Source organism: Drosophila tropicalis, unplaced genomic scaffold (genome assembly GCF_018151085.1).
Source record: "Drosophila tropicalis isolate 14030-0801.00 unplaced genomic scaffold, ASM1815108v1 contig_845, whole genome shotgun sequence".
NCBI lineage: Eukaryota > Metazoa > Arthropoda > Insecta > Diptera > Drosophilidae > Drosophila > Drosophila tropicalis.
In genome coordinates, this window is record NW_027173338.1 from 4,998,320 (window position 1) to 5,240,103 (window position 241,784).

At 35.2% G+C, this 241,784-nt stretch overlaps 19 protein-coding genes and 11 long non-coding RNA genes across 45 annotated transcripts; 10 read left to right on the top strand and 20 right to left on the bottom strand.

The window, feature by feature from the left end:
* Positions 1–2,916: 2,916 nt before the first annotated feature.
* Positions 2,917–5,706, bottom strand: sob (sister of odd and bowl). The gene is made up of 2 exons (XM_068294340.1): positions 3,643–5,706; positions 2,917–3,536 (listed from the first exon to the last, which is right to left on the bottom strand). Exons 1-2 carry the CDS (start codon positions 4,893–4,895, stop codon positions 3,086–3,088), a joined length of 1,704 nt encoding a protein of 567 aa, XP_068150441.1. The 5' UTR covers positions 4,896–5,706; the 3' UTR covers positions 2,917–3,085.
* Positions 5,707–31,700: 25,994 nt separating this feature from the next.
* Positions 31,701–33,895, bottom strand: odd (odd skipped). The gene is made up of 2 exons (XM_068294341.1): positions 33,592–33,895; positions 31,701–33,488 (listed from the first exon to the last, which is right to left on the bottom strand). Exons 1-2 carry the CDS (start codon positions 33,662–33,664, stop codon positions 32,314–32,316), a joined length of 1,248 nt encoding a protein of 415 aa, XP_068150442.1. The 5' UTR covers positions 33,665–33,895; the 3' UTR covers positions 31,701–32,313.
* A 17,625-nt stretch (positions 33,896–51,520) lies between these two features.
* On the top strand, positions 51,521–53,522 carry Ugt36A1 (UDP-glycosyltransferase family 36 member A1). Its single transcript, XM_068295569.1, has 3 exons — positions 51,521–52,721; positions 52,786–53,002; positions 53,066–53,522. The coding sequence occupies exons 1-3, from the start codon at positions 51,632–51,634 to the stop codon at positions 53,346–53,348; spliced, it is 1,590 nt and encodes a 529-aa protein (XP_068151670.1). The 5' UTR covers positions 51,521–51,631; the 3' UTR covers positions 53,349–53,522.
* Positions 53,427–54,069, bottom strand: LOC137581341 (PI-actitoxin-Aeq3a). The gene is made up of 2 exons (XM_068295570.1): positions 53,776–54,069; positions 53,427–53,717 (listed from the first exon to the last, which is right to left on the bottom strand). The coding sequence occupies exons 1-2, from the start codon at positions 53,891–53,893 to the stop codon at positions 53,542–53,544; spliced, it is 294 nt and encodes a 97-aa protein (XP_068151671.1). The 5' UTR covers positions 53,894–54,069; the 3' UTR covers positions 53,427–53,541.
* Positions 54,070–55,080: 1,011 nt separating this feature from the next.
* Positions 55,081–97,030, bottom strand: for (cGMP-dependent protein kinase for). Of its 3 annotated transcripts, XM_068295565.1 has the most exons (10): positions 96,954–97,030; positions 94,761–95,374; positions 78,546–80,124; positions 72,322–72,488; positions 59,518–59,737; positions 57,206–57,442; positions 56,996–57,145; positions 56,319–56,938; positions 56,065–56,254; positions 55,081–56,001 (listed from the first exon to the last, which is right to left on the bottom strand). In XM_068295565.1, the coding sequence occupies exons 3-10, from the start codon at positions 80,060–80,062 to the stop codon at positions 55,836–55,838; spliced, it is 3,267 nt and encodes a 1,088-aa protein (XP_068151666.1). In that variant the 5' UTR covers positions 80,063–80,124; positions 94,761–95,374; positions 96,954–97,030; the 3' UTR covers positions 55,081–55,835. The 3 variants fall into 3 exon arrangements, with proteins under 3 accessions (XP_068151666.1, XP_068151668.1, XP_068151667.1); XM_068295567.1 differs by lacking the exons at positions 72,322–72,488; positions 78,546–80,124; positions 94,761–95,374; positions 96,954–97,030 and adding exons at positions 60,431–61,875; positions 68,716–68,870; XM_068295566.1 differs by lacking the exons at positions 72,322–72,488; positions 78,546–80,124; positions 94,761–95,374; positions 96,954–97,030 and adding exons at positions 60,431–61,875; positions 68,583–68,868.
* Positions 97,031–103,914: 6,884 nt separating this feature from the next.
* Positions 103,915–149,354, top strand: Drgx (Dorsal root ganglia homeobox). Its single transcript, XM_068294820.1, has 8 exons — positions 103,915–104,542; positions 115,958–116,081; positions 124,086–124,177; positions 124,240–124,341; positions 131,225–131,326; positions 132,944–133,521; positions 148,132–148,316; positions 148,474–149,354. The coding sequence occupies exons 2-8, from the start codon at positions 115,985–115,987 to the stop codon at positions 149,193–149,195; spliced, it is 1,878 nt and encodes a 625-aa protein (XP_068150921.1). The 5' UTR covers positions 103,915–104,542; positions 115,958–115,984; the 3' UTR covers positions 149,196–149,354.
* On the bottom strand, positions 131,566–132,675 carry LOC137581139 (uncharacterized). The gene is made up of 2 exons (XR_011033083.1): positions 132,522–132,675; positions 131,566–132,467 (listed from the first exon to the last, which is right to left on the bottom strand). It is a non-coding gene; the product is annotated as an uncharacterized lncRNA (long non-coding RNA).
* On the top strand, positions 133,830–134,251 carry LOC137581464 (uncharacterized). The gene is made up of 2 exons (XR_011033165.1): positions 133,830–133,921; positions 133,980–134,251. It is a non-coding gene; the product is annotated as an uncharacterized lncRNA (long non-coding RNA).
* Positions 136,223–136,633, top strand: LOC137581506 (uncharacterized). The gene is made up of 2 exons (XR_011033176.1): positions 136,223–136,314; positions 136,375–136,633. It is a non-coding gene; the product is annotated as an uncharacterized lncRNA (long non-coding RNA).
* On the top strand, positions 136,919–137,961 carry LOC137581426 (uncharacterized). Its single transcript, XR_011033146.1, has 4 exons — positions 136,919–136,994; positions 137,051–137,562; positions 137,623–137,820; positions 137,881–137,961. It is a non-coding gene; the product is annotated as an uncharacterized lncRNA (long non-coding RNA).
* LOC137581460 (uncharacterized) lies at positions 138,480–138,909 on the bottom strand. Its single transcript, XR_011033162.1, has 2 exons — positions 138,818–138,909; positions 138,480–138,761 (listed from the first exon to the last, which is right to left on the bottom strand). It is a non-coding gene; the product is annotated as an uncharacterized lncRNA (long non-coding RNA).
* LOC137580454 (uncharacterized) lies at positions 139,368–139,848 on the bottom strand. Its single transcript, XR_011033011.1, has 3 exons — positions 139,760–139,848; positions 139,525–139,633; positions 139,368–139,468 (listed from the first exon to the last, which is right to left on the bottom strand). It is a non-coding gene; the product is annotated as an uncharacterized lncRNA (long non-coding RNA).
* LOC137581550 (uncharacterized) lies at positions 139,927–140,498 on the bottom strand. Its single transcript, XR_011033180.1, has 3 exons — positions 140,400–140,498; positions 140,145–140,342; positions 139,927–140,087 (listed from the first exon to the last, which is right to left on the bottom strand). It is a non-coding gene; the product is annotated as an uncharacterized lncRNA (long non-coding RNA).
* A 2,391-nt stretch (positions 149,355–151,745) lies between the features above and the next one.
* On the bottom strand, positions 151,746–152,123 carry LOC137581046 (kunitz-like toxin PcKuz2). Its single transcript, XM_068295203.1, has 2 exons — positions 152,015–152,123; positions 151,746–151,940 (listed from the first exon to the last, which is right to left on the bottom strand). The coding sequence occupies exons 1-2, from the start codon at positions 152,082–152,084 to the stop codon at positions 151,771–151,773; spliced, it is 240 nt and encodes a 79-aa protein (XP_068151304.1). The 5' UTR covers positions 152,085–152,123; the 3' UTR covers positions 151,746–151,770.
* Positions 152,124–152,579: 456 nt separating this feature from the next.
* LOC137581409 (male accessory gland serine protease inhibitor) lies at positions 152,580–152,976 on the bottom strand. The gene is made up of 2 exons (XM_068295635.1): positions 152,883–152,976; positions 152,580–152,820 (listed from the first exon to the last, which is right to left on the bottom strand). The coding sequence occupies exons 1-2, from the start codon at positions 152,965–152,967 to the stop codon at positions 152,633–152,635; spliced, it is 273 nt and encodes a 90-aa protein (XP_068151736.1). The 5' UTR covers positions 152,968–152,976; the 3' UTR covers positions 152,580–152,632.
* Positions 152,977–155,855: 2,879 nt separating this feature from the next.
* On the bottom strand, positions 155,856–156,257 carry LOC137581152 (male accessory gland serine protease inhibitor-like). The gene is made up of 2 exons (XM_068295332.1): positions 156,156–156,257; positions 155,856–156,091 (listed from the first exon to the last, which is right to left on the bottom strand). The coding sequence occupies exons 1-2, from the start codon at positions 156,220–156,222 to the stop codon at positions 155,919–155,921; spliced, it is 240 nt and encodes a 79-aa protein (XP_068151433.1). The 5' UTR covers positions 156,223–156,257; the 3' UTR covers positions 155,856–155,918.
* A 1,950-nt stretch (positions 156,258–158,207) lies between these two features.
* Positions 158,208–158,670, bottom strand: LOC137580546 (male accessory gland serine protease inhibitor-like). Its single transcript, XM_068294634.1, has 2 exons — positions 158,552–158,670; positions 158,208–158,483 (listed from the first exon to the last, which is right to left on the bottom strand). Exons 1-2 carry the CDS (start codon positions 158,616–158,618, stop codon positions 158,302–158,304), a joined length of 249 nt encoding a protein of 82 aa, XP_068150735.1. The 5' UTR covers positions 158,619–158,670; the 3' UTR covers positions 158,208–158,301.
* A 327-nt stretch (positions 158,671–158,997) lies between these two features.
* LOC137580725 (carboxypeptidase inhibitor SmCI) lies at positions 158,998–159,396 on the bottom strand. The gene has a single exon (XM_068294839.1). It carries the CDS (start codon positions 159,394–159,396, stop codon positions 158,998–159,000), a length of 399 nt encoding a protein of 132 aa, XP_068150940.1.
* Positions 159,397–160,527: 1,131 nt separating this feature from the next.
* Positions 160,528–161,425, bottom strand: LOC137581027 (papilin). Its single transcript, XM_068295182.1, has 2 exons — positions 161,196–161,425; positions 160,528–161,131 (listed from the first exon to the last, which is right to left on the bottom strand). The coding sequence occupies exons 1-2, from the start codon at positions 161,353–161,355 to the stop codon at positions 160,953–160,955; spliced, it is 339 nt and encodes a 112-aa protein (XP_068151283.1). The 5' UTR covers positions 161,356–161,425; the 3' UTR covers positions 160,528–160,952.
* Positions 161,426–167,342: 5,917 nt separating this feature from the next.
* Positions 167,343–167,820, top strand: LOC137580916 (chymotrypsin inhibitor SCI-III). The gene is made up of 2 exons (XM_068295065.1): positions 167,343–167,542; positions 167,610–167,820. Exons 1-2 carry the CDS (start codon positions 167,467–167,469, stop codon positions 167,780–167,782), a joined length of 249 nt encoding a protein of 82 aa, XP_068151166.1. The 5' UTR covers positions 167,343–167,466; the 3' UTR covers positions 167,783–167,820.
* On the bottom strand, positions 167,580–169,563 carry LOC137580915 (uncharacterized). Its single transcript, XM_068295064.1, has 2 exons — positions 168,595–169,563; positions 167,580–168,079 (listed from the first exon to the last, which is right to left on the bottom strand). Exons 1-2 carry the CDS (start codon positions 168,695–168,697, stop codon positions 167,859–167,861), a joined length of 324 nt encoding a protein of 107 aa, XP_068151165.1. The 5' UTR covers positions 168,698–169,563; the 3' UTR covers positions 167,580–167,858.
* A 702-nt stretch (positions 169,564–170,265) lies between these two features.
* On the bottom strand, positions 170,266–171,287 carry LOC137581180 (mambaquaretin-6). Its single transcript, XM_068295363.1, has 2 exons — positions 171,121–171,287; positions 170,266–171,062 (listed from the first exon to the last, which is right to left on the bottom strand). The coding sequence occupies exons 1-2, from the start codon at positions 171,215–171,217 to the stop codon at positions 170,851–170,853; spliced, it is 309 nt and encodes a 102-aa protein (XP_068151464.1). The 5' UTR covers positions 171,218–171,287; the 3' UTR covers positions 170,266–170,850.
* Positions 171,288–171,985: 698 nt separating this feature from the next.
* cutlet (chromosome transmission fidelity protein 18 homolog) lies at positions 171,986–176,570 on the bottom strand. The gene is made up of 11 exons (XM_068295362.1): positions 175,724–176,570; positions 175,085–175,667; positions 174,684–175,029; positions 174,510–174,612; positions 174,299–174,444; positions 174,006–174,240; positions 173,441–173,616; positions 173,080–173,213; positions 172,792–173,018; positions 172,307–172,370; positions 171,986–172,246 (listed from the first exon to the last, which is right to left on the bottom strand). The coding sequence occupies exons 1-11, from the start codon at positions 176,531–176,533 to the stop codon at positions 172,146–172,148; spliced, it is 2,925 nt and encodes a 974-aa protein (XP_068151463.1). The 5' UTR covers positions 176,534–176,570; the 3' UTR covers positions 171,986–172,145.
* Positions 176,571–177,008: 438 nt separating this feature from the next.
* On the top strand, positions 177,009–180,157 carry LOC137580346 (glycerophosphocholine phosphodiesterase GPCPD1). Its single transcript, XM_068294344.1, has 4 exons — positions 177,009–177,336; positions 177,397–179,344; positions 179,420–179,566; positions 179,701–180,157. Exons 2-4 carry the CDS (start codon positions 177,407–177,409, stop codon positions 179,818–179,820), a joined length of 2,205 nt encoding a protein of 734 aa, XP_068150445.1. The 5' UTR covers positions 177,009–177,336; positions 177,397–177,406; the 3' UTR covers positions 179,821–180,157.
* Positions 180,158–181,500: 1,343 nt separating this feature from the next.
* On the top strand, positions 181,501–196,269 carry Shaw (Shaker cognate w). 14 transcript variants are annotated; one of them, XM_068295302.1, is made up of 10 exons: positions 181,501–181,930; positions 187,049–187,084; positions 187,142–187,424; positions 187,583–187,818; positions 187,907–188,024; positions 188,090–188,284; positions 188,348–188,566; positions 189,365–189,974; positions 190,044–190,178; positions 195,302–196,269. In XM_068295302.1, exons 4-10 carry the CDS (start codon positions 187,586–187,588, stop codon positions 195,676–195,678), a joined length of 1,887 nt encoding a protein of 628 aa, XP_068151403.1. In that variant the 5' UTR covers positions 181,501–181,930; positions 187,049–187,084; positions 187,142–187,424; positions 187,583–187,585; the 3' UTR covers positions 195,679–196,269. The 14 variants fall into 14 exon arrangements, 8 of the variants coding, with proteins under 8 accessions (XP_068151403.1, XP_068151404.1, XP_068151398.1 ...); XM_068295303.1 differs by having other exon boundaries at positions 187,049–187,424; positions 187,608–187,818; XR_011033077.1 differs by lacking the exons at positions 181,501–181,930; positions 187,049–187,084; positions 187,142–187,424 and adding exons at positions 192,108–192,411; positions 192,912–193,170 and having other exon boundaries at positions 187,446–187,818; positions 195,320–195,441.
* A 4,915-nt stretch (positions 196,270–201,184) lies between these two features.
* Positions 201,185–240,306, top strand: LOC137580726 (uncharacterized). The gene is made up of 12 exons (XM_068294840.1): positions 201,185–201,621; positions 231,422–232,000; positions 232,122–232,711; positions 234,296–234,483; positions 234,632–234,773; positions 236,233–236,406; positions 236,560–236,861; positions 236,961–237,119; positions 237,300–237,461; positions 237,543–237,714; positions 237,796–238,531; positions 239,527–240,306. Exons 2-12 carry the CDS (start codon positions 231,693–231,695, stop codon positions 239,930–239,932), a joined length of 3,339 nt encoding a protein of 1,112 aa, XP_068150941.1. The 5' UTR covers positions 201,185–201,621; positions 231,422–231,692; the 3' UTR covers positions 239,933–240,306.
* LOC137581442 (uncharacterized) lies at positions 206,945–207,552 on the bottom strand. The gene is made up of 3 exons (XR_011033157.1): positions 207,457–207,552; positions 207,171–207,383; positions 206,945–207,112 (listed from the first exon to the last, which is right to left on the bottom strand). It is a non-coding gene; the product is annotated as an uncharacterized lncRNA (long non-coding RNA).
* On the bottom strand, positions 209,006–209,947 carry LOC137581418 (uncharacterized). Its single transcript, XR_011033141.1, has 3 exons — positions 209,455–209,947; positions 209,179–209,391; positions 209,006–209,120 (listed from the first exon to the last, which is right to left on the bottom strand). It is a non-coding gene; the product is annotated as an uncharacterized lncRNA (long non-coding RNA).
* On the bottom strand, positions 211,400–212,617 carry LOC137581281 (uncharacterized). Its single transcript, XR_011033111.1, has 2 exons — positions 212,535–212,617; positions 211,400–211,749 (listed from the first exon to the last, which is right to left on the bottom strand). It is a non-coding gene; the product is annotated as an uncharacterized lncRNA (long non-coding RNA).
* Positions 220,513–221,039, top strand: LOC137581463 (uncharacterized). The gene is made up of 2 exons (XR_011033164.1): positions 220,513–220,611; positions 220,675–221,039. It is a non-coding gene; the product is annotated as an uncharacterized lncRNA (long non-coding RNA).
* Positions 240,307–241,784: the final 1,478 nt, after the last annotated feature.

The following is a 241,784-nucleotide window of genomic DNA, read 5'->3' on the forward strand; positions in this document are numbered from 1 at the left end:
TTCAATTTCTGTTTAATCTGTTTGATAATACAATTTTTCTTTAAGTGTTGAAAGTTGTTGATGGGCTTATTAGAGTTAGTCAGTTCTGTGTTGCTTTTTTTTCCTGTGGTGTTGCTGTCTGACATCGTCAATGGGGCGGTGCGGAAACCTCAAAGCGAATTTAGTGCGCTGCTCCACTCCCCCAACCACGGTCCACCGCCTGACTGCTTGCGCTGTGCCTGTGCTGCGTTTCCCTTTATGACGACAATGCGTTTGCTGTCATAATTATTAGTCAAACACAAACAATGAATTTCATAATTTTCCCATCAATATAAGTTCATGAAGATGGGGAGGGGGAAGAGAGTTGTAGTTGGAGTTTGGAGTCAGAGTTGGAGTTTTGGTTGGTTGAAAGTGTTCAAACATCCGCTTCACCCGCACGCGCCGGTTCGAACGAGGCGAACGAGGATGAGAATGAGGTTCAGGATGAGGATGAAAGGATGAGAATGAGGATGATCTGTGAGTCTGGAAATGAAGCCGTCGCGCATAAAGTGTGAAATTGCAGGCAATTCGCGGAGCGAGCAGAAAGGAAAACAGAGAAAAGGAACCCATGGGACCCTAATGGCTATAGATGTGTCTTGTGCTTGTTTCCCCTGTCTTTTCCTTTAGACTCTGTGTTTTTTTTTTTTTTTGTTTCGACTGGAATAGAACAATATCCGTGCAAATATTTGCAGAGAGGCAGCAAACAAGCGTCACAGTTCGAGACCTCTTTGGACCATAATTGTTGTTTGATCGTTGTAATTGGTTTGAGTTTGAGTTTGAGTTTGGGTTTTCGGTATGAGTTTGGGCATGGAACAGGAAATGCAGCGACAAGACAAGTTTCAACCGTTTAACGATTGACAAAGATCTTTGGACTTGGCTTTGCTTTCGGCTTTTGCTTTTGAACTCTTCGGTTTTTATATATTTATATGAATGTATGTGTGTGTAAATATACACTCTACAAAAGTCTGTGAGAAATGTATAACCGATTTGAAAAGATGTTTGTAAGGAAGAGCGTTTAACCAAACCAATTTATATTGATTGAGAATGAACTGAAATCAAAGAACTATCACTGATTATCGATTCCCAAAATCTCGATTATCAAATACTTTAAAATTTACTTTAAATATATGTGAAGTGTATTTAGAATTCGAGTAATTTAAGTTAGCCTTGGACTCTTTTATTATGTGCTTGCTTGGCATAAGCTCAATAATAAAATTTTACCGGCCAGCTGAAATCTGTCCTGGCTTATGAAGTCTTCGTGGACATAAAACACAAATTTCTGGAAATTCTTCTTCCTCTTAATATGGGCTTTCGAGTAGTAGTGAGAGTGTGTATGTGGCCTTTTCTGGAAACAGGAACATTGTGGGTGGGCCCAAAGCGCCTGCTCGACAAGCTTGTTCTACATTGTTTGGCTTAGAAGATAAGAGCCTAAACGACGAAACCTGGGAACAAAAAATACCAAACATAGGAAAAAAAAAAACCAGAGTACTCACTTGGGTTACCCAAGCCTTTTGTCTTGCCTGGTTGTTGCTTTTGCTTTTGTTGTTGTTGGGCGGAAAAAACGGTGTCTACCTTTAATGGTACATTAATTGCCCTTGTTGGCACTTGAGTGATAAACATCGGTACAAATATTTGATTTTAGTTCGCTACAAGTGTGTGTAAATAGTGTAAACTACAAGACAACCCACACAACTGGTAAATGGTGTGAGTTCAATGAGTAAGTGAACCTATTCGTTGTATATTTATTACATGTGAGGGTATTCAAAAATTAATGTGAACACGGAAATTACGAATGTTTCAAGCATTGTAACTTAGTTAAGTTTCGATTCTGTTTTGAAATTTAAGTGATGATCGTTTAGTAAAACTTCCATTATATATCAAAAGCCCCATATCTGTATTCTATATTCGTATATTTTTTTGTTTAATATATTACCAGGACTGCTGAAAGTCAATCAAACACAAGTTAATTGTGTTATAAATTTTACACAATGGACATGTAATCAGGTGGTAAAAAAACAACAAACGGATAAAACAAAAGTATCTAATAAAGTCGAAGAAATGTCCATCTGTTTTGACAATCAAAATGTTAGTTACTAGAAATTTTACCATCCTCCGTTTCCTCGTTACATTTTAGTTAATATAGACCTACTTTATATCACGTGAAACTTGGGTTCAAACCTTTTCATGCCACGCGTATTTTATGGACAGTTCCGAAGAGCTTAGGACATGAGACTAGAAGTTGACTTGGTAGTTAAATGAAATGTAAAAGACGATTGTGGAAATTGGGGACAAAAACTTTCCCTTAAACAAAACTTTACGAAATGTTACGTTAAAGTGTCCTCTGTCGGTTACTTAACATCGCATTCTTTTAACAAAAAATGTTTTTTTTTTCTAAAGTTTCGAATATTTAACCAAATGCTGTTGGAAAACTGTCAAATTTAAGTAAATTTAATAAGTCTTATTTACTAGATTTCATAATTTTTATGATCTCGTTCCCGGTATATGAGTTTTCTAAAAGGGCAGACATTTGGGCAACTAAATAAAGCTGATTCGTGGCAAAGAGAGGAGAAGGGACAAATATTTCGAACATTTTTGTCAATTAAAGTTTAAGGGCGAACGCTGTCCTTTAAGAAAAATCTGTAGGACTTTGTTTCTTTCCTTTAAGCGAAGTTCCTTAAAAATTTTAGAATTTTCACACTCAAAAAACAACAAAAGGCAATTTGTTTTTCATGTATATATTATATATATTTTCTAAGCTATATCATGAATTCGAATTAAGAATAAGAGTCGACAATTTGTAACTTAATGTAAATACACATATTCAATAGTCATTAATATAAAGTCAAACTTTGCTTTTACAATTAAATTAAACACAATGATTCTAATTCTAGATGATTTTAAAATATAAGCTGTGAGCAACTTAAGGGCAAAGTAAATAAGATCAAAACACAGATCAGAGAGACATTTTATTTCATTTAATTAGTGGAGGGAATCTGCCAATGAGATTTTAGAAAGAGAGAGCGATAGAGATACTACATATATAACTATACCTAAAAATATGATCAGTTCAATCGCTAACGGCCACCAAATCCCGTGACGAGACAGCTTGTGTTGTTGTAGATGAAGCTAGATTGTTTGTTGTTGTTGAGTTAGCTCCAGGGATAAGCAGCAAATCAGAGGAGTTGGAACTAGAATTAGTTGCAAATAAATCACCAGCGATGCCACCAATGCCACCACCAACTGTGGCCGACAAATTATGGGTCAGACTGTGACGTCGGAGATCGCAATTGCGTCGAAAGACCTTGCCGCAGGATGCGCAATTATATGGTTTGATGTCCGTGTGGGTGAGTAGGTGGGTCTTGAGATTCGAGCGCTGATTGAACGAACGATTGCAGACGGGACACTTGTGCGGTGATTCCTCCATATGGAGAATTTTATGAACTGCCAATGTGCGCGACTGGCAGAAGCCTTTGCCACATTCAGCGCACTTGAATGGCTTCTCCTTGGAGTGAATGTATCTGAAATCGAAGAAAGAAGCAAAGAAAAAAGGAAACAACAATAATGAAAATGGACCTCTACCTTAAGGAAGATCAAAAATTTATTAAAGAATTCTCCTTTACCTACCTATGATCCCTAAGATGATCTTGCCGCCTGAAAGCCTTGCCGCATATATCACACGAATAGGGACGCTCATCCGTATGGGTTCTTTCATGGATCAGTAGATTGTAAGACTTGGTAAATTGACGATTGCAAAATTTGCAAATGAATTGTTTCTTCGAACGTTGGGCTGCAGCGGCGGCGGCTGCTGCCGCTGATGTTGCGGCATTGGAGTCATCTGTTCCGGCTGCAGCAGCCATAACTGACATCTTATCCTGATACATGGTGGCCTGCAACGACGATGAGGATGATGAAGACGCATTGGCCTCTGTGCCTTCGTTTTGTCCAAATGCCGATGGATTAAACATGAATTGGCCATAACTGCCATCCAAGTCACCAGCCTCAAATGACAGGGCATCATCAGCATCGAGTAGAGGAAGATCGGCACATTCTGCAGCCAATTCGGCGGCACAATCTAATGCTGCCTGTTGATTGGCAGCAACAGCAGCAGCTGCAGCACTCACTGTACCGATTGAGGGTAATTTTGTTCGATTTGTTGTTGTTGTTGTTGTGGTTGTGCTGCTGCTGCCGGATGGGGTCGTTGGGGTTAACTGGGAGGCGTTGGGAGGCGTGGCAGTGGATGTTGCCGACGATGAGCTGGATGAGCAACTGGACTTAAGTTCTATGCTAGCGATATCAATTAATGTTGGTAAATTGCAATTGTCATGGTCACTCGGGCTGGTGTTGCTGCTGCTGCTGTTGTTGTTGTTGCTGGTGTTATTGAAACGGAATACATCTGATTTGCCAGTTAAACGCTGTAGAGTCAAATAGGATTCCAATGCTTGAAGATTAAGGGCAGCTGCTGCCGCTGAATTGGCTGGCAAAAGGGCAGCTTGTTGCAGACTGCTAACCATTGTGCCTTGCAATGATAGAACGACAGCAGCAGCAGCTGTTGCTGTTGCTGCGGCAGCCATGGCAGCATTATTCGATTTGTTGTTGTTGTTGTTTGAAACTGGTGAGCTGGATGGTGTTGTGTTGGACGTTTTACTGCAGGATTCTGGCTTAGAAGTTGAACCTGTTGTCGTTATTGCTGTGGGTGAAATTTGTGTTGCTGTTGCAGAAATCGATGTTGCTGTTGCTGCTAAGACTGCTGTTCCTGCCGCTGTTGCTGTTGTTGTTGTGGATTCTTTGCTGCTTCCAACGAGATTGTGGTGGTGGTGGTGGTTGTTGCTGCTCTTCTCATTTGCCTTAGCGGCACTCAAATGCTTAACAGCCTCCATAAAAAGCCCGAAATGTATCCACCAGGCGCACACACAATCACAGCAGGATATCAAAGTTGTTCAAAGTTCTTGTTTGCCCTCTGGGTTCCTTTGGCAACAGGGGCAGCAAAAGATGCAACTTGTGTGAGAGTGTATGTTGTTGTTTCTTGTTCCTGTTATTTCTTAGTCTTTTTTTTTTGTGCTGTTGTTGTTTTATTGTTTGGCGCACCTACGCAAGGTTTTTTTCTTTGCGCTTGCACATGAATATTAAAAACCACACGCCATCATAAATCACGTCTTAGTCACGCTTTCAAAAGTCATAAAAATCGAATTTGACGTACGAAAAACCAAAAAAAATAAACACACACACACACAGACAGTAAAGCAACCCAACAACAACAAATTGGCAGCTTGTTGGATTTGGTGGTCAAAAGGAGCCACGCTTTTGCGTTTTTTACTTTAGTTTCTTCAGCCTGGGCACACGCAAAGCGATCAATTTCATCAACCAAAGCTTAGTAACTTTATATAGCGTGCCCTCTGATGATCCTCTCTAATGTTTAAGCATTGATTTTACACTGATTTTAAACAAATATCGTTGGTTTTTGCCACAAATTGTTCACTATTCCTTGCTGTAGTCCTTAACTGAACTATTTTGAACCATTTTTGAATGACAATTCTGTTTCTATTTCCGTTTCCGTTCAACACTTCCGTAAACTATACGCCTTTCTTTTTGTTCATTGTTGTTTGCCCACTTCGTCTTCTTCTTGCTCTTCTTCTTGCAAAACTCTTTGTCTCTTTTGCGCTGATCAGCCGTCGCGCTGCACAATATTGGTAAAAGATCACGGAATAACTAAAAGTCCATTGCTCTGCTGACGGTGCGCGGACCGTCTTTTACGCTCACTTGTTGCTTAAACAAACATCACAACTCTCTCACTCTCTCTCTGTCCCACTCTCAAAAATCTTAACAAGAGAGCAAAAGAAAGAGAAAGAGAGAGAGCGAGAGAGCGATCATGTTGAGAGAAATAGCCAGGAGAGCCGAATAGCCAGGTGTCAAAAGGTGCAAACATGTTTTCAACATGATCACCGATCTCTTGAGTAAAAATTTCAAATTGAGAGTGTGAGACAGACACAGAGAAAGAGAGAGAGAGAGCGAGCGAGCAAAAGAGAGTGAGGCAAGATCTCCCACATATACAAAACTCACACAATCGGAAACCGGTTATTGGCGTTTGATTTTTACTGGATTTTGAGTGGGTGTTGGAGACTAAAAGAAAATTACTTTGGGGAGTTGCTTCTCTCCGGTTTCCACCTTCTGCTCCTCCTGCCAACCTTACCTCGCGCAATTTGCAATTTCTCATATGATTATTTAGCTTTATTTGTCTAGAATTGTTTTGTTTATAATCTTTACCTGTAAATTCCAAATCTTTCGACATTATTTCTTGAGGCTTCATAATTTTAACCTTGACATAGGTCAATGAAAATAAAAAAGAAAACTTAGAATAGCAATCAGAATATAATTAGCTATGGTAAGAATGGTAATCCTAGGAATATCTTATTCAATTTTATGGACTTACTTTTTCATTCTAATTAAATACTTAAGATACCTTCATATCCAAATGTTATTCTAGTCCAATGAATTGTTCCATTTGCTTCAATGAATTGTCTCAGAGTTCACCCAGTTTCGTTCAGTGTATGAACCTGTTTTCCCCTTCGCATGCAAATAGTAATTTGCCATTAGTCAAAGCGTTGATTTCTTTCAGGCCTTGGGCACAACCCCCTTAAACCAATTCTTCTAGCACGCCCCATGCTATGGATGCTTCATTGCAGCTGCAACTGCAACAATTGCAAATCCAGCTTCTTCTTCATCGCCAAATTCAAGATTCAAGTCCAAGTCCCCAAGTTGCCAAGTTCTCTGTTTGCAACTGTCAATTATATTCTTTTACATAAAACATTTCGAGAGATGTCAAGGGTAGGAGAAGGAGGGCGATGTGTGGGGAGGAGAGAGAGGAAAGTACTTTTAATGCGCTAAACGGCGCAGGTAAAATGACCAATAATCATGGGAGCTGCCTCAGCTATGGCTTCCAGTTGGTCAGCATTCGGGGCCCCAACTTCAGGACTGAGTGCAATTTATTTTTGCATTAAATTGCAATTTGGTCCAACTGAGACTGACTGAGACTGTTCGACCGACGAGACAAGCGAGCGTACATATATGTAGGAACGAATGTTGCACAGTTTTCTTTAACCATTTATACAGATATTATCATGATTAATAATACACAAACATGTCATATGCTCGTTTTGCTCTGTGTTTGATTGGAACGCATTAGGAGGACTCGACTCCAGTAGATGGAGATGGAGGAGAGAGATGATAATGATTGAGATTTGGCCGAATCTCACGGTAGCAATTATGTCGCTTAGTATTCGCCACTCCACCACAGACTCTACTTCTCTTCTCAGTGGCCCCCACTAAACTGTGTCCTTCTTCAACGGCTCAAAGCGGCGCCATCAAACGATCGCATTCCTTAAGCGTATTGACACAAGCTTCCTTTAAATGACGAAGACGGAGTAGTGAAGGGAAAGATGCTTGCCAGGTTTGGCTTAATGTCGTTTATATTTCGATAGTCGCGGGTTTTGTTAATATTTTTTGTTTTTTCTTAAATGTGCATTTCCTGTGACTCTGCCGCCGTCGCCGTGTCAGGGACACGATCCGCAGAGTCAGTGGAGTCACCCCAAAGAGAGCGTTGTCTTAGTTGGTCCGCTCATCTGTCTGTTCCGTCTGTCCGTCTGATCTGTCTCAAGGCAAATGGTACATGATTTCAAATTTCAAGTACCAGTTTACATAAAGAAGGCTAGCTACAAAATAAACCAGGCCCCCCTTTCTTACCTTTCCTACCTCTCCCTTAGATCCCTCGTCAAGGTCCAGAATCTCAATGTCTTATGCACTGAGAGAAAGTATTGTTTGAAAAACTCTGTTTGTGCATTGAATAGGTCCAGATATTGTTTCTTTCAAAACAAAATATAGCAAAGAATGCTAAAAACCTTTTGCCTTCTAGGCAAAAGTGGTTTCTCATTACTCTGTTGTAATAGTTGCTGAGTCTTTCGATATTCTGAACTCAAAATTTTCTACGAATTTTTCTGAAAGTTAACCTTATTTCATGCGTAGAATGAAAAAACACGTTCATCACTTCTCTCTGGGTTCGTAAAACAGTTTAAAAATTCATTATAAATTCAAAGCTTCTTAACTTCTTTAGAGTTTTTTTTCTTGCAGTGTATTGTAGGTCTTTCTCTCTCTGGCAACCATCTGTCAACCGATTCACAATCGCAGGCGCGGCGAGGATCGGCAATAAGAATGCGCTAAACTTGATTCCTTATTTTGCGAGTGAGCGCCAAGCGAGTGCGCATGCGTGGGCTGGAATTACATGATCACGATCAGCGATAAAACTTGATGTTGTACATAGTCCGGGCCAGTCAGCTAACCAACCATAGAGTGAGTGAAATAGCTTGTTAAAAGGAGACAGACAGACAGAGAGAGAGAGAGAGAGAGACAGAGCCCAGGTTCCATATGCATCACACACAACCAGCAACAAAATGTCGCAAAAAAAAAAAAATTGGTAGAAACTAAAAAAACGAACAACGGGACACCGGCAAACGATCAACACAAAGTCGTGTCAAATTATTGATTGCTGTCTTTTAATTTGATTTTGATTGTGATCTGTATTAATACCCCGACTTCAATGTACCCTTGCCTCAGTCACAGCCTTAAATCCATTACCAACTCCCTCTTTTTTTTCTTCATCTGCTGCTTTTGCTTTGATTTGTAGCGACACCACACAATTCGGGGATCCAGTTAAGAGATCGTGACAAAGAAAAGTAAAAGTCATAACAAACGCACCGAGACAACAGATAGAGAGATAAGAGATCAGAGCTATGGAAGATCAGCTGACTTTATTTCTTTTTTGTCTTTCTTAGATTTTATTGGTACAAGTAGTAATTACTGATGGGGGTTTCTTTCCAGGGAATAACAACAATCAGCCGTTGTTCCACTGTGTTCATTAGCCGCAGGCGTTGCCGCTGATTGGACCAGAAATGAGAAGAGAAGTAGAAAAAAATAAACACTAATCCCTAACGCCGACCGTCAAGATTAGTGTTTCTCTCATCTATGCATCTATCGTTTTTTTGGTCTTAGGTTTTCCTAGTAGTCTCCACATTGTTGGCACGCACAACCCGCAACAATTAGACGCAGATCTCTTATCTCTTTGAAGAATTGACATATCTACGTTTTGGGTTTTTGTCGTTGGGTGTAATACGATCTATTGAGCCAGAAGTTAGGGGACTCTCGCTTGATCTGCTCTTTTGAAGGTTACATTTTTTAGTGACAAACAATGGCAATGGAAATCATAATTACACTGGATTAGAAAATATTAATATTTCTGTGTTTTTTTTTTTTTTTTTTGCCTACTCTTATTCGCTTTGATCTTTTACCGTATCGGGGTACTTGAGTGCCTTGCCAGCGGCCTTTGCCATTGTTTATATAGATATTGACATTGGTTCTTCAAGTGAGTCAAAGCCAAACAACAAATAAGTTAGCGCATGGCCAAAAAAAAAGGTCTCTAATGATGATATAGAAGAGGAAGAATATTTATAAACATATTTAATGACGTAGCCAAAATAATTTACACGTAAGTTCTTACTTTTAACTTTAAAATAGAAATGCAATGAAAAGTATTTTGATTTTGAATAAATTTTTACAGGTGTTGCACTTTTTGACATTGATCACCCATTATTCAATCAATATTCTTATATTCGACTAAATTTCTTTCTACTATATATATTTCGATATGGTAAATTCCATACGATTTCTTTTGACCCAATGTGAGTGTGGAATAAATTGAAATACATTTCTTTCTCACGTAGTCGCCTGTCATTAGCTCAATCAGGGAAAACGTTAAAATCGCATTGCGCATCAATTTGGCCATTTAGAGCAACAACAACAGCAACAAACGCCAAGAAACAAAAAACAAAAACATTTGGCAAGCCAATAATGGATCGAGAGGGACTGGGAGGAAGAAGGGAAAAAGAAGTGACCGCGACATGCCTCATGCCTCTTGCCCCATGCTAGCCATGCAAAACGAAAAGGTTTTGACTTTGTCTTCAGTCATTCATTTATTCATTCATTCAGTCCGTCACTCACTCACTCCCTCAATAATTCGGCAGTCGCTTGTCTTCTACTTCAGAGTCTCAACTTCCTTCTACTTCTACTTCTGACCGAAAGCGACCCGAACAATGAACAGCGAACCTGACCGACAGCCGCGAGAAAATTGCAACAATTTGCCATTTGTTGCTTTTGTTGTTATTGTTGTTGTTGTTATTGCATTACAATTAATTGACAAACGAAATAACGTTGGAAATGGAAATTATATTGAACTGATTCCCACGACACAAACCCAACAACAGCAAAAAGAAACGCCTTGGCCAGATGGTTTCAATTTGATTGTGTAGGTGAGAGACAGAGATACTCAAACTTGGATTCGGACACGGGTTCGGACTTGGCTTTTGAACATATTGAAGGCATGCAAATCATTCATGGAATGTGTGTAGTATGTCTGTCCCTGAGAGAGAGTGTGTGTGTGTGTGTCTGGGGAGTAGTTCACATCTCACATTGGGAATCGGAAATCAGGAGTGGGAATGGGAACAGAAATGAAGAATTCGAATTGCAATTGACAGTGCAAGTTTCAGTGTGATGCATAATCACATTGGACGGGATGAATTCCAATTGCAGTTCCCAAAATTTAACCCAAAATTGAGAATTAAAGTTCGTTTTTGCTGGTTGTGGCCTGGCGCCTGGCTAAATAAATAGCGAAATGGCCATTGTTTACAAGGATTTAAAATTTATTTATTATGAAAATTACATTTGTGTATAATCATGATAAATACGTTTGTGACTTCTTAACGTTGCTATAATGGGTAACCAAATTTCGTACTGGTATAGATAAGTTCGACTATCGATCTCTGTTTCGGTTGATTCTCATTTATTGTCTTAGCAAAGGATCAAGTTTGACTTTAATTAAGTCAGGATTATAAAAAACATTTAACTTCAAGTCTTGGAAAACCAATTTGTTCTGTGAGCTGAACTTGATATCTGTTTATCACACCGGATATGACATAAATAAAGAAATAAAAAAAAAGTCCAACTGAAATTCTATCTTCAAATGCTTGACCAGCATAAGAATAAGATCCCATAATGGGGCGGAGGGATCCATTTCCATCTGCATATGACTCGTAATCGTCGTCACCCCCCTGTGGTGTCTTATGATTATTCTATTGGCAACTCATTTCCTGCTGCTGCTGCCGCCTGCATTCACTTTCAATTTCTCAATGCTCACTGACTTTACAGACTATAATACCTTTTTTCCTCTCCCATGTACGATAATACACAAATTAATATAAAATGCTGTCTGGCTTGCTGTTGGTTGGTCGATTGGTTGGTTAGTCGGCTGGTCGGTTGTAGGAGGCCTTTAATCATTTTTAGGGCCAAAGTAGAGCAGACGAAACTGAAAACCGCCAGAGAAAAAGCTGTAAAGCGTGGCAAATATACGCTTAATTGGCTTGCAGTCACTGAAGAGCTGCCTTGCAATAAAATGCAAATTAAACCCCGAAGAAACCACCAGAGAAAGAACAGGATAGAGAAACTCACACACACACGCACACACACACACGCACACAGAATGAGTGAGTGAGAGAGAACGAACGTTCAAGGCCTGGCTTAAAGGCAGGCAGCATATTTATTTACTTAGAACCTCCTGCTGTGCTTCCGAATTAAGTTTAAGCCCAGAGGCTAAAAATGCAAAATGAGTTTTACTAATTTCCTTAAACTTGATGGACAGGCAGACCAGCAAGCGGTACGAACCGACGGTGGACCAAGAGATTATAGTATCCCAGTTTGCTTTGCTTAACTGAATCTTAATTCCTACATAAATCGATTTTAAATGAGATTTTTTTTTTTTTTTGGTAGGAACTATCAAAAAAATTTCGAATTGGTAGATTTCTTTTTTCTTCTTCATGCCTTTTTTCCAGTAGCCTAACGTAAAATCCTCCTCCTTATGCTGACCGCCGAAAAAAAAGAATGTGCAAAAAAAAACCCATCTCACTGCAAGAAGAAACGCCTGAAGGACGTCCGTGTATGTATTTTTGTGTTGAAAGTGGGGCGTGATCCGTTTAGCAGCGCCTTTTTTCCTTCCAGTATGCAAAGTGAGTTATGACTTGAACTTGGGCTTCAGTCTTGGGTCTCTATCTCTCTCGCTCTCGTCTCGCGTTCTCTTCTGGGCTTTTCTTGGCTTGGGCTCGTTTGCATATTTTAGGCCACCGTTTAATTAAAGGTTTGGAAACTGACCGAAAACCGAATTTGAAACCAGGCACGAGCAGAAGAGGCCTCTTCATAAGAAGAGAGCCTCAAGACTCGCCCATTCAACACACTTGAACATATCACATACGATAATAATACACGAGTTTATGCTATATGCACGGGTCTGAAGTGCGTCCATTCGGTAGAGTAGAGATTCTTTTTTTTTTTTTTTTTTTTTTTTTTTCTCTCCTGTGATGTCTGACCACCGCCTCAAGAACCTGACAAGTTTTTTATTTCCCTCAATGAAAATACACTAGACAAAAAACATGACATTAGCTTAAAGCATTAATGAGCTTTCGTTTGACTAATTCTCTTTTACACAGTGTAAGTAAACAAACCGAATATAATAGTTATATTAATAGATTCTACAGCAAATATTATAGACTTTGCTATCAGTTACCTATTTTACAAGCGGTTTACGTGCCTGTTAATTTAATAATATTATTATATATATTTTTGAAAAAATTTTCAATATATTTTCTAATATAAATAAGTTAACAGATATTTCTAAAAAGTTTCCCATTTCGAAAAGAAAGCACTTGAATCCTTTTGATCCTGCCTACAGTATGATCTCTGAAACTAAATGAAGATGATGTCCTTGATGTTTTTAGACACTAAATTTGCATTTCTCAGAGCTTCGCTATTATTCGCTTCTATTTGGGCTAATATTTCTTCAAGTGTAGTCCGCTGTGGGGTACACTGAAATGCAGTCGTCTGTTATTTTAAGCCTCATGATATTTCAAATCAATATATACATAACATATAACTCTATTGTGAAGTTTTCTCGGAAATGAAAACTCTTTCTGGGTCTTTTGTATCTGCGGGTTCTGGGTGGCTCCTCTCTGAAATGAAAACAATAAAGTCAAATCAGAAAAATATAAAAGAAGAGAAGACAACAAGTTGGCTAAGACGAAGACGAAAGAAAGCGCAGCGGTAACTAAAATATCATATCGATCGAGCTATTAGAGCTGCTTCCCGGTGTGCATTTTATTGTCTACGACTCATAATTTATAGGCCAAGCGACACCTACCAAAAAAAATAGAAGAGAGGAGACAACAACGACGACATCGAACCTGTTTATCACACACATTAGATCGGACTTAAGACTCGAAACATTCAGCTGCTGCAGCTGAAAACCCATGTAACTTCCAATCGCCATGGCCATCACTCGACTACAGCACAACATACAGACACCCCACTCCATCCACCCCACACCATACCAGAGTCTAGAGCACTACCTTTACACACATTTTACTTTGTAAGTCAACGTGTGTGCGCCTTTTGTTCGCTGCTCTATAAATTCAAGTGGATATCAATAATAAATTTCACTAATTTCTGTCATTCCACTCAACCGAAACTCTTTCTTTACCCCTCAGTGCCCCTTGGCCATTCGGTCTCCCTGGTCTCCCTTATGGCATTCTGCGTTGCTTCGTTGTTGTCGTTCACGCTATTGTATGCCGCCGCCTGTACGTCTGTGTGTTAATGTCTTGCTTTTAACCACTTCATTGTTCGGGCGTCAAAGGTTAAGAGTCTCTGTCTCCGACTCCGACTCCGTCTCCAACTCCATCTCCAACTCTGAGCTCTGACTTCAACTCCGACTTGGACTTCGACTTGGTCTTGGCTCTTGGTTTGCAGCGCCGCCAGCTACATCATCGCCCTCGCCCTCATCCTCATTCTCAACATCATCCTCACCCTCGCCAATCGAAGAGCAAAAGATACTTTGCCTTTTTTTTTTTTTTTTTTGTCTTTTTCTTGTGTTGTAGTTATTTTTTCTTGATTTTTATTATATGGTTTTTGTTACCCCGTTTTTGTATTTTCGTCTCTCTGTGTTTCTGTTGTTGTTATTTATCTTTGTATTATTTTCCATTTTTATACACATCATTTGATTCCATTTCATTTCTCTGTATTTTTTATTTTTGGCTTCTTTAGTTGTTATTGTTAAAACGCCCTGCGAAACTCATTGAGTTTTCGATAGAGAGGATGATGGATTAAGATGAAATGTTATGTAAAATAAAAGATCAAGTGGATTGATCGACGTAAGGACAACAATATGGGAAATAAAAGTATCCATTACTTATACTATATGGGAACCAAACAGTTGAGGACTTTAAAACTGAAAGAAAGGCATTGCAGAAATACATTCTCAAAACGAAGCAATCGACGTATTTCAGGGAAACTTAAAATTGTAGTACTCCTTGCTTAAGCTTTAAATTAGGGTGAATAACAGATACTAAGAATTGTAGAGGTATATAAAATATACCAAATATAAATATTTTGGGTTTGATACTATAGCCTAATAGCAATATTTCATGCTATAAAGTTACTTTCTTAACTATTGTTTGATAGATTCTACGTTAGTGTCCTTAGACAAGTAATGACGGCTACCGGAGAGGAACTTCCTGATTGTAGTGTACTTGGAAAATCCTATAGGGATACGATATGTCTTAGAAGTCGGAGTCACAGTCTTTTTATTGACTTACCTTAATAGTCCAGTAACGATCTGATATTTTTAATATCCATTTCACTTCTACATTCTTTATTTCATCATAATATTTTTTTGGGTTAAACAGTTTTTGGAAAATATTTAGGTAAAAGTTCTGAACAATAGTTTCGATCTTCTTTTCTTGTTGTGCATTTTGTCTTATGCAAAATGTAGCAGAAGTTATTGATGGATTTACGTAATAATAGTTAATAAGAGAATAGTTTTATAGTCCTCCTGGACTCAATTTCACCAATCCATTGACTACAATATTCAAATAGTGCAAATTTATTTCCGATACGGTATAAGTTAAAATTTGGATACAATACGATATAATAAATTGGACTTCTTTGAGATTAAGTTTATTTTTATTTTTTTCCGGTTTTTTTTTTTTTTGTGTTGTTGGCATGACGGGACCATGACTTTGCACGCTTATGAACTGCGACCTTTTTGTATTTGGTGTTTTGTGTTATTTGCTGACTGGACTGGAAAGCGTCCGCCTTCTGTCTCTCCTTTAGTTGCCTCAATAAAACGCGCAAAATTAAGTATTCAAATTCACAAGCTGCTGCGAAAAAAAGAGCCTGGCAAATTTGCCAAACACGATGACCGATAATGCCCGGCAATAAAACGAATGGCAACTGAAATCGCACAAACTGGTAGTTGGTTGAGGGTTTAGTTTTGGGGCTTAAACCTTTTAAACTTCAATCAAAAATTTTCGCAAAAATTGGTAGAACAGAGAGGAGAGGGAGACAAAGCCATAAGCCACATAATAATATTGTAATTTCGGGCCATTCTCGAGAGGACTCGTTGCTTTCCGTTGGCTGGATGGATGGATGGATGGATGGATGCCAGCACGTAAACGTTTCACATGAGGCTACTACCAAAATTGCCAAACATTTTATGGCCATGCGAGAAGAATTCTTTCCATTCGTCTCTCTTTTTCTCTCGGCACTGGGATGAAAGTCAAATTGGCTTGGTGGCCCATTAGTCTTGGCGAAAATCATTTTAAACGTTTTAGTGGCGCGGAATCTCTTCGGTTTATATATGTATGTACATACATATATATTATTTGTAACCCCAAAAAGATTGTTCCCACAATTTGTTATGTTATTGTTGTTGGCATCTCGATTCCATAGAATTTGTTCAACGCATCGAAAACCCGCTCTTTTTGTGTTTGGAAAACAATTCGATTAGAATTGACTTCTGTCGAATCGATCGATAGAAATACTTTCACGTAATGCCCTGACTTTAACAATAAGCCACATTAATTGTTTGCCATTGTGCTCCTTCAATTCCTTTTTTCTACCAAACCCCCCACCCCAAGCTATTTCTTTTCATCTCTACAAGTGTGTCTGCTCTTCTTTTCTTTTTGTATTTTCGCCTTTTTCCCTCATTCCTCCTCCCTCCGCAACATTTTCACGCACATTGTGAAGTGGTTAGATAATCCATTGTTTACGGGGTTTTATTTTCGTTTCAAAAAGAACAAAAAAACACACACACACACACTAAAAAAAAAACGTTTGGTCATCCAAAGATGACCAAAAAATTTCAAGTCCCAAAAAAGAAGATCAAATTCGTTGCACGTTTTTGTTGTAATTGCAGTTACTTGGCAGACAGTAAGGCGCATCCCAGCTCAAAAATAAAAGATATATCGATGGAAGATCATAAATAAGTTGAAATTACTGAGGAAATTAATTGCCAAATGTGTTTTTGACCTAATGGCAGAGCTACTGTAAGTAGTTCAATAAGAGGGAGAGTAGAAAGAGAAGGGCAGAAATTCAAGAAAGGTTTTTTAGCTGATATTTGCAATGTTTCCTTGTCACTCTACAAATTGGTAGTTTTTTTGTAGCGTTGATTATTAGTAATTAAATTATTATCTTATTCAGTCTATTTAGTTTTAATTTGTCTATGTATTGTCGTTTTGAAAAAGATCAAACAATTTCATAAAAGGAACAATTGGCCCAAATAAATCAATACCGAAACATAATACTGAAAAGTATATTTTAAAAACTAAAAGTTATCTGAATATCAAATCCTTTGAACAGTTGCTTCAATTTGTGTTAATGGTACGCTTAGACAAATTTGGCGTACAGAATCATCCTTAGAATTACAAACATCTATTTTAGACATTCGATTATAGCTACTTGACTTACTTGATCCTTATTGGTTTTTCCTGCTTTCGTTTAACACCAATTTGTTTTGGGTTCAAGCCTTCATTTTCTTCTTTTTGTTTGCCCTTATTTGATGGAGCCGATCACCTGATTTATGCCTGACCCACCGCATGAGTTCATATATCATTCCGATGTATATCCAGCGTATAGTTGTATGTGTAGGAATATATCTCATCCATCAGTTGTGAAATATTACTACTCTTCAGTCCCTTTCTAGCCCCTCACCATCTCTGTTCGTCAGGCATACGATAAATAAATTCCAATCGCCCGGCTTCGATTGATATTATCGTCGTGGGCCACACAACAATGGCGAAAAAAAGAACCGAGAACAGAAAAAAAAGTGACGACGATAGAAAATTTATAGCCCAAACCACATAGCCGACATTGAACATGGACCCATTGGAAATGATATCCAAAATATATACAAGTATAAACTCATCTACGTGAGTTTTAGTTTTGCTTTTGTTAGCCTTCTTTTTTTATATTTTTTACTAGTTTGCTTGGGTTTTGGTTGTTGGTTTGTTGGTTGCTTTGATGGCCAATTAAAATGGGTTATTAAGTGCGACATTTCTGACTGATACTGATACTGTCTGATTGCCGTGTGTGGCGTTGGATCTGAAATCTCTTATTCTGGCCATAAACATCACAAGTATATGTGATGTATATGAAGGAGCTATAAAGTAGTTAAGTGCCCCCCGAAAACCCAGAGAGAAACAGGGTGAGAGAGTGAGAGAAAGGGGGAAAGGAGGTAGAAATAATATTATGGTAGCCAAAACGTTCCAAATGGAAGTTGCGTGTCTCTGAAAATCAAGAAGCAGCTGGAAATGCAATGGAATGAAGTGGATTTTGAGTCGGGATCATCAGTTAAATGAAATGATTGAAGCTGAATTGAAGTCTTTAGTCGAGGCGAATGGACACGCAACCTAACAATTGGCCAACAAAACTGCCAGCAGACACTGATAAGCTGTCAATAGTTGGAGGAGGACCAAAGAGTGTAAGGACTGAAAGACTGAAGTCTTACTGCCAGCGTTCATTAATCACAACAGACAAAATTTCTTTGGAAAATACAACAACAACAAAAATTGCTCATACGCCGCGCATTCGTCTCATATGCATGCATATATCCAAAATGCAATATCACTAATTTATGAAGATCATCAGCAGCAGCAGCATCGGCATCGGCATCGGTATCGGCATCGCCATCGACATCAGCGACATCATCATGATCATGAGTAACATTATCATCCTCAATCCTCATCGTCGTCGACTTCGGCTTGGTCGTCGTCATCCAGCTGTGTGGCTGTCGAAAAGCTCATCATCAGCTTGGAACTCTGGCAAACTCCTCCAATTCCAACTCCAGCTTTAGATCCAACTCCAAAACTCTAGCAACAACTCCTCCAGCAACTGTTGTTGCTGGCTGCTGCTGCTGCCCGCCAAATGGAATGTGCAACGTCATTATTTTTATGATTGTTCAGGTATTCATTTTACAACAACAACAGCTTTACACACACAACAACAACAACACACACACCATATTGCTCTCGGCGTACACACAATATTTTCTTTAGTCAATCGAAAAGTTGTCGATGTGACTTTTATATGCCACTCAAGTGTTTTTGCCCCAATGTTGCCGATGTTGTCCATGCTGGCCAAGTTGTTGCTGTTGTCTATCAGCGGTGCGGGTGTTAAAGACCATTGAAGACAATTGTTATTTTTTTAATATCATTGTTGGGGCAAGAAGAAAAAAAAAATGTTTAAAAAAACGTTTCCTCCAACTACTCTCAGTCAAACTTGGACTTTACTTTCGGACTGATCTTTCGATATTATGTTGTTGTTGTTATTTCTTCTGTTATTGTAAGCCATGTCTAGTGATATGATTTTGCATTCTGTTATTGTGTGCGTTTTCAGAGAAGGCCGCCGCCGACACCGACACCGACACCAGCCAACAAACCGCCAACATGGCCAACAACATTGCCTCCAACGTTGTCAGGGTTTTTATTATTTAAGCTTAAGTTGCGTTTATTTTGAATGGTAAGTTAAGTAAACAAAATGATCTGGTAGTAAATTCAAATACACCGACGGTCATTTGGTTAGTTCTCTCTAAAGTGGCTTAAGTTTTTCCAGCTTTGTCCGATCTACGGCTTCAAACCTGGGGGACTTTGTCCCTTCAAGTATGCAATAGCTGAAAAAGTATTCATAACTCTTAAATTTTGGTTACTTTTCGGATGCTTTGTGACCTAATGTGTCTTTCTATAAACAATTTCTGCTTCGGCGATTATTATTTATCCTGTTAAATTTAACAGCTTTGTCAAAATTTTAATTAGTCTATTATTTTTACTGATTTTAAAAAAATTCATTCAATTCACAATGAAAATTCGATAATTTGTTTAATGATTTATTTACTTTAAATTATTTATAAACAAAGTTTCACTATACCTTCATTTAGGAATTCAAATTAAATTGTACTTAAAAACTAAAGTAAACAAAATGTTAAAACAATAATAGAATTAAATACCTATTATAATTTCACGACATTTGAACTTTAGGCACGAAATGTGTAAAAAAAAAAATTCGTCTAGTCTGTGAGTTAATTAAATGCCTTAACTAAAGGTACAAAATCGTTATCTATTTACTTAAGGTGCAATTTTGCATGGGTTATTAAATTTCCATTTTTTTTAAGGTCATAAGATTTTAGTTATTTCATAAAAAATTATTTATATACCATTTATTTTGGTAGAAAAGAAATAGAAATTAATTATATTTGTTTAATACCAACTAAAAAAATAAAGAATTTGAATACTAATTATAAACAAGACAATTTATGCAGTTGGATTTTGAAACTGAAATTTTGAACAATTCAGGATTGCCCCCAAAAGCAGGCAATGTAAATTGTACGACACATGAATTTTATTTGAATTGGCTGCACTTTTAATATTAGAAGTTAGATATTTCCGATTTATGTTTCATTAAAATTGTAGAGGAATTTTGCAGAAATTTGTTTTAAATCTTCTTGTTTGATATCCGCATTTTAGTCAAGTTCGAACGGGTCAAACCAACGGGTCTGAACGTTAATGTTGTTAATGATATACAATGCGGGCTTTTAATCAATGAAATCTATGAGTGAAAAAAAACGTGTTAACTAATCGTCACTTCATTGCCATTGTCATCTTAGGCACTCAGAGGCAACACCTAACTGTTTATAATAGCCATGAAGTAGACTCTTTGTCTACCAGCTAGTCAGTCAGCCAGCTAATGAAAGAAACTAGTGAATTTAACGATTTCCCCCTCAACTCAATCCAACGACCATTCGTAAAACAAAAAGAGCTTATCGGACAAAAGGCAAGATCTCAAATTTGGAAAAAAATGCAAATCAAATGAAATTGATTGAGACCACCCAAAAAGATTAAACAAAAAACTCAGAAACACAAGTCTCAACAAGCACAACAAAATAACAAGTCAATTTGCATTTGCATCATCCATTGAACATAAGAGATCGATCGCATCTCATCGAAACGACCGATCGTATACCAGTTTTTCAATAAATTTCGAGTTTGGTATAGAGCCAGTCAAACCAATTCTAAATTAATTGTTTCTTGATTTAGTTGAGCATTAAAATAAAAGCAAGAGAGAAAGAGAGACGCCTCCGACTTTGCTGAAATTCAGTAATCAAAATAAATGTAAAAATCAAATATATGTATATATAAAACCGAGAGTGAGAAAGAGATTGAGAAGAGTAAAAATTTAGACATTCGCTGATAAACTGAAGTCATTGCTGGGCCAACAACATCAACATCACCAACAACAACCACAATAACAACCAACTGGCAATGAAACTGCCCACACAGAGAGCCAAATGGATAACAGACACCACACACAAAGTGTGGTCAATGATGCTGATGATGTGGATGTGGAAGTGGATGGTGATGAAGATGGAGACGAGGATGATGATGATGATGATGATGATGATCATGATGGTGATGGTGCTGATGATGCTGGTACCCAGCTACAGCATTGCCTCCAATTATCAAGTGTGAAAACCAGCGAATAACAAATTAAGCGAGTGATACCATCCAACTGAAACGTGGAAATGTATTATATGTGTGTGTGTGAGAGGGAAAGAAATAAGGAGACAAGACAGACAAGATTGTCCCAAAACACAAATCCATACTCGAACCCATACCCAAATGCGAACCCAATCAAAACCATTCGAGGACAGACACTCGCTCTGTGGCACTACTCCGATATCAGTTTTATGGGTGGCCCACATGTCGTGGGCCATAAAGTAGAAAATTATCACCTTTTAAATTGAAGAATCCAAACAAATTGAAACGGATATCGTGTTTAAGTGCTATCGACATCACTTCTATTAGCCAAAAGGAAACAGAAACAGAAACGAAACGAAAGCCAAGGGAAAGAGATATGTCTGATGACACCCAACCAGTCTGCAGCCAGTTACATGGACTACTCCTCAGCCACTCCACTGCACCTTATCCCAGGCGACAAGCCAATTAAAAACATAAAAAAAACAAACAAGACTCTGAATGGTTAGGAGTAGTAAGACGATGTTGTCATACCCTTTCCTCCTTACCTGATCAAACACAATTTTCACTTATGAACTTTCTTAATGTGTTGCAAATTCAATTACTCGGTCCTAGAACTAATGATGGCTTAATAATTTAAAGGACTTTTTTGAGTAATCCTTTGAATCCTATAAGTCTTGGAGAACTAGTTCATTACTAAACTATACAGATTTTAAGGCTAAAACTTTTACCTAATTGTAAAATTACTCAAATAAAATTAGTGCTTAGATTTATTAGTTAGAGAGACTTTTGAAAAATACTGCAACCAGAATGTATAAGCAACATGAATATATATATATAGTGAGGTCAAACATCGTGATCATATCATTATACCTTTCATCTCTGTCTCTGTCTCTCTTTCTCTGTCTCTGTCTCATTCTGCTGTTTTGCCAAGTTTATGCAGAAATGCGTGGGCAATCGAAGTTCTACTACATCTTCTTCTTTGGGTTTTTCCAGCGTTCCCATTAGCAGCTAGCCGCAGTGAAATGGCAAAAGGTGTAGGACGCTTTTGAGTGCAGCATCAAATTCGCAGCTGGATCTGGTTGAAAGTATCTAGAGAGTACGGGATGAAGATGGGGCTGGGTACCACCTAAACCACAATATTTGATTTGTTCGACAGTTGGCAATGGCTTTGGGATTGGGATTGGGGAATGGGAATGGAGTATTGGGATCGGCGGCAGCAGTTGGCAGTTGGCAATTATGCCAACATTACGTGGACAGTTGACAGAAGTTGGAAGTGATTTGGGTATGGATTTCGCCATGAACTCTGGGGTCCTAGACTTAATTGAACTACCTACCAACCCATTGGGCCTACCTACCTATCTACCACCTGCCTTTCCTTGGCAGTGATCAGTGATCAGTGGTTTAGTGATCAACATCAAGCCTGAGTAAGGCTCCTCACCTCCTCCCCGTTCGCTAAACCCCAGCCCACCTCACTGGTCGTTCTGGTCGCGCTGGTCGACGTCGTCGTCGTCGTCCATCGACCATAAATGCTCGTCCGTGGGAAATGGCGTGTGCCCTCGAGCGTGTGCCGACCAATTTGACTCCTCGCGAACTGGAAAAATACGAAGGTAATAATTCACAAAAAAATATTTGTAGAAACTAAACTTGCATGGGAACAATCGTGTTCGTTCGCAGCGACGGGACGCGACGTTGATTTCTCGCAAAGAAAAGAAAAAAAACCAAACTCCGCGCAAACAGCGTTCGGGGGAGCAGGCAAAAAGCCGCAGCCAAAAGATGCGGACATGAACACGGATGTCGATGTATATGTGTGTGAGATTGTGGTGTGTGTGTGTGTGTTATAAAGCCAGGGCTGCATAGTATCTTTAAAAGATGGAGTCAGCTTTTGGGGCGTGGGCTGTGAAGTTTAAAAATGGGTGAGAAAATTGATTTGGAATTTCCATTTTCCTTTCAATCCCTCACTTTTTGAGTGATATTTATCTGATGAAATGTCTCTAGTTTGATCTGTTGGCAATATATTTCACTGCAGTTTCCAAAAAATATTCCCCATGGTGCATTTGCTTACTTGATTTTTGTTTTTCGGGTTTTCTTTCCAACCTTTGGCCACACTTGACTCTTGACTACCAAAGCTCATTGCCACGCCACGCTTTGTGGCCAACACGCCCCCGTTTATGTCCCACAAAACAGGGCCTCCCTCTAGATCCTCCCGACCCCAGCCCCTCTCTTCATCTGTTCCCCTGCTCTGTTGCACCTTTTGCTGCCTTCTGCCTTTTGCTGATCAGGCCGTAGAAGTCAAGAGAGTCAGCCACTGACTAAGTGCGAATCTGTGGCGCAATCAGTTGACCAAGTTGACTGGCATAGTTTCTGTATTTTGTTGTTGTTTTTTTTTTTTCTCGAATTTATTTCACCAGTCCCCCGGCCAAGTCGAGGCGATCATTCGAGCGACCGGTCAAGCCACGTTCGCATAAGCAAAAGCTGATGATGATGATGGCGGCGGGGCTGCTCCTGCATCGGCTGCCGCTGCTGCTGCCGTTAAAGAAGGCGAGTAGGTGGATCGTACGTTTGCTTACTAACTGCCGTGGTCAAAATGTTTATCAACTTTAATATTAAATTGTATGCCCAGGCCAAGGCAATGCCAAGATGACAGGAGCGCTAATGCCAAGTCCAAGCCCAAATTTAATACCAAAACGTTTAGTATTATTTCTTAAAGTTAACTCAATTTGATTTAACTTTAGAAAATTAGAATGCAAGCAATGTAAAGTCTTAGTATAAAACAAATTTCCACAAATAGTCTTATTGAGAGCCAAGGAGTAGATATATGCGGTAACATATGTATCAGGAGAGCGTATGTATATTTAAGTGTAGGTTAAACATATCTGCATTAACTACTTTTAGATTCAAATTTAAATCTTTTCGTTTGGTCACTTTGACTAACCGAATCCTCTACTGGTTACTTGCTGGATTCTGCTGACCCTTCAACTGATTCGTTCGTTCGCCGTAAAGCACGCCGCCGCCGCCGCCGACCAAGTCGAAGTCCTACCAACTGCCTAACCGCAACGCCCTCGTCCCGTATGCCATGGCCAGCCTACTGTACGCTCTCTTCCTCTGCCCCATCGAACCGCCTCCACATCGGGATCCACTCCACTCCACTTCACTGGACTTGTCTCCCCACGTTTCGACTCGCGTCTCCGCGTGCAGCTTTCGTGCTGCATATGGCCCGCGGCCAAATTTGTCGCACGTTGAGTATTTTTAAACCATGAGAAAATCCTTTGGCGCTAATAGCCCGAATTCCTTGGGCTTAACATAAAAATCGCCTCTTGGGTAAGATTTCTGGCATAATCATGTGAAAATGCAGAAATCCGTCTAAGTTCTAAAAAGATATTTTCCCTCATGTGTCCATCATCGAGTTACTTGTTCTTTCTCTGCGTGTGTGTGTGTGTGTGTAATTGAATTGAATTTTAATTGTTTGCCAAAAATTTGCAATGCCAATCAAATAGAAAACAAAAATCAACTTGAACCTCTGAGTATTTGTTGTTAACAAATTAACGTAGAAAGCGCAACGAAGCGAACAAACAAGACCTCTCCACACAGCGGGGACATCATCATCATTCGTACCGTCATCGGCACCCACAAAAAAATAAAAATGAAAAAAAAAAACAGAAGAAGAAGATATGTCGATTGGCATGACGACGCAATGCCCGGGTCCCGATGATGAGTTCACAGACGACTTTGATGCCAAGGGACACCCTGGAGTGACCAGAAAGCGCAATGACCACCACATCCCAGCCAGAATCCCAGTCAGAATAATTCGTCTGAGCCTGGACCTGGTCATGGGTTTGGCCAATGTGCATGTCAGAGGCATGTAAACGTGAATAAACATAATTTGTGGGCACGTTCGGCCAAACGCCAACGCCAATAAGCCCCAACAGTACACCACTGATGGGAGTAGGAGTAGCCAATGGTTTGCAGTGGATGAGGGGCTTGACGGGGCTACAAACATATGTAAATGTCGGGGCGTTAAATCGGTGCATCCATAGAGTGAGAAATAGAGAGGGGCGGATGGCGAGAAGGGAGAGTAAGACTCAAACCGTTTATGCCTATGAAATATAGTTGCACTGGGGTTTATATGATCATTGTTCAGGAACTTGCCAGATCTTTACATTTTTCTAACAGGGTCGTAGGCAATGCCGACTTTATGAACTTAAAAGGGGTTTCACTTTGATTCTCCAGTAAAGATATGTCTAAGAACTTTCTAAGAACTCAAAATCTATTAGATGAGTAATGAGGTTTGTTGCTGTATAAGTCGCGAGTAAGGATATCTTTAGTTCGGTTTATTTCAATTTAAAAAACAACAAAAAAAATAATGGTTAATCTATCAGTTGGTAGGTGATGAGTTAATGAAGTTTGCATTATTTTGTTCTAGTAAATTGAATTAAATCATTATTAAGCTTACTAATACAGTTTTTTTACTCATAATATAGGACAATTAGCAAATTAAAAAAGTTTAATTAAAACTGCATAAATTTCTGTGTGAAAAATATGAATTAACAAAAATATCTTAGAATATTTAAATTATAATTTAATAATACTAAATTCTCAATTTGTAGGAAAACTTTTCTTTCTATTCTTTCTCTTTAAGAAATAACAATTTCTCAATTCCCAACTTAGGTTTTGTTGAAGCTTAAACTAGTTGGAAATTTTAACTGCATACGTCAACAAAGAGGTCCATTCATACCCCCTAAAACCCTTTTTAATGGACTTAATATTTTTTATGTGCACCTCTGTCAATTGTAGGTGTTCTCCTACCTTTATTTACCCCTCTCTCTCTCTCGCTGTGTCTCACTCTGTATCGCTCTCTTAATATTTCTTTAAAGATTCACATTCTATATGATTAATGATGGCCCTGGCTACGGAATTTCAACATAACTACTTTGTGCTCAGATACAAATCGTTATTACACATTAAATGTTCCCAGTGAGTGGTTAATCAACACAGTCAGCCAACCAAGCAAAAGGGTGGGGAGCATTTGGTGGAGGGGGAGAAGTGCGCGAAGTACGCTGGAAGGAAAGGGAAGGGTCTCAGTGTTCAATTCTGTGTCTCCGGCTGGGTTCTCTGTCCCTTTCTCTCTCTTGATCTCTGGGGGTATTGGGTATATGTGAGGCGGTTGTAGGCTTTTGAACTGGTGAACTGCCAGCGTGTAAATCAATTGAAAATAATTTGTTACTTTTAATAATAAGTGAAAGAAGCTGCGAGATGGAGATGGAGCGTGGGTTTTGAAGCTTGGGAACCTGCCTGCTCAGCTTGTAATTGATCATGTGTTTTGTCTGCGTGCGTAGGAGAGCGAGGAGGAGATCCGTAGTCAGAGACACAAACAAATAAACAAAACATCAACAATAACAACAACGAAAACCTTCAGCGTTGACTGTTAAGCCATAATCGATGAAATCAATCGATCATCAGTCCGAAGAGCGCAGGAGATTTGCCTTTTGTTTTCACTTTTAAATGAATTTCTGTTGAAAACTCAAGCCAAATTGGATGGGGGGAAAAAGTTAAGGATATGGCCATAAGTTTAAAGCTTGTTAGGTGGTCTAAGCTTTAAGTAACTGAAGTTCTCCCTCTCCTTTTCTCCTATCTCGTCTTGCCTCGCCTCGCCTTTCTCCCTCCTAAAAATTGTTTAAGAAAGGGTCAAAATGGTCAACAAAAGAGTTGTCAATTTGGGACCATGGTAGATTTCCCAGTGTTATCTTTTACCACAACAAATGCCGTTTCTTCTCTTCTATTTTTCTTCTTCTTTGACTGCGTTTCAATTAAGACCTCCCAAAAGAAAAAGAAATAGAAACTGAAACAGAAACTGTCTAGTCGCTGCCAATAAAATTGATCGCTCTTTTAACCACCTTAAAAACGAATGAAAGAATGAAAGAAAAAAAAGAGGACAACTAAACCGTACCAAGTGATTTGAGCCTGGTGATAAATTCTCTCAACTAATTGACAGTCCCTTCTAGGGTTTCTACTCGCTTTGTCTAGGGAGAGGGTGAGGAAGATTGTTGGCCAAACGATAAGCATGTCAACGATTAAATTGTTCTTAAACAACTTAAGACTGGCTTCTCGCCTCGACTCATCTCATCTCCTTCTTGCTCTTCTCGTCTCTGTTTGTTTTGGTTTCCCTACAATCTATGGTAAGTAAGTTATAATCGAAGAAACACCTTTTTAGCCCAAAACAAAAGTGTCAAAATAGTCGAGCCATAAAAATGGTTAAGAACACCCAACACGTTGACAATGATCAGTCTATCAGGTGGAGCACGGCAAGGGGGGAAGAAAGAGGTATGAGAGGAACCTGCATGTTTAAGTCAAGTGCTTGGGTTACCTCAAGTTGGAGGCACAGGTGAAGTGGGTTCGCCTCTCTGTCTATTTGTCTGTCTGTCTCTAAGTAACTACGCGTGTAAATGAAGTGCAATTAGAGCAGCAATCAGTGTGACACATTATGAACTACTGTTTGTAGTCTGGCCTCGCCTCCCTTCACCACAAAATATCCTCTTCTCACCTGAAACGTCATCATGAAATGAAGAACGCAAGAAAGAAAATGATTTATAAACTTGAAAAATTGTCACTTGAATAGTAGAACAAGTTTTGTTCGTCGCCCTAAACACTTGTAATGATTCGTTGCCTTTTTCCCCACCATCTGCTAAGTTCTGACACCTTTTGTGATTCATAGAGGCTTACAGTATCATACAATTAATATGTACATACATATAGTTTGATATCTCTGAATCTGTAATAATAATTTCACATGCAATTGTCATAATATATTGTCGAGCAATGAAAGACTATTGAGTATGTATGTATATATTATTATTAAAATAACTATTAAGTGTAAAGTAAACTTCTTTCATTTTTATATGTAACAAGTTCTATTTTATAAGAAAACATAGAAGAAATGCATCTTATTTTAATGGTGGCCTTTTATGTCAATTCCAAGACTATATATTGGTTAAATCTATAGTTATAAATTGTGAAAAGATTGCCAATAATCCTGAAGTTCAATTGGTTCGTATTATTAATACTCTTCATACAAAATTTCATAGTATTTTGCCTATTTAACTACTTGTTTTTACATTCTCACAAGTAAATTGTCATTTCAGTAAATGCAATTATGATTTTACTAGTTAAGTGGCCTTTTATGTCAATTCAGTGTATATAATTTTGCAATATTCTGCTACACGAATAGAGTATTTTCTCTGTGAATTTCCATTGACTACCTATAGATGATCGAATAAGTGATCGTATATATATTTCCCAATGAAATGCGTGAAGTGCCCCATCAACATTGTTATTACTATTGCAAAAGGCGTCGGCATATCAAAAATCAAATAAAGAATGTAAGACTACAACAACAATTCAAATGGCTGACAATCTCCAAACAATGTACAATTATGAGAGACAAGTTTTATTTTTATAGATACATTTTTTGGGCTTGGCCGGAGCCACTTGACAACTGGCAACAATCTGGCAGATACATAGATAGACAAGTTAGACAAGTGGCTGGGGTTGTCATCGTCATCATCATCATCATGATCATCATTGCCAGCATCGCTAGCATCATCGACCCCATCCACATTAGCAACGGGCAAGTTGTCTCTCTAGACGATTCAATGGCCTTAAATCGATTTGCAACGTTTTAATTGGACAAGAGACAAGTGAAGCAACTTCATTTGGGCCAAAAGAAAGATTGGTTTTTTTTGCGTCTACATCTACTTGGCCAATCTTTCGTTTCTTTTTTTTGTGTTTTCTTGGGTGGTCACGGAAAGGGACGAACGTGCTTGTAGCAGCTCATTAAAATTGTAGGCGCAGCAGGAGCTGCTGCAAGAGACCATGAGCCAAGGGGGTGCTCCTGTAGGCTCACTTTTGGCAGACGTCCTGCATATCCTGCATGGCCACTAGAATTTACAATCCAGATAGATAGATGCAGTTGTAGGTGGAGTGAGGGGAGTATCCTGAGATAAGATGCCACCCTAGTTGCGGAACCGATGTGTTTAATTGTGGCCCAAACACACACACATACACCCACACACACGCATAAAAAGGACACACATCAATCTGACAGGATAAGACACACACACACAATCGCTTGCCATTGTCATGTCCTGCTGTGACTTTCACAAAATATTTTGGTTGGTGCGGATTCCTCTTTGCCCATGTGCCCTGTGGCGAAGTGTTGCAAAACACTGCCAAGGCGAGACCCTAAATGTGGGACAACAGGCACAACAAGTTCTACGGTTGACCAAGAGGAGATAAGGTTAAGACTTCTAGCTGAGCATTTGGCCAACCCACTGGCCAAAACTGCTGAGAGCTGCAGGGGATAGACAAACCTGAAGCCAACACCAAAAAAACTGAAAAATTAAAACAAAAACCTAAAGGTAAAGGCACTCGGCAGGCGGGATGGGCTCGCTCTGGATACTTGTCAAGGATATTTTTGTTCTTTTTTTCTGAATGTAGACATCAATTTATTTGAATGCAAAATCAATTGTCTATGGCCCATTATTGGCCGAAAGAATAAAGTGAGATACCAAAATCGAATGGAGAAAATTGAAAATCGACCAGCAAATGAGGCCCAAAACAGTCGCAGCTGTTGTCCTGTTGACCCGAGCTGTATCCTTGGCTCTTTGGCATGCGGGCAAGCACACGTCGTGTCTCAATTAAAACCAAAAAAACAAAAACAAATTCCTGAAACAAAGATTTTACAGTTCTTAGTACCGAAAAACGCAAAACTAGAAATTGAATTGAATTGAATTGAATCGAAAATGCCAGCAAAAAAAAAAATAGACAAAAACCTCAGACCTTTTCTTAGCCATTTGGCACGTTCCCTTTTTATTTATTTTGGTTATTTGTTGTCTGTATTTCGAGTTTCCTTTTGTCCAATATATTCGGACCACACCCCAACAACAAAAGATTGAAACTAACCTGAATTGAATTAAATTCTCATTGAGTTCAAATAAATTAACATTTTGCGACATTTTCATGTTTGTGTGTGTGTGTTTTTTGCCTTTTTTGGCCCAAATCTGTGGCATCTTAGGCATATTAATAGAGCTGCTTATAATACAAAGATATATACTAATGTATGTATTACCTATGTATATACTATCAATAACAAAAACTGATTTATGCGATTGCTTAATAAATTTTGACAGCTGTCAGTGCCCCAGATGGCCAATCAATTGGAAGTTATAGTTATTGCTTTTTATATTGTGGGTGTTAAGTGTGGCACAATCAACACACACACACACAGAGAGACAGACACACAAAATGACAACCAAACAGCATGTTTTACTATAATTAAATTATATTCATATTAATTTGATATGCAAGAAAATGTCATGAAATTATTTGCCACTGAAATCTACACTATAGAAATATCTGTATATATAATTATTTTTAAAGGGTGTCTAGTTTACAGATTGTTATTAGTTAAAGGTTTGTAGACAAACATTTGATGTTTGTCAGTTATCTGTGTCTATATAAAATATTACTTTTGAAATTATTTGCCACTGAAATCTACACTATGGAAATATCTGTATATATAATTATTTTTAAAGGGTGTCTAGTTTATAGATTGTTATTAGTTAAAGGTTTATAGACAAACATTTGATGTTTGTCAGTTATCTGTGTCTATATAAAATATTACTTTTGAACTGCACCTAAATTTCTGAAATAAATAAGAATAATTTTATATATCAGTCTATTTGGGTATATGACTATATGTTACTTTGTGCATTAAAGAAAAAAAGACTTATTTATTATTACTTATTTATACATACATATATTCAGCTGCACCCAGTTTTTCTTTAGAGACATAAAAAACGTATGAAACATACCTGTAAAATAGTCCACTTTACTTAAAATACCTTGACATGACTTTTGGTTAATGTTTTTTGATCTATTTTAAAATTGTTATGAGGGTGTCTATAGCTGTTTATCTTTCTCTCGATTTAAGGGGAATCACTTGCTCTGAAAATATTTACTTTCTAGTCTGGAATTTGAGATATTTTAGTTAACTATATTTTCTTATCTTGCATTGCGTCTAAATGTTTTTGAGTATTAAAATAAATCCTAATATTTAACCAAGCAAAGTGAATCATATTAAGTGATTTGAATTTTCCATGAATAAGGCAAACTGAAGCCTTTTTGATAAACTTTAAATTGCTTTTCGACATTGTCATTATTTATGGTGAACCAGCTATAAAACTGCCAAAGTGAAGACTCATTATTCATATGAATAAAGCAATTGAAGATATAAATAGACACAATGTATATGAATATAATTCACCTAGGAGTGGCATTTTGATTATTGATTTGGTGTATTATTCAAAAGGTATCAACAACTTTTTTGCAGAGTTTTCATAAGATTTTAGAGCTCTAGTTCAGTAGACCAATAAGATTTGATATATAATGAGTGGCTTAATACTTTCTTTTGCTCAGAAATCCGACCAGGATACCATAAGTTAAAGGATATAAAATTGAAGAATTTTCCTGTCAGCACAAATGAGTTGACTATCTTTCGTTGGAGTTTCAAGTCAACCAGATCAACTAAGATATCTGAAATAGGAAAAAAGTAAACAATAAAAATTTCATTTAAATAATATTATTTATTTTTACTTAACTAAGACAATGAGATCGTTGTATCTTTGTGTAATATATGCATTTCTTTAAATATAATATATATATGGAGTAATGACCTAAATCAAAATCAACACTTAAATTGCTTGCGTTTGTATTTTTTTTTTTTTTTTCCATATGAACACAAATAATCTACAAGATTTTTGGTTCATTATTTATTAGAAAAACAAAAAATTTAAAACTGTCTTTGATCTAATAACCAAGAGCGAGGGTTGTTTAATATGTTTCTGTTGAGGTTTGTGGTATTTCGTTTTTTAACTATTATTACAGAAAACAATATGAACTATTTAAGGCTATAAGGTACAACATAAGCTATATAATATATATAATTAAACTATATATGGTTACAGTTACATTTGATACATGTTTAATTTGTTGTTGAATGGTTTCAATTTGTTGCAATACTTTGTTGCTTTGGCATTTTGCGACAAAGGGCGACGACATTGGACGACGACCTTTTGTTTAGCACTAGCTTCTAATGACTTCATCACTGGGGGCGCAGAGCGAGAGCTGGACAGCTCTGGAGCTGGAGCTGCAGCTGGACCTGAACAAGCTTGAGAGCGTCAAATCCTGGCCAGGCATTACCCATGCCTGGCGGCGTTGTCCAGACAAGTTCTAGAACTTTTGTTCCGAACGAAAACATAAACCAAGAAGTTGTTATGTTTACATCTGGATTGCTTTATCTGCTCATGATCTCATCTATGGTGAAACCCTGACGTTTGGGTTTTTCGGTTGCAGGTGTAGATGAGGCAGAGACGGATGTGGCAGCGGAAGAGGAGGAAAGATCTAGAACTGGCTGATGATGAGGATGAGGATGCGGCATTTGCAACTGTTCCCCTTGATTCGATGTCAAGGGTTGAGTTCCCGATGCCGCTGAGGTATGATGATTCGCCTGATTCTCCTTGGAGCTGGCCTGCTCGCTATGGCTCTGCAGATGACTCTTGAGATTGGCTCGCTGATTGAAACTACGCTGACAAATGGGACACTTGTGTGGTCCCTCCTCCAAATGGGTGACCTTATGGACGGCCAAAGTGCGCGACTGGCAGAAGCCTTTGCCACAATCGCTGCACTTGAAGGGCTTATCCTTGGAGTGAATGTAACGGTGGTCCCGCAAATGATCTTGTCTTCTGAAGGCCTTGCCGCAAATGTCACAGGAATAGGGACGCTCATCCGTGTGGGTTCTCTCGTGGATGAGTAGATTGTAGGATTTGGTAAACTGGCGATTGCAATATTTGCAAATGAATTGCTTCTTTGGGCGAGAACTACCGCTTCCCGCTGCACCACTGGCTCCAGCACCGGCTCCACCACCAGCTCCGCCGCGTGGCAGGGAGGCAAAGTGGCGACCGGCAGCCATGGCGGCCACATGCAGACTATGCAGTCCAGTGGGACCGGCATAAGGACGTCCCGAATGATGATGATGATGCGGGTGATGCGCATGATGATGAGGCATATGATGGGGCATATGATGACCGGGATGTTGTTGCTGCTGCTGTTGTTGCTGTTGCTGATGATAGAGGGCTGCATTGCGTATCCATTGATTCATTATATGCTGTTGCATGGCCACATGATCCGCTTGATTGGCTTGACTGGCTGCATAGACTGGATAATGCTGAGGATTGGCTGCATGTTGTGGATGCATTTGAAGCCAGAGGCGATGTTGCTGCTGTTGTTGTTGCTGTTGCTGCTGTTGCTGCTGGTAGTGCATGTGTCGCATGGGATAACCATTTGATTCTACCTCAACAGGCAAACGCCTTTGAGGCGGCTCCTCTGTGGGAGTATGTGGCGGCGTTAACATTGGCGATAAGCTGCCCTCGCGCTCTTCTTTAATCACAATGAAGTCGTCTTCGGCAAAATCTAGAAATCGAATGGAACAAATCAAAATATCAGTTAGTGATAAAGAACTTTCAAAGTGAATTGGACGAGTGAAATGATTGATTCACCGTCGGTGGAAATTTACCTTGTTCTCTGCTCAAATTAAGTTCGTCATCCACTGTTATGTTGCTGATGGGTGAGGCCGATGTGGAAGACATTATTCCTTAGTTGTGTTTGCTTAAAAATTTTCTCGTCAAAATGCACTTTTCACTTCAGTTTCTTCTTTTTTTTGGTATATATTTCTACGTCACTTTTTCTTTCACGTTGTCGTTTGAAATTTTTGTTTTGTTTTTTTACAGAGCTACTCAAACGACGTTCTTTCTACTTCAACGTCTCGACATGAACTGAATTGGCTTGAGGTTGAACTCTCTCCGACTCAAACTAGTGAAAATCGGTAGACGAGTCGATACTCAACTTGCTATCTCACTCTCACTCCCACTCTCTTTCACTATCTCTCTTACACTGTATGTGTGTGTGTGTGTGTGTGCGTTGAGTGAAGTGACTTCTGGCTGCTGGCTGCTGCTGTTGCTGTAGCTGTGAGTAGCGCTCGTTAATAACTGAATGCAACTGACGACTTGCCGACCGGTTTTGAAGAGAAGCAGCAGCCACACAGAGACCCAGAGCCAGAGCCTCCTCCCTAGCCAACGGCAGCGATAGCAGCAGCAGCAGCAGCTGTCGTTGTTGTTGCTGTTGTTGTTGTTGCTGCTGCTGCTCGACGGGGTTGAATTTATTTGGAAATGGTAGATACTGGGTCCACGCCTACCTGCCTAGTGAAGCTCTCCGATTGGCTGCTGCCGTATCTTTTTGTTGCGCGTGTCCATATGTAGTCCATGTAGTAGGATCATCATGATGATGGTACGTGGTCCGGGTTGAAAATTGGGTTCACAATCGAGTTCGGGTTTTGGGTTTGGGTTTGCGTTTGGGGTCTCTGTTGTCTCTGCTTTTCTTCTTCTGGGCAGTAAGCAAGCGGAAACTGTTGGCCTGATGGTCGGACGCCCTTGTTGCTGCTGCCGCTGCTGCTGTTGCTGCTGCTGCTGCTGTCGCTTCTCCTGCAACTGCTGCTGCTGCTGCGGCTGCCGTAGCAAACCCGCATCTGCATTTTACATCCAATCCCACCCAGACTCTTCCATTCGTTTGCTGTTGCTGCGCCCCAGGATATTGTAATCTATTGTCCCTTTTTGTGTGCAAAACTGTTTTATATTTTTTTTTTTTCTTTTTTGCTGTCGTCGTATTTTTATTCTCGTTTTTACTTTAATCTGGAATTCAATTAGCCTCATCCCAAATGATGAGTGAATGATGGCAGTCAAATGGAGATGGAGTTAACCATAATAGCATGACGCCATTTTGGTAGGCGAAAAAAGAGATTTCTCGTTTCATCTAGCACATTAAATGTTGACTAGTTATTAAATTCGTTTAAACTGTTTTTTTGTTGGGCTTCACAAATTGTCTTTAATGAGTTTTTTTTTTTTTTTTAATATGTAACTTAAAACATATTTCATGCTATTTATCGGTTATTTAAAGATGATTTTTTTTTGTGTTTAATTGATTTCGAGCAGGTGCAAGTTCTCGAGTCATTAAAAATGTCGAAAAGGTGTAAGTAAATTATAAGGAATTTAACCTAAGGGTAAGATCAAAGATAGTAAAGAAGAGACAAAGTGCGAGAGAGAAAGAGAGAGAGAGGGTTGTTTGGTATCATCAATATTTTTAGTTTAAAATCTTCAAAAAGAGTTTACAAAGAAGTCATAAATGAACTTTTAAAAATCTGTTTTAAACTGATTCATATGTTAAGTTTAAGTTAAAATGATCGTACTACTTATCATTTTAAATACTTAATAAAGATGGTAAGAGACTTGTACTTATAATCGTACACTATATGAAGGGGCTCTTAAGGAATTGTAATCCTGAAATAGCTAAAAATATTAATCATCAAAGAAATCAGTTTAAAAAAAAATCAGTTTGTCGAAAAAGATCTTAAAACCTAATTTGAAAGTAAATTGAGAAACCAATTTATTAATTTCATATTATGATTATTATTATTATAAGACCTTCGGCTTAGACGAAAAACTACATCCATACACTAGACTGGGATTTGTACCCGGAATTTCATATTATTATTGATTTCAATTCCAACAAATTTCTAAAGAATCGTCACCTCAAAAAGGTATTTTGGTAATTTTCTGAGTTAGTCTAGCATTTACCCAATCGACAAATTTACAATGAGCAAATTTTTACAATTCTTTCGCAACTGATTGCTTCATTCCAAGCACTAACTATCCCAATGTTTTAGTTTTGTCTGCATTTTTTGTTTCTTTATGGTTTTGTTTTGTAAGTCAACCGCTAAAGTCCCAAATGACTTGTTGATTGATTTGAACTAACAATTAGTATACAAAGTTTCCCATTCACAGTGGGGTTTACCCACGATTGAGAATGGAAAAAGGACTTTATGTATGTATGATCAGATGATATTAATCTGCAGAGGATTTGGACTGGGATTATTGGGATTGACTTGCCACTGGGAGAAGAAGCCGCAACGCCGCCGCTTAGCCAATTAAAAAATATTTACATAACCAAATAGGATTTGGTTATTAGCTATTTGGACAAATTTTCCCAAAATGTGTGTCCAGTGCGGGTTTCTACACAGAGTCACACAAAATCACCGCAAGTCAGCGCTATGTCCGCTGAATAGCTTTAGCATTTGTCGCATGTCGCACCGACGACATCAATATCGAGAGTCTATTGACACGGCGTAAATATGGGCGGCGAAACTTAGTTGGTTTCCCGACTATTTCAAAGCGAGTCGCGCGCAGTAATTAACATCATGTCATAAGTGTACTAAAAACAAATAAATAAATAGATAAAACACACAAACAACAACCGAAACAGAGACAGAGACAGAGACATGTGAGGCGACAACACATGAGAGCATATGAGAAGTCACCAGATGAAAGAAGCGAACCGAATAATTCCCAACGTACTTTGGCATTGACTTCCTGTCCATGCGTAAAGGATTAACTTTTTCCAAAACCAAACACACATGTCCACTTGGTCCAGTGTTGAGAAAGAGAAGAGAGGCAGACAAGAAACAAAAAACAATTTATGCTTAGGGAAAACGGAAGGAACGACTGGAAATTGAGTCCATGTCCACGTCCTTGTCCAAGGACCTGCTTCAATAAAGAAGTCATTAGGCCATAAAACCATAAAAAGGCACAAACTCAGCCATTCCCATGCTCGACATTAGTAGCCTGGCATTGTTCCCTACATCTCCTGAAGGACCTTGGCCTTCTCGAAAAGAAAACCAAAAAAAAAAAAAAGAAAACTACAAAAAATTATGACAAAAATGTAGAGCGTAAAAAATATAACAACGAGAGCAAAAATCAAGAGGGAAAGAAAAAACATAAAATCTAATGTCAACTTGTATTTCGTTTCTCTCTCATTCTCTAGCTCTCTATTTATTATTTTTTTGCGCTGAACCATAAACGACACTCAAAGCACTTCGAAGAAGACCTTTGGGCTACGGGCTCTCTGACCCGGTTTTTAGTCATTTTTTGGCCATTATATTCAAATATGCTTGTCGATTTCTTTGAAAAAAATTAAATTTTTTAGGCCAAGTGACTTTTGTCTTGTCAATTTGCTTGAAAAGAAAAAATGAAGAAACCATTTACCATATGCCCAGAGTCAGAGGTTTTTTCCGCACTAAAAATCTACAAAAAAAAAAAAAAAATAAAAACAAACGCACAAACAAAGATACATTTTCTTGTTTTTAGGGGGCAATTGTCAGGGGTATAATTCAAATTGAATTGAAGGCAGCTACAAAAACACTGGAAAACAAAAACAAAAATCGGTGGGCGTGATTTTATTTGTTAATGGCATATCAGTGGCCTTCGGAAGATATCTCCCGATATCTAATAAAGTTAGAATGAGAAAGACAAATACTTTAAAAGAAACATAACAAACGAGGCTTAAGGACTAATATTTTAGGAAAATGCTATAACTTTTAATGGTTATACTAACTTAGTATATATATATAACTTCCTTAAATTTTGAGTTTTCCCCAACTTAAACATTAAATAAAATAAAAATGTTGCTAAAAGTTTTTCAGCTAAACTTAATTGATTTAAGATTGAACTTAATGATTTTATATAATCCTTTAATAGATGATACATATATGTACATATGTAGATGGAAAACCTTGGAACGAAATTGAAGGACTTAGAATCACCTCTTAGAATCACCAAGAATTTTTAATGCCTTCAAAAAGTATTGAGAAAAATGAGTTGCATTGTAGGTAATTAAACGATGAAATGTAATTAATTTAAATCAGGAACCTGCCAAGGCAACGTAGGGAATTCAAATGGAAAAGAATTTGACAAAAATGGATAGAGTCATCCTTAAACAAAGGCTTAAACAGCTCTTAACATGAGAATAACAAAATTTAATTAGAACCTTTACAATTATTTAAAACAAACTCTCGTTAGTCAGAAGTACAGCCAACAAGTGAATCATTAAAAAACTAAAATTAAAATTAATGAATTTATTAAAATTTCTCTATAAATAAAGAAGTTTTTGAAGAAATATTCCAAAGCATTCCAAAAATAAACTTTTAGTAGTTGTAAAATGTCTAAAGTACTTATTTACTTAGTAAGTTCTTTAAAGTATTAGTTGAATGTTGTATAAAAATGAATGCGTTAAAAAAATTGTTAAATTCAAACTCAAAATATTGACCGTCTGTAGAAGATACTCAAATTGGTGTAGCAAGAGCAGCCAATCATATTCAATATCGATTTCTCCATTTTGCCTCTATGTATAGTCAGGTTTCTCATGGTAGGGGGGAACAAATAACTAAGCTATCCCCTTCTTTTCATCCATTTGGCACACCAAAAGATGCTTCTTTCAAGGCCATTAACTTCGCGTCTGGCAATTTGCAATTTCATGGCTAAAGGAGAAGGGGCAACAACAGAAAACAGAAAAAAAGTAGAAGCAAAATGCATCCGTAGCCAATAACAATTTGCAATCTATGGAAAATGCTTCCAATGAAAAGTCATCAAAAGTTGAAGAAAAAGTCGCGCAAAAATTGCTTCACATGGATGGATGATGGTGATGGATCGCGGGCTCGGTCGTGAGTCCTTGGCAATTTGCGTTTATAATTAGGTAAATATGCCAAAATAAACCATTTTCCGTTGGCCATATAAACAACAACAACAACAAGAACAAAAAAAAAAAAAGGCAACGCGAAAGTCAAGGCTAAACAAGGCGGACGGGTGCAGAAGGTGGGCGATTGTTGCGATTTGTATTGCTTGCGAAAAGTATCTAAACATATCATAAAACGTGTCACGCCCGCGCGACTCTCGAAAAGGACATCAAGGACGCATGGGAATGGTCCATAGAATGTGAGCAGAAACCAAAGCAAAGCAAAACAAACCATCCGTTCAGTTCACTTGGGATAGATGGGCAGAAAAAGGGGTGTACCCTTTAGCAGAGTAATTAAAAAGGGGTGTTGAGGTAGTAGCCCAGGTAGGCAGGTCCAGCCAACTCCGAGAACTACTAAACCTGAAACCCTAAACCTAACCCTAACTCTAACCCAAAACCTAAATGTTATGCTGAACTTGCGGTGGGCGCGACGCACTTTTACTCCCTTCGTATTCTCTCTTTGACACATTCGCACACAAAGATACAAACAGACACACACACACACGACTGGGCAGACGTTACCTGGAAGGATTAAGACATATCTAGGATATCTTCCAGTTGACCTTCGCTAGAAGATGTGCATGAAAATAGATTTTTTGCTTCGTGTGTGTGAGTGTAGCGAATCTGTAGACACAGATTTATAGCAAAGGGTTTTTGAGTTTCGTTTATTTGCTAAAATAATTAGATTAATCCTTTGACAAACTTGACTTTTCTGGTCATATTAGTCCTGCAAATGAGTCTCGCCCACTGGCCAAACAGCAGAGTTGTGATGGCAATTGAAAGGCGGTGAAAGGGTTCCCAAAAAGGGTTTACTCAAATAATTAGATAAAGCCTTTCATCATCATTTCACATCCGTTACGGTTTTTAAAAATACCAAAATACAATTCCTCACAGGACTTGTACGAAGACTTGAATAATGAAATTAAGTAAACTATTGACTTCATTGAAAATGCTTTTTTTGAATGTGTGATAGTGAAATATAAAAGACAATTACTTATTTTAATTACTCATATGACAACTTTTATTTAGTAAACATTAATATTTCTTAATAATGACAAGTAATTCAAAGTAATAATTTTCTTTGACATTTTATTAACCTAAAATTCTGAAAAAAGTCTTTTACTTACTATTGCCCAGTCTTGTATTAAAGTAAGTAGTTTTATTTGAGATTATATTTCGTTTATGTATCAATTGACTTTGTCAAAAAGCGAATTAACGTAGAAAACAAATCGTAAAAAAATATAATATAAAATACAAATAAGTTCTTATTAGTTTTAAATAAAAAGACTTAAAACAAATGCTGAAAAGGCAAGCAACAAATACTTCATCAACATTTTAAGTAGTAAAACATTTATCAAGTTAATTTTAAGAGATGATTTGTATCTAGAAGATGATGAATTGGAATTTTTTAACATAATCATCTACGAAATTCTAATATGCTTTGAATCCTTGTAAAGCCTTTATTATGAATAATAAAACTTTAGCTTGCCAGCCTTAAATTAATTATTTAGTTAAGTTCCAAACACTTGAAAACTAGGGTGATAGATCCCAAGGACCTCTTTTCCCAAGAGAAGCCTTACACTTATTAGTTATTTGTGTCAAATGTACATGGTCTCGAGATCAACCTAAGAATCAACATGAATAAGAAAAGACATAGAAAACAATAAATTAATATTGACTAAGTTTTCTTTGAACCCAGTTAAACTATCATATATTTATTAACTATTTTAAATACCTTATTTATTTATAATATTCTGCTATGGAGAATCTACTCATATGTTCATCCATTTAAAGGATAATACTTATGGAACGGATGAAAAATATTTTGAAATTTGAAGTATGAAAGTATCAGAATGTATTAAATTTGTTCTTTCATGTTTTGATTCTACGAAAACCGCATTTTCACATTTATGTTTCGGTTTTTATTTTGTCTACCCAAAACAAACTGTCAAAACCAGAGAAATCCTTAGAGTTGCTAGATAAGAGCCATGCGGTTTCAAGTAGCAAATTTAGCTTACTGGTTTAATATGGGATACTCCCTAGAAATCCACGGGGATGCCACTTGAGTGTTTTGAAAACTATTTACTACCGTTTTTTCTTCTTTTTTTTTTTTTTCGTCATAAAGAGTTTTTCGTCGAAAAGTTCTTAGTCCAGCGAGTCGTAAAAATGCAAATGCAAATGGAAATCGGGTATTGGGAATTGTGAATGGAAATGCGAGCATCCACACAAGGACCACACAAAGTTATGAATTGTAAAGTGATTTTCATTTCGAATGGCTGGCAAAAGATATGCCTAAAAGTCTATAATTTCGGATGCCCAAGGAATATTCCTGTCGACAATTAGTCTCACAGTAAAAATGTAAACAAAAATAAACTCAACCCCGAGAAGAGACTGGAGAGGGGCAGAAGGAGGAGAGTTTTCATCATAAACTCATAGGAGCAAAGGATTTTGGGATCGGATTACTAACTCAGACTCAAGAGTGGCTTGCTCTGGTTTGGCTTGGGTTCGATTTTTTAAAAGGAAGGGGCGCGACCCTGGTTGATGCGTTATGTAATTTATGTGGATAGCGCCGTACACTCATTTACTCTTGCAGGCACTGTAAACACTGGCCTCTAATAATAATCAGCAACAAATAAGCAACATAGCATGTAATCGGAGCAAAAGTATAAAACACTTGACACTTGGCAAAGTGGCGCTCAAGGATCAAGGATTCTCCTCTCGATTTTGGCTACAACTCGCACAACTCGGCTTTTGTTTTCTTGTGGGTCGCACATGTTTAGCTATCATAAATCATCAAATGTTATGGGTGCGACATGTCATGTCGTTTTCAAAACGCATTTTCACACTTTTCATCGGCTAGTAATTTGAATACTTTACAAGTCTTCGTTGGAAAAAGAAAAAAACAGAAAATCAGAGAGCGATATTGGGAAACAACAACTGAGCATTATTAATTATCTACACTTGTCTTGGATTTCATCTGGTTTTGCTGGTCTGTTTTTTTTTTTTTTTCTTGGATGTAAGTGATTGTAAGTGATATGAGCAACACCTCGATCAATGGGTGGGCCTTCATAGATTTCACCCTTCGCCCTGGCAATCCATTTAATCGATTAATACTCACCTTAATTAGACAAAGTTCTCAACCCAACTTGACCCCAGGGGGTGATATTCAGTTAATTGAAAAGACAACGGCAACAAAACGTTTTTTTGTTTGTTGTTCATCATCACAATCATCATCATCTTTGTGATGATCGTGGATCGGTAATCGGTAACCCATTTGATATCGTCAGGATAGATAGATATATCCAGCAGGCGGCCTACCTACATTGAAGTCAATTCAATTAGCCTCCAAGTGATCAATAATTAATCAAAGCATCGTTTGCCTAGGCATTCATTGAGCTCGCCCGCTCGATCGATGGCTCGATCGTTCGATCGTTTTTGATTGGCCGCCTTCGCCTCATTTGGACTATGCCGACACTTGGCTAGGAGTTTCGGTGTGTGCCTACCATATCCGCCATATTGCTAAATCACAAACGCAAATAAAGCATAAAAATAAAAGAGAAGTTTACAAAAAAGGAGGAAAAAAAAAATATACAAAATAAAAATGGATGGAAGGAAAAAAAAAGAACACACATAGACGGCAAAATATGAAAGTCAGCGTATAAAGCGACGTTTATGACAAGCGTGTGGCGGCTAAAATCAAAGCCAACTCGCTCCGTCCTCCGCCGCGTCCACCGCGTTCTCTCTTCTTCAGTGCTCCGTTTGCCCATCGTAAAGGTGTCTTTAGCCATATTGTTGTTGCTGTTTTCTTTTTTTTTTTTTTATTTTATTATTAGATTTTTGCGACATTTTTGGTGTGCGACTGAGTGAGAGTGTGTGTGTATCTGTGTGTGTTTGGTCTTCTGTTATCAGTGTGTGGGGTTGGTTTTTATTTTTATGATCGCTCACAGTAAACACACTGTGTGTTGGAAACGAAATATGCGGCATTCACCGTGTGATGACTGACGCTTAAGCGATAATACCACACGATGCGATAAGAGAGCTCGGGAAAAAACGCAATACCATACATATATGCGCCTCCCTTCCTCCCAAGGCATAGGCAAATGCAAATGTATGTATAAGGTAGCTACATGCCACAAGAACTACCACAAAGACCCCTCCCCACCCATATCAAGTGGGAGGAGTCTGTGGGTAGACACCTGGATGGCGATATTGATACAATGAGCCACTGTTCTCTATGAAGTTACATCACTTGAATTATTATTGGAATAACTTATAAATTAAGATTGTTAATTGTTAATTTGAATTCTTTTTTAAACATTTTAAAGTAAATCTTTTTGTTTCCTTATATAGAAACATCTCAATTTATATCTCAATCTGAAGTGATAATTATAGTAAATTGAGAAATAAAACATTTGTTTACATTATGAAGTTTTTGAAATTTAACATGCTTACTAATGATGGATTGAGCAGAGATTAAATGAAATACTTATAACACAAAAATGTTAAGAATTTATAAATCTTAAGAATCTTATCAATAATATCAATATTAGTCACATTAACGATTTTATAATCTTATGAATTGAATGAATTTTTCGAATGTAAATAATATTCAAAGTAAAATCTGAAAGTTTAAAAACTATATCTTAAGTCAGCAGTTAACTAATTCTTAAAATTATGCACTTAAATTTACACTTTAAGTTGTAAGATCTAAATTTGTTTAGTTCAATTTAAGTGAGTAAGCATGCTGAATTAACTTGTTTAATTGCTTAATCTTTGTGAACAAATTCACTAAACTTGTTTCTTTTTCACTGATTCAAGTAGCTCTCCCACTTGTTCAGTTGATCATTCATTCACTTTCTTGTTGACTCACCTGTTCTGTTCAGTTTCCTAAAAAAACACCGCGAATGGAAAAGGATAAAGGGATCGTCTACTTGATCACTGGATTTCTTTATAAATTCGATCGATTGACAAAAAGGTTGGATTAGAATATAAGTTTCAAACCTTAGTAAAGTTAATGCAGATAATAACTTTAAAAGCGTAGAACATAATTGGGTTCGCCATTTAATCATTTTCAGCATCTTCATTTTAACTTAATATTGACAATTTTTTAAAAATGTATTTAGTTAATATCAAAAACCAAATGAAAATTATTAGAAAAACTTAGCTATAGTTTAATTCTTTAAATTAATATAACAAAGTCCTAGTTAAAGTCCATAGAAGAAGATCAGTTTATCTTAAAATTTATGAAGAATCTGGATAGAGATACAATATACATAGATATAACTCACATCTATATATTATCTTAGAGACGTCTACAGTGTAGTCTCTAGACAAATTGTACGAATGAATTGAATATCGTCAAAATAAAAAGTTGTTATTCTAACTAAACTATTATTATTCAGTTTCAGATAGTACACAGGCAAATGAAATGATGCGCTTCATATAGAAAAACCTTTTTAAAGCAAATTCTTTGCATATTGGTAAGTGCAAAGTATTCAGAGTACCCCTAATCAAAAACTATATTATTTTGGTCTTAGGATAGGAATGGTAACAACCAAAGAGTTGAAATTTGTTTAAGCAGTTTGTTTAGGATCTTTAATTAATGTTGAAAGCCAAGATATGTTAGATATCAAGAGATTTCCGTTTCCTACCAATTGATTTTTCAGAACTTCCTTTATACGAGTTCTTTGGAGTATTTAGTAGGTGCTAAGAACTTGATTTGTGCGTTGAATTTCAAAGGAATTGACAACGGGTCAACGTCAGAGAGCAAACAATTTCTGTCCATTTGTTTGTTCATTACTTGATTTTGTAGTACTCGGCCTTCTACAGGGGCAGGGGCAGAAGCGGGCGTGTGCTCAATGCAAACAAATGGAGAGGACGGAGGCTGCGCACGCGCACTAAACCCAAAAACCGGCTAACACAGAGAACAACCAAAAGTCGGAACGGAAGGGCAAAATGAAATGGGAAGTCGAAGGGAATGGGAATGAGAATAAAAATGGGAACTTTTGGGACATGTTTTACACGTGAATTATGATGACAAAAAGACGCCGGCCGCTGTTGGCCCGAAAAGGCGATTCCGAAGGCTAATAAAACAGGCCTAAGCGAACTGAACTGAAATGAACTGAAGTGAAGTGAAGGTGAAATTCGATGAGCATAAAAATTGGTAGATGCTTGTCCTTCCACGCGACGCGTTTTATGAGCTATGAGAATGCGCGTTCGTTTGTGATTCGTGGAAAATATTCAATTGATACGAAATTGCTGCAATATAAATGCAGTGCTGACGATCTGTGTGGAGAATCTGATAGGTAGGTACAAAAATACAAGTAAAATGCGGCAATAAAACCATCTAGGCACAAATATCTTCAGGGACGCGTGGCTATAGCAAGGATAGATAGAGATAGAGATAGACACTGTATGGCGAAGGTTGAGTTCGGAGTTCGGTCCATTGCTCATGCTCAACGCTTACAATGATGTTGCAATTATTGAACCTTCTGTATTTTCAAATTTCCATCATTAATAACACAGGCGGAGACCAAGGTGAACGACGGCTATCGACGGCTATCGACGACGACCAACGACCAATGGAACGAAACGGAACAGAGCGATGTGGATGCTCCGCTGTGACCATTAGCGAGTTTCGGCGGAATACGCGTGAATTCGTTTTGTTCGTCGACGACTCACTGAGCGCATCAATTGAAGGCAATAACAGGGATCTCGAGGGATGGGAGAGAGAATATTTTGTTGGAATGCAGGTATGAAATATACGCGTATAGGTATATCTCAGCAAGGAGCCGGTGCTAGCATAAAGATCACCCATAATTATTCATCTTGGGTGGGGGGGCCCCGCAAAATGTAAACGGTCAACTGAACTCAACTAAACTGAAGGAATTCTTTCGCCTTGGATTTCGTACCGGACCACTTACTGTGTTTGTCAACGCAGATGCTAATCACAACATTAGTTTCCCTGCGATGCTGCACTTCAGCAAGACGACGAGGAGATACAACTATATACAGGGCACAGATTTTCAAAGAGACTTAACAGATTTGCCACGCCTAAATGTCTTGGCTAGTTGTGGGCTAACCTCTGGATGTGGGCCCCCCCTCCCGTGTTACTCTCAAGGCCAATACATGGCCACCTATTCGATGTGCGTTATTTTTGAGTATTTTGCCCAAAATAGATAATTATTTGTAACTATATGACAGCTGGAGAGATGCATTAAACTGGGCGAAAGGTGACGAGCGTTAAATTTTGGGTTAACCAGGCAAATGCCGTACAATTAGTTGCACTTTAAATTGAGTGATTAAAACATTAAAAAAAACAGTTGTAAACTGTTAAACATATTTCAAGCATGCTAAAAAATTGAACTATGGATTGCAGGACAAAGTCGACCAAACTCAAAAGTAAAATTGAAGCAGTTTCTTTCTATGACAAGTTTTTAAAAATACCAAACAAATGCATTTCACTAAATTGCTCTTGACTTGTTAAAAGAGCGATATTTTTAAACTGGAAATTAAATAAAAACGTAAATGGAATGTCACAGGTGCCAACACTGCAAATTTGTGATTTATCCTGCTGCCTGCAAAGGCTCTAATAAGAGGAATTTCTTTACTGCTTGGCCAAAAAATCTTTAGATTTTAAAGATTTTCACAAATTATTGATGTGGATTTCTAAATGGATTTAAAAGTGGGTTCAAGCCGATAGAAATAGAAAAGAAACCCATTTCGTAATTTTCAGAAAGTAAAGCTAAGTGGCCAAAGAATGGATCCTGTAATGAAAGAGGAACCAGCATACAAATTATCATACATTCGGATTTAAATTCAAAGAAAAGTAAAAGAGAACTTAAAAACAAAAACTCAAAGAAATTGAATTTTAACTTCTTGAAAAAAATATGTTCTTGAAGATCGTCTTTTTCTTAACATTCTTGTGGGTTTTTCGATATTTTTAAAACAATTGAATATTTAATCTACTATTGGTTAAACTATTTGCAATGTCAACAACTTTACTCTTGTTTTAAGCGAAGATCTTTATGGTCTAATCTATTAATAGTTAAAATTGTTTTTCTTTCTAACTTTTCAAATTAAGCACTACTAAACATGAGATAAAGATAGGATGAGATAATTTCTCTCTCACAATTAATTTGGTTTTCTTATTTTTTTTCATATTTTTCTTAAACATTCGAAATGTTTGGCAATAGGCTTTCTACTTATTCGATAGAAAATCCTTACACAATCCTTACAACCTATCAATCAAATAGAATTCCTTCAACTTACAATTAGACATACAAAAACGTTCGTTTGTAGTAATGCCTACTAGTTATTGATTTTGAATTAAACTCAATACTTAAGTATTCCTAAGATTTTTTGGTAACTACTATTTGGACTTTAGTTTCCTGAGTGACTTATGATATTTTCCAGGGATGAAAAGAATATATGATGTTTGAAAATAAAGATAATACCAAGTAGCAAAGCAAAAACTAAGTCCCATTAAAGTGAAAAGGTTATAATATTGAGGAAAGACAGAATTATTTGTGCTACCAACCGTTTCTCACGTAGTCACCAATATCTACCCTTGAATCAAACATTTATTCATATTCCATAATTATCTCCAACTGAACTATCTGTCTATCTATCAGTTTGAGTGGCAACAAATCCCTCAACAATGTTTTTTTCATTCTCAGACACAAAATAAAAAAAAAGAATAATAGAAATAAAAGTTATCTCTAGACAAGTTGCCAAGTAGTAGTTAAGCTCTAACGCCCACTTTTTAAATTCACACTTGATTCTTGCATATCAAAGGCGATTGATTGATAAGCTGCTTGCTATCAATCTAAACGATCGATCGGTGAAAGCAACTTACATGTATCAGACAATTTTGCAACTGAAGTGGCAACAGTTGAGTAGCTCGTGTCTAGTAAGTAGGCAGGAAACTGCAGCTCCAACTGGACAGTTGCAACCAGTATTGACCAGCACTTGACAATATTCATGCTATCTATTCAACTTCTCCTTCTCCCTCTGCTTGTGCTCCGCCACCTCTGAAAAAACACCACTCGGCAACTGGTCAGAGATTGAGACTGCTCGGAGGGTTCGAGCTACCCGTCATTGTTCCATTGGCACGAGTCTTATTTGCCTTTTGTGTTGGACACATTAAATTGGTCCCCTCCAGTCTCTCTTGCCCCCCAATTGGGTTTACAGCTGTCTATTTAGGTCTGCCCGCTGGGCACACATGTCTCCTTTGCTCTTTGCTATCGTTTGATTGCCTACTAATCCAAATCATTGATGGTCTCCAACGTTTTCTCATCTAGACAGACAAATGAGCAAACAAATGTCCTTAAAATGCAGCCAAATTGGATCATAACTCGGACGAAATGCGAAAATCTGTGCAAACAGCGCATTAATTAAGTCATCCTGCAGTGAAAGGACACACCAACGCCCATGCACCCATAAAACTCATGGCGAAAAGGACCTCAAGGCCTTAGGACTTTGTCACTGCCGGGGTCATCGTAATCGTCAAATCGGTCAGCCATCCGCCATTAATGTCTGTTTGCCTCAATTGCGTCATGAGTTGGGTCCACTGACACGTTAAAGGAATAAAGGATATTTTCTGCTCGAAATGGTCACGAAACTGTTGTATTATATATTCTAATTTATATTTCGAGAATTTCTCAGGGAACGTCCCTGTAAAACAGATGCAAGTTATAAGAGACATATAGAACTAGAAAAAGATTAAAGGTGTAGGACGATGTCCGATTAGATTATCATTGATGACGGCTATTTATCTCTCTTTAAAGGTGAAGTGTTGGGAGATGAAGTTTTTACAATGATGTTTAAATCATTTGTAATGAAGTTAAAAGGTCGTCCAAATGGTCATCTTTGTAAAAGCCTAAAAATTTTATTGATCAAGCGGCTAATTAAACCAAATTTGGTCTCATTGCAATTCTTGATTATTAGTTGATGACTTTAAAAGGTACCTCAGGCTCGAATGCATAGCCAAATCAAGGGTTTAGTTAAAGTACAAGGCATCCAAGAAGTTAAAAATTTGTTGAGTACTTCTAAAGCCAGACATGTCCTCTCTTCCACATATTGCCCGAAACTAATTAAACATTTGTATTGATTGAACATTTTGGAATTTATATATGTCAAAATGTTATGCTATATATATTATATATAATATCAAACATTTGGAAACTTCAGAAGTTCACTTATGCCATGCCCATAACAAAAATAAATGACTTTTTGCAATAATCTCATAGGAAACATATTTCATAAGGCAAACTCATCGAATGTCCCCAATATAATTGTTAGATTGTTATAATTTCAATTTGTTAAATCTACACACAATCAGTAATCAGAGTGAGTGTTTTTTTGTTTTTTATTCTTTCATTTTATATTGGGGGGCGTCAGAGAAGCCATCAACTACCAATGAACCAAAAATAATTATTCCCATGGGCACCTACTTATCGCAACTACGGTCGGGGGCAAACACTTAGCCTCTGCCTCTCTTTCTTCTTCCAATTTTAATTGCTGTGTTTGTGGAATCGATTCTTCTTGTGTGTGTGTGTGTGTGTGTGTGTTTTTTGTGTGAGAGTGAGTGTATTTTTATCGAAAAAAACACTTAACTTTAACGCTGGTCGTTATCGAGGCAAACAGCCAATCGTCATCTACATACAATTGTGGGAAGTGGGTCGATAGCACGCCCACACCCATTCTCATTCCTATTCCAACACTTCTAACAAGGCTTCATCATCATCATCATCATCGTCGGCGTCGTCATCATCGTTCGATGTGCAATGTGTACAATTTGTTGCTCTTTGGGCTGTGGTCTCTTGTCTGTTCTCTGGCCACTTCAATAATCTTTCCGGACCCGGGCAAAACCGCAATACGAACACAAAGTGCACACTTGACAGACAGAAATTGAGGGTGGAGATGGCGGTAATGGGGAGAGAAGAGGGGCAGCTGCTGCAGCTGCAATTGCAACTGCAACTCCCTGTAGATGTTGCATGTCGCTTGTCTGGCAATTACAAATTATTAACGCATTGCAATACCACAACGACTCAGAGACTCCATCGCTTGAGGTACAATTAACGCTTACTTACTTACTACTGTCTATTATCTCTTATGTTAGTGGTGTTTTGAGGGGGTTTTCTTCAATTCAATTGTCGTCGTCCTTGTTCTCGTTCTCAATCGCCTTATCAATATCTTGAGGCTTTTTCAATTGCTTCTTGTGTTGTTTTAATTAGATGAAAATTAACTAGGAATCACTTAAAACAATAATTTTATCAAATATCAAAAGACATCTTTACAAAATTTTAAGCCAAATAATGAATCTTTCTACCTTTAACAAGTAAATTTTGAGTTTAATGAACGGACGAAATAAAAATGTGCAGAATTTATTTAAAATGAATACTGAAAATTGGTTAAACTTCTTTATAGCTCAGCCAAGTCTTATACAATATTTACATAACAAATTTATTTGACTTATGTGGACATTTTTGGGAATAAAAATAGGTGTCAAAATAAATCGCAGATATAAAGTTTTATCCATATTAAAATTAACTAAAAAAACATTGAAAGTTTAATATCTTTTTGCTGTCATTTTGACAGCTTCGGCTTTTTAGAATAAATGTCTGGAAGAATAACCAATCCCAAGGAAAATCTTTCCTCTAGTCAGAGCAAGACAAGATTAAAGAGAGAAGAACAAGTAGACCAGATTTAGTAATTATTTGAGAGCAGATTCAAATTTATATCAAAACTTACTTGCATTTGTAATTAGCTTCATAGAATTGAAGTTTCGTTTTGAAGTTTTCAATCTGCTATTCTGCTATCCCATTTGCCCTACTTGCATTGAAAGCTGAAGATTATTTCTTAGTTACCGGATTGCATATCTTTAACAATTAAAAGGAACAATTTATAATATTTTGTACCTTTGCAACTTTTTTATAATGTTTGATCCATTTTGGATAGGGGAAAGGACAAATAAGAAGTAAAACTGGAATTTATACCAATTGTTTGAATATACATACATACGTATGTATGTACATACATAGATGTAAATAAAAATGGTTAAGTTAATTTAAGAATAGCCTAGAACGACCATTTTCGCATACCTTAAACAAGTTTTGTATATATTTTTTAAACAGTTTAGTTTCATAAAGGAAAAGAAACATAAAATTTCGATTTAATTTTGAAATTTATTTTTTTATATTTGCTGCTTTCAAATTTTATTCCAAAAGTATGTGTAGTTAAATGAAATAAAAACGCGCAGCCTAAAAGTATGCACACTTTATTTTTATATATTTAACAGGCCTCTGTTCAATTTTTTTTAACAGAGTTCTGTTAACTGTTAAAGGTGGGCTTAACATTTTACCTGAAATCTAGCTTTTTTTTACAAATATGCCTAAATTAATAATGAATTTAATGGTTTTGTGATTATAATTTAAAAAAATTGCTTGATATTTTGTCATCTACTTGGTTTGCAAAATCTAATTAGGGAAATAATTATACAAAATGAGATTAGAAAAACCCGTTTCTATATGTTACCACTTCTGATTTTCATTTCATACTCTTTCAAAATATATTTTAATTTCCAAAACTTTAATTCTTAACAATTAAGCAACTGCAAATATTTAGAATACTGGACTACATGTCGTATGCGTTAGTTGCATTACGCATACGACAAGTATTGCGGAAAATTTGTATTGTTGCCCATGGTGATTCAATGAACTAGAACTAAGGTCTGGAACTGGTTCCAGTTCGTGATTACATGCAATTGCTTTGTACTTGCAATTTGCCATCTAATCACTCTGTATAACTCATTCGATTATTAAATCAACAATTCGAGGGTGTGAATAAAAGCAAACCCCTTGCCGATAACCCCCTCCGAAGACCTTTCAATTTACATAAGATAATCAAAATGTTAGTATTGCGTCGAAAGTGGAGGAATGAAGATGAACGCGTGGAAATGGCTAACTATATTGATTACTTTGTGGTTAAATGTCGGTCACGGATTGACGGGAAACATACTGGCCGTGTATCCACACTTTGGTTTCAGCCATTTCAAAGTGGTAATGCCGATATTAAATGAACTGGTGGCACGTGGCCATCGCGTGACGGTTATCTCATATGTAAGGAATCCTCAAGCCAAATATGAAGAGTTGGTCATTGCCGACAAGGATGAGGATCAGGCGAGCACGACCATCAATGTGGTGCCTCTAAGTGAGCATACACCAACCCGTTCGTTATGGGTTCTCTTTCAAGAGTACATGAGTTTGCATCACGAAGGGCAAGAGACATGCGAGAGACTCTTTGCCAGTGGCCATGTTGAGAAGATCATAGAACGTCATCAGAGATTGAACTATGATCTACTCCTTACCGAATACTTCAATGCGGATTGCCAATTGGCCATAGCCAAGATCTTAAACTTACCCATAATAGGATTGAGTACTTGTGCCCTTATGCCCTACTATTTCGATCGCATTGATCTGCCCAATACACCCTCATATATAACATCGGAATACATAGGATTTGCTGCACCTCTAACCTGGTCCGAACGTTTGCTCAATTTTGTTCAAGCCAAGGGATTACGATTGCTCTATCAATATCATTCGAATAGAGCGGATAATGCCTTGATTAAGCGTTACCTTCAGATCAATGTGGATGTCGATGAAGTGGCACGTTCCCAAACAGCTTTCATACTGGGCAATCAACACTATTCCCTGATGGGAAGTCGTCCGCTGAGTCAGCAATTTGTCGAAGTGGGTGGGGTACACATAACACCAGAAGCAGAGAAGGAACTCCCTGCCAATGTTGAGCAATTCCTTCAGGAATCGGATGAGAAAGTTCTATTTATCAGTTGGGGTTCCATGGTCAGAGCTTCCAGCATGGATGATGACAAATTGTTGGACATTCTAAAAGCTCTCGACGAACAACCTTTGCGTGTCATTTGGAAATGGGAAGCTGAAGACTTACCCCATAAAATTAATCCCAAGAAGATTCTCCTTGTCAAATGGGCACCACAATTGGCTCTATTATGTGGGTATTGATTAGATGTGTCCTACAACTTTCGTTCTCATGGTAGGTCCATTTTCTACCTTAGGTCATCCCAAAGTGGTTTTATTCTGGTCTCATGGCGGTCTCCTGGGCACCACCGAGGGTGTTCACTGTGGCAAACCCATGCTGGTCACTCCCATCTATGGTGATCAATTTCTTAATGCCTTTGCCGTACAAAACCGTGGAATGGGCTTGAAATTAGACTATCAACATATAAGCAAAACAAGTCTAAACGAATCTTTTCAAGAATTGACTAAAGCAAGGTGGGAACATAAAATGGATAACTTAAACTCTCCGGAATATTAATTCATTAATTTTCTTCTTAGTTACCAACTACGTGCCCAGAAGATCTCACAGATCTTTCGTAGACGGCATCATACACCTCTTGAGTCGGCAATTTGGTCAATTGGACATACAATCGAAAATGGCTTAACGGGTGCCAAACTATTGCAATCTCCTGGCATAGATCTTCATTGGTTTATCTATTATTCTTTAGATAGTATATGCTTGATTTTCTGTAGCCTAATGCCACTTTTACTAGGTTGGTTCTATCTAACTGGTTGGAGTTTTAAAAGACTAATGGCAAATTTATTTCATTGGAATATCTAATAAATTAACTAACGATAGTTAGATTCTAAGAGCCTTAATTTCTAAAGAAATCAACGAAAATATCGTAAATTGAATCACTGTATCTTATGACATACTCTTTATACATATACATATATATATATACATGACATTAAGTTAAGCTTCAATAAAAATATATAGGTATATACAAAGCGACATAAAGTCTTAACCCCCATTAGTAGCGCAAATGGTGCATACAATCACGACGGCACTCTTCATAGGTCAAGAAGTTGTTCATGGTCGAGGCGCAGCCTGTGTAATAAAAACTCTCACAATTTCCCGAATCCACATTGTAGGCATAACGCAGCTGTCTGCCACGACAGAGACCAGGAGCCTTTGGCTGGCGGCAAGCTGTAAATGAAAAACAAGTTAGTCTCTAAGCTCATTTCAATTCACTTTTAGTTATTACCCATCAATTCCTGTTGCAGTACCTCATGAGTTTGATTCTCCAGATTCGGCAATCCTTGGGTTAATGTCGTCCACAAAAGCACTAGAAGCCACACTTGAGGCCCTTTTAGCCACCACATAGTTTCGTAGCCTCAGATCAATGCGATTCAATTCAGTTTAAGCATAAATATTATTTTTGTTTGGCTCAGCAAAAAATATTATTAACAAAACAACAGAGAGAGAGAGAGTGAGAACTTTATGCGGCAATTTCACTTTTCAAACTGTTCTGATGAGAATATTCAGACAGATTTTTCTTGGCTTGTTTACAAAAGTTTCTTCTCGTACGAACTCACGTAGTTTTTAGTTTTTTGTTTTCATTTTCCATTTCAATTGTCAAGTTCTTTCCGTTTTTCGTCTTTGAGTGAAAACGTGTTCTCAAAGTCAAACTCAAATGCAGGAAATAACAGAAAGTTTAATTAAAAAGGTAGCTTTCAAAATATATTCACATTTTATTGTATATAAGCGGAACTAGATGGACAAGAGAAACTTGGCAGAGAAACAGATCTTTAAATACTCTTAGCCCATAAAAGGAAGGCAAACTTTTTGAAGTTCGATTCGAATGGCCCTAGCTAAAATTGATCATTATTAGTTATTAGAATCAGTTGAACTAGAAAACTTCATTTTCTAACTTATCAAAATCGCTTTCAGAACTGAAGGGTCAACTTATATGTATGTTTAACTAACAATAAAGATACAATCGTGCTCACAAGAATTTTGTCAATTTTCCTCTTGAAATGATTGTCTTTTCTTTTCATAGAAAAATTCGATCCAAAATTAAGGATCTTTCTTAAGGAAAGAAAGACTGTAGTTACAGATATGGTCAATATAATTTGAAGAATGTCGCATTAAAAACGACAGCCGTTTAATTTAAGTTTAGAAGGTTGTCAAGGACTTTTCCCAATTGCATTGTCCTTTTTTATTTGATGTAGACTGAAGACTAAGGACAGCGTCGCAAAGGCAGGAAAAACTGTTGTCATAACACCTTTGACCTACATTAACTAAGTGAATAGTTAGCTAGTTAGTAGCTAAACACACACCTTGACATTTATATCAATTTAAACTCAATATACATATATCGATTTACTCTATATATCTCTTAATACTTTACACACATATAAGTTCTTGTTCATCGAGCATCTTGAGTTGATCTACTTTACAAAGCCTTAAATAGTATCCTATTCGATCTCTTTAACTTTATAACTTTTAAAAATATCTTAAATCCAAAGTCGTTCCAAAGAGAGAGAATATATAAAAACTTACATAATAATTTCGTTGCATAAAATTTGTTTATTAAAATTCTAAATGATTTGATTATTTTTTTTTTTCGACATAGTTTTGTTTCTTCTTTTGTTGTAAAATTTAGTATGTAGAAATCCGTACTAGAACTAGGATGACAGATTTAAAATATTAAAAACGTTTTTAGTATGCAATTTGAACAGAATGTTGTTATGACGGTATCGAGGGGGGGGTAGGGTTTTTGTCATTAATAGAGATGAATAATAATGCTTAGTGGACTATAAGGCAACCCGATTTGTGTGTAACAATGATATATATATATATGTATAAAAATATGTTAAATATAGTTATAGAAAATAATTTTTTTACAATGCACTTGGCCGCTACTTAAAATTTACCATATATATATATATATATATGTATATATATATATATATCAATTATGTATTTCCAATGAACTAGACAATTTACTCACATATTTCATCTTCTTGCTGGGCTTAATTAGTTGTAAACTCGTTAATAAATTCATTGTGTTTCACGTTCCTACAAAGATGGATGTATATGTATATGTATGTATGTATGATTGATGTGTGTGTCTGTGTGTGATTTTGCTTATTCATTATAAATTTTGAGGGCCTTGGGCCAATGGAGACTTTTCCTTTCAAGCTGCTGACTGTTGCTTTGGCGTACATATGGCGCACAATTTAAGATCAAAGTTTATAGAGAGAGGACAGAGAGCATCATCGTCTAGGAAACAAATTTGTGTGTGTGTGTGGTTGTGTGTAACTAGAAATCTTTATCCCATCCAGTGACATCATCTGGCGGTGGTCCTTCTGGATCGGGTGGATAATCATCAAAGTTTGTTGTATCAACCACACTCTTCACTGTTGGCTTTATGGGCGGTTCTAGAGTACAATTCTGCAGGCCCCACCAATAGAAGCCATCGAACCATCTGTGGGCAAAAAAATTGGCGTTTAGTAGGCTATTAGTCTCCTCCTCCTAGGGTTTAACTTACTTATGCTTTTGTATTTCACTTATGCCGCCACGTTGATAGCCCAGACGTTCAGCTGGATTATCACGACACAATTTCTTAATCAAATTGCTGGCATTGCGTGTGATATTACGCGGAAATTCGATGGCATCAATGCCCTTAAGTATAATGTTATAGGTACGCATGGGATCAGAGCCAGTAAATGGTGGGGTTCCTGTAAAAGAAAATGCACTTAAGTCTCAAATGTAAGCTCATTTGATGTTCGTTTTCCTGCTCACCTGTCAACAACTCAAACATCAAGACACCCAATGACCAATAATCCGCACTAATGTCATGACCACGATTCAATATCACTTCCGGGGCCACGTATTCGGGGGTGCCACAGAATGTCCAGGTCTTGCGACCCGTTTGTAATTTCTTGGCAAAACCAAAGTCCACCAACTTAACATAGCCCCGCTCGTCAAGGAGTAAATTCTCTGGCTTCAAATCCCTATAGATGATATTGCGCGAGTGCAGATAGTCAAAGGCCTCCACCACACAAGCTGTGTAGAATCGAGTGGTGCCATCATCGAAGTTGCCCTTGTCACGCAATATCGTCCAGAGTTCACCGCCCAGACAACTCTCCATGAGCATATAGAGATATTTCTTATCCTTAAAGGTCTTGAATAGTTTCACTATAAACTGACAATTTGCCTCGCCCATTATCTCCTTTTCGGACATTATGTGCTGCTGTTGTCGTGTCTCGACAATTTGCGACTTCTTCATCTGTTTCAGGGCAAAGGAACGTGAGCTATCGCCATTCGTTTGGACCAATTCAACGCGTCCGAAACCACCGACACCCAATGTGGCAATGACCCGTAAATCGGTGAGATTTAAATCACGGAATTCCTCATTGATTCTGCAAAAAAGAAAGAGAAATTAGTCTTGAACTTCATTCTAAAGATTATTCACTTACTTTCTACGCTCGAGGGCTCCTTCATCGTCGTAGCGATGTTTGATTTCGTCTAAACTGGAAATCAGCTGATTAAATGTCTCACGATCAATGACCAAACAGCTGACACCTTCAGGCGATTCGCATATAATATTCGCCGTCCGTAGATCATCCCTAAAGAATACAGATTTGTTTAGTTGCAAAATCTCTTTCTCATCCTCCATCGTCACTTACCCTTGCAAAGCTTTTTCACCAAAGAAATCTCCTTTGCCCAACATACGTATGAATTTCTCCTCCTGTGTATCCTGCTGCTTAATGGTCACACGCACTTTGCCCTTGGATATGATGAAGAAGGTGTCACCGCGTGCTCCTTGCCGTACAATGTAATCACCGCGTTCATAGTGTGTCTCTTCCAGGACATCCGAGATTTTGATCAGTGTATCATCGGGCAAGTCTTTGAATATTGGTACACTGTAAATAATGTTTGAAATACACATTGGTGAAAATACATATCTGAGTAATAACAAGTGTAAAAGTAATATTTTTAGCACTCTGGCAATTTTAATACTAAAAAACATTTTTTTTGTTCGTTCCATGTTGCTGTGTTTTCTTTTAGTTTGTCAAAATTTTACATGGTGTATGATCCTAGGTAACTTTATTAATTCCTAGATTGACTGATAGATAACAGAATTATCTAATAATTATTCATATACTATTCCTTCTTTCATCCCATTATACAATTATTCCATGGACTTCTTTTATTGTTGTTCTTTGATGTGATAGAACAGCTGGATCTATGCAGAAACAAGTGAACGACAATTCGATGAACTTAAGACTTTACATTATATGCGAGTATTTTGAACTATTTTCAATTGAAGTATGAAAATTAAGTTAATTTTAAAGACGCCAAATAAATAAAAGTGAAAAAAAAACAGGATTTTATCTTATTGATTTACAAAAGTCGAAAAAATCTAACAGTGGCCGAAAAGTGTTAAGCTGTCTGATAAATCATTTTCTGCTTCCTTTTTTTTAGGGAAGTGTTAAGTTTCCTTCACCTCACTCCCGTTGGATCCATCACCGTATAAGGACCAAGGGACTTTACTGAAAGACTCTCTGATCTAAGTACTTATTTATGGACTTAATTCCTAAGGAGTTATTATATAATTTTATGAACAGATTTCAAGGGAAATTAGACGTCACACCTCACCATCAGCTAGAAAGATTTATTGGGATCTCATGCCCTCCCCTCGTAATAGAAAATTTAGGGAAATTTTTTGAATTTCCTGTCATTTGAAGTTGACGTAATTTATGAATATTCTCTAATTATTTATTTTGAGCTAACTAAATAGATATTAAAACAAATTTCGGAACTCTCCGTCTCACTTTATCTCTTATGCCAATAATAATTGAGAAAATTCTGCAAAGCTTTAACTTAAAATGGAGTATCAAAAAACTTCCTATTTAAGCTTATTTTTAAATATTTTTTCAAGGCTTTTGAAAATCTACCTATATTCATTTTGATAAAGCAAAAGTACCTAAATTTGTTAGTAAATGAAATTGAAAGAAAAAACACTTTTGTTATTTCTCTTTATTAATTCTCTGCCTTATCAGTGGATCATAACAATAATTGTACATTCATTTAATTTAACCCCAGGGAAACTATGAAATCTTTTCACATCCATTAACCCAAATGGTAGAAAGTTAATTCTTTCAGTGTATTCACTTTTGCTTACATTATCATCATCAACAAATCTGAATCAGTTAATTACAAGAAAAAATTTTTGCTTCCAGTGAAGTGAAACATCGTCATCACTTTTAACTACGAAAAATTTGTGCACTTTCGATTTCGATTTGTGTTGAAGTCATTGAATTAAGTGCATTTTGGGTTAGTTTTTCCGCCAATTCATGCTTCAACTCTATAATTATAGTCATAGTCGGAATCATATTATAGCTCCCATATCCATATAGAGAGATATTGGCAGCTGGAATCTGCAAGAGTAAATGGGTAGCCTAAAGGCATGCCGAACCTCCATTACAGTTTTATATGCACTTTTTGTCTATGCCTTGGCCAATTAAAAGTGATTTTAATTTGTTGGTCATATATATAAAGTGGTGGAGGAAGACGAGAAGATTGAGGGAAAAATAGCCAAACTGGTTGCTAACTCTCTTTAAAGAAAGAAGAAATTTCTATGCGTTCGTTGACTTGAAGTTGGGAGTCGGAGTCGCAGTCGCAGTCGGAGCCGGCAATTGGCAGTCGACTGTCCATTTTTAAGACGTTGCCCACACATCATATGGACGCCTATGACCATGACGAAGACGAAGACGGCGACGAGATGCCATTGCCCATACCCATTGGAGAAAGTTACTACTACCACACAATCCTTAAGCTAAGCGTTTTTTTTTTATGTTTTTCGTTGTTGTTTCGTCTGATTTTCATTTTGTTGGCATTTTGTTGCTTTTGGCAATATTGATATAATTAAGTGCAAATGAACATTAATTGCAGGCACCTGGCGGCAGGTAGCCAGAAATTTTTGCGTTTAACTCACCTCTTGAGGAAGTCCGTGTACTCGGCCTGCCTGATCAGGCCCGTTCGCATCATTATTGTTTGGAAACATTGTCGCTCAATGGCCCAAAGATTGCACTCAGTTATGGCCGTGATTGTTGCTGTCCTCTGGCAATTATATAAAATGGCCAATTCACCCAAAACTTTGGCTCCCGAAAGGGTTGAGAGATATTTGCCTTCGCGTGACACCTCAACGCGGCCATCTAAAAGTAAATGAAGAGGCAGAAGTAATTTAGTTATTGTTCATAAAGTTAATTGAGATGAAGATCAGCAGAGGCAAAGAATCTTTTCTAGATAATTGCATTTCTTAAAGTTGTTTATCAAAGAGGGAAATATAAACTAAAAATTTAATGTAAAGTAAACTTATTCTTTAATCAATATTCAGTTAAAAAGAACTTCAGTTCAGATCTTTATTAAGATTTTTGGCAAGGATAAGCCCAGCTAATGAGATCGAGCCATGCAAAAATGCGGAAATTCGCCCCCAAAAGTATGCAACAAAGAACTAAAGGCTTTTGAAAACTTTCGAGGACTTCTGCAGAGTCTTGTGGCTAAAACATTTTCTTTTTTGGTTTTAACCACAAAACATTTGAAAAGTTGTTTATAGTTTGTAAATAAGTGAATTACAAATGCCTTTTGCATACTTTAGGGGGAAAGTTTTCCGCATTTATTATACCTAGATCCCGCATTAGATTGGTATGTGGTCGAAAATTGACTTAACAAGTAAATAAGACAATTTTTACTAGCTTTTTGCAGTACTAAACACTGAAAGTTCTTCCTAGTATGATATTAAATATTGATCACAGTCTATAACATAAATTAGGGGAAAAAATATGATTTCCTTAGATGAGTCATTGAGTAAGCATTACGTATAAAAACCGAATTACTATTCTTCTTACCACTTTGCTTTTGATTTTGTGTAGATTCTGTAGTTTGATCATTTTGTCGACTCTTTGAGGTCGCTTGATCTTTGAGATTTCCAGTGCGTCTTCGTCGCGCATAAGTGTGAACAGGTACAATGAGTCTGGGACGAGGAATTGAGAAGTTCTCGCCATTGAGATCCTTTGTGCTGCCATTGCTGCTGGCAGTGGGTGAAATTCTTTCCTTAATCTCGGCCACTCCTTTCTCCGCTGGTTCCTCTTTCTTGAGCTGGAGCTGCTGCAGAGCCTGTTCCAGGCTGTGACGTCTGTCAGCATTTCTGGTGCCAAGTGATGTGGTGTAAGCGGAGGGCATGCGTCTGATGGTGGCATAACGTTGAACCACACTGGTATTTGAACGACTCAGCGATGATGTAGGTGGCTTGGGTGGTGGTTCTCTGGGTGGAGGTCTGAGTTGAGGTTGCTGGCAAATGACTTCAGCTTGAGGCATTGAGGCGGCCGAGAAGCTCGAGTATTTGGAGGAACTGGGTTTCGTTGTAGTTGTCGCTCGCATCGTTTGGGAGCGACGCACTAACGAGGGCGGTTTCATTGAGACTTGTTGACGTGGTCGTGGAACTCTTAGTCTCTCAGTGGGATCCAAGACATAATGATTAGCGTTTGCTGCAGGCGATCTAGGTGGCTCCTTTTCCTTTGAGCCATCATCATCATCGGCTTCTTCCTCGGCCACCCATCGATTGTCCAATTGTTGTTGGGGAAAATGTTGCAATGCCGACGGCCGATAGCCATTCAATTCTTTGATGGTTCTGACTATGCCATGATCTTTCGTTTGCTCCAATTGTCGGATATTCTCCAAGGTCATTTGATATTTGCTCAATGCGGAGATGCCATCCAAGAGAAAGCCGCTGCCCGCATTGCTAGGCTGGCGACTCAATTTATGTGACGACGAGGCCGACGACGAGGCAGTCGATGAGGTGGAGGAGGAGGTGGAGGAATTGACTGCCGCTTGCCGTAACCAGTTAGCCTCATATAGGGCTCCCATGGCATTATGGCCATCTAATGATAGACTGGCATCGACCGCTTTGCCTGGATAATGTTTGATTTTCATTGTAATGGAGAAGGCGGCGGAGCAGGAGGAGCAGAAGGTGGCCGGGGATTTTCCCCTAATGTTGTGTATTTCGCCACGAAAATTTCACTGTCCAACGACGATGAGACGTGCTTTGTTTTCTTGATTTGGATATACAATTTGTTTCTTTCGTTTTTTATTTAAAGTCTTTTTTGTTGTTGTTGTTGTTGCAGTGGTTTTTTTGCATAACCCGCCATGAAGAAATTAGCTTTTGGTATTGTTGACAAGTTGGCGTTTATTTATTTATATACAAATATATTTATTTATTGTGCATGTGTCTTTTTTTTTTATTTTTTGGTTTTCAAAATTGACGAAACTTTCCATATTCGAATTCCCCCATGCTCTATTTATATATAAATTTGTCATAACAATTAATAACAATTTGGCTTTAGTGCAAAAAAAATGAATGAATGAATCGTTTTATCAACAAACAAACAAAAAAATTACTCAAGTTTATGGGATGGGGAAGGGGGCAAAGGGATGGTTGAGGGCTTATTGCGATAGCTAAGCATAATAACATTAACATCAGCAGCAACAACAACGACAACAACAATAACAATCAACCAAAAAGTGACGTAGTTAAACGACCTAGACCAAGCAAAACGAAAGCAAAAGATGAAGACAGAGACAGAAAGTAGAGCGTGACTAATTCTTTACAAGTACTGCAAAAACAAAAAAAAAAAAAACAATGTATGCTAATTGCTCAGGTAAACTATGAAGAATGCACTGATCACTAGATCAGATAATCGAAAGGTGATAATAAAATATGACTAACTCTAGAGCAAGATTCGTGTCTCGAATCATTACACACACAAAATGTGTGTCATCTCGCAATGGCAATCTCAATGAAAGTAATGATGTTTTCTCTCTCTCTCCATATGGGCTAAAAGCATTATAAAAAAATAAGTTTTTAAAGTAAAAGAATGTTTTTCAAGAGTTTTGAAACTTTTGAAAACACTTTGAACAACTTTTTAAACGTTTTAAGCTTCCAAAAATCCTTAACTCTATTCTAGAAGGTTTCCCTGTTTAAGCTAAATCATCAGTTGAAATAAAATTGTAGAAATTTTAAGAAACAACTGAGCTGATTAATAAATTTTGAAATAATTCCGGTTTTAAATTAATATTCTCTAATTCTTTTGTTGGCCTTTTTGATTTGTTTAATTTAAAGTTCATGATTCCGTTAATAAAAGCATCAGTTGCTTATTTATAGAGCAACAATTTAAATTAAAGAAAGTTTGAATGACTAAACTGTAACCAGTTGAACAAGTTCCCTTCCTGTGCATTGGTGACAGGTAATTGAATGTGGCCATATAAAAAATAGATTTACTCTAACCACATTAATACAATGCTTTAAATATATTTCCAATCAACTTAATCCCATAAGCAAGATTAATTGAAGATAGATTGAAATGGTATTTAGAAATTTTAGCAGGCTTCAATTTCAATGTGGTTTATACTCTCTCATTACTTGAATTTTTTATTAACTCTAAAGTTTTTCAAAATATTTGGCATAGTTTTTTTAACTTTGTTTTTCATATTTAAACTCTAAATTTTAAAGTAGAGAAGACAAAGACTTAGAAATTTCCTAACAATTTCTTGGGAAATTCAAGAAATTTCTAAATAAAATTCTTGGGAAATTCAGAATCTTAATAAAACTGATACTGAAACTTTGAACAAGTTAATGAATGAATTTTTATTTAAAGTTTTTGATTATTTAATGTTTGAGTAAATTTCGCTTCTAATTTCATTTAAGCACTTTATTAAACAAAATTACAACTTTAATTAACTTTTTCTGGTATGAAAATTTTGACGTTTCGCTAAGATGATCAATCAAAAGGCTAGCCTTTTTTTGTTACTCGTGTTTTTGTTTCGATGTTATTGAACTATAAATTATTTTTGTTTTGTTTGTGATGAGAATTGCTGACATAACTATAAATAGTCAAATGTTAGATAGACAGAACAGAGGCCGTTGTGTTATCAACCTTTTAGGCTGCAGATAAGAAAATAAAAACAAAAATAAACCAAAAAAAAAAAAAAAACTAACATTTTACAAAAATTAATAAAAAATGAATGGAAATTTTGCATGCCTCTTTTTCGACTTGTTGTTGTTTTCGTTTCATTTTGATTCACAGGTTGAAAGACTTTTTTGCGAAAGATCAAATGCGGAAATCCGTCATGGCAAGTTGAAGCCAAGAAATATATTTTGCAATAATTTAACGCGGCCCCAGCCGGACCCCAAAACGCGCAAGGTCAGCCAGTTAAAACTCAACGCTGATTTGAATACAATTCAGAGAGACACAGAGAGGAAGAGAGAGAGAGAGAGACAGAGAGATTGAGGAGAAGAAGGAAGGTGAAAAGGTAAGTGAGTGTAAAACAAGAATTTGCCAAGTTGTTATACATACATATATGTATATATACCTCATTATATATGTAAACTTAACGGTCTCTGACAACGCCTTGACGCCGCTTCGTGGCCAAAAAAGTCGCCAATTAAAATCAAAGTTAGTCACAGACTTTGCCTACATAAAGCCAAGGGCAAGAGCTACATCATTTGTTCAAACTGTTTGTAATTATACAGATACAGATACAGATACAACAACAACAACAACCAAAAATTGCTTTTGTTTTGTACTCGCCCCCATCCTCCTCTTTGTTTCCGTCTCTCCTTTGCACTTCTTCTACCTTCATTTTCAAGTCCAAAAATTCCATTAAATTAGTCATACAAATCTGACCGCATTTTGAACATGGGTTTTTTTTTTTTTTTGCTTATAAATTATAATAATAAATATTTATAGCCCTCATATGAGTTTGTCTATTTGTTTGTCTAATGCTAATGAAAGTCAACAGAATAAAGAAAGTTGTCAGAAAAAATTTGGAAAAGAGAACTCCTAAAGAATGCACAGAAAGAAATTAATATGAAAATAAATGAAAGGAAGTATTTTGAGGTAATCCAAACCAATTTATAATGGAATATTTTGTAAATTCTTTAAAATAAGGAAGAAATTATTCACTTTAAAGAAAATTTTAAACAAAAGTTTTGAGAAATCATTTGTAATATTTGGAAAACTATTTATGCGTTCTTAACGAATTTTCGAGTATTTTATAAAATAAGTCTTACATAGCCAGAAGTCCATTCCATTATTATATATATATATATTATATAGAAATTTAATATCATAAGATACATAAGTTTGAGAAAGAATAGACTTTTGGCTATATTAGACTTGACAAAATTGAAAGAAGTTGTTTGGGTAAAGTTATTATTGTAAATAGACAGAAAAAAACTGAAGAATTAAAGTTATTCTATTAACTTTTTAAGATCAAAAAGACTGTGCAAATATGACTATTATTTTTTTTTAGAATTAAGAAAATAATAAAGACAGACTCAACTTTTTATATAAATGGGAATATTTGTGCTAGAAAAATAGTTTAGATATAGGCGATAAGTCTGGAAACGAAGGATCTAAATACAACTACTTAGTACCTTTCCTTAGTGACGAAAAATATCAATAATCAAGTATATAGAAAGTTTGAATTTCAGTGTATTTAATCCAAACAAACAATCTTTCAGGTCAAATATTTGTTTTTGATAAAATTCTTCTTCCTATGCCCTTTTTTTGCTTTATGTTCATAGGGAATTTTTTCGTTCGATAAAAAAAAGATTATCTTCTCAATAATTTGAGTTATTTTCGTTGAAAACTGTAAAGACATTCTTTCACTTTAATTAAAATATAATAACAAATTGAAAACCATAAAGTTTGAAGAGATATCAACACTTAAGTATCTTTGCCTAAAATTAAGTTGTATTGCGACATTTTTCAACTTTGATTCAACTAAATTGTTGTTCTTTGGCAACGTTTATCGAACCTTTGATGTGCCGGCTCAAGGTCAAATCAAAGTTTGATAAGATTTACTTTAAGTAATAGACAGCCTAATAGATGAAGTAATTGCTGGAGTAATAGAGGGAGCAACAAAAGGAAAATATACACAAACATGTACTAAGCTTTAAAGACTGCAATACTAGAAAAATAATGACAAATATTTCTTTTCCTAAAAGTTAAATGTTAAGCATAGTTTTAGCCAGTGGAATTTGAGACGAAAGTTCTACATTGAACTGGTATTATATGTATAGTCAAGCTATCTAGGGGTCTTCATATCTTCACATATATAATATTTATGGGGACCAATTCAAAATCAAAAATATTTCAATACCTTTCTATAGATCTTTTGTATTTGCTAAAACAAAGTAGTTTTTTTTTTTCATTGTCTCTCTCTGTGAATTTCTTGATTTCTATATTATTGCCCCATATTCTTATCTTTTAAGCTTGGGCCTTTTCTATATACGTTTGCACATTTTGCAATTAGATTATTAATAAAATATATATAAATTTTAATCTAAAAATCTTCTAATTGCTGTGTGTTTTTTCACAGTGTATGAACTTTTTTTGGTTTGGCATATCTGATATTTAGATAGTAGTCAAGCCAGTCGGAGGTTTGGTTTTAGCTCATTAAACAAATGACATTTGCATAAAAACTGCACAAAAAAACACAGTTTCGAGAAGATATTTGGCAACAACAGTAATCAATGGGATCGTATCTTCAACTAATACATATATGTGTATATATACTTTTTGTATATATAATTATATATTGTGTTTAATGCAAATATTCAACTGGACACTTGACCTTGTTGTTATTCACCGATGTGATCTTGACTTTTAAATTGCAAAATACAAATCTTTATATAACAATTAGCCAGTTATATCAAACAAACTTGACTTTAACAATAAATTCCCCCATCAACTGATAAGATTTTGTATGTATTCTATACGAATGAATGGGTAAAACCGCATTCAGATAGACAATCTACCTCTCTCTCTCTCTCTCTCTCTCTCTCGCTATCTCTTTCAACATGATTGATATGAATTAAATGCTTCAATTAGAAATCTGATCATTATAAGATCATATCATCATTTTTTGTTATGGTCTTCAAGGGAATTTTCCTCATTTCAAAGAAATTATCTCTCTTTTGAGTTTCCATAAATGTGGCCCAAAGAAAAAAGATTACTCAATCATTCAACTGAGAAACAAAAACAAAGCCCCCACCATAAACATTTAGCATGTCAGAGTGAAGAAAAAAATGACTAAAAACCAAACTCAAATGAAAGACAAGAAACTTGTATTTAAAAAGTGAGAGTGCCTCCGGCTACGCTCGAACAACAACAACAACAACAACAGCTCGATGCTAGACTAAGTAAGCATTTAAAACAAATGACTTGTGAGTTGAATTGGTAGAAGAAATCAAATAATAATGAATTCAAAGAGATTAAACACAGTTGTTGTTTTTTGGTTTTTGTTTTTATCGGGGTGAGGCTTGTGTCTTTGCAGCATTTCCAGATTTCACAAGATTTCTTTTTTTTTTTTTTTGTTATTTGGTTTAATATTCTTTGACTTCTTTTTTGAGCTGATTCTTTCCACAGTTGATGATGTCTTCCGCATTTTAAGTGAGAATTTCTTTCTTTTTTTTTGCCATCTGATATATGTGTGTTTGTACCTGAAGTAATTCTAGCAATCACTTTAACATTCTTTCACGAGTTTTGGTTATGGGGCTTTGGCTTTATGTTATGCGAAAAGAGAAAGAAGAAGAAGAAATTTGTTGTTGTTGTTTTAAAATGGGGGTATATGGGCTTTCTTAAACAGTTTCTTAGAAACAGTCATACACAGAATTGAACTTGGGTGAAGAAAAAAATTTACAAAATTTCAGCTCGAAATTATTTGCAAACAATTTAAAAAGTAATTTAGCAAAAAATTTTTGAGAATTTCAAACATTTCAGTTAAATTTTTAGAAATATTTTGATTAAATGGGGTAATAGATTAATAGATAAAGTCAGTTCCACTTCCACAGAGGATTATTTAATGTTTGAAATCGTTTCAAATTTGAAGTCTATGAAAGTCTATTAAAATTCGTTCATGTCAAATTTAAAAAAAAGACTTCTTTAAAATAATTTTTTTCTTTATGAAAAAAATTGATTTGAACAGGAATTGTTTTTCAGAAAGGAAAGATTTAGAGAAAAAATTAATAACTATTTCTAGTTGATATTGATTTCTCGATCCTTCAGGATTATATTTAATGAGATTTCTGATGATTTTAATTTTAGGGATATAAAAATGTTATAAAATAGCAATTTTCTTGTTAAATTCTTCAAATTCAACGAAAATTTTATAATTTTTTGCTTTAAATTGAAAAAATGATCGATAAAGATCGAAATTTGTTGGTATAAATTGTTTAAACTTTATTATCTATTACATAAACTTGCATTAAGGATTAAATTTAAAGGAAATATCTAATACTTTTCATGGGAAACAACTAAAAAAACCTTAAAACAAGTGAAATAATCGGAAATTCGCATGGAGAGGGTATTGAAACAACTTTGCCATTGCAATTGCTACTAGCTTGGCCCTCTGTGTGTATATTTTTTTTTTTGGGTTTTTTTTCAGACCAATGACCGACAAAAAAAAAAATACAACAAAATCAACGGAACGAAGCAAACGGCAGCGGCCCAGACACTCGGACAGTCGGACAGACAGATGGACCAAACAGACAGAAACAAAAAATAAAACCGGAATTCTTCAAGTGATCTTTTCGTTCAATCGAAACATTTTGCTCTTTTTGCTACCTTTGTTTGTTGTCTCTGTTGTTTGTACATACACAAAGTATTTGTGTCTCTGTCTATTCGACTGTCTGTTCGTTTGTCTGTCGATATGTTTGTTACGCCTACGGCTTTTGTGGTCTATAGAAAGGAATCGAGACTTGCATTAACTAAAGTTGGTTGGGTTTTTTTCTCTCATCTTCTTAAAACACTTTCACTTTTTCTTCAACCCATTCTCTGTGCTTCTCTTTCTTGAAGAATTCTTGCATGGTTTTTGTTTTAGTCGTTGTATAAACAAATTGCTGTTTGGTGTTGAAGTCTCGATGTTGTTGTTGTTGTTGTTGCTGATGTAATTGTGTTAAAAATATTTTAATTGTTTCGGCTTGGGTATTTCTTTTACTTTATTTTTTGTTGGTTTTTGTGGTTGTTGTAATATTCAACGCGCGACGAAGCGTGCTCACACACACACACACACCCATACACTGACACAAACACACACACTAGCACAGAGTATGCAAAAAAAGACAACAAACTACTGCAACTGCACAAAGAGACGCATTTAACGGGTATGCAACGCGGCGGGGGTGGAGAGCGGAGAATATATTGGGTGGTGGATTTTTTTTTTTTTTTTTTGTATTCGCAATTCCGTGTAGCTAAGCGCGCAGGCGCCTCGCACGTTGTCTCTGTTACGCGGTCTGGCAAACGAATGAGAGATAATGCTGCCCGCTGCTTATGCTGGTTTGTGATTAGAGTTGGGCATGGGCTGGGTTTTATCGTGTCACGACACGTGACACGACGGGCGCCTGCGTGCGTGTGTTGAAAAAACCCGTAGTCGAACAAGAATTAGAAAACTAAAACGCCACTGAATCACCGCCCACTGTGGATGTATCAAGTTTCTGGAAAAACTCGAGTAATAAAGGGCTACGGGTACTAGCCCGAAGAGTATTAAGTAATCCAGCTACGAGCGAAAGGGTGTTTTCAACCTCGGGGCAAATTTGAACGACGTACTCGACTTTCGAGGTCCAACCTTGACAAACTTGTAAATTATAATATATAATTGTTATACATATTAAAAATTGAACGCACAAACGTGGAAATTTAATAAAATATAAAAAAAAGTAAAAACAAAAATCAAGTAAAAAATTTCCTGTTGGGTCCTGTTTCGAAAAATTTGGATTTTCAATTTCGGACCGTGTTAAGCTGGACCGGAAAATTGCCGTCCATGCCCATCTCTAGTTGTGATTTCAAGTGTACCACGAAGAGAGCGAGAGAGCGACAATGAGAGAGCGAGCCAACGACCAGATAGTGATAGTGGGAGAGATTCCAAGTACGGGCAGCTGTTTCATATTTGTAAATTTCTTGTGGGTGAGAGAGCAAAAACTCTGCGAGACACCAAGAGACAGAGAAGGATAGACTGAGAGATCAAGAGAGCAGAATTGGCAACAAAAAAAATTCATTATTGAGGTAAACAAAAACAAGTGAAGCTGATGGATGTAGGTGTAGATTAAGTAGGTAATAGGCGACCTGAACATACACTACCATATGAACAAAACTAAAGTTTTAAGAACATTTAACTTATTAAACAAATTAATATTACTAAGAAATAAATAGAATTAATACAAGGCCTAACTTTAAACACACCGTATTTACCTATACTCTTTGCTATCGAAGAAGTGCTCCATTTGTCAAATTCCTTGAAGTCAGTTCCTTCCAGCTCTGCAAAATGGGGTATCTTGGCCCCTTAAAGTAGGCAATGACCTACAAAATATTCATTATTTGCAGCAAATGTTGGCTTTGAGAAGTGAATCCTTGGATTGCCTTCCGTTACTTTCCCTACTTTTATAGACCAAGGTAGTTTTTACAAGAATATAAAAATAATTTATAATAATAATAAGCCTATGTCGACTTTGATAAACAAATATTTGTCTTACAAGTCTCAAAGTATTCTACAACTTTTATATTTCTAGTAAAATCCGTTCTAGTAAATCCGTAATGTGTAATAGACTATGAAAAATATATCTTTCCAGTTATATCTCGAAAGTGGAATACATACATATATTAATTTTAAAACAAATATCTTTTATATTTTATTCTCTCAAGGAGAAATGGATATTGTCTTTTCTAAAAAATTAAGTGTATCGTTTCGTATGATGAAATATATTTGGGTTTTAGGTTATCAAAGTAGTATATGCATTTGATTATATTCTAGCTTTTATACATGTATATAGTGATTAAGATTAAAGGTATAATACTTCGATACCATATTACTATATGTACATATATTTTATTGTAGTATTGTTCCCAATTCATTTCTCTCTTACTTCATGGGCAAATAAAACTGTTTTGCACATAATACATACATATGTACATATGTATGTATGTGTGTAGAAACATATGTTAACCATAAAAATGTATATGAATTGTAAAAGTTTATATTCATTTTGGCAATTAACATTAATTACAATACTTTCTTAGTTTTTTCTGTTTTCAATTCGTTCCAATTCGAATGCTCTGATAAATCCAAAATAAACGCAAGCACACGCGAACTTAGGTACACAGATATCAACTAAATATAAACTTATGCGCAAGACTTTTTGTCTAATCAACAATTTACTCCACGTTTAGGATTTGATTTCTTGTCACATAGCGATTTAGCGTCATTGTTCAAGTTTAGACTTCAAGGCAGACAATCGAGTATATAAAAATTCGTTATCTGTTTGCTCTATTTTTATAGAATATAGTATTTTTACTCCTATAATCATCAATAAACTTTTTCCCATTCACTGTAGATAGGGTATAAACCAAAACTATATAAATGACCCAAAACCCACAAAACATGTGTGGAAATGATTTCACACAGAGGGAGAGAAAGAGAGAATAAGAGAAAGGGGTAAAGAGAGAGAGGAAGGAGGAGAGAAGTGCATGGAATTCGAGACCTAGAGACAGCAGCCGTCCGTGACATCTGTTCCTCCAGTCGAGTAGCGGGTTATGAGTGCTGTTCAACACACACTCACACACATAGCCGGTGTATGGATGGATTAAGGAAGCAACATGTTGCATGATTGAGGAAGCAGCAGTTCAGTTAGCCTTCCTTCATCTGCTGCTATGCGACCCATTCTCTTGGTGTATAATTTGGTTGTGAGATTTTATGATGTTTTTTTCATTTTTTTTTTTTTTTGTTGTTATATGTACACACATCAAATCTAATGCAATTTACTCTTCTCTGACGCAATTAAAATGCTAACATTAATACGTAAATTAAGTCGCTGACTAAATTAACACGAAAAGAGCAAGGCAAAGCAAAGCGAAAAGCCGCAATAAACTTGTAGAAACCCGTTGAACCCCAGGCAAAATAAACCGAAACCCAATCCCAGTCTCAGTCATAATACTAAACGCCTTTTGCCGTGCAAATATTTAAAGCAACAATTATTACTAAGACCAAACAAACGTTCGGAGCGAACAAACCAACTGAGCAAACCAACACAAAAGCACACCTAGAAAAAATTCAAACAAATACAAAACCCAAAACGTGCCAACTTGATAGAAAACCTCGTAAACTATTTGCCTGCTGACATTTTGCTATATGGCAAAAGGCATTTTGCTGCATTTGAACTTATCTCCACCGCCCTCCCTTATTCTCCAACCGCTGTGGGTGTGGCACACATGTGCACTCAGTGTCTCGGTGTCTTATCTGCAACAACTAGTTGCACGATCTTATGAGTGGGCGATGGAAATTCAAGACATTCAATAATGCATTGCATTTGTGGATAAAAATGTTGCATACTTTGTGGATGTCTCATCAAGAAGGAGTTACAAATGCTTAGCATACTTAAAAGGGCAACAGTTGCCCAAATTAACTTCAAACAGTTGGCAGAACACTCTACCACAACAAAGCTGATGAAGATGCGTTTAAATTTAAAAAATGAAGAAATTTCATTATGGATTTTTCAACATAATTCTTAACAAAGAAATTGTCTTTGTCTGAATTCTCTTTCTTAAAATATCATGAGAAATTAACTGATATTCATAAGTAGGTAACGATCCTATTTAAACCTTATTTGTTTTTACTTTACTCATTTGTCGATGACATTTTCTAATTTTAATTTGTAATAAGTAATTGAAAATATTTAACAACTTACCTTCCATCACATAGACAATGCTGCCGACATCGCCTTCTTTAATAATCAGATTCTTGGCTGGATATTTAACGGGATACATGCAATCGACAATTTCACGAATCTGCGTCAAGTCCAAATTCTTCATGAAATCGTTATCCAAAATGGCAGCTTTGATAAGCTCACGGGAGCTGCAAGTAGTGTAAACGGGCAAATCGATAAATTAAATGTTAAATTTTTATTTTGTAGACTTTAACTGTCAATTGATTGGAAGTACCAAAATGAGGCATGAGCCCCTGACTCTCCGACTCTTTTAAGAATTATGAGTTGCCTCTGACCAAAAGGCCAATTAATTTTCAAGCTGACATATATAAATCGTTTTATCTGGTTTACCAGTTTTGGCTTACACGAAAATTCAACAAGTTGCCGCCGATACCGATGCCGATGTTGCCGCTGCCGTTGCAAAGAGACAAAAAATTGTTAGGCCACAATTGATGTTGGCATGCGACCAATCGACCGATATGAAATTAATACAAATTTGAAAATTGTATGCTTTGGCATGACACAGTATACTACCTCCCCCTCTTCCCACCCACCACAGAAAACCAAAGGTGCTGGCAGGGTTTTTTATGGTGAGGGGAGGCGATGGTGGAGAAGTTATGTTGCCAATGCCTGTAAATGTCAAATGGCTTTATCTGTCAGCGTATTTGACAACTTGGTCCAGGCTCGATGCAGAGGTAAACGCAGACGTAGAGCTTAGCTTAGTCTGATTAATTAAAGCCACACTGAGAGAAAATCTTGAATACACGTGGTAGACGCAAGGATTATAAATAGATAATATAATAAATAGTTCTTCTATGGTTTCTGTAAGTTTTTTGCCTTTACCTTTATGCAGATAAACCAAGTTACTTATCTATTAATTATAACTAAGCAACTAACTACGTATTGCCTAAACTTCTAATGTTAAACTCACGGATTTATATTGAGTTAAAGTGAATAAAATAAATGGATAAGCGAAAATTTAAAAAATAAAGTAAACTATATTCTGCTTTTAATGCATAAATGTGCAAACAGAAAAAATTCATCTAAATAAATTTATTGTAAGGCCTAGAAGCTATAACTAACCTAAGAATCTGGCGTAATTTGCAATTGCGTTTGAATTCAGATTATAATTTAAAAAAATCCTGATATAATCAACAAATATGCAATTTAAAGATATCTAAACTGAAGTTCATTACTTTTTGGTATACTAGTCGATCGTGAACATATATCATTAATAAGCCCATCGATTAGCAAACTAAATCTATATACTTATATCTTCTCACCATTTTTACATCAAAATATTACAGTATATGCATATGAAATCCTTGATAAAGGAATGCGAATTCGTCAGACAAAGTCATGAGGTGTGTGAAGAAATGTTAAACCGAATGTAGACAATAATGAAGAAGACCCTTTTGGTTAGTAATTCTATTATTTGTATGGTCTTGTACATTGTGTTTCTTAACATCAAATGCAAAATGTATATTGTTATTATCTAGAAACTGTTATTCCAAGTAGCTATGTATATGCATACAAAATGATTCATACGTTTAGCATTAAATTGGTTTTTTATTTGGCAAAAGGTGTGTCAGTAGGAAATTGCGTATACGCAGGGTGTGCCAGATAGAACAAAAATATTCAGGAGAAGACGATTGCAGTTAAGTATTTGTATTCCTCTTATCAAAAAACTCTCTTTTGTTGGACCAGATTTTGAGGCGATATTATAAGAAATAGTAAGTTGCTTCAAAAGATTATCTTTGACTAAAGTCTTCTAAAACTTGTATACAGTTAAATCTAAATGAAAGTATTATTCATTTCTAATAATTTTCTTTCAGTGCACTGACAGCATCCAAATGAGGCATTAAGGCGTATCTGGGCTGTCGTCGATAATATTTTTGTTTTCTTTTTTTTTTCGAATTTTGGATAGATTTTCGCGCCCGTTCACCCAATTTGTAAAAGACATTGCGCATGCTCAGAGGCACTTAAATGAAGTGAGAAAAGTTGGCTACCAGATTGCTCCGAACCGCCGTCACTTGAGACAGCCAAAATATGTCGGCGCAAAGATGATGAGTTCAAATTGGAGTGGGTAGAGAGTCAGCCGCCACCACCACCACTACCACCTGTGGTGCCTGTTTGGCAGGTGGTTGCATTTTAAAATTTTTTTGGTTATGGTAGGTTATTTTTGGGTTACACCACACACACACACACACGCATATCACACAACAGACAACACTTACAATTAAAATTTAATAAAAACAAGTAAACGATATTCAAGTCACGACTCTCGATGGCGCACTAGGAAGCGTTCAGTATTAGATTTCCCCCTGAAACGAGTTCTCGAGGTGCCCCGGGGCGTTGAATTTTTGCACCGATTTCGCGTTGCTTTTGCTTTTTTTTTTTTTTTTTTTGTTGTATGCGTAAATGCGTTTTGGTGGCAGCGCAACAGGCAAAACAATTAATAGCCTCAATTAAGACCTACGGGGCGAGAGACTTCGACTCTGGCTATGACTCTGACTGGGACTCATACTCTCCCTGGTTGTCGCAGTCGGAAGCTATAACCATTTATATGTCTATATTTGTGCGTAAATTTGTTTTAATTCGTCAGAGTATGTGTGCCAAGGCATCGACAGGCAGAAACTGCACCTCAATTCACAGCTCCCTAGAGAGAGAGAGAGAGAGTCCACAGTACGTTTACCCAGATGCGGGTGCGTTGGTTTCCACGGAACACACAAAAATTGAAAGTGCAAATAGTTTTTAGACGTCAGAGAGTTGACAATAAAACAAAGTGGCTTGAGGCATTTTTGGTCTTTTGGTATTCCAATGGATGCTGACTGGGTGTGGGCCTCGTTTCAGATCAAGATACGCCTGATGTATATGCGCGATATACATATTTTCCAACTTCAACAGACATATGAATACATTTATGAGTATATTCACTGTCACTTGGATGGAGGACAATCACTGCTCAACTGTCAGCCTATAAATTGAGTGTTGATTGCTTGATAATTTGATTGGAAAAATTTGAAATATGAAAATAAATGATAATTGCATCTGATGCATTAAATCAATATCTAGTTTAACTCCAATTAATTAAATTAAAGTCATTTTTATAAAGAAAACTCAGTTCAGTTAAGTTAAGAAATTTTGTTCCCTTCTCTCTCTATCGATCTATCTATATAATTATCTATTTATTGGGTTAAAGGCTTAGGTTAAACATTGTGAATGAATAAATTATTAACTATTATTTCGATTGATCCCATTAAATGTTTAACTCACTTTTTGTTTATCTCAATTCATCAGAATCTTTGTTTGTCAAAGACGAGAAATACATAAACATGCCGCAAGACCACGACAATATCCTTACATTATAACAACAAGACAATAGCAGAAACCAAAGGGGACTAAAACGATTTCAGATCTTTGACTCGTCAAACAGCTAGTTAAGAATAAGTTCACTCAAGTTCAAACTATATATATAACTATAAAGTAGTTAATAATCAATTAAGACTGCAAATTAAACAAAACAAAAAGATCAAATCTTTGAAATAAAATGCTAAAGCACCTTTAGGAAATCTACGAAAGGGATTTAAACTGTAATCAAAGGACCTTACATTTGTATTTTAGGATATTTTTGCTTTTCTAATTCAAATTTTTGACCCTCCTTACACTGTCAAGTGCGTCAAATGAACTTATCATACATTTTACGTAATCATTAACACTGTTTATAGTTGTATTATTTGACAAATTTCGTTAAAAAAGTGTTTCAGTGTTGATTCATGGCTTAAATAGATGTCTAAAGTGCTTAAATATAGGTAGGCTTGTTGAACACAACACCAAGAACAACATTTTGAAGCATGTATTTGAATACTTTTAGCATTTTGTTTGTGTGTCAGGTAAAAACATAAAATCCCATTGCTATGTATAAAAAATGATTTATTCGTTTCGAAATTGTTTTTTTGTCTTAGGAAAAGAAAAGTTATGGCCCCCTAAACATTTTTCATTAATCTTTAATACGTTTACAATAATATAAATCATTTTGGGCTAAATTTAGAGCTATCATTAGCTGAGAAGCGAAAAAAACAAGGTATACAACATTTTGTTTGTTTACTAATCACCAGCATCAGGCTAGGTAAACTCCTTCTTAGTAGAGGGATAGTAGGAGACTAAAATACACTGTTAACCCACAGTAAACACTTTGAATTGACAAAATATTGGGTAAAGTCAGAGTCCACTGACTTTATGAATGATTTAATGAATCGTTTACATTTTTCTATAGGGTCACATCATAAGGTAAGGAAGTTTTCTTTTATAAAATATATTCTATTATAGATATGAAAACCTCTTTAAAGGTCTGTACTAAGTAAGAGCTATTAGGTTTTAGTCTTTGTTATTAACCTCGTATTGTGAAACTTACTGGTAACTTTGTTAAAAATCGTAAGTTTTTAGCAATGAAATGGATGTATGAATCAACTTTTATTTACAATTTCATTGCCTGTTTGAATTCAATTAGTTTGAATTCTTATCTATATGTCTAAGGTCTGTCAACGCCTCCAACAACTAGGAAATTTATATCTAAATCTATTGCAAACTGGTTTTTCTTTTCTTTTATCGCTTTTTTGTTATCGATTAAGTGCATAAGTTTATTTATTTGCATTAGTCAATGCGGTCTTTTTTTTTTTATTTGGCACATTTTATAGCAAGTACCTACTACTCCTGCATACGACCCCCTGTGCATATGGCAATTTCGCACAATTTCTGTGGGGCATTATTTATTAGATGGCCACGTTGAAAGCTCTACACCAAAAGCAGGCTTCACTTTGTGGAGTGGTGGAATAGTGCGACAGTTGGCCACATAAGACATGGACAACTTCGTAGTCAACTCCCAAGTCCAGTATGTGGAACACATACATACGTAGAGGTGGAAGGCCTACGGCGCTTTTGATTTATGCCATGCAAGTGTCAAAAAATGTCCTGTTGCACACACGCAGTGCCCCAAGCTGCTTTAGATTTGCCATAGAGATACAAGTAGAGTCCAAGCGATCCCATTAAAAAGTCTAAATTGTTGCCTGGCGTACCCACTATATTATATTATTTTTGCATATATTTTTTAGTTGCAGTTTAATTGAGAATCGTTTTCTGATCTCCTCCTCTCCACGTGTCGCTAATTTTTTTTTTACTGTTTTGCCGGGGAGGAAACCATGGCAAAATAAATATTTGTATTTTTATGTTTCCCTTGCCAATCTGTTGGGGCCAACTTCCAGTAAGTGTGAAAAGTGTAAAGTCGACAGATTGTTCGGCACCCACGCATTTTCACAGAACGAAATTTCTCGTATATCTCTTTTCTTCTTTTTGTGGTTTTTTGTGTGTTATAAAAAATTATTATTATTTTTTTTTTTTTTAAATATATCTACATATACGAAATGACGCAATGAAGCGTGCTGGTTGCCCCAGTGGGTGCCAGTTGGCATCGTTTTCATGGGATGACACGGATCAAGGCCATTCGCTGATTCAACGGGCAAACTGTCAACGGGCATTTTAATAAACGCATTTCGGGGACAGGCGACAAAATGTCATAGACAGAGACCAGAATGATAAAGAGAGAGAGAGAGAGAGGGCATTGCTTTCTATATTGATTATAGATTGCTCTGCCCTGACGCTAATGCTAATGATAATCGGCAGACCACTATATAAAAAAATATATATATATGTATTGTATAGGTAAGTCTGTATAGACATATATTTTTATACGATTCAAAATAGCAGAAGGCGAGCAGTAGCGAATGAGAAATTTAGTTTAGTATAATCCAATTTGTGTTCTCATTTCCAATATCTCATCTAAAACAACGGAAACGGACTAAATAATTTCATATTTACGATGGAATAGAAATTCTCTGGTAGAAGAAATTGATCAAAATGGAACTTAAAGGCAGTAATCGAATCGGTTAAAGTTAGTTCGCTTTCCAAATATGCTTTGTTTTGCGTTTTTTTAGGGGGGTTCGATTTCATTTCGTTTCGTTTTAGAAAATTTTCAACGTTGACTATGGTAACAGTTGTGATTTAGTCATTTCGTCAATTAGACTAATTGAAATTGAGGCTAAATTGTAAGCGAAACCATCATTCGACCCATAATCATTGGCATTTGCATGCTTATCGTTAATAACAATCTCAATCACATCAAATCAACAACAAAATTGTAGCACACTCACCGCTCATCCTTATCGTATTTGGGAAAACTGACATGCTCCAATAGCACCGATGATTCGCTTTGCGGTTCCGCTGATATACCCTGAGCGCGCTGTCGTTGAAACGTTTGACCCGATTTCCGTGTCGCTCCTGTGCCTGTACTTGGTCCCGGACTAGATCCACCTGCGCCTGAAGAGCCACTCCCTGCTCCACTGCCAGCACACCCCGCCGCACTGCTTCGACTGAAGGGGAAGACACTTTGAAATTTATCCAAATGCGATTTAAGTTCTGCGATTTCATTGTCTTTGAACTGAAGGGCTCGTTGCATTTCCTGAATCTTCAAATCCTTGGCCTGTATTATTTGAATGAAGCGCTCCTCTTGCGGTGTGGCGGCTATGTAGGTGAGGGATGCAGATGGATCGGCCATGCCCACCGGAGAGGGGGTGTCCGGCGTACAGCCCGACGATATACGCAGTCCCTGCATTTGTTGGGCCAGGCCTAATGTATTTGGTGGTACTGTGGGTGAATGACACGCTGCCGGTGATCCGGGTATGGGCAGAGGTTGAGTTTGTGCTATCGTTGGTTGCTGTTGTTGATGCTGCTGCTGCTGTTGCTGCTGATGATGATGCTGGTATAGAACCGGACTCCCTGTGGCCGTATAGAAACCTTGTGTCTGCGCCTGCAATTGCTGCAGTTGTTGATAGCGTTGCTGCAACTGCAATTCCTGTTGATGCAGCAGACTCCTGGGATCTGTGTGTAACTGTTGCAGCGTACCACTCGGTGGTGTACCATAGATTAGTGTGTGGGTTAGAACATCAGAGTGGGGCGGTGGTGCCGGCACTAGACGTAGACCCGCTGAGGTATGCTCCAGGCCCAACAGACCCAAATTGGCAGCGGGCAATGTGACAATTCCCGTGCCCAAAAGCTGATTCGGATTATTGTTGTTGGGGTTGGAGGTGTTGATAACGATGGGTCCAGCACCAGCGTTGTTGTTGATCAGCCCCAAGTCGCTGGGAAACTGATGATAGTTGGCATTCGGCTCCTGTTGCTGCATACTGATGGCTCTTCGCAACGTCGGTGTTTCGCTCGGAGATTTTCTCGTCGCAGTCGTTAACGTTCGTTGATCTTCGGCGCTGCTATGACGGCGATAGAGACGCAATGGCAATTGAAACGGCGCTTGTCCGGGTGGCGGTGCTGTCTGGGTGGGTTGTATGGGTGGAGGTGTAGCAGACAATTGTGATTGTGTTTGTAGTGCTATGTCCGGTGGCTTGGCCTCGCTGCTGCTGTTATTGATTATCGCCGGTTGCAGTTTCTGATAGTCCGCATAGAAATGATTACTAACTGACGATTCTGTTGTTGATGCAGGTGGTAATTGTGCTGTGGGTGGTGCTGATCTCTGTGATGGTAGCGGTGGTGGTGGCGGTGGTGCATCTACTTCTGATATGAAACTAGTGCACTGTGGTTCCTCATTAGTTGGATTTTGGCGATTTGTGGCTGGCCGCTTTGTGGCAAAGCACAGCCGATCAAAGCAAAAACGCATCCAGGCGGCCTTCGATATGAACCGCCGCCAGAAGGAATTTGTTCAGAAGATCGAACGACGCCCTAAAACGACAAACCAAGAAAGAAAGCAGGTTAAATAAATTATTAATATCATGGGAAATAACATAAATTTATTAAGTATCATATAATATGAATATATATTGAATCTAATCGCTGGCTAATCTTTGCTGTCTCAACTGATTTACAATTGTTGGAGGAGAATACAGAGCAACAGCTGACTAACTGAATGACTGCACTCTTTAGGTAAATAATGAGAGAAGGAAACAGAGAGAGAGAGAGTGGGAGAAAATTTGGACTTTGATAGGCTCCGCTAAAATGTTCGCTTTTCCTCGAAGAATACAACAAAATATAAACTAATGCAAATGGGAGAATAATTTGCAACTTACTTAAAATAATTTATAATTAATATTATAAAATTATCAGATTTATTCAGTTCAAGGTCGATGACCTAGCACAAGAATCATTAGGAGACTCAATATAACAATTTGATTAGGAATTTTTCCACAATTGAAACTAAATTTTAAAATAAGAAAACTGAAAAACAAATTTTAAAAGTCTGTAAAAAATTGGTTGTTAATAAATTTTTAATAATATATGTATATAAAATATTCCTTAGACTTTATTTTAGACATTTTTTAGCTGATTTCGAAATGTTATATTTCAATTAAGCACGGCATCGGAAACTTAAAATTTTGATAATAGGTCAAATATTTATAGAAATACAGACTCAAAAACTTAAAAGTTTGCCGATTTCTATTCAATTTCTTTATAAATCAATTAAATTATTTAACTTTAGTTTTTAACGTTATCAAACTTTTGGTAAATTAAAAGAAAAACATGTTTTTTGCTATATTTTTTAAAAATATTTATAAATTTTATGAAAAATAAATGCAAAAATTGGCAAAAATTTTAGTTTTTAACATAAATTTATCATTAGTTTAAGGTTTGTATTACGCATTTATTTATTTATGAAGTTAAAATTTTTCTCAAAGTTTCTAAAATAGTTCCTAGAGCTTTATTTTAGCTCTTTTGTTTTTGCATTTCTATATTTCAGTTTTTTTAATTCATTTAATAGCATTTTATGTTTGGGATTTGCTTATCTAAAAATATTTAAAGCCAAGATCCAATGCAAGTTCTTAACAATTATTAATTTTAAGCAAATTTCCGGCTTCACACCACAAAGATAATGCCACATAATTTGCCGTTTTTGGCTTCTTGGCAAGACAATAATGTGAAACCAATTTGTGTTTCTTTGCTGCTTATCATTGGTTTCTTTTTTGTTTGTGTTTTTGTTTTTAGCTTTTCGGATATATGTACATACATACATACAATTTGGAATGGCACATTACATGACTTGAATGTCTCCATACGGCGGACTATCTGAGTTAACATGACAGCCGCGCCTAGCAACCCCTTGTGCCCTGATAACGCCTCTATTAGAACTTTATATGCCAAAAATGAAAAGAAATAGTACGAAAAAAAAAGACAACATGGTAAATAAAACTGGCACAGACAACTTCTTGACATATTTTGTGTGTGTGTGTTGTTACTGTTGCTGCTCTTGGCCACGTTTAGACAATAATTCAAATAGAATGAGAGAAGCTAAAAAATAAAACAAGTTGAAAACCTAAACATGGCCTGGGTAAGTTATAAACAAATATGATTAAAAAGAAGAAGAGTGCAAAAACAAAAAACTATAAACGAGTGTGTCAGGTTTTTTTTTTCTTTTTGTGGGTTCTCCAAGATGAAGAAGAACCTGAATGAGTGGGCATTTTTTTTTTAATTTTATTGAAAACTGAGTAAATGAGTAAAATAAAGATAGAACTAGTCATAGAACATAAAGTCAAAACAAACGACAAAAAAAATGTTCTGCTTGTCATAATAAACTTATAAAAAAAAAAGTCATTTACTTTGGAAACTAGAACAAAATCAGCCTTCGAAATGATCTACTTAGGCTGGAGACTAACAGCAAAATGTTCTCAATTCAATTCTTCTAAAAGAAAGTATTTAAAATTAATTAAATTACAAGAAAACTTAAAGAATACATAAACATCAAACGACTATGAGAGTCAAAGAGAGATAAATGAATGATAATCTATTAAAAATCACAAAGAAATACGTTGATTGATATAACAAAGGTTTACAATTTGTTTAAATTAAACAGTGATAATCATTAGGTAAGATATTTCCATTTTAAGGCAAGAAGTAGAAAATATTTCGGAGAACTTCTTTCAAAATCTAAATCGAAGTAGTCTCATGGGCAGGGGGGTCTCAAAATATCGACAACATTTACTTTTCTTAGCCCAGATATATTCCGATAAGTTATCACTTATACTTCCTCTTAAACTGTATAAAATAACAATATATAAAATTGTTAAAATAAGACATTGTCTTTGAAAGCAAATTATTGACCATTGAAGGATAAAAAGATTGTGCCTAAAAGAGGAGATTTTATCAGATCAAAATATAACAGAGTATCACATAAGAAGTTTTTTTTTTATTTAGGTTTTTATTGATATTAATATAATCACATAAAAATATTGATTTTACCAAAGAATAACATTTAAATTCCTGTACTTATTTAATGACTAACAAGATAACTTTGTATAAAAAAGTATTTACAAATAAAGGTGTATGCCCAACGAATGAAGTTACAACAGTGGAAATCGAAATAAAGATCACTTGGATTTATTTTGCAAAATCATCTCCTTGCCATATCTAAATACACGAATAAAGGTTAACGATAAGATATTGAAGAGATCCGTTTATGATGCGATATTGCTCAAGTTGAGTGGATCCCACCTTGATTTTTGGGACAAGTGACACTTGACTTCAAATCAAGAGAGACAAAACCCCCAGACAGTTAATGTAAAAGATCACATTAGATACACATTAGCATATTAACGATCGTAGACAGCTGGCACAGAGTCGGCACGATTAATGGTCGATTTGTATGCCAATGTGTGCCTATTTATAGTACATCACACTCCATAAACAATTCGCAGGGAATTGGCATTGTAAGTGAAGGTATAAACAGAGTGGGGGATGAAGGTGGAAGGGAAGGGTATTCCCCCTTCAGCAGCCTCAAACTGTGTTGTCTGTTGTTTGGCCAATTACCGCACTTAATTACCCGCAAATTTGCTAAATGCAATTTCTCGACTGACTTTGAATTTTTTTGAGTGACGGAAAAATGGAATGGCATGGAACTAGTGTGAGTAAGGCACTGAAAAAAAAATTGAAACAATAGCACAAAATATTCAAACAAATTGACACAAGAGAGCGTTGGAAATGTTATTTATAGAACAATTGACAGGCCACTCAAAATAAGAGCTCCCCGCGTTCCATCACCGAGCATTATCTATCTCTCTTTCTCTCTCTCTCTCTCTCTCTCTGTCTCTCTTTGGGTCTGCATGGCTTTTCAATAAAAAGACATTCATTGTGATCGGTTGAGTTTGTTTTTTGTTTTTTGGATCCACTTAAACGCAATTTACTTGTGCAATTTGTTTTCATCTCTACGTAATATTTTAAATGATTTTATATTTTTATTGTCATTTAAATGACAAAGCAGAGAGAGAGAGAGAGAGAAGATGCCAGTGATGTGTGTATGTGGTGGCAACTCTGGGCAACATTTTTTTGAAACAGGTTCATAATTTTTTGTTTGTTTTGTGGTTGTTTTGCTTAATTATTTTGCGGTAATTCTTAATGTCAAACACCATGAGCGACGACCAAGTAACTTGGCGAACAAGTTGAGGGTATTAACATCAAATCGATCGTGCGGCTCTCCCGAGTTCATTCATGCCAAAAACTGATAACACGGCAACAGTGTCACGGTGAGAAAGAGATATCAGGTTGGTGGGGGGGTAAGCGAGATGGAGTGTATACTTATATTTGTTTAAAGATTGTTTACACAAATAACTTTAGTATATGTCGTCTGGCCATTTAGGGAGGCGCATGCTAGAAGCATGTCTAACTAAAATTCTAGACAGGCGACAGCTCACGATCCGATCACGATCTCCGATCTCTTTGCCACTGTGTGTGAGTGTGTGTGTGTGTGTGTGTGTGCTGGGATTTCAGTTGATGACTATTAATCGCAATTAGTGTGTCATTATAATGATGATCACGGTAGATAAACAATTTAAATCGAGGCTATTTAAATACAATATCAAAATAAATCAAGTGACCCACATATTAAGCTAACTATTTTTAATTTAACTTTTTGAGGAAAAACCAAAAAAACAATAAAACTATAACAGTTTTCGAAGTGTAACCAAGACAAAATGTTCATTGCAATGTCATGGATAAAATAATGATCTACAAGGTTTTCCTTTTAAGATTGATCTCTCTAGAAAGAATAGGTAAGTTTGGTTCCACTGAGAGGGTATCTATAAGCGAATTGAGAGCGATATATGCAACTCTCATTCATATTATATTACAACAAAGAAGGTCTAAATTAATTTGAAATCAAAAATCACATGTCCTTAAATCAATATTAGGTAAAAATGTGTACCTTGTGATGTGTTTTGTTTGTAGATTTTGTGGTAGGTTATATTGCAAGGATTTGTTGAAGGTTTTTTTTTTATTTATCATCTTCTAGTGTAATTATACATAAAATTATACTTTTTATAGGAGAGAATATCCTTATAGCATATCGAAGGGAGAAAATCAAAGACAATATCGTAGAAAATATTTGGAAACTTTCTGAAAAAGTGATCTCAATTGGAGTTTCTGCTATTCTATTCTTAATCCATTCCGTTTCTAATCTATCCTATCATTTATACCAATGTAAGCAATACAATAATTCCGAAAATCGATTCGAAACGATATTTAAAACATTTAATTCACTAATGAATCGAGTTAATTTGGCTTAAAAGTGAGATGGCTGAAATAAAAGGAAAAAAAGTTGGACTAATCCTAAGAAGGAACTTTTTTTTATTTTTGGTATTGAAATAAATCCTTCTTTGTATTTAAATTTCAGTACTCATTGAAAAGAACTTATCAAATCCGAAATTTGTTGTTGTTATTGTTCTTGAAGAAAAGATTTAATAAAATATTCTAGTATTGAGAATAAAAACTACATGCTTGGCTTATAATTTCTTGGTTTGTCTAATTGACTCTCTCTCTATCTCTCTCTCTCTCTCTCTCTCTCTCTCTCTCTCTCTCTCTCTCTCTCTCTTTAGACAATAATATTCTGTTTTAATAGTTTAACAAACATAATTGTTATTTTAATTGTTTTCGGCCTTGCACCTTGTTAGAATTTTCACCTTTCCATAGCCGTTGCACTGTGCAAAATATTTGATTTGATTTGATTCCATTCATTTCATTTTATTTAAGCGACGTTCCGCCTGCTAAATGAAGGTTTTTTTAATTGATCGAACGTGCAGTTAATGCCAATTGGCTGTGCCTTCAATTTTTTCCTCTTTTTTTGCCAATTTGTGGACTGGTGTCTCCATGGGTAGCCATAGATAGAGCTTCAAAATGAGCACATTTAATTCCAGATATCAAACGCAACCGAAGCAAACTACTAACTTAAAACTGAAATTCAACTTTTCTTATCAGACACGATCAATTGCCTTCGACTAGACCATTCTGGCCATCGATCAAATCGTGTCGGCCGCTACTAATGAGAGTATTTTGTAAAACGCACACGATAAAACCAAATAAAAAAAAAAAAAATGTATATATTTTTGAAATGTTTCTCAATTTTATTAATATTGATTGAGGCTGAGGAGAGAGAGAGAGCCTGTCGAAAAAATTTGAAAAGTTAACTTAAATAATTGCACATCTCTTTCAATCAATTGTAGCTGCTGAAATCCGGCTGATTCTTGTTTGTGTTTTGTTTCATTTATTTTCTGAATTGGCTTGAGGAAGCAGCAGCGACAGCTCAACTGATTGGCGCGAACCTATAATTATAACATTCTATATATACATAACAGACATTTCCTATACATAACCAAATATGGTTGCCACATAACTTTCAATTGATGTCTCAATTCGAGAGGGAGCAAGACACAGAGAGAGAGAGAGAGGGAGAGAGGCTAACGAAAGGCTGACTAACTGCTTAATTATGTTTAAATGATTCGAATGATCCGCATTTTTCAAATGTTTTATCTCTCTTTCTTGCTCTGTCTCTCTGTCATTTGATCTGTCGTCTGTCATGTCATGTCTTAACTGACAGTTGGCTATGCATTTAGATCTGTTCTTGCTTTTGGTTTGTTGTGTGTGGTCAACTCAAAGTGCCTGTCAGTATTTTTGATTAGCCAATTTGCAAATCCGGAAGATGTCATGAATTGAAAGCATTTATCTGAAAAATTATTAATCGAAAATAGATGCCGTTCAAATCAGACCCAAAAAGGAGATCGATTAATGGAACTTTTCTAAAGGCTATTTAAAATGTATCTTATTTCCCCCCTTTAAGAACTGCTCGAAAAAATACATGTACAGATATTTTTCTTAGGTCTAATCTTTATCTTTTCAAAGAATAAGTTTGTAAAAGATTTGTGTCTTTGATAATTATATTTTTTTTTTTTGAATGTTTTTCTCCTTTTTTTCAGGAGTAAGGCGAAAGTTTTTGAATAAGGGCAAATTGTAGAATTATGCGCATTGTTATAAAGAAGTAAAGATGTTATCTTCTGTTTGTAGGGAGCAGAAAAGGTTAACATACATATGTGAGTTTCAGTGTTAGGTGACGCTCAAAACAACTAAAATATCTATAATCAAGTAAAAATAGGCTTATGACTTGGAGGTAAGCCGAGTTTTGTAATTATAAGCAAAATTGCATTGTTTTTTTGGTATAAAAAAGGAGAACAATTTTAGACTGATCCGCACCCTTGGCATACATCAAAAATTCAGATCCAGGAGGATTTAAAATTGACTAAATGTCAATATTTCCAAAAAAATGTTACTATTTTCATATTCTTTTTGATCCTCTCCGAAAATATTTGCTAGATCTCAAACCCTAAAAACAATCACTAAAAGGGACGCACACTTGTTTATTTTTTTTATCAATCTAAATCCTATTAAAGGATTCTTTTCAAAAGGATGAAAAAACAAACAAGAAAACTTTTGAAGAGTATTTCAAAACTAAAATAAATAACTTTATACATCTAAATCATGACTAAAAAGTACTTTATATTATGTTGATGCGGTTATGTTCCGCACTCAACGATATTCAAATGATGAGTCACCAAAAGATTATAGAAACTATAACACAACCAAAAGAATGTTTATTTTTATTTTTGATTCTTTTTTAAAAATGTCTAAACATTTAGTTAACAGTGATTTGTGACGTTCATTCATCAAAAGATATATTTTTATCTTTGATAAATCAATTGAATATGTCATGTCAGCACCTTAAAAAGACATTTGAACAGATAAGAATTAGCCAGAACATGATAAACGTGTGAGACTTGAAATAGAGTTGTTAAGAGATCCATTCGGCATTATGAATGGAGCGAAAAGCATATTATCTTTTGCCTTAATAAATGCCAAAGCGAACCAAAAACAGAATTCATTGCGATAAATTACTATAAATGAAGAAATGTTGTGATTATGTTAGAACCAGTTGTCAAGTTGTCCACAGGTTGTTCTATCTTCTGTTCTATGGGGACCACCCCACACGTCTTTAACGACTTCCTCACACATTCCCATTGCACTCTCCTTTCGTTGCCCCCCTTTAATCATCGGACTCTTATGATTTGCTGTCACATGACTGCTGCAAGGAACTCTTCAACATTAATTAAAGCGTTTTTTTTTTTTCTTTTCGTTTCTTTTGGTTTGACGATCTTGCCTGAGCAGGAAAATTGCCCACTTGGGAGAGATTGCACGACATAAAAGGAAAAAGGAATTGGTATTCGCCTGCTTTAGTTGAGGAGGTTTTTGGGTTACCTTTGTGAGGCAGACAACAATTTGCACTTTTAATTAACAACCACTTTGGGGTACGTCGCGAGTGTTTTTTTTTTCTTCGCTTTTTTAATTAGTTTTATGCGTGAAATCGTTTAAGAGAATTCCGTTACGATCCACACGAACCGATTCACAATTCTGTTTTGGGCTTGTTGACCGTTCGAGCGACAATTGAGAACTAAAACTTAACTCAGAGTAAAGGAGAAGGAGAAGCAACGACCGTAACAACAAATAATACACACACGCACACACACTCACACATACACATAAGCCTATCGATAATAGTTTCGCTGCGACAGAGAGACATTTGTTATCGAAGCAGCAAATGGAGGCAGAGAGCTACAACGACAACGACAACAGGGAAACCCAGAAGCGACAGTCGAGTCGATATTGTCGTTCGTTACGGAATTTGGCTGGGAAACCAGTTAAAACACACACACACACATGAACATATATAAGCCCTGCCTCTGCTGTGATTCGTCGCCAAGCGTAAAGCTCACGTTTCTCCTCTCGATCATCTCACAGACACACACACACACACACACAGAAACACACACAGTCAAACATCTGTGATGAAAATTGCATTGATCTAATTGCCTGGTGGCATGCTACCTGTACTGAAAATCTCACGCACTTCCAGCTTCCCTTACTTCTCAATTCTATTTTGCATATTCATGAATTGCTCTTTAATCGTTTCACATGCTAAACTCTTTTTTCTTCTCCTTTTGATCATAATTCAAGAGGATAGTTAACTAAGCCTGTATGCCAGAAGACATCTTAATTGCCTCAACAAGTTAGCATACGCTACTAGTTGGACAAAATATCTACAAAAAAGGCCTATCTTAAGTGGGATAAGAAACAAGTGCTTTAACTGGGCTAATTTATCACTTGGCCATATTTAAATTCTAGAAATGGGCTAAAAAACTAGGTCACACGTGGCGTATACTTGATTTTGAGAGATTAAGTATACGCAGCATTTAAGGTGGGTTGATTAGGTAGAGAAGTTTAGAAACTTATGATTCATTTTTTTTAAATCATTCATCCACAGAGACCAAGACAAAGGTACTGGCCCTCCATCCCCTTGACCAACCACTTAGACTAGAGAAGGACCGGAGATTCGTTCCCAAAGGAACGTGAATGGAATTAAACGAAAACTTCTAGAATTACATAATTTAATCATTTTCTTTGCTAATTTTATTTTGGTAAGTAGTTTTATAAGGTTAAGAACCATTAAACTACTTTATTAATGGGAAAAATAGAAAAAAGTCCTATAAAACATATGTATGGAGAATGGTTGGGCTAAATTCTTTTCAATCTATATACTCTATTATATACACATATATGAATATACACATATAAAGTATACGTCTAGTGGCTGTTAAGTTAAAGTGGAGCATTTCCTGTGATTATTAATAAAACTAAATTTAAGCAATGTTTGAAAAAATATCACGTTTAGGCGTATGGGAATAGGTTAAAATGTGCATTTAGTAGTCGACTAAAGTAATTAATATTGTTTACAATTTGCAATTTACACGATGCACCCATAAAGTAGATGCTACCTTTTAGTGGTTACGTTAAAAAGTAAAAGATTTTACAAATAAACTGCCCCACTTTGTTTATATCCCTAAAAATTGGAATAAATATACCCCATTATTTATTAAGAATTGAGAATAAATAATGAGCTAACTTTAATTACACTACAAATGCTCTAAAAATTAAAACATTAATTGGCTAGGTAAAGCAGTTAACAGTTAGATAATAGTGACAGAAAAGTATTTGCCTTTTGACTAAATATTCTGCAATTGTATCAAAAATCCTTCAAAACTTTGAATTTCTATTAAATATATATTAAAATTTAAATTGTTGGAAACAATTGTAGAATGCATTTGGTGCAATTAATAATTTGCAGTAAGTTTTAGCAGACAATCAAAAAAAAATACTTCAGTTTCAACGATTTACAAGATGAACAAAGTCCAGACAACCCGAAGAATATTAAAATCTGTCGGTTAAATATAAATCTATAAATCTAAGTTAAAATGTTTGTTATCTATCAAAATAACCGGAAATATCGATGTGATAATAAAATTTTTGTATTTATAAAATCTGATTGTGAGTTTTAAAATTCAAACATTTTTCAAAGTTAAACTTGTTACGTATACGCCATGTTGACAATTTGATATCAGTAAAAGTAAAAATTCAGTTTAAATATATTCCTCATTAATTTTGTTTTAGCATAAGCATTATAGTAAATATAGTATTTATACCAAAATAAATATAAAGTTATAAATATTTGCCTATTATATCATAAATTATTGTATTATCAACCTCGAGTCGGCATAACTATTTGCAAATAAAGAAGGAAAAAATTGCTAAATCCATCAACTAATATCAAAAAAAAATTTGTTTGAATTTTTTGCATGCCTTTGTTTTCATTTTAATCCCAAGAAAAAGTGATTTATTTCATATATGTAAACAATATTAAGCGGCTGCATGTAAACAAAATAAAACCATAGAATGAGTGAGACAGAGAGAGAGAGAGAGGTATATATAGATAGCGGTACGTGATTTTCCATATACATACATAGTCAAATGAAAACATTTGCATTGCATGCAAATTGAAATGCTCGGCTAACTGCTTTGATTGGTTAGATTTGGCATAAAAGTTGACTTTTTGGCTTGCATAGAAGTTGGCGGGATAAAGAGGAGTAAAAGGGGGCTAGAGGAAGATAGGCAAGCATTGCGGGTGATTCAAGTTGTTGTCTGTTTGCATTCAGCGACATTGGAAGGCATTGATAAGCCCCTCCGCTTTGTCGCCGCAATCATTGTCGTGGTTAATAATTATATATATATATATATATATATATATACATATATAAGTATGTATATAAAATCGTTATAAATATATATATCTGTAAGTAATTGACGTAATTGTTTAAGGTTATTTGGGCGGCAACAGGCCAAACGATTGAAATTGAATTTAAAATGCTGTCTACAACAACAATTTATGTTTTTGCTCTTGTATCCAACCTGATTTTGTCTGGAGGTAAAAGTTGCTCAATAATAGGAAATGTTAAATAAAAAATAAAGGTGTAGTACATTTTATTTATATGTTAATTTTCCTTATCGACATTACCACAGACATGGAAACATTTATATTTATATTTATTTATGTATGTATATTATTTTATAAGCAATTAATTGCCTATTTGTCAAGTTGAAGTATGAATCCGATAGTAACATTGTGATAATAACAATAAGCAGCTCTCACACGCTCAAAAAACAAAAAACTCCCTACCCCAAATGATCTACCAAAAAGTTAAATAATTTGAACATAAGAGAGACTCACATCTGATATAAAGGATCTGACTTTATAAAAAGTTGAGATTTTTTCAACCTTTCTTGTTTTCTATAACATATACAATAAAAGTCTGTCTTAAATCAAAAGTTTTCCTTTAAAGCCATGAAACTATTAGAATAAGTTTTTCTAAAGTCAAATTTGTATTATTTATTGAATGGTTTTAAAAATTTTGAAAACATATTAAAATTATTCGTTATTTTCTGTCAATTCAGCAAATTTTCCGTTAGTTTCAAAGATCAAGTTAAAGCATTCGCTGACAAATGGTTGAAAGCTTTCGTGCAACTTAGTCAGCAAAAGCTTTTCCCATAGAGATGGAACATTGCAGCGATAAGTTGTGGCTAGAGGAGAGGAACAGAAACGAGTGGAAGGGGAAATACAACAAAATGTTGTTGAAATGGCAACAACATTTAGCAATTTAATGGAAAAAATATCCAAAAACTTTTTAGCCATTAATGACAGTTATAATGCAATAACAAAATTGATTCAGAATGAGTTCTATTTCCACAATAAATATGGAATATTCCCAGCTTATTTATAAACAACAACAAATATTAAGCTAACAACAGCTGTTCTGAAAGAGAGCACAGAGAGAGAGAGAGAGAGAGAACAAAGGTTTGCTCCCACTCTCTCTCCCTCTCTGTTTTTCATTTACTCTCTTTACTCTGATCTTTTAGTGCTAAATTCCAGAGATGTTTTTTTGTTTTTAAGTTTTAATTTTTTATTTATATTGTTTTATGTGGTTTGTTCAATCGAACAGGTGGGCCAACTCTTTCATTAACTTCTTGGTCTCTCTGCCACTCTCTCTCTCTTTCTCTCATTCTTTCTTTCTCTTTTTCCCCCCTTTTCAACATTTTACTTAATTGGTAATAAAGAACTTGTTGAATAGTGAAAACCGAACCGCAAAATAAAATAAAATAATAAAAAAAAAACCGTAAACAAGCGAGAAATTTGCCAATTTGACACAAAATTTTATATGCCGGCTTACACAAGCTTGAACCTTTTTTTTTTTTTATTTTGGTTGTGTATTTGCAACAAACCATTTTAAAAGGGGCGCGACTGAAATAGGAGTCTTCAGAAAAAGAAATTATCCAAGTGCAGCAGCTCCTTACGAATTGCAGATACTCTTCTACTAAAGACTGCAAAGAACCCACAAGCCGATCAATTTTGACACATATTTATGCTTAAAATTCTAAATAGACATTAAATATATCGAAATATTATCGAAAAGTATAGATATAAAACGAGTTAAACTATATTAAAATGTAAAAAAAAAATAATAACACATCTTTATATTCCAAAACCTTGAAACTTTATAGAACAGATCCACACAATGAAGCCAATGAATCATCTCAATGGGCGAACAAACTCATGGCGTGAATACGAATCCAAAAGGTTTTGCAGTTTTTGGAACTTAGAAGTTCAAAAAATAAACTGTGTTGCCTGTTTTGGATAACAGATTTGGGATTTTAATTTATACAAATGTGTATTCTGGTCTTTGGGTTCGAAATCCGGCCTAATTTTCTAGCCCTGTTACTTAGTCTATAAACTTGTATGGCAAAGCTGTGAATAAAGCTGGAAATGGTAGTATTATGTTTATGTCGCCTATCAATGGTAATATTTTTAAATAATACCCAAGTTAATATAAGATAAACTCAAATCGGGTTGGTCGATAAGTCAAAATGACGTATTTGGTGATGATCATGAAAGCAGATGTTTAGGTTTAGAGTAAAGTTTCAAGCTCTATTTCTGCTTTGACAGATGTAAATATTTCTAAGAATTGAATTTGTTATACAATCATTTCATAGAAAACTTAAAAACACTTTCCGAATAAGTATAAACAGAGAGGGTATACCCTCTTTTATTCCGTATCCGTAAATACTGGGTAAACCAAAAAAAAAAACAGAATTCATGCGATATTTTTTTTGTTTATTTATTTTCATTGGGATTCTGTATGGCAGATTGTTTTATAATTTTCATTTTCAATTCGATTTCAATGCATATGAAATTTCTTTTACTAAAGAGCTCGAGAAATGCAGCTGAATAAAAATTTATTTAGATAAGCAACTAATAGGAAAATTCCATAGTCAAGCGACCCGAAACTAAAACCGAAACCGAAACGAACTGAGAGCCGAGAGCCACCAATTAACCTAAATTAGTTGCAAGTATTTTAGTTATTATTATTAGTTTAGTTGTATAATTCATACGAATTCTATCTACTATTTTTGTCAAATGATTTTAAATATTAAAAATTGTTAAACTGGGTTTATATTTTTTTGTTTTATTCATTTATTTATAATCTTATGCCAACCCCCGCAATAGTTTTTGTTTAGTTGCGGCGCAGTTGTTCGGCAAAAAACAAAATCGACAAAAATTACTTAAACAAAATACAACAACAATAATAAAACAATAAATTTGTATGGCCCAGCTATTTTGCACTGTTTGTTTTTGTTTGTTAAACATTATGACAAAAATTTATAAATAGTTCAAGGCAGAGAAGAGGGAAGGCAGAGGCAGCTGGAGGGGTGTGGGTGGTGTTAGTGGGGGGGTGGGGGTATCAGCGGGAAGGTTGGCAACAAATAAGCCAGACACAGGCGATCGCTTTGTCTCTGTCTTTGTTGACGGTATCAATCGGCTATTGAAATATCGGTGGGTATGGGGGGGTATGCGGGGGAAAAGGAAGAGGTTGGAGCTACAATTTTACCATTAATATGCACTATATAATAATGCAGTAGAAATTTACATACATGCATATCTTATCAGAAGAAAAGTCTTTGTTCTATACCCTGGAATAAACTAATCGGATTTGGAAATATTGTAACCAGATTTTAATGAAATTATATACATACATTTGTTTATAAAAGGGTTTAGAACTGGCAAATTTTGAGAATAAAATTTTAGAAAATATTTAAAACATGAATATAAATCCAATTAGAGTTTGAAAATTGTTGAGAAAAGTTTTCAATAATATCTCAAAGGGAATATGCAAATGTGAGCAAAAGAATCCATATAAACAGCAACGAACCCTATATCCATATGGTCAAGCTTGCCTTATCGATATCGAATATACATAGACTTTATTTTCAAGGGTATTATAAACTAAATAAATAACAAGGGCTTTAAAGTCGAACTTATGTATGGAGGAGCCTTCATTGATTATTCAATGCAAGCACAATGGCATGAAATAGAGAAATAGAGAGAGAGAGGGAATCATAAAGAGAAGGAGACACATATTGAGAGAGAGCGAAAGAGTTCCTCGATTTCCAATCTCTTGCTGTTGATTGTGCAATCAGTAAAAAAAAAAAAAAAAAAAAGAAAACCAAACAGAAACAAGAAAAAAAAAAACAGAAACGTGGGCGTCAATAAATTAATTAAGGAAATCACATAAGATTGTAAACAATAATTGCATATTAAATAAACTTACATTTTGATGATCCAATATATGTATGAATATCCAATAGTGTGCTAATTATTCCAATTCGATTCGATGAAGAACACTTTTCACTTTTGCAATCTGACCTATCCAATTGGATAAAAGGGTAATCAATTACTGTTATCTATTTTTGCTGATGATCACTTGAGATGCACTGAGGCAATCCCAATAAGGAAGTACTTCCAATCCAATTGGTTACAATTTGAACTGTAGCGGGAGGTAGTCTCTCATGTGAGATTCTTAATAGCTTTTGTTGTTGCCGGCTTTTGAAGAAGAAAGTTTTGCTTTTCTTTGTGATATGTATGTATATTCTCTGCTTTTTCTTTTGTCACTTGATGTTGTTGTTATTTATTATGATTACTTTTTCTCTTTCTCACTTAGTTTTCGTATTTCTTTTTTTGTAACAGGAAACACAAAATTAAGGCAAAAATGCAGGCAAAGTCGACAGCGGCAGCACCGTCTGCGTCATCACTGAATTGGCCTGCACTTTGTCACTTCTTCGTCTGTGTTGTTGTTTCTGCTGTTCATGCCTTTTGTTCTTTTGTTAAATTATTTCTTTTTGGGTTTCTTTTTCATCCGCGTGTTGTTGTTTTCACTTGATTTTTCTATGAGGCATTAAAAATTAAAATGTTATTTAGGTAGGCGCAGGCACAGACAGGCAGACTGACAGTGAGAGCATGAGGCAAAGAGAGCAACAAGTTGTTATGCCGTGAGAGACATGGACATGGAGAGCGTGCCTGATCAAACAAGTGTATTAGCTCTCTGCCGTGGGAGAGTGGAACAGTTCTCTCTCTCTCGCACGCAACGTGTATTGTTGTTATCACCTGAAGGTAATATAGTGAAACCTTGACCAGGAGGCAAATAATATTTTGAATTTATATTGAGTACACTTAAGCCAAGCAAATGCTAATAACAGTTTACTGTTATATTAAATTCACTTCAAACAAGCAAAGTCATATCACACTTAACTAGGTTTCACTGTAAGCACTTCACTCATGCTCCCCAACTATAGCGCTCTCTGTTTCTCTCTCTCTCTCTCTCTCTGGCGCTCAAGCTCTCTGCATAGTTGGAGCTCTGCTGTTATTGCTCCTGCTCTTCTTCTTCTGCTTGTTTTTGTTGCTGCCAGCGTAGCGTAGTTAACTTTAACGGGCAACAACAACAAACACACGATATTGTTGCTAAAAATAGATGCGCGGCGGCGGCAAGACACCAGAAAAAAAAATAAAAGAAAAAAATTGAAGCGAAGGCGGCAACGCGCACAAATTGGAAAAAAATTGTGTGTGGCAAACTTAACAAAACCCACAGAGAGGGCTGCGCGAGAGAGATAGCGTATGGTGAGGGAGGTGGGAGGTGTAACTGCCAGAGAGAGCGAGAATATTAAAATATTATATGAACAAAAACAACAACAATTTCTATCAGCAAATGAAGGAAATGCGTCGCAAAAGTGCATTGAGAGCGTGCAAACTAGAGAGAGTGAGAGTGAGTAAGTGAGCAAAGCAAAGCGAGGCTGCAATTGAAGCTTTGATTGATGCGGAGTTTTGCGGATTATAAGAAAAAACAGCAAACAAACAACGAAAAAAAAAAAAAAAAGTATGCCAAATGTAGGGGTGAAGTGGGCCGGGGAAATAGAATAAATTGATGGCTATATTTAACATTGGTTTAGTAGCCACTGCAAGGCAACATTGTCATTTAGATACCCTGTACTGAGAAGGGGCATGTTGAATACTTCAAAACAAGTTTGTAAAAGGTAATGGGAGTCATTCCACGATAAGTATATTAATTTTTAAACTCAGCAAATGTTGATGCTCCAATTCAACTAAACATCACTGGTTATAGGGTGCTCGGCAGTCGACTCCTTGCTTCTTCACGTGAAGAACTTTTCGAAATTCAAATGCCAAATCGAAGTGGATATGCAAGGGGTCTGAAGTAGAAGTGATAGATCAAATTGCAGTTTCAATGATTCGATTTGATTTTGATTTACATAGAAACATTTAACAAAACGCTGCACATATGGAATCTAATGCTTGTTTGTTGTTGCCACTATTAAAAATTGAGGCTAGATCGTACGACTAAAATAACAACAACTACACAACAGCAGCAGCAACTTAGTAGAAGAGCACACAAACACACACGCGCGATCGTACACGTATTAATACCCCAACAATAACACACACACACACGCACCCGTGAATTTACGAAAACAACCGCTCGCACGATGTGAACGCCAAGAGAGCGAAATTTAAAATTTCGCGGCCACCAGAACCACATCGAACCACCCGAACAATGTTAAGTTAGCGCAAACCGAGTCTGCTAATAACAGACAACAGTTCAAATCTGAGTCTGTTCAGCAACATTGACAGGTGAGCTTATGGGATTATGTGTGGGAGTTTTACATGTCCGTCAACTGTTAAGTTGGAGTTAGCGACGGTCCTCTGTTAACCATCTTAACTTTTTTGCCTTTTTATTTTTTCAATTTTTCTGCTAATTATTAACTTTTTTGAAATGCACTAAATTATTAAGAACAGAGGAAATTTTTGTTTTAATTTAGTTTTTGGGGTTTTTGAGCATTCTATGTATTGTCAATTACTCCACGAAAAAGTCCTTTTTTCATTTTCGTATAGCTGCAATGTTCTGCAATCTTCAATGAAGATTGAATGCCAGATTTTCTCCCTAAATTTTTATCTTATTTCCCCCATTAAGTTTGGTTAAATCTTCTCACACACAAATATACATCTTTAATTTGATGCATTATACAAATATGTCATTAAACGAATTTCTGATGCAGTGGTACTCAAAAACAATTTTCTCAAAAAGTGGTAAATTGAAAATAACCAAAAAACTGTTTTAGCAATACCCCATATATTCATTTCCCCTTATTTGGGACATTCATAGCATGTAAGGGTGACCTGGTAGATAGAACGAGATGCAACATAAATGGGGGCGGGATTAAATAAAAAAAAAAAACAAAATATTCCAACAAAATGGAAGCAAAGGGAAATTTTTTCAAAATATTCGAATGGGAAATTATATGGTGCTTCTTATTTGAAGATCTCAATTACTCTTACATTAATATATGAGTGACTAGATTTTTTTACTTTAACTTCAGTTGAATATTCGATATCACATAAATTAGTATTGTAAAGCCGAATAAATTTATATAAAAACATTTAAATATGTATATTTTAGATTTTAATATATACATACATACAATCGAATTGCAATCGTTGCCAATAATTTTTCAGATATTTCAGAACATTTTAACATACAATTCTCTGCATGTTTATTTCCCAACATTTTCTACTCAGCACTGAAACAAGACACAATATTTTTCTCCTCGCCAAAGACACTGAAAACCAGAAAAAAAAAAAATGAAAAGGCGTTCCAAGGAGAACCAACCAATACCCACACTCTCTGGATCTGCTGCTGCCGACGTCAACGACGATGTTGGCGTCGCTGTTCTTGGTTGTCAAAGCTAAAAAAGGAGAGAGAAGAAAGGTGACTGCGGCTGGCTGAGGCATTGGGCGATGGTATGTTTGTGTTGCAAGGGAGGGGGCGTGGGCAAAGAACAAAAAGTGAGGCGGCAGCAAAAGTTGATTAGATGGATTTCGTTTGGTTTTTGTGTTTTTAATCACACACCAATTTCATTTATTAAATCTTCGCATCAGCATTTCATTTTTCGTATTTTCTCTCTCTCTCTCTTGTGCTGCTTGTTCTGTTGCTGGCTGCTTTCCCATCCCCCCTCTCTCTCTTTATCACTCTGGCCGCCTGCTGAGGCTTTCGTGCTTTTTGTTGGTATTTTTGTGATGTCTACCGACGGCATTTTTGCCGTTAGTGTCTCTGTTTGTGTTTGTGTTTGTCTCTTTGTGTCTGTGTGTATGTATGTATGTGAGTTGGCTTTTGTTTCTGTATTCCTTTGCACTCACTCATTGTCACGAGCAATTTGAGCTCTCACCTCATCCTCGTATCCCCCATGCCCATCCCCTTCCCCCACTTACCCTTCCACACTTCTCCTTTATGTTGCCATCTCGCTCAGGCTTTTTCTGTGTGCTTGTCCAATTGAAACTTTTTACAAAATGAAATTGTTTTCGTATTAACAATTTCATTAAAATTAAATTACTTTTATTATTACCAGAGAATGATGGCAAAGCTTTTGCTTTTTCAGTTACCATCTCTAACCCCTCTATCTCTCTGTCACGATGATCCCTCTGCTCCACCCTCTCTCTCTCTCTCTCTGTCTCTTTTATCCCCTTGTCTATCTATGGCACAGCTTGGCGTCTGTTTTCCTCAACTGTCAAACAAATTAATTGCGCTTTTAATTGATTTTGTTGTGGGTGAGAAAGAGATGGTTGACTGCAGATAGTCTCCTAAGGGAGGAGGCAGAGAGCCACGATAGAGATTGAGCTTAATTGAAGACAAAGAAACGATCTCTTCGCAAATTTGAAAAGACAACTCATTAAATCAATTAATTGATATCTTAGAGATTTGTAAAAAAATAGCTATGTTTGTATTAATTGTCGAAATGAAAAAAGAAACTCAAAATGATTTCCAAACATATCATTTTCTAAAATAGACTACATTTTATGCATAATATTTATATATAAGGCGGTAAAATAGGGAAAATAATAACTTCTTTCTTGCCTTTAAAACTAAATCAGTTTGTTTTTATGAGTAATATAAACTATTTTTACTAAACACAATTATAAAACACCTTTAATTCGGACTAAACAAATATAACAGCGTTTCTACTGAATTGCCCAAAAAAGTATGCTATGATTTGTGTTCGTTAAGATGTGATGGGATGGTCATGGAATGTCATTCTTAGACATGACTCAGAGAGGCCTAAACAAAGTTAATAAATTAATAAATAAACGGCTTGTTAGTCGCTAATCTAGCTAAAAGTTTCTATTTAATTTTCCTCTACAATTTTAACAATTTTGTTATTAATCTGTATAGAGGAACATTTTCGCCTTATGTGCACTCCACAAAGTATGCTACATTTAAGTTACATTAAAATAGCACATTAAAACAACTTTTTTGTAGATTTGTTTTTATACTTTCTTTGATTGATTTTCATAAAAGTAACATTGGTTTTCGAGTCAAGCATGGAAAAAGAGTTTCAGATTGATAGGGAAAGGCGAAGACTGACAGGAAGAGCAAATAAGCATTTGCAACTTGTTTTTGCCACACTCTTTGGCCTTCTACAATTATTAAGCGCTAAAATTTGAAAGACGTTGTGAGGGTGATGGCTAGATAGATAGAAATACGAAATAAACAGAGAATAAGAGAGTGTAATAAGAGGAGTGTATAGGAAATGGCGGAATGAAAAGGAGATGAGACACATTTCCACTACCACTTTACTAAGGATCCTGGGTGAAATTTATGTAATTTATATGGGCACTTGACTGTCTAAATTGCCTGCGGAGGCCCCCTCTGAGACCCCGCGCACAGCTACATTTCCCCGCATTGGTCTTCCTTCTCCTTCTACTTTGCCACTTTTTATATCATCTACTTAGCCTTAATGGCAAATAATTAATTTCCAGCTTCCGCGTTTCGTGTCGTTACGCCTCTCCGTTCCTTTCCGTTTACTCCTACTTCCCTTCCTCCCTACAACAACGACCATTTTCAATTTACAAATTGCTTATTTTTCGACTTGGACCTGGCCGAGAGAGAGAAAGAAAGAAACAGAGAGAACGAGATAGCGCTAGCAAGAGGAACAGCAGTAGCATCCAGGCCCAGTTAATGCATTTTACGTGCGGCCAGTCAGCAAGAATGGCGTAGAGAATGGGCCCCGGCAAAGGCTACGGCAATTACGGTTATAAATTTTCCAAGCCACCCCCCTTCTCCTCCACCCATCTACATCCCCATCTCACAAATGGCATAGCCTGTTCGAAATGAATAGCCTGCTAAAAGGGGGGTTGAAGTGACGGGCAGTGGTGGAGGGAGGGGAAGCGGGAGCTCTGTTCCGCCATTGAAATTTTATTAACTTCTTTTTAGAGGAGCAAACTTTGCTACCAAATTGCATTGCGGTTCACTTTTATTGAGCCCGTGCCCGAGCCTAGGACCCATTTAGAGTCCTTTCGCTCAGTTTCAGTTATTTATGAGGCGACATTTCAACTGGAATTGCTTGCCCCCACTGCCGCACTGCCAAATCCCCTCCTTCCAACCCTCGAATAGGCATATATACAAAATTTATTGATGCCATCAAAAAAAGAAAACACACACACAAAATTGTTTATATTTATTCGTTTTGAGTTAGAGGCCGCCACGCCTACCTTCAGTCCATTTGTAGGTCTTCCCCGCCCTATATTTTTTCGCTTCTCTTTTTTTTTTTATGGCTGACGCATAATTTTGTTGAGAGCTTCAGCTCACTTAAGGCTAAAATGCCTAATAAAATAAATGGCTAAACAGAATTAGAATAAAATGCCTAAAAGGATAAGAGCAACCAGTAAGTAAAGGGTAAACAGGACACCCCTCTGTATAGGCCATTTTGTGGATCAAGAAACGACAGCCAAATGTAGGTAATAAAAATTTTGATCAAACTAAATTTTACAAACTTGTTCAGCTAAGCAAAACCGATTTGTTTATCAATATGTATAAGTTGTTCTCTTTGCAAAAGCAATTTCAAGTATTTCTTTAAATTTGTTAATTATATTTTACGAAATCAATGAATTCTTTAGTTACCAAGAGTTTCTTTGTCTTCTCTCTATTAGTTTTTGGCAAGAAGACTTCTTACCCAATCATGATTTTCATGTGATTTAGTGTGGAAAGCAAATGAATTGCCCTTCTGTTAAGATTTCAACAAAGTTTTAAGAAAAGATTCAAAATATTTTTTTAAAATTGCTTCGTTTTAATACTAAAATCGTTAAAACAAAATTATAAATATTTGCTAAAAAGTTTGTTAAATTTTGTCTTACAAACTATTTTCTAAAGAAATTTTAACAAGATTTTAGTTTATTGAGAAAATTGTTTTGTTTTTTGTCATAAAAATTTAAATAATTATAATATTTGAAGAGAAAATCGTTATAAGACATCGAAATTTGAACATAAAATTTCGGTTTTGGGCTAGAAAATGTCTCTCATTCCCTCGAAGGGCAAGGATCCTCCACTGCTTCTACATGGTGTCCTTGCAGTTCAGAGTATAAATTAAATAACAATCCTATACAAACTAATTTGATAATATTTTGACAATAAAAACTTACTATATTCACTTTAAAAACTAATTAAATGCCTAGTAAATTATTTTAAGCAATCTTTTAACAATAATCATTAAGAAATCACTTAGATTATAGTTCTTAAATTAAATTCCAATGCGATTTTGGAAAAAAAAACATAAAGTCATAAACAAAATTAACACAAAAAGAAAAAAAAAAACTCAAAAATACAAAGGAAGAAACTTCAAAATAAGGAAGAAAACAAATTGTATAAGAGAAATCTGTCGAAAATTATTGTTGTTTGTGTTGTCGCTGGCGCTTTTCACCTGCTGCTTGGAAAATTGCCTTGGCGCCTCGAAAAGGAAAATGCTGAAACCTCCAACCACATTTATTATTAAGCAAGTAATTCCACTAAAATCAACAAAAAGGAGCAAAACAATTTTTCGGAAACGAAAACCAAAGTCAAACCAAATACAATATGAAATAAAACAATAGAGAGACAAGACGGAGCAGGGAGGTAGCAGGAGCTGGTTGGGAGGTAGGGAGTTACATAGAGATAGATGAGAATAAAGGGAAAATGAAATGAAATACTAATAGAACTAAAACACAAACTAATGGCCAAGAGGCGAACCAACTTACAATAGACGCAAAAGTCATAAATCAGGGCGCCAATTTGGTAGAATGACAGGACTGCTGCTGCTGCTGCTGAAGCTGCTACTCCTGGCTACCCCCAGGAGTCCTGGCGCGCTTGCAATGGTGTGTGGGGGCGGGGGAAGGAACGAAACGAAACGAACGAACAAACAAGCGAACGAGCGAAAGAACGAAACGAAACGGAAATGGAGCTCAAGGAGCAAATTCATTTCGTAATTGTGGCCAACGACCCAAACGTGAGAAGAAGCAAGTGAGAGAGAGAGAGAGAGAGATAGAGCACAAAAGAATAGAACGAGAAAGAGAGAGAGGGAGTAAACGAGAGGATAACAATGATAATAAATTAGCTGAAATTCACTTAAAATTTGTTTCGCCCACCCACACACACACACACACACACACACTCAAAGACTTTGTCTCCCTCATGCTCTGCTCTCTCTTTCTCTCTCTCTCTGTTGCTCTTGTTATCTGAGCCAAGAGCTGAGCTGAAAATTAATAAAAATAAATTGAGTTGTCAAAAATGATATGCGAAATAAATTCCAACGGTGAGTAATCGCAGCTAACCAAAAGGACCACCTAAGTGGGCGAGCGAGCGAGCGAGAGAGATGGAATGTAATAACAATGGGCGAAAGCTCTGGCAAACTTCTGCCGTCTCCTCACCACCCCCTCTCACTAGTCATTGCTCACCATCTACCAGGCCATTTACTCCCTCGTCTCCCTTCCCTTGTTACTCTCCTCTCTCACTCTTGCTACCACTTAACGATGAAAATCCAATTTAAGGCTCTCACCCTCTCTCACTCTGGCTCGCTCACTCCTGCCACTCAAACAGGCACTCTCTCTCTCGCTCCTGCTCGCTCACTCTCTCTCTCTCTCTCTCTCTCTTTCACTCATTCAGTTGTTCTCTCTCCCTCTTGGTAATAAAATAAAGTGGAGGTAGAAATTTAGAAGGCTAAAAGTTCTTCCCCTCGTCCCACTGCCGCCACCATCATCGCCTCTTACATGCTAGGAAAATTCAATTTTTCACAATGAAAATGCGCGAAGAAAATTGAGAAAATTGTCTTACAAGAGCAGCAACAATTCAAGCGTGCACGTGTGCGAGCGAGAGAGTCATCTGTTGAATGAGATGGCAATAGAATCTCTACTTTTGTTTGGCCAACTCTGCGCAGGCGCTTAAATTCCTTGCAGAAAAATAAAGGGAAATCTCTGGCAAAGGCGGCGCTTAGGGGCTCTACTCACACTCATTCTCTTGCGCACACACACACTCACGCCCATCCCCCGTTGCGGCCATCTTTGCCTTTGCATTCAAACGGTGATTCTCGGCCGCAGTCGCAGTCTCCGTTGCCGTCGCTGCCAACGCAGATCTAATTTGTACTCCGGCAGCAGCATCGACGTCGCCTTTGCGACCAGCGAGTGTTAGATCATTCGCCATCTGACGTTAAACGCGTTCGGTTCACAAATCCCTGAATCAATCAAAAAAACAACCCACAAAAATAAAAGCTCAGTCTATTATCCATCCATGCCATTTGGAAAGATTTCGTTGTTGATAATTACGTAAAACCAAAATATTTGCAAGTGATATCCCTTGAAGCGTCGGTAAAGTGAGTGCAAAGAAAACTTTTGCTTGGATCCTTTCGAGTTCACCCTTTTTTAGTGCTCAATTAAGTCCCTGATTGACTGTGACGTCAAGTTTTGTTCAAGGCACCTGTCTTACAGCAACAAGAATAACTTTCAAAAACTGAAAACTTTTCGTAAAACACTTGGCAAAGTTTTCCACATTGAAACGCCTTGTTAGATACCCAACCGACACTCATATCAGTTAGCCACGTGTGTGTAAAAGTTTTCAAAAAAAAAAAAACCAAAAAGCAAACCAAAAAAGAAAAACGAAACCAAACCAAGCAGAAAACAAACAAAAGGATAGTTTTCTTTTGACACGTTCGTAGAATTACTGCCAAAATTTTCACGGACGGCAATAAGGTGAGTTTAAGGATAAGAAAAACCATGAAAATTGCCCAAAAATAATTGGATATCGGAGTAGAAAGAGAAACTAATGTGGCAAGGGACCAATGTCGCTAATCGAACTCCATCAAAAACTGTTTAAGAAAATATTGTTAAAATATACATTTTGAACGAACTGTTTTTCGCGATGTAGTACCAACTTAAACAACTATTTGTTTATTTATTTAGTTTAATTTTGATTATCACTTATCAAACTACTGTCCATTCCTCGAGACGACAGTTTTGAAACAGCTTTTCCAACAGTTGGAATACTAGAATCAAAACATAATGCCAAATTAGAATTACAATGTGGAAACTTCAATTTGTTATTAGATAATTATTCAGCATTTTCCTTTTCGAAGCGCCAAGGCAATTTTCCAACACAAATAACAATAATTTTCGACAGATTTCTCTTGAAGCTATAAGAAATTTGTTATGGGGTTGTAAAAACTAAGCTCTAACATGAAAAATATATTCAAAGTTATTAAATATGAAATGATTCTGTTACTTCTACACATGACAACATACTTTATAATGTTGCGAGGAATCAGGATCTCAGAAATAAGTTAATAATTTTGTCATTGTTTAATTCAAGAAATACTAACGTCTTTCATTGAACAGTTATTCCATTTGATACCTAATAATGAGATTAAATATCAGTAGAGACTACAAAACTAAATTTGAAGATATATGAAAATGTTGAATGTCTCTAGATGAGGCCTTATAAACTCTACACATTTAGCTACTGTTTCATTTTTAAAGACTATTTTCAAAGTTAAAAATTGATAGACACTTTTGTCACTCTCATTAATTAGACAGTTATTACTGGCAAGGATAATTTTAGATAACATTTTTACATTCGAGCAAACTGCTCTAATGGGGTTCTAAGGAAAAATGAGGAATATAGAAATCAAGATGACTTTCTAGTTAGGGTCTTTATATTTACATATATTTAATGGTTATTCTATTGTAGTTTCGATTTTGAAATACCGTTAATCTATGTATAGTCTTTACCGCTGTTAAGTAGATTAGGATTTCTCTTTCAATAACTTTTATTCAGTGTTTGTAGATTTCGACATTCACCTGATTGGAAATTAAGAAATTGCTTATATATCAGATAGACTCCTTATAAAGATAGAAGATCTTTCCATTCTTTATGCAAAAACTATAAAAAACATAATTCATTCAAGTATAATTGGGATGAGGAAAGGATCACAATATAATGATGGGTCTAATGCTTTAAATTTGTTAGCCAAATTCAGGAAAACTAGATATTTGATCTGTTATAATCAACTTAACCTAAGGAGAGAATAAAGTCTTATAGGAACTAGAAATAGGTGTAATGATATCAATAGTTAGTACCGTGTTATGTTAGGGATAAGTAAATAAAGGACTATGCATATTTGTAGATCCTTTCTCATCTTTATCTTCTCAGACTCTCAGACTTAAATTTTGATTGAAAGAAAATGTTCATTAGATACATTCGAACATTCTATTATCCCAAAAAGGATATAAAAACTTCTAACCTCTTTCTTCTATGGAATCTAATTCCTTTTCATCAGATCTATGTATATCTCAGAAAATCTTTTTGACACATCAAAAAAAAAACTCAAATGCAAAAACCTCAAACGCAAACCTAAAAAAAAGCCGAGGAAAGAGTTTATAATTTATTTAGCAGCATTTTAATTTGAATTAAAAATTTCATAATGAACTCAAAAGGGGGGGCGAATGAAGTTGTAGGTCTGTGAGTGTGTGTGAAGGGGGGGAGAGACTGTAAGGGGGTGGGCACAATGTGTGATAAAAATCACGAAACACAAACCTCAAGTGTGTGTTGAAGAAGTGAGTACGAAAAAAGTTTCTCAAGTGTTTGTTCTGATGCCTTTCCTGTGAGAAATCGCACAAAGAATTATTTCCTTAACCCAGAGACACTTCAAAAGGAGGGGCAATGTGGCGGTTGGAAGAGGAAACGAAAAAAAAAAAATGAAAGGTTCCAAGGATTCAAGGAGTTGTCCTTGCTTAATTGAGAACAGACCAAAAGTTGATCATTCTGCAAATGCAGTTTGAATAATTGATGGATAATTAAAAAAGAGTGCTGAATGAATGCGGTTACCCCCCTCCCCACCATTCCGCTTTCCTTCAACGTTGCTCCCAGTCAGACAAGGACAAAAATCAATGGCCAATAATTTGCCAAAGCGAAAACCAAAACCAACAGAAAAGAGAGGAAAAAGCAAAAGAAGTGGGAGGGGGGAGATAAAAAAACAGCAACGAAGTTTCAAATTAAATTGATCAACCGCAAATTAATTGGCAGCCATGCAAACGTTCAACATTGGACGCTCCACTGGATGTGACCCCCCCGAACCACCTTTATTCTTCCATTCATCCCAGTTTATTGGAGCTACATCCAATTGGAGTCGAATTGGAGTTTCGCCATTCAACTCAATTAGGGGGCATCACAGTGGATGAGGCGGAGGAGAGGCGACACAGCAGCCAGAGATGAAGAAGGAGGAGCTAAAAGCTGAAATACAATTTGGCGTATTTAAATTTAGCAAATAGAATTATCGTTTTTCATATACACACACGGCTACTGTGTGGGGTGGTGGTGGGGGGAGGTAGGTAGTGGGGGGGTGGGGGGGAGTATAGGTTAGGTTAGTTGCCATGTTTATTGATTGCTTGATTGAATTGACTATTGAATATTGATATTTATTTTCGAAAAGCGAATCAAGTTGGCCTAATTGATGGAAATTGAGAAATTGCTTAGATGAGGATGAATGAATTGAAATCGATGGCAAAGATATTAGATAATGTTCAATGCCGATTTTTGTATGAACATGATGAAATGAAAAGATGTAATTCAAAGTGAAAAAGAATCTTTGGAATATTATTAATTAGAATGTTCATTAGTTTAAGAACCCTATATGGATTTAAATGAAAACACATATTAGAATTGTTCATCGTTTCTAAAGATCTGAATATAAACTAAAATCTTATAACTTGATTTCGGGCCTTATGAATTTCAGGCCGATTGAATTTGATAACTTTTAGATAAACAACTTATCAAATTCAAAAATTCAAAAACTATAGATCACATAACTGAAGTTCAAATATATATATCTCTCAAAAGACTAAGCCACGTTTAAGATTTGTCTTAATGTAACAACGAAATGCCTTGATATTAAAACTGATCCAATTTCAATCCTTGATTGACTTTTAGCTTGATCAAAATAGATTATAATTCGCTCTTAGGAAAAAATTAAGTAAATCGCATTCAACTTTTTTAAAGATATAACATAGAATAAGTATTAAGGCCAACAATGGAAAGGTTTAAAGATTTGAAAGCTTAGTTCTTAATTTTTCATCTTCCCATCTTCTTTGTTCTTACCAAATAAAATCATTTATAATGTCTTAATTCACACACTCTTTCTTTCGATTTGAAACACCCAAGAGATGATATATTATATAGTATTATATAAAGTTAAATATTTACATGATATTCACAAAATCGAATCAATTAATTTCATGTTCAAATTATATTCACCCTTCTCGAAAATTTGTCATGTTTTTTGTAAATTATTTAATCGGCCTCACATTAAGGCCAAAGAAAGAACAAAACCTCGTTCCCCTCCTGCCATATCTTACCCCCAACCAAGCCCCTTCTTCTTCTTCTGTTTGGTTTTTTTGTTCTCCCTCATCTATGCATAAAACAATTTGTTTTAATTAAACAGAAAATTCAATCAAAATATTTATTATAATAAAGACGAAACGAAAAATCATGCAACAGCTCAAAAAAACAAAAACCAAAAAAACTGCAGGGAGAGATCAGTTACCCCTTCCCACAATATTCTCCCCTTCAAATGCGGGCGGTCTCTTCCCCCACCCACCAAGAGACATTTAAATATATATAGAACTGAAGGGTGACACTTGGACACGGATCGAGTTGAATAAGCACAAAAAGAGAACGAATCAGCGGGTGCATAATTCAATTTACAGCTGATTTTTTGCAATGTAGGTAGATTTTGGTTTGCCTCCTACAACAGGAGACAGACTGGAGAGAGGTGGGTCAAGGAGGTGTGAGGGTGAGGGACTGAGGATGGCTGGTATCATTTTGAGTTGAGTTGTGTTGAGTCTAGGCGCGAGCCAATTGACACAATCAAATTCGAACCTCGCAAATTCGCTTAATGCGCCGCGAGACAAAACACAAAAAAATGAAAACCAGAAGAGAACGAACCAAAAACCGCAAAACTGCAATCAACACTGTGATACCTTGAATGTACAGTGAAAATTGGCTAAATGTGAAAGTTTTTCTAACTTTCTAACTGAAAAAAACCCTGTCTAGAGGACTATTTTACATATAAGGAAAAATCAAATTGAAGGATAAATTCTAACTTTCAATTTCTCAAGAAAATGTTTGCAAGTCTTCAAAATTCAATTTGTCTATAAAGCTCTTAACTTATCTAGCTAAGTTCTCAATAGACTAAAGACTACAGTTATCAAAGAGTTTTCAATATATTAAGATAAGTTTCCTTCCTCAAAAAAACCATAACTTAGCTCTTAGATTAGTAAATTAAACTTTTGTTTAAGAAAAAGACTCTGTTTAACAATAATTCGTAAAGAAAATTCCTTGAATCTTTTCGGCTACAAAGTTAAAGAGTAAAACTTCCACAAAATACCACCTTATCAATATAATATGCTACTCGGACATATACCACCAACCATTTGTTGGCATTCTATCAAGTCTTCACTGTCCATGAGCAACCTACTCATCTAGTCGTCTAGAAATCAGTTGCATTTGCAATTCTGGCATAAAACCTGCGTCAGTTTACATAGTTTGATTATTCTAAAAACGGATGCACGTTGCTACAGTGATAACCTCATCAACTGAGTATCCATATGCACTTTCCCTACCTCTCACCCCCTCCTTACACCATACACTAGCAAATTGTCTCTCCACTTGCAGTAGTATCACATCACCTCAGTTGAAAATTATAGCGGGTTTTAGTTTTTGCCACAAAAACAAAGAGCAGAAGCAAAAAAAAAGTAAAGCAAAATGTTGGTTTTTTTGTATGTGTGTGTGGGTGTGTGTGTGTGTGTGTGGGTGGGCGGGCAGACAATTTTGCAAATGCGTTTAAGTGGCTCTAATGCCAGCGGGATGGGGGGGCAGGCATAGAAGAGGAGCGGCATCTGAATAGGCAGGGAGCGCACGTGGATAGATACATACATAGGAATAGACATAGGCATGGTCATATGGGAAATGAACTGAATGGACGACTGGCAGTGTCTGCTCGGTCTGGCTAGTCTTTGAAGCTCAAAACCGGCGAATTATGTCAGTTGAGTGTCTCGTTTAGTCGCGATTTTGGCGAGTTGGCGAGATTCAGCCAGACCGATAAGTCTATTAGGTTCGTGAGGGGATCTTCTAATGACGTTATACGTCGTTTGACCTTGGCAATTACAGGATGATTAGAGAACTACAATGCAAAATGTGGGTTAAGTGTGGGTGGTATCAACTGAATTGAGAACATGTGGTTAAGTGAAGAACAAAGGTCACTTAAATAATAAAAACCAGGTGAATCCTTTATGTAGGATAACTTTGATACTTTGTCTCTTAATCTGACTAAAGAAGTATTGAGGAAGATTCTAAAGCTTTATTCTATTTTCATTCTAAATTATTCTCAATGTGTGTAGAACTAATTCTCATTGCTACCTTAGATATTTTCTCTAGTTTAGTCTCTAATTAGTCTAAACAATGCAGTTTCCATTTTGTAATCTTATCTCTGACATTTGATAACTGTTTCATTATTCTACCTAAATTTCTGAATGGCGGTTTCTAATCTTATCTTAATGACACAAATTTAAGTTGTTTGATGTTGATTTTTATGAATTTGACTTAATAATTAGATATAATAATAGTTCCCAATACAAAGAGAGATAAAAACTCATAAAATTCAATTTTTGGAATAGTTTGGAATAGTTTTAAAAAGTAGCCGATATTATCAAATTTATTATAAATCTAATTTCTTGGAATCTTTCTGACTACATTAAGTAGAAAAGGGCGGGTGGAGGAAATATGGAAAATTAAGTCAAAATTAATTAAAACGCATCAAAATGTAATACAATTTGCAACAGGCGACTTCACATTATGCAACAGCTGCTGCTATATAAAAACTCATATAAATATAAATTAATAATGTCAAACAACAACAAAAACAACAACGAAGCGAGCAATTGCATTAATTGAACAAACAACAAAGTGGGAAATGCGAATGCATCTCTCTTTCTCTCAATCTGTCTGTCTCTGGACTATGCTGATTCTCATATAGCACATATATATACATATATGTATGTATATATGTATGCAGATGTATATGAATATGCATGAGGAACTGCTGCCACGATGCCAATGCCAATGCACTTTTCCAAACAAAATGCATTTTGCAGACAGCGAAAATGAAAATAATGGAGAAAAAAAGGCAAACAAATTATCAACTGTCGCTTGATTAATTTGAATTAACCAAATTAAAAATGAAAACACAAGTCAATCAGCCAGAGCAACACCCAGCAGAATGAAGGATAATGTGGGGATCGGGAGATAGGGGTCATGGTATATAGAAGAGCAAAAGAGAAAGAAGAAACACTGCTGAAAAGAAAGCATGACGGAAAGATGGAAATGACAGAAAGTTACTCTGATGGTGTTTGAAGTTGTTTTGCACACTGTCATACAAACTGTTATACAAACTTTAACTACTACGAAACAATGCAAGAATCGTTGTTTCTAACTGTTATGAAAATTGAAAGACTTTTATACGAGCAAACTGTTATACACACGCATTTTAATAGACTAAGTCTTAAAACCTCTGTTAAAGGAACTGTTTAAAAGACTATTATACAGACCTACAAGTTTTAAGTATCTACTGTTATACAAACGAGTCACATACAACTTGTCTTGAGATAATTAGTTTCGTTTCGTTTTTACTGCAATTCTATCTAATAACTTCTGTGAGGCCGTGTTTTATATATGTAGTTCTTTCAGATCAATATAAGAGCTATACTCATTCACTAACTTGATAAGTTTAAAACCGAGTTATACCAATCTTTAAAGTGATCCATACACCTCTATGTCAGTAAAACTGTTAGTGCTCCTTGAAGTCCTGATAACGTGACAGTTTTTACATAAACCTCACTAGTTTCTTCTCATGGAGTTTAAAATGTTTCTTCTCAGGAAACATTTTACAGAACAAAATTCACCATAATTCTCCAAAGTTTAAGTATAGACTACTATTTGTTGAGATATTTAACTGTTATTCTCTTATTCTCTTAATTTATCCCTTAGTTATTTGCCATTCTACTGCTAAATAACATCCGAAATTAACCAAACCTTTAAAGATGGAATCAAAATTGCCTACTTTTAGGAGGCGTTTGGCTAATTGTTCACACCTTTCCTCCCGCAGATTAAATTTCCATGTTCGTGCAACGCATTCGCGTTGACAAGATTCCAATATTCTGCCAACTCTTGTAGTAGTTGTTGTTGTTGTCCTGTTTTTGGTGTTGCATCTGTCGCTTTCTCTATTAGAAGAGAAGTAGGGAGATTGATAGAGAGAGGGAGAGAGGCTAACGCCAAGCCAAATGCAATTATCCAATTGCACGAAATGCACTTGCCAGAAGTGTCCAAGTGTGTGTGCTGGTAACTTTGTGTGTGCGTGTGTGTGTGGCCTAGACAATGCAACACCAACACTCAAACACTCTCACACACACACACATTTGATGGCAAACAAACCAAACTGGACGGTATATGGCAACCGAAACTGAATTAAGTGCGCACTAAACAGCGAAACGATTTCGAACGGCAAAGTAATCAAGGCAGCAACTAGATGAGAAGAAGGTGGTGAAGGAGAATTGTGCGGCAGATGGAAAATCTGTGTGGTAAGCCTTTGTTGTTCTGCATGTGCAGTGAGTGAGTCAAGCCAACAGAGTTGCAGTTTCGGTAGTTTCTGTCCGAAAAACGGTGAAAATTCAATCAGAGCTCCAGGATTAGCCAGAGAGACAAAAGCGTCAGACAAATTGTATTTTAAGCTTCACCGAAATGGAGTATGCTAGGGCATGGGAGAATCCAAGGAGAGTCATCTGATGATCTTGGAGTAAAGGGATACTGAAGACGAAATAGAATCTTTCCCTAAGAAGACTACATTAAAATTGTCTTCTTTTTCCCCTCTCAGAAGTCTAGCCATATAAAAATTCTGGAGAATCTATGAACCTAACACTCCATTATATTAACCATGACTAATTAAAAGACATAGTCTAAATATTTTCATAAAACGTGTAAGAAAACTTACACGTTTTTTATAACTCAAATTGAATTAGCTATATTCTTAGATACGGTTGTTAGGATTACAAAATACCGTGAAATATTGTAAGACGGTTATTGTATCAGCAGAGTTTACTAACAAGTCTTGGATGGCAATGACATTATAATCCGTTTTCAAGTAAAAAGTGAATGTCTTATATATTATATATCTGTGCCAAAGTTTTAGAGTAAAATAGAATAACTGAATAATTACCACGAACATAATAGAAAAGTGTATAACATAGAAAGATTTATTTTGATTTAGAGACAAGTTTGGGTAAGAAACATTATTGATGTGGTTCCTTTTCCCTTATTAAAGATCATATATTTGATTGATTCATTTTCATAAGAAACTTAACTTTTGCTAGATAAAACATTTGGTCTGAATTATTTCTTTGATTTTTCATTTTATTTCTTAGTTGATTAACAAATTTCCAAAACTTTATTAACTAACGATTTCCCTTTCTTGGTCTGAAATCTACCTTAACTTCTATGTGATTTTCATTTCACAGATTGTCATTTCCCCAAAAAAACATATTAATATATTAATAATGATTCTCATTCCATATCCATTTCCTGTGTGTGTGTATAGATCATCATCACGATGCCAGAGTTGCATTTCAATTGCAATTAAAATTCAGAAAATATTGTTGTTGCCCCCTGCACAACATTTTAATTTATTTGAGTAAATTTATTAAAAACAAAAAACAAAAATTACAAAAATAGAAGCGAAACGGAATGTTGTATGAAAATTTTATTTATGACTCGGTTCGGTCGTGTGTCCCAAAACCCAAAGCCAGGCCCAATACCAACCCAAGCCACCCTGTGTGTGAACCACAAGTGTTAGCATATCATGTTACAGACTATTTCCGCCAAATTTACACACGCAAAATAATTTAACACTAAGGGGGGTGGTGAAGCGGGGTTCGGGAATGACAACGCGGTGGACCCAGCTGGGCCTCGAATATTGTCCCTCGACGAGCGGCGCCAATAAATTTCCATTTAGTGGAGGACAACATCAGGAGGCAACATCGCATCATCACCTGGCCAGGGGAATGGGTTGCTACTGGTGCTGCTGCTGCTGGTGGTGGGTCGGGCGGGGCACATTCCATTAGAATTGTGAGAATTTGTAATTTTGCATAATTGTTATATTTGGAGTCCGTCGGCCGCAAAACTCATTTGCCAAATGGAAAATTGCCATTTCGTGTCTAATGTTGCACATGCGGCACTCCAGCAAGCTCCAGTGTTCCGTACAACCGAACTATGAGCCAAAGTTTTAGTGCCATCAACCGAGAGTATAGAGAGCGGTAATGGGTGAAGAGGAGACGAGCAGAGCGTGTCCGATGGCCAGGTAGTTAGGATGAATGCCTGACTAACTGGTTACTGGTGTTGTTAGTGAATTAATTTCCATTGAATAATTTATGCTGAATTATTTTCGGGCCATATTAAATAGGCACTAGTCAGATAGTCAGTTGTATCCCATACCCATAGAGGTCATATCCACAAAAGTAAGAGGGACAGGATGAAAGAGCTTTGCGGTGTGTGTGTGTGTGTGTGTGCCAGCCCCTGGGTGTTACTTTTAAATCAAATCAGAATGCTATTTCTGAAATTGATTTTTGAAATTTTAATGTCCCCAGGAATCGGAAATTTGAAAATGAAAATAGGCAAAATCAAAAAATCTATTCCAAAAATCTAATACATCTGAACAAGAGAATATTAATAGCTATATTTTGGTGCCCATGAATTGAAAATTATGTTTTAATCTCGAAATCTAGGCATCGAGAGGCATATGTTTTACCTTTAAGGACACTGCCGACGATACTTATATCTAGATTCTAGATAATACATGAGTCCGTAGGACTAACTTTAACTTATCAACTGGTAAATTATCAAGTTAATCAAGACTTATCCAACTTAAACAAAGTATATTTAGATAAGCATGTATTTGGAATATTCCTTCAACTTTGGAAATGTCTCTCTCTCTCTCTCTCTAAGGATACAGTGATAGTTTTCTTTCCTTTTTAAAATTTACTATAATTTCTATCCTATGTTTCCATGACTCTGTATAAAATGATAGTTAACTAAGGTAACTGAATGTTAATTTGTTCAATTGCAAATTGAAATTTTGCCTCCTTATACCCCTCTTTTCATCTTGTGTTGAAGAAAATTGTTTAATCGAACTGAATTTCGTTCCCACAAAGATCTCTTACATTTACTTTTAACTCTTTTATCTGATGATCTATAGTTTGAGAGATGCCTTTCTTGCATTGTCTTTGAAGAACTTTCCCTACCACCCAGTGAGTAGCATTTCTTTCTTTTCCTATTTGTGATGTGACCCTGTGATGTGATGCGATGCATTGTGATGGTTATGCATTCCTCGGCTAATTAATATCTAAGAAAGATGGCCTAGCGCCAAAACGCAACTGTGGCAAAAGATGTCAGTTCATCAACTGTCTGCTGAACAACAACAACAACAAACAGTTACAATTCTTCTCTCTTTTGCGGCAAATGCAATTAATTTAAATCAATTGATTCGTTTGAGGACAATTTAATTGTATGCAGACGACAACGATGATAATGATGATGATGATGATGATGATGATGATGATGATGACTATGAGAAAGACGAGTTTCGTTTGAGTGACTGCAATAAGACAAAAGATGCAAGAAGAATCGATTCGTATCGAATCGGTACACAAATCGATTCTATATAGCTACATACATGAGATGATTATTTGTCATAAGGCCCTGGTAATTGTCTTTAATTGAATCGAATTGAGTTTTGAATTCTTCTCTCTCTCTCTCTCTTTCTCTCTGTGTCTCTGGTTGACATTTTGAGGTGCATTTCATATTCTCTGGCGTCGCCCAGTCGGAGGCACAGCCCGCATTTTTGTTCTTCAATTGAATTGTGTATTTAAATTACAAGTTTCAGTTCAGTTTTTTTTTTATTTTATTTTTTTTTTTTTTACGTGATTGGCAAGTAAATTAATAAAAATTACATGCAATTTAAAAATGAATCTCTACATATCTCACTCTATCTTTGCTTCTCTTTGTTTCAGCTCGGTCCTGCAGCTGCGGGCAGAGGAATGTTTTGTTATCAATGTCCGCCCGCCCTGCATCCCTGTGGACCGCATCCACCAAGGCTGCCAACATTGGACTATCCATTTGCTGCCACGCATCCATGTAAGTACTGGAACAGATGTATGTAGGATCCTATCAGATCGTTCTCACTGCCAAAAGTGCAATTCGAAAATCGAAAAATTTGAGATAAAAAGCCAATGATAATCGCCTTGTATCGTCTAGTTACATTAACGAATTATTCTATTAACGGCACGAGGGTTAACAACAGACCAGATCCAGTGGAAAGGGGATGGAATCTATCTGTTTCCCTCTCTGTGAGCTGCCCATATCAGATTTCATGGGCGCACATGTCGAGAGTTTTCGTATTATTATTACTTTGCCTTTTATTTTTTTTTATTCCTGTTTGTCGAAAAGTTTGTTCTGCCTTTGAACGATGGGAAAGTGGGACGGGGGTGGAATGGGAATTATGGTAAAAGTGGTGACTGACTGACTGTTGGTTGTTAGTTTGGTTGGTTGTACACTTGTTTGAGACTTTAATACCAAAGGTTACATTTGATTGTAAGAGTTACTGGCCGAGGCTTTTCTTGACTTGTTTAAAATGCTTAGAGGACATTTTTATGACTTGGTTAAAATGCTTAGAGGACATTTTTATAGTTCATGTTAATTTTTAAATGTAATTTTTCTTTACTTTTTATACACGGGGTTCCAATACTCACTATTTAGAGAATTCGCACACATAAGAATGATTTTATTTGATGGATCGATGCTAAATTTTCTTTCTTTATGGAACTGTACAACAAACAATAAACCCAAATATTGATCCAGGCATTGATTTATACTCAATTTTTCAATGTATCGATTAAAAAAGACATTGAGAAGCACCAAAACTATCCATTTTTATGTAGCTGGGACCATTTTCAGTGGCTGGAGTAGTCTGCATATACGGAAGTCCGTATAAAAAAACAATATCGACAATATCTCTTCCTGAGTTAGAGTCTTATGATAAGATCTTAAGCCAAATTTAACTTACGTCTAAAGAACCCAAGGGTTTTAAGGGTTTTATTTGCTTTTGATAGATTAGATATTTGTTATCTTATGTTCTTTTTAGTCGTTTTCTGTTTCTTTTGAATCATAAGTCTAAATATTCTATGAGTCGATTTTTTGAGTAATTAGTTCCCCAAACAATTCAATTATTCGAAAGATATTTTTCGATCAAATTACATCGTAGGCATAAGCAAATTAAACGATTATTGCGTATCATATCAAAGGATAAAGATTGAATACTCCTTTTTTATAATATTCAGTCAAATGTGGATTTATTTTCGTATTCATTCAACAGTTTATCAGTTATTCATATATTCAGGCAATGAATGGGTGTTCAGACGCAAGTTCATTTACTATATTGATTTATAAGTACAATCATTGATTCAATAATATATTCATTGATCAAATACTTATTTGAACTATTATTCATATCATTCCTAAATTCATTCAAATATATTCATTTGTGCAGTCCTCGGTAGATGAGTTCTCTAAATGGCCCAGTCATTTGGGCAACTGAACAACGAGGATCCGGGTTCGAATCCCAGGCCATTGTATGTATGTAGTTTTCGTATAAGCTGAAGGCCTTTTGCTTGTAAAAATATGGTTAGGTTGATAGTTTTCAACTATATCCTATACTTATAATAATAATAATAATAACAATATTCATTTAAACAGTAATTAAATTAGTATTTTTCAGGGAATGACTATATTTATGATGATATTTAATATATTTAATCATACATTTACTCCTATATTCACTCGAACAAAATATCCCAATGAATAAACAACTTAAGTCATCTTTTGTCTTATGGAACTAAAGTTTCTAAAGATGCCAATTAAATTTCCGAATTCCATAAATTTGGTTCACTCGAATATTGAAATACTTTTCCATATTGAATGCGGTTTGCCTTAAGTCTCATCACTTTTCTACTCAGTCAGTTTGATTGAAGTTATGCCCGAATATTTTCGCCGTCAATTTGTGTGTATAAATCAAATTAGAGACACCTGCTTATATTTCTTTCCCCGCACTCATCCCTCATCTGGACATGTGATTTAAGTTACAGTCTAACGAAAAATGCTGTCATATTGAATAAGTCAAATGGTAAATAGAATTTGCACCTTGATTTGGATTAAAGATGAAAGGGAGAGTAACACAGAGAGAGAGAGAGAGAGAGAGAGAGGAGTGAAAACGTGCATAGCTATACTACTTACGAGTGCTTACATTGGTCATGCATTATAAATGTCTGTAAGAGGGGGGGGCGATGGCGGCTCTCACTCCCCTCTTATAACTTTGCCGTCGTCTTCATCGTGGCTAATCCCATTAGATGCCGCTTTGAGCCGGCAACTTAAATGCGCAGAGCAATTTATGCGACACTTTTGGCTATGGCGGTGCCTTTTATAGAGTGTCTAAAACAAAAAATGGCAAAATGAAAATCAATAAACTATTTCGTCGGCAGGTGGCACTTTGATTTTGATAAATGGCCCTGACGAAATCTGACGAAAACTCACACACACACACACTCATATACACTCAGGGAGTAGGGTAAAACACTTCACATTCCACAGCAGCGTTACAAAAAAAAAATTTGCATGCCAAAGCATTAACGCTTTGCCCGCGATAATTGCATAAAATGAAATCCAAAAAAAAAAAAAAAATCACAAAAATAAAAGAAAGATATCTGGAATATTACAAAAAAAAAAAAAAACCAACCAGCCAACTCCAACCAATTTCAATTCCAATTCGAATTCGAATCTCTCACTCACTCACTTACTCTGACACGTTCACGTTTGCTTGACTTTGCCTTTTGGCCACTCCTTGTGCCCAACACTTCCCCATCGTTTCCCCATCATGGTTCGCCCGATTATCGATTGAGTTGAGGCGAAGCGTTTTTTTTTTTTCATTCTTTCTGATTCAATTATATATGTACAGAGAGAGTCTGTCAGAGGAAAAGTTTATTATAACAAGAAGGGGAAGGGGGTGCCACAGACAACAGGCCAAGAATTGCTGCAGAGGCTAAACTGACTTCTGATGGAGTAGAAGAAAGACTAAATCTAATTTCATTGCGGTTTTACTTGTAGACAAAACCAAATCAAACGAGTGTTAAAATGTTTTATCAAAAGCTTAGAACTTAGATTTAATATTCAGCAATGCTTAAGGTTACTTTTAACATTACAATTTGTGATTTTCTTAACATAAATCTCGGTGAAATAAGCTTAGACATTTCAATTTTAAATGAAAGGTTTTTTATGTTGCGCCAAAGAACTAAATATATATTCTTGAATATCCAAAACGATTCAGGATTCCTATTTATCAATTCCAAAGCAAAATCAGGTTTTCTTATTGGACCTTGAACTACCGAAACGCATTATCAAAACTTTATAGTTTAACGCAATTTTTTCTTTCATTCATAACAAATTATTCAATATTCCATAAATAGGAAATTGACTATTCATGACTTTACTATATACACTGCAGAGAGCTCAACTCGTATTTGTTCTTGAACAACCGAAATTAATGCTTAGGTTTGAAGAACTGGAAAGAATGAAACTTCGCCTTTACTTCATTGAGTTTACTTTTCTATGGACATACGACTCACGAACAACCAAAACTAAATATTTTAGGATTATATAAGACACTTGGCTCTAACACTAAAAAAATGAATTCGATACGATTCTATGGTCGAGCATATATTTGATTTAGCTTATCAAGATATACATAACTTCTAGAAGTTTACCCCTTTTCATGGGTCAAAATCTTAGAAATTGCCCTCATTTTTCCTTCCGAGGATCCGCTCCTGACGTAACTTTTATTGCCATAGATTTTCATCATCATTTACAAAAACGTTTTGTCAGAAGGATATTTTGTTAAATAAACAATCTAGTGTTAGTTTCTACAGTATTTTACATAAAACTAACAAAACAAAGTCGTAATTATATTATTAGATATTAAGTCATAACTTTAAATAAGTTGAAAACTTTAAAAATTAAGGGTTGAGAGAATAGTTTACCATAGCCAGTTACCAGAATATTTTTTTAATAACTGTTTAAGTATGTAGAATTTGGGGAAACTAAAAAAGTTTTCACACACAAAAAATGTGTAGTTTCAATACATTTTTAAGTCGACCCAAGTAAGTCTAACTTATTTTAATCTCTCTTCGACTTTCAACTCGCCTACATGCCACACCCATTTCCACCACTCCACCTCACTCCATTCCACTCTACTCTCAATAACAAATTCCTTTGCTGAAAGCCAACAGCAGCTGTTGCCCCAAAAATTGTTGGCTAATTGAATTTTCTAGCAGGCAGAACGCCATTTTGTATGCCATAAAATATTTTATAACCAGAAGTTGTGACGGAGAGATGGTTGGTGGGAGGGGGGCAAAATGAAAGGGGCAGCAGGCAGAAGGCAAAGGCGTTGACAGGCCAAACTTGACCCCAAACAGAAAGAGAGATGGACAGAGACAGAAGGAAGGATGAGAGAGCGAGCGAGAGGGCAAGCAAAGTTGAAAGTTTTTGCCAACCTTTTCATACTTTCTTCCTTTTCGTTTTTCTCATCTGCTTCTTTTGCTGTAAAATTAATTTTCAATTTGATTTTAAATAAATAATTAGCCTAGCAAATTGCAAAATTTAATTTGAATTTCTCTGCTGCTTCAGACCAAAAGTCGCTATTTCTATCTCGTTCACTCTCTTTCTTTCTGCGTCTGTCTCTCTTTCTCACTCTGTTTTTTTTTGGCTGTCTATCTCTCTCGGTTTTTCGTGTAGGTTGTGTCAACTTTTGTTGTTGTTCTTGTTGGGCGGCTGCTGCTGCTGCTGCTCTAATCCGATTAGCTGAAATGTTGTTACTTGCCATTCATTTGCGCCAAACAGGGCTGAAGGTCAGGTCAAACCCTCGCTACATTCGCTTCCCTTGCCCCTTCTATAATATCTTTAGTTATCCTACCCTTTGGCCATCCTTCAACCTGCTTTAACTCCCTGGAGAATCCATATAATGCGCACTAATGTTGTTTTTCTCAAAGAGATAGCACGAGCGAGAGAAAGTGCGAGAGAGCTTAACATAAAGTGTCGCTATAAGGAAAGTTGGGGCACATTTATTAATATTTAATTATGAAAATAATTAGAAAATGTTTCACAAGCCCGTAAACGTAAAGGTAAAAATATATGAAAATTTCGCTCTACTAAAATTCTGCCAAAGTGAAGCAATCAGAGACCAAAACGAGAAAAGTACACTGCGGCAAAAAATTGGAAGGAAGTATGAGAATTAATCGTTAACAACATTAACCACATTTCTCCCATCATCAGGGGGGCTATATGTATATTAAATTTAATGATAGACTATTAAATTAATGTACTTACAAAGTCTTTCCATTCCTAAACTAACTTCTCTAATAGTAGAGCAGATCGTTCTATCAGGAGATATAACGCTGCATTCAAATGCAGTCAGGTTAATGCTTCTTATTCTTGATAGAAATCAACTTGTATTCTTATTCAATACATTAGTTAAAGCTTTTCAGTCAACCGAATTTTCATCTCTTTCCCTAATCGTCATTTGGTAGCTTTAATAACACATACAACTATTTATCATAATGATTAACAATCTAAGTCAATAGTAAATTTAGATATCACCTAAACTCCCTTTAGTAGCTTTGGATGCAGTTTTCAATATTTTTATAATATTTTACATAGTTTTAAGAGTTATCAACTTTCTCTTAAGTTTTGGAACAATATTTAAAGTTCTTAAAACATTGTAAGCTCAATATTCGATTCAAAAGGTTGGAAGTCAGTATGATTTGCACTCTTTTAGTCAGACTCTCTCTCTATATGGATGTTCTATAACTTAGAAATAACTCTAAATTAGAAATACTTATGCATTTAGGGGCTACTAGTAGTTATTCTTTCTAAAATAGTATTAGAATGAAGTACTTATATACATATTTCTAAGTCGATTCAATTCCTTTTGAATTGTTAAAATTATAAAATTTTCCACCTTGAGAAAAAACAAAAGCGCAGTATTTATTTTGAAATCAAAATCTACTAAAACTATCTTAATTTTAATGCATTCATTCCCATTTTCAAGTCGAAATAAAAAATATCCTTTAATTTCTCAATATATTGCAATTTCTTTCAGTGTACACTTTGAGCCTAACTCTTCTATTTCGGTTTGTATGTTCTGGTCTCTTTTGCTAATCGAATTCTATTTTTGCTAGCCAATAATTGCTGCAAAATGCAAATGGCAAATGGCCTCAAGAACGTTTCCAAAAATGTTCCTAATACTCTACTCAGTTAGCAATCTCCTCTACCCCGATCCCTCCCAAGCTAATGTGGACAAGTCCTAAGCCTGACCTGGTCTGGTCTGGTTGGGTCTGTTTTGCTCTGTTCTATGCAGTTCAGATGAGTAGAGTTCGTCAGCAGCGGGCAATTAGCACAATTAGGTTTCGAGTGCAAATCCCAAAGCGCACTCTTTCCATCTCATTCACTCAACCATTCACTCATTTGGCCTCCCTTTCACTTGCCTTCTCTGTATCCATCCGTCTATCTATCTATCTAACATCTATCTAACTGTATCTGTATCTGGTTCCAATAAGAATTTTATGCTGAAAGCTTCAGCTGCTGTTGATGCTACTTTCCGCCCTCTTACCATACGCAAAGAGGGGGGAGATGAAGAGAGAGAGACAGAAAAAAACATCAAACGTCATGATGATGGAACAACAACTCAACTAACCGCACTTGTCAGGAAGACAGGATTAACAAATCCTTGTTGGCAAATTGATTCAAAAAGTACGCAAGGGTGCTCGACCAGAGACGAGGAGAGACTGACAGATAGAGAGAGAGAGACAGAGAAAGAGCAGAATGGGTAAATCTCTCTCTTTCCCACTCATCGTTGCAAGTCTGCCTCGTTAGCTGCTGTTGCCGGTAATGGGAGATAATTCAATTTTTAAACATTTGCTATAACAAGCGAAACCATCATTAAGGGATTTTCGGTCTTCAGTCCTTGGCAATCAGACAGAGACAGAACCACAAGGACGTGGACGAGGAAGAGTACAAGGACAAAGACGAAACGAAACACAGTTGAAGGACATTGCAGAGAAGACTGTGGCAGACAGACTGAGTCTGTTGTCATGTCTGTTTCTTGTCTGTGTCTGACAATAAGAAATCAATTTTGTTACAAATTTTTCATTTAATTTTCACTCTATAGTTATCCAAGCTCTCCCTCTCTCTCTCTCTCTCTCTCTATCTCTCTCTCTCTTTTTCATGCTAGTTTTCTTATTTTCCCAGGCTCGCTCCTTTTCTTCTCTGGGTTTCAATTTCAAATTTCTCGACACGCGTGTGGAATAAAATTTTTTGTTCTGCTCTTTTTTTCTATATTTTAAATTAGTTTAGCAATTGAGACGATTCGACTGGGTGTTGTTTGGTTGGCAACTGGGTGGGTGGTAAGAAGAGGAAAAGACGGGGAGGAGGGTGAAGTGGCGTTTTGTCAAGTGTCATAGCTCAGATATCACGTATACGAAATTCAATTAGCCTATGCAAATTTAAAGCATTTTTTGATTTTTCAATGATATACTTGAATCCGAGACTAAATAAATCAAATCAAAAGCGATTTGAAAGCAAAATGTTCCGCAAAAAAATCCAAAATTACTTTGTAGTGATATGTTTAAAAATAAAATGAAATCTCTAGTTTAAGAAGCATATTATTTTTTAAGCCAATGAAGATGAGATGGGGATTGTTAGCCACGACAAGTTATAAGTTCAAAAGCAAACTAGTTAAATTTCAGTTCACATAGAAGTCAAAAGTCTGACTTGCTTAAATGGCAAACTAAATTTTAATACAAATTTAAACTGCATCTAGCAACCAGCGGACGAATCTTAATCTAATAAGTCTTACTTCAACTCCTACACCTTTGGAATAAATACCAACCACAAAGAAAATGAATAAACAAAACATAAACTTTAATTATTCCAACACTTTTGTGTGGTCTAATGCCTCTAATTCTGTAAATCCTTCCTTTTTTCAACTTCTTCTTTTCTTCTAACGTCCTTTTTCGTTTCGTTCCTATCCATACATAGATACCAGCTACTCGTATCATCCTGCCATACATGATGAGACCTTTGTCCGTCGCAAACAGCGACGAAATCGCACCACTTTCACCTTGCAACAGGTAAGAAGATAGTAGCTAGGAGTAAAAATCTCTACTCGAAATTAATTTTTAATTTCCTTTAGCTCGAGGAGCTGGAAACGGCATTTGCCCAAACCCATTATCCGGATGTATTTACTCGCGAGGATCTGGCCATGAAAATCAACCTCACCGAGGCACGTGTACAGGTGAGCAACAAAAAAAGAGAGAAAAATTAAAATAAAACAAACTTTTCTGTGATTCCAAAAAATATATAAAAAAAATTATGCAAAATATGAAAAGGTTAAAAAAAATATGCAAGGAAAGGGCAAAAGTTAAAGTTTCAAAAAAAAGTTGTATCAAATTTCAGTTCAAAAAGGCAGAACTGACTACCCTAGTCCAGTCACGCAGTCTGATCAAAGCCAGAAAGCTCCTTCAGCCCCCTCCCATCCAACCCATACCACCACCACTTTCCCCTCTATTAATAATGCATATGCATGGCTAAAAACCTAAGGCTCAAACCTAATGCAATAAAAAACTGCCTTCAAAATGGAATCAAAAAATAAAAATGGATAACTGGGAAAACGTAAAAGAAAATGCTACATACATATACATTTTCAATGACGTCAAAGTATGCAAAAAAGTACGAGAGAGAACTTTAGGCAAAAAGCCTTGAAGGTTGGGCTAAAGGGCAAAAAAAAAAAACAGAAGGAAATTGCTCATCGTCTTCAGCTCCATCATCATCATCATCATCATGATTCTGTCTTCTTCTTTTTGGTTATTCATAATAAATCAAATTTATTTTTCAATATAAGTACAGTTAGATAAAGACCCACCAAAGAAAATTGTTCATGATGAAGCATTTTGTGAAGGAAAAAGAAAAAAGTACTGAACATGGGCAGAGGTTTGTAATAAAATGGAAATACATCATTTCTTTTGGCTAAAAAGACTTTTATAGTATGCTAATCGGAGAGATAATTTCGTTTTATCATAAACCAATTTGTAAACTTTGTCTGTGACCTATTTTTTCAGTTGAGTCATGTTCAACTGCATGACCAAATGACTGCTCTCCATTCGATCTGTAAAGTGTAAAGTGAATAGTCAATTTCACATACATTTAGATTTTACTTGGATTTTGCTTTAGTTGTATTCAATATATTCGTAAGTTATCATTGGCATACTAAATATGGTCGGAGAAAGAAAACTACTCGAAATGGCAAATAATTAATCAAATTCGATCGTATTTCCTTCTAAGTAGGGGACTTTCATATATCATATATTAAAAGCAGTTACGAAATTTCAAGAACTCTTGAATAAACACTTTTTTATTATACTTGGCTATCAGAATTATCCAGTTCGAGTAAGGGCTTTCACAGGGAGATATCTTTTCATCCTAACAAGCTCATTTCTTTGACTTAAGCTGGAACTCCACTTTATTCCCTAAGCTCTAATGCAATTATGATTCCCAAATGGTTTAAGTTTCTTTCCTGTTAAGTCTTCTGACAGGAGAACCAAATGTTAACAGAATTTCTGTTAACCAGAAATATTAAAAGTGGGTTAATAAGAATAAGTAAACAAATAGCGCTTTCAAAAAAGGCTTTGAGTTGCTGTTTAAATGGTTGTGTCGCCTTTCCTTGTCATTACATAAATCTCGCCTAATCTACGCACACACACACACACACAGGATGTTTCATTCATAGAATGACAAATTTTGCCACTGTTCATCATGATTATGCTGTTTAGTTAGTCATATTTCATATTTTAGATTTTGCTTGCGTCAATTGTATCCAAAATTAGAAAAAACCTACGCCATAATCTTGGCTCGAGATTAACTTTTTGCCTCTATGCAAATTGCATTCATTAGTGGTTAGACCTGAATGCTGAACGCTGAACGTTGAGCTACATTTGTCAGATTAGAGCACGGAAACCTGACAATTAGCGGATCTATTTCAATGACTTTCAAGATGTTCTCTCGTAGGTGGTAGTGGTCCAGGCACTCGAGCACGCAGCACATGAGATGAGAATGAAACGGCATGTAATGAGGATGCAACGCTAACTAGACACGTTTGGAGGCTATTATAGAACACTTTGGTGGCGTTAGGCGTAAGTTCTCTTCCACCTCGATGCCATTCATCTAGCTATTTCCGGCGCAATTAGTAACCAGTTTATATTTGTATGGTCCAACTTGACTTGGTGTTTCTCTGGCTCTAAGACTGTCTAAGGCTTTGGTTCCCAGGCGTAATTTGATCTTTGAGTCAAGTGAATATCAAATAAAGTTATATGTCAAATGTCCAACAATGGGACACTTGTGGCACTTGCCAACAAACACGTGTTCCTGTCAAACTAACAAAATTAGCAGAACAAGTCACAAAATCATCCCTCCCATTCCATGGTCATGACCATGGCCTGTCAAATAGATGTCTGCAAAATTTAGACTAGAAAACACACACAGAGGTTTACAAGTCTTTAAACGATCGGAAAAATGTGTCAAAAAAAAAAAAAAAAAAAATATAAAAAAGTGGCCAACGGGCAAAGCAAAAAATGGTCTGGCCATCGACTTAGTCTGGGATTTCGATAATGGAATGAATGCCAAAAAGACAAAAAAAAGGAGACGGATATTTTTTATATAGATTTTGATGAGGGTAAGCCGTGGTGGCGTATTGTGCGACCACATTTTGACACAACACGGAAAAGCGGTGGAAAATAAATTTTATAATAAAATTTGTTATGTATTTCGTACGCTTCGTTTCACATTGCTCCTGCTCCAGCTCCTGTTTTCCTTCCATCTGTAACCTGATATGTTTGGCATTTTGTTTTTCTTTCTCTTTTGGCGTTTTTGCCCTCCACCCGTCCGTCTGTCTGTCTGACTGTCTTTCTATCGTCCATCACGACGCATTTTCCAGTGCAAAAATCATTTACTTAATGTATATATCCCCTCTCAAACTCAACCTGTATCTGAGCTTAATGGTGGATTTTTCTGTTTTTCGATAAATCTGCATCGTTTGGGGGAGTTTCCTGTGAAGCACAAGGGCTTACCTGTTCAAGAGAAACGAAGACAAAGTGCTTTGAAGTTGAGCCAAGGCGATAGGAAAGAGCTTTCAAATAAGTGATATTGATTGATAAATTAGTGAAAACTCTATGGGAGAGGATGTGATTTTAAAATTCAATATCATTTACTATGTATAAACAAATTATATATAATTTCGCTTGATGGATTTTCAAAAATTATAGTTGAAGAGAATAAATGAACTTGAAACTTCAGAATAAGGCAATGAAGAGTCGTTAACAACGATTTTGTCATTACATTTAGTTTGATAGATCCTAAAAAAAGATACTGGAAGCAATTGATTCGCCATCGACAGGATATACTCTATCGAAAGTTTATATTGAAAGTGCGCTTTAATTAGAGTTAGCAGTTAGAAAAGGTATCGATTTTGAGTCACTACTACTTATTAGTTTATCCAAAAGAACTTTCTAAAACTAATAACTTTTGAATGAACTTCTACATTTCAACAGTAAATGGAATGACTTATGAAATCTTAATTTTAACTTATTGCATTGAGGTAAATTCACTCTCTAAAGTCCAAAAACTTGCTTTTTGAAACATAAATCCAAGGTATAGAATGTTCTGCGGAAACAAAATCTTTGTTTCAAATTTACCTTGAATAAAATTTCAATTTTATGAATTTATTTTGTATCCCCTAATGAATATAACATGTTGAAGAATATGAAAATAACTTCTCATTGAATTTGTCGTTTGCACAAATCGGAAAATTCTGATCCCTTTTACTAGCCTACTCATATTTCAATAGATTTTCTCATACACATACAACTAATTCGATTAGGATTAATGTTCATGGGCGCAAACCAATATAATTCCACAACAGCCACACCCACAACTGCATGGAATACTTACTATGAAAAAAAAGAAAACTAAGGGGAATTGTGGGCGGATGGGGGAAGGGAGGAGAGTGGGAGGTAGCATACCCGCACATATAATGCCAATAATTGATAATTTATTATAATCACAAAGACCAAAAGCCAAGAGACAGAGAAGGTAGAGACTGAAACTTGCCTCCATCGTAAGACTTTACCCGAGCGCCTGGACGGTGGTGGTGGCGTGGAGGTCAGAGCCTCGGGCGACAAAGGGGTGGTGTTAGTGGTAACTGCTTGCTGGCTGGCTGGCTGGTAGGAGGAGGGGATTCCGGGGGTAGTGGCCTGTCAAATAATTGCATTTGCTTGAATAATCCTTTAATGCTGATCCAAGTTGATGGCTGCTTGGAGAAACTCACAGGGCGAACAGCTCGATAGCTCTTTTGCCTCAAGGCGTTGAGATGAGTGTGAGGGGAGTGTGGGCTGAAGGGTGGTGCTGTTGCGGTAGCCCAATTATTGTTTGCTGCGGCTGCTGCTGTTTCCTTTTCCGTGTAGTGTGCAAAGGGTTCGCCGTTCCGAGTTCGATTCGTAGGCCAAAATGCGTTTGATATTAACACATCTGTTCATTCATTCCACTTGAGCTGCTACCTCATCCTCGTCCTCATCATCATCATCATCATCTCCATTCACATCATCATCATCATTGTCGAGTCGGGTGTTTGCATTGAGTGTTTCCCGGCAAACTGTGAGCCTTGTTTGCGGAAGCTAATGGTGCGCACTTGTCCATAATTACCCGAGATCCGTCCTTGTTCGCCTCCTGCTGAGCCTTTGCCTTATTCGCCCTTTCACTTTATGTTGTTGTTTTTTTATGCCTGGTATTTACCTTTTGTTCCCTGACATTGTTTCCTTTTTTTTCTGTTTGCTTTCATTTTCATGGTAAATCGGTTTTGATAACTTGTAACCACACACACACACACACACACACACACACACACACATAAATTTCTGAAAAACTCTGTTTCTGTTTACTTTGCCAAGTATGTTTTCGGTTTCCATATCCCATTGTTAGTAAAATTATGAGAATTTTTATTCAAGTATGACGCCTTTGGGCGGATTTCTTATTGTTGTTATTTTTTTTGTGTCATTGGGTAAATAAATTATAAATGAAGTATTTACTCTACCATGAGATGAGATGAAAGAGGTGACAGGGTAATTTATAAGATGTTCTTAAATAAGAAACAATAAATAGTTTTAATTAATTTTAGAATGAGTTAAAAATGGATAACAAAATTTTAAAATATTTTTATCATTATCTAATTTGAAATATGTTCCCTTTGGAACTTCAAAAACTTACCTATCTAGGTACCTTTTTGTATTCCAAAACCCAAAATTCATTACTTTTGAGTTCCAATGGGTTAGCAAAGTAAACTTTTAAAGCATCAAACAATCCCTTAAAGGCAGAGAAATTGAACTTGGTAAATCGGTTAAAACTGAACAACTTAAGGTCTCATATTTTGTTCTACTTAGCCTCTACAGAACCTCTGTGCATTTGCATGCGCCTCCTAAAAGTATGCACCTCGAAAAAATGAAATATTTAAAAGGTTGGTTGCTCTCTTCCTTAACTTGTTTTTAGATTTTTCTTTATATATTGGAATCAATTTAAAGTGAAAAAGCAACATAATTAAATGCAAAGCAAAGCTCCCTTCTGTCTATGCTCCTTCTTTAACGCAATTGTGAATATTCCCCCTTTTTTTTTTGCAATTTTCTATAAGCCTTCGGGAAGCAATCAAGAAACTAAACCAAGCGAATTGAATAAATAAGAAACACGTTACTTGTGGTAATAAAACAAAGCAAAATTGTGCATGAAATTATGATTGGAAGAGCGACGAATGATGGAGAGTGGGAAATGCGAAGGAATAGAAAAGTCCTGATGGAGGCAGACACACACACACAATTGTTTTTCATTATTCAATTTTTGTCATAATAACGAAAAGTTCCCTTACTCGCTGACTGCCATAAACAGTTGTCTCGCTCTAGCTCTCGTTCTGCCCTAGGGGTAGGTAAAAAAAAAAAAAAGAAGGAAAACATAACCGAAACTTTTGCCCAGCCATATTTTATTGGTAATGTGCTTATGGCATAAATATTGTATTAAGTAACTGGTGGGCGTCACCACCAACCAACAAAGAGAGGAGGAATGAAAAAAAAAAACAGAAAAATAACGAGAGAGTGAGTGAGAACGAGTAGAGGAAGTTCTCTGGGGAAGTTCAGACGAGACTGTAGGATATATATATATGTGTGTGTGTGTGGCATGTGGGGGGTGTTAGCTTTTGCCTTTTGGGGTTGGATTGTGCGCAATTTATTGTTTGAGAGGGGAGCAGGAGTCTTCATAGTCGCCCCACTCGGCCCCTTTCTTCCATTCGCTGTGTGTCTCGTCTCTCGCTCAACATGGCCACCATGACTCGAGGCAAAATATGTGGAAATTGTTTTATTCCTGTGCCGCCTCCTTGTGATTACAATGCGAACTTTTGCACAATGTCTAATTTGAATTTTGATTAGGAAATTTACTTACACACACACACACCGACAGACAGACAGACAAAAGTGTGAGGGTAAGTAGGGGTAAGAGGGTAAGGAGGCAAGATGGCGCCTCTAACAAAATCCCATTAGGGCGAATCAGCTACAACCGGAACTAAAAACAAAAGGAAACACGCGCGCATAAGCAAGCAGCAGCAAAGGATATAACAGACCCAGGACAAGAATCTACCCACTACCCATTCTACTTGGCATTGTCTTGATTGGTAGAAAGTAGGAAAAGCGAAGCTCATTAGACCCATGTGTGTGTGTGTGTGTGTGTGTGTCTCAATTTAGGCGCTGATTACAGGCCAAATTTGTTTTGCCTGGCAAAAATTTCAGAAAATCTGATTTTGTTTGTTTATGTGTCTTAGATTGACTTGCCATCCAAGAGAAAACAAAAGGGGAGGTCTACAAGTGGAAAATTGTTAAAGTTTTTGAGGTGGAAAATTTGCTTGCTCTTCATTGTATGTGTGTGCGTGTGTGTGTGTGTGTAAAGAAAGTTTTTCAATTTTCTATTCTATTTTGGAAGCAAAATAACAAAAAATGTTTAGGATAAACTTTTGGCTTCTGGCATAAACATAATAGATATGGAGTGTGTGGCAGCAAAAAACATTTTCTCAAAACTTTCTATCTCAATTTTTGCAGGTTTGGTTTCAAAATCGTCGTGCCAAATGGCGTAAGGCAGAACGACTTAAGGACGAGCAACGCAAGCGAGAAAATGGCGAAAGTAGCAGCTCCTTGGATAAGGTAAGAAAACTTCTGAAGAGGTGAAACCACGTCAAGAAATCACGATTTTAGATAAAGGTCTTGGGTGTTGTCAAGTACAAGCCACTAAGTTTACGGTCCTAAGATTGTCTGTATAAGTCTTGATCTAGAAAAACCAGAACATCAGCTACCCCGAAACAAAAGGGCATTAAATTACTAAGAGAAACGCAAAGAAAGGATTTTCCGCACCCCAAAGGACCTTTACGTCTTATCAAAAATGATTATTCCACTCTGTTAGTAATTTATTAAGATCTGTTTTTTTTTTCCTCAAGTCGAATCGAATCGGGTTGCTTTTTCCAACGGAAATCACTGAAATTTGTAAAAAATTTCCAAAAAAAAAAGACATGAATTTGAATAAGCCTCGGAACTCGGAATCAGTTATCGTTATCGCCATCGCCGCACACACAACACACACAAACACCAACACCAACACCAACACCAACACCAACACCACCACCACCACCAACAAACGAACTTAGTACATAATACATGTAGCTTAGCGTGGCCGCCTCGCACATCTACGGGTGTTCCGTGCCTGTTGAGTTCTCCTCAGAGCGAGCCTCCTTTGGGCCTCCCTAGCTTTTCTAAGCCGGAGTATCTGTTTGCGCTTGCGTTGGCGTCTGATGTCAAATTTTAAGGCAAGAGTTCGGGTTCGCCCTATACGGCAACTATCACATCTCGCTTCGACAGAACACGGGGGTCTGGGACGTAAACCAAAGTTGCGATTACGATACACGACCCTGGCCCTAGTTGACTTCGTTCCTTTGCTAGCAGAGCAAACCGATCTGAGTAAAGAATCGGGTATCGAATTATCCCGGCGCGTACAATTACGCCACTGACTTGTGCTCCGCCATGGTACATAAGCATCGCTGGGCACTGTTTTGTGCGAACTGGGAACCAGCATACACGATGAGCCGTCCGATTCAAAGGAACTCTGACTAGAGGTCTTCTGCTCGACTTCCTTGTTGTCACCAATGGTCCATGGTGATTTGGTCATTCTAGGACAGTTCTTTGAGGTAGACGGCAATTCCGAGAGACTATCTTGAATGTTGAACTTGGCCGAGCCATCCCCAGCTCCGTTTTTTGGCTTGGTCTCCACAGAATTCAATGAGGCCATGCACATCTAGTAAAAAGCTTAATTATTTACCTGAATTTCTAGACTCTTGGAAGCACTTACCTTGTTCACTTCTGTGTTAAGCAAACTTAGGGGCTTTTTATTCGGCATTTTAAAAAATTATATAGATATTTTAGAAAATGCTAAATAAATTTTATTCAAATTCTCACGAACTTGTCTATAGAAAGTCTAAGAATGTTATGAGCAGTTCCTAGAGAAACATTTGGTATATCAACTTAAAATGTCGCCAGGCTAACTAGATGAGGGATTAAAATTCATTTTTAAATAATATACTCGCAGCGAAAATTTTGACTTAAATATCACAGATATCGAATTCATTTATCGAGACCTTTATGATGAGACATTTTGGAAAAGTTAGCCCTTCAAAACATGTCGAAAACTACTTCAAGTTTATTAGGGATTAAAGGACAACAATTTCATATGATTTATATAGATATATGAATAATTTGTTGATTTTTCTACAGCTTCATGACTCACGAGAATCCTCACCGGACATCACTGGCGAAATTGATGACGATATGGATGATTTACCACCACGTCAGCGCTCTCATAGCCCCATGGCTAATGGACCCATAGAGCAACAGCATTCGCATTCCCATTCCCGTAGTCCACCCAGCGTCGGTTTAGGACTACATCATCTTCACGATTCCAGTGACAATGAGCGTCCTTTATCCTCGAATCAATTGACCGCCACTCCACATTCTGCCTCCCAATCGTTGGGCTCCATCAGCGCTGGTTCCCCATCGCCGGGCATGCGCGAGCACACACCCTTGGCCAGTGGTCAAGGGCCACCGAGTAGTCCATCGAATTCACGCAACACCGATTCACCCATCGAAGTGGGTGGGCCAATGTCTTTGACAACGGGCTCTCGCATGGCACCGTCATCGAATAATTCGGCCTCATCGACGCCAACACCAACCACGCCACTGGGCGTTGCAGGATCAGGAGCCGGACAATTGCCATCACATACAGCCGCAGCGGCGGCAGCATTTGGAAGCCATATTTTTGGTAGCTTTGGTGCCGGCACCAGCGTCAGCGATAGGTAAGTTTTATTTAAAAATTATCAAACTATATAGAATCTAGTTTTATGATCCCAAAAGATAAACATTTACGCAAAGTTTAATCATTTCTTGCAACAAAACTTGTAACAAGCTAAGGTAGGGTTAGTTAGTTATTTATGTGATTTTAGACAAAAGGAGAATAATATGCAATATCCGATGCTAATATGTAGATTCTTACTGTTGATTCACCATGCTTAAATATTTCGACACACCAAATTTACTAATTTTGCACATTGATTTGTCGGAATGTTTAAATACCGATCTTGACCAATAACCGACATCAGTCTTAAAAAAATATTCCCTTGACAGTCAACATGAAGGTTATCTGGGTAATATTCACAATATCCTTCACTGTTTTCACTTTTGCTGCAGCAAAGGATCGTAAGTGGCATTAAGTTTCCAAGGCAACTTTAACATTTTTAAGTTTTTTTTTTACCAGAACGCTGCGACCGTCGTGTTACCATTCCACTTATTGGATGCAGTAGGGATCTGGAGTTATGGAGTTTGAAAGGAGGCAAATGTGCGCCTTTTTATTTATGCAGAAATTTCTTTGATAATTTTTTCTACACAGAAGAGGATTGTAAACGCGAATGCGAATGAGACCATTTGTGTGAAATTGAACTAATATTAAGTTCATACAGCTTTCCTTTTATTTTTCTTTGTAATCTGGTCTTTGCAATATAAATAGAAACTTTGTTTTTATATAATCTATATATACATCAACCTAAACTAGAAATTTGGTTAGGTATAGTTAGGATATATAGCTTTCCTGATAGTCCCGACACAAGTCTTGAAAAGATTCTTGTGATTTTAGACAAAAGAAGAGTAGTATTTACAATATCCCAAATTCTGAACGTTTCTGATGCAGCAAAGAATTGTAAGTGGCATTGAGTTTTGTATGTAGTTCCAGAGTCTTCAAATTTTGTATTTTAGCGGTCTGAGGCAGTCCACTTACCGTCCCATTTATTGAATGCAATGGGCGTGAAATAAAGTTTTGGACAACTTCGGTGGCAATATATACTCGACACAGAAATTCAGTGTTCACTTGAATGCGAATTTTCATGAAGGGTCTTGACAAGTTTTGAAATTTTCAGTAATATGGGAGCTATATTTCCCTTTGTGCTTAGAAAATCTGAATATATTAAATGATTTCTTTGTTTCACTTAAACCTTCAATTTTACACTTGAATTGGTGGAAAGATTTAATTATTTTCTATTATTTCTGATTACAAACCATGAAATTCAGTTAGTTAAAGTTTACCTTGAATCTGTTATTATTTTTCTTGATTTATTATTGATTGTCTTTGTTTAGCAATCGATTATCCCAATACAATTATAATTGGTTTTGGAATATTGAAAAATTTAAATAGATTTTCTCACCTCATTATAAAGTTTAGACGAAGTTTTAATGTCACACATGTAACTCCATTAAATGAGATTTCTCCCCGTTGTATACTTGACATCTCAATTGCAATTGCAATTGCTTCACCTCCCAGGACATTATGTCACCCTCTGTTCCAATGTATAACTAACTCACCCCTCAAGGTTGCCCACCCTCTTTGCCTTTTGTTAAGTATTCAGCTAATTGCTTGCGTGTCATTAAGCTCTTCCACTTACAAAAAGAATTAGACAAACAAACAATAAATTTATGGCAAGTGTCGCATTTTGTCAACAATTTGACAAAAGCAACTACAACATGAATGGTGAGCGAGAAGAACGGAGAGAAGTGAAGAGTATTTCGAATATTTGCAACCCCCCTTGACAAAAAATACAAAGTAAATGTGAAAAACCAAAAAAAGATTTCACCCCTAAAACTAAACTAAATTAGCAATTGATTGCACAAAGAGAGAGAGAGAGAGAGAGAGAAAACGAGAGAATCAGACAAACGACCGCAATGAGAGCAGTAATGACATTAGATGGTTGGTTGGGAAGATGCTTAGGATTCCTGCGATTCCTTGAGAACTCCTGTGGTGCCCCCATGAACTTTTTGCTTCTCGGCTGCACGGACTATTGAACAGGCGTGCCCTAACGGAAGGCGTTTCTACTTAATGTCTTGGATGGAAAACGTTTAAATTCCATTGGCGCACTTCCGGTCAACCGGATGTCGTGTGCGCCAGCGGAAACATTAAGCGAAAGAGAAAGAGTGAATTGAGAGAGAGGAGAGACTCTAGAGTTAGAATAAAACTTATATTTGTACATCTAAAAGAAATCACTTCATGTCTCTCCCTTCCCCCTAACTTAATGATGATTCAACTGCATTGATATCATCGGCACGTGCAAATCCAATGTCTAATCATCAAACGGAACAACGCCCGAATGATGCAGTCATTGTTTTTAGCATATGCCAAGGAAGAGCTACCAGATAGTAGTGGGCTGAAATGATTAATGATTAATCAATGACTTTGCACAGTAATCTCAAAAACATCCTATCGTTCTATAAAGAATGGATTCTAGATAGGATTTTATAGGATACTGAAGATTGATCACGAGCTTCATCACGATGTCGTTTTTCTCTGGATTTCAGAAATCAAAAAATCAATATATATTATGAGATCATTCATGAAACTGAGCATAAAAAGTAAGCAAGCAAAACTAATTCGACACACATTATTATGTAATTTTACACTTTGATTTGTCGAAAAGTTTAAATATCGATGAAGTTCATCAACTGGCATCAGTTGAAAGAAAATTTCCCATTATTCAACATGAAATTTATTTGGTTAATATTCGCATTATCCCTAATCTTCAACCCTTCTGATGCAAAAAGAAGGAATCGTAAGTGGCATTAAGTTTAGAATTTAGTTTCAGAATTTTCACAATTTTGTCACATTTAAGCGTCCTGCGGCCAGCATCTTGTCATCCCATACATCGAATGCGCTAAGAAAGAACAGTATTGGAGTTACCAGTCAGGTAAATGTGTGCCAATCTATATATGCCGTCTATTCAATGGCAATATGTTCGAAACAGAAGAGGAATGTAAACGCAAATGCGATTAATACCAGTTGTGTGAAATGTTAGTAAAATTAAGTTGATGCAGTTTTCATTGAATAAACCCAAAGAGGTGAATTTTGTATCATCTTCTCAAGACTTAAAATTGTCATTTCTTTACTTGGATAACAAATCGTAAGCTTTAAATAGAATAGCAAGGAGAATGGCCATAGCTTTTTTGAGAGTATTTGCATCACCTCTACCTCATGACCTACATACATTTGTTCCATATATTTACATATACTGCTTAAAAAATCCAAGCAAATCTAATCTCAAGGAAGTAATTTTGGACACACTTAATTGTGTAATTTTACACTTCGATTTGCTGGAAAGTTTAAATATCGATCGTGTCCAATAGATGACTTCAGTCTTTAAAAATTTTCTATTAGAAATCATGATGAAGTTTTTATGGATAGTATTCACAATATCCGTAATCTTGAACACTTCTGATGCAAATAGGAGGAATCGTAAGTGGCATTGAGTTTAGAATTAAGTTTCAGAATTATCACATTTTGTATTTTAGCGATCTGCGACAGTCAATTTGAGACGAATGTGGGTTGCTTCGGAGATGAAATAAAGCAATGGATTTACAATCCAAAGGAAAGTGATTGTATTCTTACCTATACGTGCAGACAATTCTTCTTTCTGTATTTCAAGACAAAAGAGCAGTGTATACGAGAATGCGTATAAGTCCTTTTGTGTGAAATGATACTAAAATTATGTTTATAGAGCTTCCTTTTTTTTGTGTTATTAAGTTGACTCCAAGGGGATCATATTCACTGCATTGGAAACATTTAAATTACCCAAATGATGGGAGCCATATTTCCCTATTTCCATAGCAAATCTCAATGATATCTTTGTTACACTTAAACTTTTAATTTCACACCTAAATTGGTGGCAGGATATAAACAGTAAATGCGCACAAAGACTGATATTAGTTTGTTTAAACCTCTGATTTTGAACCGAACATGAAGTGCATTTGGATAATATTTACCTTATTCCTAACCGTTTTCGATTTTGCCGCAGCATGGCATCGTAAGTGGCATTGATTTCGATTTCGATTCGGCTTCGATATTCTCACATTTTGCATTTTAGCAATCTGCGAAATGACCCCCAACACACTTCCCCATAAATGTAATCGTCAGATGCAGATATGGAGTTACAGTCCGCTGTGGGGTAAATGCACATCTTGGTTAACCTGCCCAATTCCGCGTTACGGTGAGAATATGTTTTTTTCGAAAGCAGCTTGTTCAGAAGCATGCAAAAAGGATGAACTCAAAACTAAAGAGAATGGTAAGTGATGGTGATTTATTGTAGAAGTTGAGTTTGAAAATTTCAAGCTTTGTATTTTAGCCGCCTGCGGGAATTGTGCTATAAAGTTTGGAGTATGGAGTTACAGTATGATGGAAGGTAAATGCATTTCTTGGCTTAGCTGCTCGCTTCCTCTCTATGTGGGAAATATGTTTCGTTCTTACGGGGAGTGCAGATATAAATGCGATTAGAACATAAACTAAAATCTTTTACTTATTTTAAGGTATAAAAAGGTCTTTGACATTAAATTTAAAACATTTGTGTCTTAGTCTTATTCTCAGTTGAAATACAAATTGCTGAGTTACATTTAAAGAGTTAATTACAAAAATAATTCGTAAAGAAAAAAAGTAAAAACTACAAGATGGAAAAGCATAAAGCAAAACTAATCTTAATTAAATGGATCTTAGACACACTAGATTATTACACTTTAATTGGTAGATATATTTAAAGGTCAGCCTTATTAAGTAACTAACATCAGGCATTAAAAATGAAATGAAATTGGAAATTAAGTACAATTAAGTATAGCATGGGAATGATTAAGTTTTCTGTTTGTAAAGCAAGAATATCCGTATCAATCTTATCTTGAAAACGAAACCCATTTAAAGTATATATTAGAGAAATATAATAGAGAAATCTGCGTCTTACTTTAGTGATGCTTTTTATATTTTGCTCTTTCAAGTTTATTTAGTAAAACAAAAATGAAAGAAAAACTGTGTCAATTTAATATCAGTTTCATTTCAAACGTTTGTGTGACCTTTGGTCTTAATCACATTCGCGTTTACAATCCTCTTCTGTGTAGAACTCATTATCAAAGAAGTTTGTGCATAGATATACAGGCACACATTGGCCTCCTCTCCAATTCCATAGCTTTTGGAACTTATCACATCCAATTAAAGGCTTGGGAAGGATACGACCACAGCGCGCTGAAATAAAAAATGTAAAAATTGTGAAAATAAATTGTAAACTTAATGCTACTTACGATCCTTTGCCGCAGCAAATGTGAAAACGGTGAGGGATATTATGCATATTATCCAGATAACCTTCATGTTGATTGTCAAGGAAATATTTTTTTGATACTGATGTCGGTTATTGGTCAAGATCGGTATTTAAACATTCCGACAAATCAATGTGCAAAATTAGTAAATTTGGTGTGTCGAAATATTTAAGCATGGTGAATCAACAGTAAGAATCTATTAGTATCGGATATTGCATATTGTTCTTCTTTGGTCTAAAATCACAAGAATGTTTATCTGGAAAGCTATATATCCTAACTATACCTAACCTAATTTCTAGTTTAGGCTGATGTTATGATGTAGATATTGTATTCCACGCAAGAATAACAAGGCTTGTAAAATATATAGATTATATAAAAACAAAGTTTCTATTTACATTGCAAGGACCAGATTACAAAGATAAATAAAAGGAAAGCTGTATGAACTTAATATTAGTTCAATTTCACACAAAAGGTCTCATTCGCATTCGCGTTTACAATCCTCTTCTGTGTAGAAATAATTATCAAAGAAGTTTCTGCATCGATACATAGGTGCACATTTGCCTCCTTTCAAATTCCATAACTTAAGTTGCTGATTGCATCCAATTAAAGGGACGACAATACTACGACCACAGCGCGCTGAGATATAAAATGTGAAAGTTCGGAAAATAAATGGTAAACTCAATGCTACTTACGATCCTTTGCCGCAGCAAATGTGAAAATGGCGAGGGATATTGTAAATATTAACCAGATAACCTTCATGTTGATTGTCAAGGGAATATTTTTGGAGACTGTTGTCAGTTACTGGCCATGATCGGTATATAACCATTCCGACAAATGAAAGTGTAAAATTAGTAAGCAAAGTGTGTGGAAAATTGATTTAGCTGAGATTAGTTTTAGATGGATTTCTCAAAGAGTAATGGAACATACATGATTTAGAGGTAGCAAACCCTCAACGTTTCGTCATGGAAAAAATTGGACATTAACCAATCAATCATAAGACCAATATTTCCAACGAGTGAAAACTTTTTAAGGTAGAAAAATAAAAAAAATAACACACAAAATGCGGAATCAACCTAATTTTTTTTTAATTTTTTTTAATTTAGGTTTTTTTTGCATTTTTCATCGCAATCATCCTTAGAGCGGAAGTTGTTTCGTTTATACAGAGGTTCTTTGCAGGAATGCCAAGAAATGCATCTTTCCTCCAGCGTACTGTAGCTCCATACAGCATACTTTGGAACACATGAACCGCAGGCGGCTAGAAAATAAGAATCCGAACATTTCAAAGTTCACTTGTAGAACAATTGCCACTTACACTTTCTTCTAACTCTAAGTTCGGTATCTTTGCAAATTAGTGAACATTCTGCTTTCGTAAAAAACATATTGTCACCGAAGAAAGGGATTGGACACGTTAACCAAGATGTGCATTTTCTGTCCAAAGGATTGTAACTCCATACTTGAATTTGATCGAAACATTTGCGTGGAAGTGTAATAGGTGTCTCATCGCAGATCGCTTAAATCGCCAAATGTGAACATTTTGAAGCTAGATTGTAAATTCAGTGCCACTTACGATCCAATGCTATAGTAAGAGTCAAAATCGTTGAGATTATGATAAATAGCATCGAAAAGATTTTCATATTGAATTTTAATCAAGAGATTATTAAAGACTGAGCTCTTTTTTCTAACATTATCGGCTTTTACACCTCGGAGCTTTTACATTCAAAGCGTAAAATTTTAAAATCAAGTATGAAATGAAAAAAAATTTAACGAGATTCGTTTTGAGGGAAATAATGAAATGTGAATCTCTTTCGTTTTATATTTCAAGTTGAGTTTCTTTTAAGGTATGATCTTAATCGTAATTCGAATGGCTTAGCTTTCAATTTCCAACCAATCTTTCGTTAAATGAGGACAATTTTAAATAGTTTAAATACGTTCTTTCAAAGTAATTTCTAAAAATATATGTAATTAGAAAATAAAGTGTGACCAACACACAATTTAATGTGATTAGTTTTGCCATTTTCCAGGCACTTCTTTTACTCTAGATCAGCATCAACAGCCAATTTGATATGGCCAAGTCCTCCTGTCCTTTTGTATTCTATTGAGTGCATGGTATACCAAAGTCAATTACTTACTTCATTTTTAAGTGGATAGATATTATCATGCCCCCAAAAGGACCACAAATTATTATCTTTGCTTTAATATTAACGTTAGAGTCTTAATTGCATACTTTTTGGGGTACATTTCCCTCATTTTACAGCCCTAGATCCCCCTTTGAATGGATATAGTATTATGAATCCAGTCAACTATAAAATAAAGCATTTAGATATCTAGTTCGTCTATATATTGCAAATCTACTGTCTAAATTTCTAAATTTCTTGCTTCTCAGAATTCATAAACTACATTTTTAATATACGATGTTTTAGTATAGACTTAAACAACAATGATATCAACTAACTACAATTTCTGAAACATATTTTGCTCACTTTTCAAATTGGAGGGCTAACAAAGTTGCTACTTGAAAATGTAATTGGGCGTAAATGAGGGTGTTTTATTTGTGATAAATATAATAGCTCGAGTACCAGGAGGAGAAAAGGAAAAACAAACCCCTATGACAAACCAAAGTAACCATATGCCATAACGCAGACACAAAAGGCGGTGGATGCTACTGGTTTTTCTAGACCTCACTTTGGGCGGTCTCATCAGCAGCGGGTGGGCGGTGGAATCGAGACTTTTTCTTGTTTTGCTCACATGTCAACGCGCCCAAACAACAAAAGCATTACACCACAATCAAAAAAGGAAGAAGAAAGAGAGAGAGAGAGAGTGAGAGAGAGGTGGGACAGAGTGGGGGAGAACAGGAATTGAACTTGGGATATAATAGCGCACAGGATGCTCATAGAGGACCGATAGCCCACTGGGCAGAGAAGCACGCGTCATGTCACGACTTCTGTTTGTGGATTCCTGCTGTTTGTTGTTGTAACGGTTGACCGAATTCATATCGATTGCGAATAATTTCTCGATTTGCACTCAACATAAAAATATATATATGTGTGTGTGTGTGTGTGTGTCTATCCTTGTGATAGTTTTTTTTTATTATTATTTAAATAAGGAGAGCATGTCCTGTGAAGCGTTTCATAGCAAAACATTTGTCAAAGCATTAGTCAAGCTTTCTCCCACTCTCTCTCTGTCTCTCTTTCATTCTTCGACACAGAAGAACACACACAAAAATGTATAAATCGAATATATAATATATTCAAAATGAAATTGTTACCTATGACATCAGACTATGTATGTATGTAATACATTTTCATCTCTTCCCATCGAACTCATTAACTAACTATGATGACCGGAAATGAGAGGCTAATTAGAGACCGGCAGCAACTGCCGAAATCAGTTGAGCATTATCATCAACTAACCAAAACTTGCCGAAATTCACATGATCATATTTTATGCACAAATAAACTAAATATGTATTACAAATGCCCGCGAAAAAGGATAGGTGTGGTGAGGGGGGGGCCAGGTGAGGAGATGCACTAAACATAAACCTCGAGCTACTTAAACAAGTTTCTATATACATATGTTGGTATGTATGTATGTCCCTCAAAATCAAAACGAGGTATACACACTTAACGAAAAATCTTTTTTATAATTCGAGACAATAAATTTCAAGTCTTTGCAATAATTTCAAAAAATTCAAGTATTACTTAAACAGACAAGAATTTATTAGAAAATTATGAGATGACAAATTGAAAATACAACAAATTTAAGGCAAAAAAAGAAAGGTAAATGTATTCTAAAACCTTCTTTTTAATGTTTTTACTACTTTATATCAAACCAAGTATATGTATATTCAATTTCTATAAATGCATTAACTTCAAATACTTAAAAAGTAAGTACACAAAGAAAGCATTATTTATGCGTTATGTTTGATATAACTCAAGTCTTTAATTAAAATTACTTTTATTAATGCTAAGTTGGAATCAAAATAAGTATTTAGAACATTATATTCAGAAAATCATTATCATTATAGGTACAGGTACAGGTAGTTCAAATCTAATGCTAATTAAAAGTAGTTATAGAAGTTAAAGAATAGCAATAATAATGAAATTACAGTATAAAGATTACTTTTCTTGGTTTCTTGAGGAATTTTACTATATAATATAACTACTGAAGCATAGGAAGGTTAAATGTTCAAGTTTTCAGTCTATAAGTTCTAAAGATTTGTTAAATTTTCGCTATGTGTATTAAGGGCGTCAAATTCACAGCGAAAGGGTGGAGAGGAAGAGTGAAGAGTGAGAGACAGATAGAAAGAGATAGGTATACAGAAAGGTGTACCTACCGTCAGGCACAAATGCGAATGCCTTGAATAATAAATTAAGCAAATATTTTAATATTCATCATGCAATTAAAATAAGCTGACTCGCTAACTCGAACCAGACCCAGCCAGTCCCCATCCCCACCCACTAGAGTCCACAAACTTTTCCTCCTAATATAATAAGCTGGCTTCCCAAAAATAAGAAAACACACACACACAAAAAATGAAAATTCTGCGGAAATTAAGTTTGGTTTGGTAAAGTGAAAAAGCAAAAAGTTGCACCATTTTTCCCAACCAAGCTGTATATATACTTGGTATACATACCCATAAATATATGTATATGTATAAGTAGGTGTTGATTGTCCTGAGTTTTAATTTGTTGGATGTGCGTAAAGCATTAAAATGTTTGCCCCAAAAATTACACACAGACAGTTTCAACTCACTGCAATCTTGAAGGAAAAAGTGCGAAAATTTTAAGAAAACTTTCTGACATTGACAATCTCATTCTAGCCAAGCGCCTCAGTCTGTCTCTCTGTGTGTCTCTCTCTCTCTCTCTCTGTCTTGGCCCAGAGCCAAAGTTATGTTCTAACTAACGAGCTCAACGACAACACTCAAAAAGCCTGCTGAATGTCTTAATTAGAGATGGGAGCTGCAATGGAACTCAGAGACAGAGATAGAGATGTTGTCTCTCTAAAAGATTCCTCTTCTTGTTGAGTATAGCAATTAAAACGGCGGCGACGGCGGCTCCATCTCCTCCCCATCCATCCATCCATTCCCTAGACTTTGCTATGGCATAGCTTTAGGCGCTTCAGGTTGCTGCAAAAATTTCCCAGCCCCTCTTCCCTGGCACTCTCGCTCGCTCACTCTGTTTGAATGAATGTGCACATGCAAAATTTAATTACGACCAAAGGATGAGTGCTTAATTATACGCAAACATTTAAGTTTACTGCTTTTTTCGTTACCCGGTGCGAGAGAGATGGACAGAAGCTTTGGGGCAGAGGTTTGGGTGGGGGATAAGTGTTGGAGGGAGCTTGAGGCCTGGGCCAACTCTCTATGTCTATGTCTGAGTGTTTGCATTTCTTGTTCTTGTTATTTGAATTTGGACTTTTGCTTTTTAATTTGTTGCAGGGAGAACAAATTATTTGTTAAAATGTTATAAATTTAATTACTGATAAAAAAAAATATAAATATTTAACATAAAATCTAGACTAGTTTAAACGAGGGACTGTGAAATGTCTGGCTTAACTTATTAATTGTTTTTCCCATTCGATTCGATTTTCAAGAGAAAAAGTGAAAATCAATTGAAATACATCTTATATGTATTTTTGTCAAAGTTTTTCATGCTTTGGATTTCAGTATGATCTCTATAATCTATCTATCTATGTACATACATATATTAAATTGATAGTCAAGCTAAAAACCAGTGTAAAAATTAAAAATTATTTAGTTCAATGCAATGCAAAACAGTTTCTTAACTTAGTCTTCAAAATCGGTAAATTTCTATACAATTAATTGCGGAAAATTGTGGCTATCAACAATAATTGTGGAAAATTGTAGCTGTCAAGAAATTTTCACGTTTACAGAACATTTTCTGTGTTTAGCATTCTGATTTAACTTACTTTTATATCAGAATTTTGTTGATTGACTAAAAAATTATGCTGAATGGCATTGAATTAATTGAAGTAATTTACATAAGTTTAATGCATCAATTCAAACAACTATTTCCAATCATAGACGGACCTAGAGCTGTAAAAAGGTGATTATTTGCCCCTTAAAGTATGCAACAAGCAGCTCACGAATTCGTCTTTTGAGGTATTCAAAGATCTTGTAGTTAATAACAATCTTCGAAGCAAACATTGTTAATAGAGTCTTTTTAAATTGCAAGGCATACAAAATATTTGTCATTTTGCATATTGCATACTTTAAGGGACAAAGTTCCCCCATTTTACCGCCCTAGATTCGCCTATGTTTCCAATGCATAAGACCAAATTCACAAGTCTAAAACATTAACTAAAATCTGTTAAATATCGAATGAAATTCAAATGCTTTTGATGCTTTTCCACTTTGTTTATGCAAATATCGATAAAAATCTAACTTGATTCATATCCAGAATTCCAAAATGCTTTGTATCTGCAATAAATGTTAACGATTCCAGCACGAAGTACAACAACAACAACAACATCAACGATAACAAAATATGCTTTTAATTAACGCTTAATTGAAATAAATTAAAACATTTTTATGCGTAATTGCATTATTATTAATAAACCTAAATATTCTGGAGAAGTGAAACTCCCTACAGTCAGTTGTTGTTTCAGTTTTTTAATTGAATGAAATATGTATAACGCTTAGAATGTGAGCAGTGGAAAGGAGGGGGCAGGGTGGGGTGGGCTATATAGGGTGACACTGACATCATGTCAAGGCAATAGAGACACTGCCGCCACCCTTCCCCATCCCTTCATCAGCACACTCTCTTCATACCCGCCCTCTCATCAAACACTTAATGCAATTTAAAATTTTAATTGATAAGTGAGCCAAAACATTTTATGCGAAATGATGATGATGTATGATATTCATATATACGAGGGTCATTCGATAGGTAACTAATAAAGCAACTTTAAACTAACAAATATGTGAGTCATATCAACCAAAGGAATAATATTTAATCCACTATATAATATATAGTTTTTAAAGCAAAAAGTTCCATTAGTTTATCTAAGGAATGAAGCAAAAGTTGTTTTCAATACTATACTATAAATAATATATACAATTTTAAAATTGGATTCATATCGTTCTTAAATAAATGTGTCTTAAAAATACCTTTTTTTTTGATTCAAATCACACAGAGTTTTGAAAGTTTTTGTCACTATCGAAAACGTTGTAAGTGTTTGATATGTTGCAATTACTTACTTTAATAATATTTGTTAACTGTTAACCGACTCTCGTTGTTGACTGGCATATAATCCATTAATAAAATTATAGAATATTATTATTATTTAACATTTGAACATTTGCTACTACTTTGCTCTTCAAATAGAGCAGACATAATTGTGCGGTTATAAATTTATTTGACATTGTCGGTGGATTAGCGGGTACAATGAAAACACAACAACAACAAAAACAAAATAAACAAAAAAATGTGAAAAATTCAATTTCCATTTATTCAAATTTACATTAAGCCTAAGACCATTTTGGCTAAAGACCTTGGGGGAGTTGAATCAACATTTCGGTAGTTCGGGGTGGGGAACTGAAGCAACAGTATCATGGGTCCTTCTCTGCTCTCTGTAGCAACCACAAATGTCGCGGCCACTGTCGCTTTTAATTCTTTTCACTTTTCCTTTTTCCCTCGCTTCACTTTCTCTTGGGTTTTTTTTTTGCCTCCATCAACTAAACTCTCGTGATTTGACGAGGTTTTTGCCGCTTTTTTCGCGGTGAATCATTTTGGCCGCTTGAAACAGAATTTCGAATGTGTATTTTGCTCTCTCTTTCTCTCCCTCTGTCTCTATTTTAGCCTCTCTTTTTGGGAGTGTTGTGATTTTCCAGCAATTTCTTGTTTCATTTTTTTTCCCTGGTTTTAGGCAATTTTCTTCTCTTATTTTTTTAAGTTGATAAATATTTTAGTAGAGGTTTTTAAGTTATCATTTTAGAAGTCCACGGATGAAAATTCGTGGTTCATGCAATTTAAGATGAAAAATTCTTTTAAATTATAAACTAAGCCTTGGTTTCATTTATTTTTGAAGATGAAATTGAATAAGTAGTTTAGTATATACTGCTTGCTCTTAAATACTTTCCCGTTCTTATCTAGCGTGTTTAGCCAATAAGTATAGATACTATTGTTGTAGTTTTATAAGCCGTTCGTATACTTATTTAAGTGTAATAGTTTGCCATTGGATTCTATCCTTTGTTAGTCACAGTTTAAATATTTCATGGAATCTAAGACTATTAGTATTAATCTTTAGTATATTGAATCAATCTACTAAGCCAAAATAGTTCGATGCAGTCAATTAAGAAAATCTAGATAATGAGAACAAATAACTCAAAAATTTTCCTCATTGAGTTAATTAGGAGTCGATAATTTTGATAACTGATGTCGGAAAAACTAAACCTAATTATAATGGAACCCAAATATAATCAAAATGATGATATTGTTCGAAAATGCTTTAAAAAGATATGGATATATATTCGCTTTTTCTTTTAAAACATTTTCGAACAATAGATCATCATGAGTTCCATAAACCTTGTATTGATTATTAATTCATTAAAATTTATCATTAATCTGATGAAATACAGCGTTTTATCTTTAGAACTTGTGAAATGCATTAAATGCGTAACGATTTAATTATAAAACATTTTTATCTTATCACCAATGAATCACATTTACATTTGTTTTTACAATTTCTGGGTATAAAATTTCCCCATAATGTGATTTAGTATGGACTAAGCTTGACGGAATGGTTTTAATGAGTTCACCAATAAAGAAAACAATGAGCACTCTTATTGATTATATCAGAAATTCTTGTTGCTTGCTCAATTACTTATTGTTAGCCAAGGAAAAATCTATTTTGTGGTATTACATGTTAAATTTCACAAGTTATATTAAGGTCTTTGTAATAAAAAATTGTTTCTATTTGAATGGAGATGTCGTACACATGTGTTTTTTACTGTGAGAATTGATATTACTCAACTTATACAGGAAAATGTCCTAATATCTTAATTTAAAACGATGATTTAGACTTGGAATGTCTAAGGGGTAGTCACAGGTACTGATTCCGTCTTATAAATAGTTTAATTACTCCACATTCAAGTGTAAAATTTAAAATTAGCATTGATTTTTTAAAAGTTTCGATGACAAATCAAATGAAAATAATTATGAGAAAAGTAAATAAACTTAAATGATGATTGTAATTGTTTCTTCCGAATAAATAAATAAATTTTTTTTGTATTAAAAACTTAATAATTAAATATATTTCTTTTGCAATTTTATTTACAGCAATTGTGGTTTTCGTCCAGTACTAAGTGAACAGAGTGCTGTGGCAGCTGCAGCTGCGGCAGCCGCAGCTCAAAGGAATGCTGCCAACAATCATCCGCATTCGCATCCGCATCCGCCACTGTTTCTGCCGCCACATCTGGCCGCCCAATTTGGCCATCATCAGCCCCTGTTTGCAGGTCTGAAAGGTAAGTGTGGCCTTTGCGTCTCCAATCGAATTTGAATCAAATCAAATCAGTTTAAAATATAATCAGCTGAGTTTGGTTGAGCCAATAAATCAAAATCAGAAAATCGCAAAATTATCAAATTTATCAATATCAATTTTTGTCATCTTCTCTATCGCAGGTGTGTCGCCGTTTCAAAGTCTTTGCTCATGCTGTTCGCTGAAGCCGCCGCCGCCACCCCCTGCCACAGTTGCCCCACCAACACTGAGTGTGCCGGTGAGTAGCAGCTCAGCAGCCAGTTCCCCAGAGTCTCCCAAATCGACGAGTGGAGGTGGCAGCAATGGTGGTGGTTCAGGTGGCAGTTCCTCGGCTGATCCACGCTCGAATTCGGTGGCCGAGCTGCGTCGCAAGGCCCAAGAACATTCGGCAGCTTTGTTGCAATCGTTGCATGCGGCAGCTGCTGCTGGTTTAGCCTTTCCTGGATTGCATTTGCCTCCATTATCCTTTGCCCATCATCCGGCCTTGGGGCACAACAATAACAATAACCACCATCATCATCATCAGCATAACCATCATTTGAGGATGAAGCATGAGGCTCAGGATATGACGGCTAGCACCATGAACGGTTTAAGCGCAGCCGGAGGAGCTAACTCATCGGGCCTTTTGCCCGTAACAACATCGGCCTCTCTCTTAGACTTGGCCGAATCGGCCGCGGCATATCAACAGCAGCAGCAGCAGCAACAACAACAGCAACAACATGCTGCCACCTTGTCGCCTCCCACCACGCCCACTCAGTCGCAGACACCAACGGCTATTGCAGCAGGCGATTCGCCAACAACCACAACAACAGCAACAACACCAACAAACGTCAATCCGTTGCTTTTGCTTACCAAAAGCGAATAATAAGCAACGAAATGAAGTTTCTGTGCAATTAATTTAAATAATTATGAAAACCAACAAACAAGAATTACCATTAAAACTATAAAATATTTAGCATTTAAGACTAAAAAAAAAAAAAAAAACATAAACCTTTTAGTTTATCCTCCAAAACAAAGCACAAAATGCACATTGAAAATTAATTATAAATGCAACACTTAATTAGATTAGTTAGAAAGTTATCGAAGACAAAGGCAAAAGGTCAACAATTAAGAATTTTTCAAAACTAAGATTGTAAAAATATCAGAAAATTTAAAATTCATTCACTTACCTCACTTTTTATACCATACACCCATAGGGTGGAATGGTATATTAAAGTCGCCAAAATGTATGTAACAGGCAGAAGGAAGCTTCTCCGACCCTATAAAGTATATATATTCTTGATCAGGATGAACAGCCGAGTCGATCTAGCCATGTCCGTCTGTCCGTCCGTCCGTCCGTCTGTCCGTCCGTCCGTCCGTCCGTCCGTCCGTCCGTCCGTCCGTCCGTCCGTCCGTCCGTCCGTCCGTCCGTCCGTATGAACACGCAGATCTCGGAGACTATAAGAGCTAGAGCCACCAAATTTGGTATGTATACTCGTGTATTATGCACGCGTACAGAGTTAATTGGAATTTCGGCCACGCCCCCTTACGCCCCCAGGAATCACATAAAACTATTTTTCTTAAAAAGTATAACAGCTAGAGACATCAAATTTATTTTGTATACCCGTTTAGTTAGCGCGCAAAAACTGATTGTTCAAACTTTTTGCCACGCCCCCTTACGCCCCCAGGAATCACATAAAACTGTTTTTCTTAAAAAGTATAACAGCTAGAGACATCAAATTTGGTATGCAGATTAGCTTGATAGACGCGCAGATATTGGCTATTTAAAAATTTTGCCACGCCCACTTCCGCCCCCGCAAATTAAACAAAACTGATTTTCTCAAAAACTAACAAAGCTAAAGTCACCAAATTTAGTATGTACACTGGCTTAGTATGCGCGCAGGGTACATCTATTTTCATATTTTGCCACGCCCACTTCCGCCTCCATATTTAAGAAAAAACCGATTTTCTCCTGTAGATTTTTGACTATCGCATTCAAATTCGGCAGACTAATTATTCTTATCTATTTCTACAAAACTACCGAATTTTATTGAAATCGGACTAGAAACATGCAAAATATGCGTATGAACGTATTTTACAAAGCAGTCCACAAGGCCAGAATTGGCCGTTGGCTAGTGGCGGCGCTAGAGTGCTCGTATGTTCGTAGAGTGAGCGAGATAGCACATACTATGAAACATGTAAAAACAATTTAATAGACATACATTTGGTTTTCGAAATTTGAAATATTTGTTTCGCCTGGTGTATGGTATACCCAAGTCGACGAGTCGACTTACTTGCTTCATTTAAAATGCCTCCTTATCATTTTCCTCCTGAAATTATATAGATTTTTGCATTAATTTTGAGTAAGTGGCAAATTCTGAATTCAATATTACATATATATTATTTTGATTTATTTCATTTATTCATTCATTATATAGTAACAGATCCGTTTCTGACTTCCCATTAATGAATTAGGAATAACTTTAACTGTAGAATAGAGTTATTCTTTTCGTTGAAAGGTTTATCACTTTTTGATTTGAGCAATCTAAGTACCAGATCTCTCAATTTAACTTATTTTCGAACAGGTCTGTCTTTTCTGATATCTAAATTATACTGAATTACTGTAGACCCCGGTTATTGGCTTTATACAAAATTGTATGGAATCGAATTTGGTAATAACATATCGGTTAAAATCAATATTGCCAGTCCCTTGATTGTCGTTTTAACCACCTGTGTTTATATACATACTTATATCTACGTTTATAATAGATAAACTTCAAATATTATCACAAGCAAACCTGTTCTTCCGACTTGCCAAAACAAGCCTTATCAAAGCAAACCAACTGCGAGGGTCACATCATCAAATGCCAAAAGATATTTTCAATATTTTGAGTAAAAATTAAATGAACAAATCCATTGGAATTAATTAATTGAAATTAAACTTTGTCTGAAACTTGTAGAGCAACTATTGATAACCTCTCTTTCTATCTCTCTCTCTCTCTCTCTCTCCCTCTCTCTATTCTATTGATAACCTCTCTGGCTATATTTCGCCCGGCCTAACATTAGAGAACAAAACAAAAAATAAAATTGATTTCAAAATCATTTGTAAATATTTAAATTGATTTCTTGATATTTTTACAATCTTTTTAAAAAGTTATTGAGAATCATATTCTCTGCAGCCTTTTACTGATTTCTAATAAAAAGATTAACACAATATCAATTAAAGAAGCATATAAACAATATATATATACATACATATATATATATATATATAAATATAGATTATAGCTAACAAATCAGCCTAGCCTATCACAACTTACAGTAACAACCAACAAAATATATCGATGAAAAAGCCCATGTTAATTAAAGTTAATTGTAAAACGAATCAATAATAATAATAATAAAAGATTAGCAACAAAAAAAAAAAACAAGAATATTTAAAAATAAACTATAATTTGTATTTAAACTTTGCAGGTCTGTTCACATTGTTTCTTATTTTCAAATAGATTGTTATTGCCATGGCATCCGCTGTAATTGAACTGAATGCACTCGTTCGTGTCACGACGATAGGTCCACTTGTTCTGCAAGGCACGACAATCGCCAATTTTGCCAAACTCTTCACCACAGGCAGCTAAATTTAATAGATAACAATTATTCTATTAATTCTTAACTTTACACTTTTCTTTTTTGTCTAAATCAACTCACGATTCTTAAGGGCAGCCAAAGCACTGGCCATCAGGCAGCAGATGAGCAATAAAACAGCGAAATATTTCATTTTAAATTTTTGGTGTATTCGTTGAGCTTCTCAAATGCAACTAAACTGAGCTCAAAGCAGATGATTCCGGCATTTTATAGGCTCACACACGAAACCGGCCTCAGGTCTCAAGCTTATCTGAGGGTCAGGCCCAGACTCGGACCTCTTCTCTCGTCTCAAGTGTGTTATGTGAGCAATGTTTGGAGTCGTGCAAAAAAAAAATATTTTGGTTAGCTGACTTGTGCAATGCCCTGTAAGCAAAAACTGCTTTACTTACTACAACTAAATACATGTTTTAGCATAAATTAATTTGACTAAGATCAAGAATGTTGTAAACTGAAAGTGAAAGGTGTGCTAAGAAAAATGCACCTGCTAGTGTCCAACCTAAGTTAATTCCCGATATACCCGATTCCTCTTTATCAGATGGCAAGGGTAGAAAACAAAACAAACCTTGAAATTATAGTGAAACTTTGTTTTGGATATATTTATACGAATATTTCGCAAAAACAAGCCGGTTATTATTTTGGTGTCTGCATTAAGTGGTTTTATTTTTAGTATGTATCATTTAGTTAGTCCTTGCAGGCCTTTTCGCATTCCTCTTGACTTTTGAATTGATTTGAATTACCGCCGCAGCCGCCAAATATGAAGTCAACGCAGGCATTTTTGGTGGGATCATAGCTCCAGGCTGGCATAAAAGCCATACAAGCCGCCCCATCCTGGGCCATGCCAGCCATAGAATGCTGCTGATTGCACATCTCTAGCCAGGAATATATAGCTTTTGAAGAAGTATAGTATAGAAATAGAACTCAATGGACTTACCCGGTTTGCTGGCCTGCACCAGAAGGCGATTATGCGAGAGACTGATGAGCAAACCCAAGGCAGCAGCTAACCACAAATACTTCATGATGTTCACAGAAACTCCAACTTTTGTAATATAAAGAACTTCTTCGCCACGTCAGCAGTTTATAAAGGCATATATATGTAAAACTTATATGTATAATATTTCGAAAAAGAGAGCGAGAGAGTAGTCAATCTGCGGAAGTTTTGCTGCCTTATCTCAACAAAGGTCAGACAAGAGATGGACTCTAAGTTGGCAGGTGGCATTAGAGCATGACGCAATATAGAAAGTTAAATGATAGCCCAGATGTCCCCAACAACAACAACAATTGTTATATAAAGCACATGAAGAAGAATCGCTAAGAAATTAAGAAAATAATTCACTAATTAAACAACTTGCACAATGCATAAGCTAATTACAAAAGTAAATATTAAAGTTCACATATCAAAATCTTGAAATCTTTTAAAATTATCTAGAATATATGCCATATCCTAGTCTGTCGAACAAGGAAAACGCTTCGAAAATTCCCATAATCAGTAAGAAACTTATAGTTTAACCGAGAACTTTAATATATTTATGAATGTAAGCCTAGAATTCACAGCAAAATGCAAAAGATTGATTGAAAATGAAAGATAGAGTTGTGAGAATAATGAAATTTCGAGCTTAAAGAAAGGGTAACGCTCTTTGCCTAAATTTTGAGCTTCTTTAAATGTATTAGGCCTACCTTTTAAGCCAGCTTAGGGTGAATATTATAAAGATAATATTTCATAGATATAGAGATGGTAGCCTTTGTTATTGCAAGCTGTTTAAATCGTTGCTTTGCTCTATTTAGTTAACATTTTCAACTAGTTTTGGCGTTTAATTTACATGTTTCTTATAGAACTGAAATTTCTCAATTCTTAAACTTTAGCCAAGCTTCATAAAACTTGATGATATTAAGGAAAGCTATACAAACAACGTGCTCTTTATTTGGTGCTGCTTACGAAATATGAAGGATCTCCTAGCCGTGTTATAAGCACAGTTTGATAGTGGTAATAAAACTACAGATGCTTCACGAATGCAGTCAATTACAAAGGAAAATTTATTTCTTAGAGCACACACGATATCTCACAGGTTTCCTTAAAATCAAAGCGATTAGATAAGTTAACACATCCTTGACCTCCAACATGCACACACTTATTTAAGATCGCATCGTAATACCAGCCGGACACTCTTGGCGAACAAACTCTGTCATATTGATCGTAAGTTGGACCACAGACCGCAGCCCAGGATGTTGCCAAGCAGGCAGTCAATATCACAAATATGGTTAGAAACTTCATTCTCAGAATTGAACAAATTTCAACTAAAGTTAATTAAACGATAAGTTTTAATTATATATCCAGATCGTAACAAGATCAGTTTCACTTTATTTTCGCTCAGTTGAAGATTCGTTCCGCAAGTAAAAGAAGATTTTAAACAAAAATATTTCTAACTGAAATCGTGTTTTTATATCTAAAGCATATTTTAAACCATTTCAGTTTAGTTTCCTTTGCATCGACCCTAATCGGTTTAACTAACTTCAGTGCAAACTTTCCACTACTTCTATAAAGTGATATACTAGAGAAAGGAACACGCTAACGTATTTAAACATAAAATAGAAATTTTTGGGACTCCCAAACCAAGTAAATACAAAAAGACGAACTAATCTTTTGGATGAACCAGACCTTCCTACAATTTAGGCCATTTTTAATCGTTGTAAGTTTATTAGGACTCTTCTTGAATCTCTACCAAAGATGTCGATTGTACTATGTTTTATAACACATGGCCTTACATATCTCTTCATCCTTATAGCTATTTTCTGTGGCAATACAAGTGGACTGAACCATTCTAACACACTTTCTCAATAGCGGACTGTATGACCATCTGGGTGACTTCTCAAGGCACTTGCCCTTGTATGTCCAAGCAATAGCACCACAGGCCGCTAGGGGAAATAGAAATGATGAAGGCAAATTGGATGTGGCAATACGAATACACATACCATTGTAATTAGATTGAACCAAGGAAGTTATCATGAGGGCTTCAAATATCACAAAAATAGCAAAAATCTTCATTTTCAAGAGCACGTTCGCAACGGATAAACAACAAATTCGACTCAAAACAATTCAAAGTAGAATCGAAATTTTATATCTCAACAATTAAGAGATTAGTTCAAGTTTAGTTTCATTTTGTTCCAGATCCGTTCCACTTGAATGCTTCAAAGTTTAAACTGACGTCTTGACTTACTTCGAATTTGATGTGCATTGTAAATGCAACGCTCTAAAAACATTGTCGATCCATTTATTTAAAGATTCATAGAAACTGAATTTAAGGAAGAATCTGATATAAGTTCACCCCCAAAATGTTTCTTTACTCATTACAAATGAATCAATTCTCCAATAACTTCAACAATTGCGTATTCCACTACTTCTAGAGCACACAATTTTCCATACACTTTTTTTTAGTACTAAATCGATTGGCATTACCACCGCAGCCGCCATAGATGAATGATACACATTCATTCGATGCCAGATTGTAGGACCATGTAAGCTGTACATTTGATGACTCCATTGCCATTAAGTGAATGTGGCAGACCACAGGCAGCTGTTTAACAGTTTTTTAGAAGCAGATTTATAATATATACCGAAAATGGAGCTTTAAATATTATTAATACACACGATTTTTCCATGAACACGACTTTGACACAAAGATCGCCAAAAACATAAGTATCACAAGGAATTTCATTTTCGACTGTGCTAAAACCAAATGATAATCCCATCTATATACATACCTAAAGTGTAATGAGATCAGTTACACTAATTATCTTACGACTAATCCAACAAATGTAAATGTACATAGCATTTATATACATTTATACCCTGGAATCTTTAATCACGTTTAACCACACCTCTTATTAAAACCTTTTTTATACACAAATATTCACAGTTTTCCCATTAATCCGACTAATTTATTAAAACATTCTTTGGTACTAGTTGGTAATATTACAAACACTTGGCCTCACATGTCTCTTTAGTGCCAAAACGATTTGCATTGCCACCGCATCCGCCATAAATGAATTTCACGCATTCTTGACCATCGTAGGACCAGCTGGGTATATAAGCCTCGCAAGAAATGCGTCCATCGCCGTTACGTGAATGAGGAAGACCACAGTCCGCTGAAAACGTAAGTGGCAAAATGTAAGAAAAGGAAGGAGAAACATTAGAATTATTGCCACTCACGATGTTTAAGGGCCCAGGAAGTTGACACAAAGGCAGCCAATATTAAAAAAATAGCAAGGAACTTCATTTTCAAGAGAGAGAACTTCTGACGTAAACTGTGACAATATTCGACTGAAGTCAAATGAAATCGAAACCACAATTTTATACCTGCGTCCCATAATGAGATGATGATCAGTTCCACAAGCTTTTGTCGGGCTTATCGCTTATTTCATATTGGGTCACATAGCTGGCTCAAACAAATTAATGTATATATATATGAATCTATGGGGAAATCTCACAGACTCGTGTTTGTGTAAATATTATTTGTTATGTTTAACCTTAATGCTTGTTTATTTACATCAAATTCAGTTCTGAGAACTCATATTGTTTACTTCTAGCTCAAATAAACGGTTGGGACTTCCCATACTAAGAATTGGTATTACTTATTGAAATCGCAAACAAACAATCCAAATCGCAATACGTATTTAATGAGCCATTATGATTTATCACTTGTCGGCGATTTTCAAAAATTGTATGGGAAATCTGTTGTCAGCAAGTCAGTTACTTTTTAATCAAAACACTTGTTTTCTGGAAACATATTTAGTTCATATCACAATAAACATAATTAATAACTTTGTACTCTTTTATCCCACCTTATTATACATACGTAGATTTCTTCAATGTTTTGTTTTCGATGTGTTTAAGTAAAATTTCTTCTTGACGAGAGATTTCTTGGGGGTTAAGAATCTCGGTTAGCATCTTAATAAGTGAGCAATAGGATGATACTTAAAGCAACTCATAAAATTTCAATATTGAGAGCTGAGCTGAACTTCAGTAGTTAGTTTTAAAGGTTGACTAATTCTATCAATCTTGTTCTAAGTTAAGGCAAGACTTAAAAAATACATTAGGCATCTAAAAAAAAAAAAACAAGATTTGGTTGCTAAAGATTTCATGAGGTTTATATTTTCAAATGCGTTCAATAAATTGAGAGAGTAATCTATCTTATCAAATTAAAAAAAAAAATTATTTTGCCTTGTCCTCGTTGACTGACAAACTCGTCGATTGCTTTAATTTAAATCCACATTTGCTCATCTGTTGCGTTCTTATTAAGTCTCTTGAACATCAATTGAGACGCTGAACTGAGGTTTTAAACTAAAATGTGTCTAGAATTTGGTTTGGTTTGGTTTCGATTTCAAAAGGCAACTAAAGTATGAGGTCCTACTGGCAATTGCCCCACCTACTATCCTCTCAAAAGTGCCACCAATATTCCTTATAAACGTCTAGGATTGAGTTAAGGCACATGAGGAATAAATTTTTGCGGATATTGAAGAGTTTAAGCCCCGATAAAGCAATACCAAAAGTTAGTTCGGTCGGGAATGATGGAAAGGATTATTTTACACATTTACTAAACTTTAAACGCCTTATAAATAATATTCAATTGATTTTATTTAGCCAACCATAGAATAGAAAACATGTTTAACTCTCCACTAGAGAGTTTCCAGAATATTAAGTTGTAATACTTTTCATGAGCTTCAGTAGCCCAGTGTTTTATCTCATCTCTGTTTCTATGTCGTTAAGAGAAACAGTTGCATTACGCTAATATATATACTTTCATACTTATTACCTATACATATGTAACTGCTATTATAAAGATCGATGGAGAAGTTAGTAATAGTGAGCTTGGCTACTAATAACTCTAACTCGACACGAAACTAATCTGGTTTTTTTATGGAGTGCTACTTATTTACCTTATTCATTTGACACGGTATGACTGTCACCGACAACAGCAGCTTAACTGAGTTTAAACATATTTTAATTTGAGCAACTATTTATAATTTAGGGTACAAATGATTGACCACAGACACTGTGTAACAAAATTCCTAAAATTATCCAGAATTAACAATAAAATATTTTAAAATCCAAATATGCTTTGTCAAGCTTAAGTCATGACAAACCATATAAGATCAAGAAGATCTATCATATTGTAGGATAAGAGATGGTAAGGAAAAGTTCTATCTACATCTCAAAGACTGTGTATTCGAAAGTCAGATAATTAAACACAAAAACAGTTCCTTATAAATTTCATAAACTAAAGTAATTTTATTCCAAAGCAAATATTATGAATGTATATTACATCAAAGTGGTCTCAATTGGTCAAGGATTTGCTTTAATTCTTGCACTTGGCCTCACATTCTTCCTGGCTATTGAAGCGATTGGAATTTCCACCACAGCCGCCATAGACGAAGCTGGAGCAGGAGTTGGATGATGGATTATAGGTCCAGCTGGGCATGAAGGCGGCACACTTGATTAGACCATTGCCATCGGCAGCAGCAGGCAGATCACAGATAGCTGTAATTAGTTTAGTATGTAGATTAAGAATTTGGGTATATCCTAGTCCAAATTAGTCCTAGACCTACCATCCTTGGCGGCATAGGTCAGGCCGAAAAGGGCGCACACCAGGCAAATGATGGTGAAGAATTTCATTTTGATTTGTATTAGACAGCTTAACAATAGCAACTGAAGATCTGTCTAAAAGTTTCGACAGATTTATACTAAAATTACGCTCTCCTTCTCTCTCTCTCACTCTCAGTTATTGGTTAAATCTTGTTTTCTAGAGCTTATCAGTTTCTTTATTTAATTTTTCCTTTTTGTAGTTGTGTTTGAACTTTAAGTTCATTAACAAATGCTTGTGAAATATTCATATTTGTATACACATATACACAACAGAGTACAAATAATTGCGAACCACAGCAAACGAGAACAATGTATATAACAATTATAGACCATAAATAATCTTATATACTATACAGAGATTGTATATAAAGGTGGGTGTAAATAAATTGTATTTTTTTTTTTTTTCGCCTTAGTCGCTGGTGCTAATATTGCTGGGGATTGTAGTGCTGTCACTGGTCACAGTGGTGCTTCCCTCGACCTCCTCCTCTGTGGTTTTACCCAAACACTTGGCTTCACACAGACTTTTTGTCTCGAAATTATTTCCATTGCCGGCACAGCCGCCATAGATGAACTCCTCACACTTTTGGGTATCCACATTGTAGGCATAACGATAGAATAAGGCAAAACAACGACCCGTTTCCTTTGGCTGATGACATTCCGTGGGCACATTGGGTAATTCACTTGTTATCTCCTCACTCTCCACTTGTTTCTCCACCACAAAATCGGTGGAATCCACAGCAGCTCCTTGACAGAGACAGAGGAGAGATGCTCCAAAGATCAGCAAGAACTGTTGAGTTTTAGTAAACATTTCGTATCTGGTTGAGTGTTTGACTGACAAAATGAATGCGTATACTGCCTTAAATACCCCTTCAATGCCCATAGACCTTCAGTGCGTCATCCAAACGAGAGAGAGAGAGAGAGAGAGACCCTCACGTAGTCATAGTTTTACGTTTCGGTTTTTCGTATTTACTCAACTGATTCGCTGTCGCATGTAAATCACAGTCAGCCCGCCGATGACATTTATCCGCGCCTCCATTTGAATGCCAATGCCTCAGTTAAGATGTGTCAACCTTCATTATGACTGTAGGTTATCGCTCTTTGTCTAGATATAGATAAATCATATGCATATATTGATTTCCGAGTGGCTATATAAGTGTACATATAAGTGTAATTACATAAAACTCTCACGAAATTTGTTTAGGCCAGCGGGGGAATAACCCGCCTGATATTAAATCTTAATTGATTCTTTGAAAAAATTATTAAATCTCAAAGCTCAATTGTTTGCCTAAAACATTTAGCCAGATGTTAAGTGATTGATTAATGATAGATAGACTATTGTACGCAACTAACTAAATGGTTTCAAGTGACTTTTCAAATAGATTCCACGAATTGTTTTTCAATCCACTTAATTCAATAGTGATAAAAAATAATTTGTACATACATATTAGTTATTCTCTTAATTTACTTCTTTAAGAACTGTTTTCTCTATTCAATGTCCCTTTTTTAATAACAATTATTATAAGTGAAGAAATTCTGTCAGCTTTGAAACTACCACAAAGGATATAGAACCATATATTCGATAAGTTAACCATATAAGACATAAGACACACTTGTTAATCTCGTTTCTTAATGGGGTCAAATGATTTACAAAGTATTAATGATTTGATCAAATATCAAAAACACATTTTTATAAAATCATTAATACTGATTGATTTTCAAACCATTTGGAACCATCTTATTTAGGCTAAACAGTTTCCTTTGTTTATTTACAACTAAAAGAAAGAAGAAAAAGAGAGAAAAGAAATTTACAAAATCTTTTAAAAACCACTAGTTTCTCTTACCTGTTAAGGCTAATCGGTTCAACAACATTTTCATTCACATATTTTGTCCTAGGTTTAATAAACTTTATAGAAAAAAGTTTAAAATTTTATGTAAAGACTACTTTTTAAGTCTAATGACTTTTATTGATTTCAATCCAATCCAATACACAATGTTTGAAAATTCTTTATAAAAATATTTATATAAATTGTATAAATTTTATAGACAACTTATAAACATGAACATGCAATAAGTCAAAGGTTAATATTTATAAAGTAAGTAAATGACGACGAAAATTTTTCTTTACGTAAATTTTTAGTAAATTGTTGCACTTTGCTACTGAATACTTCCCAGATTACATGGGAAATATATAATAAATTTATCGGGATTTTGCTTTAAGTTATAAAACATATTTGATTTGAAAGAGCTTTAAATTGTTGGTCATATATAGAAGATTCATAGTACTATTTAGTTCTCATTTAGTTATATTTTCGCTTTTGAGTATCCTTGACATCGTCAAACACTTTCACTTTTACTAATATTAACCTATTTCTTCACTAGACAAGCCTCTTCGCAGGTTTGTTTAAAGCCAAAACGATTATCGTTGCCTCGACAGCCTCCAAATTTAAAAGTCTCGCAGGCATTCTTATCCTTATTATAGTAATAACGCTCCAAACTCATGCGACATGGACCTGGATCCAAGGGTTGCAAGCATTTTGCAGCTACTTAGAGGTAAAATAAAAATAAGTTATCTGTTGGACATTTGTCTAAACTCATCCATTAACTTACCCTGGACTTTTGGGGGCTTGGTTGTCTGTGAAGTGGGTTGTGTGGGTTGGGGCACTTGGGCCACAGGTTTTGCATTATTGGCCGCTGCCTGCACTTGGGACAAATGTAGAATCATCACCACCAAAATAATTGCTCTAAGGCTTAGAAATTTGGTCGACATATTGGTAAATATTGCTGATAAAGTCACAATGCGTGTTGGCGCTAATGAGTGACAATGTGAACTGAATGTGAATGGAATATGTTCTCTATATTATAAATGATTTAATTTGTTTTGCTTTTCACTGTCTAAGTGTGTGTGTGTGTCGCTAAACGAAGCGTTTAACTTATGCGCGAGCTGTGCTTAAGAGCTTAATTCATATTTTTTTCCACTATACAAACACAAATAGTATATGTATTTGTTTGTATTGGGGGGCGTCTTTGTCAATTAGCATCTGCTTTGTAAAATTAGCAACTCATTGTAGACAATCGGATGAATACCCTTCTCTAAATCACAGGTGTGGTTCGTTACTAGATATTAGTGAAAGTGTAAATCAGTCTATTGAAAACAATTCGATAGATATAGATAGATAGATTTTACTTCTAATTCATGATCTATTACCAAGGACTTGTTTTAGGCTTCTTGGGATAAAGTTTTCTGTTTTGTTGTATTCAAAAATTTAATATACCTAGAGAGAGACTCAAACCTTTACTCATATCCAATATATTGTTTGATCTACTCATAAGCAGATGGTAGCAAACTTAAATTAATAATTTCCGATCTTTTCTTGATACAGTTTTAAAAAAATATTGGTTTTCTAATACAAAAGAAACCTGTTAATATAAAACAAACGGGAAATAGCAATATAACAAAAATATAAAAGAACACAAAAGTGAATGTTACTGAACTGAACTAAAAGAATTATAATACAAAATATCTTACTCATAAATTTCATTATGACAACATTTAGAATCTGAAATCTAAAAGATTTTACGGAGTAGTCTATATAGGACATAATGAAACACTTTTCAAAAGACTGACAGATAATTTCCATAAAGTGCCTTTATTATGACACACCTCTAATATTAGATTTAATATTATTACACACCATAAATGAACGATCATTATTTATTTTATTGTGTAGAGAAATGAAATCAACAGCTTAATTGATTATATATTCCAATCACAAATCTAAAGAACGTCATCGCATTCATCAATTGTTATTTAGAGCACAAACAATATCGGTGCAAAGCCATTAAGGGTTTTTCCAATATTTCTGGATTTCTAGTTGTTGAGTTTTTTCAGACTAAAGAAAACTTAACCAGTTGGATTTCTTCAATACGATGTCGCGAAAACTTTGATTATACCATATTATCATTTGATATGGGAAAACATCGTTTGAACTAGTTTTAAGCAAACGTTTTATTTTGTTCGAAGAGTTTACAGACTCACTGTGTTATCGTGTATTAGTTCATTCACTTACTCACTCAAGTTAATTCACTGAGTTATTCAGTTGATTCACTTTCTTATGTCTTACTTCCAAATAATTCATTCGAACATTTTAAAATCTGTTAGAACTTGACCAGAATACTCTGAATATATAAGTTAAATTGCTGAAAACTTTTGCCATAATTCCTTAAAAAACTCTTAAAATTGCTTACAACTTAGTTTGGAAAATTCATGTCTTTCCTATTTTTTTTTTTTTTTTTATGAACGCTTGACAATGACTAAGTTCTAAGTGTAGAAACTTATCTAGCAGGTTATTTAAGGACAAAAATTGTGTGACAATTTTAGTATTTGCTTTCTTAATTGTTGTTCTAAAGTGGATCATCTCAATTTGAAATATACAAAATTTCTCAAATATAAAGTTAATTCTAGTTTTAATTTTTCTTTATAGTCGTTTATTATTTAAAAGTTAACGTTTTTGGATTTTTTAATAAAAATCAATTTCAAAAGTTTCAAGTAAACCATTTTAATTTTTACTTTCAAAGATGTATACAAACTAAAATTAAATAAAAATATGGTAAATACAACAAAAATTAAATAAAATCAAAAAACTTTGAACTTGAAAACTTGAACCTTTAAGTGAAAGTTGTTAATCTGCAAAGTTTTAAGTAAATTTTCAATATGAATTTTAGCTAAAAATTTCAAGAATTCACTTCAAGTTTTATGTGTTATTCAGGCAATTTGAATTATCTTAGATGAAAAACTTAAAATAAACATTTTGAAAATTGAAAGTTTTGTTGATCAAAATTCTTCAACACAATTAAACAACACTTTTTAGTTCCTTTCAATATTGTTGGACATTTTCAACTTTCATTTCTTCACTAGACAAGCCTCTTCACAGGTTTGCTGAAAGCCAAAACGGTTTTCATTGCCTTGACAGCCGCCATAATGGAAAGGCTCACAGGTATTGTTAGCCTTGTTGTAGTAAAAACGCTCCCAATTCATGCGACATGGACCCGGATCGAGAGGTTGCAAGCATTTCGCAGCTAAGTAAAGAAATGACTAAAAGTCTAATGAATACTTATTTCCATCTCACCTAAACTTACCCTGGACTTGGGACACAGGCTTTGCCTGCACTTGGGGCGGTTGGATTATCATCATTGTGACCAGCATCAGGCTGGACAATAGAATTAGAAATTGGGTCGCCATTTGCCCGATCGTTGGCATTATAGAGAATATAACTGATAAAATCAGAGTGCGTGCTCGCGCTAATGAGCGGCAATGTGAACTGAATATGAATGTGGAATATGTTCTCTATTTTCCAAACCATTTAAATTGCTCTACTTAGTTTTTTCAACTTTTCAGTTAGTGCTAAGCGAAGCGTTTAACGTTTCTAGAGAGTATAGTTTTGATACCCTTTCAGAGTTACTTAATTTAGAGAAATTCATTCAAGTTAATAGACGACACTGAAATATTTGTGTGGCTTGACAAGATGTCTTCGTCATTTTACGTAAACTCTAACAATTTGCATAATAAATGCTTTAAGTTGTATAAGTTATTAGCAGGCATTGCACTTTGAGGATTCTGACCAGGCCAAAGTGTGTGTGCGACTGTTTGGCTCATTAAAATTGCATTTGCAATTGTCGACATGAAGAGACTGAATGTATCTAATATATCCCTACATGTAATGGCTAAGTGATAATTAGTGAGACAACCCTAAAGACAAGGAAGTCATGGGACGTGGAGGAATCGGAATCGGAGTTGGACTTTCATTGAATGCAACACTTGTTGTAATTGGGCAAAAACGTTAGCAGGTGTTAATATATCAGGCAAATTGAATTAACGCTGATGCTGATGCTAATGACGATGACGATGTTGATGTTGATGAGTAGAAGGACCGACTATCAAATAGGTCGTGGCTATTTATTCATTAGCTCACACACATGGCGCTATAGTCAGAGTCTATCTGACATAGAGAAAGGGGGTGACTTTCAGTGGGCAGAGGGTCGCAAAATTTGTGTGCGTGACAATTCAGTTAACTGTTTAATTTACTTGAAATAATTGAAATGTTGCCCAGTTTCCATTCTCTCCCCCTTTGCCATACCCAGACTTCAATTCATTCAACGTTTAATTACTAAATTAGTGGAGCTCTTTCTCTGACGACTTCTCATTCAATTAACCTGTGAGATTATTTTACCCAAATGAATAACTAAAACCTAAAAACAGAATTAGCATTTGTATTTTTGGCCGAAATTTCTATACACTTTGCAAAAGTCAATGATGAAAGATGTAGGCAAAGTTTATATACACACTATATAAGAAGTAGGATAAAAAAGGTTTTCTCAAAATCCAAGTTCTTCTCAATGTCACAAGGATGCTGTTCAGCTTTATTTTCTCTCATAAAAGACTTTAAGACGGTTCTTTAAAATTGGAATAATTTAATGTTTTAATATTTAAATTATAAATCCGTTTTTTTTTTCATTTTCTGTGGCTTTGCCAGCCTCTAGTATAGTTATTCTAAACACTTGATTTCACAGTCTTCTCTGGTGTCGAACCGATTCAAAGTGTGATCGCATTCTCCATCATCTCCAAACGCCACAAAGTGTGTGGAAAAACATTTGTTTGTATCCCTTTTGTAGGACCAGATGGGGTCATTAAGTGTACATACAGAGCTTTCATCTTCCACAAGCAAATCCGGGAGACCGCATCCCTCTATATACAATACAATGTCATATGCCAGAGAAGGGTTATAAAAAATATTATGAAATATTACCATATTTCAAAGACCACGAAGTTGCCACAAACAAGGTCAGCATCGAAAATGCAGCAAAAAAAAGCATGTTTTAAGGAAAAACTTTAGATTTTAAAAACCAAAACAAGAATACCGACTTGTTTGTATTAAGGTTTAGTAATCTAATCAGTTCCATTTATGTTTAACCATTAAACTTTAATGATGTATGAATAATTAATAAATTGAAACTAAGTTTAACAAGTTAACGATTAGCTTGGCATTGTATATTTCGGAGTCAACAGGATTGGACAGAGATCGGACATATGTATATAATGAAATCACTTTTGGCTAATAACTTTGTTATTTTCCAAGCGAAAAGATATTTCGATATGAAATTAGTTTTTCTGGAATATTTAAAAAAACAATGGCTAAAAACAATCAGCGACTCCAAATTACTCTGGAAACGAATATGAGAACCTTGCACAACAAAGAAAGTCGAAATTTTTATACTTGTTATACCACACAAGAGAAAAAAAGACGATTCAAAGGGTATAACAAAGTCAGCACAGAGACACTGTAAGAGAAACTTCACAAAAGAGAATATGAGAAAAGTAAGACACAGCGAAAGAGAGTCAGTGAGAAAGAGCGATGAGGAGAGAGAAATAGGCAGAGTAACTTGAGAGAATTAGTCTCTCAATGGGAATTGAAATCTCGTTTTCAAATCAACACAAAATATCCAAGTAAATCCACTTGTTTTTGCCATTGATATGCGGAACATGTTTTTCTTTCTTTCTACTGAGTATTTTTTTTTTTTTTTTTTTTTGCGTTTGCAAAAGTTTTTACGTCATTTCTGTTGTTATAAGAGATTGTTTGTGGTTTTTTCTTGTTTTTTTGTAGGGTAACTCTAGATCAGTTCTAACGACTTTTATCGAATGCCAAATTGTAGTTCAATATAAGGGTTAAAATTTATCTAAACATTTACAATTATTAACCACGTTTAAAAAAAAAACAATGTTAAGCGCTTGAAAAGAATTTACAATATTTTGGATTGTACTACAATCGTAAAATTAAAAAAAAACATTAATAATATCTAAATATAAAAAAAAAAAGATAAAAAATAAATATAAGAAGTCAATAACAAAAAAAAATTTTTAAATTAACTAAAAAATAAATCTAAAAAAAATAAAATAGATATAAAGAAACTGAAATAAATATAAAAAATTAAATCAATAAAAACAAATAAACTAAACAAAAAACACTTAAAAAAAATATATAAAAAAAAAACAGATATTAAAAAAACAGAATATAAAATAATAAATATAATTAAACTGAAACTAGTCAAAATAAATACGAAATAAAAACTCAACGTTAGCTACAATTTTAAATTATCTTGTAATAACTTGTAAAGAAACAGTTCAAAATTTAAACTAGCTTAAAAGGTACAGTTGCCTCAAATATTTTTAATAGCTTTCTTGCCATAAATATTTGATATTGAATAATTTTTTAATTCATTTTTTAATTTTTTTTTCCATGAATATTTATCAGTATATTAAATATATCTTGCAATAACTTGTTTAGTTTTAAAAAGTATTATAAAAGTTCTCTATCCTTAAAACTTGAAACATTTTTAAATTTAAGGAAAATAAGTAAAAATTCCTAAAATAAAAAATAGAAACCTAAACTGACTAAAGTTAATAATATTTATACATCACTAACAATTAGATATAAATAAGTCTGAACAGTTGGTAACTTTATATTGAAAATAAAATTTAAGATTTTAAGTGCAAAGTAAACAAATTAAAGCATTGATTTCAATATGTTTAAAATAATAGAAAAAAGTCTAAAAAAAGTTATTCATGAACTGAAACGGAAGTTAGTGACTCTGCATTAACATAGTCAGGTGATTTGGCTATCACCCTAGCCGAATCCCTTAACACATTTTATTTTTTGTTATAACTTCATGTATCGTTTGCCATTAACTTGGTCAATGTTGAAGTCTAAGCAACGACTTGGGGTAAACAATCAACTGATCAAATCGATAGAGCTGATCAGTGAGCTGTTGGCCAAAGAACTTGACGGTTTAGGTTTTCGAAGGAGAAGGAGTTTAGAAGCGAAAGATGTCTCACATCTGGATCTTCTGCCTTATCATGGGCCTGTGTCTATTAAGCCCCATCGATGGAGCCTCCAAGAGAGGTATTCAATTTAAACAGAGATATCAATAAATAAGTAATTAAAGACATAAATTTTGTTTATTTCCTAGTGAAAATGTGTCTACAGCCCTCAATTAGTGGTCGTTGTTTCGGTTATGTCGAAAGCTACGCCTACAATCCCATCAAGCGTCATTGTGAGCCCTTCATCTATGGCGGATGTGGTGGAAATGATAACCGTTTTGCCACCAAGGTCGAATGTGAATACAATTGTCGTGATATCTAATGAGAATAACACAAGCCACAACCACAACAAATGAGATTTCTTTTGTTTTTTTTTTTATCCAAATTTTTATGTATTTTCAATTTGTGGTTTCGTTCACTCTCTTCCTTTGCGAGCGACTTCGTAGTTTAATATGTCTTGAATTATTGCATATTTTCTCACAATCATCTAAGCTGCTAAAGAGACGTTTATTATTGCAGCCAACGAAATGGCAATGCTGGGTCTCCTCGTCATAGTAAATGCCCAAAGTGCTGGGTACACAAAGACCACTAGTGCTGGGTTTCACCTGACAGAGATCACCTTAAAAAAGAATAAAATCTAATTAATTATTCTAGAAGATTTTATTTCGTCAAATGATATATATATTTATTCCATATAGAGTCTTTTGTTCCATTGGATCTTTATTCAGAAATTCCTTTAATTTTAGATACGTTTCTAAAAGTTCAATTCAAAACAAAAGATGTTTATTTATTTATTAGAAATACTTTTTACTTTCATCAAGGATCAAATTCTTGGGTTTTCAGTTAGATTTCAGAACAATTAAAATTAAATTTTAAGATTTCCATAAAAACATATTATATTGCGTTGCAAATTTTTCAACAAATTGAAATAAGTTTAAGACAAATTTAATCTCAAGTATATTATGTAAAACGGAACTTTCTCAATGAATGAACTTTGTATTTTAAAAGAAATCTTCATATTGTGAAATAGATTTTTCTACTTTTCATTCACAGATTTAGAACAAACTACCCATTCATAATATATATATATATCTTTGAGATTATCATTTTAGGTTCGATTTAAAAAATACTTACGCACAAGTGCCTCAACCAACTGAAGTCTTAGACTGCCTATTGCCAGTATCAGACATAGCATTAGGCTAATTGCATTCCGACTGAACAAGGACATCTTAAGCATAGAATACTTTTTTCAGGTAAAAGTCAAATCCAACTGGACAGCAGTAGTAGCAGGAGGAAAGGGGTGTTCTCACTGTGTTTAGTTTCCTATTTCAGGTTTAAGAGTTTCCAATATATATCGGGGTTCAAATTCAGCTTTGTATTGCTGGTTTTACTGCTCTTGGTTGAACAGCTATCGTTTGAATGGCCATAGAAGAAGACTCTCGGTCAATTATGCCAATGATGCTGACGTTGTTTAAGAAGACAAATGCGCAGCAGCCAGTCGTAGTCGTAGCACCCATATACATATATGTATGTATTATGAACCGTAAAAATTCAATCCAATAGAGTTCAGACCGTATCTACTATACTGTAGATGAACGATCTATACTTTATGAGTTTTTCTACCGTCTGAGTTTGACAAAAAAAACAAGTTCAAACACCTGCTTGAAAATGATTAACGTATGTTTCTGTTTTTTTTTAAGGATTTTGATTTTTGATTTTTTTTTATAATTTTTTTTCGATTCTCCTATTTTATATATTTATTTATTCCTGACCAAATTTCATTTCATGAAATTTTTTATTTTTTGCTAATTTAATTTCTGTGTCACACACAAACACTTTTGGTCACTGGCTAAGTGCTCTGGTTTTTAAGCCTCAGATCGACTCAACTTGAAACCTCGAACAAAAGGCAATCACAGACTGCGCAGCTCGCTCGCTGACAGCGGCGTTTTTATTTTCCACTGATAACAACACCAGCCTAACCCACCGACTGGCCGCCCGTCTCTCCTACTTTTGCCGCCAGCTTGCATGTGCGATTGATATGACTGGACGTGCGCGAGAAGAACAAAAAAAATGATGGGGCGTTTTGCTGCCGCAGCCGCCGATGATGATGATGATGCCATGGACTGAAAACAGCAAATCAGAGGCAGCAGCAGCGCTGCTTGGGGGTTGATTGTCCGGCTTAAACTGGCGTGGGCCTGTTGCAGAAAGGCCTTCCGATTCTCATTCTGATACTCTCATTTAGTCGTGTAAATGAGATTAACCAAAAAATTCAAATGCTTTTGATTCGACAGACAATATAGACTAAAGTTAAAGTTTTAAATCGTTTCTGCAATGGAAAATCAAAATTATCAAATGTTTTTCTTATAGAATTTAGAAACGAATTTGGATTCTGGCACAATTCATTCAGAATTGAGATAAAGAACAGGTCAGATTGTTCAATTTTAACACAATACTTGAATTAATAGATTGTTTAGATTTCGAGCCATAAATAACTTGACATTTATAACCAAAAACTGTCACTTCATGTTGCCAATAGTTTTAAAAGATTTAAACTAAGAGTTTTTTGGGAATACATAAGATTTTCCTAACAGTTTTCAACACGATTTATTAGAAAAATATGGAATGATGTCCCGAAATATTTCACCCAGCCCGAATTTACCCGAAATTATCATCGACATCGGTGAAATATCTTTTACTTCAGTGATGGAGACTTTATAGTATGAAGTTTATAAAATATGAAGAAAGTAGTAAAACCCTTTGGAGACTTTTTACTTGTCTAGATTTAAAACAAAAACTTGTTTAACATTAATTTTATAAACAAAACCCGTTCCAAACCTTTTTTATTTACGATGAATTTGAATTTGGAGACATTTTATGTTTCAAATTTAGGTGGATTATAATGGAATTTAATTTTTCAAGTCTTTGAAAGTTTAATTTTTTTCTTGACCTTAAAGTTGTGTAGTTTTCATGGAGTTTTCAAGGGGTAAATATTTCGATTAGGTAGAGCATTTTGGATAATATATAATATCGAAGTTCTTTTAAAAGAAACTTTATGCACTTGCTTATAATTATTATAGGATCAGAAGCTTAGAATAATCAAAGAACCCCATTTCCAAAATAAGAAAAAGAAGGGTATATAAAAAGGCTGACGCAAATATTGTATATCAGCAACTTGGCGGCGGCCTCAGAACATGCCACACTACACACACACACACACATCCATTTCAAAGCTCAAATGCTGAAATTACGTCACAGGTTAGCAACAAAAACTGAGATTATTAAAGACAGATAAGTAAATTAGTCGTAGTTGAACAAGGTTTTTTGTTGAATTTTTTCTTATTTTTTTGTGGTTTCAGACACTGAGTCGTTATTTATTTCACATTCGTTCACTCATTCGTTCACATATAAATCCTGATTCCGTCGCAGACCATGGACACATGTCTCCACACAATTCTGGAGACTGCCAAAGCTTTGGCCCGGGGTAAGACGACAACCGCCAATCGTATACATTTGGCAATCCAATGTTGCCGAATCATAATAGTAACCTTCGAATTCCACAGTACATATTCCCGTCGATCGTGGCGGAGGTTGATGGCAAATATCTAGAAGACACAAATGAAATTTGAAATTCAAGGCTTTTTAGATGAATTTATTACTCACTTGGTATGATTGGCAGACTGGACAGAAAACGCGACTCAAGGAGGCTGGCGCACAGCAACAACAAGAACAAAAACAAGAAAGGCTTGAGCTGAGACATTTGGAATCTGTATTTAAATAGCTACTCGTGTTCGTACTAAACTCCTCCTAGCTGTTAGTCAACTGAGATCAAAAATATCAGCGAGGAAAAAACACAAACACTTTTCTACTCAGCCTTACAGCAAAATATACAGAGATAAGATAAGCGAGAGCTTAATCCGGGAGAACAAGAGAGGGAGAGAAAGAGAGAGAGAGACTTTTCCACAACGCACACTTACCCAAAAAAAAAAAAAAAACAATAAAAACAAGAGAGAAATACAAGGCATTAACCAGATGTTCTTAGCAAAATAATTCATACAAAGTAGTCTATATAGAATGACTTGATGAGTCGCTGATAAGACCCCCAAAACAAAACAATAGTGATAAGAGAAGCGCGTCTTATACATATGTATAATATACATACATGCCGGAATCGACGATTACTCTTAAACAGAGTCTTTAGTTATTCCTTAATACGCTTTAGATTTCATACCTTAAGAGACTCGAAAAAAATTGGTATGGAATACAAACACAAAAAATGTCTTTAAGAAAATCTGGAATCAGGAAGTAGAATTTGTAGTGCTAAAAGTATTAAATTTACTCAATTTAAACGAAAAACTGATGCAGTGAGTCAACGAACAAGTGATTCAGTGAGTTACTGAGTGAACAAGTGACTAAGTCAAGAAAAAAAACAAATTTTTGTTCAGTTTTTTCACTCACAGAAAGAAGTTGTTCAAATTTGTTCACTAACTCACAAGCGAATACTCATAATTGACAAAAATAAAATCAATTTCGGTTTAAAATCGATGTAGATATATCTTTTAAAAAGAATTTCCTATATCTGCAGATACTTTTCATTAAATTAATAGCTTCGATTAAAGCCTATGAATAAACAATTTTAAAAACAATATTATACAAGATCTCTAACTAAGATACAAACTTAATTACTCTCAGAGCAATTCATTGAGATGAACATCCTTGCGTACAGCATTGTTGAAACCTTCTTTATAGCGATACCAAATAGGACTTTTAACAATTGCATCAGTTTTGCCTAAAACAATAAACAAATTAAAAGTTATTATTTTTACAGGTTTTCTATTAAATAACTTACGTTCTTCTGTGGCTGATATTGCCGATGACTTATGAGTAATGCGTCCAAAGAAGTCTTTAGTGAGCTGAAAATATATATGAAGAGGCAAATAGAGAGAATGAGGACGAACCGAAAACCTAAGACCAAAGCATAAAACAAAAGCTAAAAGTTGTGTCGCTTTCACTTAAGATGGGCAATAAATGTTGCTTTAGCCCTAATGCCACATTATGACCCGGCGACAGGCTAAAGAGAACAAAATGGAAGCAATGGCAATGCCAACTGAATCCCCTTATGGGTTATTAGCTTGGCTAGGATTTCGTTGGCCACGAACAATTGGAGAAATTGGTGAGTAAAGCAACTCAAGCCACAAAATGGAGGCAATAGCTTTTGTTTCCCATTCTTTTGTTTTAGAGTAGGATAATTTAAAAATTTGCAAGCAAATTGCTGCTAAGTAAATGCAAGACATGCAAATTTTCCTACGATCCTTAAACCTCTATATGATGTACCTGCTGCTTAGCGGTTGCATTTGGTTTATTGCTGGAAATTTGTTTCGGTTTCAATGTTTGCAAATGATTCGGTAGTCGCGGTGAGGTGGTCTGAGTTGGTTTCTTCTTTGTTGTGTTTTCCACCGCTTTGCCATTGCCCTTGGGTGCAGCTCGCCGTATGCGTTCCAAATCCACTTCACGTGCTATCAATTGTCGACTAAAATAGGGTAAAGTCAAGCCAAGTGAACCTGATGGAAAAAAAAAAATGTAAAAACATTTTGCATAAAAAAAAATTAACAATTATTTTACCTGGAAAATTGGCCAACGCATCGAGATCTGGTTCTGTTTGGAATACATAATGACCTTCGGCAGATTTGACTTGCATAAATGTTAAGCCCAAGTCAACCATAACTTCTATCGTGTGACGTAAATCGTATTGTTCTCTGGAAATATGGATCATTTATTTGCAATTTATATAATTGTGTGGATTACGACCATTTGGAAGTTTAAATCAATCCGTTAAGTCGTTTAACTCTGTGTTTAATTGTAAAATATTTGCCACTTTCGATTTTTTAACTGATTTCATTTATAATTAGAATTAATATACTTACTAACAAATCGTTCATATCGAAGAAAGTATGCTTAGAATAATCTTATTTGAGAAACTTACTTGGGCGATAGCAACTGAACGGCCACTGAACGCAATTGTGGTGATAATATGCGTTTTAGCATCGGCACCGTATCTAGTAGTAGAACATTTCCCTGTCCCACACCCAAAGATGTGGAGCTGACACCTTTGCGAAAGGCTTGATATATATTACGTTGATTCTGTGTCTTCTGTTGAAACTGTTCGAATACAAAATGAAGGGGGAGATAAATGTCATAAAAGCTATGCACGACAAAATGAATTGAGCGAGAAGCGTATATTACCCCCGTTTTGGGTAAACAACATTAACAAGTACTTGGATAAGTCCATGGCAGAAGTCTCATTAATCTTGTGATTGCATTTGAGGCACATAATGGACAAGAAATTACATTCAACTTGATTGTGTTGATTATGCACTCGCAGTTTTTTTTCTTCTCTTGCCACCCCCTACACACACACACACACACACACACACACTCACGAGGAATGTTTGCTTCAGCTAATGATGCTGTGCATAATACATGAGCGAGCCACAAACTCAACTCAAAAGGAAACGGGCAAACGAATGGCAAACCCTGAGAAGACATACCTCGAAACCTCGCATGGGGAATCCAATTTTCGGCCAGGCCAAAGTGGCAAAGAGTAAATGCCACATAACGAAACCATGTTGTAGATATGGATATACCGAATAGTTCTGTTGTCGATTGATTTGATTTTGTACGAGATCCTGAAAACAAAACCATTGAAGAGCCTCACAGACTCCATTGAAATTTGGATCGGGCATTTTCTGTTGCAAGTAATTCTCATAGACTCCTTGGGTAAGACTGTAAAGGTGAGAAAACTGTAAACAACTAACCAAACGCAAGATGCTTATTGTCCTACCGTTCAAAATCTCCACAGGAGTGCACCACAGTCAGGACATTTTGTACACGTGTGGGCACAGACATATTTGTCAATATAACCTCGGCTGGTTCATCGCCATTTTGAGAATTACTAGAGGCAGCCAATTGTTTTTTGGGACGTTGAATCTGTCAAAGGATTAGAAGTTTCCATATTAAATACTTGTCGATTGTTTCAACTGAAGTCGACATACTCGAAAAATGGCACCCCACACATCAAACAGACCCTGATGACGATCCTTTTGCCCTAGATTATTATTTAAAACATCCTGCAGAGTTAGACAATGTTTTTGAGCGCTTGAAAATGAAAAAACAAAACAAATTAAAATTGGTTCAATTTCATTTGCCACTTGCCACTTGCCACTTACTTAAAAAACTGCATGGAGGATATACAACTTCTAACATCATTGCCCGATTTCTCGGCCAGAGCAATGAGTGAACCGAAATCCGTTTTCATTTTCTCCTTCTTGGCCACTTGAATCAATCTTTCGGCCAAACGAGCTGAATCGATGGGTGGAAATTGTACAACAAAGGCAATTTGTCGCAAGGGACGCAGGGCAGGATCATAGACATCATTGCAAATGCATATGATGGGACGACGAAGGACATTATGCTCTGGTTTCGACCCTTTCGCCTTGACCTTACTGTAAATGCCATCGCTAACGAATTTAACCAAATATTCAATTGATTGGCGTGGCGCTCCATCAATTTCATCTGAAAGAAAGGTAAGTTTACAAAGGAAACCCCATCAGACAGAGTACTTGCTTACCCAAAACAATGCAGTTGGGTCGCTTATCCTCATTCAAAACCGATGACATTTGAGTACCATTCTCCAAGGCCAGTTTAAAGGCATCTGGACTACGATCATCGGAGGCATTTATTTCTCTGACATTGTAGCCAGCATGTCGGGCAATAGTGTGGGCCAGAGTGGTCTTTCCAAGACCAGGAGGACCGCATAGCAGGGCCACCTTTTGCATGGGTCGTCCCAAATCGTCGACATTTGTGTTGAGAGCCTGACGTGCTTTGCGTTGCCGCCAACCGCCATTCGATTCAAATTTTCCTGTTCGTTTATTGAAGCTATTCAGCTGAGCTGCTGCTCCAGAGCCTGAACCTCCTGCCATTTGTTGTTCTTGTTCCTGCTTGGAATGAAAGACTTTGCCAAATACAACTTTATCCCACATTTTAAGCCAATATAAAAGACTGCGATTGGTCATCTCGTCGGAGAGGAGATCTATATATTTCCTAGGCTTATATTTGTCTACCCACAGGCCACCTGTTGAGGAGGAGGAGGAGTCGATAGTTTCTACTACAACAGCTGGTGCTTGGGTGGGTGGAGCCAAACGACGAAGAACCTAAAGAAAAATGAGAAATCTTTGAGATCAATTTGGCAACTTCCGTTTGGACTCACCATTTCATTGGCCTCGCGCCAAACTTGCTCCTTGCTGTCACCCAGAAGACTGCCCGTTGTGTTCTGACGTGCTCCTATTAAATCCAATTGTCTCTGCTCATAGTCCTCCGAATGAAATCTCACATAGATTCTTTCCAAATCGCTGCGTTGTATGGGCAAAAATGGCCAATTTGGTATTTGATAGGACAAGTTTCTCATTTTGAAATCATGCAAAGACTTTAATCGACTAATCTCATCGTGGCGCACCGTTTTGCTGGTCTCTCGCATTTTCCTGCGCAACTCCAAAATCTTTTCAATGGCCTGCTGATCTCGCTGCTCCTCGGTGCGTGCTTTTTTTACCAGCGGATCCTCGTAGGACTCATGGAATAGATCATCAATATCACCAAAGAGATCCCGCTCTAGGCGTCTTTTGTTTGTCGGCCGCAGATCCTCTTCTTGCAGTTTTTCTGCAGCCAATTCTGATTCTTCAATAGCTGGCATCCGTTGAAACGGAGTGGAACAGCCACGTCCAATCCCCGGTACTTTTGGTGTGCCAAATAGACGACGGTTAACAGGTCCTCCGCCGCCATCAGCTCCATTCTCAATCTGACTCTGAGTCGATCCAAATGTGATTTGCGACAATTGAGGAGAGTTCAAGGTGGTCTTACTCAAACGGGCAACAGTGGGAGTGGATCCAACTACAGCTTTTGCCTTGACCGCCGCTTGATGAGATGTACTAGGTCCATCGTCATTATCAAAATCATCCATCATCTCCAGCTCATCTTGATACTGCAATTCGAATTCCTCATTTTCGTCGGGATATTGGTCCATTGTAAACAATTTAATGAAAACCACAACACACAATTGTATTTCCCGCCAATTTAAACAACATCAGCTGCGATTCAGGGTGACCAGTTCAGCAAACCAAAAACAGTATGGCAACGCCATACCGATAACTAATTTTTGCGCGTTATTTTTATCGGAATTTAAAATAGGACAACATTTTCACATAAATAATTCAATATTATTAGCTGGGTAATATTGAATTCGTTTTTAGAAGATGGTTAATTATATCAAGATTGACGTACTTGTTTTAAATTTTCAAATAACTTTTCACATAAACTTTATAAATCACTTAAGTTAACTGGCAGAGGTAATACCATTCATCTACTGTTAGTTTTTGAAATAATATATTGATTAATTGACTTAACTATTACTTAATCATATCTTAAATTCCCTCAAATTTTAACAAACACATTGACGACGTGTCACGATGTTTTACGTTGCCCATCTCTATAGTATAGTGTTGCCACTTGGCTGCATTTAAAACGGCAACAAAAATCTCAAGAAATTTATATATTAACTTTAAACATTGCTGCTTATCTAAGTTTGTGCAACACAAAGAAAACTCCTGCCCACTGCCCCACACAACAAAAATTATATCATTATGTCCATGGAGAGAGCTTGACACATCTCGCTTGCCGAGAAGAAGGCCGAACAGCTGTTTGTTCATTGGCCAAAAAAAAAAACGAAAGAAAATAAAAGGAAAGGAGGTGGGCAAAAAAATAGCCAACACAGCGAATAAACAATTGAAGTGGACAAACCTCGTCAAGAAATTCAAATCTTTTTCTCAGGTAAGCTAAATTTATTCATAAGAAGTTGAACTTTAGCTTTTATTTTTTTATTTCGAACAGGAAACTCAAAATGCAAAGTAGTTGGAATGACTACGAGGATGAGGAGGCGGCCATGGCGGCTCCAGCTCTCTCAGGAGCAGGTGGACCCAATCGTAGTACTGCCAAGGGACCACGTATATTTGGTGATATTACGACAAATCGTTTATGGACATTTCGGGTTTTAATGCACGACGAGTTGGCTCCAAATGAACAATTGGCCATTGTCGGCAGTTGTGAATCCTTGGGCAATTGGCAGCATGCGGGAGCAGCTCTAATGCAGAAAGACGATACAAGTGAAACCAAAAATAAAGAGGAAAAGCTATACGCTGACAACGAGGCTCACGTCGAAGACGACGTGGACGAGGAGGAGGAGGAGGAGGCCGAAAACAATCTATGGTCAGCTGATGTTTATATACCCAGACATTGCTCGACAGAATTTCGTTATATGATCTGTACAGTGGATTCATCGACGGGTGATTTATTTATTCGTCGCTGGGAAACGCATTTGAAGCCCCGCCTTATTCAGGAATTAGATGATCCGAAAGCGAATAATATTGATATCTTTGGTTCATTTAATGGTCAGCACAAAGTAGATCGAGGCTGGTTAACCAAGGAAACTTTGGTGCAACTGAAATTCTTCTATGCTCCCTTCACTTGGAAGCAGCGTATGAAACGTCGTCATGTCCATGTCAAGGTCACACCCATGAATCTAAGAATACCCAGTCATGGTAATAACGGCGATATCTCAACGCTAGAGGATTCCCTCTCGAACGATACCCATGATACTAAGGAGACCTTGAACGGCGGCAATGGTGATAATGGCAGTGCCTTTAGCGAGGTTGTTACCTTGAGCCCAGACGAATGTACTCTACGTCAGCAAGAGCAATTTGGATCACTTTGTGGTCCCAAGGATTTGGTTATATTTCATTTGACTGTCAATGATTTGGAAAATACCGCCTACCTGATCGATCTATATACTTATAGTTCGCGTGTGGCCAAAGAGGATGGCCCTCCCCTGCATGTGGGTTATCATTATGTCTTGCCCAATTTGATGAAACGTTCCGAGGGTAATCTGGAGTTGCCCATTACCTGTGCCAAGGGTCATCGACCCTTGGGTATGATGCGCTTGGGTTATCTGATAGTTAAACCCTCTGCCACTGCCTCTAATCTAATGGACATGAGTGTAAGCTACTCACGCTATTGGAATAACAAATGGACAGGCCTGGATGTGGGTCACCGCGGTTCGGGCACAAGCTTTAAGGCCAAGGATGCGGTTATTAGAGAGAATACCATCACTTCATTGAAAAATGCCGCCGAACATGGTGCCGATATGGTGGAATTCGATGTACAATTGAGCAAAGATCTAGTTCCGGTGGTCTATCATGATTTCATGATCTATGTTTCACTTAAATCCAAGTGCAGCATGCAGGAACATGACTTTCTGGCATTGCCCATGCGAGAGTTATCCCTGGAACAGTTAAAGAAACTGAAAGTCTATCACACCGCCGAGGGTCTATCGCGGGAAACACGCTCCTTTCACAACGATGATATGGTGGAGCATCAGCCATTTCCCCAATTGGCTGATGTTATGGATGCTCTGGACATTCATGTGGGTTTCAATATCGAAATCAAATGGTCACAACGTTTGCAAGATGGCCGCATGGAAGAGGAATTCGAACATGTCGTGGATCGTAATCTTTATATCGATTGTATATTGGATGTCGTGATGCGTAAAGCTGGCACACGACGCATTGTTTTGTCATGTTTCGATCCGGATATATGTACAATGTTGCGGTTTAAGCAAAATCGTTATCCTGTCATGTTTCTCACCCTTGGCACGACAACGAAATATGAGCAATATATGGATCCGCGTGGAAATTCCATGGAGCTGGCTGTATGGCATGCAGTGGCCATGCAACTGCTGGGAATTGTGGCGCATACGGAGGATTTGCTGCGTGATCCCAGCCAGGTAAAATGAACCCCTTAGCTCACACCTAAAAACAAAAAACCCCTCAACTGTGGTCAAACCCACCCACGTTTCCAGGTGAATCTGGCCAAAGAGCGTGGCCTCGTCTTATTCTGCTGGGGCGACGACAACAATTCCAAAGACACCATCAAATTGTTAAAGGAATTGGGTCTACATGCCATTATATATGACAAAATGGATGTATTAACCAGCAAGGAGGTGAAGGTAAGTAGGAAAATATTTCAAATCCATAGGACTCATTCATTTGTAAGCAAATTTCAATTAATTTCATGCCAAGTCGCAGTGTTTCAGGAACTTTTGGTTATCCTTGCTCTATATATTATTGTTATTTCTTTTAGCAAAGTGTCTTTCATTTGCAAGCCAAGGACAGTCAAAAGGAGCTGCTCAAACTGCAGGCTCTGGAAACGGGACATGTCTGGCATACCTCGGCAAATGGTAGTGAGGAACAACAGGCTTAACCCATGGACGTTTTCTTCCTCCTACTAACTTAACCTTAGATGGATTAACTTATCAAATCAATTTAATCTATATACATTTCTACAAACATACATCTTAGGCGCATCTGTAAATCATCTAGCAAAATTTGCATTTCTTTTAAATTTTACTTACTATAAGGCCTGCTGAACCAAATCTGAAGAAATCGGAGCAAAGTCTGGCTTTAGCTCTATATCTTAAAAAAAAATAATCTGTGCTTAATTTTTCCTATTTTTTGTTTTTTTTATTATTTCTCTATACTTCAATTTTTACGTTCCCAAAAGAAAAACAAAACAAAGTGTTTACATATATACTCTACAACTGCAAATATTTTCAATGAAAAAGAATACAAGAAATGGAAAGGTTTTTTTTTTTTTATATATACTTTATACAAATGGAAATATTAAACTTGAATAAAATGATTAGTTTTATTATTTAAAGAAAAATATAAATATTATATATATAAAATACTAACTTATTTGGAATTGAGTAAAATCAAATAACAGTGGGCCCAAAAGGAGTTAATTTTTTAAAAATTAAATCTAATCAATGGCAATTAAATAAGGAAGAGGGTAAATGGAAGCAAAATTAAACTTCAAAGTCGAAACAAATGGGATTTATAAGCAATTATTTGGTTATTTGTTTTAAACGAAACCCGATTCATTTATCAATTTAATGATTAATTGAAAGTGTTTGAAATTGCCTTTAAATAAAAGAGAGTGAAATGTATCTCAAATTAAGATAACTCTTAGCAACAATTTTTATATAAATGGCAAATATACTAACTTTGTCTAAATTAAGTAATAAAATGAAAAAATAGAGGGTTTGGAACATGGCTATATCGTCCCGACTTCTCACGCTGATCCAGCATTAATATCTTATGGCATTGGAAACTTCTGTCTAGTTTTGCAATACCCCGCACAAATTTGAAAAAAAAAAACTTTCTGGAGTCAACCTCTTAAGACCTCTCTAAACCTCTTTAAAGATTTAACTAAGTAGTTATATTTCTAGAACTGTTGGTTATTTTAAAAGGTAAAATATATTTTGATTCAGATAACAACAATATTTGAGAGTATCTTTATAGTTTTTTTTTTAATATTTTTTGCAATATATTTGCGTTTTTTGAATTCCCTGTTTTTGTTTGATTTTATTTATGCCTGTTTCCTTCCTTCCTATCTCAATCTGTTCTTCATAATATCTTCGACAATTATGTAGAAAGTTATGAAATAAGCAAAATGTAGCATAAAAATTGTAGTAAGTATATAAAGATGTAGCTTTCCAACGATAGGCAACACATCATTCTATAAAGAAAAAGCACCAGATTATACTTTTTCATATGGAAATTCGTTCTCTTTCTGAAAACTACATTTAATTCTAAAGAATATTTGCAGTATTTAAAATTTCATCGTTAAAATTTAGCTATCTACTTGGCATGCTGCTTGGATAAGTGTTTTTTGTTTCAAATATTACGCATACGCAGTGTTGCATTTTGGCGCCATAACGTAAAGAGAAAAACTTTTGGAACGCGCATGCACCACATTTCAAATCCACACGAACCACCAACCTCAGCCAGCCATTCCTTCAAAACAGAGCGAAAAATTGTGTGTTTTTTTTTTTTGTTTTTTGGCTGGTTTTCTTCAGTTTGCTAAATCGCATCGAACGGATCGGAGCATTTCGGAAAGAGTCAAAAGAAACTAAATAGTTCGGCAACAACAAAAAAAAAAAAAAGTGAAAAAATAAAAGAAAAAACACACCAGCAGCAAAGTGGAACTGTCGACGAAACAAAACTAAAAATAAGGAGGAAAGGAGAGAGACAGAGAGAGCGGGAAACGAGGAAGAACGTTTCGGTTTTTTATTATTATTTTTTTTTTTTATTTTGTTATTTTTTCCCTCCTATTATGTTAATGTGATAGCAAAGCGATTTTTAAGTGGTTCGATTGAGAGATATACGGTTGTCGGTTGTTTGAAATTCTTCAGTTTTCCTTTTTGTTTCAATTTGTTGTTTTCTTGAGTCGAAGAAGGAAAGAAAGGAAAGGAAAAACTATGTTTTTGGTAGGACGAGAGCGCAGAAATCAAAAACGAAGCGACAAATAGGTGAGAAGGCGGCACCAAAATCATCAAGAGTCCATGCAATGCAAGTGGACATTTATGTGTATATATATGTGTGTGCGTGTGTGTGTGTGTGTATCTATAACAAAGAAGGAACATTTTTTTTTTTGGAAATTTTCAAATAACAAAAAAAAAAAATGAAATTCATCGAAAACTAAAAACAATAAGAAAGTTTTATGTTATACTAAAAAACGGCAAAAAATCGATGCGTGCGCCTCCTCCACACGTGTATATCCTTCTTCACCTCTCTGCATAAAGTACTACTACGAGTGTGCATGTGTGTGTGTGTGTGTGTATCCTGTTTGTAGGTGTGTGTGTGTGTGTGTGAGTGTCATGTACACGCCAAGTTAACTGAGGCCAGCCAACTTCATGCCCACAACAAGAGCATGAAAGAGCGAGAGAGAGCAAAGAAACAGAGCCGTTTTACCAAGTCAGGCCGCACTTACAAACACTCCTGACCTACTGCCCGAACACACCTCCTACCAAACCCCCCACCAAAAACCGCCCCCGCATCAACCCCTATTGCCCCCTTAATGCTCTTCCACAACGACAAAAAAAAAAACAACTTCTCCTTACGAGTAATTGCGTGTGTAGAAGCTCAGGATATGCTTTTTTTCGTTAAGCGGTGAGGGTAAGAAACAAAAAAAAAAAACACAAAAAGGAAATTTCGGTATATAAAAAAAAGAAAAACTCATTTTAAATATATACCTACACTGGAAGAAACACACCAGAACGCCGGTTGGCAGTGGGAACAGTAATTAATGAAATTTAAAGTAGATTAAGACTATAATTTAAAGAGATTCATTTTGAAACAGTTAATGTGAGATAGTTCGGAATTATAAACGATTAAAGTACTAACCCATGGGCAAAATCTTTTTTGATCAGTGTAGATAACGGACAAATAATTGTAGGGTAAAAAATTTTAAGTCTGATATATAAAGGTTGGACTAGGTTATCCACAGAAAAATTTTCAAGCTTACTTTCGTAAAAAACGTTTTAGTCACACCAAAAGTATGCAATAATTATTTCAAAAGTTAGCTTTTTGAAACATACAAAGAAATTTGAAAAGATTTGGGGTCAAGAAATCATTCACTAGGCACACAATGCTTAAAAAAAAACATGAAAACTTTCAAATTTGTTAAAAACTATACATAATTTATCAACCCTTTGCATACTTTAGGGGGCAACATGTCCCAATTCATCGCCCAATTCTACTGTGGCTACAGTTAGGGCTTAGCTAAAAGTAAATCTATAGTTAAGGGAAGATTTAAGTTATTTTGTGGTCAAAATGTTATGTATTCGACCTACATCGAGTATTTATTCTACTATTGAACCCAAAAAAAACCTCTTTTCCTGAAAGGCTACTTAATCCAAAAATAAAACAGATGTCTTTGTAACATAAACAATATATTGGAAAGGCTATAATGAAATATTAGGACTCATTGGATGAAATGTATACAACTTAGACTATAATAAGTCAACTCTATAATATACAGATCTATTCAGATGATTTACAAAAACATTAGTCTTTCACTATACGAAAGTTGCTTGATCACAATTTCATCCTTATTTCTCAAGTACTTTGTAAAATATTTCGTGCTTTTAAAGCGAAATATTCATTAAGAACTTTTCAGAATCTGATAATGTCAGTAGTAGCAAATTAATTAATACCATCTAGTAGAATAACTTGGAACACCCTAAATTTCTTTTTAATAAACTATAGATTTGGTTGAAACATTCTAACTTAAGTGCATTAAACTTGTACTTGTTGAGCCAACCTCTTAAAAACGAATATATGTATGTATATGTATCTACATATAATTATATCAAAACAGACAATTTTTTTGATTTTATGTTAGATTTTCTTCAAGTGCATGTGCTATTAAAACATTTTTAGGTTCTTTTTTTGAAGTTTTTTCCGTTCATTAAAGGTGAATAATTTAGAATCTAAAAATACTTGGAATTTGAAAGACTACAATTAAAAAAAAATAATACATTAAACGTATCTGTACTTGAGAATTTATTTATCCTAAAAATATGAAATGGAAATGGTTGGAAAAGTGTGTGTGTGTAACATAATTATTAGGTATTAATTGTAGTCTTGGTGGGATAGGGAGGGCATGGGGGAGGGTTAGGGTCGAGTATGGACGATATGAATAAGGGGAGCTTTTTGCCCCCCCAGCGTGGGGTCATCATCATCATCATCATCTTCTTCTTCTTCGTTTTTTCCTGTTTTCGCTTTTGTAAATTGTTTGTTTTGTTTATAAAGCAAAAGCCAAAAAGCCTTATGTTTTTCGATTTTTATTGCCTCCAATTTTTGGAGGAGAAATGTTTTTTTTTTTCTTTGGAGGAGAGAATTTGGCCGCCGACGCCGCCGGTCGCCTTCAGAATAAACAAAAAAAAAAAAAAAAAATTGAAAAATCCGAAAGCCAAACGAAACGTAAAAACACATACTACAAGATAGACAGACAGACAGACAGTTAGAGGGACATCCAGACAGAAGAAGAATGAAACAGACTGACAGACAGTTGGACAACATTTCGTATGGTTGGTCGTTTGGTGGGTCGATGGGTAGGTGGTTCAGTTTGGCTCGGTTGTATCTCTATCCGTGTGTGTGTGTGTGAGTGAGTGAGTGAGTGAGAGTAAACAAAATGCAGCGCCAAAACTAAATATTGTTTAAGAACAAATATTTGGCTTTTGGTGCAAATCACAGAATATGAGGGCGATTTCTAGCATTCTCTTTGAATACCCAGTAATTATACTAAAATGGGTGTAATGAAATTGTGAAAATGTTTTTAAGAAATATCGTTATACTGTAATTGTCTTTTCAATTTATCTGACCATCTGAGTAGATGAAAATATTGTCCATGTTTCCCTTAAGAAAAGTCTTGTACTTATTATGTTAAGTAACTTATCCCTCTTGGTTCGAAATGTGCAGCAATTGTCTTTGCTTCTTCGGTTGTTAATCAGTATACTTAAAATTAATAACTTTAAGTTATGAACTCAAATTTGAGCGACATTAAAGTAATTGCCATACAAACTACTCAGAAGATGTCTTCATTTTTGGCAGTTAATTTAAGCTACTTTCATTTCGAACTTTGAACCAGTGAAAAGAAGTAGCTTAACCATAAAAGAGAAAATTAATATGCAATTCTTAAGCCCATTTGGAATAGCTTAAGATAAACAATCCCATTTGCTACCTATTTGTTATAACGAACCTTTCTTTCTTATATAAATCCAAAGGGTATCTCAAAATCGATGCCCTGACTAGAACAGCTGTTACATTTCGGTAGAATAGACATTTTATTTTGGTTTTCCATGACGTTATATCTATGGCATAGAAAAGATCTTGTAGGATGCGATTCACGAGCTGCTAATGGGTCAATTCAAATGAATATGATGATTTAAAATTCTAAAAATCATTTTACCGAGTCATCACAAAAACGAGAAAAAAAAAAACAATAGCAAAAGAAACCACAAACAAACAAATGCATACATAAAAACTAAAAAAGAAATACATTGACTCATTCCAGAAAGAAAACTCAAATTCGATATCCCATAATAAATCTCATAAACAATTTGGTGTTTTTCCTACCTTTAGCAATTGTTATTATTTGTTGTTCTTGTCATAAATTGAGAGTGTGCGAAAAGAACTCACCTGAAATGATATAAAAAATATGGAATATGTTAATGAATTGTATACATAAATATTGATTTAGATGGATGAAGGATTTGTGTACATATATGTATATATACAAATCTATTCACATAAAACATTGCCAAGGTCATAGGAATTATAATGAGATGAATCGGAACAATTTAACATTAATCAAATTGCTAAAAAGTTTAAATATATAAAAATTAATGGTCTAATCGACTAAACATGTGTTTGGATTATTATAAATGATGTGATTAATCGAAAATGTTTGTTAAAATTTGTTTATCGTTTAAATTTATTTAGTCGTTAAAAAGATTATTTTAGATAAATGCACTGAAATAACTTTTTAATTAGAAATATTTGAAATATGCCTATTCTGTTTTAATATGTGTTTATTTTAATCCTTTCACACTTAAATATAAAAAGTGTTTTAAAGTGGCCTTAAATTCTTTAGAAAACTGACTTATCTGAGGATACTTTCCGGATTATTACGATTATATCTACAAAGCCACTCGCTTTATGCTTATACATACATATATTTTTTTTAACGAACGGAAGAGTAAAGAAAATGAAGGGTAATGATACGTATGTGACATAGTAAAGAAAGACCCTTTTAATGGTTTTAAAATATTTTCTTTTTTGGAAGCACTTAAAGGATTTTAAATTTGCATTGACTCAGCGGCTGGACTTCCGAAGTAAAGGAGCAAAGTGAAAGGATTAAGTGCAGTAATTAAATCTTAAAGCGACTTTTTCATATGAATTCTGTTTAAGGTATAGGAAGGCTGAGCAAGAGATGATTTAAAAAAGTATTTAAAATTATAGTCATACATGTTATTCAAGAAGATTTTCTTTTACTTTTGGGAGTATTAAAAGCTACTAAGGTCATTGGCCTTTAAAAAAAAGGGCTAATGGAGAGAGAAACTATTAGATTTGTATTGGATTGGGCCTCTAAGAAATAAAGGATTAACTAAGAAGCACAGACGGAAGGATCTAGGAAATATTTTTGGGGATGTTCTGATCAAAAAATGAAGACTTGATTGATTAAACCTGATTGCAGAAAACGCCTTAAAAAGGAGATCCTGTACCGATAAGCAAGATTAAGTAAAAGGATGCATCATATCATAATATTCACTGTACTCTCGTATGAGAATCATTTGCTTTAATTCCTCTTGTGGTACGCGAAGTTCATGCAACTTATCAACGTATTTATAGAGCAATCATAATTACGTTAATTGTTTGGAATCAACACTGCAAGTGGGTTATATAAATATTCATGAATATTTATGTTGTGAAATATTCAATTTATGTAAATAAAGTGTCCCATATACATATGTACATACATATATGTGTGAATACTTTTGTAAACATTTTAAAAGTTGCAAAAAAACAAAAACAAATGAAATAAATGTTAAATGTTTTCTCTGTCTCTCTCTCTCGTTTTACAGCGCCATGTTGTCGTCCAATCCCCCAATCCCAAGCTAGTGAGTAATCATCAACACCCGCAGAAGCAGGAAGTCCTTAGCTTACCATTCCTTCAGCATAGAATTATGCCTTGGTTATACCGGAGTATAGTGAAAAGAGAAACGAATTGTTGATGCGTGAAAATTGACAAAGTACCGAGTGACGAGTGACGAGCCGCCGAGTGAGCAGCAGGAAGCGAGCGGGCGAGTGGGCAAGTGGGCGAGTTAGTGAACGACATTTGCGTGTGCCTTAGAAAACACAGAGAAATATAACCATAGAAAAAAGGAAACCAAATAAGGGCACACACAAAGAAATTAACAAAAATTAAAGTGGAAAAGGAAAGCGAAAAATATCATACAGGTTGGACTAAAAAAACTATTAAACACGACAACACTCACACGAAGTACCGTAGATAATAGTAGTGAACACACACACACACTTACACTTACCAAACGACACAATAAGTTCATTTGTTTAGTTTTTGGTTAAACTTTATGATCATGACTTATATACCTAAGAAAATGCAACATTATGCGCATGCAGCCATGAATCTGATCAATATGGACTCGGAGAATCGGGTGGTTCTCAATGTTGGCGGAATACGACATGAGACATATAAGGCCACATTAAAAAAGATCCCAGCAACGCGCTTATCGCGTCTAACAGAAGCTTTGGCCAATTATGATCCAATATTGAATGAGTATTTCTTTGATCGGCATCCGGGTGTATTTGCACAGGTGCTCAACTATTACAGGTAAGATCAGAAAACCTTTAATATAAAGTATTTATAGAATTTTTTTCACTTCACATTTGTTTTTTGTTTTTTTTTTTTGTTTGCTTAGAACTGGCAAACTGCACTATCCCACAGATGTTTGTGGTCCGCTGTTTGAAGAGGAATTAGAATTTTGGGGTCTAGACTCAAATCAGGTGGAGCCCTGTTGTTGGATGACCTACACACAGGTGAGTCAATATAAATTACATTTCTTGAATGGTAATTCTAATGACAATTTCTTGATCTTTTCTAGCATCGCGACACCCAGGAAACTTTAGCTGTGTTGGATCGTTTGGATCTGGATACAGAAAAACCGTCCGAAGAGGAATTGGCTAGAAAATTTGGTTTCGAAGAAGACTATTATAAAGGCACTATATCCTGGTGGCAGGAAATGAAGCCTCGCATTTGGTCACTATTCGATGAGCCATATAGTTCCAATGCCGCCAAAGTAAGTTGGATTTGGCAAATTCCAATTTCTTACTAATTGACATATTGGTGTCTATTTTTACAGACCATTGGCGTTGTTTCGGTATTCTTTATATGCATTTCAATTTTATCATTTTGCTTGAAAACCCATCCCGATATGCGTGTACCGATTGTCCATAATATAACCGTTAAAACAGCCAATGGTAGCTCGGCCTGGGTATTGGAAAAAGTCGAAACAAATGCCCACATTGCATTCTTTTATATCGAATGCGTGTGCAATGCCTGGTTTACATTTGAGATATTGGTAAGTTATATACAAACCTGGGATAGTAATCTTTCGTTTCTCTAGCTACGATTATTTTTAGTATAAAGATACTCTTTCTTTCACTTCATAGACGTTTTTTTTAATTTCTTACCAAATTGTTTTTAACTTATCGGTTGGGTAACTCATTTTTTCATTGCTAAACGATTGAGAATTCCAAGTCTCTCAGCGTCCCAAAAGACTCTTTCTTTACTACTTCTTGGTGTCTTATTGAAACTAAATTGAACCTTAAAGTATTGTGCCAACAAATCCAGAAGGTTTTCTGTTTATTTCTTGCTTTTATTGGGTCTATTTGAGTCTCTGCAGCTTTTCATTACTGTAAATTGAAATTCAAGTTTCAAAGTCAATAACAAACCCGCAAAAAGTCTTAAGAAGGAATGGAGAGAGTCTTTTAATCCTTATTTTCTTTCTTCTATTACAACTTTTGTTACTTGTTTTCATAGAGTTTTTAACTCTAATTGATTTTTATTATTTCATATCTTTCTTTTAATTACTTTCAAAATACACTTTCTCCTTTCTTCACTGAGTTATTATCCTTTGCTCTCTTATGTTTCTTGTCTTTTATCCTTTATCCTGGTAGCTTCTAGCTTCTCCTTAACTATATGTAAAAGTATTATAATTTTTGTATGATTTATTCAGTGTATTCCTTTTCATTGATCTGTAATACTTTCTTAATACCAAGTTTTTGAATCTTTTCTCCGATTCGTATAATTTCTTTGTTAGTTCTTTGAAACTCTTTATAAAACTTACTAATCTATATTTCTCTATATATTGTTGTAGGTTCGCTTTATCTCATCACCAAATAAATGTGAATTCATCAAGTCATCTGTTAACATCATCGATTATATAGCAACGCTTAGTTTTTATATCGATCTAGTGCTTCAGCGATTTGGTTCGCATTTGGAGAACGCCGATATATTGGAGTTCTTCTCGATAATACGTATTATGCGACTATTCAAGTTAACTCGCCATTCGTCCGGCCTAAAGATTTTAATCCAGACGTTCCGTGCATCGGCCAAGGAATTAACCCTATTGGTATTTTTCCTAGTTCTGGGCATTGTGATTTTCGCCAGTTTGGTATACTATGCGGAACGCATACAACCGAATCCACATAACGATTTCAATAGCATACCATTGGGTCTGTGGTGGGCTCTGGTCACAATGACCACTGTCGGCTATGGTGATATGGCGCCAAAAACCTATATTGGCATGTTTGTCGGAGCATTGTGCGCTCTAGCCGGTGTGCTAACCATTGCACTGCCAGTTCCCGTTATTGTTAGTAATTTTGCCATGTATTATTCGCATACGCAAGCTCGAGCGAAGCTGCCAAAGAAGCGGAGACGAGTGCTTCCCGTTGAACAGCCGCGACCGCCGCGTTTGCCAGGTGAGCGTACGTGAAACCAAAAGCAATTTCAAAATGAAATCCAGACAATTGACCAAATTCCAATACCCTTAACAGGTGCTCCTGGTGGTGGGGTCAGTGGTTGTGGAACTCCTGGTTCAGGACCACATTCCGGACCCATGGGCTCCGGTGGTACTGGTGGGCCACGTCGCATGAATAACAAAACCAAGGATCTGGTCAGTCCCAAATCAGGTGAGTTTTTTTGTAACTAAATCTGTTCAAGATCACAACAAAAATGCGTGCTTTCGATTCCACCAAAAACAAAAAAAAAGGAACAAACGGCACTGCCAAAAACTAAGTTCTTAACCGCTCTCAGCTCGCACAGCTGCACTTGAAGTTCGAAAACAAAAAAGGTTTTAACACCCCCCGCCCGAAAATAAAGCAAATATTTTGTTTATCACTTATAGCCATTATTTTGTTGTAAGGCGTCATAACGAAAGAATCAAGCTTCTTACCATTCCTATTTTTTGGCCTTTACTTTTACCTCCCAAAAAGCATTCAACAACATGAATTGCATACATACATATGTCATTCCATGTACGTGTATATATGTACTTACTTGTAATTACTTAAACTACCAAAATCAAAACGGCTTTTTTATCTCTATCATAGTTCATCCATCTATCTCATATATCATAAGTCAGGCTTAGCTTTCATTTGACGCTATTCCCATTATATTCCCAGTCCAATCATTGAACGAGCAGAGTACAGATCAGCAACAAAACTCAATTAGGTACTTGTAATTGTTGTCAAAATTTTAAGATTGGCAAATGCATTATTTATATATTGTTTAAATAGTTTTTCTTACCAAATACTTTATCTTTTTCAAGCATAACGCGAAGAATTCTTGACAAACGCTTTACCCAGAAAGTTTTAATATGGTTTTTATTACTATAAAATTAAGTTTTTCAATCTTCAAGCGTGGTAATGTTCATGGCGTTATGGTTAAAGTTGCTAAATACTTGGTTACGGTCAATAAATAAATGAATGACATATTTCTTTTTTAAATCGTCAAAGTAAATAACAAATAAATATGATTTAACATTATGAATTATTAATCTTCAATGTTTTCAAAAATAAGCGTTTAAAATCAACTTTTTTTTTAAAGAATTTTAGCCGTTACTTGAATATTTTCCAAAAATAATAGATAATTGAACGATTTTGTTACTCTTCGAATAGCTAAAAAGCTAACTTTCTAACTAACTTTCTAATAATTCTATAACAAAGTAACAAAAGATTTTGCCTTTTCAATAGAGATAACACCAAGTCAATATTCCCAAAGTTTCATCGTCTTGCAAATTGATGATTCTATTAATAGTCAATATTTTTGAAATAATGTCACAACATTAAATGCCACAAGGGTATATATTCGTTATCCTCAATCGTTTTCATTATCCCCGACGAAACTACCTTTCAGTATTGCTTCATCGCGATGCATCGGGGGGAAACTCCACCTACGTCGGTGTTTGAACTCGCACTTGTAAGCTGTAAGTTCCTAACTTCAAGAAAAAGTACAGAATTAAATTCAAGAGATTAATTCAGAATTGTCATTTTACTTCAAAAAACTTCACCGAAATAAAATTTGTATTGGAACTTAACTAAAAACAGTTTTAATCCAGATTTTCTTTTTAAAATAACATTTTTTTAAAACTGGTCTCAATGAATATTTTAAAAGCATTTAATTATAAGTTTTAGAACTCTGCTCGTCACTTGATTTCATCCATTTTTTCATAATCAAAGCCGTTTTTTCATCAACTGATTAAATTTTGTTCATTTTCTTATGATCGTAACGCGATGACTATTCAAAGATCCTTCAATGGAGCATTTATTGTATATTCAAGTCATCAAGCCCATGGGGTCTTATCTTATATAATTATATATACAATTATATGCAATATTTTTATAATATCAAGATACAAGACTCTAAATATATTTATATTTATACATATTTTATACACTATATAAATGTAATTTTAATTTCATTTGATTGCGAGATATGTTTCAATTATTTTATTTTCCAATAATGTTGTGTACAAAGAAAAAAAAAAAAAATGAAAAAGAAACCAAAAACAAAAAAAAAAACATCAAACAACTCCTCCCTTATAAATCTTATGTAAATAGATGAATATACAACAATGATTGGCAAACCGCGAGATGGCAAAAAGAGCAGGCTGCTTTAAAGCCAACGACCTCTCAACTACAACAACAACAGCAACAGCAACCACCAGCGAGAAGAAGAAGAATAAACGCCTTCCCCGAAATCCCCCAACCCAACCGAAACGTCCCACAAAACGAAACGAAAGCAAATTTTTTAAACCAAACCCAGAGAAAAGAAACGAAAACCAAAATTGAGATACAAAATTTTTGAACAAATAATGAGATAATTGAAAATCTAGGATACTGGAACAGCCAACGGATCGAGTGGGTACGCAATAAACCAAAGCTGGATACTATATACTACATACATACAATACGAATCAAGGACAAGTGCTATGTGCTATCTACAATCTGCTATATATAATTGTAATTTCTACGTGTTTTCTACTCTCTCTCTCTCTATCTATATAATTATATATATATTATCTAAAATATATATTGATATCATTCAGTGTTGTTCTTCTACTTCTTCAGTTCTGGCTCGTTCGTTCCATATTTACCTATATATATATATAAATATACAAGTATATTTAATTATATATTTACATATATAAAAAAAAAATATCTATTATCCTGTATACTCCTCTATCTATCTATCTATCTCTCTGCTATATATTTGTGTGTGTGGGTGTGCGTGTGTGCGTATTATATATATATGTATACATATCTTTGTATTCTACATATACATTTACTTTATTTTTTGTTGAAAAGTATTTACATAATTCAAAAATCAACTTTGTTTTATCTTGTTGAACTTTTGTATTTCAGATATGGCCTTCAGTTTCGACTAAAGACAAAACAGAAATTTTGTAATTTGTTTAACAGTAAAAATAATAAAACTGAACAAAACACAGCACCAAAATGAGAAAAAAAAAAACCAAAAAATCAAACATATATAAATGACAAAAAAACAAAAATCAAAAATCGAAATCAAAAATCGAAACTCAGTTATAATATATCCTCATCTAATCATGCTCTCAGCTATGCAAAACCAAATACCTCACGGATACAAACAAAAGCTGGGCGGGTGTGTTGGTTTATCTACATAAATCTAATATATATAGAGTTATAACTATCTATCTATTTATTATAAAATATTTTCTAACTAGACCCCCGTTTAATATGAAATTGCTCCCGCTCTTCACAACCAACCCTCACCCCTCTCCCTTTTACAATCTTTCTCTTACTCTCTCTCTCTCTCTCTCTCTCACTCTATAAATCTCTATAAGTCTCTATGTCTCTTTGTAGAATAGGTGTTAGCTACCTTTAGCATCCAACAACAACAAAAAAATAAAAATACCCAAAATAATATTCAAAATCCTCTTAATTTCGGTAAACCGAATATTTGTTTACTCTTGCAGTTTGCTTAATGTTAAAAAAAAAGAATGTTTTCGAAAAATATATATAGTATATAGAAAAGAACAACAAATGGATAGATCGCTAAATAGATATATACATATATACTCTTACTTAGTAATGGATTGATTGCATTAGAAACTACTAAAGTCAATGAAATATTCAAATTCTAGAACAACACTGTGAAAAGCTATCCATTTTAAAATATCTAAAATAAAGTTAAGTTTCCCATATTTAATGTTCCGAGAGATAATTTATATTTTATGCGTGTCCACAAAATCAACCGACATTTTCCATATTTTGGAATAAATATTTGATTTTTGTTCTAATAGGTTTATTATTAAGTGACATAGGCGTCATAATTTTCACTTTTCTTTAAAGTCTGACCAAATTTTAATAAATTTTGTGGTTCTCTTCCTTAAAACCTAAATAATTTTGTTAAAATATTTGTATATTAAATTTGATAATATACGTATATAGTAATAAAATGGAGTCCTTTAAATGTAATGTTAACAATTCGTTTAACAATACGAAAGTCTTACGGAACTGCTAGAATTCCGTATCGTGAATGTGTTTTAAAAATATATTCGAAGATCTCAAAATTGATCGATATCGAGACTCACCTCTACCTCATTTCTGCCTTTTCTCAAATGTTCACATATAAAATGTGACAAATGGAAAGAATTTACAATATTGTATAATATTTCTATTGAAATTTCTGAAATTGTCGAATTAAGATACGATTTAAGGAAAGTTTTTATAATTATTATGGGAACTTTTAAAAAAACTTTATTTTTTTCCGAATTGTTATACCGAATTGTTATACCTTAACAGGTGAATGTCTAATCAAGTTTTTAAAATTTGTTTAAAATTAATTATCAATGAAAAGGAAAGTTTTATCTTTGATTTCTTTCTGGACTTTTTTTACTGAAGACAGATTCCTTTGTTTTTATATATAGAGATCTTAAATTACCAGCAGTTTTTCTGATTTTCAAAATGATCATTCCAATAATTTTCTGATTTGAATCTATAATTGGTTCTAATGACTTCTGCAAGAGTAGATGGTTATGGAAAGAAACTAAATTACATCCCAGCCCCAATCGTTTTTTTTTTTCTCAAAAATCTAGTTTGTAGCCCTCCTTGTAACAATGGAAAACCTTCACACCCTCTAACCCTCCAGCCTGGTTTGCCGAACGAAATTATATACTTACAATAATATATTTTTGGAATTTTAATGAATGGAGTATATCCCGAAACAACCAAACCCATTATAGTTTTGTTTGAAAGTTGAAGCATGCTGCATGTTGACCCTTAAGCAAATGTTTGAACTCTTACCACTTGACATGAGTGTTGTGTATGTATATGTGTATGTGTGTTGTTGTGTATATGTACAATTGAACGTTGTTTGTGTAGTAAACAAATGTGCACCCTGTATTAATTAAGTATGAAATACAACAAAATAGAAAAGAAAAAAACCAAAAGAAAACTAACTTAATATGAAATGCCAAACACTAAAATAAATTCAACGTTGCATATGAACTTATATCCTTTCTACCCAAGTTGAATTCGATAAAATAATTTTATGCTTTTGCCAATTTGTTAACAAAATTTTTAATCAGAATTTCATTGTTTTTTCTTTTCTTTCTCTCTCTCTCTTTCTCTCTATATATATTTCTCTTACTCTCTTGCTCTCTACACTTTGTTTCTTCTGGCTACTATCCCTTCAATTTTTCTATGAAACCAAAAATCAATACCAAATGCAAAACGAAAATTTGAAAATTTTTTGGCCTAAACACAAATAGTTGCTCAACTTTTCACAGGTCCCTTGGGTGCCAGCATTGTAGCGATGAGTCCCAGGACAATGTTAGATCTAAATCCAGCTCTGGCCATGGGTAAGCCAACATTTCAGCCCAGATTTCCCACACACCTGGCTGCAACACCTCAGCCGCCAGCAACAATGGGCGGAGGAACTGTGGCGGGTGCCGGAGCTGCCGCAGCTGCTGCTGCCGCTGCGGCTGCTGTGACCGCAGTGACCACATCCGCTCCGGTTATACCGCCACCATGTCCACCTATTACAGTACCGAGCATAGCCGTCTCCACCACAGCCAGCTTGGGTAAGGATAATGGCAGTGCCACAACTAGCACCACACTGGAATCCAGCAAAAAGGCTTTTCTGTAGATCCGACCGACATTCAACGACATTATTTTGAGCCTGATTCTCAACATTAAGCAATATTTAATCGATATCTATTCATAAACTTGGCATACATACGTATTACATAATATATGTATATCAAATTGTTCAGTTATTTAGATATGACGATGATGATGATGGCAAAGTAGATGCTTTTTCCTCATATCAGATTCAGTTTAACTTGAAATTAAAACAGGAAAAAGGAATAACCAAATAGCAAAAGTAACCATGGATGATGCTAACAAATAGAACTGTCTGTAGATTTTGCCCAAGAATGAGTTGTCTGCAAAATAGTTAACATGAATAGGTTAAGAATAAAGAGAATATAACAAACAGGGACCATGGAGAACATAAATAGTTGGACACTAATGAAAAGAGACTAGAAGGTAAATGACTAGACTAGATAACCAAACAGGAAAAGTTCACAAAAAGTGACTTGGGATGAAATTATATCAGCCAAGACAGACAGCACATTGTTTAGTTAACTAACCGAAACGACGACAACAATAATGGTCATATCGGTTATTCAAGCAGTAACATCTAAAATAAAATATTACACTAATACTTACGGAAAAAGAGTAATTTCGGTTTCCTGGATATATTCCAAAAGCCGTTTAGGCCTAAATTTTCTACGTTCACATCGGTTATTCACACTCAAATTCATAAAAAGTTTAAATTTAAAAACACCAATGAAATTTGTATCGGTTAGTTAAACCCATTTAAATTAGGACGATTGATAAACCAAATAGGTTTATTTCGGTTGTTCAAGTTGTATATAAAACTAATGAAAACTTTTTTTATCAATCCATTATTATATCGGTTATTTAAGACTTTCAGTAAGCTGTATGGGATGTAAATTGTCATGGGTTTCGGTACTTATACATATACATATGTCCATATACAGTTGAAGTCCTTTGCGTTTCGGTTAATAACAAACGATTTAGCTACCGGTACACAAATAATTTTTAGAGTTTTCGGTACTGATTTTTATAAAAAAGAATATTTCAAATTCACAAGTCATTCCATTCTTGGTTACTTTACGGTGTAAAGCAACTCTTTGCCATCATCTGTCAAAAACTAATTGACAATTTACTGACTCTCTCATATGATTTATCCATATCATGAACATATATATCAAATATCAATCAACATATTTCTCTAGCTAACTAAGTACTAAATTACAAGAAACAAAACAAGAAAACTGCTTGGCAACATTTTTAAACAGTTTTTGTTTTTTATTTTATTTTGTATTCTTTTTTTCCCACCCATTAACTACTGTATATAATAATTAAATATGTATAACACACTAAATATAATGCTTTATATAAACAAACAAACAAATAGACAAAACAAAAACAAACTATGTACGTTCAAACTCGGTTTGCCAGTTCCTTATGCGTTGTGTAAAGACTTTGCTGGTTTTAAAGCTTTAATTTCATAAGAAAACCAAAATAAACACAAAAAAAAACAAACAAAAAAAAAAAAAAAACAAACCAATGAGGATGAGGTAGAAAATGTGAAGAAAACAAAAAACTTAAGAACCCAAGCCTAAATGAAAAAAAAAGAAGAAAACTTCTAATTTTGCTTACAAATTATCCAATTTTGTGAGGGGCGAAACCAATCAAACAGAATTGGGAAAACAAAACTAGTTAAAATTCAAACAGAAGAAAACTTTTCTAAACTTTAGGAAAAACAATTCTCTCATTTGCTCTTCATCCTCTCCATCCCAGACAGACACACACACACACACTTTTCACTCTATTCACTCTCTGACATGTATCTCGACTACCAATTAGCTTCAATTATTTTCAACCTGTGCAAAGGGGAAAACTCCATGTCAAGGAATGGAAAACTCAAAGGCAACAAGATTTTCCATCTCTGTTGCTGTTGCTCTTGCTGCTGCTTTTGCTTGCTTGCTTTAACCAGTTCAAAAATTAAGCGTGGAAAATCTTCAAAACAAACAAACAAACAAGCAGGAAAAGAAAAGCCAAAGGCAAAATGCAAAGTTAGATATATCTTATTCATGTATATATCTACATAAGTGGGAAATGAGAAAAGGGCGTTAGAAACGGGGGGGATGGGGGTGTTTTTTGGAAAAACAATAACATACAAACATATAAATATATATATACATATATTTACATTCACATAAAATTACATCTAAATGAAAACTTGTGTTTTTCTTTCAAAATCATCAAGGCGAAAAATCTAAAACGAAACAACAAAAAATTCTTGTAAATTTGCGATGAAATATTTCCATCTCTTTCCTTCACTCTCTCGCTCTCTCTCTCAGCAAGCAAAACATTTAATTGCATAAAAAACATTTCAACTTAAATAATAATAATTAAGAAAAGTTTATATACAACTAAAAAACGAAAAGAAATATTAAACAAAAATCGCTTTGCCATCAAAAAAAAAAAAAAGGAAAAAAACACAGAAACCAACAATAAACAATGAAACAAAGTTTGCAAAACAATTTGTTAAGTTTTTACAATGGAATATAAAAGAAAAACGACAAAAAAAATCAATATTAATATTAATAATTATTAATTAATTAAATAATATTGATAATTAATCTTAATATATATATATATACATTAAAAGCAAGCAACAAAAACTGTTTACATATATTGTTTAAAACTTTTTTATTTTTCTCCTGTTTTTTAAATTTATTTTTTATTAAATTGTATAGATAAGCAAATTGTATACTATTTGAACTAAAAACAAAAAATGAAAAATTGCAAAACATTAAAAATAAAACAAATGTTCTCTCAAAATTAAAATTAATTATATAAATATATAAAAAATTTAAAAAAAACAAAACAAAACAACAAAAAAAAAAACCAACAACAACAAAAACGAAATGAAAAATGCAATAAAAAAATCTATTGAACACCAAAAAATAAATTTCATTTTTCTTAAATTTTTAACAAGGGGAAAAATGAGTTCATTTGAATAGCCTTAAAATATTCTAAATTATTTGAATATATCATGAAAACCTATAAACAAAGTTTGTATCCCTATTTAATTTATATCTTAACGAAGGTTTTGAGGTTACCAATAGCTGATTGAGAGACAATTAATTCATCATTTATAATTATTTTAAAACAAAAACTCTTAGGAACCATAAAATGGACAGATATTTCTCTAGCACTCTAAATTTTACTTTACATTTTTCTTTTGCCAACTTTATATATATGTTTGAACAATTTCAAGATCTTTCTCTATTTTCTTTCATATTCCTTTCTTATTCCTTTGGTAAAACCATTCTACTTGATTTAATATGAAGAGATTCTCTAAACTATTTCTTACTGTTCTGTAGTTCTATTAAAACTTTTTAAAAAAATTAAGTTTTTTTAATATCTTTGTATACATTATGAAGTCCTTCTAAGACACTTAAGAGTCCCTCTAAACACTTTTAAACAATTTTTAATAAAGAAATCATATGCAAGAAGTATAGAAAATTTCCTGGAATAAACTTGCTCAAAAATATATTTGATACTAATACAAATTGCACTGCCAATACTCTTTCTCTGCAGCTAAAATGCAGCAACTTTTTATCATATTCCTTAAACTCTTTTGAAAATGGTTTCGTAAACCTCTTTAACTCATTTTGGAACATTTAAGAGTTTATCCAAACACTTTTAAGTAGTCGTTGATTTCCTGGCTAATTTTTATACAATTCAAACTGCCAATTCTCCATTTTTGCAGGTAAAATGCTACGTAACTTTATTATATTCCAATCCCGACACAGTATCTATTACTTTTCAATTGTTTTTAGCTATTTTTATTCAATACAATGCCATTTAAATTCATCTCAAAGCCATGGCACAATTTTTTTTTTTTCGATTTTAGTTTTTTATTTTAGGGTTTAACTTTTACTTTCTCGTCAAACAGCAACACACAATTGGCCCATTGGGTCTTGACCTTCAGACACAAACGAAGCAGCATCATCATCAGCAACATGAACGGTTTCACCTCTTTTGCCCTAGAGGCTTATTGAACCAATAAACCAACTAAAGCAGCCCTTCCCTCCATCCATACTTTCATGCTTTTTTGCTTTGCTTGCTGCTGCTTTTTTTTTTTTGCTTGTTTATTTTGGCTTAGTTGCCTCCCCTAACCGCCCCCCCCCCCATGCCGCATCCTTTAAACCCACTAAATACTACAAATTCCAATGTCTATGAAAAACATTCAATCAACAGTTGGCCATAAAAGAGATGATGAGGATAATGCTGAGCTGAGGATGAAATGAGATGAAAAGGTGACTTACTTCAACAACTCTCTGGAAAGCTTCAATGAACACAGAAAAAGCAAAAAGCAACCAAAAAAAAAAACCAACTAATAATCCATGAAATTTCAATTACAAGTCAAAAATCATAAGAGCTTAGTGACAGACAGAGAGAGAGAGGGCGATTGAATGTGTGTGAGAGGGGAATACCACTTGTAATTGTAATCATTTAAAATTGTTGGCTCTCTCTCTCTCTCTCTCTCTCTCTCTCCATCTATCGTTGTGGACTGGAATGTTGTGGGAGACTAAAAGATTGTTAACAGTTTTTTTTTGCAGAGATTTTTCCAGTTTTCTTTCTCTATGATTATTAGGTATATGCGCACAGAGAGATAGAGGGAGAGTGATGGAGAAAGAGAGAGACAGCGAGAGAGAAAGCTCTCTGTGTGCTTAGCTTTTCTCAATGAACATTTCTCTTTTTGGCTATTTTGCATCTTCCTCTCTCTCCCACACTGTATCTATCTCTGCTGCTGTCTCAGACGCTGTCTCCGTCTACATCTCCATCTTCCTCTGTCTCTCTCTCTCATAGAAATTGTTAGCCGGTCTGGATCAGGTTGTTCACACAGCAAAAAGACCGAAAAATTTCAGTTGAATTTCGACTGCGCGACGTGTAAGTTGAAATCACAGAAATTTGCTTGTGGTTTTGGTATCCAATATACTGAACCATCGTTTCGCCGCCGTCGCCTTCTCTGCATTTTTCCGCGAGTGACATTAAAATTTGTTTGCCGACAATAGATGAAAAAATAAAGAAGCAATAAGTCCACCAAGAAAAAGAAAAAGAAAAAACAAATAACAAGAAAAAATTTGTGTGCGATTGTTTTTTGTTTTCTTTTTCGTTTCCAGCTGTTTTCGTCGGCTTGGTATTTCTTTGCTATATTTTTGAATATTTAAAAAAAAGAATCGGGAAAAGTTTAAGGTGTCCCGCGGGTTGACAACTATTCTCCCACTCTTTAGCCTCCAAGTCTCCCACTTGTGCTCCTCCTTCATCATTTGCTGTTGCTCCTATGGCGCGATTAAGACCAGTCAAAGTTGTGTTGCCTGGTTACAATATTTGTCTTGCTGTTTCGCCTTGCCTTGTCCCCATGCATTAAACATGAAGGTGGTGGAGGTGGTGGTGATGGTGGTGGTGGTGCTAGTAGGAGCAGGAGGTCAGGGGGGGCTAGAGCAGTTGGTTGTCTCTGCTGTGGCTCAAGTAGCTTCAGCTGGTCTCTCCAACTAGATTAAGTGTAGCACTGTTGAAGCTTTATATATTTTCCTTTCCTCGTTTTATTTTTCTTTTTTTTTTTTTTTTTTGAATCTTTATTATTAGCACACTCTTGGCGCCTTTAGTGTCCCCCGACCGCCAACCCGGCCAACCCCCTTTTTGGCCAAGCCAGCCTCCATTTGACTCTGGCAAACTCTCAGCAAACTCCTCAAGTTGAAGTTGAAACTAAAGTCGTTAGTTATTAATAACATTTCATGACAAATATTGAATTGCTGCTTGTAACAGTGAAATGTGAAAATGTAACTCGATGCGCGGTTGGAAATATAAGTAGTTCGGATTTTATATTGCCACTTTGACAACAACAGCAACAACAACCACAACAGCTACAAAGATATATATACATACTACAGGGTGTGCAACTCAATATTGGGATCAATTGGTAAGTTATATCTTTATACATTTTTTATTGGTTATATATTGGCATAAAAATTATAATTTTTAAATTTTCATAAATATATTCAATGGCGGCTGTAATAATTTAAAGTCGATTGAATATAACTTAGAACAACATAAAACAATTTACGAATTCGCAATATCAATTACTAATGGTTTCTAAGAATGAGAGCATTTAGCTAACTAACGACTTAAGCGATAGAAAGGAAAAGGAAATCAATATTCTTGAGATAACTTGAAATATTAAGATGAATTAAGAAAGTTTCTGTTTCTATATTACTGATATCATTGAACAATTCTAGGAATCATAATTTTTGTTTATTGAACGGCATCGAAAATTACAGGATTTTCAGTATTTCTTTGGTCAATTTTTGATTCACGTCTCGAGACTTTAGTGTTCAAAAATGTAAAACGATGGAGATTCAGTTGAAATGAGGTTTAGTGTTGGTAAGAGCCATAATTTGTGGATTATTGCTTCTCCTGACTGTTAAATATTGGTGTTATTCTTCTTCAAGAATTTGTTCTTAGCCAGAGAATTAGCAGATCAATCATAGTCAAAATAATTTGTACATCTTTCGATGAGGTAAAAATTGAATAGGGCATTTGCTTATTTGGTATTCCTAATTGTGGCTAACTAAGTATGAACATGAATCCTTAAAAAATAAGATTAACTCTAAAAGGATATTTGGGGATTTTCAATAACTTTGAGGTATGCAGTTTCTTAGGTCTACTATAAGACTCCAGACTCGAATTCAAGAAGAAAATTGTACTTCCTGAACAGTTTTATGACGACATTAATGAATCTTACACTTGTTTCGATACTTTTGGCATATTTCAATAGGTCAGTGTTCCATTTTATGTCTTTTTCTGTCTTATCCATATATAGTTAAAAATTTAGCATCAATTATAAATCTAAATCAACTTTCAAAGCTAACAATTTTCAACATTTCTAACGAATATTGCTTGATTCTTAAATCAATCTACATAATTAAACACATTTTAGAGTTGCATTGTTCAATTAATGACCTCAATAAAGGATAAATCAAATTTCTTTATTTGCATTTTAAAGACTCACCCCTATTAAAGCAAACAAAAACACATCTAAACTACATAATTTAAGTTGTTTTAGCAAAATAGACAAGTGGTCAACATTTAAATATTAATCTAATAAAGTATTTTTAGGTAATTTAACTAGTCTAGCAATTATTTGTTTGCTTATCATAGCCTCATCACTTCGATAGCAAAATCGTAATTGCATTTTAATATTGATGATGAATTCCCGCCGTACGGTTTTACCTTTATGTTCTTATTTGGGTAATATTAATGATTTGCGGCCTGTCAATTGGAATGAAATTTACATAAACCGAATTGTGAAATAAAACTTTTAACCATACAATTTTGATTGAAGCTTCATCGGGGGCCATTGGGTATTTTCTATTTTGTTTATCCTGCAGTTTGGTTTTAATTGAAGGTTTGAGTTTCCAGATAAGAATAAGGGGGGAACGAGAGTGTGTGGGTGCTGGTTCATTTGCATAGTTTGATTTCGAAATTGGCATTCCAATGTTGACACTTTGTCTATGTGTGTGTGTGTGTGGCTGCGTGTCACCTGTAACAATATCAGAGAATCAGAAAAGGTGAGCAATAGCAATAGCAACAACAGCAGCAGTAGAAATAACCGAGTTTGTCACAAAATCAATTGAACGGTAATCTTCCATAGAACACTTCAATATGAAACGAGGGTGGATCACAGATGGTTTCGGGAAGTGGTGGGGCAGAAGAAATAACAAAAACATTTTCCAATATTTTTTACCCTTGTGAACTCACGTATTTACATGCAATATGCTTTTCCTTTGATACCCATTAATATAGATAATGAATGGGTATTTCATTGCCATCAAATTATACATATTTCAAACTTTTTTGTTTGAATTTGACTAAAGTTCTATTATTATAGTATTGAATAATTTACAAAATTTTACATAAAAAGTGCTGGAAAAGTATATTCAAACCAAAAATGTTCTGTAAAGCATAGCCTACTTTTCAGAACAGGCCAGACACAGAACAGTGAGAAAAGCCTCCACTTATAAAGGGAAATGAAATAAAAATAATAAAGTAAAAGACGAGAAAATGTGATATGCCTCAAGGGTATTTTCCGGTTTACACTTCTGAGTTGCTTTCAGGCTAGTCAAGTCACTTGGAACACTTTAAGTAAAGTAAACGAAGTAATAATAAAATGTGTTTAAATACCAAAAAAAATAAAATGCCCAAAGGCATTTGAAACATTTTTTTCATTAGACAAACCATTTAACTATTTAGACAGAATATTTAACAATAATAACAAAGAATTGGCTTGACTCTTAAACAGAAAAATGTAATCAACACCTGCAAAAGGCAAGTAAAGTAAACAAAAATTGAACAATTAAAATAAAATTCAATAATGATGCAAAGGGATTTTTAGGTAATTCTTTTGGTCTGGCAATTTTTTCTTCATTTTTGTATTCCACATCATTTCATTTTAATTGCCTTTTAATATTGATGATGAATTCCCACCATACGGATTCACCTTTTTGTTCTTATTTGGATAATATTAATGATTTGCGGTCTTTCAATTGGAATTAAATTGACATAAACCGAAATGATATAAAAATGTTAACCATACAATTTTGATTAAAGGTTAAAGGTCTCATTTGACTGGGTATTTTCTATTTTGTTTATCCTTAATTAAAGGTTTTAAGCTTTCAGGAAGAAGAGGAAAAAGGGAGAAGATAAAGAGAGAGTGGGTGGTTCATTTGCATAGTTTGATTTCGAAATTGACATTCGAATGTTGACACTTTGTGTGTGACTTGCGTGTCACCTGCAAGAATATCAAAAGAACCAGAAATGGTAAACAACAATGGCAGCAACAACAAACACCTGATTTTGTCATGAACTATGCCCTTCGAAGAACGAACTTTGAACGAAGAAATTGAAGTTGACAATTAGCAAGGGAACAAGTAAAAAGGTTATTTTTCCCTTTAGGGGTTTGCAACAAAAATAAAAGTCGCAACCAATTAGTTAGTTCCAACTAAACCAAGACTAATTGCAGCAATTTCTTAGCTCTTTTCTACTTAAGTAACGGTTGACATTTATCTTTGGACTTAACACAAGAAGGGTAACAATTGATATGTGAAAGAAAGACATAGAATATTTAAAAGGGTCAGACTTATATGTAGATGTCTTAGCCCTAGTCCTTTCGTGCCAAGTCTCTCAAATCCCCTGATGCTTGAATATTGTTCTAAGATTATTTTACATACATAGATGGTAGCATATTTTAAAGTATAATTTATTCAATTTAATAAACACTGAGACATCAACCAGAGTTTTAATTAAATGAGCTTTGCTTTGATGTCCAGAAAATGTAATTTTCCATTGTGACGCCTTTAGCAATGGCCTTTTTAATACCCACATGTAAGAGGCATCAGAAACAAGCAAATTTTAAATCTTTTGTTTTTTAAGCAAACTGAGAATTAGATACTTTACAGAGTGTATTTTAAAATTCGTCGTATGACGAGATGTATTGTCCTAGAGTAAAACAAACTAGTCTGATATAAGTAGACATCTCAGACTAGTCGTTCGTCTGTTTCTATCAACATCAAAAACTAAGTAACAATCTTGATTAATTTAGTCAACTTCAGTATCTAGTTTATCAATTAGATCGGACCACTATAACGTATAGCAAAACTTTACGAATATTAAGTCTTAGAGAGAAATAGTTGTTGGCGTGTTTAGTTTTTGCTCCAAATTAGCTAGTCATCCTTTTACTTCTCTTCTTCTTCTTGAAGGTAGAATATTACGTTCAGTGAAAACAATTATAAAAATTAAATACACTTTAACTGATAAGACATATCAGTTTAATATCGATAATATTTATTATTCATAAATGTTAATATTAATATCAAAATCTTGTGCATTTATTATTGCAATCGTCCAAAGAGACAAATTTATTGCCTCGGATCTCGCATCCGTAGTATTTCCATTTTTCGCACTTTTGGCTCTCTTGATTATAGCTAAACACTTCCGTGCCTTTCTCACATTTAGTGCGTACTATTTCTGATGATATTGGAAATTGGCAGACTTCCAAGTTCTCTGAATATGATGTTGGATCCACATGAGCTGTTGGCTCACAGTTATCAAGACAGTCAGCGATTTGGGTGAACATGTTACCAATAATTGCACATCCCTTTTGTTGTCGATAAATGCACTTTTGCTGATCTCTGTCATAGCTCCAAAAATGTTCATATGGGCAGTTACCATTGTCAAATGAATCCACAATGTCTAAATTACATCTATCTGAAGGCAAAAAAAAAGATTGTTCTCTTGCCAACAAAACAAACTCTGGCACTTACGATCTTTGATCCAAGCGACTGTTGTCGGTTTTCGTACACATTGATATCGGCAATCTGCATAATTAGCAAACATATTGCCTTTGATAAGGCATCCAGAAGATTCCCAAGAGAGGCATTCATCCAAAGCTACATCATAGCTCCACACGGTTTTATAATCGCATTTGTCCTGTTTTTCCGGTCTTTTCATATTGCAAACAGCTGAAAATGTTAAACAAAATATATTGGAATGGTTTTTATTGTTAAATTCAGTTCATTTCTTGCTACTTACCTCCCATTTCAGCATAAATCAATGCGGGAAACAATATTGTCACTGTGATCCAAGTTAATTTCATATTCAATTTATTGAAGACACTGATCTGAATAATTGATGGTATGGTTTATTTATAGCTTTGCTGTAGTTCGAAAGCAATAATTTATTAAGTGTGAAAATTTAATTAATGCACATATTAAAGTATAATATTTAATTTAATAAAAGCTGAAACATCGGCCAGAGTATTAATTAAATGCGTTTTGCTTTGATGTGCAGAAAATTTAATTTTCCATCTTAACGCCTTTAGCAATTGCCTTTTTTTAATAACAACATTGAAGGAGCCATCAAAAACAAGAATATTTGAAACACTTTTTTATTTTTAGGCACAATGTTTGTAACGTAGATGACAATATGTTTTGCCATAGAGTATAAATATTCTTGATCATCTGTAAGATCCTAAACTGTTCATTTGTTCGTTTTCTACTAAACTACTAACTACTAAACTAACGTAAGTTTTTATATTGATTAGATCTGTGAAAATTTTTTTACCCTCAGTGTGTCATATAAATATGATCATTTCCAGATCATATCTTTATTTGTTATTTACATATTTTGGAATTGTTTTTAAAAAAGTGTACAGAATTTTTATTGATTTTTATTTTACAAATTTTTAACACATTCACGTCTGCAATAAGATAAATCCTCAAACATATTTCCATGCAGATCGCATCCCTCATATTCTAAATGGATACATTGGTCGATCTCCTTGTCATAACTATACACTGATTTCGTCTCACAGCGAGTGCTAAACACTGCATTCGAGATTTCCAGATCACAGATGGCTTAAATCGAGACATTATGTAGTTAATACTAATTTAAATATTATTTAATTTTACTTACTTTTCTTGTGTGGATTTTCCCGTAAACCAGACTTGACGCATTTATCATGACAATCTTTGGATACATAGAACTTATTGCCCTCGACTCTGCAGCCATAATATCCAAAAGTAATGCATTCATCCAATTCTTGATGGTAACTATAAACGACAGACTTTGATGGTCTACAGTCAGCAGCTCCACGTAATGAAGCCGAAATAGGACCATTGCAGTCACCTTGACATAAAAATTTTTAAGTTTGGTAATCAAATTAACCAAGAGTAACATGATTTGTTTAGATTTTTCCCACCTTCTTGAGCGTAGGCAAAAGCAGGAAGAATTATAGTAAATATAATCCAATTTGATTTCATATTTATCCTTAAAAACACACTGGCTTAAAGAATTGTGGTTTAAAGCGTATTTATACCTTTAATTTAGTTCAGGTGCGACTTAAGAATTAAATTACAAATAAAAGTGTGAATGATGAAATTCGTTTTGCTTATGTAAACTAATTAGTTGTAAGATTTGGTGAGTTTGATAGGGTAACAATTTTAAATTGATTACATATATTAAACGGTATTTTATTCTGAAACAAGTTATGTGTTTCAGATTTAAACAATCCAAAAGTCTTATCATCTGCCTTGCTATTTAAAACGATTTGAATTACCAGTCTGTCCGTATGAACACGTAGATCTCAGAGACTCTACGATCTAGAGTCACAAAATTTTGTATGTAAACTCGTGTATTACCTACGGTGGTAAAGTTTTTTTTTTAATTTTTGCCACGCCCCTCTCCGCCTTTGAAATTCAAACAAATTCGATTTACTTAAAGACTATTCTAGCTAGAGACTCCATATTTGGTTTGAATATTTGTTTAGTGTTTAGTAAATGCACACATTTTGTATCTGTAAAGATTTTGCCACGCCCCTTTCCGCCCCCGTAGTTTGAAAAAAACTCGATTATTTCCGGTAATTTTCTACCTCGTGCAATCAAATTTGGCTCACATGAATTTGATACTAATATCCAGCAAAACATCAAATTTGATCAAAATCGGCATATAAACCATTTTCCAAAAGGCCGGAGTTGGCCGTTGTTTGATGTGGGCACTCGTATAGGCACATAGGCTTGTATGTTCTGCAGGGGCTGTATATCTCGGATTCAGCCGGATCGGACCACTATTTCATATAGCTCTCATACAAACCCCAAAGTCACGAACGGTGACTTTTTTCAAGAACTTCGTTATTTTATATGCTATTATCGTGAAACTTAATATTAGAGAGTTTATTACGCTTATAAACGACTGTGCCAAATTTGATCAAGATCAGATGACTATATCATATAGCTCCCATAGGAACGATCGGTCGAAAACAGTGACTTTTGTAAATAACTTCGTTACTTTTAACGTGATTGTTTTCAAATTAAACATTTCTTAATTTAATATATCTGTTAATGACTGTGTCGAATTTGATAAAGATCGGGTGACTATATCATATAGCTCCCATAGGAACGATCGGTGGCAAACAGTGATTTTGATCAATATCTTCGTTATTTCCTATTATTGTAGGCCATTCTTTCGCAAACATAAGCCTTTTTATATAAAGCGTTCTTCCACATTGATGGCTAATAGGTAAGGAAAGAGTTACCAAAAAAGTTGCAAGGGTATACAAACTTTGACGCGGTCGAAGTTAGCCCCGGCCCCCCTGGTTTTACCTACAATGTATTATATAAATATGATAGTTCCCAAATCATATCTTTGTATAAAAAAATGTACTGCTTTTTTATTAATTATTATTTTGCAAATTTTTAACACATTCACGTCTGCAATAAGATAAATCCACAAACATATTTCCATGTATTTCGCATCCGTCATATTCTAAATAGATACATTGGTCGATCTCCTTGTCATAACTATACACTGATTTCGTCTCACAGCGAGTGCTAAACACTGCATTCGAAATTTCCAGATCACAGATGGCTTAAAGCGAGATATTATGTAGTTCATACTAAATTAAATTTTTTGTAATTTTACTTACTTTTTTTGTTTGGATTTTCCCGTAAACCAGACTTGACGCATTTAGCATGACAATCTTGTGAACTATAGAACTTATTGCCCTCGACTCTGCAGCCATAATATCCAAAAGTAATGCATTCATCCAATCCTTGATGGTAACTATAAACGACAGACTTTGTTGGTCTACAGTCAGCAGCTCCATATAATGAAGCCGAAATTGGACCATTGCAGTCACCTTAACATATAAATTTTTAAGTTTGGTAATCAAATTAACCAAGAGTAACACGATTTTTCCCACCTTCTTGAGCGTAGGTAAAAACAGGAAAAATTATAGTAAATATAATCCAATTTGATTTCATATTTATCCTTAAAAACACACTGGCTTAAATAATTGTGGTTTAAAGCGTATTTATACCTTCAATTTAGTTCAAGTGCGACTTAAGAATTAAATTACAAATAAAAGTGTTAATGATGAAATTCGTTTTGCTTATGTAAACTAATTAGTTGTAAGATTTGGTGAGTTTGATAGGGTAACAATTTTAAATTGATTACATATATTAAACGGTATTTTATTCTGAAACAAGTTCTCTTCGGCTCATGCACTTTGCCTTACAATCTGCCTTGCTATTATAACGATTTGAATTACCACCACATCCGCCATACCTGAAAGCTTTGCATTTCTTGGTAGACGAATCATATGACCATTTCGGCAAAAAGGCCACACACTTTCTAACCCCGTCTCCATTTAAAGCAAACGGCTTTTTACAAGAGCCTAATGTCATAGGGGATAATTTGATTATTTGGAGTGATTGGTTCATGTTCAAACTTACGATGTTGAGCGGCGTAGATTAAACCAAAAAGGATGCTAAGTGAACAAAAAATGACTAAAAGTTTCATTTTGATTCGAATTGTGAATACCAACTAAAGATTATTTCAAAAATTTCAACAAATATATATAACAATATGTAGCCATAAAATTTTTTCTTTTACTCTTAGCGAGTTTTGTTTTTGTAGAGCTTATCATTCATTCCATCTTTCCATTTTTAATTTACTTAGTTCTGCATGAACTTTATAAAATATAAATAAAAGGCTTGAAATATTTGCAAAAACAATGAAAAAATTAATTTAAAAAAATAGTATTCCACATATTCTTGTTTTAGTTCTTAAAAATATTGTAATTTTTTGATTTTGTTCTTATTTTCCAATATTTCAATGTCAAAGCATCCTAAGTTTAATTACTCTAGCAAAGAACCTTGGTTTATTCTTCCGGGAATCGTTGATTCTTGTGGCCTTTGTCCCGGGCCAAAATTTTATTTTCAAAATGTTTTGCTTTCAATTCAATTTTCATTAATAATTTTTTTTTTTTTATTTGTGCAAATATTTATTCACAAAATAAATCCACGTTAATCATAATTATCACAAAAAAAAAAAAAATAAATGTTAAAGTTTTGAACAAAAATTATCAGAAAATAAGAAAATCATTTAGGTTTAAAATCTGCACTTTTTCTCACATTGGAACAGATTGTCGAAACGATTTGCATTGCCTCCACAGCCGCCATAGATAAATCTTCTGCAGATATTGTATGACGAGTCATATGTATACTTGGGCTCATACTTCACGCACTGCTTATTAACGGGTCCATTTGCACTTACAGGCAGATCACAAATGGCTAATGACAAGAAGGGAATTTGGTTATTTGGACTCTTAATTTTATATATCCTAGCCCAAATGTTCAGACTTACGATGCTTAGCGGCAAAGTTTAGACCGAAAAGGGTACAAACTAAACAAACGATGGCTAGAAACTTCATTTTAATTCGAATTGAGAACACCAAGTGAAGATAATTCTTTAAGTTTCAAAATATATATTAAATCTTTTGCGTAACAGTTTCATTCCTTTCTTTTAATTTAATTAGATCTGCTTGAACTTTCAGAACATTATTAATTGGCTTTTGAAATACTCACACATACATATGTATAAAGTAAGACCAGGTTTACATTTGATATTCTCCATCGTCGTTTGATAACGATGAATAATGAAGACCATAGAGAGGAAGTTAAGAATAAAGATGGACAACCTTGATAATTCGAAAATAAAAACTTCCTCACAATTTTGTGTTTCATGAAATTATTTTTATATAAAAGTTATATTATGTTTCCCCAGGTTCAAAATCATCAAGCTGTTTTATTAAATCTCAAGGATTTTGGATAAATCGAAACCAAAAAAATACAATCCTTATCGAATTTCTCAACCAAACATAATTATTTCTATTAACAACCAAAGTATATATATTACACGTACATATATGAATAACAATTATTTTCTTTAATTTTTGCACTTTGCCTCACATTGTTCCTGGGTATTCGAAACGATTGTCATTGTCTCCACAACCGCTATAGATGAACTCCTTGCAGGCATTGTTTAAAAGATAATATGTATACCTTATAAAGTAGCCCCTATACATTCCTCTTTCACCTGGTGGGAGCCCACAAACCGTTATTGATGAGAAGACTGTTTGGTATTAGCATTATTCGTTTCACATAATCGGAAAGACGATTCTGGGAGGCATAGTTTAGACCGAAAAGAGCACAAACTAGACAAAAGATAGCGAAAAACTTCATTTTGATTCGTACTGACTGAAGGTATTAAAGTGAAGCTAGTTCTATGATTTTCAACTTAAATATATAACGATTATTTCGTAACAGTTTCACTCGTTTTGTGATTCTAATTTATTTAGTTCTGCATGAACTTTAAAAACATTATCTAATCATTAGATGTGGCACGTTTCAGGCTAAGAACAAATAGATATCCTCTCGTTTTTTTCATGGTCTTTGTTAACGATAATAATAGAAGTCTCTAATTTTATCCTAAACACAACAACAAGTAAGAAAGCAACTTGAACAAAATAAAATTAGTTAATTAAATCTACAATATATTGCGAGGTAACCTAAGCGACTTTTCGAAATTTACGAAATCAGGTACTATATAATTCGAAATAACTAATTATTATATACAATTTTGTGCCCCACAAAAATATACATTAAATTTACAAACCAAATGCATGAGTAAACGTGAATTTAAAGATCATTTTTACATAATAATGAGTTCTCTTTAATATTTGCATTTTTCTTCACATTGTTCTTTCGAACGGAAATTGTTTTCATTGCCTCTACAGCCACCAAATGTAAAGGGCCTGCATTCGTTGATAGACGAATAATATGTCCACCTATGGAAAAGAGCATTATACCTCCAACCACTAGATGGAGATTCTGGAGGCTGATTACAAATGGATATTTGCAAGGGGGATTAATACCAAATGGATATTAGGTTGATTCGATTAATAATTGAATATTTTTTAGCCTAAATGTTTAGACTTACGATTCTTGGCGGCATAGTTCACACCGAAAAGGTTAAAAACCGAACAAAAGATGATTAGTAACTTCATGTTTATGTAAACTGAGAACATCAACTGACAAAAATTCCACAAATTTCAACAAATATGTATTACAACTTTTGCGTAACAATATTTTTCCATTTTTTATATTTAATTAGTTCAGCTTGAGTTTTAAAAACTTTATTGAATACCTTTGTTAAATATTCATACATATGTATGTGTCTGTAAAAAGAAATATATTTATAGTTCATACTCCCCACCGACTTTTCTCTGACCCGTCTTTGTAAACGATCAAGAATAGGGACTTCATTTTTCGCAAATGAAGTAAAATTATTTTTTTCTTTTAAGGCAAAGAGATTATCTCACAAATTAACTAGCAAATCGAACACACAAATTAGCTTTGTTAGTTGGATTTAAAAAATATACAAAATATAATGGATAACCTCGATAACTCTGTCTTTGTAAATTTACGAGATCGCCTGGCATACAGGCTGGCTTAAGGCATTCAGGAAATATATCATTTGAAAATACATATTTTTCATTATTCATTATTATACTTAATTATTATATGTATTATGCCGCGGGGTCTAGACCTGTCAAACTGCATATATGGTTAGAAAAAAAATATACAAAAGAAACTCCATGTTGAATTTATAAACGAAATGCATGAATAAATGTTTATTTAAATATCATTTTTACATAATGATTTTCTCTTCAATCCTTGCATTCTTCCTCGCATTGTGCCTTGGAACCGAAACGGTTTTCATTGCCTCCACAACCACCATATACGAAGAACTTGCATTCCTTGGAAGACGGATAATATGTCCAACTTGGAATATAAGCTAAACACTTGATAACATTGCCTCCTGCTTGTCCTGGTTGCTGAATACAACGGGCTATTGAAAGAAGGGGGGTTTTTTATTATTTGTTATTAGGTAAGATTTTTCATCTAAAATAAAATAGAAGTTTAGACTTACAATTTTTAACGGCGTATGTTAGACAGAAATAGGTGCACACTAAGCAAACTACGGTGAGAAACTTCATTTTGAATAGTATGTATAGTGTGATTTGAGAAAAGCAACTGACATCATTTTGGAAGATTGAGCAGATTTATAGAAAAATTTCAAGTATATGAATATGAATACCCTTACAAGGTTTCATATAAAAATTAGGCGGTTTTTGTAACTTAGAGAACGAGAACGATTAGAACGGTCAATAAGACATAATATAATATAGAAAAGTAATCTGACAGAAATACCCATATTTGTGGAGTTTACAGACTTATGGGTACTGACATCAGAGGAAACAAAATTGTGATTATGATCACATAATTTTCAAAAACTTATATATGAGACACACAAATAAAATTTGGATATGTTAAAGTCAGATACTGCAAGGGTATATAAACTTTGGCATAGAAGGAATATTTTTCTATTATATTAGTGAAGTTTAAAGTTTTACATTATATGTATTTAGACTACCGTGTGGTTGTAAAGTCTATATATTTACATATGTATAACACGTGCACCCGGAAACAAACGATTTCAACGATTTCAAACGATTGCATAGCCAATTTGTTTCAAATTGAAAGAAATTCTTCAGAATGCAATTCTAAAATGTCAACAAGGGATAAACAGAAAATATTTTTGTTTTTGAGGCTTGTCAATTGAAAATAACAAATAAGAGGCAACACCTTTATTTAGATTTTTTATATCGATTTATCGACAGGAAGAGCCTGATTCCATTGCTTATCCTTTTTTGGTTCTGCCGCATACCCACGAAATCCAATAGACTAAAGGTATGACAATATTTTTTCTGGTTGGCTTATTTTTGTTTTTTGATGTTTTGTTTTCTGTAACCAATTTCAATAACAAGTTCATTTCTTAGGGGTAAAATTCTTTTGGTAAACATTGATTGGTCCTTTTTGGAATTTGAAAGTATTTTTGGTTTGTTTTTATTGTTTCTCTTCGTTATCCAATGGTTTTTTCTTTTTGTTTTTCGAAGGAGCAAACAAAATGGAAAATTTGTATATTGAATACAGTTGACTTGTCTCTATGGCCTTCTGGCTGAACATTCAAGTTTATTCAGATCAAGCACAAATGGCAATTATTATTGATTAGTTAGATATGAAGATTTATTTGCACAAGAATGAAAAAGGAGAACAAAAGGCTTTTGGGAGCATAGAAAATGGAAACGAATGGAAGTTAAATGAACTTTGTTGCTAGTTGAGTAGCAAAAACAAACAAAAAGAAACATTTTCCTAGACAAGAGAAACAAAAAAAAAAGAAGAAGTTTATTGTTTAAATGAAGTGGTTTGTGTTTTAAATTTTCCATAACTAATTGGACTTTGATAAGAGTTCGAATTTTGCCATTATGATTTAAGTAGGCGTGAGAAATTGAGACACGGAAGGATAACCCCAAACAGATATACATAACTAAGAACTAACGACCTTTTGTTGTATACCGAAATAAATCTACTGAGACTAGGCATTAAATCAAATGAGGAAGATGGCATATATTTAAGTAATTAATGTATGCAATCACAATTAGTGTTTATTAAAGTCTAAGGTCGTTGCTTTTATGAACAGAACAATACATTCTTCTTCATTACGGTAAATTAAATAACAATTGCAAATTATTGGCTTATTGGAATAGACAATTTAGTTTCTATTATCTTTTGTTATTGAAAATTGATTTGATTGTAGCTCTGTGCAGTGCAGGAAAAGGGCTAGTTGTAAATACATTTTAGCCGGATCTCAATTGAATTTGTTCCGTTTTACTTATCTGGCAACCAACTGGACACTTATGACACTTCCGGTGACAAAAAGGATTTGCATACTTAACTTCCTACCTCTGGTTTCGCACCAGCACTTTAAATCTCCTGTTTGACCACCTTGAATTTTATAGATGGTTATTAAGTGACAACGAATAGACTGATATAAATGGTTCTTATGGTTAGATTAATGTATAACTTTTATTTATGGCTTGTGCACTTTATGCTATTGCTGTAAGCAATGTCTTCAACTTTGCTTTTACTTGTTACTTCTGTTTCTTCTTCTAAGTCAATACTATGGGGACTATAATTTGACATCTTAGATTGAAAATCGAATAACTTTAATGGTTAAAATACAATATACCAAGAACTTCATAATGATGATGAAAGGACCCTAAATGATTTAAGGCCAACCGACAAAACTTGTTGTATTCAACCACAAGAGCTTTGCCCTCTTTATAGTGAGGTCTCTTTATGCCTTAATTGTCCTTCACTACGTTTTCTTCCTTCTATATAACTTGAATATTTCTCTTGTGGTTTGCCAATCCCTATGGAAACATTTGACAGTTAACTGGTGAGAACCTGAACGAGGAGTGATTGTGTGTGTGTGTGTGTGTGCGTCGTTGTTACTTTTATTTTAAGCAGTAGACCAAGGTAAACGCATTGGCGCAGCCACTTGATGCTGATGCTGCTGCTGCTGGTAGCCAAGGCAACAGTTTTAGGTTATTTGATTCAATGCAGTTAGGTGATGTCGCTCAGTTAAATCCTTTATGATTTAGTGCCTTGTCCAGTTCATTGTGACCAAAACCCACCCACTTTTGGGCACTCCCCTCGGCCACTCGTCCCACAATCTATCCCCCTTTCTGGCTGTCAGATAAACCGATTAAACTTTGAGCAGCTTATGCATTTTGTATCTGTCAGCTATCTGCGTATCTGGCTAAATGTGCAGCCATAAGCAAAGCTCCAAAACTCCAAAGCTCCATCTCTCTAATACCTCCTTGCTATGTCCTGTCATTACTCCTTACACAAAACGTTTCTATTTGGTGACAAAAATGTTGAAGCTTGAATATGAATATTAAATTTGCAATTTTCTAATTCATTTTGACTGTTTAACTTTTTGTTTTTTCATCTTTGTTGAATGCTTTTCACAATTATGGATTTTTGTGTTGAAGTTTTTCATTTTTATTCATTTTTTGTTTCCTCTTTTATTTGCTTATTTGTTTGTGCTTGTTTTGTTTAACAAATAAACAGACTTCATTCTGTCAAAACTTTGTTGTTTTCTAATTGTTCCATGTTTATTATCATTGCGCTTTGAAGCTTTACATTTTAGCTTTTGCTCGTTGTTTTTATTTGCTCTCGGATAAAAATAATTAAACAAAACAAAAGGGTACCATAAAATTATGGTAACGTTGGAAATGCACATCTGTTTGTATAAATAAAAAAAATTATTTAAAAAATAAGGTTAATAGCTTAATTACTCTTCAAAGTGTATTCTATTAAAATCCATATTGATTATAAAATATAAAAAAAAGTATTTACTTAACAAATAAACCCTTTTCTGACATTTAATTTGTTTCAAATTTGAACAAATTAACAAATTATTAATTCTAAAAATTGCCACAAAGGTTTAAACAAACTAATATTCATATTTGCAAAAATAAATTTAAATTGCATTTAGTATTTCCAATTTTAAGCATAATTATGATTAAATTATTAAACAAGATATACTTTTAAATATACTTTTAAATCGAGAACGCGTTAATAATTTTTGGCTTTAATTTGATATGATGGCTTATTAAGGCCCGTTTTACCATTTATGAGAATTAATCGAAACTGGGTTTTTGTCGGTTTAAGGTCAATAAATTTTATGAACATAAGTTAAGGATTTAAAGTCATAAGCAACGTGAATGGTGGGCAAGTTGTCTTATATTTATAAAACCACCAAATCCTATCAATCCAGCAGTCCTTGCTGAAAGAATAAGTCTTGACAAGCTATCTTTATCGCTAAAACTAGTTTGTTGATACTTCTACAAGGATTTCTAAAAGCTTTCTTATAGATCTCTTCAACGATTCGACTAGATAAAACTAAATAAAGCGGCGTATTATCTTACAAGTGTTATCCGCTTTAGGATTATTAAAGATTTAAAAATCATAATCAAAATATTACAAGAGATAAAAGAAAACTGAAAGTTTTTCATCAAGTTGTTCCTAGTATTTAGAGTATGAAATATTCATTTAGTTTTCCACCTTTTACTGATGTTTTTCTTTGGCCAATTCTCCAGTGTTATGTCTTGGAGTCTGTGCCATTTTCTTACATGCCCTCCTCCTGTCTCTGTCTCCCTCTGCCGTTCGACACCTCTGTGTCTCTCTTTGTTTTTGCATCTCGGTGTATGCCTTGCCATTCGCTTAATTTATTATTCAATTAAAGCAAGCAGCAAAATAAACTTTAATCTCAGAGCAGTCATCAGCAAAAGACAAGGCAAGAAAGGCAAAACACAACAACAGCAACAGCAACAACAAAAAGCAAACAAAATATGCATATAATAAATAAATAAATGGAAAATCGTGTGTGTGCCAAGGAAAAATTGTTGTGCTGATTTTGTACTTTTTCTTTTTGTAGGTTTTCCTTTTTATTTTTTGTATATATTTTTATAAATATATTCAAAAAGATTTATTTATTTACGTTTTTGTTTTTTGGTAATCGATTAAAAGTGCATGCCAAACTGTGCGTGCGGCCGCAATTTTGGGCTGTGAGAAAGAAAATAAAATAAGCAGCAAAAAAACTTTTTTTAAGTGCAAAAAAAAAGAAAGAAAGAAAATATGACAAAATTTACGAGCGATGGATGCTTGTGCCTCATATTTGTACATGCCACAGTGGGTGAGGGAGTCTGGGGACATAGGGGAGATAGAAAGAGAGCGTAAGAGTAAAGAAAGGATGCCTCCAGTTCCCTCCCCCGACACCTTCTACGCCTCTATACTTTGGCTTGTTTTTAGTGCTTTGGCACGTAATGGGGTCGTTCCACAAAGCCTCACCTCCCCTCCCCCGACGGCCGCTTTTGCCTTTGTGGCTGGCTCTGCCACTTGTGTGCCATATGATGATGATGCTGCTGATGACGATGAGTTGATGATGATGTGTAGAGGAGTTGGAGGCAAGGAAAACCCAGTGGAGGACCATGCGGTGCCGGCCTCCCAAACTAACTGCCGAGTGTAAGTCCTTTTACTTGCCTCCAACGTTTGATGTGATATGAAGAACCGATTAACGGGCATTTGAAGTGCCTCCAAGTCGCAGAAGTCCTCTCTGGCTCACTGTCTAAATGTTTGTCTGTCTAACTGTCTGACTGTCCTTCTGTCTGACTGTGTCTCCATCTGCCAAGCCATGAAGAAAATTATGTTGAAGACTACAAGAACAACAACAACAACATCAACAACGACAACGAAGATGACGATGACGACGAGGAGCAGCATTTTCCACTTTATTGAATTACCCTCGTACCCAAAAAAACCAAAGAATAAAAACTTTCCAGAGTTGGGGGCAAAATGGTAAAAGGAAAGCCTTGGCCACAATATGTGGACGATTTCCGTCAACCGAGATAAACAGAATTTCAATTTAAAATAATTTTGGCTCCATCGTGCTCCTCCCTACCGTTTCGACTTTTTTTTTTTTTTTTTTGTCTGGCTTCTATAAGGTTTTCCATTTCCCATTTTCACGTTTTCGTTTCTCCTTTGCCATTTTTTGTGGTATTTCTTTTCCTACGTTTTTAGTGCTGCGTTAGCATAATTTTGTGTTGTGCGTGTCAGTCGCAGTCAATGTCTTTACTTAGTTAAAACTCAGACATAAAAGTAGCTATCAGCGGGAGATTTAAGGTGGCTCTACTCTGTTTAGGGTGGATGCCATGGAAGCTATGTCTGTATGTATCTCTATCCTATGCCATTCTTTCATTAGCCGCGTAAAAGTCTTTTTTGTTTCGTTTCTGTTCACGCTGTTTGTTGCTATTTTGTTTTGTTTTCTTTCTCGGATTGTCACAATTTTGATGAGCCAAAAAACCACAACTCTGCTGCCGAATGTATTTATATACATATATATATATATATATATATATAACTTTGTCTTTGTATACATAAGTATAATCATCATTGTTATGCGCATTTGAAGCACTTTCGTCCGACACTATGACACGTACAGTGGTTTGAGATGTAAGCGAATTTGTAAGCAACTCACATAAATGCATAGTCTTTGATTATATCTTCGATCAACTTTAAACATGCCACAGTCTAGACCATCATATTAAGGGCACAACCATCAGTGATGCGAAAACTCTACAAAAAACTAAATCAGAATATTTTTTTTTGCAAAAGCTCCTATTAATATGGAAGTCATTGTTACATAAAATTTAAAAATTTTGGCAATTTTACTGAAATAGAATTAGAAAGGAACAAATTTACATATATGAGTAAGATTTTTGAGTCGCTCAAGAATTACATTTAACTAAGTTGAGTTAACTTGTTTCATTATGGTTAAGAGATGTTTGTCATTATGCCTTAGCAAGGTCAAAGACATTTCAATTGTAGGCTAATGAAGGCAAAATGATAGAAAAAGGTTGCTGCCTCTAATAAGTGAGGGATGTTAGCGTCTTCAATTGTGTAGTTTAGTAAGAACCGACTAAAATACCACATGGCTAACTAATAAATGTAATTTATTTCTCTAGCTGTTAGCTTAACAACAAATCTTTCCAATATTCCACAAAAGGGGGTAAAAATACTCGCAGTGTGAAAAATTCTTCTGTTTCATAAACAAGATGAACTTCAACCATCAAACTTCTGGGGTTCTCTTCATTATCATTTTTGTCAGGACAAGCATTGATTGATTACCATAATTAAGTTTTAGTACATTGTATTTAGTTGTATGACCATTTAGGACCTCTTTTAAGACTAGGCTTTCAATATTTTGTAGGAACCCCATTTTATTTCGACCTTGAAAGGGTTTTTGGACAACTCCAGTTGTAGTTCTATCAATTTTGTCGTTCCTCGATTCTTACCAAAAGTCTTTCTTATATAAGCATAACTCATTTACCCATATTCGATTCGTTTTAGTGAATACTTAATTTCACCCTGATTTATATAGCCCATTGCGAAAAAAAGTACATATATATTTGTATATATTACACCAATCTTCGGTTACTGACTTCATTCTTAAGTTTAAAGTGGAAATAGTCACAATGCACTTAGCTCAATTTATATTTACAATAATGATAATGGTCGCTGTGGCTTTTGCTATGGATAAGCATTACGTAATAGACATTGTTTTTGAAAATTTTTGCAATTGTGTTATTTAAAATAATTTGTTTTTAAAGTACTGCGATTTGAAGCCCATGGACGATGCACTATCGGCACGCTATCCAGGTTGTAAGGAGCGCATACAAGACGTATGGAGCTACAATAAGACGGCAGATACATGTGAAACTTGGTCATATACGGGATGTCAACCAATAGACGGTAATAGATTCAGCTCTTTCAGCGAATGTGGCTATTTTTGTGGTGTGAGAGCATGAATTACATTTTTTAAGTTTAAGCCAATCAATATCAAGTGATTGATTCCTTATTCTATTCCTGCCGAACTTTTTGTAGATTCTTTAGCGTATTTCTATTATGGATTGTGTTCAAAATTGGTGTTAAAGAATAAATTTACTCTAAGATCTCTTTTCGGTTAGAATTTTAATTTCACGCTTTGATTAAGTTTGAGTACGATACATATATTAAAGGTTAAAGGTATAAACCAAGAAAATGAACTGATATATCAATTTGCTTTAAACATGAATATCTTACGGTTCATTTGGTCTATTGCTAAGAATGAAAAGCCATTTAACTTACAATTTAAAATGTAATCATATCAAAAATTTGATTAATTCTTACTTAAGATTTGAGATGCTATTTGAGGTCTACAGATGATGAAAGTGAAAAAATCCCTAGAACCCGAATCAATATACTACTATCATTCTGTTCAAATCAATCCCATTCTAAAAACTAATAGGACTTTTACTGCCTCAGTAAAAGTTTAGATTGAGCCCTATCTATCTAAACTATCACTAATATTAAGTCTACTAACTGAAATGGCTTTGGTAAAAGCCATGTCAATTGCAAAGTTTTATCTTTGAAATATGAACTTACTCTCTCTCTTTTAAAAAGAACTAAAAGTTGCTTATGTAATAAGTAATTTCATACTTTGAGCTCTAGAATAGAACAATAGAACAAAAAAATCGACAGTGATAATCCGCATTTGATTCGAATCACAACAAAATGAAATTAATTTATATAATATTTCCTATAAATATTGGCGTTTTTGTGTTGGCTATAAAAACGAGTCGTAAGGAAAATCGAACTTAATATTTTGTTGCAGATTTCTAATACGTGATCTTTTAGCTTATTGCGATGTGCTTCCTTCTAGTGGAAATGCTGGGGCGAGCCAAAAGTGTTCAAATGACCTTGTTGACATATGGAGTTACTTTCCGTCTGAAGGTAAATGCAAGTCATGGAAATATATTGCCTGTGATCAGCTTGTGGGCAATAAGTTTAAAAGTGTAGAAGACTGCGAACAAGCCTGTACATCCAATTAAATATTATTTTACTTCCCTTTAGGCAAAACATAAAAAAAAGCAATCAGTTAACACTAATTTAACAAAAAATACTACAATTCCCTAATTTAAAGACTACAATCATTCCTAATTCGGCTAGCATAATTCCTGAAAATGTTTCATTTTGATGCGAGTTTATTCCAGGCTTGCAATATTAGTTGAAAGCTTAATAATAAATGATTTTCATGGACTTTTTGAAAATAAAATTCTGAGATTAATCTCTCGGAAAAACGCAACTCCTACGAAGGCGTTTCCTTACTTACAAACTTGTGCCACCTTTGGGTGTAAATTTAGTTAAACGTATTTAGTTGAAAATGCGTTTAAAAAAAATCATTAACTGCAATAAATTTGTGGTCATTCAGTCCTTTGTTGAGTTTCCTTGTGTGGGTAGCATTCATAAGTCTTGCTAAATAATGTTCAGTTGATAGTTTACCCACGAACAGCTTAAATGAAAACTCTGAACAATAAATAAATGCGAAACGAAAAGCATAGAGAGAACATGGGAACTATAATGTTGGACCGTATAAGTGCGGCCCTGAGAATCACACATATGTTACATACCTGATCCTTGAGGACCGATTTCAATGATCTGAAAACTCGTTGTTCTCTTTCTGAAGTGTTGATTGCTATAATATATTTAATAAGTAATTTAAGTACCTACAATAAAAACATATTAATCACCAAAAAAAAAAACAAACTTTATAAAATATTTAAAGGTAATAATAAAAAAATAAAAGCTATTAGTTACAAAGTCAGATATATGTAATTCAAAGATAATCTTTCATTTTAAAACTGCAGTTTAAAATTTGATCATTATTTATCAAGGAAATTAGCCAACAATGGCTGTGTTTATTTAAACAAGGAGCTAAATGAATGTTGCTTAAGGATTTAATTTGGGAAAACTTATGTTTATGAACATTTCACACATGGCGGTCATTCAGATTCAAATACATATATAAATAATTAGATAAACGTGCAAGTAATTAGTTTTATCACTTAATTTATAATCAAATTGTTTGTTGTATAATGAAATAAGAAATTCAATTTGCTAGCATATTAAATGATTCCAAAGCCACTGTGCATGCTGGCGTTATTCCATACAAAATTCGCACATATTTTTGCTATTCAAGCTTTGCGTGCTTAAAGAGCATTGCCTGCCGGCATTATGTTTTGTGTCAGCACTAAAAGCTAAAGGGGCCCAGGCAGGCAGCGATGGAAGGGGACGCTATGAAGGAGTAAAACGTAGTGTGTTAGCCCGAATAGACGGCAGCGGCATTGCATGCTACAGCATTTTGTGGGTTAGCAGGCCTTACCATCCTCTGCCCCACATCACATTCATTCCCATTCCATGGCATCCATTCATCCTGTCTAAGTTGGCCATGTTGACTATGTCATTTGCTAATTTAGCACAAACTGTGAACGATGACGGCTAGCAAAAGAGAAAGAAAGCGAGAGGAGGTTTTGCCTGAATTGGCTCGAATGTGGTTCAACTTGCATTTGGCCGCAAAAGGTCAACACAAAAATTGGCCCAGAATAAGAGGAGCTAAAGGAAAAAGAAAATAAACAAAATGGCAAACCAACATTAATTAACCAGGCCAACAATTTCATCGACGATGACAATACATACATATGTGTATGTAGACAAACACAACCCAGGATGAGTTGAGGGCAAACCAAAAAAGGATGAGTGAGCATTCATAATGCACACAAGAACAAAGATCAATTGTGTGCCCCATATATACATATCTACATATATACTTTAAGTGACTTTAGATGAATGGAGACGGATATCTGGGTCACATGGCTATGAGATTATTTGGACTTATTTCTGCATAATATTTCACTCGAATGAGGTGAATGTTTATGGTTAATATTTAGAAAGAAATAACTTTAAAAATATTATAAAAGATTGAAGAATTTATATTGAAAGTAAGAACTTTCGATTAACAATCGAATAAAAATCGTTAACAATTCGATAAAACTCAATATCGCTTATCGATTTGCTATGACAATTCTTTTCACCTGTTTGAGTCGTCCTCTAATTTGTTGGAAAGGGCAACTGACAGATGGATAAGTCACTGACTGATTCTAGTTGTGTTTCCTTGACATACCTATCGTATGTTAATATGGGTTCATAGGAGAATAATCGATACAATTCTAAAAGTTATTTTCCATATAAACTCAATCAATTTTCAAAAAATTAAGCGAAAAGTTTGATTGATTGAGACTTTAATGATGGAATCCCCACTGAGATAGGCACTGTCAAAGATTTGCCAGCTACCACCACCTATTGATGATGCTGTCACCCATATATTTCAAGCACACAAACACACACACATATACAGAGATTTATCTTCTCCTGCTCTACCATTTCGGTGTGCGGTTGACAAGGACTAACGCTTTCTGTCTCCATACATACACACACACTTTTACACATTGTTAGTCAAACAAAAGATTTTGCATGCTAATTCGATTCCTGGGTGACTAAAGCTGAATGGATGGATGGCTGGATGGAGGCAACAAAAACAACAACAACAAATCAAGCTAAACCATTTTTGGGTCTTAGGCTGAAAAAAACACGCATATAAAATGTGGAAATGTATGCTCATTTGTTTTTGGCATACAAATTTGTATGCTTTGCGTACATGTAACTATTCTCAACCAAGGAAAATAATGCATGTGTTCTTAATAGAACTATCTGCCTATTTATCAGTCTTGGCAAATAAATAACAACGCAAGCTAGAGATAGTCAAATACGTAGTTAATAAAACAGAATTCTCCTTCGGATTCAATAGTATTTGAGGGAAGTTAGAGACACATTGCTAAAACATTTTACTATAAAAGTTTATTTGAAATTTAATTCAAAACAAAAAGAAAACAAGTCCAAGAGAGCTTACAATTTATTTATTTTATTATGGGGCAAAAAAAAACTAGCCTAATGCTAGCCTTTTCTTATTGCTTTTTGAAAACATTTTTCTTCTTGTACTTAATTTCACTTTCATCACACACTTTGACACATTGTTAATCAAACAAAAGATTTTGCATGCCAAGTCAAAAATGGAAGATACAAGAGAAACAAACATAAAAAACATTTTTAAAAATACGACCAAGACACATTTAGGGACATTTTCGGGGCCAAGGAAAGGAGCCACAGAGAGAGAGAGAGAGAGAGAGAGAGAAATACGACAAGAACGCAGCCAAGTCATGACTCTGTGTAATTTTTATTGTTTTAGGACGAGGAGGCTTGACTTCCGTTTTGTTGGCCTTTTTGCTTTTATCCGTTTTCTGCTCCTCTCCCGACGGAAGTGTCATTTTTCAGCTAAGAAGCCGGATGATTTTCAGTTTATGGTGCCAAGCCACGGGCTACATCCTCCCTGTCATAAGATTTTTTGTGTTATATAAGCAGAAAATTTTGTGCCACTTGATCAATTTATTTTTAATAATATTAATATATATTAAGGTTACGGCATGCTGCCACGACTCTAGGCAAGGGTAAATGTAGAGGACAAGCTAATTATGATTTGATAGCGTATTTGAGTAAGGTTCTATGTGGAAATCCTGTCACAAACATTGTGATAACAAAAATCGGCCGCATGAAATAATTCAAAATGGTTGCCTTAAATGAGCTAATTATATATAAACTTTTTGGGGCTTTAATGTATTAATTCTCAGTCGTCATTTAGAGAAGGAGGAGGAAAGAGGCATAGTAAATCCATTTAACCAATTTTCTTTATTCAAGTGGCTTAATATAAAATGTGTAGAAAGTTTTGGTCAACTTGAAAAGTTTTGAAGCAGTTGAAACTAAATGAAAAGTATTAATACTTATATCTAACTCCTTTTTTTTTATTTGTGTCCTTTCCTTTGCCTTCTTTTTATCTCCTTTACTCTACTGCCTGGGGCAAATGCTCCAAAATTATTCCCTGGGGTGTGCGAAAAGTCTCTACATACACACTCACACACCCACACATTTAGTAAAAGGACATCAAATTTCGTACCCTTTTTTTTTACACGCTTTGGCATAAGCCAAGGCAAGGAAATAAAACTTTATTTAAAAACGAAAGACGAGAAGAAAAATGAAAGAGAAAGAACGAAAGGCATGCAAATGTTTCCATTGACATTTTCTCTAGCATTTTGTTAGGTTTTCTATGGAAATTGAAAATATTAACTGCAACTTCAATTGAAGAATTTTTTTATAGCATACTTTTCAGCGTCATATTGAATATTTGTTTTGCTGACAAACTTTTTTAATTTTAAACAAGACATAACAGTCTCAATAACAGTTTTAGTAAGTTATCGATATGGCAAAAAGCTAACATTTTAAAATTGAATTAAATAGATTTTGAAAATGTTTTTCTACTATTAACAAAGAGAATAAAATGGAGTAAAATAATTTATAGTTAAACGAAAGCATGTCAAGTAAAAAAGTTTTTTTTTTCAATTGTGGGAATAACTTTTACTGTGCATAATAAATCAGAACTATTGTATAGAGTTGGAGAATGTGAAACTTTAATTCTGTGCAGTCTCATTTTTCATTTACATTTTCCTCTACTAGGCATTTACACATCTGGAGAGTTAAATGCTATATTAATTATACATTTATGTAGAAAATTTCGCAAAAATTATGCATAAAGTGAGAGACTCAAGGGCTTGAAAATGAAATCGATATCGTATACTTTTACGTTGATTGGCTTTATTTACGAAAGAATAATGAAATTAACAGGAAATATAATACACTAATCAATATTTTTATATTGTGACTGACCAAAATGCCCTTTTATATATTTTTAATATTCCTTCTAGGCGCATTTGCTTTTTTTCGGGCCTCTGACCAAAATTAATAAACAACATTTTTGTTGAAAAGGGTTCGTAAATCATGTCGCTATTCCACTTTCATGAAATCAATTTCGGGAACAACCTTCTCTTTTGTCAATTTAAGCTCCTTTCCTATACCCTTATAAAAAAGGGACTATTCGTTTTTGTTCACATCTGAGACAAAAATTAATCTTATCTGGTTTAAAATATAAATGGGTATAATGAATATACTCAACATTTTTAATTTAATTTAGGGAAAAAGGATCTAGGTATTCTGTCTAGGTCTAGGTAGATCTGAAAAGGTTTCCACATCTTGGATTTCTACTTATTAGCTGAAGACTTTTAGGATCTTTCGAACTGCTTGTTCTTGCACTGATTATAGGAAGAGTATATTAAATGCCGAATGAACTGATTTTTTTTTTTAGGGCCTTCCCTCTAGTTTTCCGTTTTGTCGCTATTTTTTATGGATGTTCTTTTATTTTTAAGGGTGTTGCTGTTGCTGCTGCTGTTGTTTGGTATTTCGCATATTGTCGTTGGATTTTTTATTACAATGCAAAGTGCAGAAAAACTAAAATGTAAACCCCTGGGGGCAAGAACATGAGAGTTACCTATTATCTACCCTAGCTGCTGATGCTGCTTTGGGAGACTGGAGACAACAAACAAGTTTTTCTGCACAGCGCCGAATTACATTTATTTATTTTTTCTTTTCTCTCCTTTTTTTGTTTGGCTTAAAGTTGCAGGCGTCAGATATTTAATTTAGCAAAGTAAACTTCGGTTTCAGCCGGCAAAGCAGACATGGCGAGTAAGGTAACGCCCCAAAAAAAAGAAAAGTTGGCTTTTTTGTTGTTTATATGGGTGGGAGTGTGTGTGTGTGTGTGTGTGTGTGTGTGTGTGTGTGTGTGTGTGTGTGTATACATACATACATATAATTTGAGTGCCCTGTAAAGTTGGTAAAAGTCAATGACCAGTTAAGTCAACAGCTTGGACATATGGTAAACATTGTAGTAGTAGTAATGGATGACTGGGAATTCGAATGGGCGTATGGGTGGGTTATGCGGATTGTGTGCTGTACGTGATGGAGCGGGTAATGGTGGGGCAATGTCATTTTTCAGTGGCCTATTTGCATTTGCGATGTCGTGTTGTCAGACACTTACTGAACATTTTTATTATTGCAATGTCAAAAAATATATGAGCACAAGCAGATCAAGTCTACATATGTATATATATAACATGGATTGCAATGTCTGCGACACTGACATTAAAAATGATGATGGCAGCAGCAACAACAAAAATACCTAAAGAAAAGATGAAAAGCTGTGAAAACTTTTAACGCTTGACTGGCAACAACTACATGAGCAAAACGATGAAAAACCACCAAACAAAGAGCAAAAAAAAAACTGTGAAAAATAAGTGATGATAAAGGATAATGGCAAAGAAAAAAAAACTTTAAACACACACCAGAAAAAGAAATACTCTATTACAAAAATTCCAAAGTTTTAAACTTAATAAAAGAAAATAGTCCCAAGTAATTTATGCATATTAAAAATTATATTAATTAATAAATTGCAATCACTGTAATGGAATTTTGTATTATAAGCTTACCCTGATTGTGTTTGAAATGTTTCCCCCACAAAGAAGTCCTCTTTTCGGAAAATCCCAACATTTTAAGAGAATTATTTAGTCACAATTCTCAACTAGTTTTAGTGATGAATATGAACTTGATTGTACTTGAAATTTTGCCCTAAAAGGAACACAAATGATTATATTAAATTAAACTGTTGGGAAGCAAACTTTGTTTCAGTTACTTTTACGAGTGCAAATTGTGCAGAAGGAAATTTTATGAAATTCTCTCGCACAGTGCAAAGTAATGAAAAGTTTTTACAATTTATCAATTTATGCTTCTTGACAGTAGCTAGCGACCTCTCCTAGTAAAGGTATAAAAAACTACAAAAATTTTCAGCAATATATTTCATACACATCCAACACATACATAAACACTGAGGTTAACGATGGAAGGATGGCAAAGCAAGAGATGCTGTTGTAGAAGAGGATATAGACTAGGATGTCTTTATGCATTGGTTGTTACTTCCGTTTTGCACATTTTTGTTGCTCTTTTTTTTTTTTTGTGTTACAATGTTGTTAAATTTTATGCTTCCACAGGTGATGGAGGTTGCCTCCTTTCCTTCTTACCTTTTGATACTTCCTTTTTGCGAAAGCGAGAGAGAGAGAGATAGAGGAAGGTGTGTGGAAGAGAACGAGAGGGGCTTGGCTCTCCCCGCTGGCTCTTTAAGCACTCCCTTGCATGTTTTGATTGATGTACGTTGTGGGCCGCAGGGGCTTCCCCTTCTCACCTATGGTGATGCTTGTGGGCACAGGTTTACCTGGATGGTTTTTCCTTCTTCATCTTCAACTTGCAACGTCTACCTCTTGTTCTTTTTTCCACTTGTGCTTACAATCAATTTAAATGTGCCGTTGTGCATTATATATCAGGAAAGAAGGGGGTGGAAAAAAAGAAAAGTAAACGAATCGTTATATGTGCAAGCCGTAAAAGTAGAACAACTGCTGAAAACTTTTGCTATCGTGCAACATGCACACACACACACACACACACACACCCAGACACACATTCCAGTAGAGGCGTTTGCTTTAAGGATGCAAAATGATGCAAGTTTTGTTTTTGGCTTCAATCATTTATCATTTTTTATAGCTTTTTGGGCCTGAACACACACCACACATACACACACACGTATTGAAACTAATCCAAACGATAAAAATCGGTAAAGAATGAAGAAGCAATTCATAGCACAAACGATATATATTCCATCCAAAACAAACACATAAATCAATCATGGTACTCTGTAATGAGAGTAAAAGAGATAGAGAAAGAAAGTGAAAGAGAGAGAGAGAGAGAAACTGCCTTTTCGAAATTGTCATTTAGGCTTTCCAAATAATGAATTAATGTCAGTTATTTTTTTCTTTTTTCGTTCATTTGACCATGATTCAACGTTTTATTTTCCGTTTTCAGCACAAAAAAAAAAAAAAAGAAGATAAATGAAAGAAAAAATAATTCATCTTGAACATCCGAAATGAAGTGAATATTTCATTCAATTTGCTCTTCATCAACTCTCTTAATGCGGGTCAAGCTGAAAAGTTTAAAGACAACCTTTGTTCAAACTTTGTTTCATATTCGCATATAATTTACTACGATATAAATCAGAATTGCGACATTTTACGAGGGCAGCTTCTATGTTATTTGAGAAGGCATGTTGCAAAATGTTATATACTTACAAAACCGACCTCTCAGCAAAAAGCAAATCAGCTACAAATTAAAACAGTCTTTCTTCTCGTTTCGTTTCGTTTTTTTTGAATAAATTATTAAAGATTTTCATTTTAATAAGTCACAAAAGTTTGAGGCAATAAGAATCTTATAGGCTTCAGTAACATTATGAGTTGGGAGGAAAATCGTGAAAGCAATTTGTGAAAATTCCAAAGTGAAGCAATTATGAATTTTAAGAATCTGAATAAATTGACGACTTAAACAATCAACCTAATCTGAAAACGAGGCATTTGAATAAATATCACTTAATTATGTCACTTGGTTTTTGAACTGAATTATTGTAATTATTGGATTCAGTGGCAATATATGCAGGTTTATTGACTTGTAATGAAGAGAATGAAATAAAACAATCTTCAAGTAATGACTGTTTGAATGTTATTGCAAAAATAAAATAAATTGATGAAACATTCATCATGAAAGTTGATGAATGAAAAGGACTTAACCTTTTATTAGATCTTTAGTAATTGTTAGAAAAAATCCTTTTTAATACATTTTGAGGGACTCCATTTTTGGATTTTGTACAAGGATATAAAACTTGCTAATATGACCCCAAGCCGAGCAAGTCCTTCACTGCACTGAAATGCAATAGAAATTCTTCTAGTCAGTATCAAAAGTGGGGACTTGTAAGCCTTTGAGCCTTAGCATTTAGAAGTTGAGTTTGTCCATCAACCACGAACTAAATTATATGAAGACTATATAATCTCAACCATGATTTTGTTTAAAATAAGTAATTTCAAACTTAAAACTTTCTGTCTAACGGTAATCGAAGTTTAAAAGTCTTCTGAGAGTGACTAAATTTATACCAAAATAGTGACTTAAGAGTATAAATATGTCAACGTCTTCCATCACGTATTAAGTATTATATATTTAAAGAAAAATAGCTTAAAAATATCTTGTACACTTTCATAGAATATACGTTTGCCTCAATTTTATGTGAATTTTTTCTAAATTGAACAATTTGCAATTGATTAGATTTGTGTGTGCACAATTTGTGGTTTTTCAAAGTGGAGTGAGTGAAAGAGAGAAATAAAAGTTGGCAAAGGGGGCAGAAGGGGGTCCATTGGCCGCGTTTCGTTTCATTTGCTGGCAGGCAATTGAACAGCAAATTAAATTATGCATTGCATATGGTTTTAGAGTATACATATGCAATGTGCTTCTATTTGCAGTTCAGTTGTTGGTGTAGAATAAACAAATTGATTTTGATTTGATTTATTTATTGACTCTATGGCTCGATGTGTTTGGGGTTCGATTCTCCTTCTTATTTTTGTCTTGTTTATTTATTTTCTACTTTTCTCTCTCACTCTTTTCGTTTTTTTGCAGGGAATGGTAATGGCAGAAATAGAGATGACAATAATGATGATGGTGGCACAGAAACAAATGATGCAGATGATGATGATGACGATGATGATGGTGATGATACTGGCACCAAATGGTTCCTAAGAGACAGAGAAGACACAAAGCCAGAGAGAGAGAGAGAGTTGGTGTGTGGAAGGAACGAGCAAAACCAAAAATACAGAACCGAATTGAAAAGCAAAACCAACTTAGAAAAAACAAAAAAACAAACTAGAACTAGAAGGAGGTAAAGTATACCATGGTTTTACAGTGTACATGTGATTGCCAGTGTAGTAGTAATAGTCGAGATAAACGGAGAAGCATCAACATCTCCTGCCTGCCAATAGGAAAAAGAGGAGCTGCTGCTGGCGGTGGTGATATGGATCTAAAGATTCCATACTATAGACGTCTTTCGAATAGCAATACCGCACTCACCACATCCTCAGCAGCGCTCTATGGCAGTTGCCCACAACTAGTACCAAATTCCGGGAGTCCTCCACCCATTCGAGCCAACGCCAGCATCGCTGCTGCTGCTGCTGCCACAGTGCTTTGCCAGAAATGTGCACTGTGACGAAAATACAATTTAAGCTGTGAGCATCCCACAAAACCCATCCTTAGATCTTTGGGAGACATTGCAGGAAGAGATCACGAACAAGTCGTAGTCGAACCATCAACTTTACCCCCCAAGATATTTGTGCCACGAGTGTCGTTTCAATAATCAACCCCTAGCCTGGTGGGTATCCTGTCCCCGTTTATCCAATCTAACCGCCAGTGAGAATCAACAGCAGCAGCAGGGACAACAACCTTCATCCCAGCAAGCAAGCAAAATGCAATCCACACGATTGCCGCCTCGTTTCCCAGCTGGTGCTGCTGCTGCCTCCGCCGTTTCGAATGCAAAATTGCGGCACTGTGACAATTTTGGCAGCTATGCCACATTGAACACCATGGATCAACAGCAACAGCAGACGAGCATAGCTGCCGCCGCAGCCTCATGTAACCATCGTTCTCGTCATTGTTCACCGCCTCGTTGGTATGGTGAACAGAATCCTCCTGCCCATTCGAGCCATTTGAATGGCTGTTGTTATATGTACATTCCACTTCCGGCGCCAGCACCAGCTTTAGCTCCAGCATCAGCTCCTCTATATTGCCTATGCGATAATTGGTATCACCAGCAACAAAACCAACACCAACACCATCAGCAACAACAACATCAAATGCAACAACATCTCCCACATCGCCATAAGCCACTCATACCCAATGGAGGCGGCTGTTATTTTGGTGAGTAATTTGTTATTACGCCCAATGACTATTAAAACAATTGCAACAGATTTGTTGCCGGATAACAATCTAAAATGTGTTAGTACACTTGAAATAACAGCATAATATTCCACAACTGCTCGAATTTACAATTAGAATTTCTAACCAGTTTTTGGCACATTTCACTTAATGAAGTCCTGTCGCATTTCCATTGATTGCTTTCCCATATCAACTAGATAATGGTTATTGATTTCACCTAGGGCCAACACAAAGATAGTCTAATTCAGAATAAAGAGCATAAAAACATCACAACGCTCCATGTAGTAAAAGTTATTATTGCAAATTGCTTGGACTAGAGGACTTCTAACTTTAATGAAATACTCTTTAAAGAGAAAGCTTAAAAAAAAAAAACTCAAGGCTAATTTAAGACAAACAAAATGTATAATAATAAGCACAGGACAATGTTTTAGTAAACAATTTCTTCTAGATATTTAAATTCTTCGTTCTATGTATTAAATTTTCATTTTATTATGCAGATTCTTATTTCTAATTATCTATTTAATTAACATTTTGCTGTTGGTCACGTGCGTATTGAGCGACTAAATGCAAAAAGTTAAGCTTAAAGAAAATAATAAAAGAAATTATAAAGAAACACAGGCTGCTAAAATTGCTAAAATCTTTTTGTGTTGGTAAAAGAAAAGTAAAAAAGTTTTGTTTTTATAATTTACAGAACATTAAGGAAAGGAGCAATCTATTGTAAAATGATTTTTACTTTGACTTAAACATTACAATACTTTAAGCCTTATAGAATGACTTAAAAATGGATTTGGATGTAGTCGTCAAAATTTTTCATCTTTTACTGCCTATTACATTAAATTTGGGAAAATATTCAAAACAAATACACAATGTAAAAGATAACTATATTTTTGTTTATCTAAGATTTAATGCACATAATTGACACTTAAAAAAAGTCTGCCCTAAAATGAGTGTCACGACATCAATTTGAATACTTTAATTTTTTAATGGATACTTAAAAATGCAATAAAAATGAAGGTTTACTTTAATTTAATGTATGAGTCATTTTTCTCTTTTACAAATAAATAAATATGGTAAATTTGCCTGCTTTTTTCCTGGTCCCAGTGGACTTTCCCCTTAAAAATTTGCACAATTTTTAATTACCATACAAAAGTAGTGATTGTTATGGGAAAGAGAGATGGCCTTGCCATATTATATGGCTAATATTAATGTGAATGAAATATATTTTAACGCCACAACAAGAATTTAAATTCTCTGGCTTAATTTGGTTCATTTTTGTCGGTCTGTGTAATTTTGATAAATAAAACTCATTACCAGAAATGATTTGTAAATCTCAACGTTTTATGTTTATGGCACATTTCACAAAGTTAACACACAGTTTGGGGCACATTTTATTTTATGAAGCCGCCTTTAGAAATTACAACTTGTTTTCACTTATTGAAGTTAATAAAGTCCTGCATACCACCAAAAAAATGTTTTTACAGTTTTCATGAAGATTGAGATTTAAAGAGAGCTTAAATTTGTTCGTGGAATTTTTCGACTGAATCAAAATGTTTCTCTTTTCCGCAGGTTACGACAGTCACCAATTGCCCAATCCCAGCGTAGTGGGTGGAGGAGGAGGACATCACAGTCATGGTCATATTACTGATGAAGAGGATTCAGCATTTAATGGCTTGGCTGATCGCGAGTTCCATCTGCTGCATAGGAATATACCGGCTTTGCGGCGCACAGGTGTGGATACCACACGCATTAGACAGGTGAGAATTCAACCACAAAAAAAAAAGAAGAAGAAGAAGAGGAAACAGTAAAACTACCTTCACGTCTCTTCCATTTCCACATTTCTCTGTGGTTTCTCTTCCATCCTTCCGTTTAATTTTTTTCTCCGTTTTTATTTTCTCCTTTTAGTACTTTTATCCAGATGGCGGCTGGGGCTGGATAATATGCGGTGTGTCCTTTCTGATACATATACTGACCACAGGACTGCAGCTAAGCTATGGTCTCTTGTTGTTCTATGCTGTACAATATATGCATAATACTACTGGGATAGGTAAGTGCAAAAAGGGAACGCCAGAGAATTCAGTTAAAGTGCAGCCACCAAGATTTCTGCGGTGGCTAATTGGAAATAAAATTGGAATTTCAGAGAATGGGCAGTGAATCACAGAAAATAGTCGGTGGTCACGTATGGGTTGGAGGGAGCGATGGAGGCGAGGTGTGGGGTTGGTGGTAAATGATGTTACATTTGGTATCAATTAATCAATTAGACCAACAAGAAGGGCGGAAGTCAATGTTGAGGTCAGAAAGTGCTCTTACACACATGTAATTAAAAGTAAATCAATGTTATTTCGTTTATTTGGGGCAATAGCAAGTATCGAATTAATTAACTTGCTGGCAAACAAAGTAATGGTCAGAAAAGACTCAATAGAATTTTGAATGAATTAATGTGATTTTAGTAGCTATTAATAGATCCTTAATACTACTGAATTGTTTGAATACTTTTCAAAACATTTGGTGTACTCTTTTCTAGGTAGTTATGTATCTTCGAGTATAAGAAAGTATTTGAAATGAGATGATTAAAAAGCTTTTTTCAACACTAAAATGTCATGAATTGATTGATTATAATTAAAACGGTGTAAAGTATGAGTGAATGCATACAGCTTTCTAGAACTAGGTCAGTTATTTTAACCTAATCATTGCAATTAGCAGCTTAATTCGTGTTATGGATACAAATTTTAATCTTTTTTTTGAGCTAATTAGCAAATGACTTTTGGCTTCATTACTTGGATAGTCTCAGAACAGCAACTGCTTGCACTTTTTGATTAAGCATTTTGATTTTCCTTTATACTTATCGATTAACATGAATTGCAAATTGATTGATTTATCTTAAGAGATTGCGTAGCGGAGATAATAAGAATTTGCTTAAATAGCAAGTGACTTTGCTTTCTTAATACAAAATTTTCTTTCTTTTATGCCTAAGGATTTCCCTAGTCAGTGAATGACTGAGCTATCTTCAGCGATAGTCGCAGGAGCTCTAAAAACAACTTTCCTCGCTTTCTTTTATAAACTTAAGGTAGTAAATTAACGTTAGAAGCTAATTTGCGAGATATTTGACTTGATTAAGCTTTAGACATTGCGAAGTATGTAGTCAGGATATCAAGAGTCTAAATCAACTGCTTTCATTAAGCCAAAAATCGTTCACTACATTAACCGCTTTGGGTTTTCATTATAAATAAAAAGTTGAAGAACAATGAATGAGTGCCAAAGATTGAGAAAATTCGCTAAACTGCTAGACCAAATTTATATTTCTGTGTAAAGTTAATTTTGTTTTGATACCAACTGTACTCACATTTTGAAATGACCTTTAACAAAGTACAGTTGACTTTGCTTGTTGTCGTTTTTAAAATCTAATCAGTCAAAAGCATATTTTTGGCAACCATTTCTCTCCTACTCCCTCCACATTAGCTTTTCTCCTTCCTGGCTTCCTTTCTCACACTTCTTTCTCATTGCAGAGCTGCTGGGTGCTTTGAGTTGGTCAATTTCGATGTTGGCCATACCGTTTGTGGTTTCGCTATGTCGCAAACGTTCCATACGTCTGCTCTCCATAGTCGGTGGTTTGGTAATGCCTCTGGGCATTCTATTCACCTCATTTGCCACGGAATTTGGTCAGGTTGTTTTCAGTTATGGTGCGTATATTAATATATATATATGTGTATATAGGTTTCCATAAGATATCTGTTGTTGTTGTTTTGTGTATATACTCTATGTGAAAGGTATATAAATAAGTAACAACGGAAGTTATCCTCCTCCCTTCTTTCATTTTTCTGCCCCCCACACAGGCATCGTCTTTGGCATTGGTGTTGCCATGGTCCGTGAAGCTTCCACCGTGATGTTGGGCAATTACTTTAAGCGGCGTCGTCAATTCGTCGAAATGGTGGCCATGTCCGGCGAGGGTGTTGGCATCGCTTTGTTCTCCGTCATCTTGAAAGAGGGTGTGGGTAAGGCCGGCTGGCGCCTCGGATTGCAAATCGTTGCCGCCCTAACAGCTCTCAGTTTTTTCATGGGTCTCATGTATCGACCCGCATCGCTATACCATCCTCAACGTCGTGCCATTCAACATTTGAAAAATCAACGAAAAAAGGTTCGCAAAAGTGCCAGTTTTTCACTTGTTTGTTATTTGAACTGTGATTTTTTTTCTCCCACCCCACCTACCACCACCACTACAATCGACAACCCGTAGCTGCGTGAGAAAAAGCCTATACTCAATCAGGAGGATGTGGAATCACCAACACGATATTTATTTTTGGACATATCATCATTGAAATCGGTTACAGTTAAAATATTACTCATGACCTCCAGTGTGGCATCATTTGGCATTTATACGCCCATGTTCCTAATGGTAAGATAAACTGAATTGCCACAAATTGTTTTATCTTAATCCCCGAAATTGCTCAATTTGTGAGCTGTACTGACCCTTGAACCAGCCATAACAACAAATCTTATGAACTTTATAGAAACTATTTACTTTTCATATTTACTTATCATTTTTTTGTTCGTTATCATCAATTTTTATTCAAAGGCTCTCAATGCTGCCAAAGAAGGTTCCGATGTTCAGGAATTGGTCCTTTTGCAAACATTTCTAGGCATATCCATGGCTTTGGGTGTAGTAATAGCTGGAGCATTATTACGTAGATGTTTTGTGATTCGAACTATTGTGATTAATTCAAAAATTGTGGCTCAGGTGAGAATGCAAAGACCCCTTCACCCCCTCTTGGCTTTTGATAAAACATTTTTTTGTTTTTTGATTGTTTTTAATCGACAGCTCTTCATATCAATAGTTGCCTTGGCCATACTGTTTCTCTCGTTTGTGATGGGCTACAAAGGTCTATGCATATTAAGTTGGCTTTATGGCATAGGTTTGGGTGGATTTCAATATTCATTAAAGATTTTGGCTTTAGAACGCATCAAATTGAAGCATTTTTCCAAGGCTTGGGGTAAGGCAAACAGTACGAAATTTATTTAATATTCAATCTAAGACCTTAATCCTTGTTTCTTTTCTTTTTTTTTTTTGATAGGTTTTATACGTGGCGTAGAGTCGGTGCCGGTGCTCATCAGTGTGCCCCTTACCTCGTTCCTCAATGATTACTCCCTTAAGTATGGACGAGCTGGTTATTATATATGCTCGGCAGCAGCTGCCATTTCTGGGATTATAATATTTTTTATCAGCGAGCCGCAACAGCAACGAACTGCTGGTGGTGGTGGTGGTGGGGGACCTCATCAACTGGCCAATGGCCATTTGCCCACTCCCCTGCTAATGCGTCATTCATCGGCACGTCAGCATTCTCGTCCTGGCCAGTTTCCTTTACCATTTGGCTATCATCATGGCTATCATGGTGGTGGTGGTGGTGGAGAATATGCTCCAGCTCCACCCGATCTACTTAGCCGGAGTTGTATTAGTTTGAATCAAATGGAACCATATCTACTTCAGCAGGCCAATTCGGGCTATTGCCCACGTCATTTGCAGCATCAGCATATACCACAATCTCAACACTTTGCTCATCTTCCTGCATCAACTCATCGCCAGCAATTGCCATGCCACAATCTCGATGTGCAGCAGCAGCAGCAACAGCAGATGGTTCGAGGTCCCTATCAATTGGGCCAAGGCAGCATTGGATCACGCATGGGCAAGAGATTGCAAAGGAGCTTATCCTTTATACAACAACACAATTGCTGTGATGGTCAAATGTATTGCAGTTGGCATAGCACCTATGAACTCGGTTGCCACAAGGCAGCAGCAGCAGCAGCCAATAAGTAAGTTCTTTGAACAAAGAAAATCTTCTCATTACCCTCCCCCCAGAGATCTGCACAAAGCGTAATTAAATTGTATTTAATCAATCAATTAGAAAAATTTGATTATTGCTGCAATTTATTATTCGAATTTATATTAACAAATTTTTAATTAACATGTCATTCAGTGAGCTTTGTAATTGAATAATTAATTTCATTAAAATTATTTAGTTATTTCTTTGAACATATAATAAAGTTGGAATGTTTTTACTCCTCTTTTTGTAGAATAAAAAACTTTTTTTTTAAATATTTATTGTTAATTTTGCTAAATACCTTGTTGCCATATGATGGAATGATACATTCGAGCCGTCAAAGCGTATGTAACAGGGAAAGTGTATATATTAGCATGGTATAATAAAGTCGGACTCTTCACTAACTTCATTAATAATCGCAAATGTTTTCACAACACAGCAAATTGAAATTTTCAACTTTTCTAAAAAATAAGCAAATATCAACACATAAAGTTTAGAAATTAAAAAATTGTTTAGTGAGTAACGCTTTTTCATTGAAATTTAATCTGCAAAACGAAAGATAAAATACGAAAAAAAAAGCTTTCACATGAGAAAAAATAATTCAACCAAAACAATTAAACAATTATTGATAATTTGTTTGTTTGGTATCTAAAATTATAATTACTTTTTTCGTCCGCCACAAAAAGCTTATTTAGTTTAACCCCAAACAAAAGCTAAACAAAAACAAATACTAACCAAACGGGTTAAAAAAAAATTATGCATATTGTTTATTTAATCTCCATTTCAACATGACTGTAAAAAAAATTAATAATTATATAAGGAATTAGCAATTTAAATTTTATAGCATACTTTTTGGGGTTTTGGTTTTTTCCACACATACATATTGAATGAGTGATTGCTGATTTAAGTGAACATTTTTTTTGTTAATTTTAATCAATCCATAGAAATTCAATTAACTTTTCTTATGGCTTCTCCATTTCTTGTCAGATCACTCGACAGACAACCACTGATATGCACCTGCAGTAGTCCCAATTCCACGACAACCAACACCCAGACCCATACCACCAATACCAATGCATATGGATCCGGCGGACTGGCCCATATCCCTACAGCTGCTCAGTCGGCACGTAGCCGTAGTGTGCCCGAAGGTCTATCCACCATGTCGCAACAGTGTAACTGTCGCCACTCTGCCGCACCACCCACCAACACCCATCCAACACGTGAGTTCATCTACGTGCCACATGCCTATGCCTCGTTGCAAAGAACCTCCCAGCAGCAGCGGCAACAACGACAACCCAATAACAACAATTTACAACAATGTCGTTTGAAGCGTTCGCAGTCCTTATGCCGACCTCCCGTGCATTTTGTTGAGCAAATTACCACCTCGGTCTAAGAATACGCATCGAAGACCAAAAAGTCAATCGTAGGAAATTGAAAACAAAACAAGCAAAAAATAAAAAAAAAATCTTTTGTAGTTACGTGAAATGAATTCGAATTCGAATTTGGATTTGTCAGAGATCTCTTCTAGTCTTTTGCGGTTAATTCTAGTAGAAAAACAAGAAAATTAAAAACACAAAAAAATCAAATAAATAACAAACAAAGGAAAAATATATATAAGATGAAAAATAAAAGAAGAAAACGAAAAACTTTTTAACCAGCGATCCGAACCAAAACAAAAATTTCGCATACAATAAAAAACGGTTAAAATTACGTGTTGTGGCTATTAAATAGGGAGATTGACTACACTTTAGTTAACTTTTAACACCGTAGGGCTCAACGAACTGAACAACCATGCACAGTGGTTCACAATTGGCAAAAACTTGTGTGACTTACAGCTGCGAACTTAAAAAATAGCACCACTTGCTGAGGTAATGTGTTCAAAGGATTCCTAGGCTTATTTTAAGGTTCTAGGAACATGTGAATACGTTTTTGAACGTAAAATACTTTCTACTAATGGAAGCAGAAAAAAAATTCTATCAAAATCCAACGTTTTCAAAGATTTTTACAAAAAACCTTGATATACTCAAAAAATACCCGAAACTAAAAATAGCACCACTTGCAGTATTTTGCAAAATACCGTTAAATTTCGCAGAATTGCATAGCAAAAAACACATATTTAATAGTCCCTGGTTCAAAGTCGATTTTAAAAGCAACAGTACTACAAAATATCCGAGACCTTTAGATATAATGGGTCGGGGAAAACACTGCCCCGGGAAAAAAGCGAAACGTCATCCTAAACCAGGTTTTGGAGAAAAAATCGGATCTTGAAGATGGAAAACTGGTTGGTACTTCCAACAGAGTGATCCGAATACCGATCTATTTGAAACAGAAGCCTTAAACTCGCAGACGAAAGCCAAGACTGAAGCAGCAAGAAGTCGGTCCCTTAATGCGAGAGAGCAATAAGGATTCTTTTAAGGCTCTAACAGATCTTAAAAAGGACTTTCAGCCCCAAACTAGGGTCCAAATTGTTCGCAACTACCTCCGGAAGATCAATTCAAAAGATTCCAGTCGAAGAAAGCCTCCACTTTTGAACGCTAGACATAATGCCAATCGCCTTAAGTTGGTCAAAGATCATGAGAATTGGCTTGTCCAAAACTGGAGGAACGTACAATGGACTGATGAAAATAAAATTGTAAAATATCGTAGAAAAGGCTATAGACCATACGTCTGGCGTCCACAGAACCTGGAATTCAACTCCAAATTCACCCTAGAGTCTAGAATCAGTGTCATTGGTATGGGGCTGTTAGTCTTATTATGGTGTCGGTCACATATCAGTCCACAAATCGATTATGGATCAGCAAGTTCATGTAAATATCTTATAGACGGTGTTGCCACTATACGCTGAGGATAATATACAGCTAATATGACCCTTTCAACAGGACATCAGCCCAAAGCACACCAGTAAGAAAGCCAGGAAGTGGTGCTCAGCGAATTATCTGAATTTAATTGAGTGGCTGGGACAGTCACCAGACCAAAATCTCATTGAAAATCTTTGGTCTGATATTAAAAAAGCAGTTGCTGTTTCATTACCAACAAAAATTGAGAAGTGTTGGGAAGTAATCCAGGAGTCCTGGGCAAAAATAACGGTCAAATGCTGTCAAGACCTGGTTGACTCAATACCAGGACGATGTGCTGCGGTTATTGCCAATAAGGGCAATGCAACAAAGTATAAAGTTTATTATTTAATACTATTTTTAATATCTGATCATAACTTGTTAATGAATTTTGTTTTTTTCTGCTATTTT

What these genes read in the sequence shown, in the direction of transcription:
- sob (XM_068294340.1), bottom strand. Translation starts at nt 4,895, where the DNA reads ATGGAGGCTGTTAAGCATTTGAGTGCCGCTAAGGCAAATGAGAAGAGC. An exon ending in GATCATCTTAGGGATCATAG is followed by an intron (nt 3,537 to 3,642) that starts GTAGGTAAAGGA and finishes CTTCGATTTCAG; the next exon opens with ATACATTCACTCCAAGGAGA.
- odd (XM_068294341.1), bottom strand. Translation starts at nt 33,664, where the DNA reads ATGTCTTCCACATCGGCCTCACCCATCAGCAACATAACAGTGGATGAC. An exon ending in TAATTTGAGCAGAGAACAAG is followed by an intron (nt 33,489 to 33,591) that starts GTAAATTTCCAC and finishes TTCGATTTCTAG; the next exon opens with ATTTTGCCGAAGACGACTTC.
- Ugt36A1 (XM_068295569.1), top strand. Translation starts at nt 51,632, where the DNA reads ATGAAGATGAACGCGTGGAAATGGCTAACTATATTGATTACTTTGTGG. An exon ending in ACCACAATTGGCTCTATTAT is followed by an intron (nt 52,722 to 52,785) that starts GTGGGTATTGAT and finishes TTTCTACCTTAG; the next exon opens with GTCATCCCAAAGTGGTTTTA. An exon ending in CAAGAATTGACTAAAGCAAG is followed by an intron (nt 53,003 to 53,065) that starts GTGGGAACATAA and finishes TTTTCTTCTTAG; the next exon opens with TTACCAACTACGTGCCCAGA.
- LOC137581341 (XM_068295570.1), bottom strand. Translation starts at nt 53,893, where the DNA reads ATGTGGTGGCTAAAAGGGCCTCAAGTGTGGCTTCTAGTGCTTTTGTGG. An exon ending in ACTGCAACAGGAATTGATGG is followed by an intron (nt 53,718 to 53,775) that starts GTAATAACTAAA and finishes TTTCATTTACAG; the next exon opens with CTTGCCGCCAGCCAAAGGCT.
- for (XM_068295565.1), bottom strand. Translation starts at nt 80,062, where the DNA reads ATGCGTTTTTGCTTTGATCGGCTGTGCTTTGCCACAAAGCGGCCAGCC. An exon ending in TACACGGACTTCCTCAAGAG is followed by an intron (nt 57,443 to 59,517) that starts GTGAGTTAAACG and finishes CATTATTTACAG; the next exon opens with TGTACCAATATTCAAAGACT. An exon ending in GATGTTTGAGTTGTTGACAG is followed by an intron (nt 56,255 to 56,318) that starts GTGAGCAGGAAA and finishes TTTCTTTTACAG; the next exon opens with GAACCCCACCATTTACTGGC.
- Drgx (XM_068294820.1), top strand. Translation starts at nt 115,985, where the DNA reads ATGTTTTGTTATCAATGTCCGCCCGCCCTGCATCCCTGTGGACCGCAT. An exon ending in ATTTGCTGCCACGCATCCAT is followed by an intron (nt 116,082 to 124,085) that starts GTAAGTACTGGA and finishes ATCCATACATAG; the next exon opens with ATACCAGCTACTCGTATCAT. An exon ending in CCTGTTTGCAGGTCTGAAAG is followed by an intron (nt 148,317 to 148,473) that starts GTAAGTGTGGCC and finishes TCTCTATCGCAG; the next exon opens with GTGTGTCGCCGTTTCAAAGT.
- LOC137581046 (XM_068295203.1), bottom strand. Translation starts at nt 152,084, where the DNA reads ATGAAATATTTCGCTGTTTTATTGCTCATCTGCTGCCTGATGGCCAGT. An exon ending in TTTGGCTGCCCTTAAGAATC is followed by an intron (nt 151,941 to 152,014) that starts GTGAGTTGATTT and finishes TATTAAATTTAG; the next exon opens with CTGCCTGTGGTGAAGAGTTT.
- LOC137581409 (XM_068295635.1), bottom strand. Translation starts at nt 152,967, where the DNA reads ATGAAGTATTTGTGGTTAGCTGCTGCCTTGGGTTTGCTCATCAGTCTC. An exon ending in GGTGCAGGCCAGCAAACCGG is followed by an intron (nt 152,821 to 152,882) that starts GTAAGTCCATTG and finishes ATTCCTGGCTAG; the next exon opens with AGATGTGCAATCAGCAGCAT.
- LOC137581152 (XM_068295332.1), bottom strand. Translation starts at nt 156,222, where the DNA reads ATGAAGTTCCTTGCTATTTTTTTAATATTGGCTGCCTTTGTGTCAACT. An exon ending in TTCCTGGGCCCTTAAACATC is followed by an intron (nt 156,092 to 156,155) that starts GTGAGTGGCAAT and finishes TTACGTTTTCAG; the next exon opens with CGGACTGTGGTCTTCCTCAT.
- LOC137580546 (XM_068294634.1), bottom strand. Translation starts at nt 158,618, where the DNA reads ATGAAATTCTTCACCATCATTTGCCTGGTGTGCGCCCTTTTCGGCCTG. An exon ending in GACCTATGCCGCCAAGGATG is followed by an intron (nt 158,484 to 158,551) that starts GTAGGTCTAGGA and finishes AACTAATTACAG; the next exon opens with CTATCTGTGATCTGCCTGCT.
- LOC137580725 (XM_068294839.1), bottom strand. Translation starts at nt 159,396, where the DNA reads ATGTTTACTAAAACTCAACAGTTCTTGCTGATCTTTGGAGCATCTCTC.
- LOC137581027 (XM_068295182.1), bottom strand. Translation starts at nt 161,355, where the DNA reads ATGTCGACCAAATTTCTAAGCCTTAGAGCAATTATTTTGGTGGTGATG. An exon ending in CAAGCCCCCAAAAGTCCAGG is followed by an intron (nt 161,132 to 161,195) that starts GTAAGTTAATGG and finishes TTTACCTCTAAG; the next exon opens with TAGCTGCAAAATGCTTGCAA.
- LOC137580916 (XM_068295065.1), top strand. Translation starts at nt 167,467, where the DNA reads ATGTCTCACATCTGGATCTTCTGCCTTATCATGGGCCTGTGTCTATTA. An exon ending in CGATGGAGCCTCCAAGAGAG is followed by an intron (nt 167,543 to 167,609) that starts GTATTCAATTTA and finishes TTTATTTCCTAG; the next exon opens with TGAAAATGTGTCTACAGCCC.
- LOC137580915 (XM_068295064.1), bottom strand. Translation starts at nt 168,697, where the DNA reads ATGCTTAAGATGTCCTTGTTCAGTCGGAATGCAATTAGCCTAATGCTA. An exon ending in GTTGGTTGAGGCACTTGTGC is followed by an intron (nt 168,080 to 168,594) that starts GTAAGTATTTTT and finishes TTCTTTTTTAAG; the next exon opens with GTGATCTCTGTCAGGTGAAA.
- LOC137581180 (XM_068295363.1), bottom strand. Translation starts at nt 171,217, where the DNA reads ATGTCTCAGCTCAAGCCTTTCTTGTTTTTGTTCTTGTTGTTGCTGTGC. An exon ending in CAGTCTGCCAATCATACCAA is followed by an intron (nt 171,063 to 171,120) that starts GTGAGTAATAAA and finishes TGTGTCTTCTAG; the next exon opens with ATATTTGCCATCAACCTCCG.
- cutlet (XM_068295362.1), bottom strand. Translation starts at nt 176,533, where the DNA reads ATGGACCAATATCCCGACGAAAATGAGGAATTCGAATTGCAGTATCAA. An exon ending in GGCGCGAGGCCAATGAAATG is followed by an intron (nt 175,668 to 175,723) that starts GTGAGTCCAAAC and finishes ATTTTTCTTTAG; the next exon opens with GTTCTTCGTCGTTTGGCTCC. An exon ending in AATATCAGCCACAGAAGAAC is followed by an intron (nt 172,247 to 172,306) that starts GTAAGTTATTTA and finishes TTATTGTTTTAG; the next exon opens with GCAAAACTGATGCAATTGTT.
- LOC137580346 (XM_068294344.1), top strand. Translation starts at nt 177,407, where the DNA reads ATGCAAAGTAGTTGGAATGACTACGAGGATGAGGAGGCGGCCATGGCG. An exon ending in TGCTGCGTGATCCCAGCCAG is followed by an intron (nt 179,345 to 179,419) that starts GTAAAATGAACC and finishes CCACGTTTCCAG; the next exon opens with GTGAATCTGGCCAAAGAGCG. An exon ending in TAACCAGCAAGGAGGTGAAG is followed by an intron (nt 179,567 to 179,700) that starts GTAAGTAGGAAA and finishes TATTTCTTTTAG; the next exon opens with CAAAGTGTCTTTCATTTGCA.
- Shaw (XM_068295297.1), top strand. Translation starts at nt 187,559, where the DNA reads ATGATCATGACTTATATACCTAAGAAAATGCAACATTATGCGCATGCA. An exon ending in ATAGTTCCAATGCCGCCAAA is followed by an intron (nt 188,285 to 188,347) that starts GTAAGTTGGATT and finishes CTATTTTTACAG; the next exon opens with ACCATTGGCGTTGTTTCGGT. An exon ending in GCCGCGTTTGCCAGGTGAGC is followed by an intron (nt 189,975 to 190,043) that starts GTACGTGAAACC and finishes TACCCTTAACAG; the next exon opens with GTGCTCCTGGTGGTGGGGTC.
- LOC137580726 (XM_068294840.1), top strand. Translation starts at nt 231,693, where the DNA reads ATGGTTTTACAGTGTACATGTGATTGCCAGTGTAGTAGTAATAGTCGA. An exon ending in ATACGCCCATGTTCCTAATG is followed by an intron (nt 237,120 to 237,299) that starts GTAAGATAAACT and finishes TTTTATTCAAAG; the next exon opens with GCTCTCAATGCTGCCAAAGA. An exon ending in GCAGCAGCAGCAGCCAATAA is followed by an intron (nt 238,532 to 239,526) that starts GTAAGTTCTTTG and finishes ATTTCTTGTCAG; the next exon opens with ATCACTCGACAGACAACCAC.